The sequence below is a fragment of the Salvia splendens genome, chromosome 11 (genome assembly GCF_004379255.2).
Source record: "Salvia splendens isolate huo1 chromosome 11, SspV2, whole genome shotgun sequence".
NCBI classification, from domain to species: domain Eukaryota; kingdom Viridiplantae; phylum Streptophyta; class Magnoliopsida; order Lamiales; family Lamiaceae; genus Salvia; species Salvia splendens.
This window is the reverse complement of record NC_056042.1, coordinates 33,974,039-34,252,308: the sequence shown is the minus strand read 5'-3', so window position 1 is coordinate 34,252,308 and position 278,270 is coordinate 33,974,039. Positions and strand designations below refer to the sequence as shown.

Genomic DNA, 278,270 nt, shown 5'->3' with positions numbered 1-278,270 from the left:
TATATTCATTTTAATTTATCATTTATCAAAAAATTAAAAGTAAAATGTAAAATGGTAAAAACTCTAAATTACTAAGATTCTGCTCTCTCCAAAAAAGAATCGATGTTGCTCTCTTCTCCTCACCCTGCTCTGCTGCTGCTTCGACATGGCTGCTTCGCCAACTGCTGCTTCTTCTCCGCTTCTACAAACTTCATTGCAAACTAATTTTGACTTCAAACTAATTTTTGGTGTGATTGCAAACTCCAAAATTAGATAATGATCGTGAATAGTCCCAAAGTTTGTTCTCCCCATTTCAAAGATTGATTTATTGCAAATAACTTCGTGCTCCTCATTTCAAAAGTAACAAGCTCACCTAGTCACTAGGATAATATGATCATGAATAGTCTAAACGGCCACTACCTCACACAAGCAGCTCCCAGCGTAGGTGGTAAGCTTCTGTTGAATTTGTCCTTCTTCTTCATCAAAGATCGAGCCTAGCAACAACAGGCTCCATTATTTTTTATTTTAATTGCATTTGATTTCGGTTCCTTTCGGTGGAACCGAAGACCCTGTCGGTTTTAACCGATCGGTTCCTTAAGGAACCGAACCGACAAAGGGTTCGGTTTCGATTCTGGTTATAGAAAGAAATGGGAGTCGGTTAACCGACTAATCGGTTCGGTTCTAACCGAACCGACCGAATCTCGCAAATTGTCATAAATATTGAATTTTGTCTCTCATAATGAAAATTTTAGTCTTATACTGCATAAGTTTGAAGTAGGAGTAGTATATTGTTCACACTTTTTACCGAACGATGTAGTTCTCATTAAGATTTGCCAACATTGTTTAATTCATTGGCTTATAGTAAGATTTTTTTGAAGCCATTTCAGATACGATTTCATCAAAATTGATTATAATTTTACTTTGTGTTAGAAAAATGGGTGGGAAATACGATGTTGCTCTATCTGAAAGGAGTAAAAAATAAAAGAATTTAAATTGAAAAACCTAACTGAAATAGTAAGCTGAAAGGAATAGAAATAAAAGAATTTAAAATGAAAAAACTAACAGAAATAGTAAGTTATATAGAGTCTAAGAAACCCTCAATCCATAAAACAAATTACGTAGTGGTGGTGCTTCAACACGATTAATTAATAATTAACATCTAATGGCTAATGCCAACGGCTACATGAGAGTTTTGGTCTTATTAATTAGCTACATACTTATACTTAGAGAGCGTAGATTTACAATATAAAACACATGTGTGTTATCTTACATTTACTAATTAGGAAAACAAGTCTTAGTTAAAATTAAATAAGAGGTAGTGACACTGGCACATGGATGAAATTGGTGCGTTCAAATTGTTAAAGACAATGATCTTAGTAGAATATATTGATTTAAATAAATTCTAGTTTATTACTGGTAGTTGAGATTCTTAAGAATCAAATTTATCTATAATTAATAACTGTATCAGCCCAATCCCAATATTTTATTTTAGTTTCAGATTTTAGAGACATCTACCTGAAAACAATTGATTTAATTGATACAAATTGAAAAGATTGCAATAAATTGGTAAGTTCTCAAAAAAACACACACAAGAAATAAAGTGTTATGATCACAGCAAACCAAACCAACCCAAACAAACTTGGACAGTCAAATATCACGCTGCATTTCACAAGAGAGAAATACATTACCAAAAAAACTCACGACTAAAACACCATACAAATGATACACAACACACGGGGATCACATGTGACCTAAGTCATACTGTTGCCTCTAAGTGGAAGCAGATTCCGTTGGAGTTGTACGAGTCGATGTCACTGGATCTCCGGAATTCGAACATCAACTGTTTACACCTCTACAACAATATTGTACAGGAGCATTGTAAGATTATCTTTTCTTACTCTTCGTCTTGGTGATCCTCGACTTGCCAGTTTCATCGGGCGGCCTCCAGATAATATCATCCAGATTGTTACAGAAGTTCTTGTAGAACTGCAAGAAATTGTGCAGTTAAAACTAACTATATGTGCTCAATTTTATGTTACCTATTTACAATATGCAGAGAGTTAGGTAAAATATAGGGAGGAGAAGGAAACCTTCAGATACTCCTCGGCGTCTCCAGCTGCTTTCTGGATGTCAACCATGATGAATGGTGGTGCAACTTGAAAGATCTGTTAAGAAAGAGTTGGAATTGTCGGGATGGTTGAGAAGATATTAGGATGAGAAGAAAGAGGGGGAGTAGATCTACCTCCATTATCACGGAGAAATGCGAAGTCTTATTAGCAGATAGACCTTCAACTCTCATCTACATAACCCAGTCATGTTCCCAGAAGTGAAAAAATCAAGTCAGAACGATGCTCTGATGCATTTCTGTGGCAGGTATAACAGCAACGAAAACAGAAGATCGATTAGAAATTAATCGATTTCACCTTGTAATTTCGGATGTGCGTCTTGAAACCCATTGACTGAGCAACAACTTCCATACTTGACAGGGCAACCTTAGCCGGTTTTTGAGAAACAAATCGTGTTTGATGTTTCAGGGAATTCTGGCAATGCAGGTCAGACATTAAATCCGAGCAGGTGAAATTACTGAAGTGGTATAGAGTGCAACATAGAGAAAAAGAAACTTCGAATTTCGGAGCTTTTAGCATCATTGACAAATTAAAATACAGTAAAGGGTACAGCACAAGATGATAGTCACATTACCTCCTTGCGATCAAACAAGGCTGAAAGATTTAACCCTTGAGAAAGAATAATCAAGTCAAATGCATTGAGATCTAGAGGCCCCATATCATCATTATTCACACATTGCTCATTAGGCAATTCTTCCTACAACAGAAAACATTTGTAGAAGGAACATTAGCTTGGGACCCATGAAAAGCTACAAATAATCAGTCTCTCGAAGCCATATATATATGTAAATTATCAATTTTGCCCTATTCTTGTCACAAAAAGATACCAAGCTAAGGCACTCACAGACATAATTTTCATGTAAGCATATCAATTACTTTTGACAATTAGTAGGGAGTGCAAAAGAAGAATGCAACAATGATCGCGCAGAGGGATCGTCTCAATTCAATCCCATACCTGAACGCTAGCATTGGGATGGGGATGATGTCAGCCATGAGCCATGAGACTGCCACGACGGCTAGAAATGATTTCCATACTAGCGCCATGCGATGTCCAGTGCTGAGAAACTAATCTTGATATATGAATAGTGATGCATCTATGCATGGGAAGGAAAGAGCTTCGCAACTTGCTGGGAGCAAGCAATCTAGCCTAGTATGTCTTGAAATAATATTCACAAATAATTTTTTCATGTGTTTCTTTTATTAAAAATAAGACTATTTGCTTTATTCTATTTCTGTCTAAAACCCAAGACCCAAATAGAGCCTCACTGACCTCGGGATCATCAAAAGCAGCATTAATATCATCCAAATCAATGTCTTCAGCTTCTGAAAGTCCGACAGGATTATAATTCTTTTCAAACCACTCATCATTTCTGATCTCTTCAATTCGAATGCGCTGCAGGATATCATCCATGTAATATGAGAGTTAGCGCCGATAATAGTATTTTAACGAGAACAGTCAGCTCCAGTAAGGACTATTTATCGCAGAAAAAACTTAACAGTTTCAGGATTCGGGTCTAAAATCCGGTGGATCAAGGATTTTGCTCCAACTGGGAACCATGATGGACAAGAAAAATCTGCATTATCAATCTGAAAAAGGAATTGAAAAAATTAGAAAATTATGTACGTATATTTTCCCTAAAATATCTTGTATACAAACGGCAGTAAAATTGTTGTTATTATGCATCGACAGCTAAACCATGGTCCATGAGTAAAGGCATTGTCATAAGATTATGGTTAAGTACCTTCCCATATAATGTTGTCAAATCAAGCTCATCAAACGGCAAATACCCAGCCATCAGAACATAGAGGATGACCCCACATGACCAGATATCAGCTAAAGCACCATGGTAGCCTTTATGACTAAGAACCTACAACTCACACCAGACAAATAAAAATTAAATATCTTCTTATTAATGCATATTAAATTTCAAAGATAAATCTCTATATGACTTACCTCTGGCGCAACATAATTAGGAGTACCACAAGTTGTGCGGAGAAGGGTGACCCCCTACAGACAAAAAATAATATTAGAACAGTAGCAACCTGAACACATGGTATGAAATGCAGAAACTTAAGCAAAATCTTACTTCTGCGGGCAAGGCACTAAGCCCAAAATCAGAGATCTTTAGATTCCCTTGGGAATCAAGCAACAGATTTTCAGGCTGGGAACAAGTAAAGGAAGTCAACATTTTATTTTTAGAAAATAATTGTAAGATTTCATTTTTACTGGATATAAGCAATACCTTTAAGTCTCTGTGATACACTCCCTTACTGTGGCAATAATCAACACCATCAATTAGCTGCTGGAAGTATCTTCGAGCTTCAGATTCACTAAGTCTTCCATGGTGAACCTGCGAGAGACTTTCCACGTCAACACCAACAACAGTATGATATAAATGGACTCACAATTTTATCGAAAAAATATCATGGACTATACTAAAAAAAATTTCTTAAAGTGCAATGTATCTAGGTACATGGACTCACAATTTTATCGAACAATTCACCACCCGTGATGAACTCCAGTATGATATATATCTTTGTGCGGCTTGCTATGACCTAACAGGGAGATTCAAGTTTATATTTGTGCCAAACAATACATAATCAAACTACTCTGACAATAGAACTAAAAATGCTTGGTTTAAGTATACCTCATGTAAACGAACAACATGGGGATGTCTAACACGCTTCATAATATATATCTCCCGCTTTATCTGCAAAATGAAAATCACTAGAATAAATTTCTCAAGTTAACTGCAAGATAAATTGTCATGAACTCCGAAGAGTCTCTCAGTTCCTAACAAACGAGCTCTTCTGATGGTTTTTTTTACCAATACTTGCATGAAACGCGTTCGGATCCTTTGAGCAAAGATATTATGCTTTTACACTATGCTTCACGAATCACTATTAACTAGAATTTCAAAGACATAAATCTTTTACTCAAAGAAGCAATAACAAAATGATTACAAAAACCAGAAAGATAAATCTCGTTCATCTCTACTCAATCAGAACCGCGCCCCATTTTACTAACTCAATCAGACCAAATCCTCATCTCTCAACCTCAGATTTAAACCAATAATCCAACCCAATAAAAATTTGAATAATAAAGATAACCGATGCTACTAAAGCGCGCATACACACATTTCTCTCAAAATTTCAGCACTAAAATACCCTAGGACGTCCAAATCTGATCAATGCACAACAACGAAAAAACAGAGCACAGAAACAGAGAGCAACCTGTTCAATCATCTTGTGCTTGATTATCGTGGACCGATCGAGGACTTTCATGGCGACGCTCTCCCCAGTTTCCGTGTTCTGCGCGAACTTCACTTTCGCAAATGTCCCTTCCCCAATCGTCCGCCCCACCTCATACTTCCCCACCTTCCGCACCACCATTTTCGCTGCTTTCCCCAATCACACTACTTACCGACCATTCATCCACAGCTCAAGCCGAAACGCACATCTTCTCCTCGCTCAAGAACATCCCCTGCTTTGTCGCATAAAGCTTTTTGATTATTTTTTTTCAAAAACAATCAATTTCAGCGCGACCACTTCAGCAGCAAAATAAATTATTTTATTAAAAAATAGCATAAAATAAAGAGGAACTTTGATTTTGAATTCGAGTCGTGGAAGAGGATTAGGTTTGGTAAAGTGGAAAGAGAAATAACAGAGCAATGAGAGTTGAAAATGGAGTTGATTGGAAAATGATTTTATTCTATTTTATTGATACCTTTATTTATTCCTCTAAAATTATTAGCTGCAGCTGCTTTTGCATATGTTCTGGTCCACGGCGGCGAGGAGGCGGCGCTCCGCTGCTTTTTGAACTAATCTGCTGCGGCGATTGATTGTCAGCAGCTGGCGTAGGAGTGTGAAAAGAGCGATTAACGAAGAAGAATGTGAGGATTTTATCTTCTAAATTGGGGATTTTTATATCCTTGCGTGATAACTAAGTTCATTTAAGGAAAGTAATCATTCTTAGTTGTGCTGTATTTTAACTGGCACCAGTTAATTAGTGGAAATTATCGAGACATATATACTTATGCATGACAAAGACACATAAAATATCCGTAATCTGAAAAATCTGACTAAATGAAATCGAAATATCAAATTCAATTCGATTTTCGGATCAATTATATTAAGTTTTTTGTTTCGGATAAATATTTTATTCATATAACCAATACACATTTAAAAAAGTTATTTTAAATTTTTAGATTTTTTGAAAATTTTCAAATTGGTTAGACTAAATAAAAATTCGATTCAAAATCTAAATCCTCCCTACAATACACAACTGGCGACAATGTACAACTTCTTTTTACAACGTGTCAACTTTAACCAATAGATTATGGATTCAAAGCACCACAACTAAATGAGCAAATAATAAATCATTATTGATACTCGATTCAATATTATATTTTCATATTTTTGTTTTTATATTGGATTTTTAAAAACTTTTTTTATATATATTCTTTGTATATTCGTGGTTGATTTCATGGGTCCTTTATTTACCCATCATAATTTATCACAGTATGAATTACAATAAGTAATCATTTCCTAGTTGAAAATTTTAATCAATACTCGACTATATAAATCGATTTCTCGATTGAATCATAAAATTTCTCACACCATTATCATTGTATAAAATCATAAAGCACACAAATATGCATATGCACATTTTCAAGAATCCAGGATGCATCAATTAACTCCCTCAATTCAAGAAAGTATTGAATAATAGTATGGGAGCTTACATTTGCTTATAGTATGGTGCCTACCCCGGCTCGTTGCAGGGCAACCCGAGGGAAGTTGAAGATGATGCTCGTTGTAGTTGACAGCATGAAGGCACAAACCATGAGGAGGAACTGCCAAGGTAAATTTGGCCAACTCCTTCCTGTCACGAGATGCCAAGATCTTGGAGACAATGTCAGGTGGACCAGCCTCTCTCCCGACTTGAAGCAACAACGCGACCTGCAATAGGATGAGAAGCAACAATGACTGTTAAAGGCCAAACGAGTGGGCTCATTTCTGACAGAATCCAACAGATTAAAGACACACAGAAGTTGTGAACGCAGTGTACCATATTCCGAACTTGTCTGTATAGAAAACCTGTTCCTTCGACTTCAAGGTGCAACACAGGTCCCTGCAAAACAGTGGTTGGTTAAGCCTCACTATAGCAAAACGATCATCAAAGAAAATGAAGCAAACTGAATAAAGCAAAGCTAGTGAAGAATCAAGGCTCTAGATTTTGTCATTTGAAAGTTATAGCCGTAACTTTGTATGCAAGTAGTCTCATACCATATTCATTGTAACAATTTGGTGCTTGAAATTGAGAAGCAAACGATGCCAAGATGGGTTTCTATCCGATCTATTTTACAAGGCCCGCAATACTTTATGTTCATTCCAGAAAAGAAAATAAGGAGGTAAAACTAGTGGGGAATCAAGCAGTACCGTCTCAATCACATCAAAGCGGAAGATATTCTTGACCGGATTTGGTATCCTATCATTGCGCGAAGTATTAGCAAAAGCAGAGAAGTCATGCTTCCCTACAAAATGCTTTGATGCATCCCTCATGGCAGCAGGATTGAGTTTATAAGTACTGTGGTACACATGGAGCCTCTGAAATGGATCAATGATGGTATCGTTGTAAATTCTGTAATTGTAAATTTTGCTTGTAACAGAAAAGCACGCGTGAAATTCAGGTGGGACGGATCTCATCTCTCTGATTCTGATATCGGGAGGGAGAAGACCATTTAGTGCTTTGTGAACGCCGGCCAAGCAGTCATAATTGAAAGGTGTGGTGAAGTGTGCCACCTGTGTAAAAAATTATTCGAAGTCAATTTTTTTCGAAGAATAATGTTTTGTATTGATGAGATATGGATAAAAGAAAAGAGACCTGACCCCAGGCATGGACTCCTGCATCTGTTCGGCCTGCACCAACAACGCAAAGGTGATCACGTTCTAATTTTGTAATTCGGATTAGAGCCTCTTCCAGTAAACATTGTACAGTTGGGGTTGACGTTTGATATTGCCATCCTACAATAAAAAAAACAGCCAAGTGTTAAGAGACAGGAATTTGACCTCAATACCACCGAAACTTGTAAACTACAACATTAAGTCCATGACAAGCATCAAGGTTAAAATCAAGAATCAAATGATTCATACAGTGAAAGAAATCAAGAAAACCAGAAGTGAAGGTTAAGATAATAATAAAACAAAGTAAGAGTAACCTGAAAAACGGGTGCCATCGTAAGATATTATCAAGCACCATTTGTATCCAAGAGAAGGGAGCATTCTACCATCTTCCCTTTCTTCACTCAAGTCCTGCTTATCATAAAAGCAGATACATAATTGTAACAATAGCTCACTGAGCCCAAACTTACATATAAAAGAATATTCAATATTCTTGAATAGCTTATGTGACTACTAACTTAAATCTCAGAAGTTTACAACTGGTTCGCTTATTTCAGTCGATGATGATGGAAGCATCAGTAAATATGTGACGACTCAAGAGATTGAAGCTAACACCACTTCTATCATTATGCCACAAATGCAGCAAAGAAAGCTGCTTTGCTGGACTCAAACAAATTTCTCAAAATTGAAGTCAATTCCAACACAAGCTGACAAGTGGCACTTTCTAGTGAACCGAAACTCTACCCCACAACAAACTTTAGTGTATCATCGGAAGTTTCGTTGTCAACCTATGCTATTGCCTACATAAATGTTTGACTCTTCCACAAAGTTCAAACCCCCAACTTTCTTCACAGGAAAAAATACGAACAGCTTCTTTTCAATCGACTCCAGTATTACAAAACGCATTGCCTTTCACGAGGATCGTTTACACTAGGGATCAAAGTCATCTCAATTCATTAATTTACTAAGACAGATTAGAACTTCGGGATATCACAATGCACTTTATAGTTTCTACAATTTGATTCATATACCATTGAAAGGGATAGGATTGGAGAAAAACTAGCAATCAAAACAAAAATACTCAATCATGCATATTATCAATTATGAAAATTAAATCCACCCTGAATGGAAGCAACATTTCAGTAATATACAGTGTCATCAACTTTGCCAATTGCAACAACCTATTTCAATTATACTATGCATCAACCGCAATTTGAACATCTCATAAAAATTCAGCTTCTTTCAGCTGAAATACTCAATCCAAAACGATGCCATCGAATAAAAAAACAACTCCAGGAAGGTACAACAGTATCATGAGAGGCAATTCTTTGTTTATTAAGACGGATTAGAGCTTCGGAATATCACAAACGCGCTTAATAATTTCTACAATTTGATTCATATCCCATTGAAAGGGATAAGATTGGATAAATACTAGCAATCAAAAAAAAAAACTCAGTGCAATATAAATTGTCATCAACTTTGCCAATTGCCAAAACCTATTTCAATTTTCCTATGCACCAACAGCAATTTGAACATCACATACGAATTCAGCTTCTTTCAGCTGAAATACTTGATCGGAAACAATGTCATCGATTGGAAACAATTCCGGGAAAATAAGTACCTTGAGAGGAGGCGATCCAACGGAAAGGCTGTGGAAGAGGCGGGACGGAGATTTGGCTAGACCCTCACTCCTCTGGAAAGTTCCAGCGAAAGAAAGACGCGGCGGCGCGTGGGGAGAGCGTGAACATGCCCGTCTCCCACAGACACGGCAGAGAGGTTTTCTTGTTTCCGTAAAACCCAGAGAGATAAGAGTTGGGTTTAGAGATTAAAAAATTCAATTTAATACTATAAATAAGAAAAAGAATTAACCGATTTAAATGGGAATGGTGTCGAAAATGAATATAAATTGATTAACTTGTGACTACTTATTTCATTATATCTATAGCAATACTATCATATTAAAAGGTGGACTAAATCGGTGAAACTGAAGAAAATGAGTTCCATTTTTTATCTATACATTGTTGAAGAGTTTTATTGAAAGAAATATCAGTGAGAATTTCGAAAATTCAAGATTCACATATTTGAGAAAGTCTTATAGAATTAAATATCAGTGAGAATCTCAAAAATTCAAGATTCAGATATTTGAGGATAAAAAAAATGACAGTGCAACTAATAACGTGATTATTCCAACCAGATTGAGTATAATAGTTCCACCTGGATTTACCATACTAACCATTTAGAAATTAATTTCTCTATTCCAATAAAAGTGTGCATAGTGATATAATTATAGTAGGTCAAAATAGAAAAACTAAAATATATTTTCTATTACAAGATGGAGGACGGAAACGAAAAATAGCAAAACTAAAAAAATACATAAACACAAAATATAGTACTTTAATTCCATAGTGATATTATTATCATTATTATTATTATTTATTAATTACTTGTTATTATAATTATAATTATTAATTATGACATTGAGTCTAAGGTTTTTCTGGTCGTCCTGTTTTGACTCGCAACATATATTTGTCAAATTGCTCATTGCAGGCGCAAAATTCTCACCTTCCTCGATTTTCCCAAGGTGATCTCTCTCTCTCTGCACAACGAATCTAAGCAATACATTCACAATTTATTGATTATCGGAATCCAATTATGTTGAATTCCTCATTTTCTTATCTTTGTTTTTAAAATTTTCTGTTGTGTTGTAGATTTGGGGGTTCAATGATCGCTTGATTGTGGAGGAAAATTAGGGTTGATAAGATATCGAAGAAAGGGGAAAAAAGATGGGTAATTTCAAGCAGGCGCTAAGAAGCATCGATGCGTTCCCGAGAGCCGAGGACCATCTGCTGCAAAAGACAAAATCCGGGGCCTTTGGTGCGATTTTCCATCTTTTTCTCCATCAAAAAATAAAAATATTTAGCTTTACTGTTTTTAACTTTTTTGTTTCTTGTTATCCGCTTTCGACCTGTGTGATTGCTTCATGCGTTTTCCTGCTGTAAAATGCAAGCACTGATTGAACAATGGGAGCTGTCTTGCTGTGGAATCTGTTATCCCTGATCATAATTGAGTTTGTGTTAGTTATTCGAATCAAGGCTTTGTGATGGGGGCTTGATGGAAAATATTCAAATTTGATTTGTAATGCATTTTAACGTAGAGTGGTAAGACATGGGGAGCAGTAATATAGTTGGTTGAAGCAACAGACCAATGGGCCAGTCGTCTCCTGGAAATTTTCATTTGATGCAGTTTGGTATAATAGGCACTGCAATAGATTTATGATCATAGTTAGTGGTGCTTCTGGTCAGCTTAGGGTGTGAACTATCTTTATGCCCGACTTCTTTGAAGCCTCGGATTTTATAGCTGGATCTCGGAAGGTGCCGCATTGTATTTTCTTATTAGGTTAGTTAATTTTGATAAGGGTGAATGATGTGATAGCAATGAGTAAGTGTAAATTTTTTTTCAGTCTCTCATATTGAGCAGCACCATAAATTGGTTCACTTATTGTATAGTCTTCGCTTGTATATATATGTGTTTGTTTTGTGGTTAAGTCCATGCATTTCAAAAATAGTATCGATTTACGCTTAATGATTGTTGATTTAACTCCTTTAGAATGGGATGATAGGTTCGCCACTAACTTTGACCTTCTCATGTTTCTCATTAGTCTCTATTGTTGGACTGGTAATCATGGCAACTTTGTTCGTTCACGAGTTGACTTATTATCTCTCGACAAATACCGTGCACCAGGTGAGTTTACATCTCCATAAATTGTTTAGTGTTCTCTTGTTCGGTTTCTAAATTTTCTGAACTGTAGTACAGCTCGACCTGACATAGTTAACTTTATTAGTTAATGGTTATATGTGACACTTTGGACCTTGACAGATGTCAGTAGACTTAAAACGTGGAGAAACACTTCCGATCCATATAAATATGACATTCCCATCTTTGCCATGTGATGGTTAGTTTTTATCTCTGTTTTCAGTATATTCTCCTCAATTACTCTTAACTAGAACTTTTATCTAATGAAGATTTATCTGGTCACTCAGTGCTTAGTGTAGATGCAATCGATATGTCAGGAAAGCATGAAGTTGATCTTGACACAAATATATGGAAGGTAGGTCAATTTGTTTATTTCATTGACTTGTTAAAAAGTTGGCGCACTTATTCACCAGTTTGCTGACATTAATTTTTACTGCAGCTTCGCTTGAATCATAATGGCCAGATTATTGGCACAGAGTATTTAAACGACCTTGTTGAGAAGGGACATGTTAATCACAGTCACGGTCATGGTTAGTTCGTCATAAATTAATCTCTTTTATAATAACTATATTTAGTTATTTTCTCTCCTTAATACTTTTTTGCATAATGGTTCTTGGAAAACGTTTGGTCACTTTTCCTCCGCTCTTTTGTCTCTCCCAAAAGTTTTTGCTTGAATTATTATGATGTCATCACTCACCAGTCTGTTTTATTTATGAATCACTGTCTTAAAAAGCTACTATGATAGGTCCCTCTGACCTTATTGTTATGCTATGAGTCTATGACAGGTTGTGCTTGGGTTTTAGATGCAAATCATGTTATTCATTCCACTTCTTATCGATAGTATGGAGATTATAATGTAAATCTTGAATCTTTCTGCTGTATCGATTTTTTTGCTAAAACTGATGATCTTTTATTGCGATAATTGTGATCAGATGACCACAATGATCACCATGAGGAGTCTGACCATAAAGTCAAACTCCACAATCTTGATGAAGAAGCTGAAGATATGATTAAGAAGGTGAAGCATGCAATGGCTAATGGGGAAGGTTGCCGGGTATGCTATTGTCCTATTTAAATTTTATGTGTCCAAGTTATGGCCCCTGTTTGTTGTTTTGCCATCTTTATCCTTAGTTCCTTGTCTGTTGCAGGTGTATGGTGTTCTAGATGTGCAACGAGTTGCTGGAAACTTCCATATCTCAGTCCATGGATTGAACATTTTTGTCGCACAGATGGTAAGCTCCTGCATTTTCTTATAAGTAGATGTGCATGTGTGTGTTTTAATTATATATTTTCTCCACGTGATGGCATTTTTAGTTTCGTAATAAAGACTCAGACATGTGCCTGAAGTGTTACTTCTCACAAAATTTATTTGACTGTTTTCATTGGATGGGCAAATTTGTTAGTGATGTCCTCTAAGATTGTACAAAGTTATTACCTCTATCAGCAACATAAGCCACAGAATCGGGATTGACTCATATTGACAAGTACTACTAACAAGAGCACTATGAGGCTGGTGGCAGGGGCATAGCCACCTTATGGGGATATGGGGCATTTGCCCCTCCTCATCCACTCATTTCTTTATATATTTATACATGAAATTTTGGTTATATACTTCAACCACACTAAATGCCCCTTCTCAAATACATAAATTTTTCCTATATATTATATTTTTGCCCCTTCTCCAATAAAATCCTAGCTCCGCACCTGGCTGGTGGGCTTGGCTCGTGTCGCATGTTTAGTACAAAGAACTCGATTAAAAGGCTCTTGTAGAGAGGAAATCTGTGAAATAGAGTGAATTTGTAACTTAGCTATCTCATGTCTCATTCAGATGAAAGGCATCCTAAAAACTCATAAAAGCTATCTTCTCCTTCTAAGAATGTTGCAATATCACCACTGAACAAAAGCTCAAACTTGCAATTGCTTATCTTGGTCTCCATCTTAATAAGGTCTATGCTAGGCTTAGTAAAGCAGTTATGGCATTAACCAATGACAACACTTAACTTTTAATTTTTTATAGGACTTTCTTTTCCTTGGACTGCTAAATGTTTCCAGAACCATTGTCCTCCTTTAGCTTATGTCTTTGTTAGTTTGAGAACTCTGAAACTTCATTTTCCTGCAGATTTTTGAAGGTTCTTCTCATGTCAATGTGAGTCATATAATTCATGACTTGTCCTTTGGACCCAAATATCCTGGTATAGAGAACCCACTTGATGGCACATCAAGAATTTTACATGGATCAAGCGGAACATTCAAGTATTACATCAAGGTTTGTCTTCTTTCAGCTATATTGAAACTATAATGTACTACTATTTTTTATTTTGATCAGAAAAAAGATAATGAGTTAAAAATAGAAACAAGCATCAGGGAAAAATGAGGATGCATAATGCTACCCTGTAGTGCTCGAGATTATGAGAACATATGTAATAATGTAGTCTATGTGCAATGGTAGACTGGTTTTCAGATTGGTTAATATGCAGCAGAATCCTAAAAATGTGTTAGAACTTAATTTGACATCAAGAGATTACTTCAATATGACAAGAAACATCAGTTAGCATGGATTGGTATTTTTTTCTGTGAATGCTTGTTGTATTCGTATCCCACGGGCCTCCTACTTCCCCCTGTAATTAACATATTATCAATTTTGACTCTCTTTGTAATAGTGTTTTAGGGGGTTCTTCTCATTTTGTCAATGTAGTGATTAATGATCTTCCATGGTCTGATTCCTAGAAGATACATCTGCTAGCTACAGACTGATGTACACTGAATTCAAACATAATTCCTGATACTAATTTGCTTAACTTGAATTAATTCAGGCTTATCATTCCCCACACCCTTTTTCGGCTTTTGAAGGTGTATGTTATGGTGTGGGGGATATATGTCACACGTTAATCAACTTGAAATTACTAAAAAGTTTTAAAATGATTGCTTTTCTGATGATGTAGATTGTCCCAACTGAATACAAGTATATTTCAAAGGAAGTTTTACCCACAAATCAATTCTCTGTCACCGAGTACTTTTCTCCAATCCGTGAGCATGATAGAGCATGGCCTGGTAAGTTGATCACGATTTGAAGAATGTTTTCTGCAACTTTGAATCTTTCGTTCTTTTCTGTCCAATGCGGCAATGCTGTGTGAAGCTAATGTTGCATTGTTTGGTGAAGCCGTTTACTTCCTGTATGACCTGTCACCAATCACGGTGACAATTAGGGAAGAACGTCGTAGCTTTCTCCACTTCATTACGCGTCTTTGTGCAGTACTCGGTGGCACATTTGCCTTAACAGGTCTGTTCCGTTTGTTTTCCCTGATTGTCTTATACGTTCATTTATACCAATTAGGATACAAATTACTATCTTTGGAATCTGTAACCTTAGAGCTGATGGTTGCTTCCAATGTTGCAGGAATGCTAGATCGATGGATGTACAGGCTGGTTGAAGCCTTGACAAAACCGAATTCTAGAAGTATTGTACGATGATTTCGAGTTGACAAGTGTCTACTACATCCGGGCAAAGACTTTCCTAATGCAGCCGGTATGCGTTTCATCGATCAGCACAGACATCAAAAGCTCCTAATTCTCTAATTTACACACAATGGTGTCTCAGCTGCCCCTTTTCCCTTGGTTTCTGAAAATTTTGGTACCATTGTTGTATCCCTCCTGAAAATAATAATAATATTTGCAACACAGTATTTAATTTTTATTGTTATAAATAAGTGATATATACAACAAAATATAAATATACGATACAAGGGTATTGATCTATGCAAAATTCATTCTTAATACAAAAATGCAGAATCAGGCATACATATGTCATTTTTAGGCAATCGTAAGCTTATTTTTACGTCATTATAGTAAGAATGACATAAAATGATTTTAATATGACTTCAAACTCGAATTTTATAAATGACTTAAGACTGCTTTATAATGACCCTTCGTGTGTTTTTTTAATTATTGACCATTAGATTGTCAAATCTCTTTGTCAAGATTTGGTTTGGATTTTATATTAAGATCTTATCATTTTCCTACGATACAATATGCAATTTTGTTGATAAATATTTTGGTATGATGGGCCTGTTGGGCCCAAAGGATAAATCAAACAACTAACTTAACATTAACAGGGGCACATAGGTAAATTGACTTAAAATCAAGCAACAATTAACTTAAAATCGAACCGCGGAAGAAAGGGTTCCGGGATGGATGTAGTATTTTTTTTTCTGTTTTGCATTGGTTTGGTGCATTCCTTGCCTCCTTTGCTTTTCTTGTCGTGGGGCTAAGAGATTTTGAGACCAGAGAGTTTTGTTAACTGCATTTGACTTAGAGATAACAAACCTCAATCATTCCATACAAATATATGCATATATTCTAGTCTTTATGGATGAAAACTATATGGATTAGCATTCCATTCATTTACTACTATTTTTTGAAGATAACTAGCTACTACTTTTGTGAAAACTATATGGATTAGCATTCCATTTACTACTATTTTGTGAAGATAACTAGCAACTATTTTGTGGAGATAACTAGCTACTATTTTGTGAAAACTATATGGAATATAATCTCGTACAAATCCATGCATATGGAGCTGACGGCAGTGACGTGGCATGAAGAGTTAGGCGACGATGAACCTCGCATGCCTGTAAAGACGGTGGCATCTAGGCAGGACCAACACACCTGAGACGTAGAAGCTCGCGATGGCGGAGTCAGGGACGATGGAAGGCTGAAAAGGAGAAGAAAAATTAGTTCTATGACTTGAGCACGAAAAGAGAAAATTAATTAATTCCCCTTAAGTTTGGGCCTGCTCTTTGTTGGAAACTAATTACTACTTTACTTGGGCCACTTATAATTGTTTGGTGGTTTGGGCTGTATGTTTTAATTAATGGGAAGGATGGAATGTATGAACTAGGGGCCATGTTTGGTTCTTAGGATTCTGTCTCGAAAAGTAATCTGATTTCTTAAATTTTAAATTCTTGTATTTGTTTCAATTTTTCATCAAAATGGAAAAGTAATCAGAATCCTGAGAACAAGGAAAGTTAGTACAGCTTTCAAGGACTCTGAATCCTAACTTTTATTAAGTATTATTTTTCTCAGTTTTAGGATTCTTACATATTTAATGCTTATAGTATAGTTTATTATCATTATTATTATTATTATTATTATTATTATTATTATTATTATTATTATTATTAATTACAATGTTTTAAAAATAATTTAATATTATAAATCATACTTAATTTTAGTGTAATAAATAAATATGATTAAAATTACCATAATTATAACTATATTTTATAATATTTCATAATAGTAGTTAATAATTTAGTAAATAATTAAAATATAATTATATAATATAAATGGTATAATAAATAATAATTATTATAGTTTATAAATGAATAATTAATCAATAAAGTCGTAGTGAAGTTTTAAATTATAAAATTTATTCAATTATAATATCAGTGAATGTTATAATAATAATAATATTTATTGTTATGATAAATGAGTATAATACTCCATATAACTATAATTACAATTATATTATTATATATATGATGGATAATCCATACTTAAGCTATCCTTCGTAATAATAAATATAATAATATAATTATTATTATTTGTAATTAATAGTTTATTAAAAATTTTATATTATTTTTTTATAAAAAAAATAAGTATATTTATAGTTTGTTTTTTTAATTAAATATAAATTTAAAATCTTGATATTTTCCAAACCGGGAAAGTAAAGTTACTGGGAATCATATTCCCGTGATTCATTTTCTTAGGAATCATTTTTCTTGCCAACTTTACTTTTTCATCAACCAAACATGAATACAGTGGTTTACGAATAATGATACCTCATATATTCTGTGACCGTGGCGTTTCAAACCTCTCAATCAACTTATTGGTTTCAATACAAAAGTTTTCAAGAGATGCATAATAACATATTGTGTATAACTTTCTTTCACATGTACTAACGAACAAACTTCCAACCACACAATTTTATACACTGATTGCAGGCAATATATGTAATATCTCTTCTAACTAAGATCCATGACAAGCATTGCTAAATAGTAGCTGCCCGGCCGAGTATCCGAACCCTTCACGTTCTTGTAAAACCGAAGCATCCCGGTTCAAAATGCCTCCAATCTCTGGCTAAAATGTTCAGCTGCACTTACTGGTTCTCATACGCGCTTCCTGATGACCCCGCGGGTATTGAGAGTGCTAATGGAGTTTGCAGTGCTTGATTACCATTTTCGCCATACTGGGGCTGATGTTGGCGGTGTCTTTGTTCATGTGGATGAAACTGCACGCCACTGCTTGTTTGTTGCGGTAAGGACTGGGGATGACGGCTTGCTCTCCATCTCAAGTATTCCACGAGAAGTGAATTGGTGCTGATCGCGATCCCAAACCCAGTGAAGGAGGAGAGCAATACGGAAAGAATAGGATTGACATCGAGCTGCATGTGATTTCAACCGAGCAAGATGCAGTTATGAGGTAAACTTTACGGATTAGAAGAACGAGATGGATTCGAAGAAAGAGCCTTACCACGGCATAAAAAATATGAGCAAATAGAATCACTATTGCAAACTGGAAAGAGGCATAAGCCCATATGCAACTCTTGCTCACTGCAAATCATCAAATAACAGTCACTTTTACAAGTGATTAATCCACACAAAAGTATGATCCCGGATTATTTACATGTGCAGTTAAGCATCGGAATAGCATGAGACACACCAAAGCTCCATAACTAGCCAAGTAGCAGAAAGCCATTGGCAGTTAAGTGAATGGAAAGAAGCTTATGAAATTACCCATTGTAGATGCTATCATGGATGAAAGGAGACCTAACACGCAAGAGAAAGGCAATGAAACGGCCAGTGCTCGAGGTCCCAGGTCAGCTACCTGTGACGGAAGAGTCGTTAAAAATAACAAGTGATGAAGTCTAAAAGGAGGATCAACGACGTAAGGCCTGGGAGGGAAGTCTACACTGAAATGTACTTGAACAAAAACGTTTTGCATCACTTGACGACGATTCACACAGGATACGTAGGAATGAAAATATAACATATAAAAGAGGACTACCAGAAGCTGCTCCAGAAAGCAGAAATATGCAAGTGTGCTGACCATGATGAGAACGGGCACATCCTGCCAAAACCTGTTCAAAATTGACGTAATTACAAATCAAGCAGTGGTTAATTCGCAATCGAAATCAAATAGTTTTACAAATATTATGAACTTAAACATATCAAGGTCAAAGTCCAAACTGATTGGTTAAATAGGTTCATGTTAAGACCACATGTAAACAACACTCTGAAATGATCCGGATATGATGTAGTTAGTTATGAAATATAAAGATTGGCCGATCATTGGTAAAACATTAAGGATTAGCTTGCCTGTAACGAGTCGCTTCATTTTGTTGTGGTGCAACAGGTATTCTTCGTACAACATTAGGCGGATTTTGTAATTTCAGCAACGTTACTGGAAGGTTACGGACATCCTGCTTACAAACATCACAGGTCTTATTACCTTTGATGCTAAACCACTTCACAGCACACTCTTGGTGGGCAAGCGCAAGCTCTCCTTTACAACTGCACTCCATCTTCAGTGTTTCACCCCCTTCTCCGAGCTCTATTAAACAAATTCTACAAACAGCCTCTTCTTCGGGGATGTCTTCCCCAGCATTTTCTATGTCTGTCAATGGTCAGAATAAGTTTATGAATATAATGAATTATAATACGACTTGACTAATAGGTGATACAGGTTTGCCTTGTCGATCACCCTACCCTGAAGGGTTTCTTCAGTTCATTTCAGTCACGATAAGCAAAACAGCTCGAATTACCTTAGGTCATATATACAAGCTATTCTCACTACTGGAGTGTCTTAACGTTTTTGGGATCAGCAATCACAAGAACTATTTAAAAGCTCACAGGCATAAAATGCAGAGATGCAAATGTTATACCAGCTTCTGTATCGGGAGATATATCCGGGGAGGCATTTTCCACTGTTGTAGGGTTATGGTGCTTTGATATTACACGTATCAAAACTCCAGATGATTCTGCTCGCCTCAAGCTTCTGGTTTTAACATTAACTGGAACTGAAAAAGAGCGTTTCATGATTTTTTTAGCTTCAGGTTGCTGTACGCAAACAAAGTTCAGTTAGAAGGATAGAAACAGAAATCGATATTTTCCTTTGGTATGTTAGGTATTAGGAGACGAACTTACAAGCATTTTCGATTGAAGATCAGCGTGATTTTCAACTGAGGGCTTAGGATCAGCAACTGCCATTGGTGTCACGGGCAATGAATGTACTGATTTTGTTGATGGGGAAAGCAAAAGTTTGTTTAACGAAAATGATCTCGAAGTTGAAGGCTTGTCAGAGAGGGGCACGTCTGGTATAATAAGAACTGTTTTTTCAGTATCCTGCAACGGGATTTTACCCCTGAAGCTCTTCTGAGAAAGCATGTTCATAACAGATGATTTGAGTTTCGCCGAACTGGGCCTTGGAGGCAATCCCGCTCTGGTAGAACTAGGACTGGGGATGTCTATCCTTGTGAAATCAAACAATGCAGCCTCCAATGACCTTTCGGGTATTTCCAAAGACGAGAGATTTGGGCGCCTGGGTGGCATTAAGGTGGCTTCTTCTCTTTCACATCTCTAATATCATTCATATCCAAATTAATTATTTTCATCATGTTAATAACCTTACAACTGGGAATAAGTGAATAACAGAAATTGCATTTGCATTTACATTCCATAGAGAGAAATAGTAACATTTTAGAGTGCAGATGTGGATCAACTATCACCAGTCTAACTTTGAAGCTCTCTCATACACGATAGCAATGACAGTACACACATAGAACCAAAATCAAGGAACTTATATTTCATTATTTTAATCTAAGATAGAGTTTTATCCTCACTGACTTTCCCACACATTTCGGATAACTTCTTAAGCCTTCTCCCTCATTTTCATATATACCTCAACAACACAGCAAAACACAATAAGCCTGAATAATCTTACAACCGAGAACAAAACTGTCGGCATGTATGTTTTCAGAAATGGTCCACCACTATCGAATGGCGGTGCTAGTAAAAGTCTGAAAACCTAATTCATGAATCATGATCCTAGGTAAATAAAACCAATGACTGTCCAACAGAATCTTCAAATCCTCAAGTTTTTCCAAAAATAAATGAAAAGCAGTAATATATAATACACATGTAAACCAATTGCATACTTAACTCCTAAAAACTAGAAATTGCATTTGCCATAACATTCCATAGAGAGAGATAGTAACATTCCAGGGTGCAGATTTGGTTCAACCATCACCAGGTCTAACTTACAGGATAGCAATGACCGAACACTTCATTATATAATCCAAGATAACGTTTTATCCTCACTTACTTCCCACACATTACCGACACCCTCTCCCTCGTAAGTCGTATCCTTCTATACTCAAGAACAGCAAAACACAATAAGGTTCAATCTCCTCACTTCTGCTATATCAGAAGAGTGTGATCTCTTCTTGGTCAGATTGATAACAATTTGTACAACAAAACATCTCATAATTTCTAAAAAATGAGATGTCATCCAAATTCCAATCAGCTCCCTCTCTACGTCAATAGAGTAAGTTCACAAATATGAAAACCTAAATAAAACTCTAGAATCACTCAATTCCAAATTCGAACCTCACTTCAGAAAAAAGAAACTCAACCACCGAACAAAATTCAAAACCAATTCTCAATTTTTCAGAGTTACCAAACTAATAATTCATAAAATCAAGCAAAAGAAAATACATTCATTTCAAGTTCAATACAGAAATTCTAACACCTCAAAACCCCCCCAAATTCAAATCTTCACATAGAAAAAAAAATTCACCTGATCAAAGGAGCCGTAGAGATTCAGCTCACCTTCTTGAGCAGTTTGATGCAGTGTTCCTGATACATTTATTATTTATATATCTTGCATTATTATTTAGTTGCATTATTTAGTTAGATATTTAGGGAGTGCATATCTTTTTCATATAAAAAATATCAATTATCATTCTATTTTATTTTCACGCTTTTATTTCAATTTCGTATTGTTTTTAGAGCTGATCCCGGGGAAAGTCCATGACGTTGACCGCTCGTCGTCGTCGGAATCTTGTTAAGAGAGTGCACCCTTAACAGTTCCGCAGCCACTAGCATCCGCCATGGCAGGTCGATTCAAGTAAAACAAGGAAGCCTTTTAAGCTATAAATAAATCTGGTTTGAACATTGATAGCTGTCATGGACCACGAAAAGAAATTCTGTTGAAGAGTAAAATTGAATCAAAGAGATGATGACTTTAGCTTTGGAAGGTATGATTGAAAGCATGAAATGCTTCTTCCGTGATTTTAAAATATTGAGCTGAATAAAAACAAATATTCATATGTAATTTATTTAATGATTTTAGTTAACCAAACTTGACTTATATTCATTCTTTAATTGGAATTTGGATTGTCGATTGCATATATCGGCCATAATGGGCATGCTTGATTGCTTATTAATTTGATATAACTAATTGATTTTATTCTTTTTTCCATTAAAAATATTGTTGTTATTGATTTTGACATATCTATGGTTATTGGTGGTTTGATTAAGTGTTTTATTTGGTAATTAGTTTAGTCTTTTGAAGATTGGTGCTTAGTAGATAGTGAATGGGATTGGTTCACAATACGTATGGATATATCTTAAATCCAAATAAGGACAACTTAGATAATAACATAAGTGCTTGTAGAAGATAGTAAATGAGATTATTTTACAATACTTATGGATATAGCTTAATCCAAATAAGGACGACTTAGATAATAACATAAGTGCTTGTAGAAGATAGTAAATGAGATTATTTTACAATATTATAGATAGGGTAGCCTATTACCTCTATAAAGTTAAGTTTCAACATAATATTAACAATTAGATTAAGATTTTGGATGGATTAGATTTGTAGGAGATATGACATTACTAGGTCGATTTGGTACATTACAGGGGTAGAATTGGAACCACGACATTAATGTCCTCTGTTTCAAAACTGCAAGTCCTATAATTAAGCGTAGATTTTTGTAACAACGATTGACATTCCAGTTCTCACTCCATCATTCAACTCACTCTCATCAAACACGTCTCCCCCAAACCCACTCTCAATCAAAACACTAGCCGCCCCAAAATCGATCAGAAAATCGCAATACAAGTCGTTTCTCGCCGTAAATATTATCTAATCTCGACATTAGTCCGTCGTCTCGGGTTTTCTCCTCATTCTACGGTTTATTTGGCGACGTCGAGCAAGTCATTGTCAACAATTTCTACAAAGGGATAAATCCGGTAAGTTTTCGACCGATGATTGTCGCAACATCTCTAGTATTTTGAAAATCTGAGGTTGTTTTCTTTCATTACAGAAATTCAATATTAGGTCTCTCTATTGTATGTCGTTCGTTAATTGAATTTTTGGTATTCTTTTTAGTGTTTCTACAAATAATCTGTCAATTTACAAATTTTGGTTTGGTGATGAATTTCGATTTTAGTTTGCTACATTATTTAATTTATGCTCATACATTATCTGCTCTGTCCATTTGCAGTACACATGTCTATGCCTTTGAAATTGTTAATGTCAGTTGTTTGGAGTTCTTTAGTCTGCTGCTTATTACATTATTACGAGGTTAAATTTCCATTATTCGGCGAATTACATTTTGCTTGTAGTTCTTTTACATTATGTGTGATCGAGTGTTACATTAGGTATTCTACATTTTACATTATTTTGATTTGATATGCTACATTATTGTGTGCTATACATTTAGAATGCATTGATATACTTTTGAATAATTCCCCTATGGTTTAGCAATCCATGGAGCTAGGGTATAGTACCACTAAATGCATTGAATTTCATTATTTTTTTTGTGTTTTTTGATTACATACAGTAAATAATGTATGAAAAGTGTCATTTAATGTACATGCGTAATAGTAAGTAATGTATATGTGTAAGGATTTAATATGTACATTAATTACTTATGCATTGATACATTATTCAGTCTTATGTGTACATCTAGTCTTCTAATTTGAAGCATCATATTACATCGATTATTTCGATCTGTATAATCCTTATTCTGCATTAATACGTTGTGTTATTAGACATTCAATATATATCTAGACTAATAAATATACGTTTGTCTTATTAGAATCAAAGTGGACAACAACGGCCGACTTCGATGATGACTTTGATGAAGACATTCCCCTTTAATTTATACACCAATTTAGGGAAGAAATGACTGCAGATAGGGAGGCTAAGCGTGCTGCCACGCCAAAACGATTACATTGTTTATAATATTTATATTTTAATGTATAATTTGACTTTTGTACATTAATGATAGTATTGTGTACATTATTTACTGTATACATAGTACATTAATTGTATAAAAACATTTACATTATTTATTAAGTATGTTGGTAATATACATATAGGGAATAAGAATGTAACGCACCATGACATAGAAATATACCATTGTAATAGAGTAATTGTAAGAGGTATATACAATTCATAACTAATGTAGTCATTCACTTATAAATAATGTACGAAAACTCATAAATAATGTAACCATTCAATAGTAAATAATATAGTCATTCACTCTCTAAACGAATGAAGTCCATAAAATACATAACTAATGTAGTAATTCCTAGTGAATAATGTACGGAAACTCATTAATAATGTTAGGCATGTACATAATAAGACTATATTCGTACATTATTTCATGTATAAAATCCAAACCACACATTAGAAAGCGAAATTTTATGCATGTGTTGGTAATATGCCCTAGCCCTATGGGTTGCTAAACCCTAGGGGAATGATCCTAACTCCCTGCCATTGGTGATGGGTCCGTTTGTGAGTCGGTACTACAACCTAGCCCCATGGATTGCTAAACCCAAAGGGTATGGATTTAACTTCCGCCAAACATTCAATCCTTACACATGTACATCATTTAGTATTACGCATGTACATTAAAGACCAATTTTCGTACGTTATTTATAGTATGAAATCTAAAACACAAAAAAAATGAAATTCAATGCATGAGGTGGTACTAAACCCTAGCCCCATGGATTGCTAAACCCAAATGGTATGGTTTCAATTCTCACCAAATAATAAATCCTTACATAAGTACATCATTTCGTATTACGCATGTACATAAAAGGCAAATTTTCGTACATTATTCTAAACCCTCTAACTCCCTTTCCGTAGTCAAGGTTTTGTTAGTGAGTACTATACCCTAGCCCCATGTTTGCTAAACCATTTGGGGAATGGATTTAACTTCTGTTACACATTAATCTCATTGTGATCTACATTAATCAAAGACGGCATATATATTAAACAACCATAATCGTACAGTAATACAATAGTACATTACTTGTTGAAAATTTATAAGATGTAACTCACGAAAAGAAAACATGAAAAACTGTAAATGTCAGATGAATTTATAAAAATAAACGACAATTGATGCAAAATAAAACAAAATATATGAATGAAGTAATCACAAACAAATAGAACATGACAACAAATACATCATCTTTCTAATAAAATTGATGAAAAATTCTCAAACACAAAACATATACATTGGACTAAAACAACGAAATAAATGAAATTACGTTCTTCCATTGTTGACAAAATCGAAAGCAATTAAGGAATATTACTAGAGCTTCTCGAAAAAAAACTTGAAGAATAACTCAAAGATTTGCAGAAGAACGTCGAACTCCAATGAATAAACCATACAGAAGGTAAATGAAACAAATCAATAAGGAAAATAAATCATATTATATATTTACCAAAGTTAAAAGGAGTGAATTAAGGGAAGCAATTAACCGCCTAAAACTATCAATCCCAAAACTACCATTTTTCTTATTAAAATAATAATTTTATTAATAGTAGAGGCATGAATCTAGGTCATTAGATGAACATAATCGTAGGGCTAAAAATAAATTGAATATTGAACAATATATAGAAAAAGGATATGAATCCTCCCCTTATTGATATAGCTTAATCCAAATAAGGACAACTTAGATAATACCATAAAGTCTTGATTCTATTGGACTACATGGATGATGTTGATTGTTGCATTGCTGATCTACTATGATATTGAATGGTTCTAAAAAATGACCAAAACATATGAGAGAAACTCAAATTTCTCCAAATTTCAGAAACTCAAAATTTCTCCAACTCTTGTTTATTAAGTTGTTTAGAAGCTACCATTCAAACTAACAATTAAGTTTATATATAGTCAACAGAAATCCTATTACTAAATGAAAAAGGAAAAAATTAACTCAATCTATTAAGGGCATAAGATATATTCAAATTAAATTTTCTAGTTCTTCCATCTTATCCGTAGTGCACTTATTTTTTTCCCACTCTTTTCCTATGTTGTAACTTTTTTTAAAAAATTAAGTAAATATAGGTTTTGCCTTTAATTTATGGCATTTTCATATTTTATTTAGCTATTTTAAATGTTCAAAAATATAAAAATAAAAAATAAATACTATTAAAAAATATAGTTGTTAAAAAAGATATTGCGAGTTACAAGCCGCCCCCTTTGCTCCACCGGAGATAAACTGCCATAACTTGTGCAAGCGACATATGGGCCATGGGTTGTAATATTTGCTCAGATGCTCAAGGGATACAATCCCTTTACAAAACAAGGCTTTCAATATACAATCAAGATAGATTTATAATGAGAGCCCAAACTGTGGAAAATCTATGGAAAATGATAATACTTAGGCAGCATAAGCCATAAAGCGAGTTAATTAAGTCTGTCAACTAAAAGTGGGACAGGTTTTGATTTAGCAGAATTAGTTATTAATTCGAAGTTTATGGATGAAAAAGAGGCTACGTGTTCTATTTATATCCACTCTAGTGTGACATCAAACACAATTAGAAAACTAATTAATTAGTTAGGGGTTGGCCGATATATTATTTTCTAGAACTAATTTCTAGAACTAAAGATGACTAATCAACAACACATTGTACGAGAAAAAGTGAATCGAATGGGCCAATGTCATATTCCTATGATATTGATATTTTTAACGTATTGAATATCCATGTGATAGTTTAGGATTCTATATAATAGAATTCTATCCTATTTTCATTTATTGAGAAATATGAATTAACTTCTGTTCTCATTCTTGGTTCTGGTGGAAATCGCCCCCTAACATCTTAACTAGGGTTTATCTTTTCCTCTATTTGTTCGTTTAAATCGTGGTGCTCAGTCTCGATAGGTCAAGAACCTATCAATTGGTGCTTTCATTGATTTACTCTTCTCCCCATTTTTACTGTTCACGTGAAACACCTAGAACTCAATCTAGGCTTAGTTTTCCTATCACAAACTCACGCCACTTTTCTTTATCTTTTTGCCATAAATTTTATTGAGTTAAGGTATTAATCCAAATTCATTCCTAAGATATCCGAGCTCAATGCCGCTTCTCAAGGAATCACAACAACATGATCTCCGACAGTGGCGGATCCAGGATCCGGAAATGGAGGGGGCGGAATATATAGTATTAGCTTGGTTTAGTGCGGACATGGCTATTTTTTTTATTGTTCGGGGCGACGCCGGAGGCAAACGGAGGGGGCGGACATTGTAAATTTACATCCCGATAAAGGAAAAATATTCGCACGGAGGGGGCGACCGCCCCCTCCTGCCCCCTAGATCCGCCACTGATCTCCGAGATATCAGGGAGATGCTCGTGGAACTACGTCGCCTAGTCAGCGCTCATGGAGAATTTCTAGCCACGTTTGGGCAGCAAACACGGTCCGATGAGACTTCAGACAGCCTTGGCGAGCGTTCACCCCCGCAGCGTTGGTCGCCCCCTCCGTCGGTCACGCAGGAACCGATGGGTTTCAAGTCTTATTCTGTGCCACGCCTCAAACCTCCACGTTTTGATGGAAAATGGCCCTGGATTGGATCTGTAAGGTCCAAGAGTATTACAACCACCACTACGCTCCGCTCGATGATCGCCTTTATCTTACGAAATACTTGTTCGATCCACCGGCAAGCGATTGGTTTCATAATTATCAAAAAACTAACATTGATGGTTCGTGGGAGGATTTCTTGGTGGCAGTCTATTACCATTTTCTCCATATTTAACAAAGAGGGCCGATGAAAGGCAGTTAGTCACCCTCGATTTTGACGAGATGAAGAAAATTGAAGCAAAGAGCACAAAAACTGAGTGTGAATCAATAGAAGCAAAGAAAGATGAGGTAGAACAAACGCCTGCTCAAGTGGTCGAAGAGGCAGCTCCTGCTGTGGAAGAGGCTCCACCGGCCGAGCCTACTGAATGTTTAGCCAAATCTAAAGTTGATCCGATTGAAGAAAATAAGGTTGAATCACAACGGGATATGAAAACAGAGGAAACACCTGTTGAGGCTGAGGAGATTGAACCCAAAAATGATGTGGCTGAAGCAAAAAGTGGGGTAGCTGCAGAGTTGGTAGAGGCTGAAGCAAAGCCACAAACTGAAGTTGTCGAAATAGCATGTGGAGCCGAAGCTACGCCCAAAGACGTCAAGTCGGGGGGAGAAAGACTTGTTCTATTTGTCTCAGGCCTCAGATGGCTGCGCGATCCCTCCACGCATGGATGTGACATGTTTGGGATTCTCGAAGGATGAATTAATTCTTGCGGGTTATTGTATTTTGGACTACAGTTTTATGCTCAAAGAGGCTGCGCGGTGCTGTGCAATTCGTCAATTTGGTGACGAAATTGGGGTTCACATATTTGATCCAGGACCTTTTGATGTGTCCAAACTGATCTGCTATGGCACGTTGGAAGACTTAACTGCAGCCCTCTCCATAGGCGTCCACAATGAAGGAGAGCACAGAGCTGGAACTACGGGTGTTGCCGTTGGAGCCAAGATTTGGTGTCACTTTCGCAGTGCTTATTTCTTTTTCCCACCTTGAGGACAATGTGGATTTCAACCGGGGGAGAGTTGATAGGGTTCTCGATCTAGCATATTTATTATTTTAGTTAGTTATTCTTAGTTATTTTCCATATCTTTTGTAATCTTTTATTTTAATTATCTTTCTTGATTAGCAAGACACATGTTAGGGTTTAGGATTCTATATAATAGAATTCTATCGTATTTTCATTTATTGAGAAATATGAATTAACTTCTGTTCTCATTCTTGGTTCTGGCGGAAATCGCCCCATATCACCTCAACTAGGGTTTATCTTTTCCTCTATTTGTTCGTTCAAATCGTGGTGCTCAGTCTCGATAGGTCAAGGACCTATCACCCTGAGTTAGTTATAAGTTATAAGTGAATATACTACTATAATTATAAGTGAATATAAGAGGAATATGAATTCTGTTTTTATTATAGTTTATGGTGGAATAATGAGTTAAATGTGAATCTTTCTTACAAAAATATAATAAAACAATTATAAGTAAGCATCGAAAAATTAATTAATAGTCGGAAATAGTATTTTATACAGAACAATTCTTACCCATTTCATCTTATTTTCACTTGGTTTGTTTTAATACGATTATTTATGTGGAAAAGTCGAGAAAACTACGTAGGTGAGTAATGTGGAACAAAGAACAATCTTTAGCAACGTTATTAAAAATAAGTAATTAATGTAGATGAATAAAATATGCACTAGAATATATAAATATGTGTGTATAGTTGTGTGCTTTCACGCAAAACATTATGGAGTAGTATTCCACCTTTTTAAAACAAGATCTATGCATAACTAGCCAGCTTATAATTTCCACATAACACAAGATCTATGTATAACAAGCTAGTTTATAATTTCCACATACACACGAAGGAATTCTATACATAAATGAAAGGTAAATATGATAGATAATAACTAAATGGGAGTAGTTAAATACAATGGACAAAATGTTCGATTACTCAAACAAAGTTGTTTAATGCACTTAGTCTGCTACATCTTTGATTTTTAAACAAGTATGCTTCATACACGTAGCACACTGAAATTTTTGCTAAATATTTAAATTTATGATAAAGCTGCATATTTCTAAAAATTATTAGATTAACCAACATCAGCCAAAATTTATAATTTTTTAGATGCTAATAATAAAATAAAGTAAAATTATTTACATTTAAACTCAAGACCCCTCAATTTTCATTATTTAGATATTTTGTTTAAATTTATTGAGATATTTCCAAGGCTCCACCAACCGTTGGCAATCGGCAGTGCCTACATTCATCTGAATCTGCTGCCACGATTCATCTCTACAAACTTTCTGTTCCCTACAAAGAAGCATTCTCTCTCTCCTGTCTCTCTCTCTTCATACAACACCATGAAGGCTTTGAAGAAGGTGAAGGATTCTCCCTCTCGTAATGGAAACCACAATTTCAGGCGATTCTTCTCCTCACTCACCCGCTTCGTGCATCTTCGTCTTCACTCTCCTTTTTCCCGATTATTCTTCCATTCATCTATTCAATTTTCTGTTTCCGCGCCGCGGATCGATGATTTTGACCTCAGAATAAAAGCTACTGCACATAGCTATACGAGATGAAGGTATATTATAAATTAAATTGCTACTTTCTCGTCTGTACCTCCAGTTTTATACGCTTTGAAATGCATCAAACCGCTTGTTATTTCGATTGCCGGATTATGCGCGCATTCGTACGATATGCGAATACACGCACATGCAAATGCTCACTCTTAAGGATCTGATTCCGTTTTCTATCTCGTCTGCAGTGATAATCCTCTTCCCTTTCAATAAGCTATGGATTCATTAAGCTCAAAGGTACTATACCTATTACTATTTGAATTGCTAAAATTTGCTATTAATGCTTCTGTTTGACACTGTGCATCGTTTTTGTTATCATTTACACTGCCTTTAGGGGGTGTGGAGAAGAAGATATGAGCCTTTTGATAAATGGAACGTAGCGGTAGGGAAGGATCTGAACTGTAAGTGCACTTGTAGATTTGAGCACTATGTATGTTTAGATTACTTTGGTAAAATATTTAGCAATACTAGCTAAGATTAAATAAGTATAGGGGGTTCGACATTTGAGATGTCACACAATTACCACACAAAAATTGCACAAAATCATTGGGTTTGGGTTCACACTGTTATCGGAGTGATGATGCGACTCGTTAAGGTTTGTGTTGTTATCGACAGCCTCTGATGAACACAATAAGAAATGAAATTGCTAATGTATGTTACATTTTACTTTAGTCTTTAGATTATATCATAGTACTTAATAACTAAAAAATTAGAACCTTGTCTATGCATTTTATGACTTCAAAATCCCAAAATAAAATTGTGATACATATAATAGACATAAGGAAAACAACAAAAAAATTGATTTGAACATTTAATGTCCTAAACCAAAATACTTAGGTTATTGGGCCAATTTTCTTGTTTGTGAATGCTGTAAATTTTAATTTCGTGTTTGGATTAACTTTTTAGGCACATTAAGCATGCTATGCATTATCTTATTGTACTGTGCCCTCAATATTATGGTTGGGTAAGGGCATCATCTTCATAAATGCTAGGACTAGTGAATGTATATGGTGTTATTTAAGGGGTCATTACTTTTGAGGATTAGGTTACAAGATAAAAATAATATATCGAGGCAAATCACTTGTAGTTGTATACTAAGGTGGCGTTGGAATATCACAAGGCTCTTGATAATTTTATCTTTTGAACTAATTTTGTTTGATTCATATCCCCTTTGAAAGGTTAGGTAGTATTAGAGGAATCCTAGTAATGATGATAAACATACTCAATCATGTATTTTATCAAGCATGAAAGTAATCACCCCTAAGAATATTGATAGCTTGATTATAAGACGTTTTGTTGATTGCATATGAATATTGGACAATCTTATTTTTGTTTCTCTTTTGCTTTCCCTTTTCTTTTTTCCCAACTATTGGATCCTTTAATGTGTTCATTTGTATCGGACTTGGATGCACTTTTCTTATTTGGGTTATAGGGTCCTAAATATCTGTGCATGCTGATTCAACATGTTATCATCCCACTCCGCTCTATTTAAAGTCTCTTATATAAGTTAGTCTAAAATATCCACATCTTTCAAGGAATTCTCTCTGAGTGTTGCTACTTGCTTGGATATGTTTTTGTATGTAAGAAAATAGAAAACCTATGATTACTTTGCAAAATTCTACATATCTCTCTACCAACAATGTTATTTTAGAGAAGAATGCTAACATAGGGTGCTTTGCTAAACCATTGCATAAATTATTATAAGGTGTAAATTGGTGATGCATACACGATTTCAAATTTATAATGGCTCCGGAAAGAAATTCAGAATATATTTAAATCATATCTTGTGAAATAAAGAAAGTCTGTGCTCGTTTATTTCGGGAAATATTGTTAATAAAGAGTAATACAAAGGGTTTTCTCTTTTATAATCGGTCTAATACCATACTCCATGTGGTAGCTTAACTTACTATTATTACAGATAATTATTTAAATCAATCTTGGGGAACTTCTCCGTTGAATTAGCCCAACATCATTATTCCATGAATGCCACCCCTCTTGATCTACATAAATGCCTTCTTGAGAGTCGCCTTATCTCCAGTGTCAGTCGTTCGACTTACAATTGAACTTGCAAAGAATCAATCTCATGTAACATTCTAAGACTTGGTGAACAATTTTTGAGTGCTGAACAAATCAGAATAATCAAGTTTTGTAGAGTTCTAGAGAAGTCGAGATAAGTGTCTGTAGAATCTGTTGTAGAATCTACGGTGCTGGTAACATACATGTGTCCTCTGGTCATGAAGTGGTTTATGTACAGAAATTCTGGTTATTTCTAATGCTTATTATGTCAATCCCATAGGAAACACTGTGAACTTGGCTGATCATAAAATTTGTGGGCATGGGATATTGTCACTGAGAAAATTGTTTTGTTCCTTCCGACCGATCAGCCATCCTCCACTTAGACTTCAGAATTGTGAATGCCTGAATGGTTATACCATACTTCTAGTAATATTCAATATCACATGGAAATATTTTTTGTAGTTCAATGATTAAAATAATATCCACGTTTTTTATGATCAACATTAAACGAAAGGTGGTTGAAGTGGTAAATTTCTCTTTGCAAATGGCCTTTAGGTTTTCTCTGTGTACTTTACTTGTCCAATGGAGAACTTAGTGGACTTGTGATATTATCATTCTGTGTAACTTTAGCCCGTTAAAGGAATATGTTGAAGCTGGTCATGCCTTTTTTTTGTCTTCATTGCCTCCAGATGTAAACGTCTGGCTTTTCCATTACAGGAATTCCAATGATGGAAGTATTGTCTAATATGTCTCCCATGAGACTTCTCCCCCGCCTTTCATGGAACCTTGAGCATTCTCTTTGTCTGTAAGTACCATCTTATGTTTAGTTCATACATATACTGTATTCACCTAAATATATTTGATGCTTCGCTGATTGCTTGATCCATCAATATGACTTTCCATGTGTGGCTTTTCTTATTTTTAGTGAGATTTTTGTATCATCCCTTTTTGGGCCGTTTAGTGTGAAAATCATGTATCAGTCGAAGTAGGTAGTAAGATATTTTATTTTCCAAATTCCAATGTATTGTTTTGTGTAGAGACACAAAAATAATGAAAACTATCCTTGAACTTTCAAATGTGCAATACATGATACATGATTATAGATAAAACGATAAGCTGAAGCCTTGTAGGTGTTGGCTCAATTAGGTCTTCATGTTGAAATCTGCATATATGAACTTTGGCATATGAACTCAAAACTTTGGTCTTGAGATTCTCTTGTTATGTGCAAAATATTCATGAATGCAGTTGATTCATGATTACAGAGGACATATTTAGGACCTTGTGAAGTGCACATTCATGAAGAAATATGGAAATACCAGTTTCACATTAGACCTTCTAAAGTAGAGAAATTAATTTATGATTGCTGTACCTCATAGATACACGTATACCATGAGACCACCACTCTTCTAGGCTTTTGCAGTTCCCACCATGCTGGATTACTACTTATATTTGTCTTGTGATTGTTATACTTTCAATGTTCCACTTCAATTACATTCTATGTTTTAACCCGTTAATCAATATATATGTCTTTTTTCAACTACTGTTGGGCTTTTTTCAGTTAGACAGTTTTTTTGAACTTTTGAAATATAGTAAAAAATAAGAAAGAAGTTGAGTCCAACACAATCATTTCTTTTCTTTTGAAGACTTGAGGCTTCTTTCTTTACAGCCAGATTTCTGATGTTTGCGAGATGCAATTCCAATACTCATGTTTTTTAATCCAAATTCCAAATAATAGCAGTCAGTATCTTCGACTTTTAACAATTGTTACATAAGATTCTAACTGCTGTCTTCTCATCATCAATGGTCAAGTGAACATTCTTGAAAATTATCTGTCGTTTTGATAATGCATTTGCAGTCTGCTACACCTTATCCAGTATTGGAAGGCAGAAACTAGTTTGGTGACTTTTAGGTTTATATGAACAAAACTTACTCTGACTTTGTAGCCTCATGATTTGTTTGTTGTGGCTGGCAAAGCTGGAGGCATATACGTGCATCTGGGTCATCTCTGATGCATAATCCTTCAGTCATGAATGAATTAGTGTCTGCACCAGTTGCATCTCTTGTTCCATACACCTGAAATATAAGCACTATTAGGAATTTTATCACCAAGAGGACATTGATATATACTTGTATTTTTAAGCCTGCGACACTACCTTCTTATACAAATCCATGTTTTCTTGGCGAATTGCTGTTACCTTCTTCTGCAAGTCTGATTTTTCTTGGTGGACCAGGTTCGCCTGCAACAAATTCAGGATGATTAGTGCTTTAGTTCTTTCTGCATTAGTGCAATAGCATTCTTGAGTGCGTGCAGTATCCTGGGTCGACCTTCTGATTCAGCTCTTCTATCTGATCTATTAAGATATGGTCCTACAAGGAGAAAAAATATATATAAATTGGTTGTTAGAGATCATAATTGACCATTCATGCTGTATCAGACTCAGAAAAGTAATGTACCTTCCTCATTCGGACAGCCCGTAGACTCATCTCCAGCTGGTTTTCTAAGTTCTGTAGGTCCTTGACATTTAAATCATTAAGCCCTTCACCAAGTAACAGCCTGCAGGAATGGCAGATTTTATTGGATAATAATAACATGGACTGCCATTTTGTTATATTTTTCTCATTATTGGTACTGCACGCTTACATATATCTGTCCTTGTTAGTGTGTCATATTGAACCTTTCTGCATCAAGCATAAGATTTACAAGTCCAACAAGTTTAACCAAATTGGCAAATGTTCAAGTCTAACATCATTGGTTCAATCATTGGATTGCTTGATGCCTGATGCACTATGATCTGAGAAGGGACGCAGTTATTATATAGAAGTCTTGAAAAAGTGTATTGCGGCTTTTAGGTTCCATAGCTGTCAGAAATGAGGTTAATGGCATCCTAGGAGGTTTATTTTAGGCACTGTTTTTCTTTGTTCAGTCATATTGCTTACGCGTTTTGGCTCTTCTTCTGTCCTTGTATTCTAAATTATTTCTTCCTAATGTTACTAAAGAAATAAAAGCTTTTATGTTTGTTTGAGCTAGAATTGCATACCTAATATTTAAATGATACCAGTAGAGAAACCATATGATTCAACAATGAAATATATCCAACATGCAATGAATGTCATCTCATGCATTCAACTGTGTTAAATATCATTTCCAAAGCTGAATGATGATAGAAATATACCGGTGGTTTTCTTGTAACTTCTGTAATTGTTGCCTCAGCATATTAACTTCACTTTGCCAATACTGTGAAGTTCAGAATCATCATTTGTTATGCTGCCAAATTTGAAGCAGCAAACTCTCTAGCATTTTTTAATTAAGGCAAAAATATATGCTTTGCATAAAAAAGAATACAAATAACCTGCTGACTGGCATTGGCTTTATATCTTCCAGATATAAATGATAGAATGAAGATGGTTAAAGAAGACAAACACAGAAGATAAATACTCTAAAAAATGAGGTCTACAGATACACCGCATCTTCCGTAACTCTACGATCAAAAGATGCCAAATCCCACGTAAGTTCATCTAATAAACCCTGTTTACACCTATGCAGACTGGCCAAATTCCAACCTAGAAATAACTATAGCTGCTAATGAAATTACGACTTAACTAATAATGGAATAACAAAATGAAAATATATCTTCTACTCAAGCCCTCTCTTGCAGACCTTAAAGGGTACTCTGTCAGCCCTGCCCACTAACATAGCCTTGTTCTCAAGGCTGAAGTTCGGACCTGTCCCCAAACACCTTAATCCATCTAAGTACAGTCTCTTCATTGCTCATCCCTGCCATTTAATCACCACCTGCGCCCACCTTTCCACCATCCCTTTCCAGCTCCGCCTTTGCAACACTCCAGCTAAAAGAAGTGAAGGGCTAACCGCCAATGTTATCAAATAGCAGATATGGCGGCGCCATGGCGCTATGGCATGACGTTCTGTGGTGGAAATGCCATAGCAACATGGCGCTGCCGTAGCACCGCCATATCCGCCATTTGACAACATTGCGTGTGTACTGCATTTAGGAATGGGGCATTATGCAAGAAACATGGATGTTAGAGCTGTATTTTATGATTTATTAATTGTTTTAAGAGTTTTAGATGTTATATTTTTGTTATTTTCCAATTTTTGAATTATGTATAAATAATAAGTATTATTTTATTTATTTAATTATTGACCGCCATATCCGCCATACTAATACGCCATATCCCTGTGGCGGTTTTTAGGCGAACCGCCATAAGCCGCCATACGAGATTGATAACACTGCTAACCGCCAACAAATCATCTGGTAATTTGCTGCTGGCTTCGCAAGGAAAAATGTAGGATCAGATGCACCCTTGAAGCTGGTGTCAGCTTCCAACGACATCTCACCACACCTATCCTAGCTTTCACCTCAAACAGCCTAAAGAAATGGGGAACTAGCCTACTATTGGCTGCTGCAAACAGTGTCCTCTGCTGTTAAGGAGGAATTTAATATATACCTAATCCCGTGTTGAGAACTCGACATGCCTTGGTGCTTGTTGTCTTCTCTCAGTTATTCGTTGTTGCATCCTTCTAACTGGAATTTCAGATGGTCTGTAACGTCATCCATCTCCCAAAACAAATTAAGTAGCACCTGCTCTCCCACACAACAGCCACATACTCCACCCTTTAGGCCTTTTGAGACACAAAAACACCAAAGATTTGTCTCTAGAAACCAATTCCATATCTCTGTATGTTTGTGTGTCCATCTGTTTTTAGGGACCCTTCAACAAGTAAATAGAAAATAGGATCCCCATGCTCACTCTAACTGGGTGTTTAAGCCCCCCCAAAATGAAAAATGCCATACTTGGGAAAACAATGGATAACAACTAAAACTCAATCCACACCCTCTCAACGAGGTGGCCTCGTGCTTAAGTCTAGACTTTTGTCCTCGCCCATTCTGTTCAGAATGGGCTGTAGGCTATCAGAAAATTTTCAATTTGAGCTCAAAATGGTAGCTAAATTTTCTGGTTTCAAGCTCTGTCTCTAAATCAATATCAATATTATCAAATATATTATGAAAAGAAAAATGCCTGACAAATGACATCAACAAGTTTGGCAGTAGTCTGAAATGAAGAGTCCCACTTTCATCTTCATTAAGTTCCCCAAATTCCATCAGCCCAAATTCGTCAAGACCACAGGTAAATCACTAATCACTGGAATGCCAAAGAAATGGGAACAATCAAGCATCTGGGTATCAACCAAACCAACAATTTCACCATTATAGTCCAAGAAAAAACAGTAATTGAAGACGTACACTTGCGTGCTGTAGGGATTGATGTCTCTCTCGTCATGAGAAAGTTATTTAGCTGAAGTTTACGTATAATAGGCTTATGCAACTGTGAGGAATGTACTAGGGTCTAGGAGTCAGTCATTCATAGTGGTAAACCAGTTTAAACTTCCTAGCTGGAATTTTAGAAGTGCTGGAAGAAACTATGCTTAAAAGCTTATCCAAAAGCTCGAGGTTGGCTGCCGGGGACAAAATATTTTAGCTTTTTGATGTGTATTAGTATATTTTTTGTAGATATTATATTAATCTCTGTATGCCATTGTAATTGAAAAGTTCATGATTTATGCAAAAATCTCAACTTAATCTACCATTGATGATTGTAAAAGTTAATATTACTTTCTTTTTTTTGCTCTCTCTTATGACATAATTTTTTCTAGCCTTAACTTTTTTGTGCGAAATTCATAGGATATTTACACTTTCTGGTTCATAAGATCAATGCTCTTCATAGAGAGGGAGGTACACACAAGAAAATGAGTTGGGCATGGGAAAATCATCCAGGTTTCGTGTATTATGATATAAGACTGACATTTGGCCAGGAAGATTACCTTGACTTCAGAAATTGAATTCAACAACTGGTGAGGTTCCTCTTTTGCTTTGTTATACCTTTCAATCACCGACTTCATACTGCATAAAATCAGCATAAATATCAGAAATTGCAAGTTATAATGGTGTTCCTTGAATGTGCAAGGGATATTCATAGTAGTAAGTCATGCACAATGATAAATGCATGACTTACTACTATGAATATCCTTTACATATTCTAAGATTCATGATTGTGCATGACTTACTACTATGAATATCCCTTGCATATTCTAAGATTCATGATTGTTGCTCAGTTCCTGATAAATTCTTTGATCCATTTGTATAAATACTCTTAATTAGTTGCTGAAAAGTAACTGTATAAAGGAACCTAGGTTGAAGTGTCATTTTTTCAGTACATGAGGAGTGAAGAAATAAGCTTGTTTCTTTGAATAGACTTCTCCTATTTCTGGGTTCTCGGTATGACAGTGTCTAAGTTTATGCAAATAGTTTAGTTCTATAACACTTATTTATAATCAGTAGGATGCTCTCCACTCTTTCTGTTTGCTACGTCTATTTTGAAGTACTCCCTCCGTCCCATAATAATATGGGCATATGATATGACACGAGAATTACGACAAAATTGGTAAAGCAAGAGAGATGAGGAGAAGGGTAGGTAAAGTAGTGGTAATGGATCATTGACCATTCAATCTTTCGAGGTTATTTGGTTATATTTACACTATATAATGTGTCCAATATATATATCATCACATGCACATTCTTACTTTCCAAAATTTAATATGAATGTTTCTAAACTAAATAAATTCAATGATGAGAGGATACATACTTGGCCGTGGCAGTCACTGAGTTTTAATAAATGTTAGAGACTCTATTGTGGTTGAAGAATAATTCACACCCCTCTCATGAATTAGTTTCATGGATTGTACCTTCCTCCTTTGGATGTTTTGAAAATAAGTGCTTGATCCTATGTTTTCATTGATATTCTATGGAACTCTATTACGATCACTGATGTTCTACGAAACCTCCAATAAGACATGCCAAGGCGGTTTTCCAAGCATATGAATTTCTATTTTGGTCTACGTGTCAAAGCTTAGAGTTAATTTTAGAGAAAAATAAGCAAATGGAAGTTTGTCAAACACTTAGCTTATTTCCTCATTTTTCTTCATAAATTCAAATGATTTCTTAAAATCCTTGCCAAGTTGAAAAGAGATTATAAATGGCGGTCTAAGGGAGTAACTAGCACAACTTTATTTTAAGTTACACTATCCATATATGAGGTTAGCTCTTTCATCACTTTTTCTAATGCATCAACACGATCAACCAAGTTTCGTGTGACCACCATTACTATCCACGTTCACCGTACCAATTTGTTAGAGAAAAGGAAGCAAATGGTAATTTGTCACACTTTGTAAATGAAATTGAAATGGAGTATTATTATTGAAATAAAAGATAACTCGTTCAGAAGTTCTTCTTCCTTCATAGAAAGCTTCTCGTTAGAAAGGTCTTCTTCCCTTCATGGAAAACATCAACAAAGTTGTTCACACTACAATACTCGAAGATAAGACCCCTTCAACATCCGAGGACATCTATTTATAATTGTAGAAAAAAGAAATATAACATGTGTTGGAAAATAATAACTAGAACTTTATATTCAAGTTCCACTATTAGTAACTGACTCCACTACTTGTGACCGACACATTACTACTCCAATTCTCCTACATTGAAGCAATTCTTGCGTATATTGTACTATGAGGATGAGGGATACGTTTCAAGGTGTATCTCGATTGTCAGGGGGCAATATGTTCAATCTACGATGTGTTATCACCAAGGGTCTCTTGCCAAAGACTAGATAATTTGAGAAGAGAAATCCTTGCATATAGGGGTAGAAGGTAAGAAAACGAGAAGTATAGGTAAGTTTAGTCGTTATAGTTAATGAACGTGAGACATCACCTATTTGTAATGAAACCATTACCCTTAACTGGTTCTATCTACGATCTGGGAAAAGAACTACCTAAAGAAAATTCAAAACATAGCTTATAGATATGCTCGACATTATTTCAACTTACTATATGACAAAAACACCAATTACTTGACTAAGAAGAAATCTAAACATAATCCGCAAGACAGGTAGGTGGGCAGGTACTTTGATGTGCTCGGCCATTTGGTGGTGGTTCTTGCATATGTTGATGTACTCGTGACAAAGAGGTTGTTAAGGAAGAAAAGGGCATAGAGTGGAAGACTTATACTTCGAAGAAATGGATTGATGTTTCATGTCCCATGGACCTATAGGGGTGGTTTGTGTAGTCAATTCTTCTCGTTTCACTACTTTTCTTATTTTTTTTGTGTGTATGCACCTTCCACCCCCTCGAACATACATCAATAACTTAATTGGCACAAATGTGCTCGGACGATAGTTATATAGAATTTTTTTTAAGATAATCATCTAAATTAATCCACATAGATAGGGATGCATGGTTTCATACCTTCATTCAGAACCATAACCATCTCATGGGTGTTGGCGTACATTTAAGGTTAGGTTATATGTCCATTTTTTTGGAATCATAACCAGTTTTTAATCGTTAGTTTTGGTCTGAAATTGCAAAATTATAAAATTGGCAAAAATTGGGGAAGACCTTGGAATAAGTTCAAAAACATTCAAAAACAGTAAATAAATCTGCCAAAACATTGCACCATTAGTTTTGACCGAAATTGGAAAATTGGGAAAAATGGCAAAACCATGGAACAAGTTGACAAACATTAAAAACCAAGTTAATCTGCGAAAACATTGAACATTTCAATTTTGGTAACGAACTTATTACTATTCTAATTTTTTACATAAAAATCAATCACATTCCATACACTTAATCTAAGTAATCAATGAAGATTGCATGTATTATTGTTCTAACAAATTTCATGTTTCAACGAGGAAGAGACGAAGCTTGAAGCATGCAAAAGATATATCGACCATACCGCATGGGCCATAACTCTAGAATGGTTATTGCATGGTCCGTGGAAGTTTTCTATGCATTACCATTGAGGTTGTGAAGAGGGAAGCACGTCCCGTGCTTAAATTGATGTTGTAACACAGCCCGTGCAAGTTAAGGGGAGTCCATGAGCGTTTGTTCGTAACATCTGTCACGAAACACACCTTTGAGAAAAGACCATGCACGGCCCATTCGATATTTGGAATGGCCAACTCTCGACCTGCGAGAGTGATGCACGGACCTTGCATGTTTGGTTGTTCAACACACAACTCGTGCCTTAGACTCGTCGGTTATCAGCAAATTAATGAGTTAACAAGCGAGAGAAGTCAGTTTTACACATCATTCTATTGATGAAAAATATGAGAGAAGTCTAGGAAAGGAAGAGGAGAAGAAGGAGAAAGTGATCCACCATCATCTCGTAGATAAACGACGTCGAATGAGTGAAGAGCACAATGATTCCAACAGTTCAGTATTCCAACGGAATTGAACATAAAACGTACAAGTTCCTTACTTTTTTTTTATAAAAATAACTAGAAACTTCTAAAAGGTTAAAATATTAATTGATTGCTTTCTATAACATTAAAAGAGATATTATTTCAGAAGCTGTTTCCAATATCGTTATCTAATTATTTTCATCGTAAGAATCTTTTGAGTATGCAAGTTTATTACTTCAATAAATATATTGCAGAAATTGAGAAGATTTAAAGGTAGCCGTACTCGCTAAAATGGAGATACCGACATTAGCAATTAACGATGAAGATAATCACATAATCTAATTTATCCTCCAAGCTTTGATGCTTTCGAGATTCTCACTAGATTTTCACATACTCAGAGGCCTAATTAACTCGTTATTTTAGGGATAATTGTGTTCTGTTATACTATAGGATATTTGAATTTTGCGCTAAATGTACTCCTTCCTTCCTAGCTTAAAAAAGATGTTTCATTTGACATTTTGTTTGGCAAAAGAATTAAGAAAAAAAATGTTTAGTGAATTAAATGAGTAGAGAGAATAAAGTACTGTAAGAAAACAAAAAATAAAATAGAAAGATAATTAAAGATGAGAGAAAATAAGAGTTAAATTTTGCCAAAAGAGGTTATGAGTCAATTAACTTGGGATGTCTCGAAAAAGAATACAAATATCGATTAACTTGGGAGGGAAGGAGTAGTAAGTTTGGGTTAACTAATTGCAATATTATATTACGAACACTGAATTCGGATCGAGTGGTCTATAATTATTCCGATCAATATTTAATAATTTGATTATTGCGCTATACTATAGATTTATTATTATTGAATAAAAGATTATAAACATAGAAATTAAAGATAGAAAATGAAGAATTTGAGACATATGATAATTGACACTAGTTATGTATGTATACTCACAAATAAATTTGGTATACTATTTCATTACGTATTACTACTCCCTCCGTCCCAAAGAAGATGCACACGTGGGAGATGGCACGAGATTTTAGGAGATGTTGTTTTGTGTGTTAAGTGGTGAGAGAAAATATAATTTTATAATTGATATGAGAAGAAACTTTTTCCGAAAAGAGGAAATGTGACATCTTTTATGGGACAAACTAAAAAGGAAAGTGTGACATCTAATATGAGACGGATGGAGTACTATATTTCTTCTTCAAACAAAATCCCAGCTTTTGAGAGATAGAGGAAAAAAATATATTGAGATTCTTCTAGACATCATCGAATATATAGAAATGCTACACTAGAGATGTACTAATAAATATAGAAAAGATCAATAATAGTTCCTCATTTATCCTGATGATAGTGGTGGATCGAAGAGTCTTAGTAACTAAACTACAAGTTTTCTAGGTATAATGATAATACTGGCAAGAATGCTAAGAATTGTGTTATTATTTGTGGTTTAGTAATTCTCAAGTACTCAACTTAGTGAAACATCCATAACCATTCCCCAACACTTTGTTGTACATTTGATCGCTTTTTGTGTGTTGTTTACATAAGTTAGTCTAAAATCATGTTATAAAATAAAAAAAAATGTTAATATGGACTAAACAAGAGCAATGTTCGTTTGGTTTATAGCATAATATTCATCTATATGGCGAACTTTTAACATACAACTTATGTGCGGAGGACAACTAAACGAGAGCAATGCTAGTTTACCAACGAATTTGTGGTCGTCCGTGAAATTCACGAAAATATATGCATATATATACGTTTATTTGAGTGTACATATATACAACATTATCTCTCAAATCAATAACACAAAATATACATGGACATTAATTAAGCTGATAAATTAATATTAGACACTTTATGCGATCATAAAATAACAAACGCAATACACGTGAATCACCTAAACTATCCGCAGATCACAACGCACAAAATCATAGACTTCTCAGCTCAATCGATTCATCTTAAATAAAATCAAACACAGCTCAAAAACCACACCCAAATTCACAGCTCCAGAAAACAAACAAATCACAGAATAATTTCACAATATTTCTGGAAAAAAAAACGAAGAGAGATGGAGATTAACGAAGCAATTACCTGGCTGTGCTTCCGAAATCGTACAGTTTCCCGGTGCTGGAGAAGATGATGAGCGCGACCTCCGCATCGCACAGAATCGCGAGCTCCTTCGCCTTCTTCAGCAATCCATTCCTCCTCTTCGAAAACGTCACCTGCCTGCTCGTCATATCGTCGATCCTCCTTATCACTATCTTCCCTCTCCCCATTTCTCGGCCGATCCACAGCTAATAACATCAATTTCTCCATCAAATTGGGGAAAAATGCACGGAATAAACTCGAAACGTCAACGCGCAGATTGCTCACGGTTTACAATCGATTGCAGCACGCGCGTTTCCGCCTCTCGAAAATCGAAGATTCGTTTCGTTTCACATGAGAAAAGGCACACTTACTTGGAAAAGCGACGACTGAGCTGAGCAATGATCTACTCCGAAATGAGGAGAGAGAGAAACAGAAAGAGGAGTGAGAAATTTCAATTTTTGTCACATATTCGCCCAGTCGGCTGCTATTTATGGAAATTTGTGGATTGGGAATAAAAGGTTTTGGGTTTGAAATGGAAAAAACAGCTTCCCTTTTAACCAAACCGGTGGTGGTTTTAGTTGAATGGACACGTGGACCAATGGGAATGCGGAAACGGTATAGCCATATGGATCAGTGACGCGTGTTCCATATTGGGAAAGTTCCCATTTTTGGGATATGTAAAGTGAATCGACATATTTGACCTCGGGTCTAATATTGGAAATGTCTGGTATAGTTTTCCATTCTATAATAATAGAGCAATTTATTTTGAGCACATAGAAAAGTGTGAAATGTATTAAATAAAAAAAATAATAGAAAAAAATGTATAACTAATAAAGTAAGAGAAGGAAAAATAAAAATAGAAAAATGTGTTATTTTTACTAAAAAATATTAATGGCTCTATTACTATGTAATGCTTAAAATGGAAAAATATCTCTACTATTATGTAACGTATGGAGTAATTAATTAGATTAAGTGATTGAATGTGTTATTTAAATATTGAATTAATTTTAAACATTTGTATTTTCGATTATTACAACAATTTCTCAACGATAACTCCCTCTTCTTCCGACATCGGGCTATCTCCCCCTACTTCCAGATCCAATATGGATCCGTAGTGGCGTGCGTAAGGGGAGGCCGCGATGGTGGTGTTGACCAGAATTTAGTTCTATTGCTGAAAGGCCGCCAGAGAGCCCATCGTTGCATGACGTCATCGCAGTGGGGTGATTTTAGGACGCACTCGCTCTCTCTTCCAACCATCTGAGCCAGTGGCGGATCCAGGGGGCAGGTGGGGGCGGTCGCCCCCACCGTGCGCCTAATTTTCCCTTATCTCGGATGTATATTTTCCATATCTGCCCCCTCCGTTGTCTCCGACGTCGCCCCGTTGACCGAAAAAAAATAACCATTAAATGCATCCACAGACTTGCTAAGTTGTATGGCATGCCTCGATCCAAAAAATGATTTCGCTGCTTTTAATGTTCATAAGCTTGTTCATCTTGCTACTCTTTACCGAAGGACTTCACATCGACTCAACATACTGAATTGTTTAAACAACTTGAAACTTTTGTTGATGTTGTGAGAAGAGATGCACGATTGAATGGTATTGAAGATTTGGCTAGCCTATCTCAGAAGATTGTTGAAACCAAGAAAGATAAAGTTTTTCCGTTGGTTTATCGTCTGATTGAGTTGGTATTGATCTTACCTGTAGCGACTGCATCTGTTGAAAGAGTATTTTCAGCAATGAAATTTGTCAAGACTGACTTGCGGAATAGGATGAGAGATGAGTGGTTGAATGACAGTTTGGTAGTATACAATGAAAGATCCATCTTTGCTAGTGTTTCCAATGAAAGAATCTTGAAACGTTTTCAAGATATGGATACCCGTAGAAATCAGTTGTCTCGGTTAACAGATGCTAGAGCTACTTGAATTGTAATAGACTTTCATTTTGCTAAAAAAACATATTGAAGTATTATATTTAATATTTTATTATTTTATTCCGCCCTCTCCGTTTTTTAATCCTGGATCCGCCACTGATCTGAGCGGTTTGTGTTCTTAGTCAATTCCCACTGCCAGCAGACGTGCCAAACCGAACCGAGACGTCGACGGGATGAGGATGCGGTGGGGACTAAAAAGTTGTGCCAAAACAATCAATCTTAGTTAATGTATCACCATTAAAATCTCTAATTTTTATTGCCAATACAAGTTGAATCACGCATATGGTGAAAATTAATGATTTTTCCTAGCAAATTTATAATTTGTCGCTGGGATTTATACGAACATCTTATATAAACTTTACTATATATATGTAAGCATCACCCTCATTTTCTTTCAATGGATAACTCATTCGAAAATCAGTTTGTTCCCATTGATCTCTCTTCTTAACATTAGCATATTGTTTTTAACGTTTATGTAATACTTATTTGATTCCAATACTTATAAAATCATTATTAACTTTACAAATCACATAAAAAGTTAATGCTCAATTTGTTACGCATACTTCACACCAACCAAAAAAGCACGATTTCTTATTTTTTAGTTCAAGTAATGTCCAACATTAGCCATTGCTTTTGCACCAATCTCTTTCCCCTCAATACTTCATTGACACCTATTTCTCCCTTCCAAGAGTAAAATTTTTTCAATACCCAAATATGTATCAATTTACTTAATTAATACCTAATTTCGAACCTTTCAATGTCGTTAAGAACTTAAGCATCATACATTCAATCTAACAACGACTATTATTTAAAAAAGCAAAAATCTTGATTTCTTTTTATTTGCTTTACTTTAGCTTAAAAGTTAGAATTCGGCCCAAATTCAACATCTAGGCTAGTATATAAGATGACTAGAATTAAATAAAGTCACAACATTTCATTCGTGATTTTCGCACACAACAATGTCAAATGCAAAACTCCAGTTGCATATTCGAGAACGCCATGTAAGTTTCACACACATATATATTTACAACAGCAGATTCAGAAAATGGAACTCGCGGGTCGAACACAACCAACAATGTGTCAATCGACCCCCGACTCCACGTGGATCTGCCAATGTGTAATGCCATACTTTTTATTTGAGTTGGGAATCGAAGTCACATTTGGTTCAATATAATTAAATTGATTAATGGGTTACTAAATTAATTCATAGACAATATATATGATGTTTAAATGAAGGTCGTGATGGATAATGGCATCATTAGAGTCACACTATCAAAACCAGATGGCATTGTGACTGCAATTAAATTCAATCACATTGACAATCTGTTAGAAACAGCCAATGATGAATCCAGCAGAGGGTATTTTCAATTTCTTTATTCTTAGTTTCCTCTAATTTATTTTTTATTTTATAATTTTCACAGTACTACTAAATTTCTTATTTCAGGTATTGGGACTTTGTTTGGAGTCAACGAGGAAGCACTGGAACTACAGGGACATTTGATAGGCATGCATATTTTTGGAATTTTTTTCTGTGTCCATAAAAAAATTAATAGAATATTTCATCTAATTATATAATATACATGATGCAAATAATATTAACTTTTAAAAAAACAGAATTCAAGCAAAAAAATTTGAAGTTGTTGTGGAATCAGAGGAGCAAATAGAGTTATCATTCTCAAGAAAATGGGATACATCCCTTCAGGGAAAGCTACCGCCATTAAACATAGACAAAAGGTAAATTAATTTAATTCAATATAAATTCAAAACTCATGTATTAAATATATTCATGTATTATTATAATCAAGTGATTTGTAACTTCGAAATAACCCTGCAGGTTTGTACTGCTTCGTGGCTCTTCAGGGCTGTATTCGTACGCGGTGTACGAACGGTTGGAGGGTTGGCCCGGTTTCAACCTTGACGAGACAAGAATCGCATTCAAGCTGAGGAAAGACAAGTTAAGAATCGAGTTTATTTGTTCGTGTTATTTTTAAAAAAATGGTTTATTATTTACCTTGTGGTCGAATCGAATGAAATGGACAGGTTTAGGTATATGGCGATGGCAGACAATAGGCAGAGATACATGCCGTTGCCGGATGACAGGCTACCGGGAAGAGGACAGCCGTTGGACTATCCCGAAGCGGTACTACTTGTCGACCCGATCGAGCCTCAGTTCAAAGGAGAGGTTAAATTAGTTACTCCCTTCATTTGTCTCGCAAAATTAGTTCCTAGTATATGACATTGATTATAATGATTTAAGTGTACATAATTTTTATCTCAGCCTTTTTATTAAATCATCCATTTCTATACCAATCTTTTCAACTTATATAATTTTACTTTTACCATTAGAATTTTACTCCAATGATTGAGCCATGACTTGACGTGCCAAATGATGGACCTACTATTTTTATTTGAAAAATAAGTTGTACGGAGTACTATATACGGTAATATTAATATATATTCGCTTTATTTTTACTATATTTTAGAAATAACATTTTAAATAGTAGTTAATTTAAGATTAAAATCCAAAATTAGTCCCTTACATTTGAGATATCTAATGACTAAATATCATCAAAAAATTCACAAATACATTGAAAAAGATTACTTCAAACGAAAAAAGCGTCGACACTGATCAACGGTGGTGACGTTCATGAAGGTGGACGACAAGTATGAGTACTCGGGGGAGAACGAAGAAGTGAAGGTCCATGGGTGGATTAGCATGGATGATGGTGTGGGTTTTTGGCAAATAATGCCTAGCAATGAATTCAGAACAGGAGGCTCTACAAAGCAAGACCTCACCTCTCATGTTGGTCCCACCACTCTTGCTGTATGTAATTACAACTATACAACTAACATTCTATTAACTTATAGTAATAGTGGAGTACCAAATATTGCAATAACTATACATTCTATGTGTTTTTATTTTGTGTGTGAGTGTGTGATATTTTGATGATCAGATGTTTGTTAGTGCACACTATGGGGGTGAAGATTTAGTGGTAAAATTTGGAGAAGGAGAGGCATGGAAGAAAGTTTTTGGTCCAGTTTTCATTTATCTTAATTCTACAAAATCACAAGGTGAAGGAGAAGAAGAGGACCCTCTTTCTCTTTGGGAAGATGCCAAACAACAGGTTTAAAAATCTATTTTATTTTATTTTTTCTAGTTATAAGTTTTAGGACGTTTTATTTGAAAATGTCTCAACCTTATAAGGGTGCCTGCTGGTTGGTCTTTTGTCCCGTATTCTTTCGCGACCTTTTCATTGTCGTTGTTGGCTCTTGTTGGTGTGTTTGTGAGATTGTCTTTTTGTTTCTAGTTAGATTTGTGTTTCCTAGCTGCATGTATTTATTCAGGTTGCCTTATGCTACTTGTGTCGGTATTGAAAAATGTTTTGTTTCATTGGCCTGTATTTCTATTGTCTTTGGTCTTCTCCTCGACCTGTTCGATCGGGCTATTTGTTGTATATGGAAACGACCTTGAGGTATACAATATTTCTATTTTGATTTCAAAATGTCCCACAAAAAAATTATAGACCAAATCACCCTTGAAGTTTGAAGGAGCCGTTGAAATACTCTGCAAAATTTCATATGAAAATTGTTTGTCGAAACATCTTTAAACCAAAATAAAAACATTGGGTACCCATTTTAGAATCACTCCAGAGTTGTGACATTTTACTTAAAACGATGGGCAAAATCAAATAATTTAATAATAGAAATGGAACAGGCATTGGAACAAATTGAGAGTTGGCCTTACAATTTCCCAGCGTCGGAGGACTTCCCAAAATCAGCGCAAAGGGGTAATGTTAGCGGCACATTGCTAATTAAAGACAGGTACATATAATACCATTATGCAAAAACCGATTTTTCAAAAATTTCTTTTTCGCTTCCGTATTGTACCTATGAAATGTGTGACGCGGGTGAAAATATTTAATTATGTGTAAAATTTAATATGTCGCGTTGTTTACATTACATCCACGTCAAATTCCGGATTTGCCACTGTACTTGTGATTTTTTGGTAAATTGAATTGTGAAGTAATTTCACAATCAAACTAACACATATCCTCCAAGTATCATGCATGCACTAATATACATACTATAAAAGATGGTTTCAAATTGAGTTCGATATTAAATTTCTTGTATAGGTACATGAGTGATGATTATGTGGTGGGAAATGGTGCTTACATTGGGTTGGCTCCACCAGGAGAAGTTGGGTCATGGCAAACAGAAGGCAAGGTGTGATTTACTCATAATTCTCATTAATTGGAACCATTATAGTATTTAGTTTGTCTAATGAATTATAATAACCTAGATTTGAATATAAACGCAAAATACTCATAACACAAAATAGATGACAACGAAGCACAACATAGTTAATGTTACAGACCAATCAAAAGAATGCATTCCAAAATACTAGAATATCAAGAGTATATTAGCCTCACATATGTTGCCTTATACACCGAACCAAACCCCACTTTGTTACCTTACATTATCAATATAGGACAAGGTCACCACTCTAAGCCGCTGGTCTCTAAATAAAAGCACCAATATTATAGATCAAAACATGAGAACTCATTTAGAAAAACTAATCTATCAAGAGAGATTAGATTACTCATTTGGTATATAAACTTCACTTCTCTTGACATACATAATTGATGTCAAACATGTTTCCTTGTACTAGACATTTCTTCTCCGCTTATAAGTCGGGGATTCGAATCATCCTAGCGTGAAGACGTAGGCGTGTGCATGAGTCTATACTTATAAAAGAAGTGACACAAGTTAAAATTTTGGTATGAATTTTCAGGGTTATCAATTTTGGAGTAGAGCAGATGAAGAAGGTCATTTTAGCATCAACAACATCATAATTGGAGAGTATAGTCTGTATGCATGGATACCAGGATTCATTGGAGATTTTAAGCATGATCACAACATTATCATAACCTCAGGTCCATAAATTGATCTATTATTTCTTCTCACTAATCACTTTGATTAGTAAAAAGGAACATAAATGCTCAAGACAAAGGTTTCAGTTAAATCAGTCACATCTGATTTTTTTTTTTTGAGAATGATATAGGATGCAACATTGATATGGGCAAAATAGTGCACGAACCAACAAGGAATGGACCAACCCTATGGGAAATTGGCATCCCGGATCGAACTGCTCAACAGTTTTACGTTCCCGACCCTAATCCCAAATACATCAACAAACTTTATGTTAATCATCATGATAGGTATTAATATTATTTTCATTTATTTTTGAGAGAGTTTTTTGCTCTCTTTTCGATTAACTTCTATTGTGTCTCTTTCTGGTTTAGTTGTTGTTTGCGAAAGTGAGTTTTTTTTTTTCTTGGTGTGTTGTTATTCCGTCATTTGTGTACTTTCTTTACTTATGTATGTTTTGTATGTTTTGCTAGGCTGGTAGATACTTTCTCGTGTGTTTTATGATTGATGTTTGGATCTTCTCATTAATTATGCTTGGAGTTGTTGTGAGACCACTTTTCCCTCGTTGATAAGGTTGACGAATCATTCCAAGATGTTTGTTGTTTGTTATGTTTTCTTGCTTCTGTATTGGTTTCAAATATTGTGTTTGCTTTTGCCGATACGCTCACTTTACAGTGTAGCTTGCTTTGTTTTAAATTTGATGTTGTGCTACTGTAGTGTTGCACACCATATTTTTTGTTGAGCGTTTCGTAATACATAAAAAAATGTTCGCATTCCTATTAAACTAGGATGATTAAATTATGATTAATATTCTGTAGGTTCAGACAATATGGATTATGGGAGAGGTATGGGGAATTATATCCCAGTAGCGATTTAGTCTACACAATTGGTGAGAACAATTACACAACGGATTGGTTCTTCGCCCACGTCACCAGGTACGAATGCGTGCATGCTCTTCAGTTGCGAATTTATAATAAAAAATAAGCGATAAAAAATAAGAAAATTATGATAATTAATAAGCAAATTAAATTTGTAGGGTTTAATTAAATATGAACTTTGATAATGCATAAGTATAACTATAAAAGATTATGGTTAAATAAATATGAACTTTAATAATCTTCTTAAAAAATAATTTTCGTTGTTCTTTTTTTTTTGTTATTTCTATTTTGATATGTTTCGCTTGCCAATTTTTTCCCTCGGTATTTATTTTTCACTTAAAAACTACATTTTCAGAATATAAATATCTTATAATCCATTTATTTTAAAATATAACTATTTTTATTTTCATTCGAAATTTATAGAAAATACTTGAATTCATATAAAGCAACAACATGGCAAATCAAGTTCAAACTTGAAGCCGTCGAACCAAATGGAAAATACTACTTGAGATTGTCACTTGCATCTGCAGCTCAAGCTGAATTACAGGTACCATTTTAATTAGACAATTTTATTATTAAGTTTGTTCTATTTATAAATTTTTAATTAATTTGTGTCTTTATATGTAATTTCTTAAGGTACGAATAAATAATCCCGACCAAAATCCAGCATTATTTACGACTGGATTAATAGGGAAGAACAACGTAATTGCAAGACATGGAATCCATGGCCTTTATTGGCTATTTAAGGTGGAAATATCAGCCAATTTATTTATTCAAGGAATTAACACTATTTATTTGACCCAAGCAAATGCGACTGGTCCATTTCAAGGTATAATGTATGATTACATACGTCTTGAAAGTCCCAAATACTGAAATAAATCATAATAGTCTCTGCTCTTAGTTTGGAAATTCTAAGATGATTTATTTGTTAAAAATTGTAAAATGGAAATTTATATTTCTAGTTATGTTACATCATTCGTTTCATTATTCATGTCACGTATTTTTTTTTTCCAAATACTCCCATATAATATGTCACATCTCATTTATAAGATACATTTATTACTCACATAATTTTGTTATGTTCCTCCACCAGTGTGAAAAACAAGACTAAACAATACGATGATTAAGCCATTACCAAACAAATATTCTTATAATAATTATATTAAATATTTGATATTTTTATGTAGATTATTGTACAAAATTCTCTATCATCACAACAAATTATTGAAAATTCTTCACATTATATTTTAAATACAAAATACTATAGATTATAAAATCTTGATTGAAAACAAAATATGCATCCAACTACCATCGGTTTATATTATTGGGCCTCTGTTTTATTTTTTCTTTTTTGCCTTTAATTCTTTGTTTTGGTCTCAGTAGAAGTTTGGTCTCTTAGATCTGGTGGGCCGTATATAGAATTACTCTACAAGAATATAAATAACATTATATCAGATTTATCATTTAAAAAAAAGGACAATTCAAATTTGAAGAAAAAATATCAATCGCATCCAATAATCCAAAAATTCTGAATCGAATTTAATAGATTAGTCTTGCTCAGTTTAGTTCAGTTACTCATATTACAAATAAATTTTCTACCTCTAACTCACACCCCACAAACTTAATAATTGAGCAAATCATTTTACCGATTGATCAGCGATTTTGTTAAATTCATCTTTTTATCTGGCAAAATCTGACATACTTTATCATTTTAAATTGGAGATATTGTAATTTAAACAATAAATTTTGGTCAAATTTTAATATTTTCATAAACTTTAAAATTGAACTAAAATATTACAAACTTTATATTTTGTTTGTTACTACTTCCCAACCCAGCCAAAATAGGATATCTTCAGCAAAAATCTTTATTATACATGGACAATCATAAACTATTTATGATATTTTAGATTACTTTTTATTTTCGTGACACGTAGGATAAAAAATCACGTAGAAAAAACCACGTTGATTTAGTAGGGCCAAGTAGGATAAAAAATGTACCGAAGATGGTCGAATATGATGATCGACCTACCATGCATGAGAAATAAAAAACAAAATGTAAAATTTGTGATATATTATACCAGTTTTAAAGTGCATAGAAAATACCAAATTTCGACCAAAAATGAAAATCTTAGTTAAAGACCAATATCCCTTTAAATGGTCCACCATTTAAAAACATATTTATCCTTTTTTCACTTTTAACTGATGACTATGTATTTCACTAATTCATTAATTACACTTATTTTTTCTTATAAAACTAATATTCATATTGACAGACTTTTTTCATCATTTCTTTTATAAAGTCAAATAATTTTTTAAATCAAAACCAAAACAAAACGTGTCTTTAAATACTTCCCTGAGGGAGCATTAAATCATAACTCATCCTACCCAACCCAACTACTTTTCAAATTTCAACTCTATTAATGCTGGTTTAAATATATCAAAGCGGCATGTATCGCACCAATTTTCATGACTATTTCTCTTTACTCTCATTTTAAAGTACTATCACTTAATCTCATGAACCAAATACTCCTCTCATGAGATTCTTCATCGCCGGCGCCGGCGCCAAATCCTCCCCCCGCTGCCTCGCCTCCGCCGCCACCAATACCTTCCGCAACGTCTCTCCGTCTCCGCCTCCTCTCCATCTGCCGTTTCATCCCTCAAAACCACCGGCCAATAATCTCCGCCTCCTCTCCACTTTGCACGAGAGAAAGGCCACTTATGTTCCATCGGCCTTTTCAAAGGGTTTAGAGTGCGGTGGCGGTGGCGGAGAGACGCTGCCGAGTTCGAGTAGTGAGAGAAAGTTAGCGGTGGTGGCGTGGTCCGTGGTGACTCTGGTGGTGGCGATGGCGAATCGGGTGCTTCAGAAACTTGCTCTTGTCCCTATGAAAGATTACCCCTTCATTCTCGCTCAACTCAATATTTTCGCGTAAGATATACTCCTACTCTTCTCTAAAATGAGTACCGAAAAGAAACGTCTCGCTTATACTCAAAGTGAGGGAGTATGATTGAGTATTGGGATACGAACCGAGGAATTAGCTCGAATTATGGAAATTTATTGAGGGCAATACTATGATATCCTAAAATTTTGATCTATCTTTATTATTGGGGAATCAGTAATTTGTTGTTACTTGCTAATTTTTTTTATTTTATTTTACTCTGAACCTTCGACTTATATGTAGATATGTGCTTGTTTTCTTCTCGGTGCTCCTTGTGAGATACCGCGTTGGCATAACTACGAATGAGATGCTGGTTATTCCGAAATTGCCCTTTGTTGCGATTGGGTCTCTTGAATTCCTTTCTTCTGTTTGTGGGATGTATGCCGGAGGTAAAACCAACATTTTTACTACTCTGTGAGATGAAACCACTTTACTCAATAGGTTGAGATTTCAGACACCTCAAAGATAAATGGAGAATGATTATTATTCATCTTTCAAAATTAATAACCTACATGTTTAATGAAATGTCACATATATAATCAAGCTCTAAAGATTGTTTGAGGTAAACATGTCAAATTAATATCCCAAATAAAAATCGACTTAAATTGTCGGTCGAATACACCCTCCAAATTCAAGTGGTGTGGTTGTTTTGTTTGCTTCATTTATTTTGGATTTAATGCATTATACAGAAATTTAATATGCAAGTAACTTTTAAAAATTAAAGTACACATGATAAAAATGAATTTTGTGCTTACATTTTTATTTATATTGGACTAAAGTCCCCAAATGCCTTAACATATTGCGTTTTTTTTATTTTGGTCCAAAACATTATCTTCTGAATTATTCGGTCCCTTATATTTGAAATCGGATCACATTTGGTCCATTTTGGACGGTTCCGTCAAATTTTTGACAGATTTAATTACCGGGTCACTAATCCGTCACTAATTGGGAGAAACTGATCTGTCACTAATCCGTCACTAAACCGTCACAAATTCCATCACTAATCCGATTTCAAATGTGAGAGACCGAATAATTCAAAAGATAATGTTTTGGACCAAAATAAAAAAAACGCAATATGTTAAGGACCATTTTTGGACTTTAGTCTTTATATTGAGAACCATCGATTTCTTGCAGCCATGCTACCGGGGCCAGCCATACCCTTACTATTTCAAGTAAGTTGATTTTATTAAGTTATTATCTGAAATATTAATTTTAGAAAAAAAAAATTTGGCTATGTGATTGCTAATCAGCCAATTATAATTTACAAGGACAATATTTGGCAAAGCCATATTTAATAGGATAGGAATTTATATAAGTCAGGCATCGATTTTGGCGAGTAGGTTACGCGCCAATAGGTTGTTAGTAATTAACCATAGTTCATTATCTGTTGATAAATTTGTTGTTAAACTTCGATATTTTTGTTTGTTAATTTTATTCTTAGTTATGCATATGTCATAGCAAACTAAATGAGGTGACAAGGAAATTAATTTAGAGTGCATTATAAAAACTATTCTTTGACATTAATGATTGATTTTATTTCGTGATAAAACGAAGTAGGGCCACTAAAATGTGACAGAAAATTCCAGCTGTTTTTGTTCCTCATTTTCTTACAATTGCAAAATATTTGCAATAGTAAAGAACGTGGAGTATTAATATAGTCTGCGTATTGTTTGAATAAAACAAATAGTGAATTTATTTCTGTGTTTTGTTGAATTTTTGGTGTTTCATAAATACAGTTAGCCAACATGTTAATTACTCGATTGTAATAAACTGGATCATTATTATAACTACCCACAATTGATTTGAAGTGTGTATTTGTGGTGGTTGTGTGTGCAAGACATTCTTGGTTTGGCAATTGCTCTTTTCCAACCTCTTCTTGGGCAAACGATACAATTTCAACCAAATTATTGGATGCTTTCTTGTGGCAGGTGGTGTTGTAGTTGCGGTTTCAAGGTATTTAACCTTCTTCAAACTTAATTAAATATGTGCAAATTATTTTAATTAAATAAAACTTAATATGCATATTGTGATGAAATGTAATTACGAAATCAAAACTTTATTTTAAATTATTTTTTCTTTTAATTAATCAAATAAAAAAAATTAAAACTTTGGAAAAATAAAAAAACTTAAGTTTGTGATCACAACTTCAAAGTTTATGCTAAAATCGTAAGACACGCAAAATTCGTGTAGTTAAATTTTGATTTTTGATAACCTTATTTTCCGGTCTCTCGGTTGCAGAGGCGGAACAAATAGCGGAATGCTCTCCGGAATCAGCCCTCTATGGCCGGGGCTCATGATCGCCTCGAGTTTCTTTCAAGCAGCTGCATCAATTTTTAAGGTAATGCACCCCATATTTTTTTTATATTAGCTCCTCCAAATTTACAGATTAATAATGATAATAATAGTAATTAATAATAACTAAAGTTGTTGGGCATGTACAGGAATCAGTGTTCATTGATGCTGCAAAACGTCTTAAGGTAAACAAAATATAACCTTTTATTTTATAATTTGAAATAATTTTTTATTCTTGTTTCAAAGATTAGCTATTTCTCAACTCATAATTAATGCAATCTATCTAATAAAGTGAACTCCACTCCTAAAATACATTCAACCCAAATTTATTAAAACTCGTTGGACAAAGGGAAATAAGTTGAGTTTTTTGTTAATCATTTTCCTCATCATGAATGCAGGGAAAATCACTGGACATTTTTGTTATCAATTCATTTTCTTCTGGATTTCAGGTAACCAATATGTTGATCTTGAAACTTATTCACATGAAAAAAAATAAAAATCTCATTTAGTAATTAGTGATAATGACCTAATATATTGTGCATGTGTATTATTTTATTTAATTGGTAGGCCCTCTTCACAATTGCCTTCTTGCCTATTTTGTCGAGCATGAAAGGCATACCTCTATCTCAACTGCCCTCATACTTCACAAGTGGTGCAGCCTGCTTCTTCAACATTGGAACAAACACAATAGGTATGATTTCATTTTTAATCTATACTAAAAAGACTTTTGTATTATTGTATACTTGTCATGTATCATACATCTATAACGCATACTCCCTCCATCCCCAAAATATTGTCACAGTTTGACCGGGCACGAGTTTTATGAAATGTAATGGAAAATGAGTTGAAAAAGTTGGTAGGATGTGAGTCCTACTTTTTAAGTATTAGTTTTATAATAAAATGTGAGAGAGAATAAGTTAGTGGAATATATGGTGCACAGTAAAAAATGGTAAAAAGTGAAATGTGACAAATTTTGTAGGACGGGTGGAAATGAAAAAATGTGACAAAATTTTAGGGACGGAGTGAGTATATTGTAATGTATGCCCCATAATAGGTCTCATTCTTCTACCCTCCCCGGAAGTCGTGACTATTCAAAACCACAACTGTGACATCCCTTCTCTCAATACACCTCCAAACCTAGCAGAGATAAACACGCTTTCACATCTTTAGTCCCGATATGGATTGCATCTATGTTTTACTATTATAGAAACATAACATTGATCAATGATAAATTCCTCAGGATGTGAAGGAGCACCTTTGCTACCATTACTCTACATAGCTTCCAACATCTTTTTCAGTATATCCATTCTCAATCTTCTCAAAGTTTCCAATGCAATAGTGGCATCCTTAGCATCAAGAGCAGCAGGTTCTCTCTCTCTCTCACACACACACACACACACACACACTTGTATGGAAGTAGGTGAAGTGTTGATGAGAGCTTATGAATAAATTTTGCAGTGCCATTTGCAATCTACATTCTTTCACAGCCATTGCCATACCTTCCAAAAGGAGTGAGTTTGAGCCCATTTTTCCACATGGGATCGGCGGTTCTTGTAATGGGACTCATCATGTACAATTTGCCCAAACCCAAGTTTTCCTAGTTTGAGATATTATGCTCTTAGTTATGGCTGAATCTCAGTTAATACACTAACTTTTTATGTTGTAATAATAATGTGTAATTTCGATTTTGATCAAGGATCTTATGTCAAGAAGTAAACTTATTTCATTCATCCTTTGTACTCAATTATAAAATAATACCTTCACCGTACATTAGTGACACATGATATACGTTAAAGCACCACTCTCGTTTAATCCACCTTAGCATTATTATTTTGTTCAACATTTATTTTGATTCTAATACTTTAATTATTATTATTAACGTCATTAATTCTACTAAAGCAAAGCTCAATCTATTTATTTTTTTATAACTTCAAATAAACACAACAAATCAAGATTTGACATTTACATAATGAATAATGTCAATAGCAATTTTAATGTATTAGGATTAAACTAAATGTATAAAAAAAATAATGCTATAGGGGGTATATGAAAGCAATGCTCGTGAGTGTCTAGGGTGGCGATTTCCGTCAATCAAACGCTCAAACTACTAATTAAGGTTGTAACAAAAATGTGTAGGGTGACAATATGCATCAACAACTATCACCTTAGGCCGTGTTCAATTGCTCAAGATTAACTTGTCCATCAATCAGTTTCACCACGGGAGAGACTAAGTATCCCGAGATTAAGTTAAGGGCCTCAATTACCATGTCCTGAGTAACTATATGTGTCGGTTATTTTGGAGAGTTAATATCATAACCATTGAGGTTGTGACAAAAATGTCTACGGTAATGATTTCCATCAACAACTACCACTTTAGGTAGTGCTCGGTTGCTCAAGATTAACTTGTCCATCAATTAATTTTGCCACTGGATGACTGGAGACACTGACTATCACGAGATTATGTAACAAGATTAAGTTACAGGCCTTAACTACCATATCTCGAGTGTTATGATTGATACAACAATTAATAAGGTCGGATATCATATAACCAACCAACAACATACATAAAACTCAATCTTATCTAATCTATCAAACTGAACCCACCTGAGCATTATGATTGATCCAACGATTAGTACGGTCAGATACCATATAACCACCAAAACAACATTCATAGGGGGTGTTCGGTTGGCAAGATTAAATCTCATGATTAAATATGTATCATGTTTGGTTCATAAGATTGAACTCTTCAACTAAATCCTAGATGGATAGTCTCATGATAATTAGTCATAGCCTCCCCCCTCCAACTAAAATAATCCCACAACTTAATCCTAGATGGATAATCTCATGATATTAGTCATGTCATCCGAACTTCGCCTTAAAGGCTGAATCTTATCTAATCCATCAAACCAAACACACCTATGCATTATGATTGATCCAACGATTAATAAGGTCCGATACCATATAACCACCAAAACAAGATCATGAAGGTGAAATGTGACAGATTAATACAAAAAAGACATCTCCTGAGTATATACAAGATTAATACATAACAATTTATCCCACTTTCATATATATGACCAAATCATAACCCATTCCTACGTTGATACAACATATTCAGATATACTATACATGGTATCCAATACAAGATACACATTTAGCAACCTAGCAAATTAGAATAGTTGCAGATTGTACTAAAACAACAGGCAACTACGGCGAACCTCTTACATCGTGGGAGCCCGATCCATTGCCCGGATTATTTAACAACCGTTCGCGGTTAAGGTGTTGTTTAGTAACAAGACAATTATTATGAACGCCGCATCATCAGAGAGTCGAATCTCGTTTATACATCTGTAATTATCAAGAAGCGGCCCCGTTAAAGGAGAACGGAGTTTCTAACGTTCAAAGCTCAACAACCTATGCATCTTTCATATGGCATATTGTGATGGTTGGTGAAAAATGTACAAAGATTGTAGCTTTTACCCATTTTGAGAAAGCCGCATTATCAGTTGAATAGCTGGTGAGCCTGCGGACGTCTGGCCAAGTAAGACGAACTGGTGCCAATACCGTTGTCCTCACCCCGGTACTGATCGGAGTATGTGGAGTTTGAGGGGGACCAGACTGGGACTACACCACCGTCTCTCTCTCTTCTAGTGGTACTGGATGATTCTGCTGTTGAATCCTCAGAGTTTCTACGAACTCTTGCGAAATTGAATTGCGGGAAAGCATCATTCGTTCTGTCTGTCTGGAAAATAGTGTGTCCGTGTGGCTCTCTTCTTGGCTCCTCTGCCGTGTTTACATTTGACGGGACCTCAGCTCTGTTGTCATCGCCTGAGCTTCTGAGATCAACGGACGTCTCTTCATCTTCGACGCGGATGAAAGAAGAAGTCATGCTTGGTACCATTTGATCCTCGTAGCGACGAATGGTTGCATGCGGAGGATTGTTTCGGATAGGTTCAGTGTCCATCTCCATGTTTGTGTCAGGAGGGAAGGCGATAGGAATGGATTCGGATGAGTCTCCGAGTCCCTCTTCCATTCCATTCTCGATCGCAGTTTGTGAAGCCCCTTCCAGCTGCCACATTTGTGTAAGTGCTTCTTCCAACCGGGCTTTTGCAGAATCTATTTCGACTATAGGAAGAGGGTAATTAGAACCAAGTTCGATTCCAGCGGCTTGGAGCACACTTTCTGGCGCATTCCATGGATGATGTATCCATTCTGTCGGCAATCTAGCAAGTTCGGGGAGCCACCTTCGAACATATTCTCCATTCGGATCAAACTTGTAGCCCTCAATCTATCAAAAGATAATAGAAACTTAGTTATCAAATCATCAATCGGATCAAACCAGTTTTTAAATGTTTTTAACCAGATGTCAATAATTACTTGCCCAAGAATGCAAATCTATATATGCATATACATACAAGCAAACTCAGTTGCCTAAAATAGAAAGGCTTTCTCTATTTTTTAACAATAATATGGTAGTAAAATCTGTCTAGCATAATTCGCTTAGCGTGAGGCTCTTGGCAAAATCTCCTTTCTGTTCTTTGACAGAAATATTGTGCTTCCAATAAGTTCATCGACTACATATTCATAAAATTATAATCTTCACAAAGAGTTAGAATAATAAATTACTCCCCCTATCCTACTCAATGTGACACATTCTTGTTCAGAACGAGATTTCATGCAGTGTTGTTTAGTGTTTGTTAAGTGGAGAGAGAGAGGGAGTAAAGTATGAGCGAGAATAAGTAGAGAGTAGTGTTTCCATTTTAGAAATGTGCCACTTTGAGTGGGGGAGGAAAATAAAATTGGGTTTTTATTATGTCAATTTTCATTTTTTTTTCTAAAGGTTTACCTTTTCTTTTAGTGCATCCTGACTATACAAAAACAATAAGAAAAACACGATATGATTTAAACGTTCCGACAGAAAAATGTGAATTGCGTAGGGAAACGCTATTGGAAAATCGAAAAGTAGAATAAATCCAGCTATTTTTTAGGACCTAAAATGGGCTGAAGTAAAACAAATGGAGGTCTGCGTTGAATTAATATCAAACAAACCAGTGATTCAGGTTACATTTGAATCAAAAATATTTAAGCTGGGGTGAGGATTTAGTGGAAGGATTTCAATGATTTTATGTTGAAGAAAGAAACTAAAAAATCCATAAAAATCACTCTTTGTAGATGCAAGGAGAATTATAGAATTCGAATCCACTACTTAGCATGAAGGCATCGAAAAAGCATCAAGAAAAGTTGTGAGTACAGACCTGAGGGTTGTCAAGACGGTCAAACTCCCGACCATCTGGAAGTGTTCCAGATATATATTGCCAACCAAGGGCATCGCTCTCAAGATCTGCATCGAGCAGGGTATCCCAGAAGTACTTCATTCCCCATCTCCAAGGCAGCTGCAGAACCTTGACAAAGAAACTCGAGACTACAACGCGTATCCGATCATGTAGCCATCCCGTGGCCCACAGCTCCCTCATACCAGCATCCACCAGCGGATATCCAGTCCTACCTTGTCTCCATGCCTTGAAGTAGCCCTCGTCCACGACCCAAGGGAAATACTTGAGGTGGCCAAGTAACGGCCTTTCATGGCTGTATGGATGGTTGAAACTTATGTATCTGGAATACTCCCTCAGCCCGATACTTTTGAGGAACAAATTAACACTCTCTTCACCTGCTTTGTTACCTTCGTTGGCCCAAAGAACCTGCTTAATGCGAACAAGATGGAAAACCTTACGAACACTGACTTCCCCAAAATGCAGATGGGGGGAGAGAAAAGAGGTTGTGGCACTATCAGCCTTTCGCCGATTCTTGGAGTACTCAATGAGTGGTCCATTTAAGAAGGTTGTGAGGGCTTTATCGGCATTGCTCCAGCCAGGGGACCATGCCCGTGCCAGAAGAGCATTGCTTCCTTTCTCTGACTCATCTTCAAATACTAAAGTGTCGGGATTGCATCTTGACACGTCACCTGGATGAAATTGAGACCAAGAATATCATATTAGACTGGAACTCGTAAAAAGACAATTGGAAGAGCCCCTTGATGAATCGACACGTTCAGTACTAACATCTCAACCAACGTCAATGTCTACAAACCTCAGAAAGATTTATAACGTGAATTAGATGAGGCATTGACGATGCTACTACCACTAATGAAACTATAGCAGTTCACTACAAATTAAACACGAAGCAAGCTTCGAATCAGCTCTGAACAAATAATAGGACGATATTGACAATATTCCTCTTATAATAATGTAAAAATTTCAGACTCCTGCTGCAAATTGAAGCATGGAAAATATAGAATTAGGGTGAAAATGAGTAGTACCGGGAAAAATCCTTTTAGGCGGGAGGAGAGGAGCTTCGGGATCATAAGGCATACTGAGGCATCTGTCCCAGAATCCAGAAAAAGTAGTGAATGGTTGACCTTCCTGGTCAAGCATCTCCCATGGTTCGTAGAGCAAGTCTGCATTGAAAGAACGGACACTAACGCCTTCGGCAGTCAAGACTTCCTTTACCCGGTGATCCCTTACAAGTGATATAGGATCTAACAGTAGAACACACAACAACAAGGTTAATTTTTTATAATTCTTCCGTTTTATTGGGTGGAATTTCAATGAATTAAACCCGTTAGAATTACAAAATCCAAAATCGGGATTCATTCATAGAAATCTCGTGCTGATCTGGAGAAAAATATAAAAAACATAGAAATATGGTCACTTTTCAAGTGATATAGGATCTACCAGTACAATACACAACAACAACAAAGGTCTTATAAATCGGGACATACACATGCTTAAACTATGCTTTCCCCTCACAAGAGGGGACCTGAAAGTATGAACTGACCACTGCTAAACCAATCTCCGGATTCTTTCATAGAAATTTCATACTGATCAGAACACAACACCACCAAAAACAAAGAAACAAATATGAACACACTTCACAGTCACTTTTTTTATAGGTTAGATAATGATTGGAAACAATCTAAACAAAGATATGATTTCTTAAATAAATGGACTAACCATATAAAAGTGTCATAATTATCCCCATAAACATGCTAAAAACTAAGTTTTACCCAAGAAGAGTGAGCCTAAAAACATAAGCTATTACTAAACATTGCTAAATCCGAAATCAGGATTCGTTCATAGAAATCTCATGCTGAGCGCAGCACAATAATACCAAAAACAAAGAAATAAATACAAACACGGTCACTTTTCTAGGCTAGATAATGATAGGAAACAAAGATATGATTTCTTAAATAAATAGACTAACTGACTAACCACATAAAGGTGTCATAATTATGCCCATGAACATGCTAAAACTATGTTTTCGATCTAAACACGTGCTAAACCCCAAATTGGGATTCATTCATACAAATCTCATCCTGATCAGTACACAACAACACCAAATAAACAACAATCTAAACAACACACATGATTTCTCAAATAGACTAACCATATAAATGGTTGAAAAACAGCTGAGCTGCACCGGTCAACTTGATAACCTCGAGAAGAGAAGAAACACTATCAGTAGATCTCTTAGTGAGGAGGGGAGTGCCAAGGCTCCTCAAAGAGCCATCAAGGTGTGACAAACTATGCTTCAGCCACCACCTAGACACCCTCCCCGGGAAGTAGTGCCCCTCCTCCTCCGGCGCCCACACAAACACCGCCACCACCGCCCCCGCCCTCATCCCGGCCGCCAGAGCCGGGTTATCCTCCACCCGGAGATCTCTCCTGAACCATACTACACTACATCCACCTCCAGGCACTCCCATCTCTCCCTCCCTCTCCCCCAACAAAATTCAATCAAGAAAACCCCCAAATCACACTAGCACACATAATTCAGCTGGTGCTTTTCCTAATTTAGGTATACACAATTGCTGAATTCACATAAGGGGGGATGAAGATGCTTAAAGACGTCTCCTTTTCTACACATCAGAATCAGACAGACAACACAACCTAACTACAAGCAAGCGTGTGCTGAGGAATTAAATTCCGACTGAAACTTGATTCCCCTAAAATTAATAATGGGAGTATGGTATAATTATCAAAGCAGGCAGTAATAAAAGGCAAAAGGCAGACCATTCAGTTTTGAGAGAGAGAGAGAACAAGGGAGTGAATGCGATTGGTGAAGATAGTGGGGCTCGAAGAAAACTAGGGGAATTTGCAGCCACAACTTTTTGTGGGTTTTCAATATTTTTATGTTTCTTCGTTTCTTATCCATGATCCTGTTTCCTCTGCTACAAAACAAAACGCCCTTCTCTTGCCTTCCTAGATCCTTCCACCAAGGACAGGGTGGAATTCACTTTAGGTAAAATTTATATGCCTTCACTGTTTGAGCAAATTAGTGAAAGATGCACTTGGATACATAAAATCTAATCTCCTGTTTTTTCCTTTTTTGGCGAATTATTGATTAGTTGAAACTTGAAAGCGATTTTGGAGCTCACCTTTTTCAAGACATTGAATTTGAACATCTTTTCATTTAGATATTTGTAGTAATGCCACTGGCCAACTGGTACCGGTTCCAGGATCGATTCCGGTTTTTAAATGGTCGGTTCTGGTTTAATGGAATGTGGTACCCAAATCGAACCGTGATAGTTCCAAGCAAATGGTTTCGGGTTTGGAACAAAATCGATGATTCTGGTTTTGGTCCATAATTGATTTTCCTTACATCATTTGCAATGTTTGAGTCAAATTGTGGATCAACACTCTTTGTTTTAGGTCTGCTGTGTTCTAAAAATTAATTGAGATTGTTTTGCAGTAAATTAATACCTCTATTTTGATGTGATAAAAGATGATGCAGACAAGGACTTACGGTCATAGTTTAACGGTGTCGGAGGCTCGGAAGAAGAGTGGGAGCTTAGGCCTAGCGGAATGATTGGTTCAAACATGTATAGATGATAGAGATGCTTGTGTGACGTTGACGAGCATTCATGCATGCATATTAGAAAGTATCAAAGTGAAAGCTGGGTCTAAATTGGTCTTGAAAGAGGATGTCGTTAGCAATATAAAAAACATCCTAGAGATTGCGAATGATGTCATAAAAAGAAATAATTCAACTACAATGGTACGAGAGGTAAATTTCATTTCATTAACAAGTATAACACACGTACACCGTAACCATCTAACTTTGAACCTCCATGAACCCAAGAAGATAGCATGCCAACAATAAATGTATAATCTGATTCGAGCCACAAGATATGTTACAACGCATGTTTGGCCTCCACATTTTTGATAGCTCAAAACATGTAAGCATCGAGCCTAGATCCTCCAAAGGCTAGGGCCACTAACCAATTGCAAGAGTAAGTTTTTTGTGCACTCCACCACATGGTGGGTGACACGAAAGAATGCATTTTAATAACAATAAGAATTGGCAAATTACAAGAGTAGGTCTTCGCGTTTTACATGTCCATCAAGTTAAGCTTTGACCACCTACATACGAGATAGATTGATTTTCCAACTAGACATTGATACCTTGAAGTCTTGTTACTACAACCCCTCCACAATCGTCAACCCAAAGCTTAGCATGATTAGCTCTACAAGTTTACAATCTATCGGTTTGGCTTAAATCAGCATGTCGTGTCAGCAATGAAATTCGTTAGCACTCTGTCGTTTTGGCTTAAATCAGCATGTTGTGTCAACAATGATATTCGTGAGAATATTAGTCAATCATGTCAAATAATTCAAATTTATGGTTTGATAATTAGCACGTGTATTAATCTGCAAGCAAAACCATGCCTAAAAATTACTACTATGAATTAAGAGCAAAATAACCTAATTTTAACATCAAAACTACTTTATTATTATTACTATTATAATAATTATTACTATTATTAATTATTACGGAGTATTTTAATATTAGGATCATTTCCAAAACAGTAGTTTGAAAGACTTCAATCTAACGGCTATTTTGAGAAACAAAAAATCCCTCCCATTTCAAATTCTCTGAGTTCCAAAATCGCGTAGTTGAAGATCCAATTTCGAAACCCTAGCTTCTGTTATCGCCATGGAAATCCCCCAAGAAGCTGATGATTACATACGAGAATCCATCGATCACAGCGTCGGTCTGACGATTTCCACCGACGCACTTCTTTCTAAACTTCGCGCGGTCGAAGCGTCGCAGTTTCATCTCCGTCGCCAGTATCTCTCTCTGCAATCCAAGCTAAAAGAGAAAGATGAAACAATCGAACGATCCAGGGTTTGTTTTTTGCTGCTTCTACCCCCTCTTCTCGAATTTCGGTTTCGAATTTTCATTTTTTTGGAGACTTTAATTATTTTGTGCTTCCTGTTCTTCAGGCTGAGGCGAGCATGAACGCGGTGGCATTGAAGAAATTTGTTGAGGAAAACCAGAAATTGGCGATGGAATGCTCTAATCTGTTGGCAGCGCGCAAAGAGTGGGAGAAGGAGTGCTCGCTCTACGATCACGATCGTGAAGTTTTGATGGATTTTGCGAACGAGGCAGACGAGAGAGCCAAGGAAGTTGAGGTGTGGAGTCGTGATTTAGAGGAGGAGAAAAAGATATTGGAGGAAGAGTTGCATTCCTACAAGTGTCGATCCCTGCAGCTGGTAATTTTCTAATATCTTGATTTTCGTCTGATTTATTTCTTCTTTTTTGATATGTGGATTCGTTCTAACTCTATTTACTTTTTATATGCTTAAAAATATTTGTACTGATTTACTTGATAATAGATTTGTGTTGGTTTCATATGTCACTGCTCTGAAAAATAATTCAGCTGGATTCCTTCAAAAGCTTTTCTGAGTTACCGCAGATAGATTTTCCTAGTTTACAGTCTTATAGAGTTGATAATCCATCAAGGTGAGCTATAAGCGTTAAGTCCATTTTGTTACTACCTTTCAAGTCCGATCTCCTCTTTACGAGCCTGGGAACGTCTCACCTTTATTTACCTGCCACTTCCTATATACCTCTTCCTGGTTATACTCCCCAAGTTTCCTCATTCTGTACTGGTTTCTTGCCTACTTCACTTATTGCCTATTGGATGCCTACTAGAAAATGTCCGCGCAAAGTAATGTTTTTGACGAACAATCAAGAATAGGCTTATTATTAGTTGAAAGGTGCAATTTAGAATGTGATGCAGTGATGTTTTGAGGGATTTTTCATTGTTTCATCTGCCCATTTACACTAAATTCATGTTGATAAACTCTTAAGTGCAGATAACTTTGACATATCGTACTCAGGACCTATTAGAAAATTACTTGGAGTCCCTTGAAAGTCCTTTAGCTGCTCTCTCCAACCAGACTTGACAGAAGTGGTAGATGTTTTCTTTCTTTCTTGCCTTCTTGGGCACATTTAGTTCATCGTTTTGGGAGGCCAATTCAATGGTACTGAAGTTCCAAACTCTATGTCTATCCCTCAAAATTGAAATTTCATCTTTTTAGGTAGCAGTTCATCCTAATACATAATTTACTTTCTATTCTTATGTTCATAGTCGCATCAAACTTGTAGTCCCCAAGGTGTTTTGTTGGACAGCTTCATTTTTATTTTAAAGATCTTTATGTTTCATTGGCGGTAAGGGACTTGTTTGGTTTGAATTTCTATGGAAATTACACAGTACAGTTCTATGCTCTTATTAATTGCGCTGCTTCTCAGCCGCTTGTAAAGGATGATTTCCGGTGGCATTCCACTATATTTTGTTTTTTTGCAAGTGTGACTACTGCTGTAAAATTTAGCTGGATGATGAATTAGTTATAAAATATCATTAACTCTTTCTGTAGTATCATTATGTCTATGTGTGTGTGAGATCTGTGAGGGAGTTTACTATTGAACTATGAAAACATCTTTACGTTGGTTTAAGCTTGAAATTCTCCTGAAACTGACACATAATGTCTAATGACTCTAATTTGTTGGCTAAAGGTTGGCGAGTCTACCAATGATACAGAAGAACATCATTTACTTAATTCACTGTTCACTACTATGTTTGGCATGGACGACATTCTGCCAATTGCACATAACTTTTTGGAGGCACATACTGGAGTTGAAGCTTGCAACAAGTTATTGACATTGTGGACAAGGTGGGATTCATTTTGAAAATGTGATTTCAGTTAGAATATTAATGTTGTTTCAGACTCTGACTGGAGTTCAAATTCCATCCAGCTTGAGTCCTTTAACCCAGAAAGTCATAGCATTAGCAGCAAAGGTGGAAAATCTAGAGAAAGACAAGGACCATATAACGATCAACCTTCGTAAAGCTGAAGATGAGGTATGCAAACCAGTACAGCTTGATGTTGATTGTTGTTTTATAAGTGCTCCTGCGATAATCAGACATGGCTGTACTTTCAGGTGAATGCTCTGTTTGAAGAAAACAATGCCCTGAACGAGGTGAATAAAAGGCTGATGAGGAAATGCTATAGTGGAGGCACTGCTTCTGCAAAGGTATAAAGATAGATGTAATGTTTTGGTGTGTGTGACTACATATTTATGTAATTATTATTATGTTCATATACATATATATACTAATGGCATTTAATTTCTTGTGGTGTAAAGCAGAAGAAAAAATGCAGCCCAAAGATGAGTAGCCCAGTGGAGAAGAAGATTGATTCAAGTGAAGTGAATATGCTGAGACAGCCACTCTCACCACTCCAATCTAACTGCATATGAAGTAAATCCAGAGATTTCATCTTGAAATTTCTCTTTTTGATTGTGAATTTGTCTAATTCCTAACTTTTTTTTGGGGGGGAGGAAGCAATGATGTTTGATGCTTGTACATGTGATTGTACATTTGTGATTGCGCTTTGGCAAAAAACTGGCCTGAGTTGGCCGGTCCGGCCGTTTGAACCAACTAAGTGTGTCACGAAAAAGCTCATGAGAACTGCCGGAGAATTCGAGCCATTTTTCATCTTCATTTTTGCTTTGTGTGTTATTTGTAGACTAAATCGAGATGTTGATGGTGGATTTGTAAATGAAAGAAGATTTGTTGTGTTTCTTATGTTTTCTATTAACAACTCATAATTCCATTCTTGTAATACTACTTTTTAATCCTAAATTTGATAGTAACTCGAGAATTGCCATGTTTTACACTCTAATTCTCATGGTGAAATTATAACAGTGATTTATATTTTATCACATTGCTTTTTTGAGATATCATAAATTGTACTCTTCCCATCCGGCTGTAGGAATCCCATATTTTCATTATAGTTTGTCCGTCAATTGGAGGCAGTCTTTCGAATCCCATTTTTCCATTTATCAGTCAATAGAAATATCATTTCATATTCATTAAAAAGGCTAAGTAGACATTATATTTCATTAGTTCATTCTATTAGTAAATGAAAGGAAAAGTTCACTTTTTTTAATTCTCAAATATTTTATTTACTAGAATAACTTTATTCAATGTTTATGAAAACTGAAGGGATAAGTGTCTATGTTTCTTCTTCATCTACTATGTCAGAGTTTGAATTATCGCAATGCCCTCAATTTTCATATCAATATAGTTTCATTAAAAACTTCGCCATGAGTTAATATCAACTAAATCCAAACTTCATAATTTTCTAATTAATTTTGTAAGTGACATCACAAAATTTGTAATTTTTTTAAATTTTTGTGATTTTTATATAGTATACCCATTTTTATTAGATAATTGTTAGTTTTATATAGTAAAATTCCAATTATATTAGATTTCTGTATATCTAAATTCGCCGCCAAAACAAATATCTCTTCCCTCCCTTATCCTCACCCTCTCTTGCTCTTCTGCAACACTCCAGTCCAGTGAACTCCAATCAATCCCACCATCACCAAATTGAATCCTCCAACAGCATCAAGCTCCAGCAATGGCCGCCGCATTTCGAGTTCTATACTCCCCTCCGGCCACCTCCCACACTCATCTCCCGCTACCCAACCACCGTCTCCTTCTCTCCGTCGCCGCCAGGCCTCGCAAATCCAATCTCCATCTATTCCTCAACGCTCCGCTCCGTGCCCTATCTTCTATCCAATCAGAATCGCCGAAGGAAATTGCCGCGGAATCTGAAGAGGAATTTTCCACGACGAGGCTGCTCGTCCAGAATGTTCCATGGACGTCCACCGCGGAAGATCTCCGCCCGCTCTTCGAGCAGTACGGAACCGTTGTTGAAATTGAGGTGCGTTTCCGTTTCTATTTCACATTCAATTACTTATCATATTTTGTGGCTCTGATTTTCGCTTAATTTTGCTTCTTTTTTTTGTGTGTGTTTTGATTCAGTTTTCAATGTATAATAAAGAGAGGAATAGAGGTCTCGCGTTTGTGACTATGGGTTCACCCGATGAAGCGCTTGCAGCTTTCAACGGTCTCGAAGCTTCGGTAAGCCAAGAAGAATTTCATTCCTTCACCAATATTATGCTGATTTATTAGTGATTGGATATACTCGAATTTTAGTTCTTTTATCAATTCTATCCCAATATTTAGCAATGGTGAGAATTATAGCCATAACTATTTCAATTTATCAATTTTATCCTATCAAGTTTAAAGATGATTGTTTTTTTTTTAAAATAAGTATCCTTTTATTCAACTTAGTTTCCGGAGCAAAGTAATAGGTCATCCTCGTGCACATCATATCATGACTCTTAGAGTTGGATTCCGAGGAAAAATTAGTATAGAAATGATAAGTTGAAAGATGTGGTGTAGAGTTGATAAGTATCAATGATTGGGGTAGAACTGATAAAATCATTCGGGCACTTTACGTCGCGACTCTTAGATTGAAATTCAAATGAAACTTTGAGATAGTATAGATAAGTTCGAAAAAATGGGATAAAATTGGTAAATTTCAAATCTTGAGATAGAATCAACATAATCGGTCTAGTACGTCATGTCACGAATCAAATTGTTAGTGTGAAATTCTGATGAAAGAAATGGTGAGTTTAAAAAAGTTGGGATAGCATTGATAAATTTGAAAGATTGTGATAAAAATGATAAAATCACTAAATGGTTAGTGATGATAGATTTGATATTATAAACATTGTATTGTGAACGAGTTCATTGTGTTTGGGGTGTAGGAGTATGGGGGTAGAGTGTTGAAGCTTAATTGGGCTAAGCCGAAGAAGCCGAAGCAGCCCTCTTCCCCGCAGCGGCCTAAGCCAGTGCACAATTTGTTTGTCACGTTTCTGCCGTTTCAGGCGAGGGCCAAGGACCTCAAGGAGTTCTTCAATGCTCACAATGCTAATGCAGTTTCTGCTGATGTGATATTCCGTGATAATCCTAAGCGATCAGCTGGTTATGGCTTTGTGTCCTTCAACACTAAGGCAGAGGCTGATGCAGCACTCGTTGCATTGCAAGGAAAGGTATAAATAGTGAATGTGGCTTATTAAACTGAGTAATGTCGAGTGGTTCGTAAATCGTGATGCTTGTTGTGTTTCAGGAGTTTATGGGGAGAACCTTACGCATAGCACCAAGCAAGAGATTCTTGAGGCCGGAAACAAAGGCAGCTATCGAGTCAGGAACTGAAAGTGAATCGAGCTCTTCTGAGTAACATGAAGAGACGTCAGGTTTTGTTTCTTGAGCACTCGAGTTTTTCACTTAGCTTGGTAGTATATTTTTGTTTTAAATGTGTTTGAATGCATCTGTGGGTGATTCCATGGTGAAAATGTTCATTCTAGCCATTAGAATATTCCTTTGCTGTGCCTGTGCGATTTTATTGTGCATCTGTGGAGTATATTAGAAACTTGGGATATCTTAACGCCCTCGATCCATCTACAATTTAAGATAACTCGCTATATTCATATCTCGTTGAAAGGATAATTAATCATATCTGTTGTTAATCCTGAATAGAAAACACCCTAAATCGAACTTTCTCTAGATGTTTTTTTTGCATATGAACCAAGGCTAGGATTAGCTTTTCACTTGCTTAATATGCGTACGAATTAAGTTTTGCTGCTATGCTTTAATGCCTGTTTTGTCTAAATCTTTCTACAAAGTTTGTTGTATCTCAGTGCATCCATGCATTTCGAAAAGGATCATTCAATATTTTTTGGTTCTGCCTCCGAACTTTATTTTTCGAATACAAATACACTAACTTTGGACTTTTATGATATTCGCCCAACCAAAAAAAATTGAAACTGGTTGGAAATCAAAACAACGTTGTTTTGATTTTTCGTTTAGCGGAAAAACGATAACTGTCCAAAGTCCGTGTATTCATATTCAAAATATAAAGTTCATGGAAAAATTAGAAAATGTTGAAAGTTTGTGTATTTACATACAAGCAAAGAACGGAAACTGAAACTACTATGTTAAAGCTTATATGTGGGGGATCGACCAGGATTGAGGATTGAATGAAATCAAACAGAAGCAGTAAACATTTTAAACGAACAACTTAATGTCTCTGCAGCTCAAATGTTTGAATGTATTTCATTAAAAATGCTGAAATAAAGAAACTGAAATATATGTATACAAGAAATATGTTGTTGCTGATGCAGATACAGGACTTGCCAGGTGGAATAAAGTGAGGCTGAGTAGGATGAGGATGAAGTAAAGTAATTACAACGGCATTGGAGTATTGAGCAGGAAGGTATGAGGGCAACTGTATTAACTGCTATAACTGTATTTCCGACAAGGGTGACTTAGTTAGAGGTGTGTAATGATCCATCATTTCAAGAAGTAAAAATGAGTTTTGAATATTTCATGCCCTCTCTAGTGGGAGAGTTAGAGGTACTGCCCGGTTGGAAACTGCCAGTCCAGTAAGTTACCGTTTTCCAGGTTTCATTCGGCAGTGTGTTATTGTTTTTTTCCGGTTTCGGATTTGAAACAGTCGGTTTCAAAGTTTGATTATATTGAAACGAATCGCCTGCACTACAAAGCTCTAAGAGGCTGGTCCGTTTCAGCCCGTTTACGTCGCTTTTGAAATCGAAACCGAAGGTCCAATTCCAGGCCAATTAGGTAGTTCTGGTTTAACCATGCATTTCCACGGAGGTAGGATATTATTGCATTAAAAGAGGTAAATCACCCACCATAATGAATTTTAATTTTAATTTTAATTAAAGATATTAATAAAAGTTTAATTGGTAACTAATAGTATAATATGTACGGATTAGGGAGTGATAAATCCTACTCCTGAATAGACAATGAAGCACAGATTAGTTGGAAAGACATTTTTTTCATGGAATATAATTGGTCAAATGATTTTGTTTTGAGATTTAATTTGAAATTTTTTTCTTTTTGCTCAGACGAAAAACTATTTTCACCTTCCAAATTTATGTTTTTGATCTGTTACTGTATGGAAGTCGTCGATATTAATGGAAATCCCCTCTCCCCCTCAATAAATTTTTCATAAGTAAAGTAGTAGTAGTAGTATTTATTAATGTCCTTCAATATTAATTTTTCCTAACAAATGTATGTGCGTATTGCTCTTATGATTTTAAGCTTAACGAAGATAATCTTTCTGATAAAAGCTGCAATTATTTTTTGTAAGTAATCAACATTTATCATAACCTCTCTGTCCCTTTATCATGATTGTGTTGGAGGCTAGAATGCTATATGAAAAGCTCTTTTCACCTACTATTTCATTATTACATACTATAACAACTCAACATTATCTACCTTTTAATCACATCGAACTTCTCACCTTATATTTCAATTGATGGAACATGGGCAATAAAGTTGGCCAACCATTATAATCTACCACAAAATTATTTTGTTTTGTTTTGTTTTGTTTTGTTTTCTTTACTTTGATTAGGCCATCTACAATGTCGAGCACAAAAAACTATTCGCATGCTTTCGAGAACCGAAAACTATTCACAATCCTTGAGCACTGCGAAGTTGAACACTTAAAAAAAACAATTAAAATAAAATAAAATAAAATAATTCATGTGATAGACATCGTGTTTTGGTGGTAGAGCGTGATGATACATGCTGAAGAACTGTTTCTGCGCATGCCTTTGCAATGAATATTTGAATTTTTTCTGTTATTAGTTTTGTATTTATTTAATACTCCACTTTGGAATTGAAACTATTTAGTAATATGAATTGAAACTTTGGAATACCCCACTTTTCTCCATCATTTTTATTATTTGAACTAGTTTTGATTGTTTATATATAATGTAAGGAGTTGCCATTATTAATAAGCATGTTGATTTCAGTCACCACAAAAATCTAATTATAACAATTTGTACTGGGAATTAATTTATTTTTTAAATAAAAAAACAGCTTTCTTTATACTAAAAAAAGAGGGATTGGGTTATTTCAACTACCCTATAAAATTGGTTGTCAAATGAATAGAGTCTAGATAAAGTAATTACCTAATGTACCCATGCCATATCATGACCAAATATATTTATCAAGATTCCATATTTCCTACTCGATTAACTTAAACATATGGTTGTTTGTTGATCAACTTTCCCAACTTTACAAATATATAGTGTTAATGGTATTATAATCTTCTAATAATTGAGTTGGTGAAAATAAAGTGCTCACCAACTTTGTTTTTGGGGTGCACCGGGCCGTGGCAGTATTGCGACACCAAGGCAATGCTCGAGAGCTTTGACAGTAACTAGCGAACGCAGAAAAAATATTGATAGACCCTAGTGATTTAATTTTTTCTTACATATACTACAAAACAATATTACAAACTACAATGGAATAACTTTATGACTTATGTTGTCTTCTTCTTTGTGAACTAATTCTTGTTCTTTCTTCCTAAACTATTTTTGCAGCTATTCTTTTTTCTTTTTCCTCTACAATTTTAGCCTCTCTATCGTCCAAATTCCAACATTTCAATTATTTTTCATTTTGATCTATTCACCAAAATTAGTGTAATTTCGATTTATGATAACTTTCTCACTATTCTCTCTATCCCTCAGGGTCCGTTCGGTACACGGAATTGGAATTGAATTCGAATTAGAATTCTACGGAATTGAATTAGAAAGAATTGAATTATGATTCAATGTCAAATCCTTTGTTCGGTAAAACGATAATTGATAAGAATTTGAATTCAAAAAAAATTATGTAGTGTGTCTGTGTCTGACTCTGTGTGTTATGTGTGTGGGCAGGTGTGTGTGTGTGGCAGGGGTGTGTGTGTGCGTAGGTGTGTGTGACTGTGTGTGGCAGGGGTGTGTGTGTGCGCGTAGGTGTGTGTGACTGTGTGTGCAGGTGGGGGGCTGTGTGTGTGCAGGGGTGGGTGTGTGTGTCGTGTGTGTGTGTAGCCGTGTAGGTGTGTGTGTGGGAATGTGTAGGTGTGTGTATGTGCAGGGGTGTAGGTGTGTGTGACTGTGTGTGTGTGTGCAGGGGTGTGTGTAGGTGTGTGTGGGTGTGCGTGCAGGGGTGTGACTGTATGTGCAGGGGTGTGTGTGTGTGTGACTGTGTGTATGTGGTGTGTGTGTGCAGGGGTGTGTGTGACTGTGTGTATGTGGTGTGTGTGGCTGTGTGTGCAGGTGTGAGTGGGGGCTGCTGTGTGTGTAGGTGTGTGTGGTGTGTCTATGGGTGTGTATATGTGTGAAATTGCAATTTTATTATTCCTTGAAATTCCAATTATCTACTTTTCATATGGAATTCAAATTGTGGAATTGGTAAGAATTAGAATTGTAATTTAATTTCAAATCTAAATATTTTGTGGTGCCGAACATTGAATTTGAAATTGGAAGCTCCAATTCCAATTCCGCATGCTCAATTCCGTGATACCAAACGGAGCCTCACTCATACTTACCTGCTTTTTCTCTTTTTATCTCATATCAATTGCGTATTATAACACGTGTATGAAAAATAATTTTTGTGAATGGATCCTTCTCTCTCAAAAAATAAATTTACTATCACGTGAGTCGATGGCTTGAATATAACATATGAAACCGATAGAAATAGATATAAAAGACCAAGAAAAGGTATAAAGTGCTCACCAACTTTACATCCATTTTCTAAACAACTCCTTAATTTACAGCCAATAATAATCATATAAAGCTACATAGCAATTAAACAACTCCATTTCAACCCTCTCTCTCTCTCCTCATATATATATAAGTAGATTTTGCATAAATCTTGAGCCAAACAAGCTAATCAAACCCACAAGCACCCAAGAAGCCAAGAATTATCCTTCTATTTACTAGAAATTAACCCAAAAAAAAAGATGGCAAATTTTGGGTTGATGGTGTTGATGATGACTTTGTGTTGTGGAATTGGAGGGATTTCTGCTATGGTTTACACAGTTGGGGATACCTCAGGTTGGTCTATGGGTTCTGACTACACCAACTGGGCTACGGACAAGACCTTCAAAGTCGGCGACACCCTCGGTACGTTATTTATTACTCCCTTCGTTTCGTCTCATATTCATAAATGAATAATGTAACTGTGTGATGTTTCGTAATTTTCTAAATATCCCAAAGTTTTATAAGTTGAATTATTTGAATTTCAAATTTTAGCGTCTTACCAACTAAGTTGCGCTTCACCGTCTCCATTGAATATATAATTGAGTTGAGACTAACTATATGTTAGAAAATAATTTAATCTACATGGAGAGTACTAATTAACATCAAGATTACTAAAAAGTGTGCATAATATTATAGTAATAGTTCATATTTTTCTCAACAATTATAATGCGTTTGACATTTTTAAAACAAAAGGAAACAATATATAGGATAACTAAAGTATGAATATGGGACTATGAAAAGTTTTACTGACCTCTATTGATGTATTGCCTTCAAATTAATTATATTTGATATAATATAATCAAATTAAAACTAAGCCTGAAAAACAACTAATTAAGTTTAGATTTATCCACAATTATTGAAAATATCCAGTCACATGTGTATAATATATACTAGTAGTTAATATTTTTTTAACTAAAAGACATTCTTTTACACTGAATTTACTATCATAGGCTGTGACATTCACGTATAATTTTTTGACTATATTACAATTTTTCATCCAAAAAGTCATCACGAGATAATTGCAAACAAATCCAAATTTCACGATCCTTGCAGTATTCAACTACGCATCCGGCCACACTCTGGACGAAGTCTCCAAGAGCGACTACGAATCGTGCACCACCGGCAACTCCATCACCTCCGACAGCAGCGGCGCCACCTCCATAACCCTAAAGGCCGCCGGCACTCACTACTACATTTGCGGCATCCCCGGCCACTGCAGCGGCGGGATGAAGCTCGCCGTCACCGCGGCCGCAGCCACGCCAACCGAGGGCGGCAGCAAAGCGGCGCCTTCGGGCACCACCACTTCTCCGCCATCCACCACCCCCACCCCTACCGCCACGACCCCTCCAACCGTTGTTACGAGCCCCACCGGAGGCGCCTCCACGGAACAGCCTTCGTCCGCCGCAGCATTTGCTCCGGCTGCGGCGGCGGTTTTGGCCTTTATCTCTGCGGTGGCGATTATGGTTTGATTTGAGGAGTTTGGATTTTTACTCTAGCCAGGATAGAGGCAGTGCTCCTACTTTAATTTATTTTCATGAATATGTATTGTAATTTTTATTTAATTTGCCTCATGTAATATTGTATGTGGATGTTCTTTTTTTTTAATGATGCTCATTTAGTTGTTCTATGGTTTCTTTGTAGTATTTGATTTTAATACACTTTTCATTCTCGTTGTTACACATCAAATATGAGAACTTCGTAACAATAGTCCTCTTTCAGGGGTCAATGTTATCATTGGTTACGACTAACTCCTTCTATCATGTCACGTTCTGTGGACCAATACTTCAAGTTGGCCCTCAAACTTGGTCATTGGTCACTATCATGGTGAAGAACTTCGTACAACAATTCCTCCTTAAAAATCAATGTCCTTGTTGATCACGGTTGGCTCCTTCACTAGACCACTATTTTGTGGGTCGTCACTGGCTCTCAAATGCCCTCAAGAGTGGCGACTACATTGGTCATGACTCACGGCCAACTACTTTCCCAGCCACCTCTGTGGACCACCACTCTGAGTCGTCCGGACTCTAAATGAAATCATCAATACTACATACCATATAATAGAGCTTCTAAAAGACTAGCCAACTACGAGAAAAGATAGCACATTGGGTCTATAACACTAGTCTTCCAAATATTTTTTTTGGGTTTTTGTTTTATATACTTGTAACTTTATTGCACAACATTGAAATTAGTTCTGCATTGGCCACTCTCCGCGATGAACGCAAAAAGAGTCCCACACATAAACATGATCAAACATTATTTTTGTGGATGTTGAAACTTGAAACCCCACACATGCGATGCATCATTTCCATTATAGGTGTCTACACATCATGTTCATGAATTTTTATTGATATTCAATTTCAAATATATTATAGAATGAACTATTTGTTGGAAAATTGATTTTTGAGCTCTGTAGGGTTCCATATTGACTTGGGATTGGTTTTGATTTTGTAGGATTCTTAACTAATTTGGTGGCTTTTTATTTAATTTTATATGAAATAATTAGTTGCAGATTATTCCACGTTGTGACTTGTGGGTATATAATTCTAACATGTACTAGTATTTTTTTCAAAATTAATATTTGGTGAGCGACAAATGAAGTGCTAGTCATATGTGGTGAAGTTTGATAATTATTTTGGATCAAAATAGAGTTTAGAATGAAGTTGGTTGTTGGGCCTATTATTTGCAACCTTTGCAAGAAGGCCCAACAACTAAAATCACGGAACTTGGACTGAGTTTCTCGACCAGCCACGTCGAGTTCTTGGCATCTTGCGAATAGAGGATTCCCTCGACTACTCAGTTTTACTATTTCAGATAATTTATTCTTTTTCCGTGTTGTAATTTCCTTTTGATTTAATTCATTTGGTATTGTAGTAACAGATTAGAGTACCTTTGTGCACATGCCACTTTATTCCCACCCAATTCTCCAACTTTGTTCATCACTGATGGTGGTGGATGTGCCTTTTTCTTTATAGTGGAATAATTCAAATATTCAAATTGAATATATACTATAAAAATAAATGTTAACATAAAAATAATACCAGTAGTTACTATAAGGATAACTAAATATTCAATTTCATTAAATAAGAAAATGAGGTTTTATAATGGATGCTTCCACAAATCAACTCTTTTCCGCTCTTTTCCTAATCAATATTAACAGAAAATACATTTAACATCTCATTATATTTTCTTTTTGGATTAGAGAAATATAAAAATAAAACACATATAAATGCTAACAAATCTAAACTAATAGTATGCCTGAAACGTAAATATCCATAATCATAAATAATCTAATGATTACATCATAAATAAAATCAATTCAAATTAAATCAAATCCCTAAACATAAAATTAAAACAAAAAATAAACAGTAGCACATAAATCAACCTAAATCAATAAAGCGGCCGATAAAACCACGAGAGCAGCGGATCCGGCGACAGCAGCGCGGTTCAACGCGGCGGCTGAGTGAGGCGCCGGAGCAGAACCGCCAGGGGCGCTGGCGATGGACGGAGGAGAAACGGGAGATCCAGCTGGACCATCGCTCGGAGGAGCGGGAGGAGAAGAGGTCGTAGGCGCCGACGACGGAGCAGATGCGTGCGGAGAAGGAGCGACAGCTTGCTTCGGCGGAGCAGCCAACGGTGCGGCGGTCGGAGCAGCCTTAGGCGCGGCGGATGGGGACTGAGCGAGAGCGGATCCGGCGACCAATGCCGAGATCAGAACCAACATTATCGCGGAGAATTTGGCCATTTTTTGGGGTTTAATTTGCAGAGAAGTGATTTTGGAGGAAAAGTGCAAAATCTAGAGAGAGAGAGAGGCTGAAAATTGAATGAAGGAAGTGTTAATCAGCGAGTGTATATATACTTATTTGAGAGAATTTTTTTGCTGATTTTTTTTATTTTGAGTTTTTGAATTAGAGCTGATTTAGAAACTTTGATTTCAAATTTGATGTGAATGTGATTATGATTTACCACACTTTTGAATTCAAAATTTTGGGTGCTGATTCTAAAAGTAATAAAGAGAATATGTATAACAAATCTATTCTTTTTGCAATTTCGTATATCCACGATATAAATCATTCCTTTTTCTATTTTAGATAAGATTATACTATATCCACTAAAATCATATCGTTATTTTCATATTTTACGAATTTTTTTTTATTAATTTTCTTCTTATTAGTATTTTTTTTAACTCACAAAGAGTGAAAAATGAAATTTTAAATCATGGAAAGGAGTACTTACTCCTACTCAAAATAATCACTTTCTTAAATGCACAATATTTTGGATGAATTTGTTTAGTGTATTAAAATAAAAAGAAACAATGAGAGAAAAATGAATTTTATTATATGAAAATAGAATATTTAGAATGAAATTTAAAATTATACTAGATGTATTTTTGGGGTAAATAAAGTAGTAGTATATGATAAAAGTTATAATTAATCATTTTTATCATATGACAGCTTGCTATTATTACATTTTTCCATTTGCAATATGCCAGTTGTTTTTATTAAAATTCATGTTATATTGTACTGCTAGATGTATTTTTTGGGATACATAAAGTAGTAGTATATGATAAAAGTTATAAGTTGAAAATGTATAAAAAGAAGCTTAGTTAGGAAAAAGTAAAACAAATACATTTGCATTTGAAATAATTAAATGGCAATCCACAAGCCAGCAGCAGAATATAGGTTTTCGGGTGGCAAGAGATCAGGGCCGCAGGTTTTGCCGGTTATTTGATCGGACGGTTGAGATTGAGACAGCAGTGAGATTCTGTGAACGTTACAGCCATAATTAATTATTATGAATTTCAGGTTTACCGTTATAATGAAATTATGATGTTACAGACATATGTCATGTCTTTGTTTCAACAAGTTTAAAATTATTATTTCCTCACTCACATAAAATTTGTCACATTTTTTAACATAAAATTAAAAATATGGCATATCTCAACCAAACGAATTCATTTTTATATTTAAATAGACGATTGATGAATCCGCGAATTTCTGATGTTGAAGAATGCAGGAAAAACGCAGATCACGACACAAAGAATTTACGTGGTTCGATTTACTGAAGTAAATCTACGTCCACGGGAAGAAAAGAGGGCAGAGTTGTATTGCTTGATCTGTTCTCTACAGCTTACAAATACAAACTTGCTATATGGTGTTTTATCTCTAGAGAGCTTAACCTTTTTCTATCTGATCTAAGTTCTATTTATACATTGAACTAGGATCGTGGCTTGCATCACCACTAATGATGGTTGTGGATGTCGTGGAGGTCATGGAGGTCTTGCATGTAGCGTAGGTCATGGCCTACGATCGTGGCCTGAGCTGACACCACGTGGTAGTGGATGTGTTGGAAGTTGTGGAAATCCAGTATGGGTCCACTAACTCCTTGTTCGGTCGAAAACTGAGACCGAACTGCTTTGGTTGCCGATCTGAGAGTAGAGCTTGATGCCGACCTGAGAGCAGAGCTTGATGTTCGGTCGAATACTGAGACCGAACTGCTTTGGTTGCCGGTCTGAGAGTAGAGCTTGATGCCGTCCTGAGCAGAGCTTGATTGGTTGGCTTTCACCGAGCTGTAGGCTGAGGCCGAACTCTTTGGTAATGCCGAACTCATACTCTTCCTTGGGCTTTGGGCCGAACTCATACTCTTCCTTGGGCTTTGGGCTGATGGGCCGTCATTGCTGTTGGGCTTGTTTAGTACGCACCCCATCACTACCCCCCCCGAAGGGCGAAGTGAATCACTTCGGCGAAGTGAGTCACTTCGGCATTCTGGATAAAGGCAAGGGGGAGGCTGATGTCAGGGGACGTGCCTTGCACGTGACTGCATTAAATGCGACAGTAAAATCCGGCCGTTGAATCCTGAAAAGGTGGGATTCGAAACGGTGCGACGATTTTAAAATCTTCGCCGAATCTGATAAATACCTCCTTTCTTCATCATTGAAGCACTTTTGCGACTGCTTCTTCTGCACTCTCTCTTTTTAGCGAAAAAATTTCTCTCCGCTTTCAAGAATCTCTTCAGACTTTCTTCACCTTCAAAAAGTAAGAAAAATGTCTTCTTCTTCTTCTTCGGAGTCGGGTAGCGGTAGGAGAGGCGGTAAGGGGTCTTCTGGCCGGAAAGAGTCCGGGGAGAAGACCGTAGAGTATTTCCATAGTATTTTGAGTAAGGATACTGTGATATCCCTACCCGAAAAATACTTTTTTCCTGGGGGGAAGGCGGTGGTACCTGACGGTGATCATAGGGCTGACTCCCCGCCGGAGGGTTACGCCACCGTGTACGAGGCCTGCTTAGAATGCGGGCTTCGTTTCCCTCTTCCCCCTGCCTTTGTAGAGCTGCTAGATTTTTTTCAACTCCCTTTAGGTCAGGTGACTCCGAACTCTTGGAGGCACTTATCGGCTTTTGCTGCCGAACTGCGTAGTCTAGATAAGGATCTGTCTCTGAGGGCAATCCTTAATTTTTTCCAGTTTAAGAGGAAGGGATCTTGGTTTTACTTGGTCCCTTTACAGCCTTTTAGGGCCTTTTGTAAAACCAAATGGCCGAAATGGCAAAATCGCTTCTTTTTTTATAATAGGACCGCGGCTCCTAGTTTTCCCTGGAGAGGGCCGAAGTCCGTTATCCGTCATCCTCGGCCTGAACCGTTGGACGAGCTCGATGGCGAGCTCAACAAGATTCCCATAGTTAGGAAACAATACACGGAGTCTGAGCTCGTCAAGGGCGACGTCGTGTTCGACATCTCGTCTTCGGACGAAGAGGCCGAGGGTGAGGATTTCTCTTTATCTTTATGCTCTACTGCTTTAACGAAGAAAACTAACCTTGTTTTCTTGCTTTTTGGCAGTGTTCATGCTGAATAAGGTTAGCCGCAAATCCTCCGAGCTTAAGGAGCCGGAGAAAGAGAAGGCTACCAGCTCGGCGCCTGATGCCGAGAAGAATCCGAAGAGGCAAAAGACCTCTTCGGGTCCAAAGAAGCCGGAGTCGACTTCGGCAAGTAGGAAGGGGAAGACCCCGAAGCCCCCGAGAGCGCCAGAGAAAGACGTGGTCTTGGCGCCTCCTTCGGAGCATATCTGTGAGCCATTTTTATGGCCCACGGACTTCGCCGAGGTGAATTGTCTTCTTGATTCTTTGGCTTGGCTTCTGTCCTGTATTTTTGGTGCCCTCTGTTGACTTTTTTCCTTATCCATTTTCAGAGGAACGATATGCTCTCCAAGCTCGTCGCCGTCGAACTCTCCAAAGCGTCCAACGACTATGCTGAGATGCAGAGGAAATTGGCGGCTGCTTGTCACCGGGCCGAGCAGGCTGAGGCAAACTTTGAGAAAGCCAGAGCTGCTAGGATTTCGGCCCAGGATGAAGCTCAGTTTGCCAAAAACCAGCTCGTCATCCAGCGAGAGCAGACGAAACGGAGGGATGCTGCCGCCGTGGTTGCCCAAGGAGAGGGTCTCCGTGCCTACACGGAGAAACTCTTTTTGAGCAGCCAGTTCTCGGCCTTTGTCGGTAGTCTGGTAAGGCTAATTACCGATAAGGGCGAGCAGGGGGCCGACGTCGTGCTGCCTCTGTACAGCCGAGAGATAGCAGCTCGGCTTCAGAATCTGCCGCTCCTTGAGGAGCTCGCTTCATCCTCGGTCCTGCTTTCTGCAGACCGAGTCCGGAGTTGTCGAGCTGATCGGGACGAGAACCTGGAGGCTATCTTTGCCTCCGTGGGACCCGTTTCACCCGCTTCGACTTACAACGGAGAGGGTGAGGCCGAGCCGCTGGAGCAGGAGGTCGGCGATAAGCAGGCCGATCAGGAGGCGCAGCAGATCGGCTATGGTGGCGCCGAGCAGGCTGGGGAGAGCAAGGAGGCAGAGGCTGAAGCTGAAGCAGATAAGGAGAAGGAAGCTGAACCTCACCGAGAAGGCGGAGACGAAGCTAGCGAAGTATGATTTCGTCTCCCTTCTCTTAGTTTAGTTTCTTCCTTTATGTAAAATGGCCTTGAAGCCCTCCTTGTATAGAAAAATTTTTTTCTTATGAATGAAAAAATTCTTCTTTCTGCTCTTGTGTCTTCGTATAGCCTTTCGTACTCTCTTACTCCTGTTGTGGTTTACTACCTGCTCGGTAAGCTGAAATGCCGAACTGACGTAGCTGCTTTGTATTCTTAACTCTCAAGGAGCTGGAGGTACTTCACTGGAAGCGGCTGTACTCTTCGGCTTTAGACGAAGCTGAGAAAAGAGCTATAGCTGACCAGATGAAGAATGACGAACTCTTGGCTCGTTCAATGAAGCTGGAGGCCGATAATAGGGACTTAGAGTCCGAAAAGAAGGATCTGGAGGCCGAGCTGAATACCGCCGTGGCTGAGAGGACTGCGTATGAGGATTTCATCAGCAGGCGCGGGGGAATGACCATCTCAGAAGTTCAGGAACGAGTTGACGAACTGTGGGAGGAATATCATGTACTCCGGAGGAACAATGCGCTGGAGAGCTCGGCTTGCCAACAAGTTGTGAAATCATTGCGGCGCTGGGCTTCTCGGTACGACATCGTTCTTTCCCGGCGTCCTCCAATCGAGAGATTCCTTAGGCATTTCCCGCCAACAGATGTTCATACTCCAGCTCAAACCCTTGATTCACTTGCTCAAAACCGTACTCCAAGTCAGCAACGAACTCTGGAACAGCCGGAAACGTCAAGACGAGAACAGGCTGAAGTTCGTAGAGGAGCTGTGATTATGAGTGAGCAAGATCAACAAATGCTTCGTGAAGAGACTCTTCGCCGCCGAGGTGCTAGGGCTTCCCGGGCTCAGAGAAGAGGTGGCAGGTCGATTAGAGCATCTCGTCGACCTGCTTATTCTGCAGCTGCCTGGAACGCCCGAACTCAGCTTCACGAGGATTTTGTGAATAGATGGCTCAACTTTAGCAACCCTGGACAGTAGAATAGTCCTTTGTAATAGCGTAACGCCATCTTGTAGGGTAGCGGAGTTGTGTGCCGAACAAGATTTGAAAATGAAATTTTGTTTCCGCTTCTAACACTGTGTATTTACAGCTTAGCGAAAAAATTTCATCGTACTTGTCCTCGGTCTTATGAAGTAAACTTCTTTGACCGGACTTGTCTTTGGTCTGATGAAATAAACATCTTTGACCGGACTCGTCTTTGGTCTGATGAAATAAACATCTTTGACCGGACTCGTCTTTGGTCTGATGAAATAAACATCTTTGACCGGACTCGTCTTTGGTCTGACGAAATAAACATCTTTGACCGGACTCGTCTTTGGTCTGATGAAATAAACATCTTTGACCGGACTCGTCTTTGGTCTGATGAAATAAACATCTTTGACCGGACTCGTCTTGTGTTCTAATTTGGCGATTTTTGTCGCCGGGATCGAACTTTCCCTTGTCCTAATTCGGCGAGTTTTATCGCGTGGATCGGACTTTCCCAGTTAACCGAAGTGGTCTTATGCAGTAAACCTCTTTGACTGGACATGGTCGTCCTCGGTCTTATGAGGTAAACTTCTTTGACCGAACTTGGTCGTCCTAATTCGGCGAGGTTTATCGCGTGGATCGGACTTTCCCTTATTGCAGTTCGTTTCAGACGAAGTGCTTATTAAGCTGAATTGTGGTCTTGTATCCTCCTTGGAAGCTTGGACTCACAGTCGTTGGCTTGTTGCAGTCCGTTTCAGACGGACTGCTTGTTAAGCTGAATTGTGGTCTTGTATCCTCCTTGGAAGCTTTGACTCACAATCGTTGGCTTGTTGCAGTTCGTTTCAGACGGACTGCTTGTTTCTTAAGCGGAATTGTGGTCTTGTATCCTCTTTAGAAGCTTTGGCTCACAATCGTGGGCTTAATGCAGCTCGTTTTAGACGAACTGCTTGTTTAAGCTGAATTGTGGTCTTGTATCCTCTTTAGAAGCTTTGACTCACAATCGTGGGCTTATATATGTTCTAAGAAGGGGATCAGCCTTCGAAGAACAAGATACCTCAGTAACATTTGTAAGAGACGACACGCACAGAGACAGACAAAACACACAGACAAAACGCACAGAGACAAACAAAGACCAAGCAAACCAAAGAAAGCACATTGACCGAACAGGACTCAAGACTGACTGACCGGACTGTCTCTTACAAATGGAACTTTTTGAGGTTGGAAACGTACCATGTTCGGGGTACTTGTGCTCTTGACACGTGAGTCAATTTGTAAGACCCTTTGCCGAGGACTTCTGACACCCGATATGGACCTTCCCATGTGGGTTCGAGTTCGCCCAGCTTTTCTGCTCGGCTTACTTCGTTGTTTCTCAAGACGAGATCTCCCACTTGGAAATGCAGCTTTTTCACCCTTTGGTTATAATACCGGGCTACTTGCTCCTTGTACTAGGCTGCTTTTATGCAGGCCAATTCTCTTCTTTCTTCGGCCAGATGTAGTTCGGCTCTCAGTCCGTCATCATTCATTTCTGAGGAGAAATTTAGAGTTCGGGGACTGAGTATGCCGATCTCAACCGGAATCACGGCTTCAGTGCCGTACGCCATCGAGTTCGGCTCCGGTGTGACTTCGGTCATTTCGCCTGCCTCTGACTCCGGCTGCTGTGATTGCTATGTTTGATGGTGCCGAGCTGATTGCTCGGCACTTTTAAGCGCAATCTGCAAACTCTTGCTCTTTTTGATCACCTCGGATGACCGCTATCCCTCCTTTAGGGGGGAAGGTGTTCGGCGAGGATGCCTCTGATCGCTATGATCGGGCTTCTTTTCGTCTCCTCTAGATGAGCTGTCTAAAGACCGTTTTCGACGGTCTGCCTCATCGGCTCGGGAGAACTGATCCGCAATGTCCCACATCTCTTGAGCTGTTTGCGGACTGCATTCCACGAGCTTTCTGTAGAGAGCTCCGGGCAGGATTCCATTTTGGAATGCCGAAATGACAAGTAGATCATTGAGATTATCTACTTGTAGGCATTCCTTATGGAATCTCGTCAGGAAGTCGCTGATCTTTTCGTCGCGACCTTGACGTATGGAAAGCAGCTGAGCCGAAGTAATCCGGGCTTCCGCTTTCTGAAAGAACCTCCTGTGGAAAGCATCCATTAGATCTCGGTAGGATCTAATGCTGCCTTGAGGAAGGCTGTCGAACCACCTTCTGGCGTTCCCGATGAGCAGCTCGGGGAACAGCTTGCACATATGGACCTCATTGAGACCCTGGTTCGCCAGATTATACTGATAGCGTCCCAGGAAGTCATGAGGATCCACCAACCCGTCATAAGTCATTGACGGAGTTCGGTAGTTCTGTGGCAAGGAAGTTCGGGTGATATCGTCCGAGAACGGAGTCTTCAATGCTCCGTACATGGCGAACCCGACACCTCTTCGGTATGGAGGAGATGGAGTTCTCCTGTGATTCCAGTACCGAGGAGGAACAGGAACATGTCGGGGTTGAGGATTCTTCTTCCTGGAAGACACGGCACTACTGCGGTAGCGACTTTCATGTCTGGATGAGGAAGGAGAATCCACCGTTTTCGTCTTCGGCTCTTGGCTCTTTTGCAGGAAGGCTAAGAACTCATCCTGCTTCTCAGCCAAGAACAGCTTGACAGCCTCATTCAAATCAGGCTGCTGGGAAGACTCGGTGTGTGGACCTTTTGAGCGGCTTGTTCCTTCATCGTGAAAACTGGAAGTAGATGTCTCCCGAGGCTGTTTTCCGGACCTGCGGGCTGGACTAGCTTCCTCATGGTTTTCACGAACGGTATTACGGGTAGTGTGTGATCTGGTATGCATTTTTTTTTGGGGTGGAAAAAGGGTCAAAAATTCGCTTTATCACAAATTTGGTTCTCTGCTTCCCACAGACGGCGCCAGTGATGAATCCGCGAATTTCTGATGTTGAAGAATGCAGGAAAAACGCAGATCACGACACAAAGAATTTACGTGGTTCGATTTACTGAAGTAAATCTACGTCCACGGGAAGAAAAGAGGGCAGAGTTGTATTGCTTGATCTGTTCTCTACAGCTTACAAATACAAACTTGCTATATGGTGTTTTATCTCTAGAGAGCTTAACCTTTTTCTATCTGATCTAAGTTCTATTTATACATTGAACTAGGATCGTGGCTTGCATCACCACTAATGATGGTTGTGGATGTCGTGGAGGTCATGGAGGTCTTGCATGTAGCGTAGGTCATGGCCTACGATCGTGGCCTGAGCTGACACCACGTGGTAGTGGATGTGTTGGAAGTTGTGGAAATCCAGTATGGGTCCACTAACTCCTTGTTCGGTCGAAAACTGAGACCGAACTGCTTTGGTTGCCGATCTGAGAGTAGAGCTTGATGCCGACCTGAGAGCAGAGCTTGATGTTCGGTCGAATACTGAGACCGAACTGCTTTGGTTGCCGGTCTGAGAGTAGAGCTTGATGCCGTCCTGAGCAGAGCTTGATTGGTTGGCTTTCACCGAGCTGTAGGCTGAGGCCGAACTCTTTGGTAATGCCGAACTCATACTCTTCCTTGGGCTTTGGGCCGAACTCATACTCTTCCTTGGGCTTTGGGCTGATGGGCCGTCATTGCTGTTGGGCTTGTTTAGTACGCACCCCATCAACGATGTTTTTTGAACTCATGAAAAATGATATTATTCGCGTATGTTGTGAGATTATGATTGCTAACAAATCTAATTGTCGTCGTTTCCTTTTTTTTATAAGCTTTACCTTCTTTCATACCCTACTCTTTTTTTCTATCTTATTTTATTCTCACTTTATTTTAACCATTAATATCAATAAATCTCCTCCCAAAAAAATAGTATTCAACTAATTTTGGACCAATAGAGTAATTTTTATGACAATTTACCTTTGTATTTGTATGGAAAAGAAAAAATTATTTTGAGTACAGCTGGGTATTAATAATATGTTTCCTCTTTAACTATTAGACTAAGATTCCAATCATTAATGTGCGTAAATAATAGGAGTAGTTATAAATAAAAAATTATTTTTATTCCAAATGTAGTATTTTGACATTTTTTAGGAAAAAATGTTAAAGAAGGATGGACTTATATTAGCTTTCGATTTTCCTTACTACATTTATTTAGAAGAATCGAGTAGAGTGCAATAAAATTTAAATAAAACATTTTCCTAAATTACAAAAAAAAATTTGGAATTGCCTTACAATCTGCCAAAAAATAACCCTCCATGTTAATTCTTACATCCTGCATTGGCCATCCCCGAAGGAAAGCGCAATGATATCAATCGAGCCAGCTCATCGAGTTTTAGGTTAGATCTACTCGAACCGCGATACATAATCCTATACTCGACTGAAGATTATAAAATCTATCAAGCATAAAATGAAAAAGACTCTCCACATTCGGGAAGACGAAAATGGAAGCCCACAAATTCATACTTTTATGGTACTGGACTAAAACTGAAAATTTAAATCATACTATCAGACTTACTGATTTCGAACGATTTTGAATGACTTCCATTCTAGCTCAGTTTGATTTGTTTAAACTAGAAAACCAAATTCAATTTTAGTCAACTTTACCATTGTAATCCGGAAAAATACAACATTAGACAAAAATGTGGTTCAAAGAGGCCACACCTCGTTATAGTTGGAGCTTCGCGCACTTATTACTTACTCGGATCCTTTCAGAAGAAGAAAACTCTCATTGCATCAAACAGATTTGAGAATGCGTGTGATACTTCGTGGGGGGATCAATTACAGAGGGCCTGGAAAAGTGCCATTTTCCCTCTGCTCGTTCCATCTATCGACCTGCAGCCACGAGTGGAGGACCAAGAATGAATACAAGCTAGACAATGAGATTGTTTAAACTGAGATTGACTCGTGTTTCACCTGGTTGTACTTATTCCCTTATGAAGAGAATATATATTTAGCAGACTTTTGTAACGGGGAAATGGAGGATGGAGGATGGTGAAGTGAAGACATATGTATACATATAGTATTTATACAATTATACAGAGACATACCCATTCACCGGGACAAAGAGAGCGATAATATTTAGCAAATTTGTCACACTCAGGTGCCTCTTCACCCTTCGCAGCAACGCACCTGAAAAGATGTACCAATTTGAGGGCCCATTGGCCTGATATAGTGCATGGGAGTTCTACGTATATCAAAAACATATTTAGCTGGAAAGTTCAATTATTAGTTCACCCACCGATGATACTCAATATATCTGGTGAAACAGTGTCGAGTTTGGTTGGTAGTAGGGAAACGAAAGTCTGCTGGTGCAGTCTCAAGCTACAATGTGTGCATTTGGAAAAGGCTAAACTGGTTAGCTTAATAGAGTAAGCAAAAGCAGGAAAGCTGAAGGAGAGATTCTAATTGGTCAGAGGTAAACCTTTATCTCGGGAGTTTCTTCAGCTTCTTGGTCAGCTGCGTCTCCAGATTCAGCACTGTCGCTGCTTTCTTCGCTGGGAGGAGAGTTGGTGTCATCAACAGAATTGGATTCCTTACTTTCTTCACTAGCAACATTTGCGGCTTCAGCACCTTCTCCGGCAACAAGAGCAGCTTCACATTCAACAGCAGTCGTATCTTCAGCGATTTTGTCGTCAGATGAATTCACTGATTTTTCAGCCACAATTTCCTTTTGGTTTTTCTCAACCAGTAAATAGTCCTGTGCACCAAGAATCAGGGTTATTATAAATTAAAGCCCCACCACGTGCCTTAATGAGAGTTGGCCAAGCGGTAGAGAAGTTAATGCCTGAGGCTAAAGGTCTCAAGTTCGAATCCTCCGTGACATGACCTTTAAATTTAAATTCATTAACCCATAAAAAAAGGATTGACGAAAATTAGAAAAAAATAAAAATAGTTTCTCTACTCCAGCCCTTTAAAGTCTTTCCTTATGTAATCAACCTACAATGTCTAAGCCATGAGCATCATCATTTCAGAATAGAGCACAAACTGAACAGCAGAAGATGCATCTCCCACAGGCACAAATAACTTCTTTGGAATTCTACTTCAGTACATTAAACCAACCGATATAGATCATAGATTGTGTTTCCGAGTCAACAACAACATATTAATATAGACGTGCTCAGGTTAATTGGAGAAGAGTTGTGTTGGATTCTGAGAACAAAATATAGGCAAAGTACTAATAAAAAAACACCAATAAAATGTAATGGAAGTTGCAAATAAATATTGCTGCTGTTTACGCAATACGTATTACTTTTTTACAAGGTTAATATAGTAAAAATTGACCCCCCGAAAGCAGCGAGTGCCTTTGGTGATTGTGACAGTGGTGATTGGTGATGGTGGTGACAAAATTATGATCTAATTGACCTCATCAATAATACTTTCCTAATTCTAGCAACGGAACTTTTTACATAAGTAGATAAATTTCTTGGCCACTCAACCATTAGTATCAGACACAGTTAGCAAAGATCCTCTGAGTAATTCTCCAAACAACCATTAACGTTGACTCCACACATTTGGAACCATTCTATCTAATACATATTAGATGCCAACTGATTAGTGATCTTTTGCTATATGTATATTATATTCATGATAAATGGTTCACCCATAATGCTCTTTCATCAAATTTTTTGTTCAGTAGAGCTGATGATTGTTGTTGCGAGCCTTAGATTAAATCATTAATGTACACCTGAGTTACAAATTAAGTATACCACCTTTATAACTAAGTTTAGATCATCTTAATTAAAACTAGCTGAAATTTGCAGGATATGAGTACTTATAACGAATGGACTATCCCTAATCAGTTCTATACTTCTATATATAATGATGTTTTCTTAAATCCTAGCCTATTTAAAATCAACCAAAACACAAGAACAAATAAAAATCTCCAAAATATAAAGCAACAATACACAGAGTTCACCAAATCTCAAAAGCAATCACAATTAGACATCACAGCGAAGCAGATGAGGCAAAAGATTGAGCTTGACCACCAATTGATAGCTATCAAACTTCATACGAAAAACACCAATCCTTCAATTTAACAGTTTTCAATATAAAACGAAAAAAAATCTGGTTTTTGTTACTTATTTTCCAGATTTTCGTAATATTCGACTAAAATTTCAGACGAATAGCTGTCCTTTTCCACAAAGCATATACATTATGCGACCAAATTCGAAAACCACGAAAACGAAAAATCAAAACAGAACTCTTGGCAAAATTTGGGGAGAAATGAAAATCCAATCAAATCTGAGGCGAAAATGAACAAGCCAAGCTAAATCTAAAATATTGGGGAATTGATCAGAAAGGGGGAAACAGATAGGGCTAACAAGATTTAACCAAAAGATAAACCAGAGAAGTGAATAACATAAGAAATTCGGTCCAGGAAAAAGTAACCTCAGCCAACGATGGGACCTTGGAAGCGTCAACGTCGGCCATTGTAGGAGGAACAGAGGCGGTGACGGCGGTGAGATTACAGTGAAGAGAGGAGAGAGAAGTAGGAAAGCTAAGCAACTGAGATAGATACTGTTACTCAGCTCAAGTAATCGAAGGCCCAACAAGTATATAAGATGGGCCTCAATCATATTAACCTCGAGTTATTGCCCAATAGCAATATAAAATGGGCCTCAATATATAATTTGTAAAAAAAAATATTTTGTAAATCTGTCCATTATATAGGGCATATTTTACCAAAAACGGACATCCGCAGTTAGAAGTCTCGTTTCACTTTATTCTATTTTTGTTAGGTGGGATTTGCGTTCGACTATATAGTGTCACTCACATTCCTTTATTACATCTTATTAACTTTTTCCACTTGTTTTTCTTCACATTTTGCTAAATATGCACAGACCTAAAGTGATACCCCTTCCTCCAGCCATAAGCGATCCATTTTTTTAGGAACGAGATTTAAGGAATTGGTAAATAAAGATTTAAAGTAAAAGAGAGTAAAGTATGAGAGAGAGAAAAGTAGAGAAGTGAAAAGAATAAAGTATGTAGAAAACTAAAGTAAAAGATAAGTTTTTTTTAATTAAAAGGAAGATGGCTCATTTATAATGGAACGTGCAAAAAAGAAAGGGATTCAACAGACTAATAATACATCAATTTTTTTATCTTGACATGACCGACAAAAGTTAGGTATCACTAAATATTTGTAAAAACACACCATCCACAGAAAATAAGCGAAAACTCATACAACGAGGAAACAAAGAGATGAAGCTAATTCGCAATTATTTGAATCACATTTGAACATTTTGTAAGATAGTACAAGTGAAACAAGCATCAAACTTCCTTACACAAGTTGAATCTGCAATATTCCCAATTATTATGCTAGATTCGCTAGAGAGGCCAAAACTAGGAAAAGAATCGATAAAAATGGCGCTAAAGCCTTTCCCGAAAACCATCAAAACTGTTCAATGCTTCGTCCGGCATGCCTCAACCTTACTAGCTCTTTAACCACATGCCGTACTGAGCATTTTCATCGATATAGTAGCCGGAGATTTGAAGCCCACGGTTCAACTTGTTGCCACCTTCCTTTTGACAATTCTCTTCCTTCTGGCCTTGGGCGCAGGTGCATCGCCCTCCACTTTAGAGTCGGGTTGCCCTTGTCTAATCCCAAGAAGCCCGAGTCCAGAGACAATGGCATTCTTGGATATGAACCATTTGGAAGAAGACTGGTTGACGCCTTCTGAAGGTCTGTTGTAAGCTTTCAGGAGATCCTCCGAGTGAACCAATGGATCCGCTTCGACACCAAGCCATGCCAATCTAGACGACTCTCCCACTTGAACATTCAGGACCCTGCATGGATTTGCATCCCACATTAACATCAAGAAGCCATGAGCAGGAAAGAACCAAATAATGGATCAAATTCATTATCAGCTTATAAAATGATAGGGTGTGATTACTGAAAAGACAGACCTCAAAGCAGTGCTGAAGAACAGAGCCACTCCAATGACATCAAAGTAACTGGTCGTAGCTCTCTCAAAACCGCATAAGAGTTGATACCGCAGATTAGCATAAAGACCAAGGAAGGCTCCATAACCGAGTGCATTGGTGCTAACAGATGGAACGCTCACTGATAACCTAATAAAAGCCATCATCAAATGAAATGTAGTGTCAAGAAGAAGCTCAGAATGTTAATAGAATAAGAACTAGGACATCATCGTTGTGATTATATATTTCTACCTTCCCTCCTTTCTCCTGGCCACAAAATTTGATAGAGCACCCTGTGCAGCTCCAGCCGTAAATCCTACCATACTTAGCTCTGCAGCTCTGTAAAGGAATGATAGAAGTCTCTTTTGGATGTCAAACTCTCTATATCTATAGCTACTTTCAAAAATATTGTTTGGGAGCTTTTGCAGAGTATTCTGCAAATCAGTTTGGAAGGTAGTTCCATATGAACGACAAGGGGCAAGGGACCAAACAACAATTGCATTGCAAGCTGTCACTGTGAGCACGTTGATGAGGGCAAGATCCCATTCTTGCTTTATCCTGAAACATGGAAATTTTAAGTGTTTAGTAAGTCCAGAGGCACATAGTAAGTGTTTTGCTACTTTAAAATGTACCTCTCTTTTCGATTCTGGATCTCCCACAAAACAGAGCAACCAATTGTACTTCCCTGCTCAAGAAGCATCCTCAGCATAAATGCTGGATCGGCAATCATCCTGTCAGAGGAAGTTCAGATAAAAATAAATAAAAAATGGTAATGCGGAAATAGTTTGAGGGTTAAAGTGATATTTACCATAAAATAACATAACAGAAGTTCAAGATGATTATTACTAACAGAGATTCATACAAACAGATACTTTCTGTTCGCATTAATTTTAATAATATAGATAGTTGTTTCAAAGGCATATCAAAACCTTTTATTACAAAGCCGCAGTCAAGGTTTTAAAAGATGGAATTGAGGCGTGTGGCTACACAGTACTCAGAATCATAAGCTCAGAGTACAATGAAAAACCCACAACAAATCACATGGTTTATATTCCAGATGATATCAAGAATGCAATTTATAAGAACATATCTTTCAATATATTTTTATCTTCAATTTATTTGGAAAATAAAAACTCCTACAACCAACCTTCCAATAAATGCTCTAGACAGTCCTTGGGGAAGAGACCGTGATATGAACCTTGCTGTGGTTGGCCTGGCATTGATTGCAAGAAACTTAACCAATTGAGCAGAACTAACCATACCCTGCAAACAAGCAAACATCAGATATAGTCCTCAAAAATGAGGGGGACATAATGGGCATATCATTACCATTTCATAGGCTTGACGTAACCCAGCAGGCAAATCCATAATAGTCTTTTGCCACTCATTTAATACAGCATCAACAAATTTCCTATCAAACAGCTGCAGATAACATTTGAGTGTTAGCCAGAAAGTGCTAGACAATTATTAAATAAATTAGTCTTTGTGACCACTTTTGTTTGTCACTAGACAGATTTGTTCATTACCTCCCCCAGAATGACCCTTCTCCTAAATGGTCCACCCTCGTCTCCATCATCACCCTCGTCAAAATCATCAAAGTAATCATCATCATCGCCACCATCATCACCTCCATCACCACCTCCGTGACTAAGACCCTTCCCCTGATTGCCACCTCCACCCCCAGTGTCAATCTGACATTACAAAGAGAATCACCTATATTACATTTAAAACCATGAAAGTAGGTTTAAGAAGATAATCTAAAGAAGAGAGCGGGCAAGCAAATAGTTAAGCAATGGAGAAGTTCCAGCTCTGAAACATCTAACCAAGTAGGCTCAAATTACTATCAGCATCACTAAAGATCAGAAACCCTATAAATTAGAGCTATGAAGCGTAAAATGATGAATCCAACTGCGCCAATGGTACAGATTACAGAATGAGGTTTCCGTGGACCAGAAATTAATTAACTTATAGCAATGGATGTCGGATGTTAGCCACTAACGATGAACTTAAAGAGGCTCGAGTTCACCAATAAAAAAAAACAGAATAGCAGATACCTTGTAAGCTGAAGGATTATTCAATTGCTCGAGAGAAATGGATAAAATAGAACTATACAAACATAATCAGCCACAGATAACCTCCTCTATCTATTATAAGTCCTCAGAGAAGAACTCAATACTCCCTTAAACTGCATAAATCCACCTCAAATCTCTCAACTAGTTTCTTACAGAATGAGTTTTCCATGGACCAGAAACTCGTTAATTAACAATGGAGGGTGGAATTCAGTCAACAAAACTTATGCAACAGAAGATGAGCATAAAGGCTCCTCAATCAAAAATACAGATACCTTGAAAGCTGAAGGACTACTCAGTTACTCGAAAAAATGGTTAAAATAGAATAACACAAACATCATTTCCCACAGATAACCTTCCCTATCCATTCCTTAACCGTATAAATCCACCATAAATCTCTCAACTAATTTCTTACTAGAATCAACCGTGCATAACTTAAGAATTCAAAATTACCTGAGGACTAGACTTAGTTTCCTTCTTCGTCATATCCAGCTTCGATTTCTCCAACGTAACAGCTCCAAACGCCCCGTACTGCCCGCCCTTCATAGTAGGACCAAATTCCACGGAGCTTGACGACGGAGCATCCGGAGACGCCTGAAAGCATCGCTCAAGGTGCGCATTCGCGTCGCCGTCCACCAACGAAGAAGACGAAGCGACAATCGCAAAATAACGCCTCCGCCGCCTCCCGGCGAGCGGCGGCGGTGATGGACGCAGGGAGACGGTTGAAATCGGCTGCAGCGGCTTGGACGATAGGGATTTGGTCGTTGGCGCGAGGGGCATAATCTGCGCCGTTTGGAACACTGAATGAGACATGTTTCGCGTTGATTTTCCGATTCGAATTGGGTTTGAGCAAGCTGGATAGTGGAATTGAAGATTGGAGCTTCAATTTGCAGCGGAGGATTGGATTTTCCGCTTGAGCTGTTTCCTCCCTGAGAGAGAAGAAGAAGAAGAGAGAGAAAGGGATTAGGGGTTGAGGGTGAAGTTAAGGTTTTGATTGACTCACTATAACTCGAAGGTGGGTCGACTCGGTACCGTATCCGGTTCATTTTTATTTATCATTTTTTAAATATTTGCGCAAATTCCATGGTGGAGTTAGGTAGGATACGAGATCCAATAATAAGAGCATCTGCAACACAGTCTAGTTTGAGTTGCATCGGGAGGCTAAGGTTCGCGTACTATTCAACTACATATGAGTTGTTCGGTTTGAAAAATTGTATCTCGAACTTAAATATATAGTATGTATGGTTCATAAGATTGAATCTCACAACTCATGTGATAATTAGTCTAGTCAAGCCAAGCCTTTTTTCAACTAAAATAATCTCACAACTTAATCAATCATAGATTATACTCCCTCCGTTTTTAAAAAATAGAAACATTTGAAACGACACGGGTTTTAATGTACAATTTGGTAAAGTGAGAGAGAAAAAAATTGATAAAGTAAGAGAGGAGGAAATCGGGTTTATAGGCTACTTTGCCTTTAAAATAACGTAAATGTACTCATTTTGTTATCTATTCCATAAATGGGGAAAACGCCACTCTCGTTGGCGTGTTTTAAGTGAAAACGCCACCCGTATTGGCGTTTTACAACGTATGTGTCGTCGTATTGCATGTACGTTGAAAGACGCCGACGCGGTTGCGTTTGAACGAAAAACGCCAATCCCACTGGCGTGTTTCAAAAAATGCCAATTCGGATGGCGTTTTTCATGCCTTCCGCCGTGAAAAAAAGGCCAAAAATTATCCCAAGTTATACATGCCAATGGGATTGGCGTGTTTCAACCTTTCAAGGTAAACTTTCGCTCAGGCATTTCATCAAACACTTGGAGGGCAAACTTTCGTTCAGGCATTTCATCAAACAGTTGGTTCAAAATAATAGCTCAGATGCAGCGCAACATGCTGATTCTTCCGTAGCAGGTTCGCCTTCTAGACTTGCTCCAGTTACGAAGATTGAATACATGAAGGTTTGGTGGAAATAAAGGGGTGCTTGCCCGATAGTGTGACTTACAATATTTATGTTCAAGCTCTTCTCAAAAGGAGCAAGATGGACGATGTGATTCTTGTCTTGAAAGAGATGACTGCAAGAGGGGGATGCACACTTGGCGCTACCACTTTTACGATGCTGATTGAACCTCTACGAAGGGAAGGCAAAGATAGTGTTTCATTTGATTTGGTTAAGAAACTGTTACCAAAGAAGATATAGGTTAATCTAGTTGGACGATATGTTGCGTTACATTCTTATCTGGTTGTCAAACCACTATGTTTAGGTAATGAGGTTAATGCTTGAATTGTATTTTGATGGTTGGATTGTGGATATGGATCAAGACTCGTTACTTTGATATTTGAAGAAATAATTACTTCGATAAAAGGGTATTAGTTATAGTTAACTGTATGACTCACGTTATATTGAGCGAACCTCACAAAAGCATGCCATAAAACAGAATATTAGTATGTGAATGCCTTCAAATACAGAGGCTGGCAACATTTCCTAATTAATCACCCACACCAAAAATAAACAGCACATTAGACTCAAAATATAGCATCATAATCAGGAAAGAAGCATTACCAAATAATGCATCTCCTTGCTCCGCATGATCAAACTCATGTGTTTGTTTTAGCTTTCTCTTTAGCTGTGCTGTTTTTCTTGGTCTGTTTCTCGTCATGTGTTGGCAAATCAAACACTGGAGTAGTCCGGTCCACATAGGTAAACTTCATCTTTACTTTCGCAACCTAAATGCGATTGATTCACATAATCTCTCCACTTTGTTGTTGTTTTACAGTAGATGGAAGGGCTAAGGATCCGATTGAGTCCAGTTCCAGGTACTCAGCGTCGTGGCCACGATGATGGTGGCGACAAGTTCACCAGATCACACGTAGCGCACAGCTACTCATCAGGCAGCTTGGGGGAGCTCCAGTTCGGAAACATGAGCATCATCACTATGCATACCTGCTCTACACTATATCTAGTACAGAGATCACTTTCAAAAAGCAAAAACTGCCACCAAACACAGAGAAAGATGATCACTACCTAATTTACACATACTTGCTCTCCAAGTGTTTGATGAAATGCCTGAACGAAAGTTTGCCTTGAAAGGTTGAAACACGCCAATCCCATTGACGTGTATAACTTGGGATAATTTTTGGCCTTTTTTTCCCAGCGGAAGGCATGAAAAACGCCACCCGAATTGGCGTTTTTTGAAACACGCCAGTGGGATTGGCGTTTTTCGTTCAAACGCCAACCGCGTCGGCGTCTTTCAACGTACATGCAATACGACGACACATACGTTGTAAAATGCCAATACGGATGGCGTTTTCACTTAAAACACGCCAACGAGAGTGGCGTTTTTCCCATTTATGGAATAGATAACAAAATGGGTATATTTACGTTATTTTAAAGGCAAAGTAGCCTATAAACCCGATTTCCTCGTAAGAGAGAGGGAGAGAAAAATTAATGTTAGTGGATTATGGGGTCCACTTTATTAGTGGTATAAGTGGTAAATAAATTGATGTATAGGGGTGTACAGATTTCCTAAAATAGAAAGTTTGAAAGTTGCTATTTTTAAGGAATTGACTAAAATGGAAAGAGTTGTTGTTTTTAAAATACGGAGGAAGTATATTGGTATTATTTTTTCTAGCAAACCGAATACCACCATAGCGGGAGAGGTGTCAATGTCATGGTGCCAAATTATATTGCGAGGCTGGATGTGGGTTGCAGATGTGTGGAATTCATCCGTGATCTTTGTCCTCGAACATTTCCACTCTATTGCTTTCTCCTCTACCGATTGATCAACTTACGCACATTTTAAGTTATTCTCTTCTATTAATCCATCTCTATTAATTCATCTCTATAAAATTCGTTCTCTAAAATTGGATAAATCCTTAAGGAGAAAATGAAAATTCTGAAACCTCTTCTTACTTGTTAATTGTATTAGAATTGATTGGGCTTATACCTTAGGGCCCTTGGTCATGTTTCTTTAAAAAAAGAAATAGCTTAGAGTTTGAAAAATCAATTTACTTTCAAAATAATCCAAACTTTCAAAAAATAATTTACTTTTAATCAATTTAATTCAATTTAATTAAGAAAAACTGTCATGATAATGTCAATTGCACATTGCCAAAAAATCATGAAATCTTATCAAATTCCAGTATGTCTCATAGCTTCGAAAAACCATGAAATTTGAATTTATTCTAAATTATCTCATGACGAAAAAAATTATAGTCGCCTAAATTTAAGATATTGTTCCTATATTTTGACCAAATAATGACATTTTCATTAAGAATAGACAACCTCGTTTATTTCATCAATATTGTATAGGCTTTTTTGTTTTTATTTATATACCTACTTAACTTAAATATAATTTGTTAGGTACTTACCCACCAATGGTTTTCTGAAGCTATTTTATTTTCCATGTGTCCACTCTCCTCCTTTCTCAATATATATATAAACATCATTCAGCTCATTCGTATAAGCATCACAAATATCACATTGTATCCAACTTCTAAGATTGTAAGCATTTTGAAGCCTGAGGCTGTGATTTTTGAGATGATGAATAGGAAGAGGGGGATGTGTAGTGGTAGGTTGAAACAAAAAAAAACTGTTGTAAATATCATTTATGAAAGAGGGGTTTTTTTTTAATCAATAGATGGTGCCGAGAATTGTTGTAAAAAAAACTGTTGTAAAAAAACTGTTGTAAAAAAACTGTTGTAAACTTGGTAACCTCTTTCTCATCATCAATTGCATTTTCATTTTCATTTTCATTTTCATTTTCATTTTCATCAAAGAAAATCCAACCATAACAGTTAAATAAATAAAACATGAATGTTTTGACACCTCAATAATAAAAAGTGGTAAAAAAGTATCGTCAACATTAGAACAAAACTCTCCCCCTCCATTTCTCTTTCTATCTCTGTCTCTCTCACAAATTTTTTAAAATGTTCGAAATTTTGAGTAATAATATGCGGAATCATGCAAACTTGGAGTGCGGCCAAAAATATGTAAAAGGTAAATTATACCAAATCTATAAATTTGAGTCTCATCACCTCAACACACACTATACACACAATGTAATTGTGCACAATATACACACTACATAAATAGATACTGCAAATAAATTAGTCTTATGTAATTTAATTTATTCAAAACTAAACATTTGATAACAGAGTAATGAGAGGACGACTTATGGTATTAAATTTTTTATTCAAACCAACTTTGCAATCATAACTATGTGCTCCCTCCATTCCATAGTGGAGTAGTACATAAGTAGAGTTCTTTTTGCTATTTTAGTACGTTCTATAATAATGGGGTCATTGTCCTTTTTAGTAAAAATTAATATTTTCTCACTTATTTTACTAACTCTTACTTTATTCTCTCTTCATGTCCCCCTTTTTTATTTCCTATTTTTTCCTTTACTTAATTCATTTGAAGTACTCCTACAATTTTTCTTAATCCTTGTGCTGAAAAGAAATACTTCCATTATTATAGAACGGAGAGAGTAATAATTTCATTGTACGTACATTGGATTCAGAAATTTATTGAGTAATAGCACAAAAGTTTTAAAAAAATAATAGTAATAATGTAAGTGTGAGGTAAGGTTCCTATTTATTACACAAATCAAAGCAAGTTTCAAATTAGAGCAAATCAAGTCAATTTTAGTACACACCACATTTACTTTTCTCTCTTTTCGAAGCTTATACCTAATACCTTCAATGATTAGTGATTACCAACAAAAGAAACACAAAACATTACTTTCCTTGCTTTTCAAAGGTTAACCTTTATAGATTCCCAGGTCCCAGCAAAAAAGAAAGCAACGCCAAAGAAAAAAAGATACATCACATAATAGAATAGGGGGAAAAATTATGTAAAATGGTACTCCTTCCTTCCGCCGTTAATAGTTTCATTTGAGTTTGGAACAAATTTTAAGATTTATAAAAGAAAGCAGGTGATAAAAGATAGACTAATGTGGAGTCCATTTTTATAGTATATTAGTTTTATAATTAAATGTGAGTGAAATAAGTTAGTCAAAAGTGTGATCTACCTGTCATTTATATTAGAAGTGAACCGTCAGTCTTAATGACGGAAGGAGAGAGACTAAAATGCTTGAATTTTGAGTACAAGGGAAAACACTAACCCAACAAATCTTACACGAGGTGGGATGTTGATAATAATTCTCATTTTTAACTAAAACTATACAAATATCTACACTTTTTTCGATAACATTACATTCCGCATCTTTCCTAGTTGCAGATCCCCGAAAGAACCCGTGCATTTTACAGTTTGTTCTTTTGGAAACATGCAACTAGGGGCGACCTACCGATTTCCTTTGATGGTAAGGTCGCATACGGCCATTCTATAAGATTAGGTATCAACTCCAATATACTTGTTTGTTGCTCTCTCGACCACCAAAACTGCCTTTAAAGGCATGGGTATCATCTAGGACATCCCGAGCACGAGCAGGAGCAGGAACATCAGCAGTCCGTTCAAGAATTGGATACTCAAGACTGTAAACTGCAAGTGTGCATTATTATTTAGCCAAGTCTAGAAACAAGAATATTGTAGATCAAAAAGTTGGAAAGTAGATATGAAGAAAGAGATTTTGGAGAAATTTAGGTGACTGACGAACAAGTTCACCACGAAGAGATAATTATGCACAGAACTACAGAGCAATAGCACATGATCATATATTTTATGCATACTATTCCAGAAATTTGAGTTTTTTTACAATTGCTGGAAAATTCTAGCTACCAAGCAAAACCATGATTTTAGTATATGGACGCATCATAGAATGTTTTCCCATTCCTATAGTAGTATTTGTTTTGAGGGAAAATTGCTAGAAAGACCATGAAGTTTTTGTCAAATTCTAGTCTTGCAACTTTCAAAAATAGCCAATTACTGTCATTTTTCTCAATTGTCCAATTGATTCAGATTTGGGGGAAATTTATGTTCAATTTGGAAGCCATAATACTTTAACCTAATCTTATATTCTATATTTTTCATATTAAAATCAATAACTTTTGTGAGTGATATACAAATTTACAAAAAATCAATAAATCGGGATTGACTAGAATTGACCAAACTTCATACAATTTACCCTTGTTTCAATTGCAAATAGCAATTTATGTAAGACAAACCATATCTTAACTGAACCATTCTCATCTCTTTTTCAATAAAGTAAAATGACAGTATTTTATAAAATAAAAGCTTCCTTCTGATAGAATGAGAGTGAATGTCTAATAAGTGTTTCGAAGAATTAAAAACTTAGACATAAGAAATATCTCCTAAATAACTTATGTTTTTGTAGAGAGAAAATATCCTAGTGCTCGTAGCATGGTTTTCTAGGAATGGTTAGTGCTAGTTATTGGGATAGGATTCCATAGACAACATAAGAAATTGATTTGAAACTAGTGTCTGCTGTGATAGGGACATAGGGTTATTCAAAAACCTATAATCCCTCCCCCTTGCCATAGCTTGTTTTATTTAAGATATGCTCTCCGTCTACAAAAAATAATCTCATATTTTTTCATTTTGATCCGTCCAATAAAATTAGTCTTGATTCTATTTAAGGAAACTTTCTCACCACTTTTTATCTCTCTTTCCTACTTTACTCACTTTTTTTCTCTCATGTTTTACTAATTGACCATTAAACTAGATGAGACTATATTTTGTGGATAGGGGGAATACTATTTTTGATGACATTATACGAGCAGGCAACAAGGTGAAGAAATAAGTATGAAACTTTGAGGCTGAGGGGAATAACAGATATTGTTGTTTTGGCACTTACGTGAATTAAGTATAAGTCGCCGAAACAAGAAGTGGTGACCCCAAATGTTTTCCACTCCTATTGTCTGGACTTTGATAGCCATGTGGAATACCAGCTAGCGGAGAACTGGCTGGTGAGGTCTGGGGTGTTGATACTGCTTCAGATGATTTTCTGGTGGCACGAGGAGACGAGTTTGGTGAAATTTGGTCAAGACGAGAAGTTGGAGAAGGGCTTGGTGAATCATCAGAACCACAATGCTGACAGCCTAAGGGTGTGGGAGAATCAGAATTCGGAGATAAAGAAGGTTGAGTAGCATTATGTGGACAGGGTGAAGGTTCATAGGCATAACATGTAGGGCAAGGTGGTGGAGCATGGCGTGAGTCGGGTGAAATAGCAGGAGAATAAGATGGCGCCATAGATGGTCTGGTATGATAAGCGCTTTCTGGTGATGGTGGTGGAGATGAAGAAGGTGTAGGAGTCAGTTTAGGTGTTGGTGCTGGAGGGAAAAGGGAATGATTTAGAAATGATGACAAGCTTATTTCCTTGACTCTTCCAAAAACAGAATGATCAAGCCCAAGGTTTTCTTTAGTAGGTGACCCAGTAATTGTCTGAGCTAGCTGTCTTAATCTCTCTGGCTGTATAGGAATGTCAGATGCAACTAAAGCTTCAACCATCACTGGCGAATCTTTTGTTGACCCATGTTCATTTGTTGCTTGTATGTACACCATCTGCATCAAGAAAGATTCCATCAGTATCAAGTCAGGAGCAAATGTATAAACCAAATTAAGACTCAATTAGATGAGACCAAAGGCTCTATTTCAAAAGCTATAACTATAAATGGAAATGGAAGTGGAAATGGAAATGGAAATGGAAATGGAAAACATATCAATTGAAGACTCTACAAAGAAATAGAATGAAACTGAATTGAGAAAAATGGCAGTTGCAGTAACAATAGTACTAGTAGGTAGACCAGATCAAAAAAGGTTGAATCTCTCATCTCCTAATGCAGATTAATACAACAATGTTATGTAACAAGTTCCAGGATTTGAGCTAAGGAAATCAACTTTGACAATTTGAACTGCTGACATACAATTATAATGGTATTTAAAGTACTAGAATTTAATTTTACCTCATTGGGCATCAGGTGCAATCCCAGTTTTAGTTGTTTTTTCAACTCTGGAAGATTTCCTTTTATGTCATAAATTGAGCTATTGAGAGTGAAATTGACTAAAGGCAAAGACAGCAATGGATTATTCTCTGGAATTATAGTAACTCCACCAGGAAATTTTAGAATCTCAAATGAATAAGATTCTCCGAAAATTGTTGAGGTTAATGTCAAATTGTATCGTTGAAGAAACAGATCAATCAGGGATGGTTTCAACACACTCAAGGCCACAGGATTTGTTGTAGTATTAATTGGATCAGGAAGGAAGCCAAACACCACATCAGTTGAGTTAGATAAGTCTGCCTGGTGTATGGACAGAACAGCAACCTATGATAAAAAATAAGTGATTATATCAAACAATTCTCCCTTTGAATTTGATGGATGAAAAAGCAAGAACTGTATGAAGTAGAAGATTGAAGCCAAACCTTCAAGGAAAGGACACCAATTTCCTCATTGACATCATATTCTAGTCTTGAGATATATGGTATAAGTTCAGAAATCGGCTTTTGAAGCTGGAAATATGATTGAACCGTTGCTGAAAATAAGAGCAAGAACCATTAGTCAGATAAGGAGTGGAGATTTTAAACAGAACCATCAATAATAAACAACCATTTTCTTCTATGTAGAGTCTTGCTACTTAGAACTATGATAATAAATCATTAAAAGATTCAAGGAAATCAAAACACGAATTATGTGACGTAACATTATAACAATGGTAAGAACAAACTCCTGTTATAGCAACTACTTTTTTTCTAAATGTTACTGCAGCCTTCGCAGCTTAAAGGATGATACTGCAACAACATTATTAATAAGCTGTTCTAGACTATTCAAATAGAGCAACTGATAGTCTGATAGAAAACCGAATGGTCCGATTCTAGGCTACCAATTATAGTAAATTAAAGAGAAGAAAGAAAATTCTCAAGGAGGGCGTAAAATTGGCAACAGTACGCCAATCAGATTATCAGGGCATCAGAGGAACATTTCTCCTGCCTCAAGGAGGATCGGATCTTAAGGCTGGGATAGCAGAACAAGTTTCAAGAGCTGCAGATCAGCAATTTCATGTAAGAGCATAAAGAGCATCGCTGTCTTCAATCTGCAAGTAACTACATTCCAATAAAGACCTAAATCAAAGCTATCTATACAGAATCAGTTGGATTAAAGACACATACGTCATTCAACTCACACATCATAACCATTTTGTTCAACAGCCCAAACGAAATGCAAGAACTCACTGCTACAATCTTGCCATACCAGCGGTATATATACTTCGTTTGCAGAGGTGAAAACTATATTACACGATGAAAGAATGATTCCATGCTATGCTTTCCAACTCTATCAATAATCACGAGCTTCACTGAGCAATAGTCAACTTATTCCAGTATGAACTATAAGCATATTCAAGTAAAATAAGCAATAGTCATTCCCAGCATATTTTCAGATAACAATTCAATTTTAAGTCCAAGCACAAGACCAATCACAAGCAATATAAGTAGAAGAAGTACTAAATCAATAAGGGGTTTCGAGCGAGCAAGCAAGCACAAAAAATTCAATCAACCTCATAACATAAAAAACCTAATTCCAGACCAAATACTTCCTAAACCCCCAAATCAAAACATGTAGAAATCCAATTCACCACTGAGCTTGACGGAGGCTTTTGCATCAAATCCAGGATGCCTATATCGAGAAGGAATAAACCAGAAAGCAGCAGAAAGGAAAGCGGCGAGGCTGAGCATCAAAACTAGGGCGCATTTGAAGTTGACGAGCCTGGAAGCTCCCGCCGCACATCTATGGCAGAGGAAGGTTCTAGAACTGCCACGTGGCTGCTGCGGCTGCGGCTGCGGCTGCGGCTGCACAATTGGCAGTTGCTGATCACCGGCCTTCCCCATTCCCAGCACAGCATCGGTTCCGAGCTATTCTCACTCTAACTAATGATTCAATTTTGATCTCTCTAGAGTGGATGGAATTGTCTAGATTCGGTGTCTCTGAGGAGAGAGAGAAGTGGGGGACGAACAAATGCTCTCTCCATCTCCATGCCATTAAACGCACTCACTCAATCCATATGCTCTTCTTTTTCAACTCCTTATCTGTAATTCTACTTTTGTGATGGATAAATTGTGGATTCAACTTGAGAGATTCGATTCGATAATCAATTTAAACTTCAGATTATAATTTTTTATGATCTATGGAATAATTACATGATCATAGTACAAAAATTTCATCTTTAATATAAAAGAATTTAAATTTATTTAAATCATGGAGTAGTACAAAAGGTTTTATTGGTTTTTCATTATACAATCTGTTAGATGCCATAAGATCGTTATTGGGGAGTGATCAATTGTTAACCCATTCTCTAGTTGGTAATTATAACTAATTTAAGGTCATAGGATCACGTGTAATTTTCGTTTTTAGTAATTAAATCGAAAAAGATAAAAAAAAAACTATCAAATTAGAGTTTTGGATGAAAATGTCTATATAGTGTTTTGAAAATATCAACACATTGCTTTAAGAATGACATTCTACATGTATTATATTGACATATTTTATATATTATGTTGACATTTGTTGCTATGCGAAAAAATTGAAAATTTTTGAAATTTTTTTCAAATTTTGAAAGCGGAATATATGTCAGTGAGATCTCGTTAGAATTCTTATGAAATTATATTTAATTTGATATATGTTGTGTGAAAAATAATTTAAATCAAGAAAGTTATATGCGTTTTAAAGTTATGTGATAATTTTTCAAAAGTTAGTTACACATAATTTGTTGTAAATTGACTTTAATACCCTTATTGACGTTTTTTTATTGCATTAACATTTTGAGGCTGATGATCTAAGCTTTTGATTTGAATACCTAATGACTATTATTTAATTATGAGTAAAGGCCAAAATTAGTTCTGAACATATGTCCATTTTACGATTTTGGTCATAAACTTTATCTTTTGAATTTTTGCATCCTGAACATTTCAACTCAGATCACAATTGGTCCTGAACATTTCAATTTGGATCACAATTGGTCCTACACTAACAATTCCGTCAATTTTTAAAAGTTTTTAACCTGATTTTGACCGATTTTTAAACGGCTTTAACCCGATTGAGACTATTAAAACCATCAAAATCGGTCAAAATCGTGTTAAAACCGTTTAAAAATTGACGGAATTGTTAGTGTAGGACCAATTGTGATCCGAGTTAAAATATTCAGGATGCAAAAATTCAAAAGATAAAGTTTAGGACCAAAATCGTAAAATGGGCATATGTTCAGGACCAATTTTGGCCTTTACTCTTTAATTATAGTTAGCAATTAAGTATTGAGTTAGCAATAAAACACTCCGCAGCTCGTTATTTATAAAATGATTTATCATTATTGTGTATTGGTGTATATAAAGTTCTATCATTACTACTTTCATCCATAAAATAAACAATTTTATATTTTTATTTTGGATTATCTACTAATATTAGTCTCTATCCTATACTATACTACTAATTTGAAATGTAGTGATATGCATCATTTTGCTATCAAGAAAAAATTTACCACATGAGAAAAATTTACTGAAATCAAAGTAGATTACTAGCTGTGGACTAACAGAAGAGAGTATATTAAAAGTAAAATAAGAGAAGTAATGGTGAATGGACTAAAATGTTAAAATGAGACATGCACTAACGGACGGAGAAGTAGAATATATTATCACCTCGTCCACTCTCTCCCTCTCTATAGCCTTTTATCCTCCATCTGAGTACATCAAATATGGTTTTGATTGTGGCATATGCAACACAACTTAGCCGTTAAGACGCCGCAAACGGTGGGAGGAGCGTGCAACTCTTGTGTATCCAATAGTCACAGAGGGTGCAGATGTAAGAGTCCCCTTTCTCAGTGGCACCACATGCATAGCAGGGGAATAGGCACCACCCCATTTTCTTCAAAAGTCGAAGCTAATACTGAGGGTGGCATGGATGGTCCATAGGCAGCGGGTGCACGGGAGTTGCATCATCATCGTTAAGAACCCCGCCGCACGCCATGTTTGTGGAAATCCGCACCGGAGTAGTATAAAAAAAATTACTATAAGCTTTTTATCAAAAGGGAATCAAAAGGTAACATAATAACATTAAACTTTGGCTCTAAGCTTCCTTTTCAAGTTAAAAAAACGTGTGAAATAATTAATCCACTATAAACTGTTAAGTCAAATAAAAATAAATGTACGGGATGTATTATATATAATCGAATTTTAATTAATATAATTTGATGCGATGAAAAAAATTCAGAATATCGACATGTTAATTAAACACTTGTAAGCTATCCGAAGGTGGAATTATTAGTGTAAGCTCATACTCATATTATAATTACGACAAACAAAATATATTTCATTGTTTTTATCACTTTTTCTTATTCATATTATTCAGTCCAATACATCATAATATTATTAAATCATCCTATTAGAATGAAAAGAATGCATAACAAATTGTTAAACTCTTGTTTTTAATATGAAAATAAAGAAATCGCAACATTAATTTTTACTACACACGTAATTTTCTCGATTTTCAAAGAATATAACTTAAAGATGTCCTACAAAAGAAAAGTTAAGTAAAATTCATTACATATTAGAAGAAGAAAAAAAATAAATTATGTAAAATCTTTATTCTTAATTAAAAAGGATTTCACCAACCCCACTTGTATGTACTCCCCACGGTTATTAATTCCCACTTACTTTTTTGAGCATGTATTTAGTTAGACAAATTTTTGTTATGACAAGAAGTAGTATAACTTCACCATATTATTCTTTGTAAGATTAGATTGGCAAAATATTGTGTTTAAGGCCCGATATGCCCAGAATAATATTAATTTGTGAAATCCAGCATAGCAACTTTGACGTGGTGTAAATTGATACGATAATCTAAATTATACTTAAATAATATCAAGTACTATATTTTATTTTAATAAGTCTTGAGGCCTAATAATTTTGACTCATGCGTGGTTATTAAAATATTGTGTACTAATATGGAAGGATATCTTCACTTGTGGCATTTAGTTTTCTGTGGAACATAGAAAAGATTGAAAAATCATCACAAACCTCCCTTTTTTCTTTTCTATTGCAATTTCTGGATTATTATATGATGACACAAGTAAATTCACGAAGAGCATGTAAATATGTAGTTTGATCCAATATAATGCTTCATTTATCCTATAAAAATAGACTATTTTTAAAATAATAATTTTTAATGCACAATTTGTAGATAGAAAGAAAAAATGATTGGAGTGAAAATTTTTCATAAAATAGAAGTTGTTGTTTCATGTGACAGCCCAAAATGATAAAAATTATTTATTTTTATGAGTGGGATAGAGTACATTGGCATATTTCATTAATATATCTTTACCTGATTATTCTTTGCCAGACAAATCATTAATTAGATTTTTCCATTCCTACACATTTGTGCACTCAGCATTAATGCAAATTGCCGAAAACTCTATTCTAATTAATTCATGCTGATTAATTCACAACTATTTTTTTTGTCACGTGTATTTAGACATTTCTTTATTATTACAAAGAAGCGTATCGACAAAATATTGTGTTTAATTTCAAAAATCAAATAAAATTGATACCCAAAATGACTCAATTCAAGCACTACATAAACAGTAGGCCTACCTAAACCCAAATGCCATTACCCAATCCTCACTAATTCATAGTATTCATTAAGATAACAAACAATTGTTCATAAAAATGAACTCAATCGTTGCCGGAATAGTGCTTCTCAGTGTGTTGATTCACAGCAGCCCGGCGTTTGCCACAAGCTACACAGTCGGAGACGCGTCGGGTTGGAAGTTCAACGTCGCCGGCTGGGAAAATAGCAAAAGATTTAAGGCAGGCGACACTCTAGGTATGTATACCCCTATAACCGAATTATAAATTTTGGACAAAAATACAATATTTTGTCACAACCTTTGAATTTTTTTTAATGTCATATTTTTTGATTTTACATAATTATTTTTCATAAAATTTGCTAGTACTCCAATATGTATATTCCTATAAATAAATCTAACAATGACTACTTTGATACTTGGTTGAAGTTTTCAAGTACACACCGGGTACCCACAATGTGGTGGTTGTGGACAAGGCTAGCTACGATGCTTGCATTGTGCCCGGAAACGCAAAAACGTATGCCTCCGGTAACGACGTAGTAACTCTAGGCAAAGGCTCAAACTACTTCATTTGTGGCTTTACTCAACACTGCGCATTTGGGATGAAGATTGCTGCTAATGCTGCTTAAATTAAATTTCATTCATCAATCTTCTTATGGTTGAATTAAATATGTCATTAAGTATTTGAATTTGCTACATTTCTCGTTCTAGATAAAGATTATGTTTTAATAAAGCGATCAATGTTTTCTATGGGGTAGGGTAGCTTTTGAAATCAAAACAAACGTTATATATTAAATTTACATAAAATTCTAATTTTTATAATACAAATAACACTATAATTTGAAGTAAATTATCGACTCTAATAATAATAAAACCAATTTAAAAATCATGTATAAATCAAAATCTCGATTAAAAAAAACAATATTCATTATTTCATTACATCAAAATTGGTGCAAAAATTCCAGCTACAATTGCGAGAAGTCGCCACAATTGCATCTTCAACATTGCATTTGCTCCGTTGCATATACGCTTGTTGTCACGACACCGTTTGGTTCTTGCAACAGTCATAAATTGATCAATTTAATTAAACAAGGTCTAATTTTATGCTCATACTTATTTTTGCAATAATTTTGTCCCCACTTATTTTAGTATGTTGCAAATTTAAATTTCTAAAGTATACGAACGGAATCGAACTATCTAAAATGCGAATTATTAAATCAGAACTGAAAGAAAATTGCTTAAAATATCCAAAAACAGAAAATTGAGAAACTTTTAAACTCATTTTTCACCTTAAATAAAAAAATATATACTCCATCAAATAACATATCCAATTAGACAATTAAGATATTCAAATAAGTCAATTAATATTAATATTACTAAAATAATTTTGGAATTTGGAATTTTCATGTGATGATCAGATCAATTCAAATCGATCTGAAAATCCAGAACTGCCAAAATCCAAAATATTCTGAACCAATTTACCAAACTCATTTGAAATTGCACAATGCATAAAAGCTTGTAATTAATTGAAAAATTAATTTGTTAATTTGCACAATATATAGACTTACTTAGAAGATCAAAATGCGACTATATAATCAGCAGCAGAGCACGTAACGATGCTTGTTGGATCATCATAAGCGAAGCTATAAGCCGCCGGGCAGGCGGCCTTAAACCTTCTCGAATAATCCGTCGGCGAACACGCCATCGGCGTCGAGAAGGCCCCTGGCAGCAAGTGTATATGCAACGGAGCAAATGCAATTACCCTTGTCGAACGCGTTGCACGCGCTCCGGCACCTCACGGCCTGCCCGCCCGGCCTGAGAGCCAGTTCGGGCGGGCAGTCGGGCCGTAGGTCGGCCTCGCACCCGGCCGAGCTGCAGTTACCCTTGCCGCCGCCCGCCAGCGGCATGACGAGGACGGGCAGGTTGAAGCCGTCGACGAGGCTGACGTCGTAGTAGTCCGTGCCCCCGCGGCCGCCGAGGGAGAATTCGGCGATGGAGGCGGGGGGTTGGCCCGGGGAGGTGCACCGGAGAGGCTAGGGCCGCAGTCGCCCGTTTGGCACGTGCCGTTGCGGCCGAAGTCGCAGGCTGTGCGGGCCCATATGCGGCCGTGCCAGGCGGGCGGAGGGGTGAAGACGGCGGTTTGGTTGGGGCGGAGGGCGAAGCCTCCGATGCTAGAGTTGCTCGGGTGGATCCCGGGCCATATGGTCTCGTTGCAGTTGTTGATGATTGTGATGTTCGTGCATTCTGTAGTAATATGTATCAGAGCAAGCACGGGCGAATGCAGAAAAATAGATAGGTTTTGGCTAAAATTTGAATTTTTTAGAATGGCGGGTGCTAACTAGACAAGATACAACAACATAGAATGAGAATGAGAATGATAATCTGCGAAATTTTATATGAGGATGTTATGAATAGAAAAATGATGAGAAAAAATGTTCCAAGACTGATGACCAATGCCATGTATAGCTTAGTGAATGAGTGTTCTTCAAATTTTTGAATGGATTATATATTATGGGTAAATGGAGTGTGAAAGAATGCATGAGAGAATTGAAAGGCAAATAATAGAGTGTTCCTTTCTTATTGTATATGATCAAGTGATTCTTTACCTCTCATAATTTCCAATCCAACTATTTTAATTTGTTTGTTGGGTTCTTGAAATAGTTAAAACACTTTATTTGTAAGATCCTCAACTCATTATTGCACAATAGTTGATTTGTATTTGTGAGCAACTTCAGCGACAGTATTAATCAAATTTTTAATAATGATTCAGCATCAGCTAGTATATGGAGGAGTACATAATTTCGACACTTTTAATTTCTATTTCAAGTATACAACTTAATTAGTCTACAGATAAGAGATAATATATGTTTTATGAATGGTGTTCGATTGAATAAATAACGTAAAGTGTTTTTACTTGGGAGAAAGGTTTTCATGTGTAACAAAGTGATTCTTCGATAATTTCAAGCCAATTAATGTTATGACAAGCCGATCTTTAGTCTGCAGCAATCTTCGGACAAAATAGTAAAAGACTTAAATTTACTCCGTACATAATATCAAGTCAAAAATGCCAAACTAGCATAACAATATAGTTCACCGTATAAGCAACAACAACAAAAAGTAACGTTTTTTAGCATTAGGGATTTCATTGTTCAAAAAACGATTCAAAGAGAAGAGATATTTTTGTACTTTACTTATTTTTGAGTAGAATATTATTTGAAGTGTATCGTATAATATTGTATAATATAAGAAATCAATATAACAACAAAACAAGCGTTATAGTATTTAAAACAATATAGAAATAAGAAAACAAAAGCAAAGTGACAACTTACACGCATCGTAGCAATATCTGTCAATCATTGTCACCAAAAAGTAGTGGTAACAACAATTCAAAAGCAGTAAACAACTTGCATATATCCCATGGGAATACACATAATACTAACTAGAGTAACCCCACTCAAATTAACTCAAAAACTAAAGTTGATAATTAGTTATATAGTAAAACACTACATTATAATTTATTAACACCTCTCCATCAAATAGTGGGAGATTAATTTGACGTTGTATGACAAAATCACACAGCATTAACAGCAATCTTCATTCCAGATTGGCAGTGGCCAGGAATACTGCAGATGAAGAAATTCAGTCCCTTTTTTAGCTTAATCTGATCTTTCCCAGTTTGAAAAGCTTTGGCAGTCGAAGGGGCCGCGCAGCTGTTGTAGCCGGCCCTGTCCACCGGCACGGTGTTGTGAATGGCCGAGTTGTAGTTGAACACTGAAAAACACGAAGTTCAGTTGATAAAACACTTTTCCCTTTAATCAATTTTTTGCATTTTTAGAAAAAAGGTTTAAAAATGTGAGTGTTAATAATCGAGTAATGGGTGTTACATGTGTCATTTAAAAGCGTTAAGTTGAATTCGGATCTAAAGCTTTTGACTTAAGAAACACTTACACTTAAACAAAACTTTAGTAGTAACAATGTGCAACTCAGTCGATACTTCTCCTCCAACCAATAAGTCGGGAGTTCAAATCCCTAGCTAGTGTCGATGTGACGAGTGTGTGAGCATGTAAATATCTATTGAACTACGAAGTTAGCGAGTTCGACTTTTGAATGAGAGAAAAAGTAAGTTCATCTCGAGTCTCAAATTTGATACATTTGACCTCATATGCAATGTTAAAAAGGATAGTTTGACGTACCGAGGGTGTCGCCGGCCCTAAAGCGCTTGCCTTTGGGCCAAGCGGCGACGTTGAAGGTCCAGCCGCCGGTGCCACCCACCGTGTAGGTGGCGGCTTCGGCCACTTGAGACACCATAAGCATACCCACTAGCATCATAGCAATAACTATCGCACTGCCTCTTCCCATAGCCATCTTCTCTCTCTCACTCAAGAAACACACGCTACAATATACTCTCTCACTCACTCAAAGATACACTACTATCTAGATGTGTAGTGGTACAATCTAACTGCAAATTGGTTGATTTATAGACAATGGGAATCATGGTTTTGGTCTTTGATGGTGGACCCACAATAAATTTTCAAAGGAAAAAGAGGCTAGAGCGCTATGGAGTAAAGAAAATTCATATGTTCTTCTATTTTAAATCATATCCAGTCTTCAATGTTGGCTCATCAATCAACATATAAAATCATGTGGATAGTACTAGTACCTAATATCTTTAGAATAATGAGATTTTAGTGTAAGATATATTTTATTGAGATGTCTTTGAATTGTATAAAATATTTAAACAATATATATACGTTATGATCGAAGGGAAAAATTAAAAATATTTAAAACTAAATATTAACAAAACAGAGATAATAGTCGTTTCAAATCATTTACTTCGATCAAATTCTATAACTTTTGAAATCGGAATATTAAATTATGAATTTAAGTTTTTTTTATTTATTTTAAATCGTATACATAATTTGTTTTAATGAAACACTTCAATTTGAGCAACCTTTAAGGACAGTTAAGGTGGCAAATTTTATACGTGGCTGGGATAGTTAAGGATGAGATTTTCAAACCTTATAAGACTAATCATAATATCTCAGAACAAGCAGACATACATAATACTCCCTTCATCCCACAAGAATATGCACTATTTCTTTTTTAGTCCATCCTATAAGAATATGCACTTTCCAATGAAACTATTTTCTCTCTAATTAGATAGGACTCATTCTCCACTAACAATACTTTAATTATTTTTTTATCTCTATTTTTCTCTTATTTTACCAATTTTGCATTAAAACTCGTGCCGAACCCAAAGTGCATATTCTTTGGGGAGGGAGTATATAATTGAAGCAAATAAGACTCAAAACACCATGGATATACTTTCTTGTCCCACCGCAAGTGATGGATTTCTATTGGGCACGAGATTTAAGAAATAATATATATTGAGTTAAATTGGAGAAAATAAAGTATGAGAGAGGAAAAAGTAAGAGAGATAAAGAAAGAATAAAGTAAGAAGAGGCGAATAAAGTAAGAGAGAGAATAAAGTAAGAGAGAGAATAAAGTTTTATTTTTTATTAAAAAATAAAATTGATCACTTGTGGTGAGACAACCCAAAATGAAAAGTTGATAACTTGTGGTGAGATGGATGGAGTATAATATAACACACTTTCATCCTTCACAACAAACGAGTAACCAACAATGACACATCCAAGTGGAGTCAGAGAGTAGCGAGTCCGACCGACTCCATCACCAACCCATAAGAGTCGAAAAACTCGATTAAATCCAGCCTTTGGAGCTAACACCAACAAATTCAATGTCTTCGAGTTATGTTCACTAGATCCATCGTTAACCCTCGGATATCAATTGTCGAAGTCTGCGCACCATGTGGGATGGTTTTGTGAACTTATTGCACTCAATGTTTTTCCTCAATTGCCAGAACTGACATATTGTGGGGTTTGCCCATCACTAGACAATTGGTGCTTCTTTGTCTTTAGAATTTAATTTTGCAATAAATATTTTTAACCAACCCACTATGTGTGGTCAAATCGACATTAATCATTTTTCTCACTAGTTGTGGACTTGTGAGGATGTGTTTTTGACTCTTTTGGTGAGAGAGTAGACTTTTCCTAACAATTGGGTTTTTACCGAAACAACTAGTAACATTAAGTCTTCAAATTCATGCCAAAAAAGTAATTACCAACCATCTTTATTAGTCGATAATCTTCAATTGCAAATTAGTGCTTGTAGCTTTTTTGTTGGGTCATTATGAATAGAAAAGCAAAATATTAAAAAGAAATTCAGTTACAATAATATTGTCACACACAACCACCTTAATCTAAGGAAATTAAGCTGCAATATACTTACTAAAAGTTGGCATCACTTTGCTCCGATAATTTCTTCTTTGATTATCCGCAAAGCTGTTGAAACACCATCCTGAGTAATTCAAATCATCGATAAGCAGGACCGGACGCAGAAAAATAGTTTGAGACAAATTACAAATCTTCGATAGTAAAGGGTGGAACAATTATTTTGCAGACATAGAAAAATAGTTGAGAAGAGCTAAAATTAAGAGAGACGTTTTCTTTAGTCGAAGAAGGAAACTTCATTGCAAGAGGCTAAATTAAAGCCCACTTGCTAATCCAACCAACATACTATCTCCCTATCTGAAAAATGATGTCAAATTTTCTACTCCCTCTGTCCCATTAGAAATGAAACGTTTTCCTTTTTGGTCTGTCCCATTAAAAATGAAACGTTTCTGAAAATGGAAACAATACCCTCTCTACTTTTTCTTCTCTCTTACTTTACTCTCTCTTCATTCACTCACAAAACAACACTACATAAAATCCTGTGCCGAAAAGCAAATGTTGCATATTTAATGGGACGGAGGGAGTATTTTATACTGGTTGTGAATGCAAATCCTTTAGTTGTTCGACTTTTTTCATTCAATATTAAGGATGATACGCGATTACCTCAATGGAAATTCTATCAGCAATCTCTTTTGCACGCGATTTGACCTGGGGAGACAATGCCTTATTGATTGCCTGAACGAGCACATTAGCAGCTCCTGATATGCAGCTATCATCGTCTTTATCCGGGAGCACGGAACTAGCATTGAGTGGCTCAGAGGCGACACCCAGCCAGAACATTCTCTCGGCCCAATAAAATTGATCTAGGATAAATGGACAGATAACCTGTTACAACACAGCAATGAGTTTTTAGGAGATCAAGCAACTATACTCCACAAATATCTGAAGATTATGCATTTACACATGACGAACCAAAGACTTCACAGTCAAACAAAGAACTGCCTAAAGAGGCTTCTTAGAATGGTCAGCAACGTAAAAATACGACAACAGTATCATGGTAGTTTCCTTATGTGGTAGCAAGGGAAGACGTTAATGTCTTATGAAGATCACAAAAATTCATAACCATCTCTTTCTCTAGCTGCTATACTCATTGCAAAGAAACTCGAGCAAACTTTTTTTAATGGAGTTAGCAACTTAATTACAATAATTACTCAAGCAAATTATAAAAGCCGTTGTGTAATTACAACTTGGCTAGCATAAAGAAGTCAAAATGCAAGTCCCTCCCAGTTTGCCATATAGCAAAACAAATAAAGCTCAAGTGTTAATGACAAAGTTTAGCTATTTAAAACTATTGCTTTTTATGCTTTATTTGTGTGCTTAGCAAAAGTGATCGATTGCTGATTTGAAAGTAGGACCATGTCAATGATCATAGATAGGTAGGGGGGCATAAAAACCTATGTGCACAATGATTTTGTCAGGGACCATGAACAGGTCTAACCAAGGCCATATAAGTTGCCCTTGGGAATGCCCCACGACACATAGTAAGGGGTAATTGCAAAAAAAGTCAAAACTTACCAGTTTGAAATTACGGCCACACTTTCAAGCCTTTGGAAATAAAAATATTTCTAGTTTTTGCAATTGGGCTTTCCCAAATTTAACAGCCACCGGAACGATGATGTGGACATTAGCATGGACAAAAGGATGTCTTCTACTATGCAATTCAGCACAAAATTGAAATGTACAATCCTCGAATCTGCAACTTTGTGTGCTTAATTGCACATTAAGTGACGTTGATTAATCCTTCTCTATCGGATTTTAGTCCTCACCGGCGACCATGTCATGTTTTCAGTACATGTTGACATCCACTTCATTTTTTCAGAATATTTTGAGAAGCCCCAATTGCAAACTACTCCTACTTATGTGGAGTATATAAATATTTGGTATTTATTTGCAAAAGTTTGAAAGTAAGATCCAAATTGTAACATAGTAAAGTTCATCATTTACTTTGAAACTACACACAATTATAATATACACCTACTTATGTGGGATATAGTGTTTTACATTTATGAAGTTAAGTTACAAACTAGCAGTGCTTATTTTGGGGCTTTATTAATTTCGTATCATGAGTTATAGTTCCAGGCCAAGTATATTTATTGTATTTTAAAATAAGTCATTAGTTACTAGTATTATTTGTGGTTCATTTGAAAAGTATTAGCTAAAAATATTTTACTCCTATAATTTAGTAATGTTTTTAACTTCTCAGTTAGGTGAGACTGGCATTATAAAACCACAAAGACAAGGCATAAAACAGGAGTTAAATAGACCTGAGAAACTCCAGCGTGCAGAGCAGCAGCGGTTGTCCCACTGACATAAGTGGTCATAATAAAAGATTAGAAACACTGTATACTATCAGTATTTACACAACAGTAATAAGCTTGGAAGAGAAGTAAAAATCAACCAAGAAATATCACCTTCCACCATGATGAATAACAGCAGCACATTTGGGAAATAGCAAGTTGTATGGTATTTCACTGTTTATAAGAAGAATTGATATCATCAGCTTCATAAAGCATTTAACAGCCCAAGGAAAGAATAAAAAGGAAACCAATAAAATCTGCAGGATAACAGTCATGTATATAAAGCTCTGCGAACAAAGATATAGCAGATCAACAATACCAATCTACTGTATGAAGCAAAACTCATAACAGATTCGATGTCTAGAAGTCATACAATTGAATTCATAATTCGTACCATTCAGCTAGTAGAATAACAACCAAAGCATAAAATATTCAGGCAAGCAAGAATGTCATTTTGAGGCATTGATCATTTATATTCTAGAGCATTTCTGCAAGTACTCACCCAGAAAAGCAAAACAGTCGGCCATCAAAAAGGCTTATCTGGATTTCACTAGATTGCACTTGCTCTGAAGCGGATGGTGGTCTCTGAGCAAGCATATTGATTGCAGTATCTAAAGGTCCATAGCCAGCCGAGAACAAAATGAATCTATGACTTGAAATACTTAGAACATTCCTAAGGACCCGTAAGAAAATCTGAGGACTTTGGAAGTAACCCATGCTGCAGGAAAGCAATTCATTAGAATGAAATAAATTGCCATATGTATGATAGGTGTGTACTATCAACTTAGTGAATATAATGTACAACGCATCCCAATTACCTCTCTCCGTGTACTATCAACTTAGTAAATAGTGTGTACTATCAACTTAGTAAATAGTGTGTACAGCGCATTCCAAGTACCTCTCTTGGCGATAAACAATTAATCACTATCTAAAGTCAGATTACTAATAAACAATTCATCTCTTATTTCCAGAATTTAGAAACTTTAACCGACTTAATAAAACAACCATAATAAGTCGATTGGTTACTAACAAACCCAGAAGGCACCATTTCTCGATTCTAAATAAACATAAAGAACTAAAGTCAAACACATAAAATCATGATAAGTACCTGAATTCTAACTCACTAATCGTATGTCAGTTGAGATACATAATTTCATCAGGAAAATAACATGTAAAACTTTTCTTTAAGAATTTATAGTACCAACAAATGCTATATAAAGAAGGAGGTGAACTATGCATGGCATTTTTTAACTGAATGCCACCATTTGATAATCAAGAACGGAAGAAATTGGCATCTAAGTACAGACTTACCTACCAACAGAACTAAGACTTATGAAAATAAGGTGATCTTCTGAAGAATCCAGGAAAGACTTCAATTTTGCATGACTTGGACACCAATTTTTCCCATCATTCAATTGCCTACGGGAAATCAAAGATGAGATTTCTGCACATCTGGCACAAGAGAACTGCCATTCAGCAGGTAGAAACCAAAAGCCACAAACCCGAACTGCAGATGGCCAGTAACCTATAATGGTGCAAGAATGTCATTGCATAACAATATTAACCAAGCTCCCATTCATGATAATCACTATGTTCCAGGTTTGATCTAGCCAGAAATACATTCCTCCAAATCACAGTCTTTGCATGCATCACTTTTTAGGCTCTCACATGTAGTAAATCCATATATTAGGAAACCAAAAGCATGAATATAAAGTTGAAAACGTTTTAATGACTTCTAGCTCATGGCACCTAAATAGCCAGCAATTTTGGCATCAAGATAGCTTATTAATTTGAACAGGAGGAGATGCAGATGGCCAGTAACCTATGATGGTGAAAAAATATCCAGAGACTAATACAGCAGATGAATAGAAGGCAAAGAAACTGTTATTTTGACTGCGATGAAACAACAAAAACATTTATTAGAAAATTACCAGGGCATTCAACAACTTCTTGACTAAATCCATATCTGCTAATCCAAGATGAGGAAAGAGTCAGGTAACTCTAGAGCCAACCAAATATAGGTATTTAGAAAATAATATGACAAGAGTTTTGCAAAAAAAAATGATAGTGAAACAAGAATATATCAACTCTTCAAATATCCCAATGAAGAAATAAAACGTAAAATGGGTCAACTGTTGCTTGTTGGCATATCTGCAAAAGCATATTCTCGTGTTCAAACCTGCTGAGTTGGTAAACTAAAGAAAAGCAATCAAACACCAAATATATAACATTTGTTAGTGTTATGAGCCCCTAGAAAATATGAACCGAGATCATTGGTGGAACATATATTCTTACAGCAGCAGGGGCGATGAAGGTCTATCATGCCATGCTGGTAAGTCAGTTACAGGATCCTGGTTTAGATCAGATGGATTTTGTATTAGTAAAGAAACATTAGTCTTATTTCATATATGTAGAATCGTAGATCACATATTACATAATTTACATGAGATTTTCTATGGCTCCTCTAACTACCGTAAAGGGCAGGAAGCTTAAATTCAGATCCAGGCTTCTCCACTTCCCCCAATCTTCAGTGAAAAGTGGCCACATCCAGTGGATGACATCTTCCCACCCAATCTACGATAAAAAAAAGTAGTGTAAAAGAAACAAAAATAACATAAATATTGCAGTACAAGAAAACAAAAAATATGGAAGCTAGATTTGATTGGAATTCACATTTGAAAGACTGTAAAACACATTGCCGTACAAGTATATAAAAACCATGAGGCTCAAAAAACTATGATTACATACCTTACCGGTCGGAGCTTCTCGAAGATATTTGTACAGAAGAGGAAGTTCATTCCTAAACTGGCGTTCGAAAGAAGTGGGTGCGCTAGCTTGCATAAAAGGAAAAGACAATCATAAAGTTATTGGAACTCTTCATTTTGATAAAACGAAAAAGTAGCTAAAAAGTCCAGTGTATTGTATTAACGAACAACTCATTTTATTGTCTACTCTTTCCCAAGAAAATCATCTAAGAACTTACACATGAAACCAATCATACACCTAGTAAATTTTCTAAGAAAATTCTTCTAGCCAAACAAATTTTCATTTCCATGTGAACTCCAAATATAATGGGGTAAAAATCTAAAATTCATGGTGATGGAAACTATACAAGGCCTTCATTTCTCAATGTTTAAATAGTCTAGCAATTTTTTAATGCTAGAGTTAAGTCCAAATAGAATTTTAATTCCTCCAAATGCAACAAGCATCTCAATTTTTTAATAGCCTAACATTTAAAAAATGCCCGGTTTGAATCCTAGCAAAATTCATATTCCTTCAAACCCGACATACATCTTTAATTGACTTCAACCACAAAAAAGTAAATGGTTTATAGTTTGACAAAAACTATACCTGTATGGAACAACATAAGGAGCAGCAACAACACATTGGACATGAAAAAGTTCAGCAAGACTCCAGCCTTCCTATAAATGTGCAAAGAATATGAGAACCCAAATTATAGTATAAACACATTGGTTTTCATCTTTTACTTGAACTAACTAATTTGACAGCATTATAGGTATTGCTTGTTGATCTTTCTTTTGTAATAAGAAATCACTTGGTAGAACTACGTCCTCTAACTACTACAACTTGCCAAAACTAAAGAATGCAGTGAAAACTTTTTTCATAACTATCCTTCGTTCCTGACTCTTGTTTATTATTCTTCACAGCTCATCATAAACACGACCAAAGTCCTCACTTAAAAGACGCAACAGCTATGTCCTAATTAAGTTTACCATTATTTGCAATAAATATGCCACTCAGCTAACTTCATACAAGCTATACATTGCCAACGTTTGAAGATTAGCAGTACTATTCTATATGTACATATATGTGATTAGCAAAATATAATTATTAAGAATGCACAGAACTTTGCTCAGAAGTTACCAGGGCAAAGAAATTTATGAAGATAAGATCACCATCCATTACTGGGTTCTCTCCATATATCCTTTCAACAACTGAAACACATTCTTGTCTATGTTTTCTTGTAATCTCTTCCTTCTGTCGTGGAAAAGACTCATCAATAGAGCCTGTAATATAGATCAACCATTAGGCAAGATCATATAGCACAGCATGCCAATTTAGATGACTACAATATATATAGAATGAATATGGATGTGCAAACTGTTAACATGTATGGAAACCCATATTCTTGAATTCCTACTGAAGAATGCCGCGGCAAAGAAAAAATATATACTAGGGAAAGAGACCTCCATGATCATGGTTTTGATAGAAAGACAAAGCAGGTGGTGAAGAAATTGAGAAGTATGAAATTTGCTTTGCTCCCAAGTGACCTTTCATGTTCTGCAAGCCAGAAGAATTAACAATTATGATAACACAACAAAAATGTCAATGCTAATGAGACACTATAATTCAAATCTAAAAAATGTGATGTAAGAATGATGCTTAAAAATACTTAAATTAACTCTTAATTTAACCTCAACTCTTTTATGCATACAACATATGATAGGCATGAATAGGCTTTGGACTTCACATTCCAAAAAGAATTCTGATGTGAGTCTAGCAACGGAAGGGGCATACAGCTCAGGATACAATAAAAAACTATCAAACGATTACACGCAACTCACTTAAACAACTAATTTCCAATGTAACTTGCAAGGAATTCCACAAACCTACAATGAATTACTCTCGAACCAAATTCCAAATTCCCTATTTATGAACTATGAGATCTGCAATACCTTCCTTACTCCCACCAAAAATTTTTCCAGACAAATAATGACTAGACCAACCCCCAAAATGCATGAATTCCAAGTAACTTCCAACAAAAATGTCTGCTATCCTGATCGGCACATAGAATACATTAACAATTCCAAATAAGCATTTACATAATGTATATGCACTTCATTTACAGGTTTAAACAGCAGCGACAGATTTCATCAGACTTAACTGCAACAGAAATGTATGTATATGCACTTCTTCACACGTTTAACCAGCAGCCATCAAAATTAACTGCAACAGAAGAGCAGAAATAAGCAAATTAAACTATAATCAAAAGTCCCCAACCTCATGCGCGGAATGGGTTACAAATACGACTTCGTAGTGCTTTTGATCGGAAGCGAAAGCTGAAGCAATAGCCTGAGATGGAAATCATCATAAACAATGAGCTGATTTTTACAGAAAAAAATACAAAGAAGATAACAAAATTAGAGGATTACAGCAATGGGATAAACGTCGCCCTTTGTACCAAATGCCATGAACACAGCAATTGGCTTCGTCCTCATCGTTCAGCTTCGCCGATTTTCTGCTCCAGCAACTAAATTTTTTAATGACATGAATTTTATAATATACCAAAAATTAACATGAATTAGGCGTTTGGTTGCTATGTAAGTCTAAATAAGCTATCAAAAGTGAGCCCATGTTAAATAAACTAGGCCTGCTAGGCCCGCGTGAAAAACACTTCAATCCCAACAAATAAAGCCCATCATAGCTGAATTACTATACGCAGTAGTATATCTTACTAGGGGTTGTTCGGTTTGCAAGATTAAATCTCGGGATTAAATATGTAGTATGTTTGGTTTATGAGATTGAATCCCACAACTCAATTCTAAATGGATAATAATGTGATAATTAGTCATAGTCAACCCCCTCCAACTAAAATAATCTCACCACAAATCATAGATTATATCTTGGTACTATTTTATCTAGGAAACCGAACGTCACCCTAGTATATTATTGTTGCTTGTTGGTGCTTAATTAGCTTAGTCTTTTGAAACTCTAATTAAAGTTAGTGAGATTTACACCGTCTATTTAAGGGTATAGCTTGATTTAAATGACAGTTTAGATAACAGCATAAGTGCTTGATTCTATGGGATTATATGGAGAATGTTGATGGTAGAAACTCAAGTTTTAATTCTTGTTTGTTAAGTTGTTCAAAAGCTATTATTCAAACTAATAATAGAGGCTATATATAGTAAATAAAGCTATCTCATATGTGTACGTGGTTAATACAATAAGAGTATCGTATCCCACGTAAACTAAAGTGTCAACGTAATAACCTAAGAGATAGATAGTATGGTCTCTTCTGAAAACTCTGTTTTAGAGTCGGGAAACGAGGGAACTGGCCGGTGGGGTGGTGGGAAGCCGCACTTTATGCACGGCGGCGGCAAAGGCACGACTGGATGTTGAATGGACCCAAGTTGGAGGTACTGTGCCTTGCGGTGGCGTGGAGGTTGGTGTTCAGTGAGTCGGCGAATAAGAGGAGGTGTTCGGCGATAGCAAGAAGCTAGTGTTCAGCAGGTTCCACCGATTAGAGGGGAGAGAGAAGGAAATGAAGGAATGGAGGAACGTGCCAACGTTGCGACTGTGCAGGTGAGACAATGAGCCCAACAACGAGGTGTGTGAGGCGACACTGTATTAATTTTATAGTGAGAAGAGATGAAGTGTTAATTTTATAGTGAAATGTAAGTGAAATAAAGTTATTAGAATATGAACTTTATTATTTAAAATAGTAAAAAATAAATAAAATATTTATTCATCTGACATACGAAAATAGAAAAATAGGAAGACAATTATTAGTGGAGAGATTAATAAATTTGCACGAAAATTCAAACTCCATCGCCAATTAGCGGTCTGTTTCCCGCCCACGCGGAACATATAACACTTCTCTCACACACTTCGCACCACCGTTTATCTCTCCAAACGCCGCCGGCGCCGCCGCAATGGAATCGGATGCATCCATCATCTCCAAACTCCAATCCCCATCGCCATCCGACATCCACCGCCTCTTCACGGCCTATCTCCACCCTTTCACTCCATTCCTCGCGCCTTCCGCCTCCATCGCCAAAAAGCCGGCCAAATCTTCGAAATGCAAACCCAAAATCGAGCTCCCCGCCATCCGCCCCCTCGCAAAACAGTTCATATCATTCATACACAAGGCCCTCTCTCTCATCCCCAAGCGTCTCTGCGAGTCTCCTCAAATCCCCCAAAATTCCGCCACGGAATTGTTCGACAGCTATCGCCTCTGCCTCGATTGCCTCGAAGTGATTGCTCCCGAGCTCTCTGGGAAACAGCATTCAGTTCAAGTCCAGAGGATTCGGTATGTTCATTGTTTGGAGAATTGGTGTTTGTTCGAAGAAGCGGAAGCTGAGGGTTTTGTTGTGCTGGAGAGGCTAAATGCGATTGCTGGAGGTGAATTGAAAGGCAAGTTGAGGAAATTGAAGGCGCGTTTGGTTCCTGAGTTGAAGGAGGAGGAGGAAGCGGATCGAGAACTTGCTGCTATAATTTTGGAGGTCGTTGTGACCTTAGTGAAATGTGTATCGAAGAGAAGCAGCAAAATTGAAGCTGATTACCGGAGAGTCATTTCTTTAGTGAACGAATCTGAGTCGTGTTTCAAGTATGATTTAAGCTTGCTTACGTGAACAAGTACATATCTAGCTGCATGTTTAGCTCTTGGATATCTTTTTGTTAGTTGTATGTTTTCCCTGAATTGGTATTGAATTGTTAAGATTACGAAGCTGATTAGATTTGTTTGCGCTATTTAGGATATTGGAAGCCAAGGACTATGAGAAATTCCATCATTTCTTGGAGACAAACCTTCATATAATCACTGTATTTTTAGTAGCAGAAATAAAATCATTCAGTGTGGACTTGATACGTGAGTTCTCCGCAGTCACCTTCAAGGAGTACAAGAAATCATGTGCTCATGATCAAATATACAAGGTGGGAACTCTACGGAACATAAGATCGTTAAAACTCAATGACTTCTGGTTGATCCTGTTCTGTTATTAATGTTTCCTTCTTCTTCCTTTCTTTTGGCTCAGGTTGCACTTAAGATTTGTCATTCTCTTTTCTCTCAGAGAGATGGGCTGTCCACTGACATCATACTTGATGTGTTAAAACATGTCCTAGATTTTATGGCTGCGGAATGCAAGGTAGTTTGGCATAATTGGTGCATTTACAGAACATGTATAAAATACCATGTGATGGATATATGCTTTTTCCTGACATGCTTTGAATATGTCTGTGCATGTGTTGCATGTATGAGAATCCTGTTTTATGCTACTTTATCTAATGGTTATGAGGGTTGTCTTTAAACATATTACTCCAAAATATTGTTGGTACATGAGTGACATCTCTCAACATTGAAAAGGCAGAGCCTCTGTATTTGTTACATGATACTGTAAATTCTGCCTGTATGCATGTTAAGAAACATGGTGATTTGTGCAACAAACGAGGAGGTCAAGCTTTCCAGGGCAAACACTTGAGCCATGTATAAGCAAGTCTGTCAATGGAATGTTCAAGCTAAGTGTTATTAACTTTAGCCTTTTTGTTTAATAGTCCCTTAATGTTGTCAAGACAGTATCCCACTCTGATCATGTAAAAGCCAACCAGAGAGATTGAAGGCATGACTGAATTCTCTGTATAGTTGTTTTAAGTGTTGACACTAGGACTGGTGCGGCAATTTGGATAACCCTCACCCTGAAGTTTGTTCAAACTTCTGAGCCTATAACTCTGCTCTATTTCATTTTTCCTCCGGGGAGTAGCTTTGCATAAGGGATACTTTTGATGATGTTTAGTGATCTTATTCTCTCCTTTGCTTCCTCCACAATTTGGTTACCCTTTTGGCTATATGTGTTGCTAGTACAAGTTAAGTAACTAAATATTTAAAAGTTTGAATATGCAGGACGGAGCCGAAAAATTAGCTCCAAGATTTCTGGAACTTGTGTGTTACTGTGCAAATAAATGCCAAAGTGCAACTGTTGTTTTTTGTGATCCAGTTGCTCAATATCTTTATAGATTAGCAAGGTTTTTTCACCAGGTACACTTTGCTCAAAAGTTGGGTGCTTGTCATTTATTGGACTACAATAAATCTTAACCTTATTATCCATAATTTGACAAGGGCGAATGTGTTCTTTTTCTGAAGGATTTCCTCTTCATCAGTTCTATTCTCACTCTTTACGCAAGTGGATTGTATGGAAGCTCATCAAACCAGTTGAAAGGGGAAGACTCTGGAAAATGTGGAGCTTCTCTTCAGTTTTTTCTCAATAACACAGAGAGGCTTCAACAAGTGGCTCTTTCTATTAATTGGTTGAACGATCATTTTGGTACTGCTGGCAAAGAAAAAAGTTCCTGTGAACAAGCAGTCTCACATATACCATATTGGGAAGCGCTCAAATTTTTTTGTTTGAAACTAGCGGAGTCTATTTTTGTAAATAGGAAGGAAATTTTCTCCGAGGCAGAGACTACATCCTGTTGGGAAAATTTAAGTGGCATCCACGACGCATTTCGTCAATATTGCTATATCTTCCTCAATTGTCTCAGGTACTTTATGTTATATATGCTCTATGGGAATACTTGCCCTTTTACAGACAATATACTTCTTAGCTGGGAAGTAACTTTTTTGTGCGTGACTGTATTCTTAACTTACTGAGATAGAATTGCATGGCAATGACCTTTTCTTTATGGATGCAGTGATACTGAAAGGGAGAAAGAGACATCTGGAGACAATCACAAAGTAATATCAGTTGTAGTTGTGGCAGCTCTAATGCTCTCATTCGAAACAAACCAAAACATCAAGGTCCTGATTTCATCAAAAGTAACAGAGGGTGGTTATTGTCAGCACAAATTTTATTCTGATAACTATTTTACCATCAAAATATTGAAATTTTGCATGGTGTTTGCAGGAGAGTACTCTATCAGTAAAGCATGTAATTTCTGCACAGTGGGTCCCAAATAAGAGGCTTAAGTATCTGTATGTTTCTCTGAATAACATAGCAGTAATATTGAAGAGTAAAAAGCGTCTGAAAGAGGTATTCAATAGTTTTTTCATCACTTCTCATACAGTTCGATTTTGTTTCCTAGTTTGCTGAGGCAAGTATTTGATTTCACACTAAGGAAATTTCAATTAGTATATATAACTTGAATGATTACTCTGTCATAGCATATTTTTGAATATTAATTACCAACTTAGTCATTCAACTATTGCTTTTTTAGGAGAGTTATCATGTTTGAATTTCTCAGATTTTGTTAGCTAAATTGATTACATTTTAATGTTAGTCATACTGTTCCCTAGAGATCAAATAAATACTCCCTCTGTCCCACCGAAGATGACCCACCCACTTTCCTTTTTGGCCTGTCCCAACCAAGATTACCCATTACTAAAAAATAGAAACACGTTTACCTCTACAATATTTCATCTTTCTTACTTTATTCTCTCCACTTAACACACAAAATAAATTTATATAAAATCCGGTGCCGCCCAAGGATGAGGTCATCTTCCTTGGGATGGAGGGATGGAGGGAGTAGGTCATTGCCTATAAACATGGACTTTGGTTGGTTTTGCAGTCACATGTAGTAATTATAGCACTACCTTTGAATTTTGAAGTTAAGTCATTGATTAAACTTGTGATGATAAGAATACACCATGTCTGTCAAACTTATCCAAAATTATGTGTTGAACTTGGCCAAAACGAAACAACTTTATTTTGCCACACGCATCAGATCCATTTTACTAGAAACTCAATTGATTACTAAAAATCACATCCGCCAAAACCTTATGACTAAGTTTCGGCAAACCTCCATATCTGGCAATAAAATAAAATGAATTGCTTCTTCATTTTTAGGTTGATTGCTAACTTGCTTGTGCATGTTTCATTATATTATCCCAATTTTTTGCCTCCTTAGTTTGCTACATGCCGTGGTACAAGAAATTGCTTCACATCCTGCTTTCTTCCCCACCTTCTCTATTAATAAAAATTAATAGAAGTGTGACATGTAAGGTGGAGGTAACCCTCTCAACTAGACATTTGGATAAGGAATTCAATATAAGAAAAAGTGAAATGATCAGTTGATTATGTGGAATAAGTCAGGCATATCTAGTCTAGAAGTCCATTTGCCATTTGGGAAGTCAAAAGAGTAGCTTTTTAAAATTTAATATTCACACACACACTGGATGATCACTAGAGTGCACCCATTAGTGACTTTACCAATGTCAGGGATCTTTTCTTGAAAGTTGAAACAATAGAAATGTACTTACCAGAACACTAGTTTTGTTTTATGCTTGTCAGGAAAAATATTTATATTTCCTGCTTAATCATAATACCACTTAATCTGTTATTGGATACAAAGATCATGAAACATGCAGTTTGCTTATGTATCCTGAGTATTCGCTAACAACATGCCATATTCTTTTGCAGGCTTTTAAAGCTTTAAAAATGTGCTGTAAAGCTTTATGGAATCATATTGTAGATCTTTGTAAAATAGAGATGACCAAATCACAAGTGTCTGTGGATTACATGTCTGAAAAGTCTATTCCAGATCTTGTCATGGAGGCATCTGATAAAGTTGCTTTTCTACTGCAACTTAATGAAGAATGCAATTTCAAGGTCAATGGGATAATTAGAGAAAGTATTATATGCTGGTCCAATTCAGAGAATCTGATTGCAACACTACCAGCTCCTTTGTCTTTGATAAAGGAATGGGTAAAGGTAACAATTTTCTTTTCATTGCCTGCTTTAGCATTATTTGGAAGACAACTTGATCTGATTTTGACATGACTCCCAGATACAATATAAACTGTTGGACGACAACGAGCATGGAGTAATGCTGTATCCATTGCTTTCATCTTCTAAAGAGATATCTAAAAGGGCACTTGGAAAATTATTGGAAGAGGTTTCTTTCTACCCTCTTACCCCCAGACATACACGTGCTAGGTCTTAATCCACTGTAATATGTACCTTGAAATCGTCCTCTTCTATTCACATCTCTTTTGTGGAATATGTAGGAGCTTTTTGCATACAATGAAAAGAGCTACTTGAATCCAAGATACAGTCTCAAAATGAAAATGAAAGTAATCAATGTCCTTTTGGAAGAGATTTATGTCACAAATGAAAGTACTGTGGAGAAATGCAGAGTTCTTATTCAAAAGGCAAAATCACTAAGAGCTCTAGGATTAGAACAACTAGATAAGGGCATCCAGTGTTTATCCGATGCAGTTTCAACATTGGTGAGCTATATGCTACAGTCTTGTTGTTCATTGTTTATTTGATTCCTTATAATGTTTATCTGTTGACAAGAACTTCTTTAATGACAGAAGTTAACATATGTCTCAAGAAGAAGATGCAGTTCACAGGCTGATAGTCTCCTTATACATGCTTACCTTTTGCGTGCTCTTTATACCCACGAGGCAGCACCGCAGTCAATGTTTTTATCACCTGGAAGGCTAGTCTAATATATCATACAAATAACCACTGCAATGTTATACGAGTAGATGACTAGTAGATGATTGAAAATGGTTGTCCTAATGTTGATATTTTACTGCCTTTGGTTTGACAGTGGTTTTCTTGATGACATTCATGATGCATTGAATCTCTGCCTCCACCCAGATCATTGCCATGAAGATGAACAATATGAAGACATGCTGTATTTATGGTATCAACTCATTGATTTGCTATCGATACAGGTTAAATTTACTTGATATGTTTATGTGTGCGCTCATGTTGATGAGGTTTTTGATCGGTTTATTGTATTGTGACTCTCTTCTACGTTTCCTGCTCCAGGGTTACTTAGAAATTCACCCCAGGTTGTATGATGTCGTGATCAAGTTGTTTAACAAGAAGAACATTCAGTTCGCAAAAACACTGGCTGAGCTCTGGAAAAATAAGAGGCTTAGTCATGCTCTCTGTGCTTCACCTGTAAATCATATGTTTATAAGCACATTCTCTAAGCATCAGAGTCAACTTTGTAACTCTTCCATATTTTGGACCAAGTGTATGGAGGAGCTGAAGCCTCTTGTTGTCGGTTTCCATCACATCAATAGTGAGATCAAGCAAGCAGCTTCTGATCTCATTTCCAGTGTAAGCTCCTTTAGTAAATCAATGATCATCTGTTTTACACAAGCTTAACAATATTTTCTGTTTTTATCCCTTTTGATTTTCTTAGGTTCCAATAACCAGTTGTGCGAGCTTTCTTTCATCAAATCTATACTATGACTTGTCTGCAAGATTGATATCAAGCGGACAAATGATTGAGGTAACTCAAAATTAAGTTACTTCTTCCATTATTGAGTATTTCTTATGTCCTTTTACCTTCTCACATTAAGTGTGTTCTGTTCTGGGGGGGGGGGGTGATCTGCATAAGAAAGGCCATGTCAAATTTACTCTGCAGGGCTGCATGTTTAAAAAGTACACTTCAAGTTGTTTTCTTGTTTCAATTTTTTGATCCTTTGTTTGTGAGAAAATTAGGTTCAACCTACACATTTTCCTTTAACAAAGTGTGTAACATACTATAGGCTCTTACATATGCAAAAGAAGCCCACCGCTTACGTAGTAAACTCTTACAACAAAAATTTGAATACTCAGTGGAGAAAGTGGTGGAGACATTTGATATGAAAGGCGAGCTCATTGACAAGATACACTACAGTGTTCAGACCTTCAAAGTTAATGATTTTGTGGTGACAAAAGGTTCTTGTGATTATGAAGGCTCTGTCCTTACTCCTTGGAATGTGCTCAGTTGTTATCTTGAAAGCATATTACAGGTATTCACGTATCTATCATATTTGAAGCTTCTTTATGAAGTTACTTTGTGTAATTGATTATTTCGTATATTATCTTTTTGTGTAGGTTGGATTTGTTCAAGAGACTCTTGGAAATGTCTCTGAGGCTGAAATGCTTTTACAGTGGGGTAGAAATGTGGCCCAGTTTCAGAATTTGCCACTTTTTGAAGTTTCTTTTTCTTGTCTGTTGGGTATGTCCTTTGATGTGCTATAATCCCTGTTCTTTCACTTATCTAAATGGTCACATGATTGTGTGGGCATCTTACTCTATGCTTATTATATATTTTAATCAGGAAAGCTATACCGCAAACAAAAGCTTTGGAGCTTATCTGAAAAAGAATTGTCCTGTGCAAAGAAAGGACTAGCAGATAATCTTAATAACATCTCCTGCAAAAAATGTTTATGCATGTGGGAAATATCCATTAATCAGCAAATTGGCGATTTAATCTTGAGCAGTTCTTGCTGTAGTGAAGAGCCTCCCTCTCCAAAGACATTGTCTAGTGCCAAAATATTGTATAAATTAGCACTAGACAAGCTAAATCTTTCTGACTGGGGGACTTTGTACTCTACTTCTGAAGAATCTCTTGCAAATGATAAATGTGAAAGCAAAGTTGAAGCGAGAAGATCTAAAAGGACAAAAAAAGAAGCAAAACCTGCTTCTCAGAAACAGGACACTGTGTGTCGCCATAGTCGTAGGATTACTCGGTCTGTCCATCGCTCTTTAGTTGAAACCCATGAAATTGAACCAGCGGCAAAAGAAACAGGTCCCTCTTCTGGTTCAGCCAATGAGTATCTGATGGGTGTTGACTCTAAAAGCTTTTCTGCTGATCTTCAAAGTGAAATCAGATCTCTTTGCAGCAAAATGAAATGCTGGCAGTGTCTTCACGTTGAAGCTGGTGAATGCTGCAATCTAAGCATATTTGTATTCATGAACTGGGAGCTTGTTCACAGAAAGCTTTCTTTAAGATTACTTATGAGCATAGGTATCATCAGATCCTTTATAGTCTCTTTTATGTCCAAAGGTCTTGCCTGCTATGTTTTTTGCTTTTATTATACAGCAGCATTTATTCTGAATTTCTTACTTGACCACATGCATTTTCCAGGAAAATTTTCTGGCATGATTGGCTATGTTCATGAAGCGCATGAAATTCTGTTGCAAAGTTTATCAGTTCTCTTCAGTAGAAATTGTTCGAAGCATTCTTCAGATTCTCTTCCTTTTCTGATTGAGTCGGTTGGGAAGTATTATCCTGAAGATGCATTGGCTGTTGAACGTGCAACCCTCCTTTACTTTATTTGCTGGTTCGCTGTAAAAAGTAACTGTTACCAGTCTACCAGGTATTTAGAAACTGTTATCCATCTGATTTTAAAAGGTCTTAGATCACCGATGTGGGACAGAATACTAATATTCTTAACAAGACTTATTTACAATTCTTGTAATACCAAATCTTGCTATGAAATGCATTCCATATATCTTTGTTATTTTGGTTTTGATCAATTCCAACAAGTTTTTATTTTGAAATGGTAACACTTTGAGCAAACGAGGGTGATGTCTGAATTATATCTCCGCATTGATTTGTCCTAAATTTATTTTAAGATCACTTTTCTATCTCAAATGATGACAATTTTTGGCTTCTCATGCTCTTGGACTTTACTGTTTCAGCATTCCGTCATCAAACAGAAACTTCTGCTGTGAGCTTTCTAGGATTGGCACAGTAAGGGTGCAATCCTTGCTGAAGTTGTCCTTTATACTGTGTCGTGATGTTCCTGTACTTCTCCAAAAAGTAAGTCACTGCGCACTTTTGTTTTCCATTGAGAAAAAGTAAGGACAATAATCGATTTGCACAATTTAGTTAGAGTTTTTCTTTTCTATTTTTTAAATAATGTTGGATGCACGTTAGATTATTAAGGAATGATTATACCTGAATAAATCAAATAGCATCCAAAATTTTAGTGGATGTAGATAACTCAAAGGAGTTTGGTGTGTTAGACTTATCATCTAGTAAGTCATAGTGCACTTTGTTCCATTGTTATTCTAAATTTTTCCTTGTCAATTGACAAGGCAACATTTTCTTTTCCTCTAAGACTAATAAGTGGTCGGACCTCTTCATCCCCACCTAAATAGTGATCTAATTGGTGATGACTGGGACCTCATCCGTGCTACAGGTCTCCAGGTTGCTTGCAGTCATATATGTGCTTTCAACCTCATTGGAGCAATTTTCTTTATCTTCAAATGAACAAGGTTCTGAAAGTCAGTGGGCTTCTTTCTTCCATCAAGCTTCACTTGGCACTCAACTTAACCAACAATTATTATCTGGGATAATGCAGAAGAAACAAAATCAAAGTGCTGGAGTTTCTGAGGTAATCGATCTTGTCTTCTAATAGAGCTGGTTTTTGGCATATGCACTTGTTTATCATAATTTGTGTGTCAAGGGGTTGTTATTGGTTACACCACATGTATTTATGTATTAACAAAGCATTGCTCAATCATTTCTTATTTGTCTGGTGATCAGGATCTAGACTCTGTTTTAGACATTCTGGATTTTCCTCATTCCCTCAGGTAGTGTAAATAAATAAGCGTTAATAATCAGTGCTTAAAATACTCAGAATATTTGTTTCTTTAACCAGTACCTTTTTCAGGTGTGGGCCTGAGTCTTGCGAGGACCTGGAAGAATTTGTGTTAGATTTTTTTCAGGGCCTTCCATCAACTCCAGTCATCTGCATTAGCTTGGTTGCAGGTGCTGATGCTAGTTTGCTTAAAGACCTCCTGCATTGCTCTCCAAAAGTTCAAGCATGGATTCTGTTATCCCATTTGAGTTCGGATAACCAACATGTTGTACTTCTTCCCGTGCATGAAATTTTGAAAGGTAATTTGATTTAGAAGACACTGCAAACATGAAGTGTCTTGTAAGAATTTACAGCCATCTTTAGTTCTTCTGTTGAGCTTACCCTTTTTCATTCTTTTAGAAGAAGCTTCAGATGAGGAATCTGGTTCCAGCTCAATTATCTACAACTGCAAAGATTTTGTAAAGCAGTGGCAATGTCCTTGGATCTCCTCTGTGATAGATGACATAGCCCCACTATTTAGACATGTACTGGAAGGAAATTACTATTCCTCCTCAGAGTATTTCCTGGAATCTATTAGAGAAAACACATCTCTGTGGTGGACACAGAGGAACAGACTTAATGAATGCCTCTGCAGATTTTTGCAGTAAGTTCTTTAAGTATATTAAATATATTATCACTATGAAATCTCTGTTTTTACTGCAAAACAATGTTTTCCACTCTTAATAGTTGAGTTAAACTAAATGAAAACTGCAGCCTCAATGGATTTTGTTTCCTGCTTTTCCTTAATTGTGAATAAGTTCTATTGGATTACTGATACAGTTAACATAATTTTATGATAACAGAATCGTTTTTTATCCTCAAAAACCATTAGTAACATGCCAAAATTTATGTGTATCAGAGATGTGGAGGACTCGTGGCTTGGTACTTGGAAATATTTGCTTCTGGGGATGTGGCCAAGCTGCAACCATCTGGACTCTATAAAGAAAAGCCTTTCCCAAGATGAGATGGATCTTTTGCAGCATGTTGTAACAAAAAAATGCTATGTTGGTCTGACGTCCGAGGAAACCTCTATGTTATTGTTCAACAGCATGCTTGAAATGTCTGATAGTGTTGACCAGGCTGAATGCATCAGTGGAAAGCCAATTATCTTGGTTTTAGACACTGAGGTGCAGGTGCGTCGTTGGTTTACCAGTTTCATACGTGTTAGCTTTTTCGAGGTCTTTATTGTTGTTTCAAAATGTCACGATGATCATCATGTGTGTTCTTAAACTTTCTGTTCTGCTAAATGAAGATCTAAACCTTTCCCTTGCTTTTTTTTTCTTATACATAATCTTAAAATCTGACATGTTAAATATGACATTTTCTGCAGATGCTTCCATGGGAGTGTCTTCCAATATTGAGAAATCAGGAGGTTTATCGAATGCCTTCCATTGGTAGCATATTTGCAACACTTGACAGACACTGCGAAAACCAAAAACCATTAGAGTTGAGTGATCCGGTTTTTCCTCTAATAGATCCCCTTGATTCATATTATTTGTTGAACCCGGATGGCGATCTAAGCAGAACACAGGTCGAATTTGAGAGTTGGTTCAAAAATCAAGATATAATAGAGGTAACTTGCTATTCAAAGTTTTTTAATTTCAAATTTCCTGTGCCATTACTCTTTCTACTAAGTTCACTTTCAATAAACTTGCTATACAGGGAAAAATTGGAACTGTGCCCACAGTCGAGGAACTCTCTCTCGCCTTAAAAGACCACGACCTCTTCATCTATTTCGGTCATGGAAGTGGTATACCCAAGAAAACGAATATCTCTTTGTCTCCATAGCTACCACCCCAGCAATTCTCTCACAATATGATTTTGATCATCGCCTTTTTCAGGCACACAATATATCCCCGGGCACGAGATTCAGAAACTGGATGGTTGCGCTGCCACTCTACTTCTCGGATGCAGCAGCGGCTCCCTTTATCTGAGAGGATCATACATGCCTCACGGGGCACCCCTCTCTTACATACTGGCAGGCTCTCCTGTCATTGTAGCTAATCTGTGGGAGGTTACGGACAAAGACATCGACAGGTTTGGGAAGGCAATGCTGAATGCGTGGTTGAGGGAGCGATCAACAGCTTCGTCTGAGTGTGCCCGATGCGTGCCCACAAAATGTATTCATAGACCAAGGATTGCTTCGTTTATGGCTCAAGCTCGAGATGCTTGCAATCTTGGCTTTCTCATTGGAGCATCACCAGTTTGTTATGGTGTTCCCACAGGAATCATTAAAAGAAAAGGCAAAAATAGATAGAATATTTAATTTAATGAATCTCTATTTCTATAAAAATGTTTTGTATATATCTCACTTCCTATGTGTACATATTCACAGGCACACTCATGAATAGGTGGAAATTTATTGAAGAAGTTAAGTGATTGATAGAGATGGTATATCAGCAGATTATTATTAGTATTGAATATTTATTTTTCTTTACTAGTTGTTTACAGTATTTTTTTTAAAGCAGTTTGTTTATATTTTCTTTTTCAGTCACGTCTCATTTACTATGTTATTATTTTTGATAAATAAGTGTCAGATTACACTAATTTCTCTTACTCATTTTATTACTATTAAAACATATTCCATTAATTTTTTCTTCCTCTTTTACTTTACATAAAAAAATTAGTTGAATCAAAGTGAGCCAATTAATTATGGGCAAAGAAAATGTTAAATTGTGATTTCAAATTATAAAAGTTAAAAGTAATCAATTACTCCGTCAGTTTGAGTTAATTTTATTTTGGCAAAATCCAACGCCTTTAATCTCTGCTACATTAACTAAAATAGAATAAATATGGGAGAGATAGAGCCGAGAGGAGTGCCTTTGTTGTGAATGTAAGTACACATGTTTTTATAGCGTTTGGATTTATAAGAGAAAGAAGGGAGCTAGTGAATATTTGGATTTCCAAATATTTACAATTAATTTATGTGCAATATAAATAGACAATTAATTACAGTAAAAAGAAAAGCAGTCGAATCACTTCAAATGAAACGAAGAGAGAGGCATGTAGAAATTACATTCTTCTTTGAAGTAAATACTCACGAGTGAGTGAATAATCAATCAACATGACAAAACAAATAAATCATGAATTACAAAGTAAATTACACGATGCATGTTTCTTCATCCATATTCCTGAGCTATCCTATAATAGTATCTTACAACTCATGAATTCAATGGATCATCGCAAAATAGAAAATGTGCATTGCAAATGTTTAAAGGTTTTACAGCTATCTCATACCTTGATTCATCTCTCTATTCCTTCTCCTCCGTCCCGACCGCCCCAAAATGACTCTACCTTGGCGACGCAGACGCCCCATCAGAGACGTACCACCGTTCCCAATCACATCGTCGTTTTCACTGTCTTCATCAGAATACTCGAAACCATTCATCGTGTTGTCACGATTCAATCTCACGGATCCTCTGTCGATTGCAGTGGTGGGGTTGGCGTCCCTCTCTTGTCGCCTATTCGATCCGACATTGCCTGCAGAACCAAAGGCCTGCAGAAAGAGAAACATAGACATCAAATTCCGATTAACGCCAACTTCAATGCCCTCGTTCCGCTCCATGGCATTTATATCGAAGCCTTCCTCTTCATCTGAATCCAACTCATATTGACCTCCTTCTATCACATAGTCACCAAAAAACACTGCCCCGGGCATTGATGTTCTTATGGTGCTCATCACGTCATCCCTCTCCCGGTCACGCTCCATCCTCCTCCATTTCTGTTCTAGAGTGGGATCCACTTCTCTTGGCTTTGCAGATGGATGGTCCGCCCTCACATGTTTCCGCAGCTCTTTGAATGTCCCAACGAATGAACAGTTTTCCTGCATGCAGCTCCGTTTCGTAGCATTGAGCTGTTCTCGCGCAGGCTGTACTACAGTCCAGCCTTTCACCTGGCCCCGGCAAAGGGGACATGCAACCTCTGCAGCACCCCCATTGGCCGCAGTCTGACCAGAAAATGGACCAATAACTTGGCTATCAAGTAAACCGTGAACCGGACCGATGTCAGATGGCACTGCTTTTGCATAAGCCTTTTTGTATTGGTCCAGGCAGTTCGAATAGCGGAAACTGGTGCCACACATGTAAGGACGGCATCCCTTGTCATGGGAGGAGCACAAGAGAAGAACGGCATTGTGAGGACACTCCATGCAGACTGAGCATGTGGCGTCTTCCCAGTCCTTTTTTATTACCTTGGAGCAAGTGTCCTTTTCTTTGTGTGATGGAAGGGGGTATGGCGATGGCCTGCACTGACGTGAAGCAATCCTGCGTCGACCTCTTGTACCCTTTGCCATTTCCTAAACAACACCCACACAACATAGAAATCTTAACAAACACGATAGATTTTGCAAAAGCATCCATTATTAAGTCAAAGGCAGCTGGGCATGAAACGTTGGAACTACAGCAGGTCATGTATAAACATAATCAGTTCAACAGCTCAAAATACATGGATACTTATACTATATAGTTTACTCTTCTCACCTCATCAAAAATGGAGTTTACAAGCTAGCATATACATAGGTTAAAGATTAAATCAGCTCACTATAGTGCCATTACCTTGGCTCACTCCCCAAAATGAATCTGCTAAATTGTGTTAGATTCCTCCCCATGGCTCACCCCAAACAAAAAATAGAGCAAACTAGATGCAGCAATTGCCAACAAAAACTTGCATGAGGAAAAGTGGAAATATAAACTTGTGAAAATATCCAACCAACATAACATGCCAATCACGGGAATGCAAATTAACCACAAAAACACCACTTCCAAAAGACAATTTCCTAACTTCCAACTCAACATCAAAAAGTAAAAGGTACTACTAATCTTCCATAATCAAATCAAGCAAAAGACTATTTCTTATAACTTCCTTGGCATCAGTGTGCAAAATCAATTTATAGAAAATGCACGTATGTCCAAAAAGTCAAGAAATAAAATATCATTCTCATAATTTACTTTGATCAGCCTATACAGGACAAAAGACCAAAATTTGAAGGTCACAAAAGCACATCTTGTAAATACATTAGTTGAAAGAAGGGGATGATATCACCATTCACCACCAAAGGCCATTGCTTTTAATTCAAGCTAACATAAGTCAATAGAATCTTTTCAAACACTAAAAATAATTTTTCCAACAACATAAACACAAAATTCACAATCCAATTTCATCCGACCAGATGTTACACTGTTGAAAAAACACATTTGTTATAGAATAATATCAGAACACAATACTCGATGACCACAATTCAATTCAACTGACAAAGCAGTGAGTCGGGGAGCAATTCGAATATTGCATAAAACACCAAAACTCTACACCAGAATTCAGCCACAAAAGATAAAAACAAACCCACCTCGTTATCAACAAAGCAAATCAGGATCTTAGTTGAAGAATTATGATGAAGACCAAAATGCACATCCACTATATTTATATACACGCAAAAACAAATTCGACCTTTATAAAATAAAATCACGATTCAGATTCACATATACATACATATACACACACAAACGATATTTTATGAAAGAGATATTCGAATAACATGCTAACTAGATACCTAAACAACGAAGCAACGTGCCACGAGCTGAATCACGCGAGGCGACAGATAAGCTTATCAATTAATTTTCACCCAATTTCACAGAAGCTCAACTCAATCGATCGAAATCGATCACTATCAATAAATTAGTGCTAGATTGGAAAATTCCTATAAACTAATACAGAAAAAGCCAGCAAACAATAATATTTAAATCAGTTCACCAAAACACATGCGCCTCGCCGATTTAACCATCAATTAGAATCTCAAATTCCGCAATTAGTCATGACTGGAGGTGCAAAATAAAAAAAATGATAAAATTAACCGGAAATGCTCACCGAATAATTTGCTGGTAGGTTCTTTGATTTCTGAAGGAAACAAAAATTGAGATACGAAAAAGTGATTAGGGCTGAGAGAGAGAGAAAGTGGAGTAGAAAAACATGGGAATTGGAGAGGTCGTGGGGAAATCAGAGAGCGGCCATTTTCGAAAATTTCCAATTACTGCTAGAAAATGTGAAGCACCAAAACAAGTGGAGTAGTAATTTACAGAAATGGGATGAAAACATTTTGTTTTTATGGGAAAGCAGATTTACATGTAATAATGTTAATTTTCCTAACAAAATAAAAGAAAAATAGTGAAGTAAATAAGGCTCTGTTTGGCTAACTTGAAACAGAAGCAGGTGTTTGTGCCTGTGAGTGACTAAAGTGACTGATTCGCATCTTTACTTTATTCTAACTTTTGTACCTAAAAATTATTCTTAGATCCAAACTTGATATTTTTGAAAAGAAAAGAATACGCGCTAAATTAATGGATATTGGATATTGTGTCGTACTATTAGGTTTGTGTTGTCATGTATTATGTTAATACGGATGGGATTATATTGCTAACGAGTAAGAATACACACGAAATTAATGGATACAGTATCATACTATTAGGTTTGTGTCGCCATGTATTATGTTAATACCGATAAGATTATGTTGCTAACGAGTACGAGTCCGTCAAAGTCGTTTCTAGATTTAAATGTAGCAGGTCGGACTCATATTCAGATAGAGAGCTTTTTTAACACGTGGTGCATATTAGACATTGATTGATTAAGTTGTTATTCTGTTTTGTAATAATTCAACTCGCACGGTCTGCATATTCTACATATGATTATATTCTAGTGATTATATTTGAGTCAACAAATAATTGAATCATTATTTTATAGAGAGGTGAAGTGTTACTTTTTATGAAACTAGAGTAAATTAGTGTGAATTTCTTTTTAATTTATGCAATTTTTGCCTACAATAATAATTTCTAATTATTTGTTTTTAATTTCTAACCTATACTAATGTGTAGTAATACACATAATACAAACTTAATGGATAAATTTTCTACACAAATATTTGTATCAAAACATGATTAGCTCAAGTAAAAATATGACATAAATGATACTCCTATTTATATCACATTTCATTTTTTTGGTTGAAATTTGTCTTGTAATTTTAAATATGAAGTGACAACAGGCGATAATGTTTTAGGAAATAGTCAATTGTTCGAAACGACATAATTTTATACTTCATATTTGATTGTCACATTATTTTTTATTTTAAACAATCAATTATTCCTAAAAATAAAAGAAAATATTCGAATAAAAAAGGCAGTGTTTGGAAGCTCATGCAAGAGGGGAGAGGAGAGAGTCATTTGTACGCCACTCTTTCCATTACTAAAAATGAGCGGTTACACGCGAGAGAGAGAAGACACATTGCACGCGCTTGATAGAAAAATGACAGTAACTAATGAGTTGAGAAAATGTTGTGCACGCTCCGAGCTGTGAGAGTGGGATGGAGTAACGACGAAAGCAATTACTAATATTTTAATACTCCTTATTTTAATGCGTAGGCGTGACTTAACAATTTTACAGTTGATGTCCTTTAAAATTTTCACGTTTCCTCTATTTTTTATTTTACTTTTTCCTCATCTTTAGTATAGCCAAATAAAATAATCTCATATATTCGGAATATATATACTTCATCCGTAAATACAAATAAACAATTTAAAATGATACATATTTTATTACATAAATAATATAGTACGAGAGAGATTAAAAAAAGAATAAAATTTAAATAGGACTTACCTTGTTAACAAGAAAAATCATAAATAATAGTGAACTATTTTTACATGGCGAATAAAATAGAAAAAAATATATCTATTTATATATAAAAAAAATAGCAACATTAAAAATCTAACTTATATTTTTCTATTTTTAGTTCTTAGACAAATTTCATTAATTTATTTCTTCCACAATTTATAATAAAATTAATACAGTAGTATATAAAATATTACTCCTCCTACCAATTTTTTTCCATTTAAATTTCTTTATATTTTATAAATATTTGATTCACATCCCACTTATTTTTTTTCATTGAGTCGAAGTGGAACATTTATCATAAAGAGAACAGTAGTCTTAATATTTTGGTTTGTCACGTTACACAAATACAAGCAAACTCATCGATGGTTGGATTTTCTAGTTTAAGATCACAATTCAGTCATACTTCACGAGTTTCATCCTTTTATAAATGGTTTCATCCTTTTATAAATGGTTTTATGGAGTAGTAAATAATTCTATTATTGGAGGCAAATCAACAATTAGCTTGATGGAAAATTAGTTAAACATCAAGAGGTGATTTAAATACTAAAAAGTTAATGATACACCAAAGAAGAAGAGAGAGGCCGAATTAATTACCACAACATAGTACATGTATGGATATCTTGGTCAGTTGTGAACTAGGAAGGCTTGGCAGCGTCGTCTCCGGGCAGATCATCTTCGTCATGGTAGATGTTTTCCGCCATCTGCCAAATCTGTAGTATATTATCTTCAGCCACACTAGCAACAACCCAATCCTCACACGGGTTCCACGAGAAGTCTGATATCTTGCTTGTATGGCCCCCGTGGATGAATAACAACTCTGGCGGCCCATCCTCCGCGTCCTCTGGTGTTTGTTCTTCGTCAATCCTGTCACAGAGTTACACAGACGTATAAATAGTATTACAAATTTATAATCATGAAATCGTTTGCCATTTCAAACAGACCCGAGAGGCGAGATGTTACCTGCTGAGATCCCAGACCATTAATCTCCTACCAAGACAACATGAAGCTAAGATGGTCTCGTTCTTCGGATTCCATCCAACCTGGAATACCTCCTCCCTGTTGTTACAGTTAAAAAAGATTCAATTAAAATGAGATATACAATTATCCCTTATGTACAAAAGGTAAGAACAACGGCTTACTTGTGGCAATCAAAGGTGTGGAGGGCAGTAGAAAGCTTTCTCATATCGAATAATTTAACAGTCTTGTCAGTAGATCCGGTTGCTATAACCCACTCGTTAAACGGATTGAAGGCTAAGCAGTTTACCTAGAAAGTGCAAATCATAAATAACATGTTCAAGTACACAATTATGGGAGGAGAAATCTGAAGCGAAGGAAACTACATGAAACACACATCCACATTGATGAATAATACAAATGCAAGCAAGAAAATCAGTGTATTTATATTCCACCCAAAATAATCCTAAAAAACTATCAAGTTAGTTCCACGAAGCACCATAAACATGTTGAATTGTACTCCATGCATAAATAATATAGACAATCAATTGTTAGTAGAGCAAGTTCTACTTTGATAAAGAAATGGTAAATTGCCAAAAAGTCACAAACTTCGACACGATTTTAGTTTTAGACATGCATTATAGATCGTCCAAAGAATGATTCAACTTTTCGAGTAGTAGCAAAATATGTGATGGCAGTGGTGCCCTAAAATATTCCAACTACTGAAAAAATGACTTAGCTTGACTTTTCCTGCTCCATGGTAGTTAGTTTCTTCGCCAAATAATTTTTTAGCAATTAGCCCCCCAAAAAATTATACTACTATATACTTTCTTTTTCTAACAATCATATTTCTACTCACGAATAAGGTAGGATTGCTGGGTGGGAATAATCTAGACCAGGAAAGTAAATGAAATAAAAATTTTACGGTTTTTTAATATATAAACTGAACCACGGATCACTAGACAGCACTTTAGAAAATTGTGACACAGGTTTCTCTGCCAACTAAACACCTTGACATGAAAGATAAATTTTCCTTCTAAATAGTTCAAAATCACATGAAACCTCTTCTTTTTTTTAAGAAAAATGAATATGATGTTTGTTACATATAAGCATCCACAAGAGCAGCATTTTAAAGAGTACCAAATAAGGCACCTACCTCACTCTGATGAGCAACTACAGATTGTACAGGCTTGCTCATTACTGGATTACGGAGATCCCATATGTGCAAATACTGATCGTCTCCAACAGATCCAAACAAGTGTTCGTGCCTCAGATGCCATGCTACATCTTCAACCACACCTTCATGAATCTGATCTCATTACATATAGTAGCTTCAAGTTAATGAAATCATGACATGCAAGAATCCACAACTTTCGGACAAGAGATGGAACGGACAAACACTGAATATCTTTTATTTACCTTGAAAATTTGCATGGCATCTAAAGCCTTATTCTTTGGAGTTGCATTTATATCCCATAAACATATTTGGGCATCATCTGAACCACTCAACAAATGGCCTTGCTTGAAATTGCTCCACGATAAACCATATCCCTCGGTACTATGTCCCCTAAGCCTCAAATCAGGGTTGCACGTACCATCCAAGGGAGGCTTAGATGGGTGCTTGCTATAATCGAAGACATAAACTTCGGCACTAACAGTCTTGGTGGCAATAATAAATGGGTTCTGAGGCATATAGCGAGCACGATTCACCTCGCCATCATGATTAATTTGCTGGATAATTTGTACCTGCATGTAATAACACGTCATGTACCACAATCAACAAACGCTTTTACCGAATTACCAAACAAACAGTAAATAAGTTTCCAAAGGGGTGTAGAATGTTGATTGTCGCATAACTAACATATCCCGCTTCGGCATTCAATCATTAGCATCATCTTCAAAAAACACTAACGATTTGGAGTTCATTTTAGTAAAATTTCATATATACAAGCTTATTGAGGAAGGATTTTACAGGAAGAGGGGCCCACCACCAATAACCCCTCTCCCCATCCCATGTAAGAAAAGTTTTGCTCATAAATGCAGAATCTACATAAACATCTATAGATTACAATCTAATCCGATCTCTCAAACAACAACATTGATCAAGTTGAGATCTTCAGCCATGACCGGAAACGGATAAATTAGGTTATAAACACAAATTTCAGCAATCACACAGCCCTCGAAAGTCCAACAACCGGAACACAAAACAAACATAAAGCTGCAGAAAAATGACCAGTAAATCAATTCCAGAAAGGTGGTAGATTATCGCATATCTAATTATCATGCTTCAGCATTCAATTCATGTTACTAATTTCACAGGGAGATATGCTCATAAATGCAGAATTTACACAAACATCAATAGATTACAATCTAATTAGATCTCCCAAGCAACTGCAGTGATCAAGTTGAGGTCTTCACAATCGGAAACATAAAAATTAGGTTATAAACAAAAAATTTCAGCAATTACACATTTACACAGTCCTTAGCAGAAAAAAAAATCAAGCTAAACTAGAGGAGAGAGCTACCTTGCCATTAGCGCTGCCGAATCCACCAAATTCAGAGCGCTCATCGTCGTACTGGCGAGCGTCATTCTCAGCATCCTCGAGGGGCAGCTGCGCCTGCGCCAGCATCAAGTAATTGGGCTCGTTCTCGGAGGTGTGGGTGCCGAGGATCATCTTCTGCACGGAGTATTCCTTCCCCGACGGCTCGTCGCGGTCGGGCAGCCACTCGACGGTGAGGGAGGGCCACTCGAGGGCGTGTGTGATGACCAGATCGTAGAGGAATGGGGTGTTCTTCTTCCAAATCTTGTACTCCTCGTTGATGAGGCGCTCCTCGATTTCCCCCCGCATTTCGTCCTCGTCTTTCCCCATTTTTGCCGAGAAGTGGAGGTTTTTGAAGGTGGATTTTGATTTTGGGGAGGGTTTGGAAGGAGAGTTTGGAGGGAAGGGAAGGAGAGGAGAGAGATTCTGTTTTTTAATTTCTGGTTTTGTAAAGGAATTATATACTCCACTCCATATGAACATTATTTGATGGGCTTCTTAAAAGCCCATTTTCACATTGGATTTCATTCTCTAGCCCAATCTTTGATTGATTTATACAACATTGGGAAGGGTTAACCATAATTTTTTATTAGGATGAAAATTTATTTTTAAGTCATTCGATAGAGAATATATACGGTGAAATATTTTTTTAATGGATGGATTATGGATACAATCTTCGAGTTTGAATGTCATGGGAACCAAAAGTAAAAATAGAGTTTGCCAAAAAAAATAAAAATTGACTAATTTTGTGGGACTGACTAATATGCAAAAGAAGACTATTGTAAGGACGGAAGAGCTTATTTTATTTATCAAAAGTCTTTACCCACTAAAATTAGCTAAACTAAAGAAAATAAGAGGTACTATAATTGTTAATAATCGTGATGAGCAACGGGTTGAAGGTGTGATCTACGACGCCATTGCAAAATTAGTGAGTACAAATTATGTATACAACACCAAATCTTTGAATTTAGTTCAACAACTTGAATTTGATATGTATAGATCAATGGGACCTTGTTTAAAAGTAACCATATTTTTACTCCGAAAATACTTATAATAGCCGCAAATATTTTTTAAAATTTGAATCATAAAATCATTCAAATTCAATTCTTTTGGAGGGAAAATCAACATCTGAGCCAAATACCAATCTGCGACGATGAGAGCTGCCGGCCGCCGCCGTGCGGCGGAATCCCTCGCTCCGGACCGGCGTCCGCCACCTCCAACGCCCACCAACACAGCAGATCCCTGGCAGTCAATCACCACTCCTGTCAACCGCCGCGAATCTGACGCCAGCTTCTGCAGCAGCCTCCCCTCAATCGCCTCTGCCAGCCGCCCTTCCGCCGCCGCCACCAGCATATCCGACCGATCTTACCAACTGGCCGCTCTCCGCACCATCAATACCTACCTCACCTCTCAATCTGCCCCCTTTTTGCTCAAGCCTCCCTTGCCTTCCGCTAAAGACATCACCGAAACCCTAAAGCTTCTACTGCAGCGCCTCGGGTTCGCTTCGCAGAAAATCGACGAAGATCTCAGTCACGCGTTGAAGTTCTTCAAATGCCCCTTGAAATTGAATAAATCGGCGCTGCGCGCCCCTGGTACACCGCATTCATGGCCCAATTTGCTTGCGGTTATCCACTGGCTTGTTCAATTAGCTCAGTACACGGATTCTACATTGAAATCGTCTCCTGAACTTGAGGGTGAAAAGATATTGATGCACAATGTAAACAGTTATCTGCTCTACATTATGGGAGATGATGAGGCTATGGATGCTTTGGATTCGGAGTGTATAAGAGAGCTAGAAGAGTGGAGGGATAAAGTGGGGGAAACTGTGACGGCTGTTGACAAAAATGCTAACGAGCTGGATGCCAAATTGACGAGTTTGAAGAATGGCCCGAGTCAGAAGGAGGTTTTGGAGCAGGAAAAAGCGGTTGTAGAAAAGGACGTGACGAAGTTCCATGACATGATCGGACAGCTGGACACGCATTTGGTGGATGTGCAGAAGAAGCTAGTTGAGAAGGAGAGGGCATTGGAGGCCAAGGCGGAGGAGCGGAAGAGGATTTGCGATGAGAATGAGGAGTTGAAGAGGAAGATTGAGGAACAGGGGATTAATATGAGAGATGCTGAGAGAATGAAACGAGAATTACAGGCTGTGGAGCGTAATTTAGAGGAGGCTGAGGCTGGGAGAAGTGGCTGGGAGGAGAAGATTTGGGAGCTCGATACTGAGATAGGGCATAAGTTTAAGGAGCTCGAGCATCTTTTGATGGAATGCAACCAAACTATTAGAAGGTGGTTCTTCTTCTTGTCACTTCCATTAACTACTCATAAACTGCATAAACTAGTTCCTAGTGCTATTTTTGTTTGTACATTTACTTTTTTTGTATTAAGGGGTTAAGGGAAACTTAACCACACTAATTGTGTTCTACAAAGTTGTTGCTATTTGGAGGCTGATTAGTACTTGCAGTTCTAGTATAGTAGTGCCCGAGTGTCTTTGGCAGTCCTTTTATATGTGGTGAGGTGATGATACACTCATGCTTGTGTAATGTCATGTTTATTTACTCCTGCATATCGTGCAAAAGTTTATTTGCTTTGCGTATGGAGTTATAGCCGAATGCTTGTAAGTTAGCTTAATTTTATTTTTGGTCATTTGGTGTATTTCTCAGATAAGATTGCCTCTGCCAGCTATATAAGATAGCATGATACTACTGAGTAGTAGTTATATATCATCTTTATTGACTCCGAGTAGTGTAGTGCATTCTCAGATAAGATTGCCTCTGTCAACTGTAAAATTCTCTCTAGAGATATCTTGTTTTCATCATGTCTCTTTTGTCTTTACTCTGCATTGATGTTCCACTGTAGTTTTAGATTATAAGAATGACAATAATGATCCTTTTCCTGATCCACTGCAACCTTGTAGAAGAGAGGCAGGAAAGACAGCCAACTATAAATATTTCTCTACATTGATTTACTGGTAGAAAACTTGTCTATCCATTTATTTTTCCCACCCTAGCAGTTTTGTTTTCTAAAGACTCTGCACAAGTTAAAGTCTAAAGACTTTGTTCTCCAGGGGTTAAGTTAGTTTCCTTTAAACTACCATTTGATCCAGCCACCCATTAATATTGGTATTTTTGTTTAAAACTCATCTCTAGGTTGAAGCTTGGAAATGGATTCCAATATCAGCTGCATGCTGACGGGTCCACACCAGCTGAGGTCCTGGGATTAGATTACAAGAGCGTACTAAAGCCCGCACTTGTTTCCTTTGCTGAGGAAATAAAAGGGAGCTCAATGGAGAAATTGGAAGAACTGATTTCTCTTCGGCCACGATCAGGGGAAAATGCTGCTAAGCTGGAGGATAAACGAAATCGTATTGCTGTCCTTCAGTCCCACAATGATGAGGTAAGCATTCAGATTTGATTTTAACAGTAGCTAATTTGCAATGTTTCTTATGCTCACATCACTTGTTGTCCCAAGAACATGCATGTAAGCTGCTTATTTAGCAACAATTCATCAATTTTATCTGTATCTGTCATAAGCAGTGTGAGATTAGTATTTCAACAAAGATTTCCTTTTAAATGAGGGGTACTACCATTATGCATTCAGCACCAGGAATATAGAGCGTGGAAGGTGGTTTAGTCTACGTCCAGTAGCATTCTTGTATTTTTCCCTATGCAACTTGGAATAATAGTCAACTAGTCATGTAACAGGCTTGGTTTAGCTAAGATTGGTCCTGTTTTTGTTATTGTGTTCTACCAAGTGCCAATTTTTACTGCAAAAGATTATGAAAATGACTTAATAGTTAAAAACAAATTGTCTTACCATTAATACTAGGTGCATCAAGTTAATAAAATTATATCGGAACTAAATTATGTGTTTTGGTTTCTAGTATCTACCTATTTCCTTTAGTTCATGTGAAGTGAGGAAGCTGCTTTATGTGAAGCAGATATAACTTGCCATAGGCTACTACCGCTGCTCAGAAATTAGGTGTAAAGATGTCAAATGTTTGTGTGGTCCTTACGTGTTGATGTAGGTCATCCTATTTGTTCTGTTTGATATCCTGGCTAAGTTGCGGTTGCCATATTGTGCTTTTCGTTAGTGTTTTTTCACATAGAACTGCATCTTAAAAGGTTCAACTGATTGAAGAGTTTTGATGGTTTATTTCAGGAGCTCTGCTAAAATTTGGTTTATGTAACCTTAAGATGCACATATACTTGCATGTGCTGTGTGTTGTATCATAAGTGTCTTATAGACTTTGAGTTTAGTATTGTCATAAAATTCTGCTACAGATGTTCATTATAGTCTCCCTCTTAGGCCCTCCAACTCAGAATTGTAACACAAGTTCACTTTTGTGTTAGCCTTTGAACAGTAAGGTTTTCTATTATTTGGATATTGTTCTATGACATCTAGTGGCGATTTTGATGAAACGCCTTCAGGAACTCATTGTATCTGAGTATATCCTAATGAATGGTCTGTCATAATCATATAGGTTGAATCTCAGTTGGACATAGTGACGAAAGAAATGCAAGATTATATCTCTAGATGTGCAGCAGAAGCCAAGAAGATGGTAGAGGAAGTTGAAACGAAGGCTCAGCACATCTCTATTGTTGAAAAAGATGCGGCAGAATTGTTGAAGGTAATCCCAACCTCTTATTACTGCTTCCTTATGCATGAAAGACCATTCTCTTCATTCCTTGTTTTGCTTTGATGAAGAATTCCAAGGCCGGGCTGCACGAAGACACGATTCAAACTGAAGAAGATGTGAAGTTGTGTGCTCGGGAACTCTTTGACTTGATTAATTCAGTTGCAGCATTCAAAGAGTACGTAGGCTCGAAAATTGCACGAATGAGGACCGACCTGCTGGAAACTGCTGGTGCCGTTGCGGATACTTACAAAGGGTACCGTCCGTCACATGGCCACGTTGTTTCAGATTCGAACAATTGATCCTTAACATAAAAGGTTGGGAACTCCCAACTCACTTGATTTTCTGTGCTGCTGAGCTTATTTATATTCACAACGATTTTGATGAATTCCAAAGTGGAGAAATCGTTGTTTATGTTAGAGACAATCGTTTGTTATTTGTGTGTATATTTGGTTAATAAGAATGAGATATCATCAATGTATTTTCACTTAATTTATGTTTCTTTTACTGGGATATATTAAGATGTCGTTAAGTATGTAATTCATGATTTTGCAAAGTGTTATGTTGTTTTATTGAAGCCAAAAGGGTGGATGAATATATTTCTCTTTCTTTATTATAAAAAATCAGTATTTTCACTATCAACATTTACTGTTTCGAAATAAAACAGTGTTATTTTGAGAGGATTTAATTATTGTCACAATAGGTAAAGATAATTTTTTAAACTATTTGATTGACATGCATATAGTATTGTTATTGTTATTATTATTATTATTATTAATTAATAAGTAACTTATTACTATAAGGTTTGATCTGTAGAAGATGGATTATAATTTTAATATTGAGAAAAAAAATACTTTAATTATTAGAAAAATTACAGATAATAATGTACTCATTCAATTATTAAATTTATTTATAAAGTACATAACTAAGCAATTTTAGAATTTACAATTTTTTAGTATTTTCAATTTGTGTGGAATTATTTTTCTAAAGTTATATACTAGTAGTATATTTTAATCTAAATAGATGAATTTCTTCTAGAAGATTAGCATATCATTCTTCAAAAATTTATTTAATCTATAAATTTCATAGTATTTGTTATCACATGAAATTGAGGATAAATTTCTTTCACACAACTCAATAACAATCAACCTCTTTAAAAAATAACATACTTGTTGATCACGTCCATATTCTAACATACTCATTGATCTCGATCACATTGCTTATAACCGGTCAATGGCTCATTACCCAGACCACAACTTTATTTTAGTCGTAGTTGTAGAAGGTATGTCCTTAACAAATTTACCCGCTATATATATTAATATAAAAGTATTATTCAGTTTATAGTTAATATATGAAATAAATACTTATAGTTACAATATGATATAAAAATAAAATATTTGAAAGTAAAATAGGGCTATAAAACCGACTCTCCGTCACACCAACACGCACACACATACAAAAACTTCCTGCAAATACAGGCGCATATACATACAATTTCTCTATCTCTAATCTCCCCTCTCCAAAAACACACACAAAATCTCCTCACTCACAACAAAATTCACACACACCCAGCAAATTCGCGGTTCATTGATTTCAATCATAGAAATTGGGTTCAGTCTATTTATTTAGTCATTGATAGCTACGGACAGTATTTAATTTGATTATTTTGGGGATATTTTTGGGTGTTAGTAGAGTGATGAAACCCTAGGGATTTAGGATTTCGTTACTGAATTTGATGGTGGGGGTTTGAAATTATTATGTTATTCCCTGGGGTTCTGTTTGAGGAATTGCTCTGTTTTTCGAGTGGGGTGGTTTTGATTGGATTATGTTGCTTATGCGTTGTTCTTCTTGAACATTGAGGCGTTGAGAAGCTCGGGATATCGACAGTGAATTGCTTAGTGAAATTCGGAATTTTGGATTGTGTGAGTGGAGGTGCTGGTAATTGAATTGGAACTCCTGGGGTTGCTGTATAGGAAAATTTCACAATTCATATCGTGTGATTGTCAGTTTTTCTTGGAGAAATCCAGCTGATTGTGTAATTCGGTTGCTGGCGTCGCGGATAACAAGTTGCTAAGCGATGAAATTAGGGTGCTGGTGTGAGAATTGATGGCCTAGTGTATAGATGTGGTGCGGAAATTAGTTTTAACTCTCATTAAGCTAGTAAATTTCATCTTTGGTTGTAGTGAAGACACCGATATAATTGAGCATTTGGGACGCGGCACGTGGCTATTAATCTGAGAAGAACAGTTGAATTTGTTTCTATTTTTTAATTTTATGTGATAATGTTTAGTTATGGAAAGAAGTGAGCCATCGTTAGTACCTGAATGGCTGAAAAATACTGGAAACTCGACTTCTGGAAGCTCCATATCTCATTCAGGTAGTTTTTTTTATGTTATTGTATCATACTATCTGATGTTTGTGGTGTTTTTCTGAAATGTTTTTTTTTCGGGTGCTAGATGATCACCTAGCATCAAGGGCTGCTAGGAATAAGTCCTCTTTGAATGGTAATGGTCATGATCTAGGACGATCTTTTAGTTCTGAAAGAACTACTTTTTCTTCATATTTCCGACAGAATTCTAGTAGCAACAGTTCAGGTAATTTTAGATCACACAATAGTTTTGGGAGGAACCAGCGTGACAGGGACTGGGAGAAGGGCACATATGACTATCGTGACCATGACAATTCATTTTTGGGCGGGCGCCGGCATCGGAAAGTTTCAGATCCACTGGTAGACCCTTCATTAGGTAAATTTGAGAGGGATGGTTTAAGACGTTCTCAGTCCATGATTTCTGGGAAACACGGGGATGCATGGCCTAAGAGAGTTGGTACTGACTCAGCCAGTGCCGGTGTAAAGATATCGAACGGTTTGGCTAGTAAGGGCAGCCCTGTTGCCGGGGTGAGCAAAGCCGCTTTTGAGAGAGATTTTCCATCACTGGGAGTAGATGAAAGAGCAGTTGTGTCAGATATTGGAAGAGTGCCATCTCCTGGTTTAAGTAGTGCTATTCAGAGCTTACCTATTGCTACCTCAGCTTCTTTAGGTGGGGAAAAATGGACATCAGCTTTGGCGGAGGTTCCTGTGTTAGTTGAAAGCAATGGAACAGTCGCATCATCTGTGCTCCAAGCCACTGCATCAAGTTCCACATCTTTGGTTTCTACCACCAGTCTCAATATGGCAGAAGCTGTGGCTCAGGGTCCTAGTCGTGCCCAGACTGCCCCACAGGTAGGTCCCTTGTCATCCTTCATTAATTCAGATATCCTTTACAGTGTGCTTATACCCAGTATTATTTTTTCAGTTATTTGTTGGAGCTCAGAGACTAGAGGAGCTGGCAATCAAACAATCTAGGCAATTAATTCCAGTGACTCCCTCAATGCCAAAAGCTTTGGTGAGATTTTTCTCATCCTTTCTTTGTATGTTATGCTGTGATACTTAATTCCTAGTTTCCCCTAGTTTGAGAATCAGCACATGGGAAGCATTTTGTAACTGGCTTGTCAAACCATAGTATTAGTTTTTTAGATAAATCCAAAATTCACACTTAACATGGAACTGGACATTTCAAATTATATTCATTAACACAGGCAGTTGTGCCAACATTCTTGATTTCATAATGATGAAGTTTACTCTATCTAAAATCCAAGTTGCTAATGCACATGTTTTTTGACCTTTTGGTTCTTGAGAAGAAATTACGAAAATACTCCCTATTATTTTGTTTCTAGCAGATGTCTTGGCTCTTCAAATTTTTGTATTGATTTTAATAGAGTTGGTTTTTAGATTCTGTGAAATTGAAAGAATTAATACCATACTCATCCTTTCATTCATTAAGCTCTTCAATCATTAAGATTAACACAATCCGTCACTAAATATCTTTTGCTGTAAAATATCTTTTTGTTACTGATGCCTCTTAAGTAGGAAAAATGCCTTGTTGGGCTATGAATGTGTTAACGTGATCAACTTTTGGGTTTCGCTTCAACGACTATCGTTGATTTTGAAGGAAACAGATGTTGAGGTCTTGCATTATGACATTTGAGGGTGGAACAGAGTATCCTATAAATATGAATGAATGAACTGATGGACTAGATTGTAATTTTGTGATTTAGTTTAACCATCTTGCCTCTCGAGTAGATAAAATCAATGATTATTATATAAAATTGTAAGTTGAGTGTCACTGGTAAGATCTTCAGCACAATTGAATGAATTACATTTTTGTTTTATGTAGTCTGCACTTTATGAGGCTTTGGTGGGTTATGCTTTCAACGCATTCATGTTGTGGTACACTTGAGGGGGTGTTTGCATTGAATGATAAGATTGCTTCTAATCCATCATTTACTTTGATGGATTGATTAAATTTAAGCGTCTTTAACCACCTTATCCTTCAAATACCCACTCCTATCGCTCAGAGTAGACACCACCCTATATTGATTGCAAGAAGGGTCTTAAACCAATCTGCATGTATTTAACTGCCCATAATGTGTAGTTCACAGTTTATATAAGACTATCTAATGGAGTACTTAATTGCCAATATGCTACTCATTTTTATCTGATTGTGGCTCTAGGTGCTGAATTTTTCTGACAAACCGAAGAGCAAAGTGGGTAGTCAGCAGCATTCCATCTCCTCATCACTTCCAGTAAATCACTCTCCTCGTGGTGGACCAGTGAAGGGTGATTTTTCAAAAGCATCTAGTGTTGGAAAGCTCCAAGTTCTTAAGCCAGTGCGGGAAAATAATGGTGTCAGCCCTGTTGTAAAGGACAGCTTGAGCCCAACAAGTGGTAGCTCTGTTACTGCTTCTCCGTCTATTTCTGGTTCTTCAGTAACCAAGGTACCCCCTAACAATGCAGTTCCTGACCGTAAGCCTGCATTAACTTCGCTAGAGAAGCGGCCTACCTCTCAAGCTCGAAGTCGAAATGATTTTTTTAATCTAGTGAGAAAGAAATCTATGGTGAACCCTGCACCTGCTGATTCAGCTACTGAAAATGCCTCTTCTGACTTGGACACTGGCTCATCCACGTCACCATCATTTTCTGATAAGAATACTGAAATGGATGTCATGCCCGCCACGAGTCAGGCCGTGGAAGTGCCATTGAGTTTAGGCCCAAATGCAGACAATTTGTCTGAGGAGAAACCTGGTTCAATCTGCAATGGTGATGCTTCTGATGTACAAAAGTGTGTGAGCAATGGTAAGAAACATCCAAGCTCCAACCTAATCCTTCCTGAGGAGCTATGCGGCACCGATACGGATACGCGTATCGGTATCCGAAGGATACGGATACGCGGATACGGCTCTTTCCCAAACAACCCGATACGCGGATACGTTTTAACTATTTTTTTTAATAAATAATAATAGTGCAAAATAAATTACAAAATAGATATTCTAATTCAACATAGAGACATTAAAGGTATATTACACTCAAAATAACATGATAGCAGCAGGTTCTAAATTAGGAAATAATTAAAAGGTAGTAGCAAACTAGCATCAAGCCATCAACATCAAGCTTCTTCCTCATTCCCCGTCTCCTCCAGCTCCACACCTTCATCCTCGGCATCACCCAATCCAAATGATACAGCCTGCAACTCAGGTTCATCAATGGAGAGGTCAGCAACTTCAAGAAGACCAACACCACTAAGGGAATCAAAAGAATCTCCCCCAACATCCCACATCCTTGTCTCTCCTTTCTTGTATGCATCAGTTCTTCTTGACAAATGTCTCAGATTTGAGTGCACAAAGACCAAATCTTCAGCCCGCTCAGGAGTTAAGGCATTTCTCTTGACACTATGGATGAAGCTATATGTGCTCCAATTTCTTTCACAGCAAGAAGAAGAGGCCGGTTGGCTGAGCAGTTTCATGGCCAAACTCATCAAAAGAGGGATAGATTGTCCATGATTTGTCCACCATGTCATTGGGGAAACAGCCCATCTATCATGTATAGAATCAGGGTCATTGAATTCTTCTGAACAACTAGAAAACCTTGCATATTCTTCCTTCACTGCAGCCAACTCTTGCGGTATGCGAAAGAATTTCTTGAAGCAAGTCATCCTCATTTGTGATATTTGCTGTTGTCTGAAGGAGCTACAGGCAAAGAAACAGTGCATGCCTTTGATCTTTCCAATAGCTCCTTACACTTTTCCACTTCCCTCCTCATGTCACTCAGCATTTCAAATGAAACATTTGGACATGTCTTAATCCCCTGTCTTAATTTTTGCAGCAAATGAGCTTCAACTCTTGTATAGCTAGTGCTTTTTGAAAATGGACAATAGTTGCATCTCCATAATATATTTCCTCCACCAGGTTTAGGCTTCTCTAGAATGGTGACATGATCCCACAATGGAGCCCTGATATCAGTTATTTGTCTGGACCCAGATCCAACACTAGAACTAGCAGCAGAACTAGCACTAGAACTAGCAGCAGTAGCACTCAGATTTGGAGATGCCATACTGCTGAAATTATAATTGAATTGAATTGGGGGAGCAAAAAACTGAATTATAACATAGAAAAGCGATGGCAAAAATAGATACATAAAACTGAATTATAACATACCGAATCTATGGAGGCGGGGAGTTTTTGACCTAGCTGCGGCTTTCTCAATTGTGTGGAATCTTATATTGTATAGAGCATCATTATTTATAGAGCTAGATTTGTTCATCCAGCTGCAATGGGCTACATCACAAATGGGCTTTTTGGTCCAGCCCGTTAATTCTATCGGGCCGGCTCCTTTAGATGGGCTTTAAACTGGGCCGTATCCACCGAGATACGTATCGAATCTGAGGTTTCCCGGCCCAATACGGCCCATCCCGCGGATACGCCCAGGATACGTATCCGTCGCGTATCCGTCGCGTATCGGTATCGGATACGTATCCGATACGCGATACGGCAACAAAGTGAAGTATCCGTGTTATATAGCTGAGGAGGAAGAGGCTGCTTTCCTTCGTTCTTTGGGCTGGGAGGAAAATAACGACGAGGGAGGTCTTACTGTAGAAGAAATCACTGCTTACTACAGGGATTTGACTAAGGTAATTTTGGAATTCAGTCTTATAAATGTTAAATCCTGTGATCTTACTTCTCACTTCTTAGGTTTTACTAAAAAACATGTGTGTTCTTGCTGCAGTACATCAATTCAAACCCGTCCCCTCGAATACTGCAGATTGTACAGCTCCTGACTCCTTTTGACTCGCAACTTGAGGGTATCGATGAAATGAGCTCATCAGATGATATATCATATACGTAAACCTTGATTCCGGATATATGCTATTTTTGCCAGAGTTTTTTGTTTAGATGAAGAGGTCATCGATGATCCTTACTTATGATCGCCTCCAATGATCGTCTTCCCTCTGGTTCTGAGATTTGAGTAAAGAGAATAGAAATAGATTTTTATCAAGTTACTCCAAGACAATTGCATTTCGCAAAAGTCTGAGTCTTGACAGTTTTGGGTTCCTTATATTTTTCCATGAATAGAACAGTTTATGTTTTCTTTTATCTAGTCAGAAATGCAAAGAAAAGCAAGAATTTACTTATACTTTTCCTCCCTTCTTTTTCGTATCATTCAATCTTTTTTTTAAAGTATTTGACTAAAAAACCGACCTATTGGTTGGAGGGTAGTTCGATTATCTGGTTATGCTATTTGCAAGCTTTGTTTTGATTAAAATTTGTTCACTCATTTAGTGAAATTTGTTTACACTCATTAGCAGAAAATAATCTTCAAATTCTAATGAATCACAATTCAATTAGTGAGATGCTATCTTTAGATTATTCCAATAAGTTGAAGATTCGAGTCACTACATGCACGTGCGCGTGTCTAGTTGAAAAAGACATACAAATGGTAATTAATTACCCAATTCATTTGAACTTTCAAGAAATTCACACTAAATCTATACAACAATTAATCAACAATAACTGATCAATTACTCTATCTTTCCCGTTATTGTTTTATAATATAACAACAACTAATCACCAACAACCGATCAATTACTCACTCTTTTCAGTTGATCTACAACAACTAATCAACAACAACTGATCAATTACTCTTTCTTCCCAGTTGGCTTGACATAGTGTTTTCACCACGATTATTTAGGAGAGAGCTTATAATATAAATGTGTGTGAACCACGTATCAATGTTTGCAATGTAAGCCTAGTCGAATGAGACTTATTTTGATACACCATTTTTATGTTGAGGTTCTCACCATAAATTCCTTCGAGGCTAGAGTTTTTTTTTCAAGCTTCTTGAATGTCGTTTTTATGCTTATCTTCTCCTTGTCATTGCGCATAGATAGATCAATAACCATAGTGTTCCCTATTCTTCGTTGTCATCTTCTCTAACAAAAAATAGATGGTAAATAATAATAATAATAATAATAATAATAATAATTATTATTATTATTATTAATTAAGAAATAGAATTAAATAAGTAGAAAAAAGAATTCCACATTGAGGCAGGTTTGTGAGGGTTTTGCAGTCTCTGTCTCACACACACACAGACACGATGGCAAGCACGGTGGTGGCCGAGAAGACAGAGGCAGAGCTTCGGAAAGAGATCGACGAACTCCGCCGCCAACAGCGGGAGGTACATCTTTGTATTCACAAATACGACTCTATCGATACACCTGCTCACAAAAACCTAACAACTTCTCCTTTGATCAAAATATTCGCGCGAAAACCTAATTTTCCTCGGCGCGACAGATCACGGAGCGGCTACGAGATCCCAGGGGCATTCGCCGCGGTGGATTAACGAGTGCCGGACCACGCAATTTTGCCTCCAATGGCAGCCGTCAGCGTGGCTTTGTTCGGCCTGTAAATTTCTCTCTCTCTCTCTCTCTCTCTCTCTGTCGCTGTCCATTTATCTTTCCTTCGCTGTTTCACAATCGGCTAAATGTTCATTGCTTAGGCGGAGAGGAATGATGCTGACGACCAGCCTCCAGCAAAAAGGCGTCTCTCTTCAGCTGTTGTGAAGGTGAAAATCCTCTGAAATTGCAATTTTAGTGCTTGGTGTTTGAATTGGGATGGACAACTATTAGCATAAATTGTGTATTTTATTTTTCAATTGTAGGTCGAGGAGGGAGAGATAATCGAGGCAGGTTCTGAAATTGCAATGGATGTGGAAGAGAAAGAAGTAGCATTTGATGCAGGAGAGGCTGTAAATACCAATGGAAGCCAGGGTGAGAGAAAGCAGTCTAATCAGAGGGATGGTGATCAGCGGCTGTCGAAAATGGTACTGCATTAGAACTAGTACTACTTTTTTGTTTGAATTGTAGATTTAATTAGTCTTAGTTGTGTGTAGTTAATTTCCAAGGTGTTCACTTGTGTGTGATTGTTTAGGACTTTGATATCCCTCCTGCTGAGCACGTGCCGAGGGTGTTGCCTAAGGATGAGGACCCTAGTCTGGTGAGTAGGAATAAGAGGATGCTTGGCCAGCTTCTTGGCACGTTAGAGGTATGGTGGTTCTGTTTCTTACTCTCGGTAATGTTTTGTTTCATGTTTACTTGAAGGTTTGCACGTGCCCCATGTTTTTACTTGCTCATATTCTGCTCTTCTCTGGTTGTATTACTCTGGAGTTTTTATGTAGCCCAGAGTTTCTTATTTTGTTTGGATCTACCAACAGTGTTGATCCAATATCGTTTTTCGTAATATGACACCCATAGATGCCCTTGTTTGTGTTCTCTGTATTCTGTCATCATTCTTCAAAAATTAATCTGCATGCTAACTTAACTAATAGCTGCATTGTGATATTCTATTGTTTGATGCACCTTCAGAGGTTCAGGAAAGAGGACGTGCAACGATCAGGCACGGAGGCATACATGAGGAGATCTGATTCTCTGAAAAGGGTGAGATTGATGTTACTTTTGCCTTTGCCTTTTACTTTATGTCTGCTTTCGTGCAAATAATTGTAAGATTACTAGGGTGCATGAAGTTTACATAGTTACTAGCTTAGATTGGATATTTTCTTATGTAATTAACACAATGATAAGACACTAATGATCCCTTGATTTATAAGCACCACTTGGACTTGGATGTATTTGTTTATTACCAATCAAATGTAGGCAAACACTTTTACATGGGAAAGGAAATGGATTATGAAATGTGTTAACCTCCTACCGCTTTTCAGTAGGTTATTAATTTTTTGTGTATTGGAGAATGTCTGTTAATTGAAGAAAATAAAGAAAGAAGCATATGGTACCTACCTTGCAGATATTTATTTCACCTCTATGGACTAATTTGAATCTACTACATTAAGGAGTTTTTTTTCTTTTCTTCATTCACTATCTATGTTGAGAATTGCATAAAACTTCAACATAAGGCGCATGTGCTTGTATTGAAAACCAGATATTATTCCTCCCAAATTTGACTAAGAATTCATATTCTTTTGTAGGCTGAGCAACGCGCACGTGAAGAGAGTGAAAAACTGAGGCTACAAGAGCGTGAACAAATTGCAGAAAAACGGAAGAGAGATTTGGTATTTTACTCACATACTCCTATTACTTAGACCATCTGTGTGCAGACACTGCATGCTATTTATTCTATGAAGGCTTATGTTCTCCACTGAACAGATACATGCCATGAGTTCAACTTCTGATTATTGTTATTTCACACTTTGCCCTGTTCTATCAGATTCTAAGAGCACGTATAGCTGCAAAAGCACAGGAAAAGAACATGGAATTGCTCTTTCTTCGGTGGAGTGAGCACCACAAAAAACTTGGAAATTTCATAAGGTATATTATTTCCAAATGAATCTTAGTTGCTTATTTTGCTTTAAGAATCATAAAATTCTAACATGCTTTACTGTTACTATTGTGCAGGTTATTTCTATTTTCGGTCCAAAAGTGTCCATATTCACAATTTTATTGACATCAAGTTCAAGATAAGTGTCCGTTTATGTGCAGAAAGTTGAAGCAGCAATGATCCAAGTTTCTGTTTTGGATTTTGGTTCATCCCACAGAATTTCATTTTAATATGTTTCTGACGTTTCTTATTTATTTCTTGTTCTTGTGAATCTTTCAGGACTAAGGCTGAACCTCCGATCTATTACTCATTTTCCAAACCTCTGGATCAAGATGCAACTTCAGCTGAGCAGCACAAGGAAAAGGTTAGTTGATCTCATCTTGCTCCATGATGCTAAACTAGAATCATGTTTAAGTTTAACTGAAAAATGCAGCTCTTTCCCTATTAATCTCCAAACTGGAAGCTTGTTTCTGAATGCCTATGGGTTATGACTTATTTTAAACTAATGTTTGAAAAACTCAGCCCTCCAAATACCTTCCTTTGGTTAGTATTTTTCAAAAATGGTTGCCAAACACTAAAATGTTGCTACAAGCACTGACAAGTTATACGTTGTTCTCAAAAGCATGTACGCTCTCACTCAAACACTATTACTTTTCTGTAGAAGTCCATACAAACTATCTTGATGGACAATATGTGGTCAAGTAAATGAAAATTTCATACGAACCATTTATTTCTACTGTATCTTGTCTCAGATGTTTCAAGAGTGGAAATCTGCTAGGAGAGAGGAACTGTCGCAATATCAGAAACAGATTTTGGAGCAGCATCTCGCAAATGTGGACAAGGATCTGGAAAGGTGGCAAAACGGGAGGAAAGGTAGAAGACCCAGTAACACTATGACAAACTTACAGGAGACAATGGACAAAGAGCTAGAGACCCACCAGCTCGAGCATGGTCCCAAGACTAGAATAATTCCTGGCCAAAGTAATAACGAAGATGAAGATGATGTGGAAGATATAAATGTTGTCGAGGATGATATGATGGATGATGTGCTGGGTGTCGATGATAACGGACGAAGGGGTGATGAAACGGAGAAACTAGAAACAGGTAATAGTCCGCCTGTAGACAAGAAGGAAGAGTAGGTATCCTCGCCAAATTTTCTGCTCGCTTTCATTTTGTTTTCGTATTTTGCCTTCGGTGTTTATGTTGTTTGGATGTTAGGTAAGTTATAATCCGGTGCTTAGGATCCAGGTTCTTTATCTACATTGCTTCATCCATGAAACTTAGAAATAAAAGATAATTGTACTGAATTTCTAGATTTCATTCTCTGCATTAGAGTTTTCTATAAATTGCACTGGTATTTGCATTTGCAAATTGCAACTTATTATGTGGTCATATATCACTGTATTGGTTTCAAATACTTATTTTTTTTGTCACATACAGAAGATGCAGAACTTTGATAAATTACTACTCGTATTTGCATTTCCAAATTACTTGAAATGAATTATAATCCATTTAGTTGATATGTTTCTTATTCTCCGTGTTCTAACTATAATACCGTAGTACTAAAATGCTTCTAAAAATAATTTCAATCATATTAAGAAAGTAAAAAATGGAGTATTTTTTATGACTTCATAAATTATTAAATTATTATAACATGTACTCGATTGATACAATTTTCTTTTTAATTTATCCCAAGTCATTCGTTTATAATAGTATAAAATAATTTTATATACTCCATTTTCTTATTTAACTCACAAAATAAAATTTGTCTACAAAATATAGTCTTAATTGTAAATGATATACATATTTAAATGTAAAACTGATGTAGAAAAAATGATTGTGATATTGTTAATAGAAAATGAAATTTACTTTATTATAGAAAAAAAGTTTTAAGAATTAAAATCGGTTAAGAGTAATTTTTTTCGTCCAGAACTAATAATTTGTGTTTTTTTGGCGAGCCTTCCATTTTTGGTAACATTACAAACGACTAACAGTAAGTTCTTTAGTGGAATAGCTATCAACAGAAGTTTAGGATAATAGAGAGATTAATACTCCTAATAATTAAAGCGATAAGCTTAATTAATAACTCCACTTTTCATCTAAACACCGATTCGCTCACATCACATGCTTCTTCTTCTCTCCCCATTTCACGCAAAGATCCTCTCCTCTCTTCAAAAGCGACTAACAGAGTCCAAAAGCAGAGAGAAAAGAGGAGAGAGAGAGAGAGAGAGAGAGAGAGCTCGCACATTCAATACAACGAAAAAAGTAGCAAAAGCAGCGCCCACCGCCGTGGGCGGTGCTTCCTCTTTCCCCAAATTCCCCCAAATCAAAACCTCACCACATCACAATCCCTAAAAAAATGACCTCCTCCTTCTTCCCCCCCTCCTCCTTCTTCCCCCCCTCCTCCAACCACCACCGCCACTACTACCCTCCCTCCCCCTCCTCCTCCGCCTCCCTCCGCGGCTGCTGCTGCTGCCTCTTCCTCCTCTTCTCCTTCCTCGCCCTCCTCGCCCTCGCCGTCGCGCTCGTCGTCATCCTCGCGCTCAAACCTAAAAAGCCGGAGTTCGACCTCCAGCAAGTCGCCGTCCAGTACGTCGGCATCAGCCAGACCGCCGTCTCGCTCGACATCCGGTTGGTGTTCGCCGCCTCCAACGGCAACAAGGTCGGGATCAAGTACGGCGAGTCGCGCTTCACCGTCATGTACCGCGGCATTCCCCTCGGTCGCGGCGCCGTCCCCGGATTCTACCAGGAGGCGCACACCGTGCGCCGCGTCGAGGTCGTGATCGTCGTGGATCGGGTCAGCTTGATGCAGGCCGACGCCGCCGATTTGCTCAGGGACGCCTCGCTGAACGATCGGGTCGAATTGCGGGTCGTCGGTGATGGCGGGGCGAAGATCCGGATCCTCGGGTTAACCTCGCCCGGCGTGCAGGTTAGCATCACTCTCTTCCCTCTTTTCCAGCTCATTATTGTTAATTTGTTTTAATTTTCATTTATGATTTTATACTAGGCTAAATTGCATTATTTACTGTTTATGCTATTTCATGGAATTCTACTTTTTTTTTCCAGTGGTTTTGGTGATATAATTGTGGTTAACTTTCAGTTTAACTCCCATTTTTGCTACTGTTTCTTTTGGTTTTAGTGGTTTTTGTTGTTTTAAATGATCGATAACGGTTGCCTATTCACCTATGAGTGATTCGGACATTCTCGATGTATAGTTTAAAGGTTAAATGTTTACTGAGTTGTGCTTCATCGTCTAAGTGGTTTTGGTAGTTTAATTGCGGTGAATTTTATCGGGTTAATTCACTTGCTAATGTGATGAACAAACGCATTATTCCATCATTAAACTAATCGATAGATCAATCGAGGTGAATTTTCTTGGGTTAATTCACTTGCTTATTTGAAATTGTGGTACTTGTGGAGTTATTATGTACTCTCTCCGTCCCGCACTACTCGCACCTTTCCTTTTGGGCACGAAGATTAAGGAATGGGTGATAGACAAAGTCAACAATTACGGCTGTAGGTATAAATTGTTACTAAAAATGGAAAGAGTGCAAATAACTTGGGACGCCCAGAAAGGAAATAAGTGCAAGTAGTGCGGGACGGAGGGAGTACATTGCGTTGGGATTTAGCTGTCGCACTATAGGTTGTAGAATTGGTGGTAGCTTCGAGAACTTAATTTAATGTAGTTTTTCAGACTTAGCTGTGTTGTTACCTTAGAGCATCCACAATGGGACGGATGTCCCGGTGGACATCCCGACAGACTTTCCAAAAACATCCCCTGCCACGTCATAAGGACATTCCACTGCATAATGACGGACATCCACAATAATAAAAATTCACAAATTCGTCAAATTAAACAATTTACGGAATTAAAATTTCGACACGAATACGGACGGAGAAAGTACAATGATAATTTCATTAAATAAAAAAATAATAAATAATAAAAGTACCTTTCAAAAAAAAATACTCAACAAGTTACATTATAAAAAAATACTCGTTAAAACAAGTGGTGTGAATGAAATAAAGTTCAACGAGCCGTATATATGTAGAGTTTTTTTTAAATTAAAAATCGGGACGTCCGTCGGGAACGTCGTCGGAAATCCGGTGTCCGCAAGCGACGTCCGTGAGTCGCTCGCCTAATGGCCGACGTCCCGCTCGGACGTCCGGCACGCCGGTCTGACGTCCGTTGCGCCGGATGCTCTTACCTTGACTTCACTTGGATGCACCATTACTTATTTGGTGAATAAATTCATTGTCCCATTGATTAATTACTACTATGTCGTAGTACTAGATATAAGTCAACAAAATTGAACTTTTTAGGAGAAACAATAAATATAGATATTTTTTAAGGGACACATACTATTTTTTCTTTTATGGATAATAAGCTCACAACAAGATTATTCGTTTTGTTTACAATTCTATTTTTGCTTGTTGGAATTTGTGGAATGTGTATCTTGGTTTGTACTCTATTTTAAAAGAATCTTTTTTCTTTGCTTTTGTCGGCTGCCAGTCTGCTAGCTTGCGCACATTGCTATATACGCTTATGTGAGCGTGTGTATTTTTTTTCCTTGTGTTTCTTTCGAGTCAAATTCTCTGTCATTGTGTTTTCTTTTTATTTTTTCATTATTTGACTTTTTTATACACATTTTTCGATTTTGGTGGAATTTAAGTTATGCATGTTGTCCTAGTCCTTAGAGGTGATTTAGAGTTTGAGACTTGGAGGTTTTTTATTGAGAATTTTTTTAATTTTAGGTGTTATGAAGCTGAAAGGATTGATTTTTGTAAAAATTAGGATGGATTTCCTTTATTATATAAATTCCAATTGAGAATTAGAGAGGGTCAACAAATTAATAATAAAATGAGTGTTCAAATGGAGTTGACGTATTTTCTAGTATTGTCAAATGGAGTTGTATGTACAATACACATCCTGTGCAATACTATAGTACCCATGCAATATTTTTGCATTATTAGTACGTATGTATATGCAAACAGAGTGTTTTGGAGCTTACTTTGTAATTATTTATAAAAATCTACTATGCTACATAAGTCTACTATTTGCATATAGATACGTACTAATATTGTGGGAACCCATGTGGGCCTATATATCATTTCAATTTTAGCACTTCCTTTTTATTTGTGCCAAGTTTAATTTTCTTGCAACACATAACATAAGTCGTCGACAGTTTTTGTCTTAGCCAGCTTTTATTAAGCTCATTTTGTTGGCCCCTCGAATTTTTGACACCTTTTTCTTTTTGGTCTCTCAAATCCGGACTATTGTGTAAAAGGACAAAATAATATTCTTGGATTTCAACCATGTCTAATAATATCTCATGTATAAGCTATCCAGTAAAATAATACTATTTCGTAATTAATTAAAAATTATAACAGTAAATAATTAATTTTCTTACTCAATATTGAAATCTTTTTATAATATTATCATTTTCTATTTATTTTTTAGATAGATGATCTTATTTAACATAATTATTTTACATTATTAAGTTTTCTATTTATTCTTGGGATGATGATTTGACTTTAATGTTGTGTAAAATAGTTATCAGAAAAATTATGGGTTTTTTAGGTGAGTTAAATATTTTATCAAACCACAAGTAAATGAACTACTCGTAATTTTTATTGTATTCAAACTTATAAATAATCATATTTTAGTTGAACAGCACCACTCATTGAAGAGTTGTTAATGTTGCCTTATGAGTGGAGTTTCCCACCATTTTGTTTTTCATTTAATCTTTTTTGCTTTATTATTGTTGTTGTTGTACGTGTTGTTGTTAATGCACCTCTTTATGGATCTATTTCAATTTAATTGATTTTTTTTTATTATAGGTATCGGTAGATTGCACAATTGCCATTAGTCCAAGAAAGCAATCCCTAATATACAAGCAGTGTGGATTCGACGGTCTCAGCGTCTAATATATGGTCCACTTTTTGTGTCTCTCTTCCTTCAATTTTATCTCTATATTTACTTAAAGAAAATTCTTGTGGAGAGAGAGACAGGGATTTGTGTCTCTCTCTCCCCTTTAATTTTCTGTCTATAAATATTTAAAGAAATTTCTGTGGAGAGACAGAGATGGAGAATTGACAAAGTGAATTCCCACAAAGTTGCAGGCAAATTGAGATGAGTTAGAGAATATGAGTTTGAGGGGTTTCTGCAAATTTTGTATTGTTGTATAAAGTTTATAAAATCTGATTGATTCGATGATATTACTCATGTTCGCATTCCTACTTAACTGATCTACTGTATTTATTTCTTTGAGTTGTGCTATATCATGGTGTGCCTTTTTAGACAGTCAATAGTTGTTTTTATTTACCATGTGACCATTATGAGTGAACCCTTGACCTGCTAAAGTTCACTTTATAAATTATTCTTTACTAATCCACTTTATTATAGAGTTTGATAATATTGGAATTAGATCCATCAGCTTTAAGAAATTATAAAGAAAAAATATTGGTAAAATAGTAAAGTGTGAGTCCCAACTCTTATAGTATTAATTTTATAATAAAGTGTGAACGAAATTAATTAATGGAATGCGATATTTATTTACCATTTATAGTAAAATGAAAAGGACTCATCGAAATGGAAAAATGAAGTCCTAATAGCACAAAATGAGTATAACTTGTAAAATGAAAAGGGCTCATCGAAATGGAAAAATGAAGTCCTAATAGCATAGAATGAGTATAACTTGTAAAATGAAAAGGGGCTCATCGAAATAGAAAAATGAAGTCCTAATAGCACGGAATGAGTATAACTTGTAAATAAATAGGCATGGTACTAGCACAATCAATGCACAATATATTCTTAAAATTCTCTAGTGGAAAAAACATCATAGAGAAAGTGGAGTATCTTTTTATGCATATGGAGTATTTAAGAAAGAACAGCTACTATTATTGGCGGACCCAAAGTGTAGGGGGAGGGGCTTAAACCCTCAATAAAATATTTTTTTAAACTTTTTTCTATTAATTTTTTTGAAATTTAGTCAAGTTTAGTGTGAGTTATAGTGTAAAAGCCCCTACAAATTATCTAAATTATTTAAAAATATACATCAAAATAAAATTTAGAAATCTCAGCTCTATGGATGATTATTTCTGCGTCCGCTCCTAGCTACTATTAAACAATTTGACAAGAGAGAAGAAATACACAATCAAAAAATCAAATATGCAGTGTTCTAAGAGAGTTTACACAATTTAAAATTCTATCAATTTACTACTTTTTTTTTCCATTTTAGATTATCAATTACTTTCTAGTAGGACTAAAATAATACTACTAGGTAAATTATTGGTTTACTCATTACTGACTACGTAAATACTTAAATAAAACGTTAGTAAAGTAGGAAAAATACCACATTAAACAATGAAAATGTGAGATGAATTGCACGTTGCTTTGTCTTTTGCCAAAAATTACCATGTGAGGATTAAGCTCATATCTTTTTCAAAAAATGTGTGATTTTTCATCAACTATGTTATATGTTTCTAGAACTTGCTCGCGGTCTCCTTGAGTCTACATAGTGATTATAGAAATAGTAGAGGACGTTAGGCCATCCCTTCTACACTTTTCTTAATCCTAATTGCAAATTATAATCTTTTGTTAGCCAACTTTGAGCCTAAAAGTCTTTTCTTTGGTAGCTAATATTTTGGATTGAGTTCCCTTGTGTCACGTGAAAGAGGGAAAAAGGAGAATTTTGTAGCAAAAAGGAATGAGAGAATAACATGCAAAGCATGTCTTGAAAGAAAAAAAAAGAAAAAAAAAGAGAAGAAAAAAAAGAGAGAGAAATATGTAGTTTTTGAAAATGAATAAGAGTTGTTATAGCAAAAATTTGGGGAATTGAGAGTTGAGAAGAGTCTAGGCAAAGCCTAGGACTAAGCTAAGAATTGCAGTGCGCAAGGGTGGAGTAATCGTAGTTTCATTTCGGGATTATAGTCACTTTGGCCAAATTTTCCTTACCTAACCAAAGAGCCTTACATTACAACCTTTGGAAAATACCTTTCGGATCCTAAATCTGTAGTCACAACACAGTAGAGGAGAGTCTAGACTTCGAGCAAGCTTATGGTAAGCTATACATTTTTGATTGATTTGAGAGGTTCATACTATACATATATACTTTGAGAGTGAGGGGAAAATAAAGAAAAATATTACACTATATGCATCCCGTGAGGGCAAATTGACAAAGTGGAATACGGGCTAGTAGCTTGAAGCAATGTTTCATATTGGTTTACTTGTATGCGAAGTTATTGATACATGATGATTCTGTTTTCTTTTACTGAGGCAGTGATGACAATCTAACATACCTACACGAATTCTTATTCTCTGTTTTCTACTTCTTGTTTGAGGACAAATAAGTGTTTAAGTTTGGGGGTGTTTGATAAACTCGTAGTTTAGCAAGTATTTTGGATGTTTAACGTGAATATTTCAGTGTTTTGTAGCATATTACTTGAGTTTGCATCAATTATCCACTATTTAGGTGTTTTGATGAGTTTGTCGAGTGTTTGTAGTTAAAACATGTGAAAATGAGTTGAAAATGAGTTCGGGGCTGGAGTACAGAGAATTTGCCCGACCGGGCGTTTTATCTAGGAAAAATCGCCCAGCCGGGCATTTTGAAGGAATCGGGAATCCAAAGAGTTTGCCCGACCGGGCGATGCGTGCGGGACGTCTATTTCCACCCCGGGTATAAAAGGGACCGAGTGTTTTTCGACACAGGGACATCAGACACGTCCAGAAGCAGTTTTTGAAGGTTTGAGTGCGGATTTGAGAGACAAGGAGTCCCAATCCTCAACAAGGTTGAAGACGAAGACGAATTGCCGTTCAATCCATCCTTGGGAGTATTTTCATTAGTTTTCCTGTTCAACTCAATGTTTATGGATTATTCTTGTGTTTTTGAGTTGAATATGAGTAGCTAAATCTTTTGTAGAGTATTGGTGAAGACTACAATGAACACTTGTGATTAATTTAATAGCTTTTGATTACCTATGCTCTTGTGATTATTTTGTTTCGTTCTTATGCCTTTTCAATTCAATAGTTTAGCTACCAATTGGATATGTTGACCTAGATTTGTGTAATCGAGAGATACCGGTTTATGATTGATAAAAGAATGAACAACGCCTAGATAATTTGCATTCGAGAGAAGGAATTCTAGAGTGAGGGCTTGGGTCTTTTGTTTAAAGGAGTTAATTGTGAAGTATTAGAAGGAGACTTCAATATTAATAGTTAATCAACGGGTTGAGTGCACTCGAGAGGGGGTTTAGCCTAGACTAGCGACTTTCCTACTAATCCTAGAGACTTCAATGGGTAATCAAAGTTGTTGAGTTGCTTACATTGTGGTTGTTGTAGTCGGATCCACGGCTCTACCTCGTTATCCTATTTGAAACTTGCTCTTTTGTCTCTTGTTTTACTTTGTTTATGTTTAATAGTTACATACCAAAATCAAACCTTGTATTTGACTAGATAGTGGTTAACATCGGTCCGTGGTACTTGAGTTTATACAATTTGTCTCTGTGGGATACGATACTCTTGCTTGCTTTGTGCTACACTAGCCCCGTACACTTGCGGGAATTTCTTGTGTTAAAATAAGTTGAGTCAGGTACGTGCCACCATTACCCCCATCGCATACGACGCCTAGTTTGGGGGTGGCTAGCAACATTGACATAACATCTCCAGTTAGCACTGATGATTACGAGATCAGTGATATGGAGCCCGCTGAAGGGAGGGGCAAGGGCAAGGTTGCGGATGATGAGGAGCCGAAGAAGTATAGTCCGCAACCAGCAGACGTCGACGTCTCCGAGGATCCTATCATCGGCAACCAGCAGAGCGGCAAGGTGTTCTGACAGCGGATTGGGGAGAAGTACAACGCTGGTCGTCCTAGAGGGTCGTTCGAGCGTAGCTACGTGAAGCTGCGCAAGCATTGGAGTCGGGTCCAGAAGGAGATGAACAAGTGGAATGGCAAGTGGACCAACGTAATCCGGATGTGGCCGAGCGGGCACAACGAGATGGACCTCGTGGAAAGGCGGAGTTCTTCACTGATGGGAAGAAGCACTTCAAGTACTTCGACGTTTGGAAGATTTGTCGAGAATAGCCAAAATACACTGGTGGGGCCGAACCTACGGCAAGTGGGGCGCCGAAGAGAACCAAAGTTTCCGCCGCCGGAAACTACTCTTCGAGCGAAGGAGGTCCGACGATCGACCTCAACGTGACGGACGACGGCGTCTTCTTCTCATCCCCTAGCACTCAAAGCCGTCCGATGGGAACAAAAACGACAAAGAGGAAAGCGAAGGGGAAGGCAACTGCGAGCTACTCCGCTATGCCGCCACCGCCGCCCAATCAGTCTCTGGATAAGATCTCTGACTCTATGTCGGAGATGAGTATTACCTGGCGGATGAGCCATTTGACGGAGTTGACATCGAGGGATACCTCGACAATGTCAGAGTTCGATCTCGAGTTGAATCATGAGACGATCACCTACCTTCGCATACAAATGAAGAAGTAGTAGTTTTAATTTTCTTTGTCTAGGATTTGTAATTTTAATTTCTACCGAACATTGTATTTTTCCGGTTTGAATTGTTTTTTTTTTTTTTAAATTAACTTCATTTATTTATATCATATATATGAAGGAGGAAATTACAAATCAACTCCTATAACAAGGAGGAAAGACAAATTACGCCACCCAGGGTTCGAACTCGAGACCTCCAGGATGGACGCGGTATCCAGTACCCTTTTCCGGTTTGAATTGTTCAACGTATTACATTTACGAGTAAAATAGATTGAAGTTGTGAATAGTGCAATTTATTAGTTGTAGCCCGGGTTGAGGCCTGCAGGGTTAGAGCAGTTGTGGCCTGGGACTCAAATTTAGGGGAATGATGACGTGAAGGGGACTTGTGACCTGAATCCGGACCAGGGTTAAGGATGCTCTAATATATCTGAATTATTATGCTGGTATATTCCTTGACTCATTTGTGTATTACTCCTTAACTTGATGGTGTGACTAGTGATTATACTCTTTTATACTATGAGATTTGTTTCAATAAAATGCATTATTAAGCATATATTTTTATGTAGATCGTATTATAGAGTATTTTGATTTGATCCAAATGGATATGATTAAGTATAAAATGGGAGGCTTAACTAGATCAAAGAAACTAAAGATGTTTAGGCTGGATACATGAACATATATTTTGGTTTGATTATATTTGAACATATATCCTATGTGCATAGACTGACTTAAAATAGTACTCCTTATTAACCATTTTTGAATTTACCTCTAGTTCATATCGTTAACTTATTAACTTAAATTTACCAAAAATTCACAAATTGATCCTATTTATCCTCCATCCCAATCGAGCAACCGCCAAAATTGAATATGTCACCATTATTTTTGGAGTATGCAGCCCAGCTACACCTATGTATGCCAAGTAAATTAGGATTCAACGGATAAAAGAAGAATTAATAAATATACTCCTTTAGTCCCTAAAAATTAAGTCAATTTTCACTTTTACTATTTTTTTTAGGATCTCACAAACCTCATTTACTCATATTTAATTATAAAACTAATATACACTATTTTAATTATAAATTAATATATAAAAGTAGGATCGAGGACTTTTCAAACTACTTTCTATTACATTTTTTAATTATAAAATTAATACTATATAAAAATAGGATCAATCACCAGTTCAAACCACTTACTATTACAATTTTTTTAATTATAAAATTAATATATAAAAGTAGAATCATTGACTTTTTCAAACCATTTTCTATTACAATATTTTAAAATTCCGCCGAATTAAATGGTGACGAATTAGTAAGGAAGGAAGTAGTAGCTAGAGTAATATTGAGATTTGAAATACTAGTATATTTGGAGCTAAAATAATAAAGCAGTTAGTCTAAACACTTACTTACAATAAGAGAGAGAAATACCGTATTGAAGAAGAGGCGTTGGCCGTTGGTGAAGAAGAAGAAGAGTAGATCTGATATTAGACACAAGGGTTTCTTTCTGACTTTATGTCAATATTTATATAGGAGTACTATTTCAGGCTATGTGGGCTTAAGCATTTTGGGCTATTTAACTTTTTACTGCCCAAAGAATGAGTCATCTTCCTTGAGAGTAAAAAAGTTAATAAAATGTGGGTTCGGTATATCAAAAGAGAAAAAAGTAACTGGTTGTTTAAATCGTGTAGATCCCTAAATGACAAAATAGCTATTTAAATTGTAGAGTGATGGGATACAACTTTATATATTAGTCACAAAATCATAAGGTTTTAATTTATAAATGGCAAAATAGCTATTTAAATTGTAGAGTGATTTGAATACAACTTTATATATTAGTCACAAAATCATAAGGTTTTAATTTGTTCTCAATCATGTTATGTTATGATAATTTAGATCGTCCATGTGTAATATATTATTTTTTTTTCAATTAAATTATGTTACTTTTTCAATTAAATTATGTTGCTTTATTTATCATTAGACGATGTTGTTTAATTTATTGAGGGTGACCTCTACGTCTGATTAATAGCCCAATAATGGTGACCATCTTTATAGGGGGTGAGCGATGGCAATGATCAGATTTAAGCTAGTGCATTGGTTCTATCCATCTCGCCTCACCACTAATTTAATCATAATAAAATTCATCTTAACTTATCATACCCCCTCTAATTGAGATTAAATAAAAGAAAACCCAACGAGAAATTAAAAAAAAAACTCAATCACTAGATATATACTACTATCTTTTCGAAATCATCAGTTTTCATAGCGAATTCATTATGTTTCACATCAGCATCATCCAAATAAAGCTATAAAAAGGTGAGGAAATGGAAAAATACAACAATATCCTTTTCAATGAAAATGTACAAATGTTGAAGTAGATTGCATGTAATAACTTGTTTGCAACAACAAATCATGGCTATGTTGTCTCTATTCACAAGCCAATTTGGTATCAAAGCTGCTCAAGCAAATAGCAAATGCTTGAAAGGCAGAAAGAGGATACCTATAGTCCATGGTGAATATGTCTTTCCCAACCTTACCAAACTGTAGAATGACCTTATCGTGGTCCGACTGCGCCGGCTGAGACCCAGCCGGAGGAGCGCTAGGAGGCGGCGCCTGTGTGGCCGCAATCAACTGAAAGTTCTTCACAGACGCAACCGTCACCCGCCCTCGGAAGTTGAGGCACCAGCACTGCAGCTGCTCGTGCCATCTCGGAGACTTGTTCTTGAGAACCAAGGGCCTCAGCTTGCTGTCGTCGTCCGAATTTGATATCCCAGCGATGTCAGAAAATCTCGAGCTGCTGAATTCTGTAGAAACGTTGAGAGCCTTGGAGAAAGAGATGCTGCGGAACGAGTCCTCGAGGGGCCGAGAGAGAAGTTCTGGCTGCCCAGGCACCACCCCACCGGGTTCCATGGAAGAGGCGGGGATTGAGTGCATAATGCAGTTCATCCTCCGTGGGCCCCGCGTACCAAGCACGTTTAGTTCATATGAAATTTGGGATATGCTGTAGCTGCCAGTTGGCACTTTCGGGGAAACTTTCTTGGAGTAGAACCTGCGGCTGGTTCTCCCCGGAGGTGCGATGTGTGAACAATTATGTGGAGGCTGCGTGTCGAATATTATGAACTTGGTGCCAAGGAAATTTGATCTGTAAAACCAGTAAGCTTTTGATATCAGTAACCATAATTGTGAAGTCAATCAACGAGACGAAATCTAGTTCAGCTATAACACTAATGCGTAGAAAGAAGGCTGAAAGTATAAATACAACACTGAATTCTACCTGAGTTTTCCAATGTATGTGCTACTAGATCTTGAAATATTGTCAGCATCCATTGAGATAATATACTCAGTGCAAGTAGTCCTACGAGTTCGTTTTGCAGAGAGAAGGAACTTCCCATTCTCAACTAGCAAAGCTGCAGATATCACCAAAGCAAGTAAGTATAGCCACAAGAGTGTTTAAATGAAGGACATTCGACATAAGTCTGGGAAGAGTAAGATTAGATCAAATCAATATCATTTTCATCTGAAATGTTAAAGCGAACTTCTGAAATTATGCATGTGTCTTGATCAGGAGATGGGATTGAAGAACATACTAAGAAGTAAGAAAAGGGAGTCCATTTTAAATCGAAAGAAAAAGCATGCTTAATCGGATGCAATTGCGTCAAAGTCTTATGAGCTTTACAAGGATTTGCTAACTCCGTAATGAAGTTATGACTATCCTAAACAGCAGGAAGCCACACGATTACTAATACTAAGAATGCATTTGGAGAAGATGGTTAAATCCATAACATGGAATGTCGTTATTAGCTTATACAAAACCAGCAATTTTATACAATCAACCTTAACCAACTGACAAAATAGGCTGATCAGTTTGGGGAAATGAAAATGAAGTTATACTCAGTTCTTAATACCGAACTAACCATTCATATTAAGAAAAAAATTGATTCTGGGCTGAAGCAATGATTTAAATTTCCGATAAACAGTAAAATGTAAAATATTGATACAGTCACTCACCAGGGCTAAGACACAAAAACAGATGGTAAGTTAAGTTAGATTTGTCCCTCTTGATAAAACATTGGATGGTTCCATCTCGAGACCCCGGCTGTACAAAGGATATAGTAGATTTACTATTTGGTTATCATTAAAAATAAATTCACTCAAAATATCATAGTGGTTAGAGAATGGCTCCCCGATGTGATCATACAAAGGCATGGAGAGATTGTAAGTTACCTGCTTTAGTGAAACTGGAAAAGTGAGCTTCCCGGACAACTCGGGAATTTTAACAATTTCCTGGCACATGCTCCTCCATGATCGGCAAACAGCGGCGCATGCAACCACATGTTTTCGGGCTGGCCAAGTACTCTCACTCTCCTCCAACCTTCTAATCACATCGTAAAGTAGCTCGGGTGGAAGATTAGCCCAGCGGCTATTCTGAATTACTATAGGCTGGTCACTCAAGTCATGCAACGAACCATGTGATTTACCTCTATGATGACCGGAAAGCCTCACATCAAAATGCCTCCGTGATAAACTCCCAAAACTGTCTCTTATATCGCGTGCTATACTTCGGAATGACATTGAAACTCGGCGTACCAAACAGGTAACGAAAAATTTCCCCGAGTCAATTTACAAGCAGCTTGAATTGGGAGACCCGCTGTCGGTGACAACAACAAAGATGGGTTTCAGAAGTAAACAAATAAATCACAAGATGAAAGGGACAACTACGAATCACATTCATAGAAAACAAAAAAGGAAACATTTCCACATGGACTATTACACCTAATATTTTTTAGAACTAGCAAATCTTAAATACAGTCCAATATTACTTAGGTGATAGTTTAGACAAACTAAAAAGTATAGGCTAATCTACTACATACTTTCATGAATTAAACAAGTTTGATCATGTAACCATTTAACACTCAATCATATTCATATGTATTGTCAAATGTCAATCTAATCTATCGCCCCAAGTAAACAGCGCCTAAAGAAATTCTATCCAAATGTGCGCCAAATGAGAGAAACTTTTAAACAGACTCTCAATTAAGTGATTTGAGCTTCCTCAACATCATCCTAAGTAAAAAAATCTTGAATTCGGGCTCATAATAATAATATAGACCAGTATATCTTCATGGAGATGGGCAAAATACGACAACGAAAAGTCAAGTAAATACAAATAACATAACCAAATAGCAAAATTACATGAGAAAGAAGCAGCATACCTCCAACAAGGACTTCACAAAATACAAAATTTTTAAGTTTTCTTCAGAGATCTGCAGAAATAGCAGATTTATTTAGTACAACCAAGATTCAAAAATAGGAATCACTTTGGCATACCTAATCTCTCTTTAAAAAAACAGAATCAAGTGTTGAACTTGAACATAAACCCTCTATTTTTAAAAAAAAATAACTAGAAAATGAAGAAGCAAAGTCTGAGCTAAACTCACAAAGAATTCACTAACCCTAGGCTAAAAGATTTACCAAAAAAGCTTCAACAAAGGATTAAAAAAGTTAATGATTCCATCAAATGCATAAAAAAGTTCCCACCTTTACCACGAAAAAATCAAGCTGAGCTGAAATCAGATCGGAGATCTACACAAAATCAAAAACCCCCAAAATCCAAATTACACTAAGCATCGAGATTTCCAACCCCCAAAAATGCAAACCACTTTTCTAGAGAGAGCAGATCAACAAAATTAGCTGCAAACTAGAGTAACACAGAAACACATATGTATGAATTCACCTTCTCACACACACAGTTGGAATCTAGAGAGAGAGAGAGAGATGGTGGTGGCGATGAATCTAGCTGCGGAGGAAGAGGGGACGTTGAGAACAGCGACCTTGAATTAACAAAGGTGAAATAATTGTGAAGTGGAGGAATTAATTTAAAGTTTTAATAAAAGTCTTTGGATAATTAATTATTTTTCGGTTTGTCTTTGAATTATAAGGTTTATTGCTAGCTAGCAAGCAACTACTCTACCTCAACATGGGTTTACTTTGACTTTTTTTTGTTTCTTTATTTTGGAGTTATTAATTTTTTTAATATATATTTTGTATATTTTGAAATATAAGGAATGTAGAGTTGGGATAGAAATAAAAGATGGAGAGATTTTTGAAATCAATATTGGATCTTATCTGTAATGAAGATATTATCCGTATGACATCCAATATTAATTTCGTTTTATTTAATCCAATACTATATAGTATTGGGCGAAAGCCCAATACCACATTAGCCATGAGCCTCCGGTGTGACAATTAGACGTCACCACGGTTCGGGAACCGGCGGTTCACGGTTCGGAACCGCCGGTTCCGGTTCGAAAAAAATGGAACCGGAACCGAACCGGCCAAGGATCGGCGGTTCCGGTTCCGGTTCCGGAACCGTGAACCGCGGAACCGCCTAGGTTTGCCCGGTTCCGGGCCGGTTCATCCGGTTCGGCGGTTTTTTTTTTTTTTTGCATTTTAAATTTGTAATTCAAGTAAAATATGTAGATATATTTGCATAAATAAAATTAGAATAAAGCGATGTTCAAATGCAATTTTATTGATACAAATTACAACTTTAAATTACAAATTACAACTTAAAATTTACAAATTACAACTTTAAAATTACAAATTACAACTTTAAAATTACAAATTACAACTTTAAAATTGCAAACTACAAACAACTTTAAAATTACAAATTACAACTTAAAATTTACAAATTACAACTTAAAATTACAAATTACAACTTATTACTTAACATTACAAATTACAACTTTAAAATTACAAATTACAACAATTACAAATCGAAAAATTTAAATACAAGTTACTTACAACAATTACAAATCGAAAAATTTAAATACAAGTTACAACAATTACAAATCGAAAAATTTAAATACAAGTTACAACAATTACAAATTTACAACTTACAAGTGTTGACAAAAAAGACTTAGAAGATCATTAAAAGATATTCCTCATTTGATAAGTATCTTATTGGTGAAAAAGTGGGTATCTTTGGGGCAGATGGTACTGGAACACAAATTTATATATGGAATCTGGATGAAAGAGGATCAGATTATAGTTTAAAATGGGAAGCTGGGTTCACTGGCGGGAGTTCGTTTCATCGTCAGACTCAGATGAATATACCACCCTGATGGCCTGATGAAACGAACTCCCGCCAGTGAACCCAGCTTCCCATTTTAAACTATAATCTGATCCCCATTCATTCAGATTCCATATATAAATTTGTGTTCCAGTACCATCTGCCCCAAAGATACCCACTTTTTTCACCAATAAGATACTTATCAAATGGAGAATAGAGAAATTGAGATTGAGAGAGAAATTCTTATTAACACAGTTACACAAGAATGGGGTGAGTAGAAATGAAGAGGATTGGGGGGTATTTATAGGGGAAAATTGTGATTTAAAAATTTTTTTTTGAAAAACACGGCGGAAACCGCCGGAACCCGCCGGTTTTCGGCGGAAACCGGCGGTTTAGGCGTCCGTTTGAATTTTCAAAATTTGGAAAAAACGGCGGGAACCGCCGGTTTGCCGCCGGAACCGCCGGTTTTCGGTGGAACCGGCGGTTTTGCCGGTGGAAACCAGCGGTTTCCGCCCATGGTTTCGGTCAAATCCGGCGGCCGCGGGCCCGGTTTCTGAAAAGGCTAGGAGTAGGCCTGAAATTGTGCCGGAAACCGCCGAACCGGCGGTTCCGGCAAAACCGGGGGTTCCGAACCGCCGGTTACGGTTAGCGAAAAATTGGAACCGGAACCGGCCCGGCCGAACCGCCGGTTCCGGTGCCGGTTCGAACCGCCGCCGACGGTTCCGGTTCCGGTTCGGAACCGCCGGGGACGGTTCCGGGCCGGTTCGTCCGGTTCGGTTCTGATTGGGGACCTCTAGTGACAATAGAAGGAACATGTATCCAAAATACGATATTATAAATTTACATAATAGAAAAGGATAGTCCATTTTTATAAAACAAATCTTGGATCAAAACAATCCTAACCTCACGACGTGCACGTGTGAAACACTCGAAACGTCGATTGGCTAAAAAACCCGTGAGACATACAATGCGTTGCACGACACTTTACTCATGCAATTGTGCTCTATATGACATCATGCACGCACTCTATGCGCCATTTTTACATACCGTTGCACATGCCCAACAACACATTGAAAAAAATTCTAAATAATATCATTGACTCATTATATATACCTCAAAACACAAGTAGACGCGTGGCGGAAACTTGCGTATTATCTTTGCAATTTCTAAAAATTTAAGCCAAAGTCAACTATACAACAAATTTAATATTGGAAAACAAAAAGCAGTACTATTAAATAGTTTCACAATCGAAACTAGACGATTTATTGCTCTAATATATGTATCAATGAGAATTGAAACATATGAGGTACTATAACTTTCAATTTACAATGTATTCGACTCTTTATTAGTTTTCTGACGACTATGTATTATAAATTAGTATAAGTAACGTCATCAACAAATCTAATCAAAATTTTCATATCCTTTTAACCTAATATACTCTGCTTTTTCCCAAACACATAATGACATAAACATTACTTAGTATTATTATATACTTGTTGGAGCAGTTGAAATCTATCCATCTTTATTCTTAATTGGATTAATTTTTTATTTGCTGCATAATGTGTCGATTTTCCATGGTTTCTTCAATTGTTTAAATAAGAAAATCAAATGCCAACTATAATTATTAATTACTTTGTGAATTTATTATTATTGTATCGATTTCAATTGAATATGTGATGTCAATGATCCATCTTGGCATGCTCCATTATTCATTGCATCGTGTTTAATGCTATGTGATGGAATATAATTAATACTAATATATAATGGATATTCCATATCCACCTGTGTTGTTAGCTAAATGGTTGTTTGTTTTATGACAGATTTTTGTGCTTTGTTGAACTCATGTTTATTATTTTAATTGGTTTAAGCCTTTTATTTTATATAAATATGTCTTATATTAAAAAAGAAGAAATTTTGTTATTTTTTCTTCTAAAAAAATGTTATTTAAAACTATTTTGAATAAATTGAATGTTTTTCAAAAGTTTGGTTACGCCCTTCGAAAGTGTGGATGGTAGCTTTTATGGAATGGGAAATGGCCTATGAATTTTTTAGTCCAATAAGTCCTAAGGCCCAATATCTCTTTTTGGTTGATTATTTGAAAATCATGGTATATAATTTCTTAAAATTGCATATTTTTGCTATAAATGTAAATCATGATACATATAATAAAATGTTATTTTAAATATCATTGAAATAGTAAAATTATCTAACACAAAATCTCATGTGCCATTGCATTGTTGTTTGGTAATATAGACTTCATTTGTTTCACTAATAATGTCACATAATGACTTTTAAGTCTATCTATAATATACTAACTAATATACTTATAAGTGGGTATTTTTAGGAGCCTTTTCAGATGTTATTAATGAGACAAAAGAATATACTACCTCGTTCAGAAAAAAAACACACACCAATTTTACTATTTTGGACCTCAACTAAAATGAATCCAATTCTAAATATTAAATTTTTTAAATAAATACTTTATACATATATATCATAACCAATGCAATATATCAACTAACATTCAATTCAGGGAAAAAAAATCTATACTAATACATTTTCATTAGGTCCTTACATAAAAATTTTATTTCACTAAATTCTTATACTAATACATTTTATTTCATTATATCCTTATTTATCCTTATACTAATGATTTTTTATTTAAAAGGTTCTTTCCTTAAATATTTATTTAACGGAATTTATTATTTAATAAACTTCTTTATGTTAATTAAATTTATTTGCTTTTCTTTTTTTCTTTTATATTTCAAATAATTGCAATAACGACTCAAGAATAATTAGAAAATGATAAGTTTATGATTTGATAATGGGCAATATCAATATTTTTTTTATTTTCCTAATGATTCTTTAGTCAATATTGCAACTGAATTAATTTCGTCAAAATAAATCCGAGAAAAAAGAAAATAAATAAATTTAATTACCACAAGAAAAATCATTAATTAATTTTGAAATCTATTAAATAAAATATCCAATGAAATTAAAAACAAAAGTATAAAAACCTTTAAACCAAAATACATTAGTATAAGGACCTAGTAAAAAAATATAAACAGTAAAATGATTTAATGAAATTAAATACATTGGTATAAGGATCTAATGAACCCAAAATTTGTAGAATAACTTAATAAAACAAAATATATTAATACAAAGATCTCTATGGCCATGTTTGGTTGGCGGGAAAGTAAAGTTGACAAGGAAAATGATTCCTGGGAAAATGAATCCCAGGAATATGATTTCTAATAACTTTACTTTCCCGTGTTTGGAAAATATCAAGATTTGAAAGTATATATTTGATTTAAACACTAAACTAAAAATATACTTATCATTTTTTATTTATAAAAAATAATAATACATATTATTTAATAAATTATTAATTACAAATGATAATAATTATATTATTTTATTTATTATTACTATGGATAGTTTAAATATGGATTATACATCATAATATATAATAATATAATAATAAATAAGATTATTATTATTATTATCATTATATTTACTTAATTTTTAATTGAATAAATTTTATAATTTAAAATTTCACTACAATTTTATTGTTAATTACTAATTTATAAATTAATAATAATTATATTCTTATATAATTATAATTATATTTAATTATTTAATAAATTATTATTATTATTATGATAATAAAAATAAAAATAAATATTAATAATATAGTTATAATTTTGATAATTTGAATTATAGTTATTTACTATCCTGAAATTAAGTATGGTTTATACTTTTAAACTATTTTTAAAACATTGTAATAAATAATAACAATAATAATGATGATAATAATAATAATAATAATAATAATAATAATAATAATAATAATAATAATAATAATAATAATAATAATAATAATAATAATAATAAACTGTACTATATTGCATTAAATATGTAAGAATCCTAAAACTGGGAAAAAGAATACCTAAGAAAAGTTAGGATTCAGAATAGTGGAAAGTTGTACTAACTTTCCTTGTTTCAGGATTTTGATTACTTTCCCAGTTTGATTAAAAATAGAAACAAACACATGAATTTAAAACTTAATGAATCAGATTACTTTCCTTGTTTTTCTTTCAATTTATTATGTTCAAAAAATTCAAAGTAGTATATTAATATTCGATCTTTCTCATATCTGAATTCACACAATTAAATGTTCAATCAAATCCCTATCTGTGGTCGAGCCATCCTTAAATCTTCGCTAAACTGCATCACCCCTTTGAGGTGCTTACAAATCAACGAGATGATTAGTCACTTGGCCCACCGTCAGAAAGTCTACCACACCCAAAAAATTGTTCAATAACAACACGCACATATATTGATCAAGAGGGCGGTGGTGGTGGAGGTGGAGGCGGTGGCGGTGGCATCTTAGCCTTATCTGCCACTAGTCGGGCCTCCAACTTTTCGGCCATCCTTACCTCCATCTCTTTCAACACTTCCTTCATTTGCTCCTCCATCACTCTCTCATCTCTACTACTACTATTCTTACCATCCTTTTGCATATGCAAATGCTTCGGCATTTCCTCCACCACCACCGTTTCATTGTTACCGCCACTATTTATACGCTCGTCCTGCTCTTCCGATGGAAGCGACAACTCCATTTCCAGCCGCGTCTCCTCATCCCTACTGATACTGCTTTTATTTTGTGACTCCACATCCATTACTTCGTTGCAACTTCGATTATCAATGTTATTGTTTTGGGGCAACACCGACTCTGTTCGCTCCTCCGCCTCGGCCTCTGCCCTATTAGTGGTGTCACTCTGCTCTAGCTGCGGTGGAATGTCTATCCGCGCTTCATTCTCAGTATTTTCTGGTAACCCCACCGTTTTCATTTCCTCGCCTTTTCCCCACAACACAATGTACAGTCCCGCCACGATGAAAACGGCTCCAACCACCCTGTCACACCAAATATAAAGTAAAATAACAAGTCGGGTGATTTTCAGTTCAGGATCTGTTTATTTCTTTTTTAGACCGTCCCATCAATTTTATACTACTGCAACTTTTTTTAAATCAAAATACTAAATACACATTTTACATTTCAAAAATGTGCCGAAATTATTTATTTTAAAAATATGAATTTTACCGAGCACTTTTGCCTACTACTTATTACGTTGGTGCTCGGTAAAGAACATTTTTTCGTGGTGATGTAAATTTCCTATGATCGATAAGTAAAAGAAAAGACGTACATTCCAAGATGCAGTTTCTCCTCCAAGAACAAAGATCCCCCCAAAGCAACTATTACAAGCATCAAAGGTTGAAAAATCGACACAAACAACGGCCCTCTTTTCTCCACGCACCACGCCACCATCGAATACATCATGGCCGAACCCATAATTCCCTATCATATCATATCATATCATATCATATCATATCATTTTTCGTTTTATCGCCATTTGAATACAACATACATCAAAAAACAAATAAAAAGTAAAACTCACAGAGAAGGCTACTGTGAAGAGCCTGACATCCAATCCCAAATTCCACTGGCTCCAGTCTCTCTCCACGCACAGTGCGAACGCCACGCCTTGAACTGAGGCCGCCACAGCCATCATCGCGGTGATGGAGTAAGGGCAAGGATAGTCTTCAACTGCCTTAGCCTACAAAGTTACATCTCTCAAAACAATGGAATCAAACATCACTAGTGGCATATTTCTTGATGAATTGTGACACTATTAAGTGAACTACGAAGATGACGACATGTTACCTAATATTTTTAAATTCAGGATACAAAATCACCATAACATCATAGTTCTTGATTTTTGAAAATGTATTGGTTTAAAATTTAGTTACACTTCTATATGTAAGAACAATGTTATAGTGTTCAGACCTATAGCCACATGATACGTCCAACAAATCACAGTTGCAGAATTTTTTTATTTTTTTATTCTCATTTTTTCCTCTCCTTATGCAATTGTGATTACTGGATACGCCACATGACAACATGTCCAGACTACTAAAACAAAAAGACAAGCAAAGTAGGACAAAGCCTAAACAAAAGACCAGTCTCTCATACGAAAAAGAAAATTTAGAACATTGATATTTTGATGTCACTATCAGACAATTTTGTTGTACCTGAATAATGAGCCAGAGCGAATAACAAAGACAACTGGAGAGCGAAAGAGCGGCACCAAGAACATATTTATGGCCGCCGTGTTCACTATGGGGCAAGCCAGAGCCACCACCGTGATGAGATACCGTTGTTTCGAGAAGGTTTATACCAGTTTCCCATGGTTGAAGCTCAAGCCCTTTGTAGAATGTTAGGACCATTGCTCCACCTATTCCTAGAATGGTTCCCCAAACTTTGGCTTTGCCAGCTGCAGTCTTCCATGCAAGGCTTTCTAATCTTCAAATATATGTATATGTTATATCCATCATATAAAACTAATCTCTCATCAAAATTTAACAATAACCCTAATTTTTATAGATTATAGGTTGCTCAAGTGTTTGAAGTATAGTTTATAACCTAGAAAAATAATTGTGAGTCAGATAGGGAAATTGCTAAACAGAGAATAAATTGATTAGATTAGGGTTAGAAAAATCAATTTATAGGTTGTATCATAGTTTTTTTACAATATTTAGGATTTTTATTTTGTAAATCACTTCTCGAAAGCTTATAAGCCCGCATAAAAAATTTATAAACAATGGCGGAGCCAGGCCCTCAAGGATAAATTGGACAAATTTTCTCAAGGATAAATTAGACATTTTTTTATTCATTTTGGCGGTGAACATCACAAGTTTTAATGCAAAAATTGATAAAATAGAAAATAGATCATTTTTATGGATGATCCAAAATAGAAAATTTTAACTATGGACTATGGACGAATGTACATGATTGATTTGGTTATATTAATTACCTAAGACAGACGGCGACGACGAACGTAATGGCGGGAACAAGATTGGTCATGGCAGACGCAAATGTAGCAGAAGTGAGAACTAAGCCCTGTAGGTAGAGGTTTTGCCCCAAAGCTCCCCTGCAACATGATTCACAAATTTAAAATTTTGAAGCAACTGTGTTAATGTGACTTGTTTTTTTCTCCCCAAAACATTTACATTTTCTATTCTAAACTGATGGAAGAGGGAGAGAGAGACCCGAACAAACCACAAAGAAATCCATATATGGCTATCTTCTTGGTTAATTTTGGCCTTTTTTTCCTGAAATAATATCATATAAAGAAACATAAGATCACAATTGTTAAATAATCCACTATTTCTCTTAGTTTTTTTTGTTTGCATGTTTGTTCTTTTTGCAATAACCTATCTAAGAAACGAAACTCTTGGGTCGGACATAGTGAAAAAAAGTTGTCACCAGTATTAGAAGGAAGAGGTGGTGCGACAAATTTCACTGGCAATGGATATAGGACGAAGAACGAAAGTAATCCCTAACCTCAAAGATTGGGGGTTGGGGGAAAAAACGTATAGAAAACTACAAATATATTGCTATCCTAACAATAACCTCCCTAACTAGTTTAGATTAACTAAATAAAAATTCAAAATACTAAATGCACTAGGAAAGATTAAATTTAAGATGAAGTGTTTTGTATGTTTATAGAAGAGGAGCATGAAGAAATGCAAACACATATGGTGAAATGCAAATTGAGATGATTGCTCATTTTGATGTTTTTGTCAAAAAATATACAATGTAATTTTGACAGTGTGGAGATCCTGAGTTAAGCTTTGAGAAAAAATACAATTGAACCAAATGGCCCAGACAACAATGTGATGCTATGCGAAATTTTTAGAAAAAATAGAACTAATCACAGTAAACATTGGAATATATATATATATAATGGCGGATTCAAGCTGGGTTCGAGAACTTCATTAAATTCGACCTTCTGAACGGTCGCCGGAGGCAACGACATCCACCGCACATCAACGACTTTATTTACTGTGTATGACCCCACGAGTTCCGTTTCATGGATCATATAGGGTTATATCCGATTTTAATTAAATTATGGTAGATAGTGAAAAAAAAGAGACCTTTCGGCAAAAAAAGCAATAGGAAGGATAACAGCAGCACCAAACAGAAATCTGTAGCCCACCAAAACCGAGAGATTCATGCCATCGTTTGCAGCCAATTTGTAGCAAACATTCACAACGCTATACACAGTCTCCACCAACACCATCACCAAAGCTGGCTTAAACTCCTGAAAATTACTACTGCATTTCCCCATCTAAATTCTTCAATTCTCACTTCTCAAATCTCATTTTCGAGAGAGAGAATTATGAATTCCGATATTATTGCAAGGGTTTTTAACCACAACAAGAAATTTTCAATGTGTTTTTCTTTTAATTGTAAACATGCACGTGTGCGTGATTTATGTATCTTGTTATGTGTATTGAATCGGATGTAAATCTTTTACAATATACTAATATTTGAAGATCAGTTCTAAAAAGATATAATCGAAAAATATTTGGATGAATCATGGATGTACGCTGTTATGCGGAATGAATGTAAATCTACACGATGTAATTAATGCTCGAAAATTTAGTTCTGTTTTATATTTTGATTTTTTTTTATTATTTGGAGCTAGTATAGTGATGCTAAAAAGAAAATATAAATAAAAAATCTGAAAATATTTTATCATTTTTTAGATTTAATTTTTATAAGATATATAAAATAGATTTGAAATAGAGACAAGGCCAAAATTGGTGCTGAACATATGCTAATTTTACGATTTGGTCCTAAACTTTATATTTTGAATTTTTGCATCCTGAAAATTTCAAATCGGATCATAATTGGTCCTGGACTAACTATTCAGTTAGTTTTTAACGGTCAACGGGTTTAATCCCGATTTTGACCGAATTAGACGGTTAATTATGACTTTTTACTCCCTAATTATTTTAACAAATATTCATTTAATATATGAAATAAATAATAGATTAGGGTTCCCCACTTATTTCATCTTCTTCTTTCCTTCCTCCCATTGCGTTTCCCACTTTTCTTTTCATCTTCTTCCTTCACCTGCATGATAAGCAGTCGGGGCCACTGGATTACGTCTCGGAGGCGGTGGAATTTGAGTTGGAGGTTGTGGTCGGGGTCGATTTTGAGAGGCAGGCGGTGGTAGCTGTCGATTTCCAGCCGGAGGAGGCGGATTTTCTGTCGGAGGAGGCAGATTTTGAGTCGAAGGACCAGATGTATTTTCATCCAGAGGAGCTCCATGCCTGTGTAGATCCTTCTTCCTCCTCTCGAACTTCCACTGAGAGTCGCGAGGGTCTGCCTTGGATTCGCTGTCGCCGATTGGAGGAGGGATCTGTCGAAGTGAAGGGTTCCGTGAGAGAGACGGTTTGAGTGAATCCTCAAATTGCCTAAGTGTTGAACATACGTGTTTTTAAATGAGCAATTCTATTTCATTTTATTTTTTCATATTATTTATTTCATATTTTAAATGAATATTTATTAAAATAATTAAGGAAATAATTAGGGAGTAAAAAATCATAATTAACAGTCTAATTCGGTCAAAATCGGGATTAAACCCATTGACCATTAAAAACTAACGGAACCGTTAGTCCAGGACCAATTGTGATCCGATTTGAAATGTTCAAGGTGCAAAAAATCAAAAGATAAAGTTTATGACAAAAATCGTAAAATGAGCATATTTTCAGGACCAATTTTAGCCTTTACTCTTTGAAATATATTTATCAGAATTATCAATTTATTACTTACGAGAATAATCTTTTGTGGGTCTAGGAGCCATGTAGGGTCTGGTAGGTCTCTACGGCCCAACATCTAGAAAAAATTATAGGAAAGAATTTAATAGTACGTACTAGACACTCAATAATCATAATTAAGAGAAGAAAGTGTTTCTAAATATTACTCCCATGAATATTTAGAAATGTAAATAGTCTATATTATTGTTGTTACTTGTTATTCTCTTCCTATAGTCTATATTATGCGTTTTGCACATTTTAATTTTTAATATATTTTCACTCTTTCTCTACTACTACAACATGGAAATATCTTATGTAAATCTGCCGTGTGCTCAGAAATTTACGAGCAAAGAGATGCACTCAAAAAGTACAAATTCGACTAGCAGATTTTCCATCCATGCGATTGCGAATGCTCGCTAAAAAGCTTGCGACGACGACGAGGCTGATAGAGAGGCTGCTCGCAAAGTGCTCAGAATATTATGTTTTCCAAATACATTTGATTATTTGAAGAAATTAAAGGAATGAAGTCCAATGCAATCGCTATAATAATAAAATCCGGTTCAGCTTCCGTGTCCGATTCATGGGTCACTACTTCTTCTGCTTGCTCTTTTGGCGCCTCAACCTGATTATCATAATATATATGGAAGAAATATAAATTAACTTGCATAATATTTTTGAAATTCTTCTATAAATTGTTCCAGATTCAAAATTTTATTTTTACCAAGATTGATAAAGATTTCTCAAAAGATTCATGTTCTCAATCATGGAAAGCTAATCAATATTACGCGATATAAGAGAATACTTGTAATGATATACTATAAGGAAAATAGTTGTAATTAATTACGTTATAGAATTTCTATAATGGGGAGATTATTTACATGATATAGTATCTTTGGCATGTAATATATAATGTTGAAGAAATTTAAATTTAAAGTAGCCATAAATTTATAAACCAAGAAATCATACGTATGTTTTCCATGAATAACATAGGGTAACTGGTTCTCAAATAAATCATAAAAAATTAGATTACAAGAGAGATGATATGGTTTTGTATAAGATGAACTATATATTAGTGTATGCTTTCGATTTTTTGAATTATACTAACACGACCATAAGACCAACATTCCTAATACACGACGAATTCTACTTGTTACTATCATACCATTAAGTATTGTGACGGATCAGTTTAACCAGACAACTATTATCAAATAAAATTTTATCTAATCTAGCAAACCGAACACACAAAATGGGCTGCTATTTTGATAAAAGAAAATTGGTTTTAAAACTAATTTATTTTCTATGCATAGATATATACACACATATTCATAATCAATCAAAATAGAAGTAAGAAAAATATACAGAACAATATAAAGAAACCTTTGCGGCGTTGTTTTGATTGACATCACCGCCTTCCGCCTTCCCCACGGCGGTGGCGGCGGAGGTTTCCTCCTCACGCGGCGGCTCCGGCGCTGGGACGGTGGTGGTTTCACCTCTCATGGACTTTTGCACGCTAGCGCAGGCACCCATTATTTCTTCTCTCGCCAAAGTAAATTATGAGACAAAGATAATATGCAATATATATGAGCACTTAGTTATAATTTTGTTATAGACTAGGGATAAATATTACTCCTAAGAGGAACAATTGATATTAATAAATATTAAATTCTAAAGTGACATTTCTATAAAAAAAAAGTCCTAATTGATTAAAATAAGATGCTTTTTACATTTCTTTATTATAAAATGAATATTTCTTACATATACTTGAAAATATCACTTTAAAATCTGGAGTATATCCCCTTCATAATAATGGCTTAAATTATAAGGAAAATTTACTCCATTTCTTAAAACATTGGCTACTTTGTCATTTTAGTATGTAATATAAAATCAAGCATACTTCTAATATTTACAATGAATTCAATTAACACAATTCATATTCTAAGAATTTATTATAATTTTCATAATTTTTGTACTAGTATTAATAATATTAATATTAATTTACACGAGAGATTCCAATTCCTCAATTTCTATTTAATTACATTTATTTACAAACCAAAATCCCCTCTTTTTATAGTCAAAATTTACAAATCGAGCTTCCTCCCCTCATCACTCTCACCATTTCCGGCCACCGCGCTTTCAGATCTGTAATTCTCTTTGATCGTTGAATCTATGGATTTCCTTTTTATGCTTTTTTATTTTGGCTGTTATCCGTAATCAATTTTGACGGATTTCTTTTGCAGATTGTTTCCGCTGATTGTTGGAATTCAAAATTATGTGAGTATTTCTGCACTCGTTTATCTTTGGTTGATTTATTTTCAGAAAATCTGATTGGTATATGTGATTTGCAGATGTGCTGGTTTTTGTAATTTTATGTTATATAGGAATCTGTATGTAAAAATGGCTTCTTTATTGCAATACTAAGCTTGTTCTAAAAGTTTTTTCAAATCAATAGAAAGTCATGTTACTATTTTGTGAAGGTGTTGGGAAATTTGGATTTTCAATCGAGTTAAGATCTAATTTTGAACCAATGATTTCATGTTTATATGGTTTACTAGTTCAATTAAGCAATGTTTGCATGTGAAACCAAAAAAAGGGAACCTCTTTGAAGTTTGAACTGAAGAGGTTTGCTCCCCATGAGAAAAAAAAGATTCTTCCACTTGTTTGATGAAATGCTTCAAAGAAGCTTACAGAATTTATTAGATACTGACTGACAAACCACTCTTGCACTACTTAAGAAAATGGAACATGTTGCATCGTGTGCAACAAACTAAGAAACTAACCTGCCCTTCTAGAATAGATAAGGTAATCGTAAACTAACTTGCAACAAGCATTAAACAAAATCACTAAGATAGCTGGGCCTTTTAGTGCTGCGTCGAGGTGTGTCAGATGGCTGAGCTTTGACTGTAGTAATTGGGTTGGGCTCGAGATTGGTAGTTGATGGACACATGGAGTGGCCGAGTGATTCTATCCAAAGGTATAACTGTATCAACGCCTATAACTTATTTAAGGCAGTACTCAGTAGGGAAGTCTCTTGATTGTCTTGTTCATAGGTTGTTGTAGGATAGCACCATATTTGCATGTCTTGCTGAGCTGAAGAAGCATCTTTGATCTTTTAACAATCGTCACTTAATAATGCATGCTAGGGCTGACGAGGAGCCTATGGATCCCAAGAGGGAACTTGAGGACCGTTGCAAGGCACCATGCACAAGGCCACTTAAAGAATATCAGGTTATTTCTCCTAAATAACTTACATACAATATTTTGGGCTCCTTTTCTATAAGATTTGCATGCCATTCATGGTAGCATAGTTCTGCCTCATGAATACTTGAGAGATAACAACTACTTAACAGTTTGCTATCCTTTCCGTATCTGAACCTTCCTGATTATGACCTGCATTATGGGTCTATACGTGGTGGGTGAATATTAATTGGATGGGCTTGTTGGTATGTGCTTATATTGCCATTTTCTTTCGTATGAGGATTGGCTGAAATTGCTGTATTTATATTTTTTTTGGAGGACTCATTAGTCTTTAGCATAAAGACTTCTATTTATTTATAAATATGGTAAAACCCGTCAGTGGGTTAGGCAGAAGTTAATTATTTTAGGGCAAGTTTACGGAAATAACATGAATTTTGGCCTATGTCCGTCCCTCAACTTCAAATATCAGCCTGAATATCTTGAGTTTTGGATTTGTTCTCAATTATTCCATGGAGAGATATTTTGGTGAACTTGTATATGATGTGGTAGCCGGAAAACATCGTTTGGTTGAAAAACATGGACATTATAATACAAGTATGTGGCCAGATTTTTTCGCCATGAGTCATTGAAAAAATCCAATCTTCATGTGTTTTCTTGCTAATTTCAAAGTTGTGGGACATACCAGAATTTCACTAAACTTCATGTTTTTCCTGGCAATTTTCCCTTTATTTTATTCATCGGCAGGATTAGACCAGACAGAAGATTTTTCCTCGTAGTTCTACGTGTATTCTGAGAATAATCCTCCATTCCTTTTCCATGTGTATTTGTTCCTGAGGAAACTTGATAGTTAACTCTTATAACTTCTTCCTTTTTGGCGAAAATCTTGAGGCATCTAACATTATACCGCACCGACCAACTCTACCTATTCTCTTTTGTGGGTATTCGACAAAGTGAGCTTTGTAGAAACAGTTATGCTTTGTCATATAGTAGCCTGGTTTGGCTTGCTGATCATTACTTTATCTTCTGAGAAACTGCTGATCTTTTCATTCGCCCTTGGCCTTTTGGGTGATAGGCTTGTTCTAAGAGAATTCAAGGTGATGAATCCGGACACAAACACTGTACGGGACAGTACTTTGACTACTGGCGCTGCGTTGACAATTGCGTAAGGGCACATTTTCCATCATCCATTATTCTTTTCCAGTGTATAAGAGCTCCTCACTAACTGCTGATTTCCTTGGACAGGTTGCTACCAAGTTATTTACGCATCTCAAATAACTGTTACAAGACCTCATCGGTGCACTTTACCAACTTATGCTCGTTTCTAATGTACCCCTTTTGTTGCGCTCTGGACGCTCGATTCTTTCCAAGAGCTGGATGTTCCCTTTTTGCTATGCTCTTGGTGTTACTCACCTGAGATTGTGAGATATGGTTTCTCTTTCGAATAAAAATGAACTGGAATAGAATTTTATATGATTCAGCATGAATTTATTATCACTTCGTTAATAATCGGTATTTTGTGTTCCTTGTTACCATCAGATTTACTGACAGATTTGTCCATTGGTAGATTTACCAACACTGGTGTTGTCGATAATATTTTTTTTTATATTTTTAACAATTCAATATTGTATATCTTGGTTTCAAATTTAATTAATTCACACAATACCGATAAACTTGTGCCTTGGTAATCCGTCTCTAATCCTAAAAAATGTTTTTTTAATTCTGTTTTTAAATTAGATGTTGTCACCTCTGCTAAGGGGAAAAACCTCATGAACATTTCCATCCAAAGGAAAGCGACCGTATAAAATGCAAAATTCAACTACCACACACTATACAATTATAATTAAAGAAAAAAATATGAAAAAATGTTAAAAAATGAAAGTGATACATTAGAATAACCACATATATCAAACATTTGTGCTTAAATATATGCTCAAGATCCACACATCTTATGAAAAATTAACATGTGAAAATATAAAAAAGCTCATTGTGTGATTGTCAACCCTAGTTTATTTGAGAACCGTCGGTGTATTTATATAAAGTCAAAAACTACAAATACAAAGTTGGTTAGTGTCAAGTGTAAAGTGTTGGAGTTAAAGTGGTGGAGGGCCTATGTGTGAACAACAATATTCCACTTTTATTCTTTCCCTCGAGTATTTAAGATATGAATAAACTTATTAATAAAGTAAACATATAGACTTATAGTGTGAAAGAATCGATTCCTCGACGATATATATATTTTCCCAGCCAACCCAAAAGCATCTATGAGATAATTTATTACTCCAATATACTTATATCATTTAGAAAGATAATCTAAATGAGAAATGGACACTTATTATTACGAGAATTAATATCATTTTCAATCATTCAACCACAAAAATTTAGAGTAAATACATATCCTTAATAGATCAATGCAATGTTTGAATTAGAATCTTTAATGAATTCATTTGAACTCTGACTAATTTCACAGTAACTTGCAATGTCCTTAAATTCTCACAAGAAAATGTAATTTTTATGACAACCAATCCTTACATGTCATATAATTGAACTAAGGTGCTACTTATGATACAAAGTGAAATCAACCACCGGAGTAGCGATGGCAGATCCAGGTGGGGTCGAGGTCGAGGTCGACCGACCAACCCTTATGATTCGCCATATGGAGTTATCGTCGACTCCATAATCTTCTTCCGCCATCCATTACCAGAGATGACCAATGCACCAACAACGACCTTCTTCACTGCGTCCGACTTCATGAGTTCCGTTTTAATTTGTGTACACACCGTTTCCGAATATGTACCATTCCCACAATCTCATAAAGCTTAGTTGGCTCCTATAAAGTCTCTCAATAGCGTGTGCCCTCCACACTTTTACCTTACAAAAATCATTTCCACATCAAGAAAAAACTCCATATCCATCTATATATACACGCACACATTTACACTCTTCATTTCAAATTATTCCCAATGGAGAAACCACAAATTGACAACACCACAAAAACCATGTCCAACAAAAACATCGAAATCGAATTAGGGCAAACTGAAGAAGCCCTAGTTGAGGCCGAAGACTACTCAAAGCGAGCACAATGGCTCCGTGCGGCCGTCTTGGGCGCCAACGACGGCCTCCTCTCCACCGCGTCGCTCATGATGGGCATCGGAGCAGTCCGGCGCGACGCCAAGACTATGCTCCTCACCGGCGCCGCCGGCATGGTGGCCGGAGCCTGCAGCATGGCCATCGGAGAGTTCGTCTCCGTCTACTCTCAGCTCGACATCGAGGTGGCTCAGATCAAGAGAGAGCGAAGCAGCGATCGCGGCGCGGAGAGGAACCTCCCGAGCCCGCTGCAGGCGGCCGGGGCGTCGGCGGCGGCCTTCACGGTGGGGGCGGGGGTTCCTCTGCTCGCGGCCGCGTTCGCTCGGGACTACCGTGTGAGGCTCGGGGCAGTGGTGGCGGCAGTGAGCGTGGCGCTTTTAGGGTTTGGGTGGGCCGGGGCGGCCCTTGGCCGGGCGCCGCCGGTGAGGGCGGCGCTGAGGGTGCTGTTTGGGGGTTGGGTGGCGATGGGGATCACTTTTGGTATTACCAAGTTGATTGGTTATAGTAGTGGCGTTTGATTAACTAAAGTTACTATCTTAGTAGATTCGAACTCATGACCTATTGATGTTTATTTTTGAGTTCATATAATAATTTATTGTTATTTGGGATTTAACTTTTGCAAATTTAGACATTGGTATGATGTAATACTCCCTTTTTGTATGTTCAATAATAGAAGTTTTATTTTTCCATTTTAGTTTGTTTACTCATTTGATTTGTAGCCTTGTAGGGTATAGTTTAATAAGGAAGACAAATAAAACAAATAAGATAAAAACACACATTTTAGGTCAGATAACTCCTTAATTTAGTAAATATTAAGTATGTTACGTGATTCATTAACTCATTTCATTCAAATTGAATTATAAAACATATACTACCCCGTCTATAAAAATAGTTTTGACAGTGGAAAACACGAGTTTTAATACAAAATTGATAAAAGTAAGAGAGAGACGGAGAAAAAAAGTTGTTGGATATTGTTAGAGCATCTCCAATGGTCGGCGTCACCACCGGAGCGCCGATTTTTCGCCCACGCCGGTTTGACGCCGAACCATTGGAACCGGCGTGGGCGAAATCGGCGTCAAAATCGGCGTCGCCATGCCGATTCCCGCGCTGACGCCGGTTCCCACGCCGATCCTCACGGGCGCCATTGTGGCTCCCGGATCGGCGCCAAACCGGCGTCGGATTTAAATATTTTTTTTTTTTTTCGCAAAACACAATATATACGCGCGTTGAACCTCATTTTCATTCGCACCACTTGTTTTAACGAGTACTCTCTCTCTACCTTACTTTCTGTACAAGATCAATAACGAGCAATGGAGAACAACTACGAAGGTACTCCAGTTAATCCCGGGGGATGGTCTCAGACTCCCCCGGCTCCCGGTGTAGGGTCTCAGACGCCCCCGACTCCCGGGGCAGGGTCCCATACTTCCCCGGCTCCTGGGGGAGGTGGTTGGCCTCCAATGAGCGGGTACTACAACGTGTACCCGTGGCAGCAGATGATTCCGGGGTGGGCACCCGGCATGCAGCCCCCTATGCAGATGATGCCGGGGTGGGCACCCGGCATGCAGCCACCGGCGCAGCAGATGATGCCACCGGCGCAACATATGATTCCACAGTCGCAGGCGACGCACGGGGGGGACAACGCCTATCGGCCGACTTTTGATTTTTCCACCGGTTCTTCGCACACATCGACCCCAACGGATGCACAGTATTCGGAGACCTTCTCCTTAGCGGACTTGGGTTTTGATATTAACGACGTTTCTGAAACTCTCATTCAAAGCCAGGGAGTAGGGCGGGGTAAGAAGAAGGGCAAGGCGAAGAAGGTCGGCGAGTCGTCGCAGCCCCGCGCCGAAATCCGGGGCCGGAGGAAGTGGACGGACGCGGAGAACGTTGCGGTTGCCAAGGCGTGGGTGAGTGTTTGCGACGATCCTCTCGTTTCAAACAACCAGAGGATCGTCAACTTGTGGGCGAAGATAGCTGCAGCCTACAGGGCATTTTGCCCTGAAGGGAGACCGTGCACCGGGGAGGAGGTCCGGAAGTGCTGGGACCGAATCAGGGCTGGCGTCTCTCGATTTTCGGGTTTGTACGCCAACGCCCTCCGCATGCAGACCAGTGGCCAAACAGAGGAAGACTGCAGGAGGATTGCGGAAAGAGCCTACCCCGATCCGGATAAGAAGTACTATGAGTTCACCTACTGGAACTGCTACGTTGTGCTCAACGAGTCGGAGAAATTCCGGGCAGGCGTCGACGCTGGCTGGCCGAAGAGGCAGAGACTGAACTATACCGGAGATTATAGCGGCAGCAGCGGTGGTTCGTCAGACCTCCCCGAGACGGCCCAGGAGGTCCCGACTCCTCGGTCGTTCGGTCGCCGACCTCGCCCGGTTGGGCAAAGGCGGGCGCAGCAGGTTGCGAGGGGGGGCACACCGAGTTCCCAGGATGTCCATTCGGCATCCCCCCTCGGCAGGTCTACCGAGGAGCTCAAATTCTTCGCGCGCCAACAAACGCGCGCTCAAATGGTGAAGACCTTAGCCGACTTCCAAGCGGCGGTGGACCCCGAGGTGAAGGATTTTCTTCGCGTATTGCTCCAGAGCCAGCGTGAAGAACTGGAGGCGATGAGGAGGGACACCGGCGGGAATAGCCGCGGCGTAGGTGGCGACGGAGGCGGCGGCGACGGCAGTGAAGAAGCGTTGGGCGACGACGGAGACGAGGACGGCGGCGATGAGTGATTTTGTTTTACTTTTTTAAATTAATGTACTTTTTACTTTTTGTAATTTTTTAAAATTGTTGTACTTTTTTTTAAAAGTAATGTACTTTTTAAATTTTAATATTATTATTCGAATTTTCCGTATTTGTCTCGTAAATTAAATTATGTATGTTGATACAATTGTAAATTAAATTATATAATTGTTATTAGTGATGTGGATAGGTAGTGTGAAGGCTATTTGATGGCTATTTGATGTCCAGTTGATGTGGCAAGCTGATGTGGCAGGAGAATTGTAGTGCTGATGATGTGGCAGTGTGAAGGCTATTTGACGGCTATTTGACGTCCGCCAGCATTGGAGATGCTCTTAGTGGAAAATGAAATTCACCGTTTGAGGGAAAATATTTATTACAAATGATAGAGACTAATTTTCGTAGACTACCAAAAATCGAAAAACATGACTACATTTTATGGACGAAGATGGTATATAAAAGTGGGAATCACGTTTCAATAACTTTTCCAACTCATAATTTTTCGCATTTCTTAAAACTCAAGTCGGAGGAAATTATAGAGGGACTATCAGAGCAACGTTAATGATGGGAGAGAATTTGAACTTTGCCACTGTTGCCGATTAATTTAGCCACGCCAGTTTCAATTTTCAGGCTTATGGGAAATCGACAACATCAAAGTTCATGATATTTACGACAAAGTTTTAAGTTCATGAGAAAATTCGGAATTCGGCCTAAAATTGGTGATATTAACGACCAATTGCCTCAATTTTTGTTAGGTAATTGTTTCATCACAATGTAATTAAGATTTAATTTTATCGTATATAATCATTGTATTTTGATTTCAAGACGTTATACTTGGTCACGTATTCACGTTTTTTTGGCATGTTAATTAACTATATTTCGCTTCTAAAACATGCCTCATGCTATTTAGTAAGGTGGTTATTTTCATGCTATTTGGTAAGGGGGTTATTTTCTATTTTTGCGAACACATGTATTTGGTGCGGACGAAAAATCAAAACTTTAGAGCTATTTGCCGTATTTGGACATAATAATGGCAGATCCAGGTGGGGTCGATTATGTGACGGGACGCCCTAATGTTGACCGATCGACGAAGGTCGGAAAAACTACATTAAATTCAATTTTTGGAACTGTCATCGGCACCATAAATACAACAACTCGGCCCATGCTTAGTTATGAGTTGTCCGAAAAGAATTGAGCCAAACAGTTAGATAAGAAGAGTAATATGAGTTTATTTGTGCATTTGGTAGCAATGTTACTTATTTGAATAGCCCGTATTTTATATCCGGCCCGCACAAAGCCCACTGAAAAATCTATGTTTCAACCATATATGTAACTCCCAATTTTGCTATGTTACATATCAGGATACCTAGTTAATTTTAGTAAATTACATTTTTACCCATCAATTTTTCTATCCATATAAACGTGCCTCCATATTTTTCCTCTTCTCAAATCGCTATTGTCTCTCTCCTTTCATTTTCTCAATCTGCCTCCCTCCGGAGGACGAAATTCGACGATTCCGTTTATGTATCTTTTCCGGCGACTAGTTTTGAATCAAAGGTTAAAATTTTTGCAATTATTCTTCAAGATTTATCTGAGCAGGAGTAAAAATCTAAACTTTGGAATTGTGGGAGAAGTAGATCGATGCCGACATAGAGAGAGACGGACTGCCGACGCGTGCGGCGAAGCGACGGGACCGCAGTGTGATGGAGACGACGGCCAGAGGCGATGGGTTCTGAGCGAGATGGTAGGCAGCGCGAACCGAGGTGTTACGGCGATGGGTTCCAGCAGCGGCGCAGATCGCCGGGAAAAAAGAGGGATATTTGGAGAGGGAGACGAGGGAGAAGGGAGAGGGAAGGCGGCGTGGTGGCGCCATGGAGAATCGCCGGTCCGTGAAGAGGAGATTGAGGAAGATGGTGATTTTGGGATATTTGGAAATTGGAGAAGTATAGTAGAGAGAGATTGAGGAAGATGGTGATTTTAGTATATTGGAAATTTGGAGAAGTATAGTAGAGAGAGTTGAGGAAGATGGAGATTGTGGAATATTGGGAATTTGGTTAAGTACAGTAGAGAGAGAGCCGTAGAAGAGAGATGGAGTAGCAATTATTCTTCAAGGGTACTTTAATTATTAACTTAAATTAGTGAGGTTAATTTTGACCATTATAATTTTATCATTTTTTATAACTTATGTACCAAACACTTAAATAAAATAACTCATAGTTATCTTAAGCTATCAAACACCCAATCAAGATAACTAAACTAATTGAAACTATGATAACTATCTTAAATTTTATCATGTCTAGTCGAAACATGACATGGCTACCAAACGTAGCCTATGGTTGCTTTATTAGTCCAGTGAAAAGTTTCGTGGCAAAGATAACACAGATGCTTGAGCCAGATAATCCCCATGCTTAATTTATTTTTGTTTTGTTTCTTTTTTTTTCTAGAAAAGGAAAGTCGTGAATATATTTGAATGTACCATCATAATTAAATATATCACTATTCTATAGAGTAGTTCATAAAAATGATCTAATCCATATAATTATTTTATAATTTTTGAATGTATATAAATAATGAGAATTTTATTTTTAATGAGAACTAAAAACATGTCCATTGAATAAAAATGTCAAGCAGGCTGGCTAGCCCACTTAAATTCTTGGCAATTCTATATTTATAGCAAATGAAGTACATTATAAAATGTGTATCTTTTCAACATCGATTTACGTAACTAGCTAGTTCTAGTATATAAATCTAAAAGTGACAAGATACACATATTTTTTCCTAAACTGTATCATTTTTCTAATTTTTACCACTAGTTAAGACATATTATAAAGTGAGGAGCAAAGAAATAAAATGACTGAGTATAACTTTTGAATATTGAATAAAAGATTTATTTTATTAAAGTCTAAAAGTATATTAATGCAGTTGAAACTAATTATTGGTTAATCGGGCCAACTCACTCATTTTCTCCTATTGGGCTTGGGCTGTTTTGGACCAACCTATTAAGTATTAAGTCGTGGACTATTCAGTTACATGCTACTCCCTCCGTCCCAAGGAAGGACGACACGGAGTTTTATGCAGTTTCATTTTATGTGTTAAGTGGAGAGAGTAAAGTAAGAGAGAGAATAAAGTAGAAATAAATATGTTTCCATTTATAGTAATGGATCATCTTGGATGAGACAAACTAAAAAGGAAAGTGAGTCATCTTTAATGGGACGGATGAAGTATTTAATTTTTTTTCGAATTACGTATAAATTTTCTGCACCTAACTCTTTTATTTTTTTGTTTCCGTTCGGGGCAACCCGTGAACTATGGTTAAATTGACATTCCGGCTCTTGATCTATTTAATCCAATTGTTACAATTATAACTGTGTTGATATATTGGTTTGCAAATTAATTTCAAATCCACACATAAATATCCCATATTCATAAAACTACTTACTTTGTGCAAAGTGCAAACTATGCTAAATCCAAAATCATGATGTAGCCAAAACCCCACCATACCGTTTTCAACATGACAAAAAATCAACTAATTTCAAACTATCCGTTTTGTAGATAAGTATAAGATGGATTGAGCTATTTAATCTATTTAAAACCTATGTTTTGTATTATGGATTATTTTTCAACAGTGGTGGTAGTTACCTACTTTCTTAAATAAAAAAGCAAATTATACCCCACATTATCCTCCCAAAAACTATACCCACATAATAGTCACCCATTAAAATAACAGAAAAATGTGTTAGTCAAGATTAATTTATCTTAAAATTGTCCGTAGTTGAATTGGTATGAAATTATTCGTAATTAATTTTGTCAAAATCCGTCAAGGCTAATCACCATAAATTCTATTATCTACTTGAACGAATATTATTTATATTATTTATAAGACTGAATCTTATCTAATCAATCGAACCGAGCATCAATATGAACTATTCTACACTATTAACCACACCACCAAAACCACTATCCCCAATTAACTTTGTGAGACCAAAAGTGATGCCCATAGCCACCCACCCTCCCACCACCACCCTCCCACAACCACCCACCACCCCCGTCCCGCCAAGCGCCGCCCTGACCCCGCCAAACGCCGCCATCCCCAGCGTCCCGGCCGCCGCCACCGCCCCCGCCCCAACCCTAGAGTCATCTACAAACGCAGCCGCGAGCAACGGCACAATCCCTCCCAACAAGAAAGCAAGCGCCGACGCCATGGCGGCAAGCAAAGGGTTAGGAATCGATCTTCTTCTTCTCTCGCTCTTCGTCCGGGCCGTCTCTATGGAGTGGATGGAGACGAACTCGGCCGCGGCCATGCTGCACGCGCCCGCGAAAAGGGCTGCGAAGCCCGTGAGGATCGTGGCTTTGGAGCCGGCTCTGGTGGCTCCGATTCCCATCATGAGGGATGAGATGGAGACCAGGCCGTCGTTGGCTCCGAGCGTGGCGGCTCGGAGCCAATGCGACCGAGCGGCGTAGTCGGTTTCTTGTTTGGTTTGAGGGAGATTGGTCATGGCTTTTTGTCTTAGGTATAGGATTTGGAGGTGGTTTGGGATATTAGCCATTGATTGACGAGGCTACTTTTGGTAGTTTGTGAGGTGCATAATTGGAAAATATGATCGGAATATATATATAGAGGTAGAACACTTTAGAGATTAATTGTACTAACAAATGATGTAAGGTGAATTGGTATAGAAAACAAACATGCATGGAAGAAATCCAAGAATTTAGAGATGCATTTTGTAGAATTGAAGCAAAAAATAAAAAGGCCTTTATAAGCCCATATATGTCTAGGACATGTTCTGTTTGATAGATTAGACATGACTGAATCCTACAAATATGTGTAGAGGAGCGCTTTATAATGCTAATTCTTTTTAAATTGCTAATTTATTAACTCATCAACGCAGTGTATTAAAAATGTCAACGCGATCACATTAAAATATCAACACAAATTTGTGTTGACATTTTAAATATCAATGTCAACACCGTATTCAACTTAGTTCATGTTGACATTTCAATGTCATTGTGTTGAGATTTTTAATACACTGCATTGATGAATTAGTAGAATTAGCAACTTAAGAAAGTTAGCAACGGATCACTGATGTGAATCAAATTGTACATTTTTATTCTCCTAACTTTACATGATTTATATAGTTTGATGCTCGCAAAAGTATGTTTTGTGGTGTAGGAAGAGGAATAAATGGTGAAACAAAGAATGAAGCTCGGATGGTGAAAAGGTTGTGCGAAAATTCCAGCAAGTCCTAGAAATTGGCCACCCGGCCGGGTGACTTTTTAGTTGTAAAATTCTACCCGGCCGGGTAGTTCATTAGAATATATTGCAGTTTTGTGGCAGAAGAAAAGGGGGGAGAGAGATAGTGGATGGGACGGTTTTGGAAAAAGGAGGAAGAGAGAGAAATTGATTAGAAAAAGGAGTGGGGTCAGACGTTTTTTGGGGGGACAGTTGACGAATTTGGACGGAGGAAAAAAGGAGAGAAAAGGGAAGAAGAGAAGAGGAAGTTCCGGCCAACTTTCCGATGATCCGACTCCAAATCCCAACTCCACTCACGAGAGCTTGAATCCTACGGTTTTAATTGCAAAATTCACCATGTGTATAGGCTAAGCTTCCTTTGTTGCTCCAAGTTGTAATCTAGGCTTGTATGGATGTTTTCACACCATTGATATCATATGTTTGTGTCCAACAATGTGCTCAATATTTATTCACTATGTTTTTGGCTAATAACGTAGTGATGTTAATTCCTCTGCTATTGTCTCTTTAACATAGTTTAGGAATGATTGATTGTTGGATTGCTATCGAATTAGAATTGTTCAGAGGATAATTTGATAGTGGATTAAGTAGGTGACTATAGTAGATGATCTTTTATTCCCGCGCTTCCGCATGAATTTAATATCATTGAAAATTAATTCATGGAACAAGTGTTCAGCTGACTGTGAATTATACGTCGCAAACATGTTCAGTGCACGCGATTAGGTTGATGTTTTAATCCCTTCGTATGTTTCATTGTTAAAGGTGTAGAATAATACAAGCCTCGTGAGCAACTTGGAGTGACATCTTTCTCCATTTTCGTACCTTAGTTTGTAAATTTAGTTTATTAATTTTGTTCGCTCAATTCTTTCCTTCGATGTATTTTTATGAATTGAGTATTTTGTTTTCTTTTTGTTGTTTTAATTTTTCTTTTTGTAGGAGCAATATGGAGATAGGATTCACATTCGAGCTTATGAGGAAGCACACCTACAAAGGTGTAATTTTCAAGCTATTATATTAATGGATTATTAACACAAAAGTTTAATAAAATAGCTCTAATATTACAATCTATCTGCAAGAGTACAGAGTCGACTGTAGTACTTCGAGTGTCGAACCACAGGGAGGTGTAGGTTATTTAACAAGAATTGACAAAATTAATAAACTAAATTTACAAACTAAGGTACGAAAATGGAGAAAGATGTCACTCCAAGTTGCTCACGAGGCTTGTATTATTCTACACCTTTAACAATGAAACATACGAAGGGATTAAAACATCAACCTAATCGCGTGCACTGAACATGTTTGCGACGTATAATTCACAGTCAGCTGAACACTTGTTCCATGAATTAATTTTCAATGATATTAAATTCACGCGGAAGCGCGGGAATAAAAGATCATCTACTATAGTCACCTACTTAATCCACTATCAAATTATCCTCTGAACAATTCTAATTCGATAGCAATCCAACAATCAATCATTCCTAAACTATGTTAAAGAGACAATAGCAGAGGAATTAACATCACTACGTTATTAGCCAAAAACATAGTGAATAAATATTGAGCACATTGTTGGACACAAACATATGATATCAATGGTGTGAAAACATCCATACAAGCCTAGATTACAACTTGGAGCAACAAAGGAAGCTTAGCCTATACACATGGTGAATTTTGCAATTAAAACCGTAGGATTCAAGCTCTTGTGAGTGGAGTTGGGATTTGGAGTCGGATCGTCGGAAAGTTGGCCAGAACTTCCTCTTCTCTTCTTCCCTTTCCTCTCTTTTTTTCCTCCGTCCAAATTCGTCAACTGTCCCCCCAAAAAACGTCTGACCCCACTCCTTTTTCTAATCAATTTCTCTCTCTTCCTCCTTTTTCCAAAACCGTCCCATCCACTATCTCTCTCCCCCCTTTTCTTCTGCCACAAAACTGCAATATATTCTAATGAACTACCCGGCCGGGTAGAATTTTACAACTAAAAAGTCACCCGGCCGGGTGGCCAATTTCTAGGACTTGCTGGAATTTTCGCACAACCTTTTCACCATCCGAGCTTCATTCTTTGTTTCACCATTTATTCCTCTTCCTACACCACAAAACATACTTTTGCGAGCATCAAACTATATAAATCATGTAAAGTTAGGAGAATAAAAATGTACAATTTGATTCACATCAATCACACCTCTACGTTTAGATTCGTTCCAATGTTTGATATGGGGACTCACACGTAAAATTAGTCATGACTTCTAATAACCACTTAATTACCTAATTAAAACTTAATTATCATAGTTTATATCGTAATCTAGGCATATAGTGGTTTTATATACTATTCCCTCCGTCCACGAAAAAATAGGGCACTTTCATTTTCAGCAAAAAATGATAATAAATAGTTAAAGTGGAGAGAAATGAAAATAAGAGAGATAATAATACAGACAATAAACTTCTCTACATTATTATCTCTCGTACTTTACTTTCTCTCCACTTTAATTAGTTATTATCAATTTTTTTAAACGAGTGCAGAAAATTAAAGTGCTCTATTTTTTGTGGACGGAGGGAGTATGTAACACCATAAGTAACTTTATATTTGTCCATATAAAGATGAGAGTGAGTGTGCTCTCCACACAATATCAACTTAAACTATATATATATATATATATATATATATATATATATATATATAGGGTTTTGATCTATGCAAAACTAGATTTAAATACAGAAACGCAGAACAATATCATAATTAGGTCACTTTTAGGTCATAGTTAGGTAATTTTTAGGTCATGCTAACAAAGCATGACCTAAAACGATCTTAGCATGACATTAAACCCAAATATTATAATATGACCTAAAATTGTTTAATTATGACCTTCCGTGTTTTTGGTTAATTATTGACCATTAGATCATCTAATCCTAGGGCCAAGATTTGGTCTGCATTTCTGGATTTAAACACATACTTATTTTGATCATCTCCCTATATATATATATATATATATATATATATATATATATATATATATATATATTAATATAGAGTTATTATTTATGGAAGTGTGCCTTCCACGCACAAAGCGCATATACTTACTCAAATTCCTTTTTTCCACTTTGACAAAAGCCATAAAGGTTTGTTATTGAAGTAATTAGGCAGCATGCAACTTTAATTGATTCATCTCTTCATATATGGATCGACTATTTGAAGAAAATTCAAACAATAATGTATATCGTGTCTACACGAAACATGACCAGTTATAACTTGAACTCTTGTGTTAATCATGATGTCATAATCGTGGGACAAATTAATAAGCAATATATATGTCGATTGATTAATTTACTTATTACACAATATGACGAACTCAAATTGATTTGTTAAGACATCTCTTTCTCAATGACCTAACTTATAAAACAATAATCACAAAGCCTCTTTACTTAGTGGAAGAAAGAATCCAAATTTTGATCAACCAATCATCTTTCTGCACCATCCTATAAATTAATAAAATGCACATAAGTGTGTGGAGTGCACACTCCCTTCAATATTTTAAAGCCATAATTCCCCACTAATGTGTGGAGAGCACACTCCTATTTTTTAATTCTCATTAGTGGACATGCTTTGCTATTTTATAGGGCTTTAAAGGTTACGACAATATCCTCCCTCCGTTCCCTCATAATTGAGTTATTTTTCTATTTTAAGAAGTTCCCTCGTAGTTGAGTCATTTTTATATATAGTAACTTTATTCACTTTTTACTTTATTTTTCTTTACTTTTTTCTCTCTCTTACTTTTTATCTATTTATTTAACACACTCAACAACTCATTCTTAAACTCCGTGCCGAAAAGTTTTGCCTCTCTTAAACTCCATGCCGAAAAGTTTTGCCTCAACTATGAGGGAATAAAGGAGTACGACAATACTAGTATTACTATACCTACGAATTTTGTAATGCATGCAAATATATATCCATTTAACTTCATGGGAATAAATTATAACCACGATTAATGCTTATGCTAATTACACTACCCTATTTTTTAATCCACCTCCTCTAATCTTGCACTAATGTCGTCTCTATTTTATTTTTCTTTCATTTTTGAGTTAGTGTCATCTCTAATTAATTAGTGTCTAATTTCCTCTATAAATACCTCATCAATTCCTATTTTCCTAGTGTATCAACCTCACTACCCAATCCAAACCATCTCTACTTCCAAAGCAAAACCCTAATTTCATGGCTGCTCAAAACCAGCTCCCAATTGCAATCCCTAAAGACCTCCCACAAATGGAGGAAGAAATCAACTACTCCGAAAGGGCCCAGTGGCTCCGAGCCGCAGTGCTCGGGGCCAACGACGGCCTAGTCACCGTCGCGTCCCTAATCCTGGGCGTCGGAGCCCTAAAACACGACGCTCGGGCCATAATCCTGGCCGGCTTCGCCGGCCTCTTCGCCGGAGCTTGCAGCATGGCCATCGGCGAGTTCGTGTCCGTGTACACTCAGCTGGACATAGAGAAAGCTCAGATCAAGAGAGAGAAAGCGACAATGGCCGGAAACGGTGGGGCCGAGGAGTCGGAGAGAGAGGCGCTTCCTAACCCTTGGCAGGCGGCCGCGGCCTCGGCCATAGCGTTCTCGTTGGGGGCTGTGCTTCCGTTGCTCGCGGCTGCGTTCGTGGAGGACCATAGGGTCCGGCAGGGGGTGGTGGTGGCGGCCACCACCGCGGGCTTGGTGGGGTTCGGAGGAGTCGGGGCGGTGCTCGGGAGGACTAAGGTGGTGAGGTCTTGTGTGAGGGTGGTGGTGGGTGGGTGGATGGCCATGGCTATCACATTTGGTCTCACTAAGTTGCTCGGCTCGAGTGGATTTGAGATGTGATGAATCGAACTTTTGATCTATTGGTCGTGCGTGTGTGTGGATCTAGGTTTTCCTTTTTTCAAAGAAGTTAATAAAGACTAAAGAGGATCAGTAATGATTTCTCGTCTGTGTCAGTGGTCGTGGTTAAATCGTACCCTCGATCTGTTGGTTTCTAAGATGTATTTCTTCACCAAGTGAATTTAGGTTTGAGGGGATTTATTTTATGTAGTGTTGATAACAACAAAATGTGCATTGGCATACAAAAAAGACTAGCTAGTGTTCATGCAAGCTTTGGACAAAAAATTGACTATATTTTGTAACCGGATGTCCTAAGCCAATGCATTTTATGTCAAACTTAAGTTTTATCATGGGAACTTGCAATCTTAGTGTACATGCATGCATGAGTTGAAGCAAATTTAAACTTTTGTTGAGCTTCATGAATTTATTAAGAAGCACATGAATTTAGAGATATGCGGATGTTATAATATAAATATCGTTCTTTGCTAAAATAAATCTGAAGGTGAACAAATTCGTACGATGTGTATAAAAAATAAGTGACTAAATTGTTTTTAGGTCACTTGAATCAGAATTAATAGTAGCATCTTTTACTTTTGGTTTTGGATAATAATTATCCATTATAAGATTATTTGTCGCAATGTTCCACTATCCATTAAACCATTTACAAATATTTACATCAAAGTGATGATCAAACTCTTATGAATTGGATGTATACTAAGATTACAAGTTACAAATGACATTATAGTTGTAATTTACTAATGCAAATGAATTGTCTAAAATAGTTTCTGATAGTAATCTGATTCTTTATTTTAAAATTTTCATGTTTGGTTCGATTAATTTTTGCATTCCAAAAATTAAAATGAATCCTTAATACTTTCTCTATTCCAAGGTAATTAATTTAACATTTTTAATATTTTCTACTTTATTTTTTTCTCTTTTAAGTTTTTTCACTTTAATTATTAATGGATTCTTAATCAATTGTCCACAATGGTGAAAATTAAAACTAATTTAACGAAATTAAATATGATAAGACAACAAACACGACATTGTCTTTGCTAAAACAACGTCACTATATTTTTAGTGTTAGTTAAAATGTGTCAATATATCCAAAATGATATGGTTTTATTGTCGTATTATATTTGATTTTGTCTTATTAGTTTTGACTTGATCATTACGACATTACGTGACAATTGCTAAAAATTGAAAAGTTTTAGTAATTTATATTCCAGATTTAAACGATATGAAACTGACTAAAAGCTAACAAAAAATATAATTTAAATAACAATTATCCCAATTTTTAAACATCACTTTTTAAATTCTCGTGTTTAAAAGAAAAAGATTATATAACTTGTGGCAATGAAGAGTATTTGGAAAATATCTTATGTATTCAGAAACATAAGAATTAGTTTGAAATTTTAATTAGCGATTGTAATTAGGATATCCTTTGCCTAAAAATGATCTTGAGCTTCAATATTTATGTTTGCTAATATGAAATGATCAGTCAGTATTGGTTTTCGCACCAATTGTTTATTCTCTAGAACTAGATAAAGGACAAAATAAAAGAAAATACTAAATAAAAAAGGAAACTAGAAATGGCCGCTAAAATCTACCATTTTCGACGGCTACACAAAACTTATTAAATGCCAACTATTTTCCTCAACAAAAAGTATTAAAAATGTATTAATGATTAATACTTTCATTTATGTTAATCTCTACCACAAAATACAGCACCTTAATAATCAAGAACCGTAGCCCAACCGTATTTCACGGTAGAATATTTGATTCTTTGGCATTTCAACTTCATCTCCAACAAAAATATGTGAAATTCATAGGGAGATTCACCACCAAAATTCCAAAAGAGAAGAAACATTTTCTTCTCTTTAAAAAAACCACCATAAATATTTTCATCAAAGAAAAGAAGTCTATATTTGCCAGCCTCAGGTACTCAAATTATACTATTTCTTTCAAAATCCATTTAAATTTTACAGTGATGGAGAAAGATATTTGGTGTTAGGTTGGCAAAAAGTTGCAATCCATCATCATCAAGAAAGGAAACATGGGTCCAAGCAAGCTAAGGAAAGCCATCGGGGCGGTGAAGGACCAGACCAGCATCGGCCTGGCCAAGGTCGGCAACAGCACCAAACTCTCCGACCTCGATGTGGCCATCGTGAAGGCCACGCGCCATGAGGAGTACCCTCCCGACGAGCGCTACGTCCACGAGATCCTGAACCTCACAGCCTTCTCTCACATGTTCGTGAGAGCGTGCGTGAGCACCATTACAAGGCGCCTGAACAAGACGAGGAATTGGGTGGTGGCCCTGAAAGCCCTGATGCTGGTCCAGCGCCTGCTCTCGGAGGGCGATGCTGCCTACGAGCAGGAGATCTTCTTCGCGACTAGGCGCGGGACTCGACTCCTCAACATGAGTGACTTCAGAGACGCCTCGGCTCGCTCCAACTCGTGGGACTACTCGGCGTTCGTCCGCACCTACGGCCTCTACTTGGACGAGCAGCTCGAGTTTAAGGTGCAGGGCCGCAGAGCGAAACTCGGGGGCTATGCGTGCGATGTCTCGGAGGCGGAGCTCGCCACTGCCACCGCGTGCAATGCCATTGTGCCTAAGGGCACTCCACTATGTGATATGAAGATTGAGAAGATTTTCTATAAGATCAATCATCTAATGCAACTTCTAGAGAGGTTTTTGGCATGCAAGCCAACAGGTAGGTGCTTAGGGTCACAAACATGTCACTCTTAAGAAGTTTTTATTGGAACATTTTCGAGTAAACACCCTAAACAATGAGACAATTAATCATTTTATATATGTAGTTTAGACATAATAAAGAAGTCACAAGGCACAATCACTCATTTATTGAATGAATGTAGGTGCTGCAAGAGAGAACAGGGTTGTGAATGTGGCTTTATACCCCATAGTGAAAGATAGCTTTCAGCTCTGCTACAACATAACAGAGATCATGTCAGTCTTGATTGAACGCTTCATGGACCTAGAAATACCAGAAATGGTGAAAGTCCATGAGATCTTCTCTCGCGTGTCCAAGCAATACGACGACGTGGATGCGTTCTACACGTGGTGTAAGAACGTTGGCATTGCGCGTGCCTCTGAGTATCCCGAAGTTGAGAAGATCTCCCAAAAGAGGCTCAACATGATGGACGATTACATTCGCGAAAGGTCGATCATTAGCCGTGAGAAGAGACCCGCCAGCCCGGAGCCGGAGCCAGAGCCCGAACCCATCGAAGAGACAGAGCCTGAAGAGGATATGAATAAAATCAAGGCATTGCCACCACCACCGCCGCCATTACCGGAAACTATTGCACAAGAGAAAGAGGTAGTGGAAGAGAAGAAAACTCAAGAAGAGGGGGATTTGTTGAACTTAGGTGAAGATGCACCTACTACACAAGAGCATGGTGATATGCTAGCATTAGCTCTATTCGACGGCGACCTACCCACGGCCGGTCCGGAAAATAAAACGAACCCGTGGGAGGCCTTCAAAGAGTCATCGTCCGGGGATTGGGAGACGGCGTTAGTCCAGAATGCTAGCCACTTGTCGAACCAAAAGGTATCGCTTCCTGGAGAGTTCGATACAATGATTCTAGATGGTATGTACCAACAAGGTGCACTATCTCAGGCAGTGGCTTCTTCGGGTGTTATAGCTACTGGAAGTGCTAGTAGTGTTGCTCTAGGGTCAGCAGGGAGGCCGGCCATGCTGGCATTGCCAACACCACCGTCAGCCGAGGGCGGAGCCGCCACTTCCGAAAATTATGACCCTTTTGCCGCCTCCCTTGCCGTTCCACCACCACCATACGTGCAAATGTCGGAGCTGGAGAAAAAGCAAAGCTTTCTTGTACAAGAGCAACTAATGTGGCAACAATATGCAAGGGATGGGATGCAGGGACCAGCAGCTTTAGCTAAGGCAAACCCGAGTTCATCATATCCGCACAACACGACGACACAATAAGCTACTTGTATAGAAATATTACGGAATAGAAAAAAACTTTCAAAATAGTTACTTGTGGCCATACTTGATGCAATTGAGGAGTATCTTTACTTTAGATGCTTCACTCAGCCAAAACTCCAATTTGAATATTTGGTTTTGAATCTCCTGCAAACACATGGACTATGTAGGTGAAATATTTCCTCAAATACACATTTTCTGTAAAAATATACACACATAAAAATACGAGCCATTGTATCGATCAATGGTAATGGTACAAGGTTGGTTGACATTGTAGAACAGTAAAATATAGATATAAGCGGAAAAGTAAATAGACATAGTAGAGAAAGTAGTAATGTATTTGGTGTATTTTATTACTCAACACAGACCACATATATATAGTACAAAACACTAAGCTATGCTATGTCACATCACCGATGTGGGACATAATACTAATATTCTTAACACTCCCCCTCAAGCTGGAACATCTATATTGTCCAGCTTGGTACAAAGTTCTGAAAAATGTTTTTCCTCAAACATCGGCAGCAATAGTAGTAGCCGAAACTATAGGGTAGTAGTAGTAGCTGTAGCAGAGTAGCAGCTATAGGGCAGTAGCAGCAGAAGTAGCAGATGCAGAGTAGCAACTGTAGCAGAGTAGCAGATGCATGATAGTTAGTATCATCTGTTGCAGAGTAGCAGTTGTATGGCAGTTGTTGCAACTGTAGCAGAAGTAGCAGATGCAGAGCAATGACAGTTGTAGCAGAGTAGCAACTGTGGAGCAGAAGTAGTAGATGCAGGGTAGTAGTGACAGTTGTAGCAGAGTAGCTGTAGAGGTTTAGAGGAGTAGAATAATAACTGCTGCCAAGAGTCAGAGCACAGGTAGATAAAAAGCAAGCAAGAGCGCAGACAGATAATAGCGCAGAGCAACGGAGTAGGAGTAGAACATCAGGCAAATAAGCAGCAAGTAAATAATAGCGCAGAGTGCAGCAACGTCAGAAACCCTAGTTTGGGCAGAGTAGCGGAGTAGAGGATAACAGGCAGAGTAGAGTAGAGCATAACAGAGCCGTAATTTCAGGAAAAGTGGTATAGCTGAACCATAATTTCGGGTAGAGTAGATCAGAGTAGGAACAGAGTAGAGCATAACAGAGCCGTAATTTCAGGAAAAGTGGTATAGCTGAACCATAATTTCGGGTAGAGTAGATCAGAGTAGGAACGGAAAAGCAGGCAGTGGCAGAAACCCTAATTTCATTTTTTTTTGTGGAAACCCTAATTTTCTAGAGACGGATTCGAATCCGCTCTGATACCATGTAGAACAGTAAAATATAGATATAAGCGGAAAAGTAAATAGACATAGTAGAGAAAGTAGTAATGTATTTGGTGTATTTTATTTCTCAACACAGGCCACATATATATAGTACAAAACACTAAGCTATGCTATATCACATCACCGATGTGGGACATAATACTAATATTCTTAACAGACATGAATCCTTGCACGCCCAAATAATGCAAGGTTCTGCCTTAAGCAACCTCTCTCTAGCCTAGCGTTTCTTAATGGACACGCCCAATTGCATTCCCACAGAAACCAACGTCTCAAGGTGTCTTGAACTATTCTCCAGGAGGTCGTCATCTATCTTGATGGTATCCTGCAGAAGAGCAAGTTGCAATCCTTAACAAAACTGACAGTAAATGAAAAACTTGTTGTGAACTAATTAAAGTATTCTTAGCAACTTATTTTAACCATTTACAAGAAAACTGAAGAAAATATAGAATTACCCACAGAGACATGGCCAATGCCAACATGTATATTTGTTGAATAAAAGAATTATATGCATGAAATAATAATTAACAGGTACTAGAAATCAGCAACAAACATTCAATATCTAAATAAATAAACTGTAGCACCAACCTTTTCAAAGACACAAATGACTGTACTTCCGCCAAATGAAAAGTATCCGAACTGCATCAACGAATTAAAAGTAGTTTACTGGATATAGTTCAGCCTGATACAAATATAAAGGAACTTGTTAAGTTGACAACAATCATGAACCTCGTCTCCTTTATTGACATAGTCACCCTCTTTTTTGGTGAAATTAATGCTACCAACCATGGTTGCTCCTATAGCAACAAAAGCTACCTGCAGTCAAAGTTACAGTTTCAGGTCTATTATAGACAGTTGTCTGTATGATGCGTTACAGGAAACATAAAATGGAAACTCAATACCGAATCAAGAAATCAAAAGCAAAAACCAGCAATTCATCATTGTAAAAATTAACTGTCTTGGATAGCAGGATCAAAATCCATGCATATTTATATTTTTGTAGATGCTCATGTATACCATGATCTTTCCAGGCTCTAAGAACACCAGTCATTTGAAGGACAAAATTATGATGTTCGCATTAACTATTGGTGCAGAAGTTGGTAACCTTTAGTAAATAACAAAAGTCAATATAAAAAATCCTACGATTTTGAGAAACAATAACAATCGTCCATACAAACACACATATCAGTAAAGCATAACTGAATAGTGAATCCTGAAGAAAGAACAATATGTAGTCTTTTGCAGAAAGTAGCAATAGAAAATGTTGCGATGACCAAACCTTCCCAAATTCTTTGGTTGATATTGTAGATACAACACGCTTATTCTCAGTGAACACATTGCAGTATTTGCTGTTCACTGCAATTGGGTTAACCTAGAAAAAGGAGAGAGCAGAAATGAGGATAGATCAAAATAAGCTGACTGCCACAAGACATGTCTCAGAAGTTCAAGAGTACCGTGTATAAGCATCCAGGTATCTCCACAAACTTTTCAATAGTTCCAGAAACAGGAACATGGAAACGATGATAGTCCTGCAGTGGTTTGGAGGCACTGAATTCAGAATATAAAAAAAACTGAAATACTATTAAAGAAAATAAATTAAGCTCCAGATCAAGGATTCACCACCTGCACCTGATGTATAAGGGAACCTTAATTGGGCTCAAGAACAAGAGATATTCACATAATTTTACCTGTGGTGCCAAGCGGAATATCACTAAACTTCCACCACTGAAGGCATCAGAGCACACTTCAGTCCCTAAAAGGCCTTGTACAGAAAATTTCCGTCCCTAGCATGACCACAGAGCTTATGAATCAGACAATATAGCACCTTCTGCACAGTTTTGCTAACTATTGCGGACTATAGTTGTTTAAAAAAACATAATATGCTTCCAAAACATAATATGCCCAATCACTTTTTATATATGAATAGACCCACAGACGTTTACAAAAACTGCCATTTGGTGAATTCTAGCAAATACCCATACCTTAATCCAAAATCTTGTAGAATCTTCAGCAGTTTCAAATGCCATCAACCGACAATCAGCAGCACATACAGCAACATCATCACATCCAGCATTGGTGATTGGCCTCGCACCAGGTTTTAACTCTCTTATAAAGAATTCGTTGAATGTCTGCAACAGTGAAAAGCTCATTTATGAATAGAAGTATATAAAAGAGAATGGGGAGGAGAGTGAGAACATTTGATCATATGGAAGACTCAACCATGTACATGTTCAAGAAAAAGCCTGGGAAATTACAGGTGTTTAGTGTGTCAGCTCCAGATCGTTCCAGACAAGATTGCCTTTTCAGAATTCAGTGCAAATATTTAGAAATTAAAAGGGTGGGTGACGGTCACATGTAGAGAGTAAGAGATTTGAAGGATGTCGACAACATAGATGAATGATTTGATTTGACATCTCTAAATCCACATTGCCTACATTCACAGGTTTGCTTTCAGAAAAAGAACCAGTTTGCTGATCTATTTTCAAGATCGCAGTAATATTATTTGTTAAATATCTAGGTACAACATCAAAAATTTTAGATGTTGATGGTTGGCTTGCATTCATAACAATAATTTTATACTTAGATGATGATACATAGACCAGACATCTTTCAACAGGTTTCCTGGAAATGGGTGAGGAACTGAGGATGTGCTGACTCAACAATATGAAGAGATCTTATCAAAGATTAAATATAAAAGCATGTTAAAGCTAATAAAAAACAAAGATAATATACATGATAACAGACATTATTTGTTTTTCTTTGCCAGTAAGGTGATGGATGCCTCTTTGATCTAGAAAAAAGGTAAGAGTTTCTCTTTGATACATGTTTGGATGCTACAAAAAAAAAGTCCAGTACTACAGTTGATTAGATATGAAAAGGTCATCTTCATAAGGAGATTCTAAGTTTCCTTAAGTAACAGAAAAGGTAGTATTGACAACAGTTAGTATTTTGAATAGCAACCTGTCAGTCAATTTACAGAATCAAATTCCATAAGATAAGAACCCAGTGTAATAACTTTTAACTTTAAAGCAAAGGAAACATGTGGGAACAATGGATTCTCCTCTCTTTCTTTTCTTCATAGGTGGGGAGGAGTAAGGGGGTCAAACAGTGACTTTGGCCTGTGAGTTTTCCTTTCTATACTGAATTGGACAATTAAAAAAGAATCTGAAAGCAATAACCAAAATAATTAAAATATGAAAAATTCAAAAACTCATATTTATGAAGGTATAATTAATTTTCATTTTGATACACAGATCGATTTATTATACTATTATCAAAATTTCTATTTCGAAGAATAGTTTAGTAATTTAATATACATATATATGGGGGTTTTGTTTATTTTAATATAATATGAGAACCTTTTTGCATCTAAAATTCTTCAAAATTATGAAAAATATCTATTTGAGATATATATATACAAATAAAGCTTAAATTCATGAAACTTCCGTCCGACACATAATATGTTGCCAGTCATAAGAAAATTATAGTAGGTCTTATTAATCATAATACTTTTACCTACTAAGAAGCCAGATCTTTCATCTTTCAGTTATTTAACTTTTGCTTCCCAAAAAACAGAGTTGCATTTAATTGATTGATTATTCACAGATTACTGGTCAAAGAGGCTGTCAGTTTTGTTGTTGACAATTTTTTCAAATCATTACACTATTATTTCATACGACGTATATCAGCATTATTAGTCTTTTCCAGGTATTACACCAATAAGTTCTTTTTTTTTAAATCTTATTAAGTCATGCTGAACTTATTGTCAGTGCTGAACAAATGAAATATCTAGTTATGAATATTTTTGCATGCTATATAAGTCCTTATGTGTCAGATCGCAATCATTTAGGATAGAAAACATTAGCATCTCAAAAAGTCTATTCAGTTATCGGAGGGCATTCAAAAATTAAGAATTCAAAAAGTGATGCACTAGCAAGAAAATACATTGAAAACGAAGGATAACTATCTGTGTTTTTAGGAAAGGAATGGCAGGAAATAGTGTCAGGGAAAAATGATAAATGTCAATTCAAATGAACTTTTCAGTCTTACTACAGTAATTCTGCAGAAGCATCATCATGAAGAGTGGAATAGATGACAGATTCAAACCATTACCCACCTTAAACTGCTCTAAAGGATATTTGATTTCAGACAAGTTTAATTGATCCTGCAACATAATCAACAATTGGAATTAGGGAGCTCCCGAATAAGCTAATCAAATCAAATATAAGGCATAAGCACAATTAAACTAAGTAATTATAATTGCAAACACAAGTGGCAAGAAGAAGAATATGGAACAGAGCAGCAGTCATGCACATCTATTGACATATGGCGCAATGCTTTGGGTAAAAGAATATCATGCCTTAAACAAAGAAATAAACTTTTCAATATCCTTAGCAGATTCGGGTGAATCCATTTTCCTGCCCTGCTTTTCGGAGATGCTCTGCAGGAGTTCCTTTGCCCCTGCATCCGTATAGCAGTTATGTAATATAAGTGAACTCGTGAATTAAGCAAGATAGAGAGTTCATTGACATAACTACATGTATGTCACTAGCCCTAAATTGATGAAGTTAACAAAGATCCAAGAAAGATCTAAATGCATGAAGGTGTATGTGTATGTGTATGTGGGTGCGGGTGTGAGGCATATATATATATAGAGAGAGATGATAAAATGTTACAGCAAACACTTGATCGAGACTTATCATAATAAATCCATTAAAATGCAACCTTTGTCCATGAGTCCAAGCCCAACTTTAGATTGATATATGGCTCTCATAGATAGCACAATCTTGGCATCAATTGTTTCCTCCACTAATCTTTTCGTTCGCCTATCAAAAACCTGTAATAAAAAACAGTATTTTGTCAATTTAAGAATGCATCCCAATACATTGACAACATAGAATATTCTATTACAAATAGTTACTAACAAATACAGCAGAAAGACCCCTCTATTCAGCACGCATTATCATGTTACTCTAAAATTCTGATCAAACAAAACTAATTAGCGTTTTTGGACTATAATAGAAGTAAGAGTGCCTAGAGGCTCAAACTTAAAAAATTAAAGAGAGAAATAACTAAACAACAACAATAATCGAAACACATTAATTAATATTTATTCAGGCAGTCACAGATATGGGTTACCAGGATATGTGAAGCACTTGATCCAGACCTCAATCCAACTTCATAGGATGAATAATGAGCCCATTCACTTACTTTGAACATCCATCTGTGCAGAGAACATTGATGTTACAAGAGTAATCTATTATAGGAATCGTCAGTGTTATTGATATAAACAGTAGAGAAACAACTGCGTTCTGAACTCAACTAAATAATGAATTATTTCATACCAAAAGAGAATTCAAACAGTTTGTATAAGTGGATAAGATGAAAGTGAATTATATTTGATCTCTCATATTTGACTAATAGATAAAACAAATTATGGGAGAAGTTATACTTAAATTTAACAGATTATATAATTGAAATTGGATCTGAATCACTCTTTAAACTTTTTTCGGACTTGCGTCGTATTAGTATACCCATAAAAGAATGTAAAGGTGAATATTAGCTAGAAATGAGAGAAGTTATGATTGGCAGGTCCTTACCCATTTGAAGCCTGCTTGTCAGTCAAGAATCCTCCAGACATAATCTGATTGCCAGTTCCTTCATCGAAACAAAGGGTCAAATGAATCATAGCATTCAACTTATCCGAGATGTGAAGAGTTTCTCCACAGACAGGACAACAATTGATAAGGGGATCCCTGCATAAAGGGTTTTCAAGCAAAAAAAGGTAATCGTGAGAAGTTCTGAAAGTAATGAAACCATTATAGTTGATTCTAGGTCTAGCAATCAATTTTATCATGAAGAAAAGTTAAAGAACATTTAGAAGAAACTGGGTCCAGTGCAGTAGCACATCGTCACCAAGAAGGTTAGAACCATCAATATTCAGCAGCCAAGGTACTTAAACATGCATGGCATTCAACAATACACTGCTTTTTCCAGTTTTAGGAGGCATGACTTATTCGATCTAAGAAGGCCAAGTTCAAAGACACCTAAGACTCAAGAGGAATACAATCAAGCTAATATATGACTGCTTTTTCCCAAAAGAACTTATATCAAGAACCTACTTTTCTTGCTGAACAGCTAAAAGCATAGCCAACTCATCTATGCTGACAACTCCATCCCCATTCTCGTCAGCAGCTTTGAAAAGTTCCTCTTTCTGATACAAGATGAAACAGAGAGATAAGATAATAGATTATGAAGTATGGTGAAAAGAATCTCATTTGTGCAGGACTTCGTTTTGAAGTCTTGCATGTGGTAAACCAATTAAAAATTATTGGAAGTGAGATTTTAACACAGGATGTGTCATTTGACCAGGCTGGTGTACAATATTCAGCAACAAATATTACCTACTGATGGTATGAGAAATGAAAATGACTATTCATATGCAAACCTTTGTAGCAGCCAGTTGATTGCCAAATGCATCTATTAAGTTTGAGAATTCATCATATGAAAGATTTCCACTTTCATCATAATCCTGTTTAATCAAACAAGGGACAGATGTAACTGTTTTATTCCAAACGAAAAAAAAAATTGTATCATATTGCCTCACAAAGAAAAAAAAATGCTCAAATATTGTTCATATGCTCACGTCTTTATCCTAATAAGTAATATCCTAGCATCTTCATAATTGAAAAATGGACATCAAACTCCAGTGTTTTGATTATAACATCACAAGAATGTGTGCCAATCACTATTAGATTACTCCAGTGGTTTCATTTCTACCCATTTTTCCCTTCCGATACACTCATCAATCATTTCCATTATATTTCTACTCTAGTGTTTAGGAAATGATCACTTATATAGTCCTAGGGAATGGGCTATGTTTATATGGTGTTTGCTGAACTTATATATTATAAGCCATTGTCCAATAAGTTGTTTCTAAAGATGGTATATATTCCTTATTAAGAAAAAAATCATAAAAGTATTTGGATAAAATAAAACAAGATTAAAAAAGATTTAAGATGTATACAGGCGTAACTTTTTTAATTGACACCATTCAATTTTAAAGAATCCACCAAAATAAGATATTTTTTACACAAGTATAGCTTATAGGCCGTAGCATTCTAAAGGATTTATCAGCTCAGGATCAAAAACAGAAACATAAACAGATTCAAAAAAAAAAAATCAAGAACATCAAACAATTTTAAGGAGCTTGTGAGTTCTAAACATCCAATAACATATTTCAAAGTGCAAAGCAAAACATTACTTGGCGCAGCATTTATAAAACTCTCTTTTACAAAGGACTACAGATCAAGAACAATACTATAAGAACTGAAATGAACAATAGCAAAATAAATTCATTCCTCCAAAATATTTACTTAGCAAGATCCATATGGTATCAACTGTACTTCAGGAAAAAATTCACAAAAACATTGTACTACATGCAACAACAAAAAATTATGAAACGTGCAAAGTTAACACATACCACAACAGACAAAATCCGCCGCACAAAACTCTTTTCTGTTTCCATTGGGTCCTACAAATATGACAACCATAAGTTCAAGGCAATACAAATTTATTTGCATATGGCTAAATTGAAGTGATAAATATATCTGCACCTCAATGGAACATGACAATCTTATTTTCCCAACAATTCCTCCAGCAGAAGTTGGATCTAATAGGTCATATACATCTATATCGGACTCTGAATCCTACATAATAGTTATCGAGGATTAAAATGAGAAACAATATGGAGAAGGGGGAAAAGGCACATCATTAGAAAATAAACAAAGTATTCATGGTTTCTAATCAGCAAATAAATCAAGAAGAAGCTTAGAGCTGTTGAAAGTATAATCATTTGGTTAAATTAATCCTCTCACAACCAAGATAAAAGTGTAAAGGATGCCCCAGGAAATAGATCAAGTTGGTAATAAAAAGAAAAATTGCTACGCTTGTTATAAATGTATGGGCCAATCATCAACAAGTCATCCAATTGAATTCCAGTACACATACTGAGCTTCAAACAAACCTAAAATACAGATATACACATAGTGAGAACAAATAATCATTTCCAGTCTTTTGATCCCAGAGATATCGGTTAATGATGAATGCATAGCACCTTGGTTCAAGTCCCATGGGGGAGAAAATTTCGTTTTATTCGTGTAGTTAATTTCATTGCGAATGCAATAACTTTTATACAATGTTCTCAAGAAAAATATAGTTTCCACTGTAACACCCATATATAAGTAAATGCATCCCACCCATTAAATCAAGCAAGCTAACAATCATCCACAAGCATCTATATATGTAGTTTAATTTATTCAGTTCAACTACCATGTCCTCATACAAGATCATAGACAGAAAGGGTCTAAGATAAGTGTAACTTACCCGAGTAAGGAAATCATACAGATCAATCTCACAGTAACCAATAAGATTGTTCTTCGACAATCTATTAGTCTGCATTGGGATTTAGAAGAGAATGATATTCAGTTGGCTTACTGGCACATTAAGAGAGAGCATCAAGGTATCAGAGTGATTATTTGAAAGATACCATCAATTGTTTCAAAAATAAGGCATGAACAGAGAGAGCTTGTTAATGAAATATTTTCCTGATTGAAACAAATTTCATGAAATGGACATCACAACAGCATTTCATACAAACCTCAAATACAGAGATCCTTGCAACACGTGCCCCATTTTTTTCCAAAAGAAGCTTTTTCTCCTGTAGAGTACAGAGTGATGATTCATCTTAAGCAAATGTTACAATGAAACCAAAAGGAAACCTACAATCAGGGGAGGAACGAGGATTTTGTGTGGGTGGGGTGAGGGGTGTTATGCAAAACAAAACTATAATCTAAGAGAATTTTAGCCACAATACCACATCATCCTCAACAAAATATTAGTTCTTGACCGAGTACAATGACACATTATCTAAAAGATTTGATTGAAAAGACAACATATTTTTTTTCTGACAGTAGATTCATGTGTCAACAAGATAATATTTTAGCATATACTCACAGAGTTCCAGACAGGCTGATCGGTTCTGTTCAAAAGAAACAAGGAAACAATCAATACATGTTAATGTTCAGGAACAGTAAAACTTATCTCAGAAGCAAAACTATATATATGTGATATAATAACAAGCACCTTTTTTTAAATAAAAAAGTAGCCTCATAAGGTCATCTCATGTAAGATGATGATAATAGTATATCAATGCAGCATACAATGCTTTCATTTGAAGCATGACTTATATTAATTCGAAAAGACAAGTAACAGATAATAACAAAACAAGTAGAGGATTCACGAAACCAATTGAAACAACCATAAAAGGATGGATTACTTTGTGAAAGAAGTTTTGGTTTCTATAAAAGTAGAATTTGGAATATGGAGAAAAATACTAACAGTCTATTAACAACAAGAGAATCTCTGTGAAAATGGCTACAGCTTGTGATTAGTGATTCCAGTTAAGATAGGCAAACTCCTGATATCATTTGCATTTAGAACTAATGAGGCACCCTAAGGGGCCGTTTGGTAGGGAAGATAGATAAGGCAAATATGATAAAAACACACATTTTAGTAATCGGACCCTAACAATACTCTTAATAACGAGCATTTAGTAACTAGGTTTCTCTTTAGGCAATGAAAGAAGTTATAATCTCATACCACGTGGATTCGAGTGTAGAAAAGGGAGTTGGAACTATTGAAGAAGGCTATGATCGCATTTTATAAAATGAGAAGTGTGGTCGTAGTACGGCATAAAGCACACATTATAGCTAATGCTGAAGACTTAAGTCCCCCCCCACCCACCCACCACCACCACCACCACCAAATTTTTATATTTTTATTTTTCTATTGTCAAAATTGTTGAAAATTAGTTTCAGCCCTTACTAAGTTGCCGATACTGATCAATAGCCCTTACTAAGTTCACGATACCGGTGACCAAATTGCTTAGCTGCAATGATGAGTTTAAATGAAGAAGGAGAAGAAAGTGTCAAATTAGAAAATTAGCTCAATGAGAGCTCCTACAACCATTTTTTTCTGTGCTTATACTTGTTCATGTATTTTTAACACGATTTTCTAACTAATCGCATCAAACACCATAGATAGTACTATGATTTTAAATAGGTAAAAACGGTGACTAGAGAAGCAAAAAAAAAGGGGAGAGAGAGAAATGAATTAACTGATCAGAGATGGCAGTTCGGAAGGTCTGCTCGCCGAGAGAAACGCATGCCAGCCATTTATCCTTGAATCTCATCTCCGCCTTCAAACAACCAACAGCCATTGTTAAATTAACGAAAAATGAAACAAAATTGAATAAACGCGGAAGAGCGTGACATACGCCGATGAGGCAAAGGAGGGCGATGCCGGTGAAGTCTTCCTCTTTGAGCAACTTCTTCAGCTGCGATCCAGAACCGGAGCCGCGGTGGAGGCGGCGGAAATGGGGGCGGTGGCGGTTGAGGCGCTGCCGGAGCCGTTGAACTCTGGAGGTTGTGGAACCGGAGGCATCCGCTGAGTCCTCCTGAGCTTCATCTTTGGAGCTTCCATGGCCCATCTTCGACTACAGAGCTACTGAGAAAAGCGATCGAAAAGGAATTGAAAAGCGATGAATAGCGCTTTGACTTGCTGGAAATCAAGGCGCATATTCCAGAGAGTGTGCGAGTGGGTCCCACCAAATATCTGACTTATCGATAATATTGTTCAAATATATACCTCAAAATTAGCTAGGGATATTTTCTATACTGATATTTTGTGGAAAGATATGTCCCACTAGAAATGAATATTTTTTTGGGGTTATTTTATTAATAATAAAATAATTTCTAAAATGATAATAATATTATCTCTATTTTTTATATTTATTATTTTATTATCTCTTTATTAATTCATAAAATAATGATATTATATAAAATTATATGTCAAAAAAAAATGTGTTATTTCTAATAAAATAATGAGAGTCTAGGATTTACACTGAAATCTGGTATATCTATTTTTGTTGTACATCGAATATTTTATGATTAGTTTATATAGTATTTGGTATAGTATTCTATATGTCTTGTCAAGTGACACATTTTATATAAGTTCTTCAAATGAAATGACACATTTTTTAAAAAATAGATATAAAATTATCTGTTTTTATTTATTTATTTATTTTATACTCTTTTTACTTAACTTCTAAGATAATATATTACTATATAAATTATATTATTAAAAAAATATTTCATATTTAATCAAACTGATAGTCATAGAGTCAATATCAATATTGTGGTATATATCTCAGTTGTATACCGGAATTTTATTTTGTTATATATATTCGGCATGACATAAAATTTGGTGTATGTATATATCAATATCGTAATAGGTTGAAAATTTTGATTTATACCATAAGTTATTACGAAAATTTTGATTTATACCATAAGTTTGCGGTATTGAATTTTCAATATATCATATATGTACGAAATCTTTTGATACAATATCATATTTTATCAAAAATCCAAAATTTTGTTATTTTCAGTGTAATAGGTGTACCGTATTTTGGTGCAGTTTCTAACTCATCTGAAATTTCGATATTCTTGATATTTTATGATTGTTATAATAATAATGCAAAAACTATAATAATGATGCAAAAACTATAATATTAAGACTGGAGTGACACATATATATATTAGTTAGTACTATAGTTAGAGCGTCCACTATAATGAGGACGCGGCTATAGCCGCGTTTGGGGCGGATGCGGGGCGGAAGCGAGGCGCCTTATAGTGGGAAGGGTGTCCGCCGCGGGGTGGACGCGGCGGGTGGGGGGAGGGGCGGCGGACGAGGAATCGCCAGGCGCGGGGCGAGGACGCGGCGGGGGGGCTATAGCCGCGCCTATAGGCGCGGCGCCTATAGCGGCGGACATTAGCCGCGGCTATGGACATGCGATTTTTAATTTTTTTTTTTACACTTCAATTCACCTATAAATACACCCCACTTCATTCATTATTTTCACACCATTCAAACACAACATCTATACAAATTTCTCTCACTACAATTTGGGGTCGGAAATGAATAATTTGTGGAGAGACAACTGGAATGCTCTGATTCAACAGGTGCAACACCAGGCCGCCCAGGAGGTAGCGGCCCGTTTGGCGGAGGAGGCGGAGGATGCGGAGGATCCGATCCCTCGCACCATTACTCATCGGCGGACAATCCAACGAGACCACGTCGGTGCTCACCAACGTTTAATGGATGATTACTTCGTGGATAACCCCCGTTATCCACCCGAGATATTCCGCTGGAGATTCAGGATGTCGCAGCGGCTGTTCAACTATATAGCGACGAATTTGGCGGAGCGTTACCGGTGCTTCACCCTCCGGCGTGATGCGGCTGGCCGGATCGGGCTGTCCACACAACAGAAGTGCACCGCTGCAATCCGACAGCTTGCCTACGCTGGACCAGCGGACATATTCGATGAATACCTACAGATGGGTGAGACGACTAGCCTCACGGTGCTTAGGCAGTTCTGTAAGGGGATCCGGGAAATTTTCGGTGGGGAGTTTCTACGGAAGCCCAACCCGGATGAGTGTCAGCGCCTACTTGATATGCACGGGTCGGTGCACGGCTTCCCAGGAATGTTAGGAAGCATCGATTGCATGCATTGGGAGTGGAGGAACTGCCCCGTGGCATGGAAAGGCCAGTTCACTACTGGATTCAAAAGCAAACATCCAACGATGATACTGGAAGCCGTTGCGGACTACCGTCTGAAGATCTGGCATGCGTATTTCGGCGTGGCAGGTTCGAACAACGACATCAATGTTCTTCAGTCGTCGCCTCTCTTCAACGAGGAGTGCCGGGGGGAGGGGCCAGAAATCAGCTTCGTAGCCAACGGTACGCAGTACAGTAGGGGCTATTATTTGGCAGATAGAATATATCCGCGGTGGCCCGTATTCGTGAAGACTGTCCGCCAACCGGTAGGATCGAAGAAACAATATTTTGCGCGCAAACAAGAGAGTGCTAGGAAGGACGTTGAGCGGGCTTTTGGTGTCCTCCAATCGCGGTGGGCTATTATACGGTGTCCGGCACAAGTTTGGCACGAAGATGATGTCGCGAATATTATGTTAGCATGTATCATATTGCATAATATGATAATAGAAGATGAAGGATTTGCGGTAGAGCGATGGGCGCCGGAAGAGGGTGCAAGTACAAGTCACGGTGTCGCCTCCGTGCCGATCCAGATGGGCGTACCACGGAGCAATGAATATTTGATCCAACGCTTCGCTGATATGCGCAGGACCACATCACATAACACACTGCAGGCCGATTTGATTGAAGAAGTGTGGGCACGTAGGGGGGGTGGCGGCGTTGTGTAAACTTGGTAGTGATTTGTACTAGATTCAATGTAGTGTGTGATTTTAATTTTAATTTAGTGTGTAATTCTAATTTTAATTTTAATTTGTATTTTATTTTTATTTTTATTTTTATTTTATTTTTAATTCGTATAGTTGGCTTCTTCTAATCCACTAAGAGCCCGATAAATTTGTTCATAATTACTTGAAATATTATAAAATGAAAGTTGATTATAAAATTTGGGGGCTATTGGAGGTGTCCACCATAGTGGCGGACACAAAATTTTGGGGCTATGGACAATAAAATTGGGGCTATGGACAAAAACTGGGGCGGGGCTATTGGGCGTGTCCGCCTTATAGTGGACACCCTTAATGGGCCTTGAGATGGCCTGAGATAACACAAAGTTATTGCACTATTACTGGGCTCATTTTATAATATGGGCATAAAGTAATTACTCCATACTTAAGAAGTACACATTTTGTTAATTTGATTTCTTTATCTCTTTGATTATTATATTAACCCAAATTTGAAATAGTGATTCAATTTACAACACATCAATCCATTTAATTTAATTTGATTTGATTTGATTTTTCTAGTGCAAGATATTTCTTTTGAATTTCTAAAAAGAATCGGAAGGTTGAAGCCCAACTTTAATGCAACACTTCTATTTTGATCGAAGTCGTCGATATAATACTAGTGTTTTGATCCAAATTACATGGTACTTTTTTTTCGTACTACATAATCTAAATAAATGGGGTGTTATATTGTTAACTCACTTCTAAATTGCTAACTACAACTCAATAATATGTCAATATAAAGCTTGTACAATGTCAATACAAAATTGTGTTGACATTGTCATGTCTTCGTGTTGATATAATTAACACACGACATTGACATTGAGTTGTTAAACCTAAATTTAATAGTTGTTATTATATTTTTAATATTAAAAAATAAAAATGAAATTACACATGGCAAATTATAAACCATTGGATTTCTAAATTCTATGGTCTTAAATTAGTTATAGTTACCAATTAAAAGACGAGTAAGTAATTGATGACATCCCATCTAAATAATCTATAATATTTAAAGTATAATTCTTTTCTTTGTTCTTCATCTTGGAAATTTTCAAGATTCTATGGAATCGGAATGTGATTTTTGTCGGTAAAACTTATGTGTGTGGCAAAGAAAAGTACCTAGTTCTCTTCTTTTTCCTGTTCCTTGTTTTGTTTTTCTTTATCAATAAGACTTCTTTATGTAGTTTGTCTAAACCGTCCTATTAGGCCATCCGCAATGGCGCCTAGCGCACCGCCTAACCGAGCGCCGGCGCTAGGCGGTCCATTGCAACCGCCAAGCCATTTTCGGAATTAAAAACCGCCTAGCGCTCGGCGATTTCGTGGCGCTAGGCGATGCGCTGGGCGATCCGCTCGGCGCTATTGCAGCGTCTGGATCGCCTAGCGCATCGCCTAGACGATTTTTTTTCGAAACACTATATATACGCGGTTTGCACGTCATTTTCATTCGCACCACTTGTTTTAACGAGTACTCTCTCTATCTTAATTTATGTACAAGATCAACACCGAGAAATGGAGAACACCAACGAAGATACTCCAATGACGACCGGGTCTCAAACTCCCCAGGTACCCGTGGGAGGTGGATGGGGTCCGATGCCAGGGTACTACAACATGTACCCTTGGCAGGGGATGATACCCGGGATGGCAGCTGGGGGAGTATGCCGGCGTGGCAGAGGGTACCGGGGATGCAGCCCGGTGTGCATATGATGCCGGGGTGGGCACCCGGGATGCAGATGATGCCTGGGGGGACGACGATGCAGCCCCCGACGCAGGGGACGATAGGGTGGGTACCGGCGGTGCAACCCCCGACAGGGTGGGTACCGGGGACGCAGGGGACGCTGGGGGGTGAAAACGTGTATCGCCCCAGTTTTGATTTTTCGACTGCTTCTTCGCACACTTCGACCCCAACGGAGACGCAGTTCACGCAATTTGAGACTTTCTCCTTGGAGGAGTTGGGGATTGATAAGCTCGGTGTTCCGGAAACTCCCGTTCCCGCGGGGGGAGCAGTGTGGGGCGCCCCAAAGAAGAAGGGCAAGGGGAAGAAGAAGGGCGAGTCGTCGCAGCCGGATGAGGATAGCCAGGTCCGGAGGAGGTGGACGGACGCTGAGAAAGTCGCGCTGTGCAAGGCGTGGGTCAGTGTTTGTGATGATCCTCTCGCTTCAAACAACCAGAGGATCGTCAACTTGTGGGGCAAGATAGCAGCAGCCTACCAGACATTTTGCCCGGAGGGGAGGCCACGCAACGGGGAGGATTGCCGGAAGGGGTATGACCGAATCAGGGCTGCCGTCTCCCGATTTTCGGGTTTGTACGCCAACGCCCTCCGCATGCAGAGCAGTGGCCAAACGGAGGAAGACTGCAGGAGGATAGCGGAGAAAGCCTTCCCCCAGCCCGGGTTGTATAAGGAGTTCACCTACTGGAACTGCTATCTTGTGCTGAACGACTCCGAGAAGTTCCGAGTAGGTGTCGACGCTGGCTGGCCGAATAAGCAACGACTGAACTATACCGGTGATTACAGCGGCAGCAGCGGTGGTTCCCATGACCTCCCCGAGACGGCCCAGGAGGTCCCGACCCCTCGTTCGTTCGCTCGCCGAACTCGCCCGGTTGGGTACAAGCGGGCTCAACGGGAGGCGAGGGGGATCGCCCGAGGTTCCCAGGAGGTCCAGTCGGCATCCCCCTTGGCCAATCCACAGCGGATCTCAAATTCTTCACGCGTCAACAAACGCGCGCTCAGATGGTCAAGACGATGGCCGAATGGCGGGCGGCGGTGGACCTCGTGGAGAAGAGTTTGCTTCAAACATTGCTCATGAGCATGCAGAATGAGTTAGAGGCGGCACGGAGGGAGACCGGCGGGAGTAGAGGCGGCGGCCACGGTGGCGACGGAGGCGGAGGCGAGGGTGGCGACAGCGACGGAGGAGACGACGACGAAGACGAGGAGTGAATTATTGTACTTTTTTTTAAATTATTGTAATTTTTTTTAAGTATTGTACTTTTTTAAAATTATTGTACTTTTAAAAATTTTAATAGTATTATTAATGTTTCCCGTGTATGTCTCGTAAATTAAATTCCGTATATTGTGTGATTATTAATTATTTCATTTTTATATAATTGTTATTAGTGATGTGGCTAGGCTATAGCTAGGCAATTTGTTTGTTTTGATGATGTGGCATGGGGATTTTTAGTAATGATGATGTGACAGAAGGAGTTTGTGGCTAGGCTATGGCTGGGCTATTCCTATTGTGGATGGCCTTAAAACAAGACTAAGAATGTAGTACGATATATTATTAGGGACACATAAAGCAAGACGAGAATATGTGACTCTCATTATATTCTTTGCTCTTTCTCCAAGTTTGCATGATTCTATTATTACTCAATCTATAAATAGGAGCACTATCCTTATCAATGCGAGAAGTGACAAGAAGAGGAAAAAAAGAAAAAAAAAATTGTTAAGAGTGAAAAAAAAAGAGAAATGGAGCAAGAGAGTTTTCTTCATATGTGTCATGAACACCCGCTGAGTCTGATCCCTGAGTCGGCCAAGAAAAGTTATTACAACTCATGGTGTTATGGTTGTTATAGATACATTTTACCTGGAGATGCAACTTATGGATGCCGCCGCCGCAGCCGCAGGTGTGGATTTCCGATGTTGTTACACAAAGAATGCATGGAAATGCCGCGAGAAATTATGCATCCTGTCCATCCTTCACACCATCTCACACTCCATGGTACAGAATATTTTTATGGATTAAAAAAATGTGCAGTTTGTAAAGGGGATATGTATGGGTTAAGCTACAGATGTAGCCATGGGGGCTGTGATGGATTGTGGATCCACATGGGATGCGCGGGGTTTCTTAGTGATAAGCAGCCGGCTATGGCCCATCCCAGCCACCCTCAACATGACCTACACTTTTCCAAGAAGACAAGGTGGTGTCCGTTCCCTTGTGATGCCTGTGGTGCCACTAAGAAAGGGGACTCCTACACCTGCAACATATGCGACTACTGGATACACGAGAGCTGTGCACTCCTCCCTGCGTCTAAGGACTTCCCTCATCATCACCACTCTCTCTCCCTTGCCTTTTATCTCCCCCCTGAGTACATCCAATATGATTTTGATTGTGCTATATGCAACACAACTTTGCCATTGCGACGTTGGGTCTATCATTGCCACCTCTGCAGATATGTCGTCCATCTCAACTGCGCCACCTCCACGTAATATTTCTAACTTGTTATTTTTTTGACCTCGTATTACTATTCACTCATACCATTTTTGTACAGGTATCAAAACATGCATACATTTTTAGATTTTACGTCATAAATAGTATTTATCAACTGTTTTTTGTTGATTTTCTTCAGATTTGATAATGACAATGAAAATGCAAATACAATTGATGATGAGGAAGAGGCTACCAAATTTCCTATACCAGTAGAAGATATGTATGTGGAGATGATCAAACCCTTCGTTAAGCGACACAAAGGCCAAATTCTGATCAATCACAACATCGGTGGCAAGTACAGCTTCTCCAATCACCCTCATCTGCTAACTTTTACTACATTTTCAACTCTATCCTCTTCCTCGTCATCGTCGTCCTATGATCACTACAAAGAAGACGATGAAGATGATTTTGACAGATGGGAATTAACATGTGATGGGTGCACACTGCCTATACGTGCAAAGAAGCAAACAGATGGTGACGATTACGAGAATGAGAATGGTTACATGAGTTGTGACGAATGCAAATACTTTCTCCACTTGTCATGCTTCAACTTACCACTTGAGATCCCCTCTCTTCCAATTCACCCTCTTCAAGATCACAACCTAAGGCTTCAAAATGTTGATGGCAAGCTAACAGGTTGGATACGATGTAATATTTGTCCAGGTTTTAATAATGGGCTCTATTACGCTTGTACCTACAAAGGCTGTGTGTTCAAAATAGACATCAAGTGTGCTTCTTTGCCCAACACCATAAAACACGCGGCTCACCCACGACATAACTATCTCAAGCTAGTCACAGATAATGATTTTAGGTCTGATTTCTGTGTTAACTGTTATAATTTTATAAATACAAAAGTAGGACAATACAGATGCAATAGCTGCAGAATCACTGTATGTGGTGCATGTGTAATGCTACCAGCAAGAAATGAGCATAGATTGGAGAATCACTTGTTGCCGTTGACATATGATGCCCGGTTTAACCGTCCCGGTGAGTTCTATTGCAGCAACTGCGAGGACCAAATGGACCCCAAAAGCTGGATGTATCATTGCCAAGACTGCGATCAATCCTTTCACCCCGAATGCTTTCCTGCTACGTCGGGTATATACAAAAACATCAAATTTGGGACACAGCAATATGTGTTTTCCAAAATTCATGATCCTCGCCACTCGCTTAGATTTCAAATCATTTCCAAGAAAAAGAGATGTGATCTATGTCATGAAGACAGTTACGATACACCTGGATTTCAATGTGTGTCGTGCAACTTTATCGTGTGTAAAGCCTGCGGTATGAAACACATGGATGATTGATGAGGCCAATTGATTCACATCGAATCAAATTTGTCTTTTTTTACATGTACATGTAGATGTAGATTGTACTAGTATTTATGTGTTGAGCTAAATGTGTGTTGTTCTTGTATCTTTTGTAGTATTTGATTACTCTTGTGTATAAAAGTTTCAAGTGTTTAATAGTTATTGTTGGAAAGTTTTTGTGTTAATTAAAAATGGATAACGCGATTCGTCGTGCCATTGTTCTGTTTCCAAATATTTATTTTTCGTATAAATACAAAGACATACGCTAATCGACTTCAGGAGTAGATATAATAGGTCTATGTATATGGATTTTATTCAGTTTTATATACCATATGAATTCTTTTTTAACTAAATTTTACCAAACTATATAAACATTGTTTAATTTAGAGTAGTGATGATCGAATAACCATAATTGCATATACATAATTGAGACAATTTTAACATTTTTCAAATATGAAGGGATTATTTATTTTAAATGAATTTGCATTTTACTTGATTTCCATCCACACTAATTAAGGATGAGATAATGATTACTCATTCGTCAATATAAAATAAGCCATCCTATAATTAATTATTACTACTATATTATGTCATTGTGTAATTCTGATTTCTTAGTATAATGAATAATCTTTTCCTATATTTTTATATATAGAAATAATTATTACGACTGATCATTTATATTTATATTACATAATAATTTGTTTTGAAAAATTAATAAAAATGGAAACAGGCTATGAAAAAATAATACTATAAGAGATAAGAAAAACTAAAAATTAATTTATAAAAGAATTACATGAAGATTAATTAAAAAGAATATATTAATATATTATGTCATAAAATTATTTATAATTAAATTTAGTAATTATGTTCCAAATTGTGTTAATTAATGTTATCATAATTAATTGATAAGCGCTGTTTTTTCCTAATAATAGTGCATGTATATGTGAAAGCAATTAATGTTCCAAATTATGTAGTAAGGATAAATTAGTCATAAAATTATATCACTAAAAACATTAAAAAATAAATCAATTAAAAATTAATAAAATGCTAGTATTTAGAACAACGTCACATAATGTACACACAATTTAATTATATAAATATTCTTTTCTTTTCTAGCTACCTTTTGTAGTAGGAGTACTATATCATTTGCCCGCACTCCAATTAAATTTGCATGATTCTTTATCACTAAAACTAATAGTTTTGAAGTACTTTAATGGAGTATATCTTTTACTTTACTTCTTTACTTCTTTACTTTACTTTTTTTTCTTTTGGTGGGCATTTTTTCTTCATCATTTTCTTTATCTTATAATAAGGGTCTGCATAATAACTTCACATTCGAGATATCTTACTAGTTTTTTAATTAACATGTCGATATTTTGTTTAATTCATATAGTATCGCATCATATCTAATTATATTAACTGAAATTCAAATTAGCTACTTATATTTATATTACACTCAGCACATATTTTTCTTTTTCTTTCTCACATTTTATCTTCAGAATTAATGTGTAAACAATTTATATACCCCAGCCTTAATGTCACACTTCTATTTTGATCAAAGTGATGAATACATAATGTTAAAATTGCTGGAAATAGTTATAACTAAAAAGCTGATAAGACAAATCGTCATCTCATTATTCTTTTGTCAAATATTTAATTTTGTATAAATAAATGACATATTATATATCTAGGTTTTATTCATTTTTATACAAGATACAATTCTTTATTATCTAAAATTAATTCAAATTATAATAGTGGATTATTCCTATAATTTATACTACTACTACTACTACTATATGTCTCTATGTTTGTTATCTAAAATCCATTAGAATATAACAATATCTATTTAATTTATACATACGTGTGATATTTAAATGCAAAACTTTTACGTGTACCGCAATTTGGTTTAATTGCTTTGATAATGCAATAACAATTTAATTAGTAAATCGCGAATTGAGACTAATTATTTAGCCGTGGAAAACATGCAATCAAATTTCAAAACTTATATCCCCAAGAAAAGTATCTAGTTCTCTTCTTTTCACCCTTTTTCTTTGATTTATAATCCTTTTTAATAACTTCTATGTGTATATCACTTTTTTTAATTGTTTTTGGTAATGTAATCATCAGTTTAATTATTGAAATGTCAATTTAAAACAAAATTAAGAATGTATACTTTTAGAAACATATTAATCAAGGTTAGAATGTGTTCGCTCGATAAACTTGGTACTCACTTCATCCCATAATAGATGTCACACTTGTGGGACAGACACATGGTTTTATGAGGTTTTGTTTTGTGTGTTAAGTGGAAAGAGAAAATATAATATTTATATTAATGTAAGCGAAAACTTTTTCTAAAAGTATAAATGTAACATCTTTAATAAAACAGACTAAAAAGAAAGTGAGACATCTTTTATAGAACGGATGGAGTATAATTTACATCATATCTGTTCTTTGCTCGCTCTCCAAGTTTGCATGATTTATCACTATAATACAAATATCTCAAGACTTTAATACATATAATATTTTTCCTTTTTCCCTTCTAATATGTGATGAATTTTTCTTTTCATTTCTTCTGCAGAGCATCTTTTAGTTAAGTATATAATCTTTGGAAAGCGATAAAAGTAGATGTAGTGTGTAATAAGAATGGTGATTTTTTTGAATGAAAATGCTTTCTTTATCTTTGAATATTGGCCCACATTAATAAATACACATTCAAGATAGACAATAAAAAAGTTGTTTAATTACATCTCGATATTTTGATTTCTATATCTTGATATGATTATCTATCCTATCTAATCATATTAATTAACTGAAATTTGATTTTATTTATTCAGTTTATAATGCATTATTTCTTTCTTGCATTATTTCATTAATATAACTATTTCTCATAGTAGGTTATTATAATCAAAACATTCGACATGACATCGGCCCCACGTGCACCACCTCTTGCCCCAACTATATATATAAGACTTGAGTTGAAGTAAATAAATCAATAGAGTTTCTTATATATGGCTGCTTTGATGGGATATATTGTATAATATAGCAAGTACAAAAAAATTGGTACCATATTTTGGTGTTTTTCCCAAAAAAAAATGAATGTCCTATTAATTGAGATTAGTTTGGCTTTAATTTTGTCAAAAAAATAACATACCATGCTATAATGACATCTTGATATGTCTTGACTAGTCTACACGCCTAAATACAAGATAAAGTGAGAATACTTGAGAAAACTTCTGTACATACTTACTACCCTATTCTTTTTCTTTTTCTTTTGAATCCTTATTGAATAAGATAACAAGAATCCAAGGCATGTGTTGAATTGTTAATAGTTATACTAAAAACTTTCTTATCTAATAGATTTATCAAACTATAACTTTTATATTTAATTGCGTTTGATAATGCAATCATCAGTTAAATTATTAAATCGTCAATTTTGAAAGAAAAATAAGAATATGTGAATTTTTTTTGTATCAAGATCAAATTCTCGTCGTCCCTCATCATGATCATAACTATCACAACATCGGTGTCAAGTACGGCTTCTCCAATCATCCTCGTCATCTACTAACTTTTATTGTTTTTTTCTTCAGCTTCATCGTCATCGTATGATCACCACAAAAAAAATAATGAAGATGATTTTGAAAGTATTACAAGATCGGAAATAATATGTGATGGGTGCGCAGAAAAGAAGCAAACAGATGATGTTGAGTGTGAGAATGAGAATGGTTATATGAGTTGTGATGAATGCAAAGACTTTCTCCACTTGTCATGCTTCAACTTACCACAACACATCCCATCCTATTCATCCTCACAAAGATCACAACCTAACCCTTGGAAATGTTGATGACAAGCTAACAGGTGGGGGATATGGTGTTATATTTGTAGGGGGGATGTCATACCGCCGCCCCCCGCTTTGTTAGTACCATGTCGGTGGGAACCGTGTCCAGCGGGGCATGCTTGGGGTCGTTTGTTTGTGCTCCGCTGTCGGAGTTATACTAAATGTTGATGATCAATCCTTTCATCCCAAATGCTTTCCCGCGTGATTATTGGGACAGACAGAGCATGTGATTTCCCGTATCCATTACCACCCTCTTAGATTTCAAATCATATCCAACAAAAAGAGATGCCATCAAGATAGGTATGATGCATTATGCTTCTTTGTAGTGTGTCGATATTGGCGACTAATATTGCGAAACTTTCTAAAAGTTTACTTTTTGCACACAAGCTTTAAAGTTGTCATATAATATCATCGGCGACAAAATCCAACTAATATTAAAATGAGATAGATAATCATATCCATTCTAGTGACTTTGTTATCACATAACTATCATTTTTCAGCGATAACCATATCCGACGTGTTGTGATGATAAGTAAAATGTAGTCGGATTTTGTCGCCGGTGATAAAAATGCAACAATTATATAAGTTCGTGATATTATATGTCAAGTTTAAAGTTCGTGAGAAGAACAAACTATTGGAAAGTTTTGTGATATTAAACGTCAATAATCATCTACAAATATTAATTTTCACTTTATAACTTTAAAATCTAATGTGGAAGCATGTAACAAAGTTCTAAAAACCTCATTGTTTTAAAAATCTTTAAACTTTTTTCCCTTTTAAGGTTTTGAATATTAGGTCGAGACCCATTATTTCAAAATCGGAAGTCCTAAACAAGTATGGGCCCTAGTTGTACCTCAAATAATTCTAATTTAATTAAGGCCCAAATAAACAAGCCCGATATATCTCAAATTTCCAATTTTGGGTCCCGATATATAATTAATACTAATACCCTCTACGTCTCATTAAGATACTATATATATGGTTCAATCTCAATTTGCACATACATTAGGAAAACACATTTAATTTTTTTTGCAAATATATTTTATATGCAATTGTTCTAATTCTTCCTTTGTCATATAAAGCTATTTTTAGAAATTCATTTTAGCGTGGTTTGTGTGACGATGCTATTTAGATTGTGGAAAATAAATGGAATATTCCACCTAATTATACTGTAAGACTTCGCTTTCAAATTGAATTTTGCAATATTTTTTATTTAGCAGTGCATAACTTAGTGTTCAGACCTAATTACACTTTTTAGTCAAAAAATAAAACCTAATTACACTTTTTCAAATTTTCGTAATAATATCAAGCACCGGAGATAGTTCCCTTTTCACATTCTAATTTCAGCAATTAGCAACCAATCCCTTATTAACTACGTGGTTATTTTACATTATAATCTGAATTTTTGACATGTTTTGATTTTCTAACTCGAAATCAAATGTTAGTCACCAGCTTAATTTTAATAAACTCTAGCAAATTTGTCATAAAAGAGACTTAAATACAATAACAAAACAAAAATTCTACTAGTACTCCCCCGTCCTTGAAAATTTGTCACTTATTTTCATTTTCGTTCGTCCCTAAAAATTTGTCACATTTCACTTTTACCATTTTTGGTAAAGGATCCACATTCTACTAACACATTCTCACTCACATTTATTATAAAACTAATATATAAAATTAGGACCCACATGTCACTAACTTTTTCAACTCACTTGCTATTACATTTCTTAAAATCTGTGCCGGGTCAAATAGTGACAAATTATAAGAGAGGGAGGGAGTATCATAGTATAGTAAAAGTTGGAATTATAAGGGATGGAGGGAGTATCATATTATAGTAAAAATTGGGTTTAATGATAAGTTTAAAAGCGAAGTGTTACATATGGGACATGGATTCAATAACTTTGCTCGAAAATAAAATTTATTGAAAAATTTCAAATTAAATACTTCTGTTGTCCCACCTTATCCAAATCCCTTCTTTTTTGCACTCATTTTGCAAAAAAAATATAATAATTAGTTAAAGCAGCAAGAAAGTAAAATAAGAGAGAAAATACGTAAAAGAAGACTCTTCTATACATTTTTCCAAAATATTTGCTCATTGTTCTTTAGTTAGAGCCTTTTGTTTATCAAGAAAAATATAAAACTGAAATTCCAAAATAAAATAAATCAAAAGTAAAATTAATAATATAGTTTGATTTTGGAACCCATAAATAAAATAAATCAATAAATAAGATTAAAAAAATTACTACTACATCGTTTTAGTGTTCTATAAAAATATCTCCATATTAGAGTAATTACAAAATTAAATCCAACATTTCAATTTTTACTCTAAAATGACCACAAAATTTAAAACGAAATTACCCCAGATGGTATCTCGAGACAATAGAAACATAATCATTGAAACAATATCGAATTTTTTCCCATTTTTAAGTGAAAATTAAAATACTAGATTACTAGGGTAATCTTTCTGCATCTACTCATTTTTGTTAAAAACAATATTAAATATTTACCCTTAAATAAATGTTAATACAATCCTCCATCTTTTTCTGATAAGACACCACTGAATAGAAAATCAACCACATGAGAATGAGTGTAAAGAGGATGAAGCAAAAGAGAATATATTTGGTGAAAGAAATGAAGATGAAGCCATAATAGTAGTATATGAAATTGAGATTTTGGTGAAATGGGAAATCACTGAGTAGACCAAATATCAAGTAACATACTACAACAAATGGGACAGATATTTGATTAGTGTAAATTTGTACAAATTTTGCATCATTCATTTGCAAATTTAATCTCATGTTTAACATATCATACACACAAACACAGTGCTATATGAAATACAACAAATGGACTTACCTTTCACCATTCAATTTTCATAGCTATTGCGACACCTCCATTGGCACGTATCTCTTCTGTTACAAGCCACCCAATAGGGGTCTCGTCGATACTGGAAAAGTATCTCTCCGTAAACCTGTGGCATCGGACAAGTCACTTGATGTCTTAACGGATAACTAACGATATACGGGTATCTATGTCCCATCCGTCCCATAACAGATATCTCACTTTCTCATTTAGTTTGTCCCGACAAAGATGTCACACTTCCATATTTGAACAAAGTGCCATTTGACGACCTTTTTATCTCCACTTAAACAAACTGAACAACTATTTCTAAAATCTCGTGTCACCCAACAAGTGTGACATCTTAACTGGGATAGATGGAGGAATTCAACAAAGCACGAGCACATGTACGAAATTAACTCATCTGTTTTTCTAACAGCTTCATAGACACACGTCACACCCCAGAAAAGAAACCACACTCATTGATGCAATCGTTAACTAACCAACGGTTAAAGAAAATAAAGGGAAACTCACAGGCGTAGATAATCACTAGGCCCTCGACATGGTTTGACTTGAACTCAGCTGTTCGTGAATTTCTCTGAATTTATCTTTAAGCCTTTGCATCTGCATTACGAGGCCACTTCATGTTTAACAAAGCATACCGAAAATATTTATAAATCGAGAGAAGACATAGCAACTATGTACCCGTTTCAGCTCAATCTCCATTTCTCTCTTACGGTGTCCTAAAGAATGCCGCACAGTACTAATGTCAAAGACATTATCAACGTCTTCAAAAGTGGCCTCTAAGTCTGCCCGGAGAAGTGCAGGCAACTTGTCAACAACGGGCATAAGCAAAAAGCAATTGAACTGCAAAGAAAGAAGCCATGAAAAAAGAAAACAAGTCAGGCTCACGGAAAACTTGTCACTTTGCTGCTTCTGATCTGTTGCAAGTGGCTCGTTGCATACGAATCTTTATAGCCGAGTATTGAAAAGTCGACTTCTTATAAATGTTTTTTTAAAACAAAGTTGTTAGAAAGTCAATAAGGCAGGGTAACTGTCCTCAGTTAAGGCTAGACAGACGAACTTCCAACAATGTTGATGGCAGCTATTTTATTAACAGCACCAAATAACCCGTGGTAACAAATTAGGGAGATGTAAACACGCCTTGAGCTCAGTAGAGGCCAGGAAGTATTCTCGGATTCCATGAAATATCTGCTGAACCAAAGCGTAAACAATCCTTTCGGATGAAGGGGCAAGCCTTCTGTTCCATAGTGTACTATCTAAAAGGTCAGCTAGCCTTGTCTCTGTTGTTGGAGCACTAGCTGTGGAATCATTTCCTGGAGCCAAACTATTGAGTTTCACGTCTGCTTTGGACTTAACGTCTTGCCTATCATTGCTTGCAAATCCAGACGATAACTCTGTAGAAAGACCGGAAGAATTGACTGCAGTGTTGGACTGTTCTGACCCACCAAATGAATCCAAGAACTGTCGTAATCCAGCCCTATTCTGCAATTTGATCATTTGTTCAGAGTGGAAAGAACACGAAAGAAGGGAAAACAACATTTAATTATTGTCATAATATGCTCAAAATGGTGTAATGAAGGTGACTACATGAAAAGCTCTGTTTTAATAAAGAAGGTATTTGACAAGAACCTCACTATATCTAGTGTCTCGTGACTCTCGTCATTTCCCTTATTGTCAGAACTTGGAAACTAAGATGTACATGTATATAAGCAATTCAAACCCTAACCATTCAAGACAATGATACACATAGAGATAAAATTGACAGGAAAAAATACAAAAGACAAGAGAGGACATTATATGATGCATAACTGAGTCGCAAGAAAATGCTCAATAGTCAAGCAAAAAAAACGGTTACGAATATAGTTAAAACGGCATTGACCAAAATAGCAAGTGTGCCTACCTTGTTGTGAAGTGACCATGAAACATAGCGAGTAGTGCTCACCAAATCCTCCATACACCTGGCAGTTTGTATGTACGTTAGTTAGCTAGCTGTAAAATCATTAACACGAGATTTGTGTATTTTGATGAGCAAACAATCCAAAACTCTAGTTAGAGACAAAAAATAATTGTCAATTTCTAAGACCCTAGAACTTTTAACTCCATGGCCAAAAGAATGATGATATGCCACCTTCTCTTAATATTGAGACGATTATATGAAAGTTTCGAGCATCAAGAAGTGAAATTAAGGGAACAGAGTCACTTGAAAGGAATTTTAAGGAAAAGTGAGAGTCACTTGAAAATGATAATCACACTGTATGGGAACGGTTATGTAAAAATGGAAACTATTAAAAGAGAAATGTAAAAAAAGCAGGCAGTTATACTAACTTTTCGCTGCATGACCGTTCAGTGGATTCAGCGAAGATGTCGAAGGCAGATGAAACACGCTTTAGAAAAACATCATGGCCGCTAAGATATTCACCATCTTTCTGTTGAAACGTACACAGTAATTCTTAGAACACAAACAAGTAGACCAAGTTGCTTTAATCATGAAAATTTGTATGATAATAAATGCATACTAGTTACCAAAAATATGACCAATGTTGCTGGTTGTTACCTGGAGAAGGAAAACAGAGATGGGGACCAGCCTCTTGAGAATGTGCAGCAGCCGGCAACCTAACTGGTACCATACAAAGAAGGAATGAGATGAGAGTTGGATAATCTCAATCTTCAGCTATAGGTCCGAGCTTTTTACCTTCATTTACAGAAGATGTCTAACATTGGAAGCCAATTTTTCCCAATGTTCTACTAAACAGCTTGACTTTTATAGTTTCAACAAATGAGAGTGGAGAAGCAAAATGATGGAAGTGTATTCCAGGGTACAGATTCATTTTCATCAATTCATTATTCTCGTCTAGCTTATAAAATTGTTGATTTTAGAGGTCCTTGTAGAACATGGGAAGAGGAATGTACTTTCAATCCAAACAGTTTTTCAGATTGGCTGTCTTACTGACTTCTGCATACCAACGTATCATTTCAAAACTGAGGCGTGTTTGCTCATTGAAACAAGGCATATTTGCATATGTATGTTTGATCTAAGTTCATTTTCCACCACTCAACTCAACTACCTAATTTTGTCTTGATTATGGTTTCTTTAAAATAGTTGCACATATATAGTCCAAAACAACAAAATATATAGTCTAGAACTATCATATGTGGCATTGATCTCTTTACCTGATGGAGAAAAGGCTCAAAAGTATCACGAGCCTTTGCAACAGCAATTACGCAAGCTGTCCTAAATTTACAAAAAATTATGAGTAAAAAAAATGAAGTAACAAAGAATTTCATTATTAGATGACTAGACCACATGTTTAAGAATAAAGCTCATTAATAGTTTAATACCTCGAATAGTTTGTTCCATCATGAATGTCCTCAACTCCACAGGCATTGACAATCGCTTCACGTGTGATTGGAGGGCATTTGATCCCGCCAACAACAAAACGGAACTCAGCCATTGCACGATGATATTGAGCACCTCCATAAAGACGCATCCCTGCATTCTGCACAGCCGAGAAGACAGTAGCAACAAGGTTGAGTGTAGCAGGAGGGAAATTACAAATAGACATTAGCAATCAGATTGCTACCTCAGTGGCTGCTAAGTGAATTATGCAGATAATTATTACTACGTATATTTCAGAAGCTGGAAACCACAAAATAAGGAAGGTTAAATGGCTACTAATTCAAGGGGGCAATAAAAACACTATTTGTGGTTTGGAAAGGGCAGATCCCCCTGCTACATTTCGATGCCTTGCTTTGGCATAAATTTTCTTTTGCATGTACTATATTCCATTCAAAAGAAAAGTAGATTACTCAATAATTTAAAGTTATATTTTTGTTACGACTGAATATGGACTAACCAAAAATTATTGTAGCTACCTGTTCCTAGTAAGAAAAAGTTTGATGTTCACTATAAGAAAGAATAATGATGTAAAGTGACAGGTTCAACAGCACACAGCTACTTCTGGAATAAGGAAAAAAGGCATAGTCAAACGATATAAGATATGTGAAAGATGTGAAGACCCACAGGTATTAACTTGTGAGGAAATTGAAGACCATCAGTGCCAATAAATGCACCTCCATTAACCCTCTCGTCCTGCAGTGTTTCTCCTGCGAAGAGAAAATAATTCTTCATATTGAGGTTCCATGCCCATTTTCAGCAAGAGATATGGGGATGGGTCAGTGAAATTAATCACACCACGTTTACACTTCAAGTGAAATAGAGATATGCAGTATGTAGTTAGGTGCACGAAACAAGATGGAAATTCGTAGGAAGTTGTCAAGTTTAGCATAAGTGGGAAATATCTAGTTGAGAATTGTATTGTCAGGATAAGATAAGTGCAAAAGAGAACTTACCAAATTTATCTGGTGGTGCGACAACCGTCCCCTTCAGTAAAAGTGATAACTAAGCAATAAGAGGAACATATAATCAGGAACTCTACTTTTCAAATAACCTAAGACCAAACCTAAGCCTTAATTTTTATGCATTTGAAATCATGGATTCTTAAACATAAATAATACAGATGTTGCATATTATTTCAGCCTGAATAGTAGCTACAAGAAGATTATATGCAGAAATGAACTAGGATATGACCTTGGTCAAGAACATATCATGAAAATTTCTTCCTTTCTCCTTCAGCTTTACTTCATCCAAAGTGCTGAGAAAAAAAACAGCAGAGTCAGTTGAAAAGTATAAAAGCTGAAAGGTGGAAAATGTGAAGCTTAACTAAGCCTGCTCAACAATAATTGACACACACACACATATATATAGAGTATAGACTAACATAACTTTTGCTTGCATTGATTGATTAATTTTAAACATGTTTGAACATTGACTATCTAATCCTCAAATATTCAATCATTTGTTTATCAATCAAATATATTGCACAAATTAATTGCCCCCGTGTTTTAAGTATAACAAGGGGGAAAAGGTAACCTTCAACCTGAGTTCCTGATTAATTTCATTTAGCTTCCTTGTTGTACTTCGGTACTCTTTCTCAAGAAGCGGAATGATAAGAGGTACACTGTCCATATACCTTAGCAAAAGATAAATTATACCATCAATGAGTAGATCATATAAAGGAAAAGAGCATTACAGTGCAACTTCAGTACCTTTTCTGTAGCAACTCTTCCAAGAATAACTTAAGACTGCTAACACCTATTCTACTCCTTTCCTGTTTCGAAAGTGATCTACCCAATTTTTCCTCCAAAGCTGATCTATCATCCATCTCCCTCAAAGATATAGCCTGACAAAGCCCCAGCGGTGATCAATTGAATACACCATAACACAAGAGCCTTTTATTAAATCAATCACCAAGATCATCTGTCTATTACACGACTCTATGAACAAATCTAACTTTGGTTAACATCATATCATTTATTAGAGGTATTAAAAGATAAAATTAAAACAAAATATAAAGAATACTAACTGTTATTGCATTTAAAATAATGAAGAGCCTAACCTGTTTGAACTCATCGTTAGATCTATAAACTGACTCATGCCCAGTTCCAACTCTTCCGGAAGGAACAGAAGTGAAAAAGGGTGAATCGCCTAACATGAATCCATCGAGTGCGCTTGCAGATGGTGAAAGAAAAACCTCCACATCTGAAGCACGTGCAAACTGAGGGATCTTCGTATCAAGCTTCGTGGAGACAACTACTGTCCTTGAAAGTTCAGGATCAATCTAGATGTAAGCACAAAACAAAGGAGCCATTTACAATTTTCAAATATCAGAAAGTATCCAAAGAAGAGATGAGCTTGTATCAGTAAAGTACGGAAATTATTTTTAGTGTTCTGATCTTCTAAAACAGCACCCACTAATTCCTAAAGTTTGTATATTGTAATGAGAAACATACTTGCATCACAACCCTGCGGGTAGTGGCATTGCTCCAATCACTACAATCTTCGAGACACAATATGATGAATTCCTTATGTTGCATTTTAGCCCGCACTAGAGACTCCACGGCTCGCGCTTGAGACTGTGACATGTAGCTCCTCAACATTCAACATCCAAATGCTTCAAAACTAACATTTCAAGAACAAAATAATGTACCTGCAAAGCACGATTTTTCCGAGCTGGAGCTGGAGCGATGAGTCCAGGAGTGTCTATTATGGTAAGGTTTGGACAGTTTTTGTACTCTATTCTGATTATTATCTCTTTCGATGAAAATTGATAAGATTCTTTCTCAAGTCTCATGTTTTCAGCTTCAATATAAGCCTACATGGATTGACCAAAAGCAAATAGTTTAATACTGCAGTTCAAACAAATCTATACTTGGAACAACTCTTCCCTCAAAAATATTTCTTGCAAGTATGAGCCACTAAGAAAAACCATGAAATGCAGTCTGCATCAATAAAACGATACTCTCAAGGTAATTTTCCCACAAACAACTTAAAAGGAATGTTCTTGCATTTGTTCACCTAAAGAAGGAAAAATCAATTATTAAATGATTAATTGTCTCTAAAATCACGATGTATATGGTCAAAATCCGTTGTGCCCCACAGTCACCTTTCAAAATTTGACTGACACATCAAGAACTTTCTATAAATCGCAATTGTGTCATGACAATTTTTCCCGACAATGCTGAGTTGGCACACGTGTAAAATTTTGTTCGTAGTATTAAAAGTTATGCCTACGTATATTAATATGACGATGTGAATGACTACACGATGCCATTTTGAGCCTAAGAAACAAAAAAAATTCTATTCACTCTCTCTCTCTACTACCTAGACACCATCTCCTCTATTGCCTAACCACCGCCTTCATGTAAACTTCTTCACATGTACATTGCCTAACCACCGCCTTCATGTAAACTTCTTCACATGTCCATCCGTCAACTTAGATTCAATTTACCTTAAATTTCACAATTGCAAATTTTTTAAAGTTCGTGATTTGTCATTCAAATTTTAAAAAGTGCGAGACAAACAAAAAAATGACTTAATCTTCGTGATTTTACAGGCAATTAACAAATTTTTTAACTACTAGTATTAAATAAGAGTACTTTCCAGCAGAAAGCTCAAAACACATAAATGCTCTCAACCAAATTGCAACTTCCGTTTTCCTGGAGAAAATGGCATGTGCTACATTTTCTAAAGCAAAACTAGAATTTGGCGAGAGTTTAGGAACTTATTACCAAATTGCCCAAACATATTCAAGTATAAATTGCCACAAACAACTCCGAAGCAATGTTCTTAGATTTTTTGCAAAAAAAAAAAACTTTTAACCATAAAAAAATAAGTACTCGCCGCCAGAAAGCTCCAAACACACAAATGGACTAAAAAAAATGCAACTTCCATTTTCCTGTACAATTTTAATCGTGCATTACTCAATTAGGGCATCGGAAACATCACAACTAAGCAATTTTTGAAAACACACAAATGCTCTCGACAAAAATGCAACTTCGAAAAATGCGAATTGTGTGATAGTACTATTCAATTAGGGCATCAGAAAAAGCACCTGAATTTCGTAAAGAGATTTATCCTGGGGGACGGAGGGGTCGGAGTCGGAGAGGAGGCGGCAGAGAGGGGCGTCGCAGTCGGGGTTGAACTTCATGTGGAGGGTGATGGGGCGGCGCGTCTTGGTGCCGCCGCCGACGTGGTTGAACTGGAAGCCCATCAGGGCCTCCACGAGGGCGCTCTTCCCCTCGGTCTGGTGGCCCACCACCAGCACCGCCGGCGCGTCGAACGGCGTCGAGAACTCCTGCGCCAGGCCGTGGAGCTCGTTGTAGGCCTCGTAGAGCTTCCAGTTTCCGTCGGCGGCGGTGTCATTGCTGAGGTGAGTGAGGGAGTGGCCGTCGTCGTCCATTCTATCTCTAAATTTTGGAGCTTTTTTTGAATGGTTTTCGATTTTTTTCGGAATCTCTCCCACCTCGCGCGCTGGAAAACTCCAAACTTTAATCGGGAAAATCGGGTTTATGGGGGAGTTTACACTAAATATTACGTAAATGTACCCATTTTGTTATCTATTCCACAAATGGGAAAAACGCCAACCACATTGGCGTTTTTATTAGTAAATACGCCAACGTCATTGGCGTGTTTTAAGGTAAATACGCCAACGATGATGGCGTTTTATACTTGTGCCGTATTTTGGGTGTATGCTCTCGGATTGTAATTACGATTAAACACGCCAACTTGGTTGGCGTGTATAAATAAAAAAACGCATTTGTAAATGGCGTGTTTTCTTTGTTGAAACGCCGAACATATTGACGTTTTGTAAAAGACGCCAACGGAGTGGCGTATTTACTTAATCATGAAAAACGTCATTCTGAGTGGCGTGTTTAATCAGACTGATATACCAGGCGTTCCTCCCCCAAATCGCGAAAACCTCACAACACACAGCCTTCGCGATTTCTCCAGCTGCGCGCCTTCTCTCCGTGATTTCGGCCTACATTCATCAATCGGTGCTATTCTCCCCCAAATTCATCTATTTTATTCGGTTAGTATGCTTACCTTTTACATAATTATAGTAATTGGTGGATAGCTAGGGTTTGTAATGGGTTGTGAATTGAGTAGAAATATTATGCATTTTGGATTGGTTGAATGATATTATTGTTGATTATTATGTTGGATTGTGTTGGGTTTAAGTTAATTTGTGTATAAATTTGATTATAAGCCTAAACCCTAGGGTTTTTATAGCTAAAAAATTGGGCAAATTGTTTTGATTTATGTGGGTTTTGGTTGATTAGTTTAGATTGTTAAATTTGTTTAGGTTAGGCAAAATTGAAATTGGTAGGTTGGGCGAATTGTTAATTGAAATTGTTAATTTTGTGTAGGTGAATTGGTTTATGATTTTGAATGTGCAATGTTGTGTAACTTGCTTATTTGATGTTGGTGTTCAATTTTGTGATATTGGATTAAATTGTATCTAATTATTGAAATGGTTTATGGTTGGTTATTGTTGAATTTGGTTCTTCGGCTCTCGTAGACGTACCAACATCAAAATCTTGTGTTGCAGCAAAATATGGTTCTTGGGCTCTCGTCGACGTACCGCGGTCGTCTGTGCAGGAGGATATTGAGAACGCTGTTGTTCAAGATACTCCTCCCTCAAGGATCCCTAGATCTACATCTACTATTGGGAAGGGGATACGGCGTCTGTTTATGCGGAAACGTCGTGACGATTGAACTAATTTGAACTCTTGATATTACTGTAATTTGATATTGATGTTTTTTCATTTGATTTGAACTCATTGATTTTAAGTCTTTATGATTAAGTATTTGGATGTCTGAATTATTATTTCCTAGTAGAAATGAAAATGAAAACAGGCAAATAAAGAGATATTGGCGTTTTTGTGAATGTAAGTCTTTGTGAAAAACGCCAATGCTATTGGCGTTTTTAAGTTAGTTTATATTTTGCCCGTTTTTTCTACAACGAATGCGGACATTCTGAACAAACACGCCATTCCCGTTGGCGTTTTTAATAAGACGCCATTCCCGTTGGCGTGTTATTTAAAAACGCCAACGCTATTGGCGTTTTTAAGTTAGTTTATATTTTGCCCGTTTTGTCTACGACGAATGCGGACATTCTGAACAAACACGCCATTCCCGTTGGCGTTTTTAATAAGACGCCATTCCCGTTGGCGTGTTATTTAAAAACGCCAACGCCATTGGCGTTTTTAAGTTAGTTTTTTCGTTGCTCGTTTTTTCTACGCCGAAAGCGGACATTCTGAACAAACACGCCAGTCCCGTTGGCGTGTTTCAGTAATAACACGCCATTCACGTTGGCGTTTTAAAGTGAAAAGACGCCAATTAAGTAGGCGTCTCTTTAAACACGCCACTCACATCGGCGTGTCCTATAAAAAAACGCTCCCACAGTTAAGAGTTTTTAATCATTTCATCATTATTCAATATATAAGTACATACAAATATTACCCTATACATTAGTCCAAATCTTGCTAAATACAGAAATCCAATATTACACAATACATACAAATATTACCCTATACAATTGTCTCGCCTTTTCCACTTATTAGCGCCCTTTCCACCAATTCGACGCTTTGTTCGAACCACATAATGCCCTGCAATTGTGTTGGGTGCTCTCACATTATGCAATTGACCTTTTGCATCATTTTTGCACACCTTTTCATGCGCCCACGGGGTAAGTGGTGTGGCACACTGTGTTGATGCAATTGACCGGTCATTGAACCATTCTATTGTCCTCCAGAATATCATATCAATGCAAGCTTTAATTGGGAGTTGTCTTGCGCCTCTCAACACATTGTTGTAAGATTCCACCATATTAGTGGAAACCTCACCCCATCTTTTGTGTTTGTCATACGCCAGATTCCATTTTTCTAACTCCACGGCATCAAGGTACTGCAAAGCCTCGTTGTTGACGTTTCGAAGTAAACGACGTCTGATCTTAAACTTGCGCTTCTTGGTAGCAATACCAATTTTCCAAACAAGTCTTTTGACCATGATACCTTTGTGATTCTGCAAAACATTCTTTCTAACATGTACCAAGCAAAATCTGTGATGACCCACATTGGGTTCTTCTTTCCATATGGGAGAATTCATTGCATCTATGATTCCCACATGCCTATCAGATATGACACATATTTCATGCTTTGCTACATGAAGTCTAATGCGTTCCATAAACCAATTCCAACTTTCTTTGGTTTCCTCATCAACAATGGCATATGCAACAGGCAAACATTTCTTATTAGCATCAAATCCAACGGCAATAAGAATTTTACCTCGACATCGTCCACGTAGATGAGTTCCATCAACCGTTAAAACTGGTTTGCATAGTTGAAAAGCCTCCACAGCTGGTCCAAAAGCCCAGAATACGTACTTGAATACCTTGTTCATACCATTGCTTAATATGTCATCGTGCATCCATTCCACAATTGTGCCAGGATTTTGTCTTTGCACTTCATTCAAATAAGCTGGTAAAACTTTGAACGACCACTCCCATCCACCGTATACAAGCTCAATCGCTGTCCTCCGAGCATACCATGCTTTCTTGTAACTAACTTTGACATGAAATCTATTTTCAATATCCGCCACAATTGCTTTTACCTTGTAGCAAGGATCGTTTTCTATCTGATGGCGAACACTCAACGCTATCATACCCGACGAAAGATTAGCGTGGCCATTATAGTTACGATCCCCCATGCAAGTATGAGCAGTGCTGAACACTCTAATTTGCCAGTGTTCATCATGCTTCCTCAGTGTTGCTCGGCACTCCCACAAACATGGCGGTAAGGACTTATCTTTCGGATTTCCCTGTGGCCACTTACAAACTGCATGCCATCTCTTTCCTTTACTTTCAACAACTGTATATTGTCGGATTTTTTCCAAATGCCAATGAGTCACAGCTGCCTTCAATTCCAACTTCGTTCTAAATTTAGTATGCAAACCGACATTGGTAGGATCCTTTTCACTCCAATAATGCACACTGGGATCATCACGCTCAAAGTTTTTGGGATCAAAACTATCATATGGACCTGGTAAGGTGCGAAAGTAGTTGATTCCAGGCTGTGGGAACTGTGGAACTACTCTTCCTCCAACTGCCCTTCCACCAACTGATGTTTCTCCAACTGCTGTTTCTCCAAGTGGAATGGATGGTCTTGAAGCAACAAATTGTTCATCATCCGACGGATCACCATCTGAGTCTGTACTAACCGTGTCGGAATCTTCAGAATTATAAGGTGATTGTGGATCAAGAAAGTCGGCTTTATCAGGACCTATTATGTCCTCCACCACATCACAATTGTCACGATCCCCTAAATGCACGCCTCCAGCTTCAAAATCTTGTGTTGCAGCTAAATATGGTTCTTCGGCTCTCGTAGACGTACCAACATCAAAATCTTGTGTTGCAGGAAAATATGGTTCTTGGGCTCTCGTTGACGTACCAGCATCATAACTTATGACATGATGACTATGATGTTGAGTAATTGCCGAATACTCAACATATAATTCAATTACACCTCCAATAACCATACTCTCACTAAACATTAGTTGCATGCATACTTCTTCTAGTTGAACACCTATAAACGTGACTCCGGATCCAAAGCATATAGTACGTTTCCATATTATTTGAATATTGTTTTCATATATGCTTATCCCCATCCTTTCACAAATTTTTTCCACAAGGTCATCGTACGAAATTGTTTCATCCAACATAATGAATCCTTTAGCAAAAGGAGGATCATACGAAATAACTGCTCCGGGAATTATCTTTCCACCCCAATATAAATTGACACACCACGTCATACTATCTGCAATAATGTAAAACACAAATAAATATGTATTATTTTTACATTCATCATTATGTAGAGTCAGCCAAAAAATTGACAAAATAATTCTATTAAATACACTACAATATGTATTATCATAACAATCCATAAAATATACTATAACATATAATAGCATAACAATTGGTCAAAATATTTCCATTAAAATATATACTATCATAATAATCCATCAAAATATTAGTGTACCCATAATAATTGGTCAAACTATTATATTAATTACACTACAATATATATTATCACAACAATCAATCAAATATTGGAAGACTAATGTTTAGAAGAATGAGTCTAAAATTTGATATACTAACCGATTAGAAGGACTAATGGTTGAAAGAATTAGCCAAATTCAAAATATCCACGCTTAAATCCACCACCGGGTCGACCCGAGCGAAAGGTTTTTATGCGTTTGGGAAGGGTTTTCGCGTTTTGGGGAGGGAAAGTGTTTAGGGTCGCGATGTTGGGGGAGATCTGATAAGGATATGGTTCAACAGAAACACGCCGCTCAAATTGGCGTTTTTAAGCATAACACGCCAACCTCAGTGGCGTTTTTATTAATTAAACACGCCAACTACATTGGCGTTTTACCTTAAAACACGCCAACTTCATTGGCGTTTTTTCCCGCCGCTGTATTTGGCGAAAATACACCTCCAATACGACGCGAAGATAAACGCCAATGAGGTTGGCGTTTTTACTAATAGAAACGCCAATGTGGTTGGCGTTTTTCCCATTTTTGGAATAGATAACAAAATGGGTACATTTACGTAATCTTTAGTGTAAAGTGCCCCATAAACCCGATTTTCCCACTTTAATCTAACCCTATTTTTTTTTCTTTATTTATTTATTTATTTATTTATTTATTTATTTATGTTACGCGCCATGTCATTAAAACTTTCGAATCGTTTACATGATGTATGACAATGAAAAAAAGTCGTGGTGACAATTGCAAATATTAAAATTTGAAGGAAAAAAAATCGTGGTGACAGTTGCAAATATTCAAATTTGAAGAAAAAAAAAATCGTGGTGACAGTTGCAAATATTCAAATTTGAAGAAACAGAATTTGATTAAATTTTCTAATTTATTTGCTAATTTTATTCATATTTTTGAAAAAGAGAGGTTATTGTGTCAATATGGAGTAGTATTTTTTTTAATGCAAAATGCATTAGTATTTGTTTTGTAAAATTTCATTTTTTGGTAGAATTAGTTTTACATAAATATAAAAAAATAGTAATAGTCAGGGGAATAAAAACTACTAAGTACTACTATAAATGATTTAAAAAGTGCAAAATAATAATGGAAATCAAATACTATTATTCACTTTGTACAACAACATTGCATCAACACCTAATACAAATAATCTTCATCCGACACTAAATCGACCGCGTTTACTCTATTGCAGACATTTCTAGATCATCAAAAATAGTCAATTTTGGCCGAAATTATTGTCACCCTCTTCGGTCATGACTCATGAATCTGATTATTTCTCAAAATTTCCCAATGTCGGCCAATACGATCAGATCACCAAAATCAAATCAGTAAATCCTATCACCACAAAATGGCATGAATCAACTAAGAGTCAGAGCAAATCCCAACAAACACAGGCAGCCTCCTCTTCACCTTGGCCCCATACAGCACATTCTCCATATAAGCACCCACATCTTCCTCTGATGAACTCTTGTCCACACAAGGCAAACAGACCTCGATCCCATCAGTCCGAGGAGTCCAATCCGAGACGAGCATATATAGTAGTGTCCGGGACCGTGCTAGTTCCAGAAACTTCTTCAGCTGGGACTGGTGATAGTGGTGGCATTGAGAATGCCTCTTCTGCTGCGGCAGCCTTGACTTGGCTGTTTCGGTTGAACTCAGAGCCACATGGAGATGGGCTTGAATCGCTTGATCCCACAAAACTGCTGTTTGGTTTGGAGATCTATCCTAGAGGGAAATGCAAGAACAGACCAAAACATACAAGAAACCATATGCAATGGCTCTACAATCACTCAAGATTACTTAATTACTCAGCAAAGATTCATTTGGATTTAGCTCTGTACCTTGAGTTTGGTCTTGCCTGAGAACCGATGATGGCGCAGCTCCTCTTTGCCGTGTGCAAACTGTTCCATTTGGAAATATTAGCACTGTTGAATAGCTTAGTGATGTGTGTGTATCACAGAGAGAGACCTGACATTGGGAACCAAATTGGCACATATGAGAAGTTTCCCGGTAATGGCTCACAAATCTGCAGTTGAGAGAGTTTGATGGCATCAAAGGCAACCTCAGTCTCACTTCACCGCTTCCTTTGTTGGAATTAGGCACGGAAATCCCATCCATAACAATCACATCTTCCTCATCCTTGACCGGCGTGAGGAACGACGGTGGCGGATCGACAGAGCGCAGGAACTTCATCAGCGGAGACGGGGAATCGGAGCTGTCTGATGCGTAGGGATCGAACGGTGACCTAGAGCCGCGATTGCCGGCCGCATTCATCGAGTTGATTTGTGATACGGCGCCGGAATTGAACTTCGGAGCTTTGGATTCGCGCTTGTTTTCAGAAAACACTTGATTAATCAGAACTGCATGAAAATCAATCAAATTAGAACACGCAGCGCAGCTGATGGAGAAATTTGAAATCTTAGCTGAGAAATAATCCAAGAAATCACGCGAAACAAACTACAACAAAAAGCACTTCGAGAACTGAATTACAAGCTGAGGTTCAGTTCAGTCGATAGAATTAGCTACAAAGTTAAACCCTAAACCTAAACTAATTTCAATTTTGCCTTTTGTGGCGATGCGATTGCGGGCCATTTCGAGGTTTCAAATCGGAAAACAAAAACGAAGCGGACGAATTCATGAAAGAATTGCACAATCGTTAAGCAATCGGATGAAATCACAGTTAAAACAAATCAGAACTGAAATATCAAAATGAAAAATTCGAGTTCCGATTCTAGCAACCGGCGCAGGAAATATCAAATAGCTTTAGATAGCATTATCGGAATCAAATCACACCTGAAGATGAGAGCTTTTTCTGCAGCCGAGGTAACTCGTTGATTGATCGAAGCAGAATCCCAGAAATGAAGATGAAATCTGAATTCAGAGCGAAGCTATGAGCTTACTCTTCATGCGCATATTTGAAAGAGAGAAATATTTCCGCCATATTCATAAAGTAGTTAAGGAAGTTGAAGCGTATTTATAGTAGCTATGAATGCAAAAAGAAAATTGTAATTATGAAAAAATTAGTGCAATAATACAAGTTTAATATCTCTATAAGTGCACTGGCATATAACAATTTAATTCTTCAACATAATTACAAGTTTTATTAAATATTCAAATGCATCTACAAAATAGCATTCCTCTTGCACCATACAACACATATCACACATTACATTATTATTCAAGAATTTACACAAATCTTAATAAGAAGAAGTTGGTGGAGCCATCAAATCCCAGTTATGGCAGTATTGAGGTCTCCACCAAGCAACGAAAGGAGTCCACCACCATGTACTCTCCCCTCCGGACCCGCGAAACCAAAGCTCGTTGGTGCGTCCTCGCCAGCCCCTGCGCTCCTCTGGAGTGTCGAGGCCTTCATCGACAAAGGAACCAGTACCTGAGGTGGGATGAGCTTCTGCCTTTTGGCTGCCCTCTCGACCGAGTTGGTTGAGTCCGTGATCACACTCCCACCTGATGACGAACGCGCCTTATCAAGGCTCACCAAACCATGGAAGAGTCCCGCGCCTATCATTCCCCCTTTCCTCGCTTCCCTCCCCCGGACCAGGGTGCAATGTGCAGCACACAGACCGCTCTTTCCCCGTGCAAACTTCTCGCATTTCCCCTCGCCCCAGTTGCACCTCTTTCCCCCACCGTGGGCCTTGCAGAAGTCAGTACTACCCTGAGCACTCTTCCCACAGTTTTCAACCTTGCAACGCTTCCCCCCTCCGTGCTTCACGCAACAATCAGTCCTGCCACGGGCGCTTTTGGTGCATCCGGGAACAGAGCACCTCTTCCCTCCGCCATGTGCAACACAGAAACTTGTCCCTCCGTGCACACTCTTCGGGCAGATCCCTCCTCCATCGAACAGGCAGCGCTTCCCACCACCGTGCCCTTTGCAGAGGGGCGTACTCCCCTCAGCGCCTTTCGTGCAGCCTGCGAATATGCATCTCTTCCCACCACCATGAGCTTTGCAGAACATGGTACTCCCCTGAGCGCCTTTAGTGCAGCCAGTGACTTGACAACGTCTCCCACCACCGTGAGAGATGCACAAACCGGTCTGTCCCTCAGCACTTCGGATGCAGCTTTCCACCTTACACCTCTTACCCCCACCATGCCTTATGCAAAGGCCGGATTTCCCTCTCGCTGCTTTAGTGCACCCTCCCGAGAATCCACAGCGTCTCCCCCCACCGTGGGCAATGCAGTGGTCCGTCTTTCCCTCAGCACTTTTCGTGCATCCAAGCTGATGGCACCGTCTCCCTCCTCCATGTGCTTTGCAGAAGGCTGTTCGGCTTTCTGCACCTTTGTTGCATCCGGGCTTCTGGCATCTATGTCCACCCCCGTGCCCAATGCACAGACCTGTTGCCCCCCGTGCCCCTTTTATACATCCATCATACTTACATCTTCTTGAATTTATACCCCTCTGTTGTGATGATTCCGAAGCACTTCTAGGCTCAGACACGGCACTCATGGAGCGGTCAGAGAGAGATGAAGGCTCAGAACTGGGCCGAGTAAGATGGAAATTGGATTTTGCATCAACTTCCGTAGTTTTATATTTTGTCAACAACCTGTTGGCATCTTCCACTCTTGGGGCCATAACAAGGCTCCTCATATAGCCACCTGATTTCTTGCACGACGTAGAACCCTCATCACCGAGCTGTATTGAAGCTTGAACATTGAGTGCATCAGAAACTACATCAGTACTTCCAGAAAGACCCAGCTTCAACATTGAGTCATGTCCCGAGGTGTATACAGGTGCAAGATCTTTAGTACTTTCATCCATAGGAAGCGAGTAGCTATCAGAATACGAACTGGGAGTTGGTCCCAGTCCAAGTACTAACTTGCATCCATCATCGGGATTATTTACGCTAGTACCTTGACCACCAGCACTCATTTCACCACTTCCAAACATGGAATCTTCATTTGACACATAACCAAATCCATTCAACCGTAGAGTAGTGTCTCCGCCATTACAATTCTTAACAAACTCAGAGTAGAAGGAAGGATGCATGTTGTTGATCTTATTAACTTAAAATATAACTTTTTCGAAGGAATGAAGTGGCAGCTTAAAAGACTTTGATACACTAGTAAGATAATCTATAGATTAAAATGAAGAAAACATGAACATACGAGCTGCCCCCACCACTCACAAAACCAGATGTGTCCGATCTATCCATTTCTTTAACTTCTTCCGAGCAGTGTTCTGAGTATTTATAGATGCATCCTTATCGAAAAATTACTATTGGAAGGTATCATTAACCTCAAATACCTCTACAATTCAAGATACTGAACACAGAGTCCTTGCAGTTCATTCACCTGAAAAAAAAAGACACGCTTCAAAATTCAAATCATATTCGAAGAAAGGATAAAGAAACCTACACACAACGACACAGTTTTGGTGATATAGTCGGCCAAGCATGATCAAAAGATACATACTTCCCCAAACTGGTGAGTTGTAGCTTACTAAAAGATGTAGGTCAGATTCAGGAGAACGCGTCATGATTGTAGTTAGAGATTGTAAAACTCTGATGAAATGAAGCAGACACCAAAGTATGCTTTCTTGATCTTGATTTCTATCATACTACATATAAGGACCAGGAAAAGGACATGGGTATATCGGTCTTAGGCAGGTGAAACAAGAACTTTGAAATGGTATAAAAACAGTGGAAGGAAGCAAAACACATCATTCATTTAGAGATAAAACTCTAAACAAACATGGCCATCTACTTCTGTATCTTCAATCCCTTCCATCTTACATCTATTATATTTGGCACAATCCAATTCATACACGAAACAACCCTTAACGCGACAGCAACATTTCCTCTTACCAATTTGCACCGGCACATAGGGAAATTGAGGAGATGATAGTTAATCATAAACTAGTGAAATTTCATGAAGCAATAACACCTTGAGAAAAGTTGACTCATCTCATACTAGAAATATGCAGAAATGAAGATTTAGTTTGATACATGAACAAATCTACTAAAATCTAATCTCCTAATTCTAATTACTGAAATTTATCTTCAAAACTCCATTATAATAAGGTCACCAATTGAGTATGAAAAGAGATCTATAATTGGATAATTTCACCCCTCAATTAAAATTGTGGAAAAATCATAAATCAATCACAGATTTCATTGCTGCCATGTTTGACAAACACAAAATCATCTTTATATAATTTTCTTTTTCAGTAAAAAAAAAAACTATACAGTTTTCTACGTAACAAATATTTACTCAGCTCTCAACGCATCAAATTCAGAGAAAACAAATATGGAAGAGTTAATGTGAGTGATTGAGACAACATATTAACAACCACACACACATCAAGTCACGAGAATCCATATGAACTCATTATTTTCAAAGATGAATTAACATACTATAATTTGGAAAGGAGATATGAAAGGATTGGAAAGGAAAAGGAATATTACTCTCTACGGTTAGGTTTTCTCTCTGCCATTTGCGCAACAATCCAGCAGAGAGAGAGAGAGCAACAGCAATTGCCAGTTGAATACAAACAAAAAGAGTGGAAAAGGGAGAAAAAGAAGAAAAGAGAGAACGTAATTAAGGCTAAACAGAGAGTTAAATAGGATTAAACTTGATTTCAGCATTCCCTTATTTTTATTGGTTGAAGCTTAACATCACCGGATTGCCAATAATACCCTTTGGGGTGTTTGGTTTGGAAGTTTGCTCGAGATTAACTTGTTCCGAGACTGAACTGAACTGGATTAAAGGTCAATACTTGCAATGTCCTTGTATTAAGTATTAAGTTTATCGATCCAACTGAACAACATTCATAATACTCAATTTTATTTAGTCCATCAAATCAAACACTATTAGATGGTTGAAATTTATGTGCAGTTCCTTATTCGATTGGATGGATGTGTCTCTATATTAGTGACTCGTAGATTTGATCATGCCTGATTAGCTATGAGTCATTGAACTTTTTATATTACAAAATAATTTGATTAATTTATTTTAAATTAAAAAAAATCAATTTAATCTCAAGCAATCAAATATACCTCAGTTTCGGATGCATATTTCAGCTGCAAGCCCATGATTCGGACACCATACATATACACTTTATATTGAAAAAGACAAGGCCATTGTTTACATTTTTATTGCTTCACTTGATTGTTTCGTTGCAGCTTAAGGGGTAGTTATGACTTTTCAGTTCCACTTATATTTTTGTAATAAATACTGTATAGACAACTTTATTTATTTATCTTTTTACCTATTTGTAATCATTACTATTTTCAAAAACATAATATAGTATTCATTTTTTTATTAAGACAACTTTTTAATCAAAATTTCCAACGATACACTTATATTATATGTATTAGACAAGAAAATTTGCATAAAAAAATAAAGACATGTAGGACATCGAATTTTAGGGTATTGGGACGATCGAGAAAATTGTCAAAATTATTTAATAAGAAACTTCAAAAATTGCGATATTGATAAAAAAAATCTAATCTTGTTATTTTTAGCAATAATATGTCAATTTAATCAGAACTAGATATTTTTATTTAGTTACATTCTGTCAAACCAATCTAACAAGAAAGCTAAATGCATAATTAAAATTTCAACCTTGATTGAAATTTCACATCTAGTTAGTGAATCCGATTCTTTTGATATGTCCCAGTCCATAAATTATTACCCATTGAAGTTGCAGGGATACTTTTATTCTGAAAATAATCTAAAGTTTATACTCATTCTGATCCTTTTCAAATTATTTTCACCAAAATTGGATTTCCATAAATATTACCCATCGAAGTTGCATGGATGCTTTTATTCCGAAAAAAAATCTAAACTGAATTTACATGAATACATATACTTTATGTTCGATACAGAATTTTATAAGTGTTGCTTAATGATTTCAGTAAAATTAAACTAATATAAAATAATAAAATAAAGAGAGTGAATAGTGGTATTTTAATTTTTGGAGACTCATTAAATACTTACAGTAGAAATACTCAAAAAGAAGTGTATCATTCGAAAGAGATAAGAGTAGTAGTACGTAGTAATTTATTTCCTAGGGGTATTATAAATATAAGTTGATTCCTTTTTTGTCTATGGTTGAATCTTGAGATTCAAACGGCTAAACGTATATTCTTCATAAATGGTGGGACCCGCTGGATTGGAAAAAATAAGTGGTGGAGGTGGAGTCGACGTGGCGTACCCTTATCAATATCAACATAGAAAAATATCAAAATATGTGGCTGACATGGATGGCTTTTTTACTATGTTGGCTTGCTTAGAGCATCCACAATGATGCGGATGTCCCGGCGGACATCCCAGTGGACATCCCAAAAATATCTTCTGCCACGTCATAAGGACTTCCCACTGCACTGTCACGTCATAAGGACTTCCCATTGCAATGTGGCGGACATCTACAAGGACATCCCGACGAACTTCCCACAAAAATAAAAATTCACAAATTCACCAAATTAAACAATTTACGGAATTAAAATTTCGCCACAATTACGGAATTAAAATTTCATTAAATAAAAAAAAAAGAAAGGTACATTTCAAAAAAAAACTAAAAAAGTACACTTCAATAAATACAAATTCCATCAACGACGACCCATCCGCTGCCATACTTCTTCAATTATATCGTTCTGGAGTCGAATATGGGCTTGTTTTTTGCGTATGTCGGCAAATGCACGGACTCGCTCGACCTCGTCATGGGGTATCCACATACGTACATTGTTGGTGGCCACGCCGTGGCCTGGACCCGCAACATCAACATCATCATTGGCCCAATCCGTCAGTGCTGGACCTTCATCTTCGACAATCATGTTATGCATGATAATACATGCGTACATCATATCGGCGATGCTGTCAGCATACCACAGCCGTGATGGACCCTTTACTGCCGCCTATCGAGCCTGGAGCAAACCAAATGCCCGCTCCACATCCTTGCGCGCTGCCTCCTGACGACCCGCAAAATATACATTCTTTTCTTTTGTCGGACATCTGATCGTCTTCACAAAGACGGGCCACATAGGGTATATCTCATCGACCAAATAATAGCTCATGTTGTGCTGGTTGCCGTTGGCGACGAAATTGACGGCCCAACCGACGCCCATGCACTGGTCGTTGAAAAGGGGCGACGACTGGAGGACGTTGATGTCGTTGTTCGACCCGGCTACTCCAAAATAGGCATGCCAAATCCACAGCCGGTAGTCAGCTACCGCTTCAAGGATCATCGTGGGATTCTTGCCCTTGAAACCCGTAGTGTACACCCCTTTCCAGGCAACGGGGCAATTCTTCCACTCTTAATGCATACAATCTATGCTGAGTCCCGTGCATATCCAGCAGAGCCTGACAATCTTCGGGGGTAGGCTTTCGAAGATACCTATCCCTGAATATCTCCCTAACGCCCTGACAAAAATACTTTAGGCAATCGCGGGCTAATGTGAATCTTAAGGATTCAAGAAACATATGTTTCCCGGATTTGTTCTTGCAAAAATATCCAATAACCCAAACAATAAATAAGACAATAAAAAGATGGAAGAGAAGAAGAAGATGATAGGTGTTATGCTTTAGATTAAAGCTCAAGAAAGGAAACCAAATGGCTACTTTCACAAACAATAACCTAATGGCTCCACCAACTAGCAACACAAGAACTAGCAAGCATGCCTTAACATTCAACTTAAGTCCAACGATAGATTGGAATGCAACCACAAGGGATTTTGATAAATCTTCAAAATGAAGATGGTGCTCACAATGGAGTCTTTGTTCTTTCAATATCATTCAAAGTCTGCTATGAAATAAACCCTAGCAAGAGTATTTATACTACAGTAAAAAAGAAGCAAAATAAAATAATTCTTGGCCAAAAAGTCACATTCCGGACAAACCACCCGACCGGGTGTTTTCCACGGCTCATTTCACCCGCTCGCGTGAAGTCTCTGGACAAAAACTGATTTCTCGGCAACAACACCCGGCCGGGTGTTTTGGGTTGGAAAAACACCCGCCCGCGTGTTTCTTTCTACATTGCGCGACTTTCTTAAAATGATCATAACTTTCTCATCCGGGCTTCGATTGGGGCATGCAAGATACCCACGCGAAGCTCTTTTGACGATGAAGACAATGGTGGTCTGAGGAGTGCATTTGGATTTTATCTTCATAGTGAAATTCCAGTTTGAATCAGACCTCTGAATTTGGCTTGGCACCTTGACATGTCTCCACCCTCTTCTCGGACCCCAATCAACCCATGGCCCTCGACATCGTTGTATTCTATGATTGTGAATACCGGGATTCACATCATCCTCTCCTTCTTTGTGAAAGGATTTGTCCTCAAATCCGGTTCTTTGATTTTTCTTTAGGACACCCAGATTCACATCACGGGTAGTCGTCTCGCCGATGTGGAGGTACTCATCGAACATGTCAGCCGCGCCTCTGTATGTCAGCTGCCTGATTGCGGCAGTGCACTTCTGAATCGGAGTGTGGCCGAGTTTACCAGCCGCATCCTCCTGCGCCCTGAATACTCGTATCGATGCTCTAAAGCGCTCACGATACGCAGAAAGAGCGGATGATGCATCCTAAAACGTCGCCGGAACATGTTCTCCCCAAATCGTGGCTCCAAAGCGAAGTAATCCTCGTACAACCGACGGTGTGCAGCGAGGTGGTCCCAGGTTACTATAGATCGGCGATGGATGGGTCGAGGTATCGCCGATGCCAAGGCTGCTTGTATCTCTCTCTCCGCTGCCTCCCACACACGTGCATGAATTCGCCTCATTATCTCATCATACCGCCCACCACTACCACCCCCACCGCTACCGCCCGCACCAAAGCCACTACCACTACCACTACCAGCCATTCTGGATATATAAAAGAAACGTGTAGAGAGAGATACTCGTTAATACAAGTGGTGCGAATGAAATGAAGTTCAACGAGCCGTATTTATAGAATTTTTGAAAAAAATATAAAATAATAGGGACGTCCGCGCGGACGTCCGTGGGGTCAACGCAATGGCGGACGTCCCGGTAACGCCGCGGAACTTCGGTGTCTGCAGCGAACGTCCGTATCTGCGTCACCGCTGTGCAATGGCGGACGTCCCGCGTGGAACTTCGGCACGCCGGTCGGACGTCCACCGGGACGGACGCCATTGTGGATGCTCTTAGTTGAAAATGCAGACATATTATAAAAAGATACAATGAATTTTGTTGGTGTTATATTCATGTTACAGTTATTAAATTAGAAAAAAATCACTAGAACATTTTAAGTTCGGTCAACATTCTTGTATGTCTCGTACTTTTATAAATAAGTCGGAAAAATCATAAAGTTTAGATTTATCTGTAGTTATACTAGGACACATTCTTTTAATGCTATTTAATCTAATATGGCAACCATAAAACAGTATGTGGACGTCATCAAGGATACCTTAAACGGTATTTGTGAAGAAGACAACATCCTTTAGATGTAAACATCGTGCAATATAAATCATACCTATATTTTAATGAATGGGATTGAATCTTTTTCGTGTCGCGAACAAATCTAAACTCTATTGTTTCTCCACTTGGAATGGTCCAAAATTCACGATTTTTCCTTAATAATCAGTTGACTTGAGATGAGAGACTGAAGATGTTTGATTTATTGATCGATCTTTTTATTTTTCGTTTTTAAAGAAGGTTTCATTGCTTGGACATCCTCGAAGGGATGGTCTACATGTCAAAGTAGTAAGTAGTCTTAAAGATGGTAATCGAGAGAGGTATAGATAAGTTGGTAAGGCATATTGAGAGTAGGAAGTAGAAAGAAAATATTTCTTGTATGTTTTTCTTATTCATATGAAATGCTCATCTCCCTAATATTTATAGGGAGATTTGAGTCCCTTGGAATACAACAATTAAATGTGTATTGGAACTACATCATGCTAGGGACTCTACACTCTAATAAATATGGGCGGCCATCTAGGAACTCTATTGTAATAAATGAGGGCGGCTATTTATGATTTCTTTTTCCAACACTCCCCCTCAAGTTGAGCAACGGTGTCTCCGATACTCAACTTGCCCAGAAATTCTTTGAAGACTTTAGGACTCAATGCCTTGGTTAGCATGTCTGCAAGTTGTTCCTCAGATCGGACGAAAGGAAATTCGATAATCCCGCTTTCAAGTTTCTCTTTGATAAAGTGACGATCGACCTCAACATGTTTGGTCCTGTCATGCTGTATGGGATTTTCTGAAATGCTAATCGCAGCTTTATTGTCACAGAAAAGCTGACTCTTCCGAGTGGGCGGAAAGCCAATTTCTGTTAACAATCGCCTAAGCCAAAGTATCTCCATCAGGCCACTTCTGATTCCTCGAAATTCGGCTTCTGCACTTGATAGAGCTACAACTTTTTGCTTCTTGCTTCTCCAAGTGACAAGGTTGCCCCCAACAAAGGTAAAATATCCTCCGGTAGATTTTCTATCCACCGGATTGCTTGCCCAATCAGCATCGGTGTATCCATCAATCTCCAGATCTTTCTTCTTTTGTAAGAATACCCCATAGCTGGCTGTTCCCTTTAAATATCTCACAATTCTCATGACAGCATCCATATGGTCTTCCTGAGGCTGATGCATGAATTGACTGACAACTCCAACTGCATATGTGATGTCGGGCCTAGTATGAGAAAGATAGATAAGTTTACCTACTAACCGTTGATATCTTTCACGGTCTGTAGGCTTAGCTCCATCCACAATTTTCAATCCATGATTGGGTACCATTGGCGTTTCAGCAGGCTTGCAGTCCAGTAGGCCCGTTTCTGCTAACATGTCAAGAACATACTTCTTCTGCCTTAGAAATATTCCGTGCTTGGATCTCAATACTTCAATTCCTAGGAAGTACTTTAACGCTCCCAAGTCCTTCATTTCAAACTCCCTGAAAAGATTCTCCTTTAGATTTTGGATCTCCTCGGCATCATCTCCTGTTATGATCATGTCGTCAACATAGATTATTAGACATGTCATTTTGTCGTTCCTCTTCTTTAGGAATAGTGTGTGATCTGAATGGCTCTGTTTGAAGCCATGTTTGAACATTGCCTGGCAAAATCTTCCAAACCACACTCTGGGGGATTGCTTTAACCCATAAAGAGTCTTCCTAAGTCTGCACACCTGTCCTTTTCCAAATTCTTCACAAAAACCTGGGGGGACCTCCATGTAGACTTCTTTGTCTTTCCCAAGTTCTCCATGAAGGAAGGCATTTGTAACATCAAACTGGTATAATGGCCATTCCTTACATGCAGCTACAGATAGAAGTGCTCTTACTGTATTTAGTTTGGCCACAGGGGAGAAAGTTTATTCGTAGTCTACTCCATACACCTGAGTATATCCCTTAGCAACCAATCTTGCCTTGTATCTCTCGATTGAACCATCTGCACGTCTTTTTATGGTGAAGATCCACCGACATCCTACTGGTTTCTTTCCCGGAGGTAGAGTACACTTTTCCCACGTTTCATTTTTTATCAAGGCATCAATCTCCTTCTTCATGGCTTCCCTCCAGTGCTTGTGTTTTATTGCCTCTTCGAAGGACTGCGGAATCTCTTCTTCTTCATAAAGTGCAGCTTCGAACGCCCTAGCCATTTCGGTAAGGTGTCCCTGGGTGAGATTGGCAATGCTGTATCTCGATTTCCGCCCTTTCCAGTCTGGCGAATATCTGCGAGGAGGAATGCCCCTTGTACTTCTTTGGGGCAATCTGTCGTGCCCTGTCTCTTGTTCCGTCGGTGGTTCATTTGTATCACTTCTGTTTTTCCTGTCACTGTCAGTGGTTCCAAGTAGGGTACTAATATTGGGATCAGAAGCTTTTACCTCAGGATTCAAGGACTGGTCAGATAGCTTGGCAGTGTCCTGAAGCGGCACGTTATGTTCCTGTGGATTTGACTGCCCGGTGGTACTGCTAACTTCCTCTGTTGGACCGATTTCTATGACAGGATTTTGGTCTGATAGGGTAGTTTGGTTGTTTTCCCCCTGAATGGTTTCTCCCCACAGAGGTACCCAATTTAGTGCGTCACTGCTTGGATTTTCCGTCTCACTCTCCCCCTGACCACTAGATTGGCTATAGAAGTACTCACTCTCAACAAAGTCACAGTTCATAGTGACATACATGCGATCTGTTGACGGGTCATAACATCTATACCCTTTTTGATTTTTCCCGTACCCCAAGAAAACACATTTGACTGCACATGGTGAGAATTTATCGCGATCATGTTTGGGTATGTGAGCAAAGACAGTGCAACCAAAAACTTTGGGTTCAAGATTGAGAGAAGAGGGAATTGAGTGTTTTGAAGAGAATATTTCTAAAGGGGTTTTGAAGTTTAGGATTCCTGTTGGAAGACGATTTAGAAGGTAAACGGATGTGTCTATGGCTTCAGGCCAGAAAGATTTCGGGATGTGGGACTCTATTAGAAGTGCACGGGTGATCTCAAGGATATACCGGTTTTTCCGCTCAGCCACGCCGTTTTGTTCAGGTGTGTATGCACATGTTGTTTGGTGAAGGAGACCTTTTTCGGTGAAGAAGGTTTTCATTCTAGAGTTCACATATTCTCTCCCATTATCAGATCTAAGGACTTGGATTTTGGTGTTGTACTGGGTTTGGACAAGGCTATAGAACTCAGTGAATTTTTCAAAGACTTCTGATTTTGATTTTAAAAAATAAATCCAAGTCATACGAGAAAAATCATCAACAAATAGCAAAAAATACCGAAATCCTTGACCTCCGGTAACCGGAGCAGGGCCCCAAACATCAGAGTGAACTAAAGCAAACGAAGATTTTTCTCTAGTTTTGTTCAACTTGAAGGAATGTCTATGACTTTTAGCCAAAACACATGTTTCACAATTCAAAACAAGTGAAGAAGAAACAAGTTTGGGAAAGAGTAGACGGAGATATCCTATAGATGGGTGCCCTAACCGACGGTGTAAGAGCCAAACCTGTCTTTCATTCAGTCCATGAGTTAGCAGCGCAGTACTGTGTTGGGCAATCTCATCTACGTAGTATAGTCCATGTCGCTCAGTGCCACGCCCAACTATCGTCCCCGTCTTGATATCCTGTAACATGCAAAAACGAGGCTGCATTAGAAGTTTGCAGTTAAGTTCTTTCGTGACGTGACTCACTGACAACAGTTTGTGGGACAAAGATGGAACATAAAGACAATTTGAGAGGCGAAGGGTTGGTGATATAGATATAGTTCCTGCCCCCTCTACTTGTGCTAACTCCCCACTAGCTGTTTGGACAAAAATTTTTGTGGGTTGAGAAATATCGAGGAAGTCCGATGCATCAAAGGACATGGTATCGGTTGCCCCACAATCAAAAATCCAATGATAGTCTTTAGGTCCTATGTTTGAGGAAGATGAGTACGCTAAAGCTTGGAATTTGTTTGTACAAGTAATGGAAGGCTGAAATTCAAAATGTCGGGGTGTATTTTCATTTTTGTCGAAAGTTCGGGGTGTATTCTCGGGAATTCGGACAAAAGAGGGGGTTTTATGCAATTTTTCGGTCAACTGGGGTATGTTCCATAATATCGGAATTGGCTGGGGGAGAATTTGGGAGGAAATTTTGTGGTAGGGTTTATTTTGAGATTTTTTCAAACTTGGGGGGCTAAATTGCAAAATGGAGGGGGTGTTTTTCCAAAACTCCCAAATCGGACCCTTCTTCATCCCGCACATTTTTTTAGCTTGAGGGGCTATTCCTCCACATTTCTTCCTTCTTCTCCGCTGCTCAGCCGCCACCGCCGTCGCTGCAGCAGCCGCTGCTGTCGCTGCAACAGGAGCAGCCGTTTCCACTGCTTCAGCCACCGCCGTCGCTACTCTAGCCGCCTTCTCTTCATTTTCATCTTTAGCGGCTTCCTTTTCTTCGTCTACTGCAGCATTTTCCTCCACAGGTAACTTGGTTTTCTCAATTGATACCTCAGATGGCTTTTCTTTTGAAAGCTTCTTTTCAGCTTCTGAGGTTGGTACCTGCTTGTCAGTAGCTTTTGGTTCCTCGGGTTTCTTCTCTGGTGTTTCAGAGGTTTTCTCCGGCTCGATCTCGAGCTGGGCAGCAAGCAGCGAGTGCTCCACTGTAGTAGGAGTAGACTCTACGCCGAAGTTCTTCGGGTGGTAGGATTTTTGGTTTTGATTTGTGTTGGCTTTGTACACATTAATTAGATTTGAGATAGACTCGATCAATAGCTCGAGGGTGTGTATTTGACTGACCTCCATTTGAGGCTTTTTGTTGATTTCCTGCTCTGATACCATCTTAAAGATGGTAATCGAGAGAGGTATAGATAAGTTGGTAAGGCATATTGAGAGTAGGAAGTAGAAAGAAAATATTTCTTGTATGTTTTTCTTATTCATATGAAATGCTCATCTCCCTAATATTTATAGGGAGATTTGAGTCCCTTGGAATACAACAATTAAATGTGTATTGGAACTACATCATGCTAGGGACTCTACACTCTAATAAATATGGGCGGCCATCTAGGAACTCTATTGTAATAAATGAGGGCGGCTATTTATGATTTCTTTTTCCAACAAGTAGTACTAAAACTTAATGAAAAACAAATCTAAGGCCATTTATATTTCACGTCATAAGTTCTCATATACAATAAATAAATAAGAAAATACTGATGTGAAGCGTTAAAGTCCGTAATAATATATTAGTATATTTTCTTCCAAATATCTTACCTTTACTTTTTCTTAATAACAAAACGGCTCATAATTTTATTTTTGAATTGCGTTTGTAGTTAAAGACTCATTACTCATTCACCTTACTCTTTGAGCATCCCCATTATATATAAAAAGTGGTTAGCTTATTAATACCTAAAATCATTGATAACAAATGGATAAAGATGACAAGTTGACAACTAACTTTAATTCTATATTCGAGTCGTAAAAGATAAGTAAACTATATTATCATGCAAATGGTGTTGTCAATATCATTTTGAATAACTAAGAACATTATAATTATAGTAATAATCTTCTCTTCATAAGAATGAAAAATTAGAGTACATATCACAATCTCTTAGTATGTTTTAATTTGGAGAAATATAGACAAAGCATAAGTATATGTTATGATGTAATAATGGATGGCCTATCTCTTGGAAGGTAATTAAGACAAGTAAAGATTTTCATATAATTCGAAATTACAACTTGACACAAAATTAGCCTTATTATTGTATAGTATTTTATTTCAAAATGAACAATTTCTTTTCTCCATATACAAGTTTGACATAATACATTCAATAAATAAGTCAATGATATATGGATAATAAAAAATAAATAAAATAAGATTCCGACCCTTCCGCGCAAGAAAATGGTACCTTGGTGTCATTAATTAATGGGATGAAAATGTCAAAATCGAGAGTGTGTATATAATAATAAAAAGTTTTTTTTTTAATAAAATAGTCGCATCAACCGTAAATAATTGATAATTGAATATACATGGAAGATACCAAGTTGCAGAATATTCTAACGAGATGCAAATAAGATACATCGATAATTGTGATTTAGGAATCTATCTTTTAATGATTATGAAGAAATCCAGCATATGTGGGACTCTGCCATGCCTTCGTCTTGCCAACCAATTTATTTTATTAATGCTACTTCATTTTTATTAAATAATCACATATTTCGAATGTCCCACCAAGATGTAATTATTCTTCTTTCATTGTTCAAAATTATATCTAAACACTTAATTAGATTATATATTTCGTGTGCATAAATTTTTTAGTCAGATTATATATTTTAAATTTATAGTTTTAATTTTGGGATAATATTTTTTATTTCGTTGTAATTTTGTGTGTTTTTGCACAATAATTCATGCAAAATACCCAAAATATGACAATGTTATAAAAAGTAAAAATATTTTATTAGCTTGGTAGAGATTAGGGCTAGTGATAGTTTGTGTTTCCGGATTTATATGCTTAGTGAATGTTCAGAATTAATATTTTTCACTTAAAAAATCTTCACTCTTGCAAAATCACTTTATATATTTAATTCGACGATGGAATGATAAACGAGCTTGGTATAACTTCATTGAGATTGTTATAATTAGTTGAGGCATTTTTTTTCACCCTCGCTCCTCACCCACTAGACGATATTCTTTCATATAATAAAAGTCTAATATATCGAATTTTGTGTCCCAACTTTCAACTTCTTCTAAAATATGTTCCAAATGTTAATTAACAATTCTCAACCTAGAAAACGTTTTATTTATATCTGATTTGATATAATTTTACTAGTCATATCGTTTGATTCTTCGACGTATTACAGTTTAACCGGGGTGGATTTTAACGTCGTTTCACTAGGAAAAAATTAAAAGTTCCAACTGATCTCTTTCCCCTTTCGGCCTTTCCTCTATTTTGTCCAGTTCTTCACCTTTCACTCTCTTCGGATTACATCAAATTCAAATAGAGGACAAAACAATTTTCTTTTCATTTTGTTTTCTATCAAATGAAAAGTGAACAACATGAAATTATGAAAAATGAGGTGGGAGAAATGTTACCTCATTTAGGGGCGATCCTAGTTAAATTTTTATAAACATAATCTTTTAATAGTTTTATAAAACTTTAATCTCTTAAAGATAAATCAACTATAAAGTTATAGATCAAATAAATGCTAAATTTCAACTTTGGTGAGGCATTTGGATGATTTTAATGTCCTCGTTTTTAATTTCCAACCAATTGGCTAATTCACTATAAGATGACTTCTATAGTAAAAAAAATACCCAAGTATTGCATATATAATTGTATTTAGCTACCTATAAACAATGAATTCAAATACGCAATCACATCATTTTAGAAAATTAAATGCAAAATACTAGTATATTTTTAATCAAGCACATAAAATATGGTATCACTTAGCTTTTATCAAGGGTTAAGTATTAATCATAAAAAATATGAAAGTCACGATCTTGTGGCTACTCGTCCACATTGAATATTTAATTAATTAATTTTCAATCAAAGTTATATTAGTGACGATATGAATTATGTGACAGCAAAAAAAAAAGAAGAAGCTATTCATATTTCTTGTGTGGGCCAATACCACTGGACTTTGTGGCTTGTGTTAGGCTCATGTCTTTGGAATCTTAGTAGAACTAATGATTTAATTACTCATAATTAAGGTCGACAATTTTTAGGTCTTATTAGTATTTCTTTTAAACATAAGCAAGAGATATTGCCAAAACTAGGAATTTTATTTAGTATAAGATCACTTATCCGTTATAATGTTCTATTAGTCCTTGATACTTTCTTCAAATTGTTTAGAAGTCAAAAATAGTTTTGGAATACGTTCAATTTATCACTTTATGTCTACTTTGCGGTGACCCAAGTATTTGATTTATTTAATTTCGATATTAGTCCCTATAGGATGGAATTGATAAAAATAATTCGTAAACAAAATAGAGTTCCGATTTGACATTTTGGCACATCTCATATATATTATCCTCGATATATTAACTATTTGGCACATCTCATATATATTATCCTCGATATATTAACTAATTTACTCCCACCACTTTTTTTGCCTACAATACATTAATCATTGTTTACATTGCCTTTAATACAACTAGTATCAGGTCCATTATATTTTCTTCAAAATATGAAATATTGATTTAAAATAAAAATAATAATATATTGGTTAAAATCATAAATTATTATAAATGTATACAATAATACATTTGATAAAAGTAGTAAATTTTATTGGTGTATAAACATTACTTATTCTTTAGAATTCTATTTTATAAAAAATTAATATTAAATAATTTAATGATTCTAAATTCTAGCTGTGTCATTTTATTTTATTTTTGTCTGAAATAATATTTATTTGTACAATTGTATTATATACAAATCAGTCTATTTACACAAAAATTACTCATAACTTATCATTTAATGTTTTACTTTTATTATATTGACTATGCAAAATGTCTATTTTTCATTATTATCACAAAATTTAAGAGTCTTCCCTACATTAGTTATTACATAAAATTGTTCCAATGGCATTCAAAATAAAAACAAAAATAATCATGATATAATTTTAAAATAGTTCTAACATCACCAAATTATTTCTCACCGACTTTAACCTTAAAATGGTCTTAGATGTACAATGTTTTTGCAAGTTTTGGTACATAATACTTTAAGTAGGTCCACAAAATATTTGTTGTATCCGAAAAGAAGATTAAAATATGTGGTGGGTTTACAATGAAATTATGGAATCATTCTAGTATATTGTTTGTAGTAAAATTATGAGAATTTACTAAATGAATATTTTATTTAAATAAACTACTTTATTATTGAACCATGAGTAGAAACAATTTATTTTTCCAATACTATAGCACATATTCACAATTAAACATTTCTGCAAGTAAATTAAATTGAAGTCACACACAATTCTAGACAAATTCTTCAAAAAAAATTCACTTTTACTTTTCTTGATTATCAAAAAGTTAAAACTTTTCACTTTCTCAATTTTGATAAAAATAAAAAAATAAATTGTGTAAAGATGAGAATGTTTTAGGGATGTCCCAATCCTCTTAAGAATTGTTCGAAATATATAGATAAACAATTTAACCATATACTGACGATATTCTAACTATTACAATTAAAGGAAAAACAACCGTAATTGGAATGTAAATTACAACGAAAATAATAAAAAAAATCAAACTATAAATCGAGTCGAGAGAAGACTTCTTTCCACAAGACAAATTATGTTGTGCTAGGCACCGACAAAGTTGATGGAGCTCCGAGAATCAAGCAATACAGTGATCCTAAAATACACAACAAAATGTAAAGAGTTTGAGAGATGAGGGAGAATGCTTTTATTGGTGTGTAATTCATATACAACTTGATGCTTTTATAGGCTCAAATAAGAATATAGAAAGACATGAAATTAAAACACCATAAACAATAAATTAAGGTAATGAATGTTTTAAGAAGTGAAAAGCCAAAGGGCTCCCATGATAACATTCCGATACTCACGCCATTTGATAGAGTGTGAATACAATATGAGTAAAATTGAAGTGGAGGAATATTGATTGTTAATGAGCTTACTATCTGGGGTATTAGTTACAGGTATTTAGTTTTAAACGTTTATGTAAATGAGTTATAATTATTTGACCTTTCAAATAATAAAAATAAATTTAATTCATATATAAATTTTAATTAAAATAACATTATTTTAATTTAATTAAGTATGATGTATTAACCTTCATTTAATTTAATTTAATTAATCTTTTTAATTGTATATTGTTGAAACTAAAAAGTAGAATCACAAGTTGGAATTTGTTTGATCTATAATCTTCTTTATTATACACTTCCTAGTCGATCTTCATTTCATTGCAATATAGTGATCCTATACACTAAAAACTCAAACCCCGAAACCTAAATCCTAAACCCTTAACTTTAAAATATACTTATCATGACCAACAAATGAGGTTTTAGATCTGTATTCGATATCATACACTGGATCAGCCTACTTGATAATCCTTACTGATAGTAGAGGTTTTTTTACATTTCAAATTCAAAAAGCACCAATCAATTTGAAGATCCTCCCTTGCCAGATTGCAAGATCCATCTCCAAGTTGACATGCTCTCAAAGCTTGAATCCGTCCATATCTAGTAATTAGTATATTAACGTCACTCATTTTTGGAAATTGAGGCTCACTAACTTCAAACATTTGTGTGCTTGCAATCATCTTAATGTGGCAGGCATGATTTGTTACTGGATTGCGAGGCCGATTTTGCCTCACGAGAAAATTGCATATACAAAAAATACCCCCTTCCCTAATTAGTGCACCAAACCTTGCGTGTAAAATTCGTGGAATAGTTGCTTGAATCCTATGCCCTAAACACAAAAAGTCAATAGCTAATGATTTCATATAACTTGAAAAAATATAACTAAAAAGCACAAAACAACATACCATTTGATCGTGAGCACACATTCTAAATGCACGATATTAGTTTTGTATTTAGGAGCGGCAACTTCATAGACATGGATACAACACACTTTGATAATCGAATTAGTTTTTGTTAGTTGTAGATCATCGAGCAAGGTGTGGAATGGTTCCATGGTATCAACCTTGCTACTCGTGGGAAGAACAAAAAGATGAAGTTTGAGCTGAATAAGGTGAATAGGTATGTGTGGATAGATCAAATGTCATATTTATAGAGCAAAAAATGAACCATGAGGTTCTCTTCAAACTTTTCACATTCTCCACTTAGGTTACCCTAATACTAAAAACCAAAAAAAAATATTAATGTTGGTTCCAATCAATTTTCTACTATTAAATTGGGTGTTATATAGAGAATGAAGGGTATGTTGCAATAATTATTATATTTAAAGGTTTGATAAAGATTAAAAGAATTTAATTAGTAATTTTTCTCATGGAAGTAATGGTAGCACCACTTGCAAATATTTGAAAATTTTGGACATGGATTTCAATAGGATTCTTTAATTACAAAATTTACAACTAAGCTAATAATGGTACAATAATCACCCACTTAATCCCATTTATATGAAAAGTCAAATCTTTTTTTTACAATCAAAATCTCTTATTCCGTATTTTATTTTAGTTATACTTGAATAACATAAATATTGTTAACAATTTTGTTTCTTATCAACTTATTTGAATTATCAAATATAGGTTATATATGCAAAAAAGTTACAAATTATGAAATTAATCTACAAAAGTAGCCAATATTATTCCAGTTATTGTAAATTATGTTATACTATAAGTAAAAATTTATGTGAGACAAAATGATTAAAACTCAAATACCATCTGGAAACATATTGTTGCTTAGATCATAGGAAAAACAAACTAAAATCAATCTCTTCTTACTATGATACAAACTTTCGTAATAAGATAGAGAATAAAATAAACTATTAAACATGTCATCAATAAATCGATATAAAAATTAATATTAGAAAATACATAATCGAACACCATAAAATAACAAACATATAGTAAATGAACAGAAACTGTACACATATATTAACCCTAAATTAAAAAGAATCCAACGCCTACATCATAATTGCTATAAAAACTTGCCGAAGACGAATGAGAGAATTACAAAATCTAGCACCACCAACACCATTCATCTTCACTTCCAATTCGAAGACGAATGAGAGAATTACAAAATCTAGCACCACCAACACCATTCTTCTTCACTTCCAATATCTACATAGCATCTATATAAATAATAAATATTCATTTAAGCAATCTTTTCCACTTTCTCCATTCCTCACAAAGAAGAAAAAAGTATTTTACTTGCTTAACTTACTATAATCAAGGTTGTTAAGCAATGTTATCTCCTTAATTTAGGCATGAGAAATCCGCATATGAGCCTGAAAATAGTCAAGATATTGATATCAGTAGCAAGAATTAGAAAAATACTATCAAGATACAGTAGCGAAGTTTGTTGGATAAAGTTGCATACCTCTCTTGTGAAGGTTGTTGGATAAAGTTGCTTCAAAGAATTCACATGTCAATCCGCTTGCGAGTGCATTAGTTTCAAAATACAAGAGTGTATGTTTTCATCAGCTAGCTAATGATTTATAGCCATAGATTTGAGTGAGAAACATTAATTCTAAATTCTACACTCACGTTCTCTTCATCATTATTTTGGCCATGAATTACACGGTTACATCATTTTCTAATGAAGCCTAATTACATCATTTTAGTTAGTGGAGAAATGGTTTCAAATTTAACCTAATTGGCCATGAATCTCCAAACTGAATGATATCAAAACATATTCACGTTCTCCTCATTATTTTTTGGGCATGGGATCTTGACCGTTGCATTTCTCAATGGCTATTATTATACTAACTTTGAATTTAATCTGATAGGAGTATGAATCATATATATTAATAGGACGCCTTTTAAAATATAGAATTGATTTTGTAGTAAAGATTAAGTAAATCAGTTTTATTGTGAACAACTACAACATGAAGCATCAATAATTATTAATTATTATTACCGTCAGTTTTACAAATTGTAACAGTAGTTGAGTACAGAATCTAAACAAATTAACGGCTATTACTACAAATAAATATTTAAATTAACACCCAAAACTCATAAATATTTAAATTCATAACATCATCTATATAATAGTTTTATTCTTAAATGTCTAGATTATAGTATTTAAATTATATATTTAAGCTTAAAGATAATTCCATAAATACCCCCAAAACTCAACCTTTATATATGTATAGATATGCTAACCAGTTTTATCCTTTAGGCCTATATTTTCTATGGAAAACTTCACATGTAGCAACAAATTGCACTAATATAAATGTGCCAGAATTAAATATGAACATAATATATAAAAATGTTAAAATTGTTTGGGGATCATGGGCGGGCCCCCGTCTCAACATGGCTATGCTAGTAACTATGGCGCGCGATTGCGCACATCTTAATTAGTTGGTTCAGAAGTTCGGATCACCATGACGACCAAGGTAAATAAGGGCATCCGCAACGCGTCTCGCCCCTGTCTCGGAGAGACAAGACGGCGATGCAGCATCCATCTTGGTCTCTTCTCGGCGTGGGTTGGCGAGACGTCTCGCCACGTGGCGAGCGCTGGCGCTAGGCGTGACGCCCACTCGCCGGCCCGCGAGTGGGCGTTGTCATGCTGACGCAATAAATAATTTTTTAAAATTCAATTTTAATAAAAAAATAATTAAAAGCCGGTAATATTACCGTTCAACGGTAATATTTTAATTTTTTATTTTATTTTCTTTTTTTATTCTATAAATACTCCTCTTTCATTCTCATTATACACACAAACACACATCTATCATTCTCAATCCATCTCTCTTTTCTCTCCAATTTTCATCTCACCTCTCCAATTTTCATCTCAAAATGTCTGGCAACGGAAACTCTGGCGGCTCCGGCGGCTATGACTTGAACACGTTTGGCGACTGGGGGGGATTGTACAATGTCTTGGGTGCTTCCGGTTACGGTTCGTCGACGCCGGGCACCCAAGGCTCGTCGACGCCGGCGGCGTACCAACCACCCTATTTTGATGTGGATGCATATTCTCGTCCCTCCGCCCCGAGGTATGGGCAATTGCAGGGATTATCCCAAATTAGGGAGAACTTTCCGGATGAACTCAATTCGGAAGGAGGACAAGGCGGTGGAAGCTCCGGGGGTCGCGCATTCTACGCCGTGGAGGAAGAGGAGGAGGAGGGCGAAGAGGAGGAGGATGTAGGCCGTCATCCATACAACTGCAAGGACACGATGACTCTGTTCAACGCTTGGGTCAGCGTCTCGTACGATCCCATCGTCGGGAATCAACAAACCCGCAAGTATTTTTGGGAAAAGGTCACCGACGCCTACAAAGAGAACAAGCGAAAGGGGTCCCGTCGCCGCACCATGAAGATGCTCCGCAGTCATTTTGACCGAGTCGACAGAGATGTCAAAAATTTTTGCGGGATCTACAAGAATGAAGAGCGAATTACCAAAGCGGAGCCAGTGGAGCAGACATTCTGAGAGCGACTATGCGAGTCTTTTTTGACGACAACAGCAAAGAATTCAAACATGTCGATGTTTGGGAGGCGGTCAAAGACGTTGAAAGGTGGGCGGTGTCCAGTCTAGCACGGGCTCGAGCTCGAACCGCACGAAGCACACGGCGGGTGGCCAATACTCGTCTATCGAGGGTGGGTCAGGCAACGCCTCACAAGAAGTTGAGGGCACGACCATCGATGCAGGGGGCTCCTCCAGTGGGCGCCGTCGGCCGCAAGGGACCAAGGCGGCTAGAGGGAGGAGGGGCCGAGGCGAATCATGCCAGGCGGGCTCGGTCTAGGGTTCGAACACCTTATTGTCCATGTACTTGACCGCCATGATAGCTGACACTTCCCGCATGACGCCTCCCCAATATCAAGCCCATCTTGCCGGAATTGAGTATAAGACAAGACAAATTGGTATTCCGCCTACAGGTGGCTTGAGTGCACCGCCACCGCCTTCGGGGGATGATTCGCCGGCGGAGTAGTTTTTAAGTGTGTAATTTTAATTTCTAGTATTTTAAATTATGTCTTTTTATTTATTTTTTAAATTTTAATTATGCGTTTTTTTTTAATTATGTGTTTTTTTTTATTTTTTAGGATTTTAAATTGTAATTTTATTTTATTTAATGAAGTGTGTTTTTATTAATTGAATTTGTTGGAAATAAAAAAAATGAAATTGAATGAATAGATAAGGGATGAGATGGTTAAGAGATGGAGGGATGCAAGTGTTGTCTCTTAGTTAAGAGATGGAGTGAAAAGTACAGTGGTGCCCATGAATAGTTAAGAGATGAGACGGTTAAGAGACGGATAAGAGACAGCGATGTGGATGCCCTAATACTCCCTCTATCCTTAAAGAATACGCACTTTGGATTCGACATGAGTTTTAATGCAAAATTGGGAAAGTAAGAGAGAGGTAGAGAGAAAAAATAATTAAAGTACTGTTAGTGGAGGATGAGTCCCACCTCATTAGAGTGAGAAGGGTTTCCAAATTGGAAAGTGCATATTCTTATGAGACGGATTAAAAATTATTAAAAAGGAAAGAGTGCATATTCTTATGGGACGGAGGGAGTAACCATTATTAATTTTCTTTAAAAAGGCACTTCTACGATACTCGATTTAAATTTGTGTTTAAGTAACAAAAATTTGATGCTGTGACATTAACAAAAGAAATGGAGTATTGAAATACTACTGATTATACTTTAAGAAGTTAAAGATCTTTAAT

General features: G+C 36.7%; 37 protein-coding genes, 1 long non-coding RNA gene and 1 pseudogene across 61 annotated transcripts; 17 read left to right on the top strand and 22 right to left on the bottom strand.

The window, feature by feature from the left end:
• Positions 1-1,572: 1,572 nt before the first annotated feature.
• On the bottom strand, positions 1,573-6,071 carry LOC121755610 (CBL-interacting serine/threonine-protein kinase 8). Of its 3 annotated transcripts, none has more exons than XM_042150925.1 (15): positions 5,833-6,071; positions 5,340-5,653; positions 4,754-4,816; positions 4,590-4,661; positions 4,349-4,456; positions 4,193-4,267; positions 4,060-4,113; positions 3,848-3,973; positions 3,603-3,692; positions 3,376-3,498; positions 2,680-2,802; positions 2,403-2,519; positions 2,222-2,278; positions 2,070-2,144; positions 1,573-1,965 (listed from the first exon to the last, which is right to left on the bottom strand). In XM_042150925.1, the coding sequence occupies exons 2-15, from the start codon at positions 5,496-5,498 to the stop codon at positions 1,864-1,866; spliced, it is 1,344 nt and encodes a 447-aa protein (XP_042006859.1). In that variant the 5' UTR covers positions 5,499-5,653; positions 5,833-6,071; the 3' UTR covers positions 1,573-1,863. The 3 variants fall into 3 exon arrangements, with proteins under 3 accessions (XP_042006859.1, XP_042006860.1, XP_042006861.1); XM_042150926.1 differs by having other exon boundaries at positions 5,340-5,589; XM_042150927.1 differs by lacking the exon at positions 5,833-6,071 and having other exon boundaries at positions 5,340-5,791.
• Positions 6,072-6,664: 593 nt separating this feature from the next.
• On the bottom strand, positions 6,665-9,826 carry LOC121755612 (tRNA pseudouridine synthase A 1-like). Its single transcript, XM_042150928.1, has 6 exons — positions 9,628-9,826; positions 8,324-8,417; positions 7,990-8,129; positions 7,545-7,907; positions 7,174-7,236; positions 6,665-7,064 (listed from the first exon to the last, which is right to left on the bottom strand). The coding sequence occupies exons 2-6, from the start codon at positions 8,385-8,387 to the stop codon at positions 6,813-6,815; spliced, it is 882 nt and encodes a 293-aa protein (XP_042006862.1). The 5' UTR covers positions 8,388-8,417; positions 9,628-9,826; the 3' UTR covers positions 6,665-6,812.
• A 677-nt stretch (positions 9,827-10,503) lies between these two features.
• LOC121756171 (endoplasmic reticulum-Golgi intermediate compartment protein 3-like) lies at positions 10,504-15,494 on the top strand. Of its 2 annotated transcripts, XM_042151640.1 has the most exons (12): positions 10,504-10,587; positions 10,715-10,880; positions 11,665-11,747; positions 11,883-11,958; positions 12,047-12,114; positions 12,199-12,289; positions 12,692-12,813; positions 12,908-12,991; positions 13,879-14,025; positions 14,702-14,810; positions 14,920-15,039; positions 15,157-15,494. In XM_042151640.1, the coding sequence occupies exons 2-12, from the start codon at positions 10,790-10,792 to the stop codon at positions 15,228-15,230; spliced, it is 1,065 nt and encodes a 354-aa protein (XP_042007574.1). In that variant the 5' UTR covers positions 10,504-10,587; positions 10,715-10,789; the 3' UTR covers positions 15,231-15,494. The 2 variants fall into 2 exon arrangements, with proteins under 2 accessions (XP_042007574.1, XP_042007575.1); XM_042151641.1 differs by lacking the exons at positions 10,504-10,587; positions 10,715-10,880 and adding an exon at positions 10,914-11,402.
• A 2,108-nt stretch (positions 15,495-17,602) lies between these two features.
• Positions 17,603-21,754, bottom strand: LOC121753833. Of its 2 annotated transcripts, none has more exons than XM_042149091.1 (8): positions 21,612-21,754; positions 19,961-20,392; positions 19,699-19,873; positions 19,133-19,430; positions 18,822-18,894; positions 18,551-18,641; positions 18,288-18,367; positions 17,603-18,198 (listed from the first exon to the last, which is right to left on the bottom strand). In XM_042149091.1, exons 2-8 carry the CDS (start codon positions 20,363-20,365, stop codon positions 17,914-17,916), a joined length of 1,407 nt encoding a protein of 468 aa, XP_042005025.1. In that variant the 5' UTR covers positions 20,366-20,392; positions 21,612-21,754; the 3' UTR covers positions 17,603-17,913. The 2 variants fall into 2 exon arrangements, with proteins under 2 accessions (XP_042005025.1, XP_042005026.1); XM_042149092.1 differs by lacking the exon at positions 21,612-21,754 and adding an exon at positions 21,077-21,183.
• Positions 21,755-29,903: 8,149 nt separating this feature from the next.
• LOC121755725 lies at positions 29,904-38,229 on the top strand. Of its 2 annotated transcripts, XR_006040859.1 has the most exons (6): positions 29,904-30,262; positions 30,446-30,494; positions 30,592-30,658; positions 32,991-33,078; positions 35,656-35,779; positions 37,976-38,229. It is a non-coding gene; the product is annotated as an uncharacterized LOC121755725 (long non-coding RNA). The 2 variants fall into 2 exon arrangements; XR_006040860.1 differs by lacking the exon at positions 35,656-35,779.
• Positions 33,882-44,139, bottom strand: LOC121755724 (MADS-box transcription factor 23-like). Of its 3 annotated transcripts, none has more exons than XM_042151082.1 (8): positions 43,989-44,139; positions 43,621-43,823; positions 38,116-38,194; positions 35,447-35,508; positions 34,728-34,827; positions 34,599-34,640; positions 34,427-34,510; positions 33,882-34,346 (listed from the first exon to the last, which is right to left on the bottom strand). In XM_042151082.1, the coding sequence occupies exons 2-8, from the start codon at positions 43,803-43,805 to the stop codon at positions 34,200-34,202; spliced, it is 699 nt and encodes a 232-aa protein (XP_042007016.1). In that variant the 5' UTR covers positions 43,806-43,823; positions 43,989-44,139; the 3' UTR covers positions 33,882-34,199. The 3 variants fall into 3 exon arrangements, with proteins under 3 accessions (XP_042007016.1, XP_042007017.1, XP_042007018.1); XM_042151083.1 differs by having other exon boundaries at positions 43,903-44,062; XM_042151084.1 differs by lacking the exons at positions 43,621-43,823; positions 43,989-44,139 and adding an exon at positions 38,373-41,628 and having other exon boundaries at positions 38,116-38,244.
• Positions 44,140-46,502: 2,363 nt separating this feature from the next.
• Positions 46,503-52,228, top strand: LOC121754866 (rhamnogalacturonate lyase-like). Its single transcript, XM_042150157.1, has 15 exons — positions 46,503-46,549; positions 46,785-46,906; positions 46,993-47,052; positions 47,163-47,282; positions 47,383-47,502; positions 47,589-47,730; positions 48,202-48,372; positions 48,503-48,673; positions 49,264-49,370; positions 49,682-49,772; positions 50,341-50,482; positions 50,611-50,767; positions 51,296-51,412; positions 51,779-51,902; positions 51,992-52,228. The coding sequence occupies exons 1-15, from the start codon at positions 46,508-46,510 to the stop codon at positions 52,226-52,228; spliced, it is 1,923 nt and encodes a 640-aa protein (XP_042006091.1). The 5' UTR covers positions 46,503-46,507.
• Positions 52,229-53,795: 1,567 nt separating this feature from the next.
• LOC121755195 (protein CLT2, chloroplastic-like) lies at positions 53,796-58,371 on the top strand. Its single transcript, XM_042150483.1, has 10 exons — positions 53,796-54,281; positions 54,535-54,680; positions 55,426-55,463; positions 56,129-56,244; positions 56,530-56,629; positions 56,733-56,768; positions 56,982-57,032; positions 57,151-57,274; positions 57,824-57,949; positions 58,042-58,371. Exons 1-10 carry the CDS (start codon positions 53,890-53,892, stop codon positions 58,182-58,184), a joined length of 1,272 nt encoding a protein of 423 aa, XP_042006417.1. The 5' UTR covers positions 53,796-53,889; the 3' UTR covers positions 58,185-58,371.
• A 1,194-nt stretch (positions 58,372-59,565) lies between these two features.
• On the bottom strand, positions 59,566-64,772 carry LOC121755194 (cryptochrome-1-like). Its single transcript, XM_042150482.1, has 5 exons — positions 64,027-64,772; positions 62,900-63,118; positions 61,839-62,545; positions 60,064-60,871; positions 59,566-59,931 (listed from the first exon to the last, which is right to left on the bottom strand). Exons 1-4 carry the CDS (start codon positions 64,343-64,345, stop codon positions 60,086-60,088), a joined length of 2,031 nt encoding a protein of 676 aa, XP_042006416.1. The 5' UTR covers positions 64,346-64,772; the 3' UTR covers positions 59,566-59,931; positions 60,064-60,085.
• Positions 64,773-66,480: 1,708 nt separating this feature from the next.
• On the top strand, positions 66,481-69,509 carry LOC121754307 (centlein-like). 2 transcript variants are annotated; one of them, XM_042149688.1, is made up of 6 exons: positions 66,481-66,768; positions 66,867-67,136; positions 68,443-68,600; positions 68,683-68,788; positions 68,869-68,961; positions 69,076-69,509. In XM_042149688.1, exons 1-6 carry the CDS (start codon positions 66,577-66,579, stop codon positions 69,184-69,186), a joined length of 930 nt encoding a protein of 309 aa, XP_042005622.1. In that variant the 5' UTR covers positions 66,481-66,576; the 3' UTR covers positions 69,187-69,509. The 2 variants fall into 2 exon arrangements, with proteins under 2 accessions (XP_042005622.1, XP_042005621.1); XM_042149687.1 differs by having other exon boundaries at positions 69,073-69,509.
• Positions 69,510-70,228: 719 nt separating this feature from the next.
• LOC121756036 (28 kDa ribonucleoprotein, chloroplastic-like) lies at positions 70,229-73,330 on the top strand. 3 transcript variants are annotated; one of them, XM_042151490.1, is made up of 5 exons: positions 70,229-70,658; positions 70,760-70,858; positions 71,551-71,835; positions 71,913-72,039; positions 72,983-73,330. In XM_042151490.1, the coding sequence occupies exons 1-4, from the start codon at positions 70,353-70,355 to the stop codon at positions 72,021-72,023; spliced, it is 801 nt and encodes a 266-aa protein (XP_042007424.1). In that variant the 5' UTR covers positions 70,229-70,352; the 3' UTR covers positions 72,024-72,039; positions 72,983-73,330. The 3 variants fall into 3 exon arrangements, with proteins under 3 accessions (XP_042007424.1, XP_042007426.1, XP_042007425.1); XM_042151492.1 differs by having other exon boundaries at positions 72,973-73,330; XM_042151491.1 differs by having other exon boundaries at positions 72,967-73,330.
• Positions 73,331-76,434: 3,104 nt separating this feature from the next.
• Positions 76,435-78,028, top strand: LOC121753699 (blue copper protein-like). Its single transcript, XM_042148939.1, has 2 exons — positions 76,435-76,764; positions 77,455-78,028. The coding sequence occupies exons 1-2, from the start codon at positions 76,602-76,604 to the stop codon at positions 77,868-77,870; spliced, it is 579 nt and encodes a 192-aa protein (XP_042004873.1). The 5' UTR covers positions 76,435-76,601; the 3' UTR covers positions 77,871-78,028.
• Positions 78,029-79,783: 1,755 nt separating this feature from the next.
• On the bottom strand, positions 79,784-80,143 carry LOC121754864 (classical arabinogalactan protein 5-like). The gene has a single exon (XM_042150156.1). It carries the CDS (start codon positions 80,141-80,143, stop codon positions 79,784-79,786), a length of 360 nt encoding a protein of 119 aa, XP_042006090.1.
• A 9,610-nt stretch (positions 80,144-89,753) lies between these two features.
• On the bottom strand, positions 89,754-92,766 carry LOC121755040 (cytochrome c oxidase subunit 6b-1-like). The gene is made up of 5 exons (XM_042150321.1): positions 92,627-92,766; positions 90,660-90,935; positions 90,477-90,559; positions 90,286-90,367; positions 89,754-90,070 (listed from the first exon to the last, which is right to left on the bottom strand). The coding sequence occupies exons 1-5, from the start codon at positions 92,666-92,668 to the stop codon at positions 90,017-90,019; spliced, it is 537 nt and encodes a 178-aa protein (XP_042006255.1). The 5' UTR covers positions 92,669-92,766; the 3' UTR covers positions 89,754-90,016.
• Positions 92,767-93,437: 671 nt separating this feature from the next.
• Positions 93,438-97,235, bottom strand: LOC121755862 (protein RETICULATA-RELATED 1, chloroplastic-like). Its single transcript, XM_042151277.1, has 8 exons — positions 96,682-97,235; positions 95,686-95,850; positions 95,489-95,581; positions 95,307-95,422; positions 94,792-94,890; positions 94,412-94,717; positions 94,145-94,309; positions 93,438-94,024 (listed from the first exon to the last, which is right to left on the bottom strand). Exons 1-8 carry the CDS (start codon positions 97,039-97,041, stop codon positions 93,742-93,744), a joined length of 1,587 nt encoding a protein of 528 aa, XP_042007211.1. The 5' UTR covers positions 97,042-97,235; the 3' UTR covers positions 93,438-93,741.
• A 5,089-nt stretch (positions 97,236-102,324) lies between these two features.
• Positions 102,325-107,303, bottom strand: LOC121755634 (zinc finger protein jing homolog). Its single transcript, XM_042150956.1, has 5 exons — positions 106,778-107,303; positions 105,570-105,679; positions 105,109-105,471; positions 104,001-104,707; positions 102,325-102,727 (listed from the first exon to the last, which is right to left on the bottom strand). The coding sequence occupies exons 1-4, from the start codon at positions 107,028-107,030 to the stop codon at positions 104,006-104,008; spliced, it is 1,428 nt and encodes a 475-aa protein (XP_042006890.1). The 5' UTR covers positions 107,031-107,303; the 3' UTR covers positions 102,325-102,727; positions 104,001-104,005.
• Positions 107,304-110,855: 3,552 nt separating this feature from the next.
• Positions 110,856-111,402, top strand: LOC121754863 (basic blue protein-like). The gene is made up of 2 exons (XM_042150155.1): positions 110,856-111,012; positions 111,203-111,402. The coding sequence occupies exons 1-2, from the start codon at positions 110,856-110,858 to the stop codon at positions 111,400-111,402; spliced, it is 357 nt and encodes a 118-aa protein (XP_042006089.1).
• Positions 111,403-112,178: 776 nt separating this feature from the next.
• LOC121754862 lies at positions 112,179-113,233 on the bottom strand (annotated as a pseudogene).
• A 796-nt stretch (positions 113,234-114,029) lies between these two features.
• On the bottom strand, positions 114,030-115,236 carry LOC121755086 (basic blue protein-like). The gene is made up of 2 exons (XM_042150375.1): positions 114,967-115,236; positions 114,030-114,544 (listed from the first exon to the last, which is right to left on the bottom strand). Exons 1-2 carry the CDS (start codon positions 115,136-115,138, stop codon positions 114,345-114,347), a joined length of 372 nt encoding a protein of 123 aa, XP_042006309.1. The 5' UTR covers positions 115,139-115,236; the 3' UTR covers positions 114,030-114,344.
• Positions 115,237-116,334: 1,098 nt separating this feature from the next.
• Positions 116,335-124,697, bottom strand: LOC121755085 (sterol 3-beta-glucosyltransferase-like). Of its 4 annotated transcripts, none has more exons than XM_042150372.1 (16): positions 124,556-124,697; positions 124,404-124,475; positions 123,590-123,683; positions 123,267-123,409; positions 122,733-122,803; positions 122,130-122,211; positions 121,854-121,955; positions 121,677-121,732; positions 121,313-121,347; positions 120,693-120,906; positions 119,884-120,099; positions 119,496-119,555; positions 119,349-119,388; positions 117,688-117,909; positions 117,083-117,151; positions 116,335-116,591 (listed from the first exon to the last, which is right to left on the bottom strand). In XM_042150372.1, exons 1-15 carry the CDS (start codon positions 124,619-124,621, stop codon positions 117,095-117,097), a joined length of 1,530 nt encoding a protein of 509 aa, XP_042006306.1. In that variant the 5' UTR covers positions 124,622-124,697; the 3' UTR covers positions 116,335-116,591; positions 117,083-117,094. The 4 variants fall into 4 exon arrangements, with proteins under 4 accessions (XP_042006306.1, XP_042006308.1, XP_042006305.1 ...); XM_042150374.1 differs by lacking the exon at positions 116,335-116,591 and adding an exon at positions 124,288-124,349 and having other exon boundaries at positions 116,987-117,151; positions 124,434-124,475; positions 124,556-124,643; XM_042150371.1 differs by lacking the exon at positions 116,335-116,591 and having other exon boundaries at positions 116,987-117,151.
• Positions 124,698-125,981: 1,284 nt separating this feature from the next.
• LOC121753928 (separase-like) lies at positions 125,982-137,932 on the top strand. 3 transcript variants are annotated; one of them, XM_042149222.1, is made up of 27 exons: positions 125,982-126,732; positions 126,881-127,058; positions 127,160-127,270; positions 128,023-128,157; positions 128,263-128,660; positions 128,811-128,916; positions 129,023-129,148; positions 130,535-130,825; positions 130,902-131,009; positions 131,122-131,343; positions 131,434-131,558; positions 131,673-131,799; positions 131,897-132,193; positions 132,279-132,368; positions 132,628-132,873; positions 132,959-133,082; positions 133,185-133,874; positions 133,995-134,226; positions 134,552-134,672; positions 135,055-135,249; positions 135,402-135,448; positions 135,529-135,755; positions 135,856-136,099; positions 136,355-136,628; positions 136,826-137,068; positions 137,158-137,245; positions 137,337-137,932. In XM_042149222.1, exons 1-27 carry the CDS (start codon positions 126,059-126,061, stop codon positions 137,750-137,752), a joined length of 6,135 nt encoding a protein of 2,044 aa, XP_042005156.1. In that variant the 5' UTR covers positions 125,982-126,058; the 3' UTR covers positions 137,753-137,932. The 3 variants fall into 3 exon arrangements, with proteins under 3 accessions (XP_042005156.1, XP_042005157.1, XP_042005155.1); XM_042149223.1 differs by having other exon boundaries at positions 131,431-131,558; positions 135,859-136,099; XM_042149221.1 differs by having other exon boundaries at positions 131,431-131,558.
• Positions 137,933-138,560: 628 nt separating this feature from the next.
• LOC121754170 lies at positions 138,561-141,672 on the bottom strand. 2 transcript variants are annotated; one of them, XM_042149520.1, is made up of 2 exons: positions 141,355-141,672; positions 138,561-139,789 (listed from the first exon to the last, which is right to left on the bottom strand). In XM_042149520.1, the coding sequence occupies exon 2, from the start codon at positions 139,784-139,786 to the stop codon at positions 138,722-138,724; it is 1,065 nt and encodes a 354-aa protein (XP_042005454.1). In that variant the 5' UTR covers positions 139,787-139,789; positions 141,355-141,672; the 3' UTR covers positions 138,561-138,721. The 2 variants fall into 2 exon arrangements, with proteins under 2 accessions (XP_042005454.1, XP_042005455.1); XM_042149521.1 differs by lacking the exon at positions 141,355-141,672 and adding an exon at positions 140,049-141,310.
• Positions 141,673-143,627: 1,955 nt separating this feature from the next.
• Positions 143,628-147,071, bottom strand: LOC121756535 (WD-40 repeat-containing protein MSI1-like). Its single transcript, XM_042152101.1, has 6 exons — positions 146,628-147,071; positions 145,522-145,848; positions 145,259-145,411; positions 144,288-144,412; positions 144,109-144,204; positions 143,628-144,012 (listed from the first exon to the last, which is right to left on the bottom strand). Exons 1-6 carry the CDS (start codon positions 146,970-146,972, stop codon positions 143,784-143,786), a joined length of 1,275 nt encoding a protein of 424 aa, XP_042008035.1. The 5' UTR covers positions 146,973-147,071; the 3' UTR covers positions 143,628-143,783.
• A 651-nt stretch (positions 147,072-147,722) lies between these two features.
• LOC121753808 (kinetochore protein NDC80 homolog) lies at positions 147,723-151,814 on the top strand. Its single transcript, XM_042149066.1, has 4 exons — positions 147,723-148,925; positions 149,786-150,032; positions 151,120-151,266; positions 151,344-151,814. Exons 1-4 carry the CDS (start codon positions 147,796-147,798, stop codon positions 151,572-151,574), a joined length of 1,755 nt encoding a protein of 584 aa, XP_042005000.1. The 5' UTR covers positions 147,723-147,795; the 3' UTR covers positions 151,575-151,814.
• Positions 151,815-152,708: 894 nt separating this feature from the next.
• Positions 152,709-158,777, top strand: LOC121755574. The gene is made up of 6 exons (XM_042150891.1): positions 152,709-153,649; positions 153,729-154,492; positions 154,566-154,655; positions 155,824-156,483; positions 158,172-158,276; positions 158,372-158,777. The coding sequence occupies exons 1-6, from the start codon at positions 153,565-153,567 to the stop codon at positions 158,489-158,491; spliced, it is 1,824 nt and encodes a 607-aa protein (XP_042006825.1). The 5' UTR covers positions 152,709-153,564; the 3' UTR covers positions 158,492-158,777.
• LOC121755575 lies at positions 156,577-158,152 on the bottom strand. 2 transcript variants are annotated; one of them, XM_042150892.1, is made up of 2 exons: positions 157,804-158,152; positions 156,577-157,703 (listed from the first exon to the last, which is right to left on the bottom strand). In XM_042150892.1, the coding sequence occupies exon 2, from the start codon at positions 157,356-157,358 to the stop codon at positions 156,756-156,758; it is 603 nt and encodes a 200-aa protein (XP_042006826.1). In that variant the 5' UTR covers positions 157,359-157,703; positions 157,804-158,152; the 3' UTR covers positions 156,577-156,755. The 2 variants fall into 2 exon arrangements, with proteins under 2 accessions (XP_042006826.1, XP_042006827.1); XM_042150893.1 differs by having other exon boundaries at positions 156,577-157,700.
• A 645-nt stretch (positions 158,778-159,422) lies between the features above and the next one.
• On the top strand, positions 159,423-163,283 carry LOC121755846 (pinin-like). The gene is made up of 10 exons (XM_042151258.1): positions 159,423-159,823; positions 159,940-160,050; positions 160,145-160,210; positions 160,307-160,468; positions 160,576-160,689; positions 161,010-161,081; positions 161,627-161,710; positions 161,866-161,966; positions 162,256-162,340; positions 162,729-163,283. Exons 1-10 carry the CDS (start codon positions 159,743-159,745, stop codon positions 163,113-163,115), a joined length of 1,263 nt encoding a protein of 420 aa, XP_042007192.1. The 5' UTR covers positions 159,423-159,742; the 3' UTR covers positions 163,116-163,283.
• An 823-nt stretch (positions 163,284-164,106) lies between these two features.
• LOC121753842 lies at positions 164,107-168,329 on the top strand. Its single transcript, XM_042149108.1, has 2 exons — positions 164,107-164,905; positions 167,815-168,329. Exons 1-2 carry the CDS (start codon positions 164,336-164,338, stop codon positions 167,899-167,901), a joined length of 657 nt encoding a protein of 218 aa, XP_042005042.1. The 5' UTR covers positions 164,107-164,335; the 3' UTR covers positions 167,902-168,329.
• A 6,458-nt stretch (positions 168,330-174,787) lies between these two features.
• On the bottom strand, positions 174,788-178,348 carry LOC121756561 (tubby-like F-box protein 8). Its single transcript, XM_042152128.1, has 6 exons — positions 178,197-178,348; positions 177,676-177,726; positions 176,687-177,110; positions 176,471-176,558; positions 175,737-175,869; positions 174,788-175,604 (listed from the first exon to the last, which is right to left on the bottom strand). Exons 3-6 carry the CDS (start codon positions 177,032-177,034, stop codon positions 174,890-174,892), a joined length of 1,284 nt encoding a protein of 427 aa, XP_042008062.1. The 5' UTR covers positions 177,035-177,110; positions 177,676-177,726; positions 178,197-178,348; the 3' UTR covers positions 174,788-174,889.
• Positions 178,349-183,877: 5,529 nt separating this feature from the next.
• Positions 183,878-187,726, bottom strand: LOC121754861 (WAT1-related protein At1g68170-like). The gene is made up of 7 exons (XM_042150154.1): positions 187,533-187,726; positions 186,645-186,707; positions 186,410-186,526; positions 185,628-185,898; positions 184,994-185,152; positions 184,742-184,893; positions 183,878-184,451 (listed from the first exon to the last, which is right to left on the bottom strand). Exons 1-7 carry the CDS (start codon positions 187,724-187,726, stop codon positions 183,878-183,880), a joined length of 1,530 nt encoding a protein of 509 aa, XP_042006088.1.
• Positions 187,727-195,241: 7,515 nt separating this feature from the next.
• LOC121754151 (vacuolar iron transporter homolog 4-like) lies at positions 195,242-196,171 on the top strand. Its single transcript, XM_042149499.1, has one exon. The coding sequence runs from the start codon at positions 195,359-195,361 to the stop codon at positions 195,998-196,000; it is 642 nt and encodes a 213-aa protein (XP_042005433.1). The 5' UTR covers positions 195,242-195,358; the 3' UTR covers positions 196,001-196,171.
• Positions 196,172-202,135: 5,964 nt separating this feature from the next.
• LOC121754860 (vacuolar iron transporter homolog 4-like) lies at positions 202,136-202,784 on the bottom strand. The gene has a single exon (XM_042150153.1). It carries the CDS (start codon positions 202,757-202,759, stop codon positions 202,136-202,138), a length of 624 nt encoding a protein of 207 aa, XP_042006087.1. The 5' UTR covers positions 202,760-202,784.
• A 4,837-nt stretch (positions 202,785-207,621) lies between these two features.
• LOC121754960 (vacuolar iron transporter homolog 4-like) lies at positions 207,622-208,494 on the top strand. The gene has a single exon (XM_042150243.1). It carries the CDS (start codon positions 207,659-207,661, stop codon positions 208,289-208,291), a length of 633 nt encoding a protein of 210 aa, XP_042006177.1. The 5' UTR covers positions 207,622-207,658; the 3' UTR covers positions 208,292-208,494.
• Positions 208,495-210,107: 1,613 nt separating this feature from the next.
• Positions 210,108-212,387, top strand: LOC121754936 (putative clathrin assembly protein At1g03050). 2 transcript variants are annotated; one of them, XM_042150220.1, is made up of 3 exons: positions 210,108-210,229; positions 210,303-211,002; positions 211,166-212,387. In XM_042150220.1, exons 2-3 carry the CDS (start codon positions 210,345-210,347, stop codon positions 212,254-212,256), a joined length of 1,749 nt encoding a protein of 582 aa, XP_042006154.1. In that variant the 5' UTR covers positions 210,108-210,229; positions 210,303-210,344; the 3' UTR covers positions 212,257-212,387. The 2 variants fall into 2 exon arrangements, with proteins under 2 accessions (XP_042006154.1, XP_042006155.1); XM_042150221.1 differs by lacking the exon at positions 210,108-210,229 and having other exon boundaries at positions 210,286-211,002.
• Positions 212,388-213,561: 1,174 nt separating this feature from the next.
• LOC121755502 (phosphatidylserine decarboxylase proenzyme 2-like) lies at positions 213,562-224,193 on the bottom strand. Its single transcript, XM_042150799.1, has 21 exons — positions 223,890-224,193; positions 223,732-223,811; positions 222,569-222,593; positions 222,213-222,272; positions 221,939-222,007; positions 221,170-221,262; positions 221,037-221,087; positions 220,002-220,085; positions 219,676-219,767; positions 219,154-219,309; positions 218,693-218,777; positions 218,279-218,390; positions 217,914-218,014; positions 217,671-217,718; positions 215,536-215,682; positions 215,242-215,337; positions 215,008-215,082; positions 214,833-214,925; positions 214,283-214,369; positions 214,142-214,192; positions 213,562-213,878 (listed from the first exon to the last, which is right to left on the bottom strand). Exons 1-21 carry the CDS (start codon positions 224,100-224,102, stop codon positions 213,774-213,776), a joined length of 1,923 nt encoding a protein of 640 aa, XP_042006733.1. The 5' UTR covers positions 224,103-224,193; the 3' UTR covers positions 213,562-213,773.
• Positions 224,194-230,368: 6,175 nt separating this feature from the next.
• LOC121754226 lies at positions 230,369-232,614 on the top strand. Its single transcript, XM_042149603.1, has 2 exons — positions 230,369-231,144; positions 231,289-232,614. Exons 1-2 carry the CDS (start codon positions 230,408-230,410, stop codon positions 232,454-232,456), a joined length of 1,905 nt encoding a protein of 634 aa, XP_042005537.1. The 5' UTR covers positions 230,369-230,407; the 3' UTR covers positions 232,457-232,614.
• A 6,372-nt stretch (positions 232,615-238,986) lies between these two features.
• On the bottom strand, positions 238,987-247,108 carry LOC121756507 (dynamin-like protein ARC5). Its single transcript, XM_042152066.1, has 18 exons — positions 246,608-247,108; positions 245,204-245,368; positions 245,007-245,129; positions 244,613-244,834; positions 244,263-244,396; positions 244,094-244,186; positions 243,745-243,808; positions 243,507-243,555; positions 243,178-243,260; positions 242,496-242,653; positions 242,328-242,388; positions 241,711-241,773; positions 241,482-241,582; positions 241,057-241,114; positions 240,297-240,638; positions 239,838-239,999; positions 239,667-239,756; positions 238,987-239,265 (listed from the first exon to the last, which is right to left on the bottom strand). The coding sequence occupies exons 1-17, from the start codon at positions 246,953-246,955 to the stop codon at positions 239,682-239,684; spliced, it is 2,301 nt and encodes a 766-aa protein (XP_042008000.1). The 5' UTR covers positions 246,956-247,108; the 3' UTR covers positions 238,987-239,265; positions 239,667-239,681.
• Positions 247,109-252,681: 5,573 nt separating this feature from the next.
• Positions 252,682-254,558, bottom strand: LOC121754110. 4 transcript variants are annotated; one of them, XM_042149458.1, is made up of 4 exons: positions 254,401-254,558; positions 253,576-253,967; positions 253,449-253,508; positions 252,682-253,332 (listed from the first exon to the last, which is right to left on the bottom strand). In XM_042149458.1, the coding sequence occupies exons 2-4, from the start codon at positions 253,879-253,881 to the stop codon at positions 252,970-252,972; spliced, it is 729 nt and encodes a 242-aa protein (XP_042005392.1). In that variant the 5' UTR covers positions 253,882-253,967; positions 254,401-254,558; the 3' UTR covers positions 252,682-252,969. The 4 variants fall into 4 exon arrangements, 2 of the variants coding, with proteins under 2 accessions (XP_042005392.1, XP_042005393.1); XM_042149459.1 differs by having other exon boundaries at positions 252,682-253,327; XR_006040544.1 differs by having other exon boundaries at positions 252,682-253,508; positions 253,581-253,967; positions 254,401-254,556.
• Positions 254,559-254,680: 122 nt separating this feature from the next.
• On the bottom strand, positions 254,681-258,169 carry LOC121755863 (loricrin-like). Of its 3 annotated transcripts, none has more exons than XM_042151278.1 (2): positions 258,027-258,169; positions 254,681-256,914 (listed from the first exon to the last, which is right to left on the bottom strand). In XM_042151278.1, exon 2 carries the CDS (start codon positions 256,607-256,609, stop codon positions 254,831-254,833), a length of 1,779 nt encoding a protein of 592 aa, XP_042007212.1. In that variant the 5' UTR covers positions 256,610-256,914; positions 258,027-258,169; the 3' UTR covers positions 254,681-254,830. The 3 variants fall into 3 exon arrangements, with proteins under 3 accessions (XP_042007212.1, XP_042007213.1, XP_042007215.1); XM_042151279.1 differs by lacking the exon at positions 258,027-258,169 and adding an exon at positions 256,978-258,008; XM_042151281.1 differs by lacking the exon at positions 258,027-258,169 and adding an exon at positions 257,427-258,008.
• Between the last annotated feature and the right edge of the window lie 20,101 nt (positions 258,170-278,270).

What these genes read in the sequence shown, in the direction of transcription:
- LOC121755610 (XM_042150925.1), bottom strand. Translation starts at nt 5,498, where the DNA reads ATGGTGGTGCGGAAGGTGGGGAAGTATGAGGTGGGGCGGACGATTGGG. An exon ending in TTAGTGCCTTGCCCGCAGAA is followed by an intron (nt 4,114 to 4,192) that starts GTAAGATTTTGC and finishes TTTTGTCTGTAG; the next exon opens with GGGGTCACCCTTCTCCGCAC. An exon ending in CTAATTATGTTGCGCCAGAG is followed by an intron (nt 3,974 to 4,059) that starts GTAAGTCATATA and finishes TGTGAGTTGTAG; the next exon opens with GTTCTTAGTCATAAAGGCTA.
- LOC121755612 (XM_042150928.1), bottom strand. Translation starts at nt 8,387, where the DNA reads ATGCTCCCTTCTCTTGGATACAAATGGTGCTTGATAATATCTTACGAT. An exon ending in GAGTCCATGCCTGGGGTCAG is followed by an intron (nt 7,908 to 7,989) that starts GTCTCTTTTCTT and finishes TTTTTTACACAG; the next exon opens with GTGGCACACTTCACCACACC. An exon ending in GCTTTGATGTGATTGAGACG is followed by an intron (nt 7,237 to 7,544) that starts GTACTGCTTGAT and finishes ACTGTTTTGCAG; the next exon opens with GGACCTGTGTTGCACCTTGA.
- LOC121756171 (XM_042151640.1), top strand. Translation starts at nt 10,790, where the DNA reads ATGGGTAATTTCAAGCAGGCGCTAAGAAGCATCGATGCGTTCCCGAGA. An exon ending in TTGACACAAATATATGGAAG is followed by an intron (nt 12,115 to 12,198) that starts GTAGGTCAATTT and finishes TTTTTACTGCAG; the next exon opens with CTTCGCTTGAATCATAATGG. An exon ending in CATTCAAGTATTACATCAAG is followed by an intron (nt 14,026 to 14,701) that starts GTTTGTCTTCTT and finishes CTGATGATGTAG; the next exon opens with ATTGTCCCAACTGAATACAA.
- LOC121753833 (XM_042149091.1), bottom strand. Translation starts at nt 20,365, where the DNA reads ATGCCACCCAGGCGCCCAAATCTCTCGTCTTTGGAAATACCCGAAAGG. An exon ending in CATGATAGCATCTACAATGG is followed by an intron (nt 18,368 to 18,550) that starts GTAATTTCATAA and finishes GATGATTTGCAG; the next exon opens with TGAGCAAGAGTTGCATATGG. An exon ending in CTCATATTTTTTATGCCGTG is followed by an intron (nt 18,199 to 18,287) that starts GTAAGGCTCTTT and finishes AATCACATGCAG; the next exon opens with CTCGATGTCAATCCTATTCT.
- LOC121755724 (XM_042151082.1), bottom strand. Translation starts at nt 43,805, where the DNA reads ATGGGGAGAGGGAAGATAGTGATAAGGAGGATCGACGATATGACGAGC. An exon ending in AAGTTACAAGAAAACCACCG is followed by an intron (nt 34,828 to 35,446) that starts GTATATTTCTAT and finishes CCATTCCTGCAG; the next exon opens with GCTGTTACTTGGTGAAGGGC. An exon ending in ACATGGATTTGTATAAGAAG is followed by an intron (nt 34,347 to 34,426) that starts GTAGTGTCGCAG and finishes CTTATATTTCAG; the next exon opens with GTGTATGGAACAAGAGATGC.
- LOC121754866 (XM_042150157.1), top strand. Translation starts at nt 46,508, where the DNA reads ATGTCAAATGCAAAACTCCAGTTGCATATTCGAGAACGCCAT. An exon ending in AATGATGAATCCAGCAGAGG is followed by an intron (nt 46,907 to 46,992) that starts GTATTTTCAATT and finishes TTCTTATTTCAG; the next exon opens with GTATTGGGACTTTGTTTGGA. An exon ending in TATGTTAATCATCATGATAG is followed by an intron (nt 50,768 to 51,295) that starts GTATTAATATTA and finishes AATATTCTGTAG; the next exon opens with GTTCAGACAATATGGATTAT.
- LOC121755195 (XM_042150483.1), top strand. Translation starts at nt 53,890, where the DNA reads ATGAGATTCTTCATCGCCGGCGCCGGCGCCAAATCCTCCCCCCGCTGC. An exon ending in TTGTGGGATGTATGCCGGAG is followed by an intron (nt 54,681 to 55,425) that starts GTAAAACCAACA and finishes GATTTCTTGCAG; the next exon opens with CCATGCTACCGGGGCCAGCC. An exon ending in CCATACCCTTACTATTTCAA is followed by an intron (nt 55,464 to 56,128) that starts GTAAGTTGATTT and finishes TGTGTGTGCAAG; the next exon opens with ACATTCTTGGTTTGGCAATT.
- LOC121755194 (XM_042150482.1), bottom strand. Translation starts at nt 64,345, where the DNA reads ATGGGAGTGCCTGGAGGTGGATGTAGTGTAGTATGGTTCAGGAGAGAT. An exon ending in GTTTTTCAACCATTTATATG is followed by an intron (nt 63,119 to 64,026) that starts GTTAGTCTATTT and finishes TTCTACTGTTAG; the next exon opens with ATCCTATATCACTTGTAAGG. An exon ending in ACCGTCTTGACAACCCTCAG is followed by an intron (nt 60,872 to 61,838) that starts GTCTGTACTCAC and finishes ATCTTTTGATAG; the next exon opens with ATTGAGGGCTACAAGTTTGA.
- LOC121754307 (XM_042149687.1), top strand. Translation starts at nt 66,577, where the DNA reads ATGGAAATCCCCCAAGAAGCTGATGATTACATACGAGAATCCATCGAT. An exon ending in AGTGTCGATCCCTGCAGCTG is followed by an intron (nt 67,137 to 68,442) that starts GTAATTTTCTAA and finishes TGTTGGCTAAAG; the next exon opens with GTTGGCGAGTCTACCAATGA. An exon ending in GAGGCACTGCTTCTGCAAAG is followed by an intron (nt 68,962 to 69,072) that starts GTATAAAGATAG and finishes TGTGGTGTAAAG; the next exon opens with CAGAAGAAAAAATGCAGCCC.
- LOC121756036 (XM_042151490.1), top strand. Translation starts at nt 70,353, where the DNA reads ATGGCCGCCGCATTTCGAGTTCTATACTCCCCTCCGGCCACCTCCCAC. An exon ending in GAACCGTTGTTGAAATTGAG is followed by an intron (nt 70,659 to 70,759) that starts GTGCGTTTCCGT and finishes GTTTTGATTCAG; the next exon opens with TTTTCAATGTATAATAAAGA. An exon ending in TCAACGGTCTCGAAGCTTCG is followed by an intron (nt 70,859 to 71,550) that starts GTAAGCCAAGAA and finishes TTTGGGGTGTAG; the next exon opens with GAGTATGGGGGTAGAGTGTT.
- LOC121753699 (XM_042148939.1), top strand. Translation starts at nt 76,602, where the DNA reads ATGGCAAATTTTGGGTTGATGGTGTTGATGATGACTTTGTGTTGTGGA. An exon ending in CAAAGTCGGCGACACCCTCG is followed by an intron (nt 76,765 to 77,454) that starts GTACGTTATTTA and finishes CGATCCTTGCAG; the next exon opens with TATTCAACTACGCATCCGGC.
- LOC121754864 (XM_042150156.1), bottom strand. Translation starts at nt 80,143, where the DNA reads ATGGCCAAATTCTCCGCGATAATGTTGGTTCTGATCTCGGCATTGGTC.
- LOC121755040 (XM_042150321.1), bottom strand. Translation starts at nt 92,668, where the DNA reads ATGGCCGACGTTGACGCTTCCAAGGTCCCATCGTTGGCTGAG. An exon ending in AGGTCCCATCGTTGGCTGAG is followed by an intron (nt 90,936 to 92,626) that starts GTTACTTTTTCC and finishes CTTGGTGCACAG; the next exon opens with GACTATTTACTGGTTGAGAA. An exon ending in AGATATATTGAGTATCATCG is followed by an intron (nt 90,368 to 90,476) that starts GTGGGTGAACTA and finishes ACATCTTTTCAG; the next exon opens with GTGCGTTGCTGCGAAGGGTG.
- LOC121755862 (XM_042151277.1), bottom strand. Translation starts at nt 97,041, where the DNA reads ATGTCTCATTCAGTGTTCCAAACGGCGCAGATTATGCCCCTCGCGCCA. An exon ending in AAACTAAGTCTAGTCCTCAG is followed by an intron (nt 95,851 to 96,681) that starts GTAATTTTGAAT and finishes TTGTAATGTCAG; the next exon opens with ATTGACACTGGGGGTGGAGG. An exon ending in TTCTTCAGCACTGCTTTGAG is followed by an intron (nt 94,025 to 94,144) that starts GTCTGTCTTTTC and finishes AAATCCATGCAG; the next exon opens with GGTCCTGAATGTTCAAGTGG.
- LOC121755634 (XM_042150956.1), bottom strand. Translation starts at nt 107,030, where the DNA reads ATGGGGAAGGCCGGTGATCAGCAACTGCCAATTGTGCAGCCGCAGCCG. An exon ending in TTGGTGTCCTTTCCTTGAAG is followed by an intron (nt 105,472 to 105,569) that starts GTTTGGCTTCAA and finishes TTTTTATCATAG; the next exon opens with GTTGCTGTTCTGTCCATACA. An exon ending in TGCACCTGATGCCCAATGAG is followed by an intron (nt 104,708 to 105,108) that starts GTAAAATTAAAT and finishes TTCTTGATGCAG; the next exon opens with ATGGTGTACATACAAGCAAC.
- LOC121754863 (XM_042150155.1), top strand. Translation starts at nt 110,856, where the DNA reads ATGAACTCAATCGTTGCCGGAATAGTGCTTCTCAGTGTGTTGATTCAC. An exon ending in TAAGGCAGGCGACACTCTAG is followed by an intron (nt 111,013 to 111,202) that starts GTATGTATACCC and finishes ACTTGGTTGAAG; the next exon opens with TTTTCAAGTACACACCGGGT.
- LOC121755086 (XM_042150375.1), bottom strand. Translation starts at nt 115,138, where the DNA reads ATGGCTATGGGAAGAGGCAGTGCGATAGTTATTGCTATGATGCTAGTG. An exon ending in TAGGGCCGGCGACACCCTCG is followed by an intron (nt 114,545 to 114,966) that starts GTACGTCAAACT and finishes CGTGTTTTTCAG; the next exon opens with TGTTCAACTACAACTCGGCC.
- LOC121755085 (XM_042150372.1), bottom strand. Translation starts at nt 124,621, where the DNA reads ATGAGGACGAAGCCAATTGCTGTGTTCATGGCATTTGGTACAAAGGGC. An exon ending in TCAAAACCATGATCATGGAG is followed by an intron (nt 123,410 to 123,589) that starts GTCTCTTTCCCT and finishes TCTATATTACAG; the next exon opens with GCTCTATTGATGAGTCTTTT. An exon ending in TGCACGCTGGAGTTTCTCAG is followed by an intron (nt 117,910 to 119,348) that starts GTCTATTTAACT and finishes GTGTTGTAACAG; the next exon opens with GTTATCTGTCCATTTATCCT.
- LOC121753928 (XM_042149221.1), top strand. Translation starts at nt 126,059, where the DNA reads ATGGAATCGGATGCATCCATCATCTCCAAACTCCAATCCCCATCGCCA. An exon ending in GATTTTCCTCATTCCCTCAG is followed by an intron (nt 135,449 to 135,528) that starts GTAGTGTAAATA and finishes TACCTTTTTCAG; the next exon opens with GTGTGGGCCTGAGTCTTGCG. An exon ending in TTTTAGACACTGAGGTGCAG is followed by an intron (nt 136,629 to 136,825) that starts GTGCGTCGTTGG and finishes CATTTTCTGCAG; the next exon opens with ATGCTTCCATGGGAGTGTCT.
- LOC121754170 (XM_042149520.1), bottom strand. Translation starts at nt 139,786, where the DNA reads ATGGCAAAGGGTACAAGAGGTCGACGCAGGATTGCTTCACGTCAGTGC.
- LOC121756535 (XM_042152101.1), bottom strand. Translation starts at nt 146,972, where the DNA reads ATGGGGAAAGACGAGGACGAAATGCGGGGGGAAATCGAGGAGCGCCTC. An exon ending in TCGGCAGCGCTAATGGCAAG is followed by an intron (nt 145,849 to 146,627) that starts GTAGCTCTCTCC and finishes TATTACATGCAG; the next exon opens with GTACAAATTATCCAGCAAAT. An exon ending in CACACCTTTGATTGCCACAA is followed by an intron (nt 144,205 to 144,287) that starts GTAAGCCGTTGT and finishes CTGTAACAACAG; the next exon opens with GGAGGAGGTATTCCAGGTTG.
- LOC121753808 (XM_042149066.1), top strand. Translation starts at nt 147,796, where the DNA reads ATGAGAGCTGCCGGCCGCCGCCGTGCGGCGGAATCCCTCGCTCCGGAC. An exon ending in TGCAACCAAACTATTAGAAG is followed by an intron (nt 148,926 to 149,785) that starts GTGGTTCTTCTT and finishes ACTCATCTCTAG; the next exon opens with GTTGAAGCTTGGAAATGGAT. An exon ending in ATGCGGCAGAATTGTTGAAG is followed by an intron (nt 151,267 to 151,343) that starts GTAATCCCAACC and finishes GCTTTGATGAAG; the next exon opens with AATTCCAAGGCCGGGCTGCA.
- LOC121755574 (XM_042150891.1), top strand. Translation starts at nt 153,565, where the DNA reads ATGGAAAGAAGTGAGCCATCGTTAGTACCTGAATGGCTGAAAAATACT. An exon ending in CCTCAATGCCAAAAGCTTTG is followed by an intron (nt 154,656 to 155,823) that starts GTGAGATTTTTC and finishes TTGTGGCTCTAG; the next exon opens with GTGCTGAATTTTTCTGACAA. An exon ending in CCAACCTAATCCTTCCTGAG is followed by an intron (nt 156,484 to 158,171) that starts GAGCTATGCGGC and finishes TATATAGCTGAG; the next exon opens with GAGGAAGAGGCTGCTTTCCT.
- LOC121755575 (XM_042150892.1), bottom strand. Translation starts at nt 157,358, where the DNA reads ATGCACTGTTTCTTTGCCTGTAGCTCCTTCAGACAACAGCAAATATCA.
- LOC121755846 (XM_042151258.1), top strand. Translation starts at nt 159,743, where the DNA reads ATGGCAAGCACGGTGGTGGCCGAGAAGACAGAGGCAGAGCTTCGGAAA. An exon ending in AAAAACGGAAGAGAGATTTG is followed by an intron (nt 161,711 to 161,865) that starts GTATTTTACTCA and finishes CTGTTCTATCAG; the next exon opens with ATTCTAAGAGCACGTATAGC. An exon ending in AAACTTGGAAATTTCATAAG is followed by an intron (nt 161,967 to 162,255) that starts GTATATTATTTC and finishes TGAATCTTTCAG; the next exon opens with GACTAAGGCTGAACCTCCGA.
- LOC121753842 (XM_042149108.1), top strand. Translation starts at nt 164,336, where the DNA reads ATGACCTCCTCCTTCTTCCCCCCCTCCTCCTTCTTCCCCCCCTCCTCC. An exon ending in TAACCTCGCCCGGCGTGCAG is followed by an intron (nt 164,906 to 167,814) that starts GTTAGCATCACT and finishes TTTTTATTATAG; the next exon opens with GTATCGGTAGATTGCACAAT.
- LOC121756561 (XM_042152128.1), bottom strand. Translation starts at nt 177,034, where the DNA reads ATGTCATTCCGAAGTATAGCACGCGATATAAGAGACAGTTTTGGGAGT. An exon ending in TTCCAGTTTCACTAAAGCAG is followed by an intron (nt 176,559 to 176,686) that starts GTAACTTACAAT and finishes TCCTTTGTACAG; the next exon opens with CCGGGGTCTCGAGATGGAAC. An exon ending in ACATACATTGGAAAACTCAG is followed by an intron (nt 175,605 to 175,736) that starts GTAGAATTCAGT and finishes CTGGTTTTACAG; the next exon opens with ATCAAATTTCCTTGGCACCA.
- LOC121754861 (XM_042150154.1), bottom strand. Translation starts at nt 187,726, where the DNA reads ATGGGGAAATGCAGTAGTAATTTTCAGGAGTTTAAGCCAGCTTTGGTG. An exon ending in ATTGCTTTTTTTGCCGAAAG is followed by an intron (nt 186,708 to 187,532) that starts GTCTCTTTTTTT and finishes ATATTATTTCAG; the next exon opens with GAAAAAAAGGCCAAAATTAA. An exon ending in TTTCTTTGTGGTTTGTTCGG is followed by an intron (nt 186,527 to 186,644) that starts GTCTCTCTCTCC and finishes ATCATGTTGCAG; the next exon opens with GGGAGCTTTGGGGCAAAACC.
- LOC121754151 (XM_042149499.1), top strand. Translation starts at nt 195,359, where the DNA reads ATGGAGAAACCACAAATTGACAACACCACAAAAACCATGTCCAACAAA.
- LOC121754860 (XM_042150153.1), bottom strand. Translation starts at nt 202,759, where the DNA reads ATGGCTAATATCCCAAACCACCTCCAAATCCTATACCTAAGACAAAAA.
- LOC121754960 (XM_042150243.1), top strand. Translation starts at nt 207,659, where the DNA reads ATGGCTGCTCAAAACCAGCTCCCAATTGCAATCCCTAAAGACCTCCCA.
- LOC121754936 (XM_042150220.1), top strand. Translation starts at nt 210,345, where the DNA reads ATGGGTCCAAGCAAGCTAAGGAAAGCCATCGGGGCGGTGAAGGACCAG. An exon ending in TTTGGCATGCAAGCCAACAG is followed by an intron (nt 211,003 to 211,165) that starts GTAGGTGCTTAG and finishes GAATGAATGTAG; the next exon opens with GTGCTGCAAGAGAGAACAGG.
- LOC121755502 (XM_042150799.1), bottom strand. Translation starts at nt 224,102, where the DNA reads ATGGGCCATGGAAGCTCCAAAGATGAAGCTCAGGAGGACTCAGCGGAT. An exon ending in CAAGTGCTTCACATATCCTG is followed by an intron (nt 218,391 to 218,692) that starts GTAACCCATATC and finishes TTTTTATTACAG; the next exon opens with GTTTTTGATAGGCGAACGAA. An exon ending in TATTCCGCTTGGCACCACAG is followed by an intron (nt 215,083 to 215,241) that starts GTAAAATTATGT and finishes AAACCACTGCAG; the next exon opens with GACTATCATCGTTTCCATGT.
- LOC121754226 (XM_042149603.1), top strand. Translation starts at nt 230,408, where the DNA reads ATGGAGCAAGAGAGTTTTCTTCATATGTGTCATGAACACCCGCTGAGT. An exon ending in CTCAACTGCGCCACCTCCAC is followed by an intron (nt 231,145 to 231,288) that starts GTAATATTTCTA and finishes GATTTTCTTCAG; the next exon opens with ATTTGATAATGACAATGAAA.
- LOC121756507 (XM_042152066.1), bottom strand. Translation starts at nt 246,955, where the DNA reads ATGGACGACGACGGCCACTCCCTCACTCACCTCAGCAATGACACCGCC. An exon ending in CCCGCAGGGTTGTGATGCAA is followed by an intron (nt 244,835 to 245,006) that starts GTATGTTTCTCA and finishes GCTTACATCTAG; the next exon opens with ATTGATCCTGAACTTTCAAG. An exon ending in TGGAGATTGAGCTGAAACGG is followed by an intron (nt 239,757 to 239,837) that starts GTACATAGTTGC and finishes CTCGTAATGCAG; the next exon opens with ATGCAAAGGCTTAAAGATAA.
- LOC121754110 (XM_042149458.1), bottom strand. Translation starts at nt 253,881, where the DNA reads ATGAATGCGGCCGGCAATCGCGGCTCTAGGTCACCGTTCGATCCCTAC. An exon ending in AATTTGGTTCCCAATGTCAG is followed by an intron (nt 253,509 to 253,575) that starts GTCTCTCTCTGT and finishes CAAATGGAACAG; the next exon opens with TTTGCACACGGCAAAGAGGA. An exon ending in CAGGCAAGACCAAACTCAAG is followed by an intron (nt 253,333 to 253,448) that starts GTACAGAGCTAA and finishes ATTTCCCTCTAG; the next exon opens with GATAGATCTCCAAACCAAAC.
- LOC121755863 (XM_042151278.1), bottom strand. Translation starts at nt 256,609, where the DNA reads ATGCATCCTTCCTTCTACTCTGAGTTTGTTAAGAATTGTAATGGCGGA.